Raw genomic sequence first — 288358 nt, 5'->3', positions numbered from 1 at the left:
AATTATTCCAAGAGATATCTGAGATATTGTTGCATAGCACTCTTAATTTTTTTTATATATAAATAAAAGTTATTATATATATTTATTTATTTAATTTATAAACAGTGGTTCTGTAACATCAAAAGAAGAACATTTTATCATCTGAAAAATCTTGAGTAGAAAAAACTTGATGTTAAAAGTGCTTTGAACAAATATTCATAACAGAAGAAATTAGTTAAAGACCAATGGGAATTACATATCTACATTGTAATTCTTGGGGTTTTCATTCACACATTTATTTAGGACAAATATTTTAATTGGGAAAATAATTACCTCTTCATAAGATGCTTTTAGAAGAGAGAAAAAGTATCATCTCTTAAAATTTATCTGAACTGTCTATCCTTTTCCCAATTTTTGTTCTTCAGAGGAGAAGCATATAGTATACTAGATAAATCACTTTTGAGAAGTATTGTACCAGACAGTTACAAAGTTCAAAACACACATAGGTTTGGATCTTCTATGAGTTTATCTTATTGCAGTCAGTCCCATAAAGCTCTATTGAGTTAATTCTTCAAATCATCTTTGTTATTAGATCTAGATATTTGCAATAAATCCTTAGTATTTTTTTCTTTCAACCATTCATAAGCTTTCTTTCAGGTAAGATAATGTTAAAAGACACCAACAAAGTTGACATTGCCCACGTGTTTAGTTAACATGCCCATGGTTCAGAAAGACTCGTATTACCTCATGGAGGAGGGTGTGTCCCCTAGAGCTGTTGAAACCTGACCCTGAAGTGTTTCCATAATATTGTCCTCTGAGTACAACTGCATAGGTGTATTAAACTGAGCATGTACAATCTTCACACCAGGAAGTTCCATTTCCAAAGGAATGTTAGGGGCCATCTTAGCAGCAACTTTCAAGTCACCTGGGCAAATAGTACTAACAGTACTGACAGAAGAAGGGGTGCTACGCCCGCTGGCACAGTCAAAACCCGACGGAGTGCTGCATCCACTGTGTTAATGACCACGTGACACAGAGATGAACCCGGACATCCAGATAAAACACAGAGAACAAGTACAGAGAGGTTAAAGGAATTGAAGACAAATAGTGAGAGATGAAGTAAATTAGAATGAAACAAAATGTTCATATCTGTCTAGAATTTAAAAAAGAAAGGTGCTGAAGTTCATGGCTGGAAAACATGTAACAGAATTAAAAGGTACAGGCGATACTGCATTTTTTGGCTCTGTTCTACTAGTGATATGTAAATAGAAAGAGTTGTGTATATATAGTAAGTAGGAAAGATACACCTATTCTCAGTTTTTAAAAATAGGCCAAATAATTTTAAACTTGACTATCTCAAATGACCCAGGTATATACATTGACAGGATATGGCTTTGCATTTCTGCAATGTTTAAAATTAACATATAATAATTAATCCTTTGCAGACAGGAAGACACAATCAAATATTCAGATTAAATGTTTCAGAAATACAGTAAAGTGTTAATTAAACAGTGAGTTTAAGGCTATTTTGTAAATGTTTTATTGCTACTATTTTATTGCTAATTTTCTATTTTCATTCTTTAATGTTGTGAACAATGTGGTAGTTTAACAGAGCTCTAGAAACAGCCAGTAAATGCTTGTCACCTTGAAATGAATGATTAGAGGGTAAATAAGGTGCTCCCAGACTCTGAGGTTGCAACCTTGGGCTAAGTTTTATTTCTTTTCTATGTAGCTATTTCACGTAAAATTTTAGAAGTACACAAATATTTCCATGCATGTTTATCATTTCCTCTTAAAGAAAAGTTGAGGAGGCTTATTGGAAAACCAGTCATGCAATTTTAAGAACAGAGTAGAGTTTCTATATCTATGAAACTGGATGAGAGATTATAGTCACAATTGACATGCAAATGACTAAAATGTAGTATTTCTACATGCATTTTCGATGCAGTTAAAGGAATGCATTTTATAAGAAAATGAAATATACTGAGATTTTTAAAAAGGCAGTTACTGAAGACAAAACAAAAAGAAATATTAGCATTAAGTATCTATTAATCCTGTCAGTTAGCCTTGCTGTAAACTCAAGATAGAAAACGATTTATATGGTGTGTTAACCTCAAATCAGTCTCTTCTTAGGGTTCAAGTGTGACCCCATATCTGCATATATTGTCTAGGGTGACTCATGTTAACGTCAGCCCAATAGAGAAAGTGAAAATTAAACAGATATTGGGCACTGATTTTGTTGGCTTCATCAATGTTGCAGCCTGGTTAGTCTGGACAACTCAGGTCACCAAATGGATTAAAACATTTTTTCTCTTTGTGTTATCCAATTCAAACACCTGCAGTAGCCTAAATCAGGCAGGTAAATATGGACTTTTTCCTTTACTTCTTGACTGTTGAAACCCTGTTTAAAATTCAAGCTGTGAAATGGTTGATGGCATACAAAATGCCAAGTGACCTCTTACTGTTTCCATAGGCTCAGCTTACACCGGCTCCTGAATTTAACTTTTGTTGGCAAAAGAATAGGAGTAAAGTTTCAGTTATAGTGCAAGTTACTCAGAAGCATATTGATTTGACCTAAGTACAATGAAACTTATTAAATTACAATTTAGGGATTTGAAACACTGAGTTAAATCTTGGGAGACTTGGGTTCAAAATACTGAATCTTTCCCATAACATTTATAAAAAATGTGCCTTTACTATGTGCCTATAATAGTGCCAGAGAGTGGATCAACTGGATTAATCAGAACTTTCAGATACATCTTATTTTATTGTTGTAGTTAGTATTCTTTTTCTATTATCAGCGCTCTTGTTTACATGCATATTTGTGTATATAACTTTACTTATGCAAAGACTGTGTCTTTTATTCACTGGTTTCTCTTATCATTCTATTTAGGGGTCTATCGAATAGATAGGAAATGAAAAATGGCCGCCGGGCTGGGGCACCTGAAGTAGACACTATTCAACGAGCCCAACCTGTTAAGCTCAATCTAGCCTAACACCAACTCCTTCCCTCTGAGCAGACGGATGGAGCTGAGGTCAGAGGAATGAAGTTGAGGTTTCCCGAAGTCACCATTTTCTGATGTGGCAACTGGGATAAATTATTCCCCTTAGGTTAGAATTCAGTTTTTAGAGAAGGTATTTGGAAAGGGTCACCATGAAGATTGACGGCCTTTGATCAAGAGCTGGCTCAGTATTATCCTAGTGTGTAGACAGCTACCAAGAAGGGGATCACCAGTATATCTCCCTCCAATTCTTTTTTATATCCATTTCCCTGCAAGTGGAAAAGTTCCTTTTCAAATGACCTTTCCTCCTTTGCTATTTTAAGAATGAAAATTTATTTTTATGCAAGAGTGGGATTCCGCAGCTGCTCTGTTGGAGCAGTGAGAGCAGGAGCTGACGAGGGCATTCCGGGAGTGCCCATCTGCTCCCTCGGCCCTGCTGGGGGCTGCCTTCCATTTTGTTCTCCCTGACTGGGGTTTCCTGACCTGGAATGGAGTACAGCTGCCTGGCTCAAAGGTCACTGTGTTCTGGATGGGATCCGCAGGGCAACAGGGGTGGTAGTTATAAATATACGTGGTAGTTTATAACATTTCACAGCCCTTAATCTTTTCAATATTTACTCTTGGAAATGGAAGTTAGTTGGCTACTGTTCTTGTTAAGTGAATGTTTGGTTGTTTTGCTATTGAAACAAGCTGCAAAGTGAGAAAAGTCACTCCAAACACCTAAAAACACCTTCTTGGCGATTAGTAAGAATTTATTAAGGAAGCATGCATCTCACATGTCGCAAGCTCAGAGTTTATGACCTGCTTCGGCCCGGAATTATGAAAGGTTTGGGCCGAATATTGTGCTTGTGTTCAAAGTAGTTGACTTCCTGCAAAAAAAAAAAGGATTAAAAAGTCCCTCAGTGGAAGATTAATTTTTTTTAGACAAAATTACGTGAACGATAAGTATCCAGAGAGAATCATTTACCACCAAATACTGACATGACTAAGCAAGGCGAAGATGGCAGCTGAGCGATTTCTTGTTTTCACCACCTAGTCACTAAACGTGCAGGAACTGGCTAACTGTTCAGAGAGCATGTTCTAGATGCTTGTCTCTAAAACAAAAAAATCTGATTGTGTCTTTAGGAAATGAAACAGCAAGAGCTGGACTTTGGAAAGGAAAAGAAACCGTATGATTGCTGTTAAGGACATCACGGCCAGAGATGGAGCGTCGGGTACTTACTTTTGAGGTGAACTAGGAATGAGACCCCGCAGCTGTCCATGAAGCGCGTCTTGTATATTGCTAGTTGAATAGAGCCCAATTGGCGAGTTATAGGAAGCACTCACTACCTGTCTTTTGTCATCAATGTTTGCTGCTGCAACAAAAGGCTGGGCCCTTCTGTTGTGCGCGGTACCAATGGGTTTGAACTCCTGTACAATGGCAGACAAAACACAGCCACAGAGTGCACAACAGAGCCGTCAGTGAGCAGAATAACAGCGTCGCTCTTGTTAATACAGGGTTCTCAACCCACTATGAGATTAATGCAAAGATAAAGGATTAGGTAGACACTTTTCTACATAGTCCATAAAGTTTACAGCTTCTACATTTATAGATCAAATGTTTAGGTGCAAAGGAATTGATTTTATTGGAAATATTATGAAGGAATCAAAACACTGTTTCTTTTGTCTGCGCTATTATTAGATCTATATCTTTTAGGAAATTCTCATATGACTCATTTGAATTACGGAAATTTTGTGTTAGGAGACTTTTTGGCTTAGAAAAAATTTTTTACTTAACAATTTCTCAAGAACTTATATATGCTTTCTTAATAAAATTTATAATATAACAATAGTATATATTATACATATGATATATATCATATATATGCTATGTGTCACTACCTACATCACTATATATAATATACATTATATACTAATGTATACTAGTATACATTATATACTATATAGATCACATACTAATAGTAATATACTATTACTTAATAAGATATGCCTCATTTTAAGAAATGGAGGAATAAAACACTTAGAAAGGGATTGACCATTAATGAATAACTCCACTGGGTCATTTTAATTAACAGAAGTAAAAGTTCTGTTTTTTTTCTTATTACCTATGACAAAAAACCTCAAATTCTTGATTTTGACTCAGTTAAAACCTTAAATTTAGAAAAATAACTCAAAGAATCTCTTTCTAGGATTAACATTTATAGAAATCCCCTTTTAAAAAACTGTATTGATTTCGTGTTGTATGTTTAAAGGATCCTTTATGTTTACTCTAGTGCCAGAAAGACTCAAGTCAGAAATTTGGAGGTAGCTGATGTGTAGGATTTATGAAAGGATTTTCACTTTATAACTTGGGGGAAAAGATCAAACATCAGCGCCTTTAATCTTGAGTTTGAAACATGCTGTCATCCTCTGAAATTTTTTTATTATTTTTTAATATAGGAATCACATTTCCCAATTTTAGATAGATTTATAATTTTGTAAAGTCGCTAATTGGCTTTTTCTTCTAAGCTATGGGAGAAAACCAAAAGGGAATGCTGAAATACTCATGAGCTGGTTCTCAGTCCAAATTTTTCCTTTGGCAGAGTTAGTGGGAGAAATCACTGCAGTATTTTCACTCACACATTCACATCCACTTTCTTTATGTTTGTGAATGTGCCACCAGTATTTCACATCCTACAAACATTTATGACTCAAAATGTTCCCAGAAAGAGACAGCTTTTTTTTTGAAAGACAAAAAGGCCTCATACTATTCTTGTTCTTGTTTTCTAATGCTTGTTACGTAGATGAGTAAGTTGTGGGATGGTGCCTTTTTTTTTTTTTAAGGAATCGCTTCCTTTTCTTCAGAGTGGGACCAGCATCCCACTTCCTATTGGAAGTTAGTAGCTTTTTTTCTTCATAAAATATGGCCTTAAAAATCATGGCAAATAGATCGAATTTACAAAAATTAGTTAACGTAATATTATGACTGTATGGAAGGAAATCTCTGCCCTTATTTCTGCTTAGTCTTAAAAAAAAAATGGATGATGATTGTCTTATAAATGAGGCAACTTTCCTGGAATATTTGTGCACTAATAATCTAGTGTTTCTTTCAAATAGCAGCATGTAAATTTATCAGCTCCAAAATTTTTCTTTGCCATTTTCAGGTTGGGTTATATATTGCAAAGGTCACAAATGTATAATTTGTTTAAAAAGAAAAGCCCTCCATTTCTGCTGAAATCACAAAAGGAAATATTTCTAATGCAGGCTTCAAACATTTGTTTAGGCTTTGCAAAGCATTAGTTTATGGGCTGCTAGAGTCATTCATTGCAAAAAGCACAATAAAGTATATACACCAAAGGTAAACAAAAATTTGAAGCAGGGCACCAAGAAGCAACATTCTATCCAAGTCTTACATCATTGTTGATGGTCAAATGGAATCAAAAGACCAAACCAGTTAGAAATTTGCTTTTCCCTGCAATCCCTTATTTTTCCTGGAAAATTATTAGTAACAGGAAAAAAAACCAGTAAAAAAAAAAACTTAGATAGTAGTTAATATAGTCCAGCTCTTGTGTTTATTCTACTCAGACAAAAGATCCAAATGATTCCTAACTCCTAGGAATTCAGTAGTTAATCACTGCAATTAGGAATAATATTTTGAATGAATGAAATGCTAGAGCTGCCAGAGTAAAAGCTAAGTTGACAGAGCTTCGCTGACACCTGGGAGAATGTAGCTCCTTTTTTTTTTTTTTTTAATTCCATTTTTTTAATAAGAACAAAATTTTGTCAAAAGACATCTCCTGCTCTAACTACCAATCATATATGACTCTTTACTATGTCATCCTGAATGCTTTTTCTTTTTCTTTTCTTTTTTTATTTTTATATTCCCCATACAATTGCAACCCCCTTATTTTGACCCCAATCCCTCCCCTCCCCGCCCCCTACCCCCCATAGAGTAACTCTGGTTCACAGTTGTTTGTTGATTTTGATTTTTACTTTCTTATAGTTATTCTTTTTTCTGGTCCCTTATTTAAGTCTTCTAGATTCCTGTTATGAGTGAGACCATCCGGTAGAGAATGTAGCTCTTGACAGCAATCTCCTAAATCCTTGGGATGACCTAGCCATGTGAGCTCACAATGAAAGTATTCACAGAAAATTCACTTTTCAATTTCTTACTTACAGAAGTTGTTCACAGACAAAGTCCCGGTCCAAGAATGGAGGCAATTAGCACCCCAAATGGAAATAACACAGTAAGATTCATATACACATTTATTCATTTATTATATGAAAAAATGATGGGGAAATAAGGGAAGCAAAATATATTAAGTGATCATTATTTAGATCAAGCCACACTGAGCAAATGATAGTATTTGATCGTCTTTGGAAGCTATGACCATCCCCCACCTCTTATGCTCACCCCTCAAATGAAAAAGAAGGTTTCCTGTTTCCTGTATCTCATTGAGGAAGAGTCTGAGGATTTGGGGATTAAGAAAGTTTGTTTTCTGGTAAGTCACCTTCTAGTGAACATTGTAGGATAAAAGTTATTTCATAAAAATGGAAACAATTTCAACCCATACCTCACCTGACTGCACATGGTACAATATTATTAGCAGAACTTCTATGGCCAGGATACAATCCTTTATAAGGAAATGAAAGTAACTATCCTTCCATTTAGAAAAAAAAAAGGTTGTTTTTTTGTTGTTGTTGTTGTTGTTTCTGCAAAGCATCATTCCTGTATTCTGCTAGCCATTATTGTGAGAGCCACATTACAATTGTGAGTTGTTCAACTAACATTAAGCAAAGTTTCAGATAATGTCTTTTAAAAATACAAGCTTTGAAGAGGGACCAAGAACTCAAACAACTTCTCTTTAGCCTAGGGTGGTATTCTGTATAGAAAAGCATGTGTGTCTGTGACCAGCTGTGTTCAGGATTGTATGAAAAGCCTTTATGTAATGGGGGGGGGGTGATCTAAACAACCTCTACAATTCCTTGTAAGTCTATGGTTTGAGCCTAAGTTCATAAAAACAAAATTTAGCTATTTAAAAGCAGCATAGAACAATGAAAAAAGTCTAGATATTAAAATTTGGTATGAATTATTACTATAATTGTGTAAGAAAAAAGTTCCTAAAGCCTAAACTTATGAATTGGAGAAAAGATTGGAAGTAAACACACTGACATTGATTATTTGTGGCTGGCTGTGCTTGGATGGTAGGATACAGTGTTTTTTTTTTTTCTTTTTAGTGATCATATATTACTTTTAAAATGAGGCAGAGCATTTCATTCTAACTGTAAAGGTCACATAACTTACAATAAAAGTTTGACTTGGGTTAAGAAACAAGCTCCCAGGGCCTCCCCAGAGGCACAGTGGTTGAGCGCTGGGTTGCGAAGCTGCCGGCAGCCTCTGCAGCGCTGGTTCAATCCCTGGCCACCAGGTGAGGGTCCCACAGGGCGAGCAGACCTCTCCTGCCACCTGCTGCTCCCCTCAGCAGTGTACTTCGTCAGTCTGCCTGCTCTGCTCCCCGCTCTGGCTCTGGTGAGTTCTCTTGCCCTCCCGCGCTTCTGACTGTACCCAGTGCGTGTATAAATAAATAAATAAATCTTAAAAAAAAAAAAAAGAAACAAGCTCCCAAATATTATATTACTCAATGGCATTTTGGTATTCACTTGCAATGGTGTCTTCAAACATGATATATTAATGGCATTTGTTTTTCAGACTGACACACCTTTGTTGTCCAGACAGTATTATTTACAAACTTCTCATGTTGGTGGGGAAATAAAGACCTCTCTTTGCACAGCTTACATTAATTTAAAACAAAAGAGAGGGGCCTCCCCGGTGGTGCAGCGGTTGAGCGCTGGGTTGCGAAGCTGCCCGCAGTCTCTGCGGCGCCAGTTCGATCCCCGGCTGCTCCCCGGCCACCGGAGGAGGGTCCCACATGGCGCGCAGACCTCTCCTGCCGCCCGCTGCTCCCCTCAGCAGTGTCCTTCAGTCCTTCTGCCTGCTCTGCTCCCCGCTCTGGCCCTGGTGAATTCTCTCACCCTCCCGCGCTTCTGACTGTACCCAGTGCTTGTATAAATAAATAAAAAATAAATCTTAAAAAAAAAAAAAAATAAAACAAAAGAGAGGAGGGCCTCCCCGGTGGCGCAGCGGTTGAGCGCTGGGTTGCGAAGCTACTCGCGGTGACGGTTCGATCCCCGGCTGCTCCCCGGCCACCAGAGGAGGGTCCCACATGGCGCGCAGACCTCTCCTGCCGCCCGCTGCTCCCCTCAGCAGTGTACTTCAGTCCTTCTGCCTGCTCTGCTCCCCGCTCTGGCTCTGGTGAATTCTCTCACCCTCCTGCGCTTCTGACTGTACCCAGTGCATGTATGAACAAAAACAAACAAACAAATAAATTAAATAAAACATGCCTCTATAAAAAAAAAAAAATAAAAAATAAAACAAAAGAGAGGAATACAAAGTTACAGTTTAGCTTTTGTTCAGTCATGGTCTAAAGTAAATATAAGTTAATTTCTTGGTTCAGCCAAGTTAAATTTATTTGGTTATTATCACCCCGGCCTGTTCTAGTTCATGCTATTTTCAGATAGCAGAGGCTGTGCTGAAATTTAGCCATGTTGGTAGAGAATGTCTGTCTGGAGTTATGTGAACTGGTCACACAGAAACCTGACCTGGGGATTATAAGGAGCAGGAATCCTTCAGTCCATTAGGGGAAGAACTGAAATGGTTCTTATCTCTGAGTTCTTCAAACAAGGGCTTCTTGGAGAGGGTGTCAGTAAGAATTAGTCATGACTCAAACTAATGGAATGTTCAAAGGCTCCCGCTGACTGACTGCTGTAGCCCTTCACCCAATCTTCACTTGTTTAACTTATGACATTCTCTACCTTTTCTCCATCTGCAGTATCATGAATAACCATATCGTCTCACCCCAAAATGTAGGACACATGGTCTAATACATGATTGCCAAGAGGCCAGAGTATTTAAAATGAAGATTTTAAAATCCATTTCTTGGAATAACCATCGTCATAAAGGGCTACTCAGAGGTTTACAAAAGGGACCTTATCTAGAGCTAAAACACAGTGAATTGCCCTTAAAGTCCAATGCTGGAGAGATGTCAGCAAAACTCACACTTCCATCCTGGTCTGAGCTCATCCTGTGCTTAAATATTTGCTGAGTCACCCACATGCCAGAGGGGCCACGGCAACATGATCCGGGATCACTGAGGATTTTCTACTTTGGTCAAAGCTGTCTAATTAAATTGTCCCCACAGCTTAGCATCTCGCATTAGTAAAATCAGGTTTGAAAAATTGGGAGAAATTTTGAAAGCAAAAATAATTTGCATAAGGGTGCAGTACAATTTGGGGTGTGTATTACATGTAGAAGAGGAAACTCAGGATTTTTATCTGGTTTGTCCTGGTGATAAGATGAGCCTTCAATTTTCTTTATAAAATTTTTTTAAAGCACCACAGGATCTCCCTTCCTCCTTGTGTTATCTCCAAGTGATGAATTGATGAGGGTGGGAGGAAGCACATGAGCCTGGGCCCTGCCTGGGGAACGTTTTTCCTTCTTCTAATCTTTTTTTTCCCCATGGAAGAAAATATTGATTACAAGAATTTTCACCACCTGACCAGAGTAAGCCGCCATGTGCATTCAGATTCCTTTGCACCACATTTATTATCATCTTATCCGTTTAATATTTGCTCACCAACCCTGATGGTGGAACTCTTATCTATCCTAAACAACCCACTCCACTTTCAAGATCACTTTTACCAAGCAACCATTCTGGGAATTGGTTCCCAGGATTGGTCCTGGGTAATGTTAGAAAATGAAGTTTATCTTTAGACCCTCTGGTTCCTTTCATTCATTTATCAGCTATTTAGTGAATACTGTGCCTGGGAAACTGAGAGCCAAAAGAACAGTTATGGCCTTCATGAATATTCCATACCCTGCTCACTCCCTTTGGGGCTTTTCTTCTTTTGCACTTAGTGTTTTATTTTATTTAGCTGAGGGGAGCAGCGGGCGAGACAGGAGAGATCTGCCACACCATGTGGGCAGCTCCCTGGCCTGCTGGGGATCGAACTAGTGATTCAGAGGCTACGGACAGCGTCACAGTGCTGTGCTCACCCCCTTGTGCCACCAGGGAGGACCCTGCATTTAGTTTTCAGGCTAAGACTCTTCTTTCCCACCAGTCAAAAGTCTAGAACAAGGATCTAATAAAGTCATCCCCCCAGAAGGTTAAACTATGGGGATAGCTCCTCTCCTAGAGAGCTTGTCTCTTCACTGAAAAGAAAGCTTTAATCCCTTGTAATTTGTGATGTTTCTTGTAACAGTATCGAGGGAGGGATTGCTGGTCTCTGGAAGCCTTAACCACCTTCCTTTCTGTCACAAAAAGCCAAGAGGCTTTCTGAACACAGCCTGAGGGAAGAGGGTCTGGGACTAATAATAACAAGAGCTCTGAAGTAATGAATATGTGCATGACCAGTTCAGTATGCTGTCTTTTTCTATATTATTTCATTTAAATCTTTGAGAAGCCCTGTGAGATACAGGCACATATGTTCCACTGCATGTATTTTATGGAGAAGAAATGGAGGCTTTGGACAATTGGGAAACTTAAGGACAAATTCAGGAGAGATGATCTGAAAGGGAAACACTATTGAAGCAGAAATTATGAGAATGTTTTCAGTTTATTTTCAATAGATATATAGAAAAACTGCACTTTGGGAATGATTCAGGAAGAGTACAGGGACAGAGGCTGCGGTCCCATTGTTTTTACTGGGCTGGTGAACAAGAGGTTAAAGGAATCTACTCATGGCCTAGACACTCTTGGCCCATAGTGGTTTCTTTACTAGTTTTTCGCCAGCCTGGGCATTCCTGAGCTCTCTACATACCTGAGACCAGACCAGATCCGACTGGCTCTGCGGATAGAGTCTCCGTGAGCTATTCACCCACAAGGTGGTCATGTGCCCTGCACGACCCCAAGCTGCAGCTGATGAGTGCCCACGATTAGGAACAAGTAAGAGACCACACTCGGACAGACATCTGGACTTTAGCCAAGTCCACTCTCCTTGCTTTCTAAACCAATAATGTTTAATTCCTTTGTTCTCAAACCCCAGCCCTGGCACCTCAGTCTCTCATGCTCAGGGAGATCCTCCTGGGGGGGGTCTGTGTCTTGCTCTTTCAGTCAATAAACCCCAACTTCTTGCCTGCCCTCACCAGTGTCTGTGGGGTCTTCTTTTCAATCTTGGTCTCTGTCAAGAGGCCTTTCCTGGCTTGTGTGTGTGTGTTGGGGGAGGCGTGCGATGTGGGGGCTTTTGGTCCATCTCTCCTTTCCCAGCAGGTGGAGCTGTGTTGTTAGAAGGTGGGGTGGGACTGAGGCACCCTGGGCTGCTCCCTTGTGCTGCGACAGGAATATCTAATCAGTTTAGCAGGGACACTTGTTTAAAATGGATTCACTTTTACAGATCTTTATCTATAAACTTGGGGAGCTGCTAAATAGAAGTTTCAAGATCCTTTTGTTAATTACATTTTTCTGTATTTCACAACTGAGGATTGGTTTAACTTCACTTGTTATAGCTTTTGAAAGTAGACATAGATAAGCATCAGATTAATAGATTAATTTAGCTTATTAGATACAAGTTGCCTCACAGGGAAATCCTTTCTATTTCGTAATTCCACTGCACAGGCAGAATATCACCATGATTACATAAATAGCAAAACTCTTTCTGTAGAGTAAACTTAATTATAGAATGCCAGAATTGAGAATTAAAAAAGAATGTAAAATAAGATCTGGGTGAAGATCTCAAAGAAGTGAAGTTCACAATAATTATTAGATTAGACACACCTGTTTCAAATGATAGCCCCTCCCCCCTGCCCCCATTTTTTGCTTTAACATCTTAAACTTCTTGGATGGCCTCATGGTCATTTGGCAGAAGTTCATCATTAGAAACGGAAAAAAAAAAATAAGTGGACTGTATGTAGTTATGTCCAAATTCTTCCTGATGAGAACATATTTGTCTTTTAACAAGGTGTTAGTCTAGGCACATTTCTCTCTTAAGTGAGACAATATGGACAATAGAAATTCATTCCTGAAAGTAAAGACAGAACACTGCTACATCAGAAGGCTCATTCCAGTTTTTATATCTGCTAATCTTCCCCATGGAAGGCAGCCACTTCATTTAAAAGAAAATATAACGTGAATACCACTCTAAAATTCATACCTGTGGTTCTGATTCTAAGTTGATTTTGAAAGGATGAGCTTTCCCTTCTTCAGATATTTGGGGAGACCACAAGCGAGTTTCTGCCCTGCAAATAAAATGAAGATTGTAAACTCCAATGCTAATGATGCTTCCTGCTTTTGAGTACTTGAGCTTTCCATAGTGTTTGTACAGGTACTAGGAAGCCTAGGCATTCAACAGAAGCAGCATTCCTTGCTCATTATTCTGTATTCTCCCATCTAATTAGACTTTAAAAAAATGTACTTTTGGGGAAATGTGAATGGACCAAAGTTGCCTGGACGACTGCTGTGGACTGACTGTGTCTCTCCTCTGCCTCACATTCACATGCTGAAACCCCAAAGCCCGATGTGATGGCATTTGCAGGCAGGGTCTTTGGGAGGTAATTCCATTTAGATGAAGTCCTGAAGGTGGGGCCTTGGGATGCAGTTAATGCCCATATGAAAAGAGGAAGAGACACAGGTCTGTCTGCACCAAAGCAGGCTATGTGAGGTCACAACCAGGAAGGGGGGGTCTCCTCGAAGACCAGACCGTACTGACACCCTGACCTCAAATCTCCACCCTCCATGACTGTGAGAACAGGCTTGCTATTCAGCCACCTGTTGGAGGATAGCTTTGTTTTAGCAGTCAGAATGAGGCAAGGGCATTGCAGAGTTTCTGGAGAGAACAGCCTCCAATGCATATGGGAAACAGTCCAGGAAGGGGAGGTTCTGAAGCTGCACCCTGAGGCAAATTGCCTGAAGCACCCTGCGTTCTGAAGCAAATGACCATAAAGCAAACTCCCGGGGTCTCTACTTCCCTACCTTTCCTACCCAGGCCACCACCAGAGACACTGCATGCTTTGCAGGTGCGGGGGTGGGGGGACATTGGGGGGGCAAAGGAAGATGTGTTGGCATCAGGGAGATGTGCTTTGTTCAGCCGGTCTGGAGCTATGTGGGACTTCCTTGGGACTCTGTGCTTGGCAGGAACAAGGATTATGCACAGATAGGGAAAAAGTCGATTTTACTCTGTGAAATGGCAGATTGCTTATTGATTGCGTCCTCCGTTCCAGGACTTTGTGAATACAAGGGAAACTGAATACAATAGCCATGGGATTTGAATACCAACAACCACCATAACAAACCATTATTTCACAATTCAGATTCAGATCAGGGCTCTGCAGGCAAGAGATCTGACTGAATGAAGCTCCTAGTTGCTTTTCTTTTCTTTTTGGTCAGAAATGTCTCCTTATCTAGCATGCTCCTATGATCATACACTCCCACCTTGTGGGATTCTTCTAGGCTTAATTCTGCACAAAGCAGCCATTGGCACAGGAGATTAGCAGCCAGTTTTTGATGTGATCACATTCTTGGCAAGTCAAGAGATTGTGTCAGGAGAAGCTCAAAATTCCATTCCATTCTCTACCACACGTATAATAGCACTACAATTAGGGAGCAGTTCAGTGTTTATGTGGCCAATACACTTGGTGGTTCTATGTTTACAGTCAACTAACTGTATTAGTACAAGGAAAACATTCCTACAGTCTCTTCATTATTTTTGACATTCCAGGGAATTCCTTTTAGAAATAGTTTAACAACTACTGATAGACTGACTTCAGTGAAGAACAGACAAAAGTGGTTGAAATAATTTAAAGTACTCACAATTTCTAGGTCCTTTTGTAACAGGGAACCTCCCCAGGCCTCCCCCTTTCCTGGGGACCACCCTGTTACACTTTAACCCTCCCTCTCACTGGGAAGATGACATCATTTATAGTTCTAGTTCAGGTTGTTCTGCAAAATACATCATATTTTAACACCATCAGTCAAGGAGTACCTGTCAATTTTGAGGCACAGCTGGTGTGCTGCTGCTTTAATCCTGTCCTGTGCATCAGCATGAGTCATGGACTCTGTACCAAAACCATCAATCGCCAGGATGACATCCCCAGGACACAGGTTGGCAGCTGCTGCCTTGCTTCCTGGAGTGATCTGGAAGAAATCAGGCATCAGTTAAAACTTACCTTCTGCAATTTATTTATTTATTTTTTTGTGGGACCCTCGCCGGCGGCCGGGGAACTGCGACCAGGGAATGAACCAGCGCTGCAGAGGCTGCAGGCAGCCTCACAGCCCAGCTCTCAACTGCTGAGCCACCAGGGGAGGCCCTGCAATTTCTTTTTTTTTTTTTTTAAAGTTAGTCTTTTTTTTTTTTTTAAGATTTATTTATTTATGCATACAAGAACTGGGGTACAGGCCAGAGATGTGGCGGGTGAGATGATTCACCAGAGACAGAGTGGGGAACAGAACAGGCAGAATGACTGAAATACACTGCTGAGGGGAGCAGTGGGTGAGACAGGAGAGATCTGCTGTGCCATGTGGGTAGCTACCTGGCTGGGGATTGAACTCATGCTGCAGTGGCAGCGGACTGCTGCATAGGTTGTGTCTCAACCCCTTGCGCCACCAGGTAGGCCCTTCTGCAATTTTCTGAGTTTTGTGCCTGACATTTGTATTTCAACTTGGTAACATTTTAAATGTTTCACTGGGCAGGAACTCTTAAATCTAACTTAAAGTAATTCCTAATTGAGCAATTAGTTAACTAATTGCAATTAGCAAATAGTTAACTCTGTTTTTGCATCGTACTAAATAATTTTACTAACCATATTTCTTTCTTTTTTTTTTTTTTTTTTTTTGCGTAGAAGAACAGGGGTGTAGGCCAGAGGTGCAGGGGATGTGAGGATTCGCCAGAAATATAGTAGGGAGCATTTCAGGCGGATCCACTGAAATACACTGCTGAGGGGAGCAGCCGGCGAGAGAGGAGAGGTCTGTTGTGCCATATGTGGGTCAGCTCCCTGGCTGGGGATTGAACTCAAGCCATAATGGCGATAGGAGTGATAGTGCTGAGACTTAGCCCCTAGGCTACCAAGGAGGCCCATAACCACATTTCATCTAGTATGACATCTCTTATTCTTTCCCCCAGTTTTATTGAGATTGGATCAATATGCATTCTTTTTTTTTTAAACAAATTTTATTTTTATATTCCCCATACAATTGCAACCCCCTTATTTTGATCCCAATCCCTCCCCTCCCGGCCCCCCACCCCCCATAGAGTGTCTCTGGTTCATAGTTTTTTGTTGATTTTGATTTTCACTTTCTTATAGTTATTCATTTTCCTGGTCCCTTATTTAGGTTTTCTAGATTCCTGTTATGAGTGAGACCATCTGGTATTTTTCTTTTTCTTTCTGGCTTATTTCGCTGAGCATGATCCCTTCCAGCTCCATCCATGTTGCTACAAATTGCATGTGTTTATCTTTTTTGAATGCTGAGTAATATTCCATGGTGTATTTGTATTCTTATTCTCTTTTAAAACATCTTTCATAATAGACTTTTTGAATTACATAAAAATAATTTGGTTTTAGTTTTGTTTTTTTTTGTTTTTTTTTTTTTGTCACTGACCTAGAACTTTCTATTTGAAGACAGATCTTTACTAAATTTAGGGAGGTTTTATATTTGAATTAAAACAGTTTTGACATTTCTGTAAGTTGTGATCTTTATAGTTCACATATGAGGGGGCACCTATGATATAGAGAGTCGGAAAAAAATCATTCTTGGGTTAATACGAAGATGCCATATAATATACAAAATTGTAACTTTTCATGCACTCTTTAGAGATCATGAAGTTTCAGAATAACCAACTAATCTGGAATCTAAGACAATACGTAGAAATGTATCAGAACTGAGAGGACGATTTGGGTCACCACACTAGCTATTAAGAATTCAGCTAAAATTATGAACAAATTGCTAAAAGCTGATTGTGAATTAGCATTGAGAGTCTAGAACCCCTGGGAACTGCAGACACAAAGGAAGCTTGCATTCACACAGTCTTTTCTCCTTAATGAAGAACAGATGAAACAAATAGAAAACAATTAATATGATGCTAGATTTTAATTCTTTCGGAAATTACACTAAGCACAAATGGCTAAACGGATCACAGTTTTGTTTTTTTTTTTTTAAACAGGTTGTCAAAGTGGGTAAAAAAGCAAGATCCAGTTTTATGCTATGTATGACAAATCAACATGGATTTCTTTTTTGTGGGGCCAGAGGGAGTGAAATGGGGATAATACGGTTGCTTAACAAATAGCTAACTTAAATGTTACTATTTTGAGTATTCAGTTAAAGGCAGTGATTCTTATAAAGTTTTTCTTTATTGAAGCAACATTGCATTATCAGATTATATAAGATTCAGGTGTGCATCACTGAAAATCAACGTGTGTATATATTACATTAACTTCACCACTACAAATCCAATTCTATGCTTCTCCATACAATTGTCCCCTTTGTCCTGATTTACGCTCCTCTGCTCTTCCTTCCCCACTGGTAACCTCTAATTGGTCTTGTAGTCCAAAAGTTTATTTTGTTTTACTTAGTTCATCTGTTTGTTTGTTTTCTCTGTATACTGTATATGAACGAAATTATACTGTGTTTGTCTTTGTTTGGCTTACATCACTAGGCATAGATAGTCCATTCCTGTTGTTGTAACTTGTAGGACTTCATCTTTTCTTTTTATAGCTGAATAGTATTCCATCTTTACTACCCATTCATCAGTTGATGGGCACTTAGGTTGTTTTTAGTTCTTGGCTATTATAACTAACGCTGCAATGAAATATGGGTTCATTGCATCTTTGAATTATTAGTGTTTTTATATTTTTGGGTAAATACCAGATGTGGGATAACTGGATCTTATGGAATTTCTATTTTTAATTTTTGAGGACTCTCCATACTGCCCCCCATAATGGCCACGCCAATATACATTCCTGCCAAGACTCTACCAGGTTTCACTTCTCTTCACATCCTCGCCAAAACTTATTGTTTCTTGTCTTTTGGATAATAAGGGCAATGATTCTTTTGATGGCTATACTAGGTTTTACTCGGCAAATCCCAACTATTTACCACTGCCTCACAGGCCTCGCCTTGCCTGCTTCTCTAAATGATCTTGTTCTACGCTCTGCCTCCTCCGTCACTGCACTGTGGCTATTCCAGTTTCCTTCCAGTTCCTCAATAGCTCAAACTTGGGCTTCACACACACTGTTATTTTTGCCTGAGATGCTTTCCTGACTATTCACCCAATTGCTCCTTCTCAGCCTTTAGAGCTAATCTACCACACCACATTAGAAAGGCTTTCCCAAACATCTGAAGTAGCTTCTCCAGGCTCTCTCCCACATTCTCCAAGATTTCCTTCATGAAACAATTTGAACTTTTATGTTTATTTACTCGTGCATGGTCTGTCTTCCCAACTATACTAGGAGCTCTTGAGGACATGTATCATGTTATGTATATTGCTAATACCTCACAGTATATATTACAATGCTTGGAATTCTTGAATAATTTATTTAAAAAATCAATGAAAATGACACTTAAGGGCCTCCCTGGTGGCACAAAGGATTAAGATACAACCTATGAAGCTATCCGCAGCCACTGCAGTACAAGGTCGATCTCCAGCAAGGGAGATACCCACATGGTGCAGTAGACCTCTCCTGTCTCACCCGCTGCTCCCCTCAGCAGTGTATTTCAGTTAATCTGCCTGTTCTGTTCCCCGCTCTGTCTCTGGTGAATCCTCTCACCCCCCATATCTCTGGCCTGTACCCAGTTCTTGTATGCATAAATAAATCTTTAAAAAAAAAGAAAATGACACTTAAGTCAGAGCTTATAAAACATAAAAAGCCAGTCTCTATTCAAATATCATGGCTGTTAATGTTGACCTATGATTTTTATGCTTGTAAGTTCCCACTATTTAGAGGAGAGTAATACATGGGGCTTGACTTAAAATTCAGATTGTTCTAGGAGCAAAATAAATTGTTTCCAATGTTTTACTTGCGGCTCAGTCATTAATTAATTTTTTCCCTCTACCTTATTCTAGTTATTGTATTACACTTGTGGTTCTAAGGGAAATCTAAGATCCACCCAAATGAATAAAATTGCTAAAATAATAAATTCTCATGTGTCCTGGATCTTTAATCTCATCTTTAAAATCTTTGCTGTGCTCACTTTGTTTCTGTGACCATCTTACTGTCAGGTCATGATAATTTTCCAGTAAGAACACTAGATAGGAAAGGGGTGAAGATAACTGGGATTATGACATTTCAGTCTTTGGGAGACATTTCACAACTGTTTTCCATTTAGAAATTCTCCTAAACCCAGAACTGTTAGAAGAAGTTTCCATCCCTGATGTGACTTGTAGGGATAAAAATAATCTTCAGCTTTTAATAATCTCTAGTTATAGTTTGTCAAAATCAGTGCTATCTATTTTTAAACTTCTAAGATCAGAATACTTTTCTTTAACTTAAAACATGAGAAGACATAGTGTAATTTGTTTGCTTTTAAAGCTTCACTTAATCTACTTAAACCTCTAATATATTTAAATAGATAAGTCATATAACAATCTTGATTTAGAAAAGTCTAACATTATTTTTTAGCTCTGGTTAGAAACAGTGTAAGGTAAGGCTGTGTGTGTAGATCTTTCTATATAAATTTTAAACAGAGACTTCTGGTTGCTGAACTTAGATACTAAATTGTATTAATGGTATTTATTATAGAAGTGAATAATACTATCTTATATTTATGCAGAATATTATATTTGCAAAGCTCTTTTTCATAACTTTTACCTTTGTAACAACTCTAAGAGGGGTGTCTAAGAATCCTGTCTCTTTTTACTAAGTTGGGTGCAGGTGTACAGCCAGCTGTGTGGCCAGCTGTTTCAGAAGTCAAATGGGGAAGGTGGTTGATGGTGATGGCCATTTTGCATCCAACCTGATCCTTGCTCTCCTGGGACCTCCAGCAAAGTAGTTATAAGAAAGAAAAAAGATGTAGAAAGAGAGATGAGAAAGAAGGAAAGAACAAGGACTTTTTCCTAGTTCTTAAGCTCAGCTTGGATAGTGATCAGAAAATGGTCACTACACTTGTCTGGTTTCAGTAAGTTAAACTACTTATTTAATCTTAAGTAAACATTATTTCTCAGCCTTACTTTACATTGCCATTTTATTATATTGTTACCTCATTATTTTACTTCATGTGATTGCTCACAAGTTATTACTATCATACTTTCCCAAATTAGAAGAGTTTTCCACTGCATTACGTATTATTTAGGTTCATTAGGGTCTCAAAGATCAAAAGCACTGTGACATCATACTGCCCCAAATCACTTAGCACTGGAATTTCAGACTTGCTTCACTGACCATAGAGAATGATTCCACTCCAGCTGCCTGGAATCCCAATTGGAAGCTCTAGGAGAGGTGGTAGAAATTATCTCATATCTCAGGTATTCATTATTCATATTAACCTATTATTTAAATCCATTTGTGTGAAAAAACTAATTAAAAACACAGATAAAGCATCTATAATGTTCTATATACTGTGGGAGGCATGCGGGAAGTTGAAGACATAACTTGATGTGATCCTTTTACTAAGAATAAAAATGATCGAAATGGCTGTTGAGCAAGACAACTATGTACTGAAGGACTCTACAGTGGGGCATGGGTTGAGATAGTGAGAAATCCCATTGTTCTGTTATTCTCCATTGTCTACAAATAAACTCCAGCTCCTTGCCCAGTCTCTAAAGCCCACTAGCCCACATTTCTAGACCCATACCCCATGCTAGTTAAATCAGAATATCTACAAGTCGTACCTGGGCATGGGTATATTCAAAAATAATCTGGATGAGTTGAATGTGCAACCAGCATTGAGAACTATTATGGTATTGCTGTTTTATTATTGATATTATCACAAAGTATTATCTCAGTTATTTGCAAAAAAACTCTTTTAAGATGAGAAACCTGATCTCAGAAAGTATAAGAAGCTTGCTCAGGGTCACACAGTCAGTGAAAATCTCAAGTTCCCTCATGGGTCTCTAGCTTTTTCAGTAAGCTCGACCATTACCCCACAATGCCACTCCTGTGGGTAATCGCTCCCCCTGCCTCCCGTTTCTTTGGCCACACTTTCTCCATGGAATTGTGGACAGTTTGTGTCAAGGTAGTTTATCTATATGCACCTTCTCTTCTATTGGCATATAAGTTTTTCAGGAGCTAGGAACCCATTCAATTCAATTATTTGAATCTGCATTACGACCACATACAACACATTCTGATTCATAGGTATTTGTGGGATATAGGAATCTTATGACGATAGTGACCAACACTTAATATGAAGAAACGTCTTTATTAGAACAAACTAAACAGGTTTTTATTCATATCAACTTCCCTACTGTACTTGTTTTTGCCTGGAAAAAGATTGCAATCAACTGTAACCATCTTTCTAAAAGTTGACATTTCAAATATAGTTTATATTAAAGTGCTATACTTAGGTAAGGTAAAACCTACAAAACTCAAGACTACACTAACATTTTCTTCATCAGTCCCCAAGTCCATTCAGCATTTCTAGTTACAATGATCTTGATTGTGGATGTGCTCTGAATGAGGAGGGAGGAGGGAGCAGTAGGGAGAGGAAATGAGTGAGCCTGGACATACTGGCATCAAATGTATACAATGATATTACATCATGTCCACAAAAGAAGCTTGTACTTTATTCCAAATTGGACCATTTGTGAAAACAATCTATCTGTAACTTGGCAGTGATAGTAAATCACTTTCTGAGTGGTCTAAAAACTTAAGAAAGAAAGAGAGTCTTTAGAATCTTCTTGTTAGAAAAAAGAAAAGGTGTTGACTTGGAGATGTAAACCTTAAGTTTCATTCAGTGAAATTCCTAGGCTAGTTTTATATAGTGTTTGAAATAACAACCTCTCCCCGAGACTGAAAATCTACAGCTCAAATTTGTATTGCACAAAGTATAGAAACTGCTCTTCCACAAATTCTGGGTCTCACAATCAATTGCTAATTTATTTGGAGGGTTTGTTTCACCTCACTTCTGATGTTTTTTATAATACAAAAATGAAACCAGGATGAGTAACTGGATTGTAATCAGTTGTGGGAGGGATCTTTTGTCCTAATTTTTGTGGATCCTAATTTCAGTTGGTGGAGAGTTACATGTGTAACCCCCTTCTGGGGACCACTCTCTAGGAGATTGCTGTAGTCTGCATTTGTAGCATTGAGGCAGGAAGAAGAGGGTAGAGCTTGTAGGAGAACAAAAAGTGGATTTCATTGACTTGAGGAATATATGTCATTTATGGGACATTTGAGCACAGGCATTGGCATCTCTCTCTCTTTTTTTTTTTTGCATTCTTCCCAACTTATCTGAAACAGACAACTGAGTTAACAATACAAAATTCTCACATGACTTTATCGTGGAATATTTTTGAAGACACAATATGCAACTTTTTTAATAATCAAGTTATGTGAAAAGTGAACAACATAGTCATTCACATTGAGTTAATATTTATTCTATAACATGTATGATGTAAGGACACCATGTGTGTCACTGAGTAGTCCCTATATTTGAAAGTTCCTACCCTCACAGAGCATGACATTAGTGGGATACGGATGGCCTCAAACATCTGTGATACAAGGTTTGTGGTAGAAGGTTATAGGTCAAAAGCTGCAGTAATCAAATGGATGAAATAATTGTTTCTGGAAGAAGGCCAGGGGAGTTTTCCACAGCATAAAGGATGGTGGATGGGTGGGGAGGAGAAGAGAATTCTGGAAAAAAAATTATAGCAGGAACAAAGGCATGTTAGAGAAATCATAAACTATCCTGAGCAGGGCACCACTGCCTATCTGGGAAGTGAGAGGACGAAGGGCAGAGAGAAGGACCAGAGAGAGGGAGGAAATGAAGTTGGCAATGTGCCACGCTAAAGAGCACACATTTTATTTTCATAAACTGGTGGCGCCACTGAAGGATTTTTAAGTATGGGGAAGATTGGCACAATCCTGTTTTTCCCAGAGATGGCTGGTAAGAACTTGTGGGGTGAACTGGAGAGGGAAGACAAGCAGCAGGTGTGTGTCATAACTTGAATAGGGGCAGTAGGCGCAAAAAGGAAAATGGCAGTGCTGAAAGATAAAGGACCAACAGAAGCAGTGATGAATTGGATGGCGCAATGCACCTATTTGGAAATATCTGTACAATAAATAGATTTTGCAGAATGTAGCTTTGGAGGTGAGTAGACCTGACTTTAAATCCTGGACCATCTTTGTGATAGCAGACAGGTTATCGACCATCTAAGCCTCATTTTCATCTGTGAAAGGGATTCTACTACTACTACTCTTTGATGATTACTGTGAGATTTAAATGAATTAGTCTATGTAAAACGCTTAGAGGATTGCTTGGCAAGCAGTAACAAACCTTATTCGCTGCCTTTACATAATATAAAAACTATGAAAGTAATAGAAAAACTCTTAAGTACAACACGGATCATTTTCTCATGTAATGTCTTTTAATCTTTTTCTAAATGACTTTTTATTCTTATAATCTCAGTGGAAATGGTCTCAATTAGGTATTCACTAAGATTTTAAAAAGTTCAAGTCAAGTAGACTTTCATTTATTCAATAAATGTATCACATCTACTATTGATGGTTCTTGGGACACCGGGAATACAAAACCATTTTGTTTCATCTGTTTTTCCTCGTTGAATGAATTGAAGAGAAAAGATAAAGTCCAATGAAATAATTCCATGTGGTCATGCACTGTTAGTGATTGAGATTCAGCATGAGTGATACAACTTAATTATGAGTTCAAAATTCCAATAAGACTTGTTTTCACAAAGTGTACTTGTCATTACATAAAATACATTTACCAATTGCTCCTGCAGCCAACTCCAAAATGTAAGTACTGCTTTAAAATAAACATTGCTTATAAACGCAACAACTCAAAATTTCAAACATAAGATTAACCATATTGAGATGTTACTGAGTAATAGCAACATGTTTTTATAAATCACTAAAAGGATTTTGGTGACAAAATTATTTTTGTAGGATTTAACATAAATATAATTTATCCTTTGTCAGGTTTCAAAAGCTTATATCATTTCATATAAACAAATGAAAACTATACTTCAGAAACTTTAAAAATATTTCTTAGTAGACATAATGGAAACTGTTTTCTTTGGTAAATCCATAAAAGGCATTGCTTGGTCCAGATCACTGAAACATTTTCTGCTTAATTTACTTCAGAACATTTTTGAGGGTATGTTAAGTTTTCATGTCTCATAGAAAAACACGTGTCAGATGTGTTTATATTTTGAAAAATGTAAAACAAAGCTTGAAATGCTCCGTGGCATATCAACTGTCTAACACATATCTTGAGATATTTAAAAAAGGCAACACTTTCTAAATCTTATAGACATATACAGTATAATAGAATTTAAAAGGTTTTACCTTATTCAAAAGTCTATGTGAATAAATCTATGATCATAAAGTACATATTTATAAAATACAGCATAAGCAGTGAGCAAGAAAAAACAATTAAGCATACTAAAAGTATGATATTCTGGAAGTTTGTGCATTTAAATTGGGTTTCCTATGCTTTCTATGTGATAATAGAAGTAATTTTCTATCAAGGCCAGTACTTAGAAAATAAAATGAACAGAACAACTAGAAATTTACTTCTAGAACATGAAATCTGAAGTTTTTCTTTTTCCTAATTGGACAATGCTTTAAAGAACACTAAGTAAGGAAAACTTGACTCTCATATGAAAGCATTATTTTCAGTTACTAGACTGCCCTGCCCCAGAACTTTCCAACAGGTAAACTAAACTGTTATCTTTACAGTTTGAGTTATAGGTGATGATTCCTAAGCCAAGTTCCCAAATTTGAAAAATATTTATTCAAAATACACATTAGTAACATTTTCCCTGTCTGGGCTGATAGGACCAGTTCCAACTTGGCTGACCCAGACCGTGCCCCGCGAGCAGCGTCCTGCTGAAGTTTTCCTCCAGACAAGAAAAGCGCTCAGATGCGTGTCCAGTTCCTAGAACAACAGCCAGTGTCCTTCACCTCCTCTGTCTGGGAGGGACCCCACCTCGTCAGTAACTCCAAGGAGATGGTGAGTGAGGGCGGGAAGCTACTCCAGCGCTCTCCTAGCCTCGCCCTCTCCAAGCACAGGCAAATCACGCTGTCACTACCTCGGAAATTTTGGGGGGCCAAGAGGATGCAGACAGAGACCACGGGGGCTGATGTGGATGATCCTCCAAGCTGCTCTGCATCCTCCAAACCAGTTTGCCAAGCTGCTCTGGCCGCTGGACCGGTGAGCCCGAAGTTGCGGACCCACCCTGCGCCCCCGGCTGCCAGACCAGGGGCACCCGCCGCGCGCCCAAGCCCGGGACTTGGAGCAGAACAACCGGCAGAACCTACCCTGGTGATGATCAAAGGCTGATTGAAGTCTATGCCCCCCGAGAGCCTGAAGCCCCAGGGCGCAGGGCCCGGGAGGACCACGTTCTGGGGCATGGTGGCTCCGGGCGCAGCCTTCCTCGAGCGGGGGCGCTGGGCGCTCAGGGACGGGGGTGCGCGGCGAGCGTCCCGGGGTGTGACGGCCCACTCTGCTCGCGGGGCAGTGTCCTGGCCCAGACCGCGGCCCGGGAGCTTTATCCCCCCTCGCGAGTGACGTCACTGCCCCTCCCCCCGCCCCCTCCCACCCAGGAGAGCTCCAACTTTGGAAGAAAGAGCCGCGCCAGGCCCGCGGGACCGCCCGGGCGCCCGCGCTGGGCGCAGCCTCCCGGACCTCGCTGCGGGCGCGCGCCGCGGGGGCTTCGGGTTACAGCCTCCTGCGCTCTCCTCAAGCAACACCTGTCTTTCTGTTTATCCTGCACTTGGGGCTCGGCGGGGCCCGGCGTCACTTGAAAGGAGTTAAACCATCGCCTCGAGGCTGCGCCTTAACGCGGCACACAAGCCTCGTCCATGCAGTCAGCCCCCGGGCAGTGCTGAGCGCGCCGGTGCTCGCTCGCGGGCTGCGTGACCTTGGCTGAGTTACTCACCTCCTGGAGCCTCACTTCTCTCGTCTGGGAGGCAGAGATAGTTGTTGTTACGTAGTTGGAAGGATTACCCTGAAAGGTAAATGGCCTGTTTTTGCACAGACCCTGGCACAGCCTGCGTAACAGTAAATGTTAAGCATTTCTGGAATTAGGTACGTGTGTGAGGAGAGGATGCTCGTGGGTCCGGGTGTGTACCCCGGTTGGAGAATAACACCCGCCACACCAAAGGTGGGAGCAAGCAAGTGTGGGTTTGTTGAAGTTAGAGGAAGCAGGACCTTCCCGGTGGCGCAGCGGGCGAGCGCTGGGTTGCAAAGCTGCCTGCAGCCTCTGCAGCGCTGGTTCGATCCCCGGGTCCCACATGGCGCGCAGACCTCTCCTGCCGCCCGCTGCCCCCCTCAGCAGTGTACCTCGGTCCTTCTGCCTGTTCTGCTCCCCGCTCTGGCTCTGGTGAATTCTCTCACCCTCCCGTGCTTCTGACTGTACCCAGTGCATGTATAAAACAAAACAAACAAACAAATAAATAAAAATAAAAATAAATCTTAAAAAAAAAAAGTTAGAGGAAACAACTCCTGACGGCAGGAGGGGGTCCCAGGGAGGATGCCCCTTTTATCCCAGCCCTGTCTATGACTATACACTGTCAGACTCCTGTTGTCAATGAGCCGCACTATTGATTAGGCACTAGGCACAGTAAATTACTTCTATTTTCCTGGGAGCTGTTTTGTTCCTTCTCTCTCTCTCTCTCTCTCTCTCTCTCTCTCTCTCTCTCTCTCTCTCTCTCTCTCTCTCTCTCTGTGTGTGTGTATGTGTATATATATGTATTTCTGTATATATATATTTATTTATTTACACAAGAGCTGGGGTACAGGCAAGGGGGCGTGGGAGGGGTTCAGAGGTTTCACTAGAGACAGCATGGGGAATAGAACAGTCGGATTAACTGAAATACACTGCTGAGGGGAGCAGCGGGCGAGACAGGAGAGGTCTGCTGCGCCATGTGGGTAGGTCCCTGGCCGGGGGCATCAAACTCATGCCACAGTGGCTGGCAATAGCTTGATAGCCCTGAGACTGTCACCCCTGCACCAGCAGGGAGGCCCCTCTTCTACAACTTTAACCTTGGATCCCATTTATTTTCTGCTCCTATTTTTCTAGCAGTCCACTGGAACATAAACAATTCAACCTGTGTGAAACCAAACCCATCATTCTCTTTACTTACTCCAAACTGACTTCCTGCTCCCGATGCCATTCAACTCCCACCGCTCTCCAGGCTTTAGGTCAGATGCTGTAAATGTCCCCTCTTCCTTATTTCCTGTAGAGCAAATATCACTATTACTGTGGCTTTTTAAAATTTGTTGGTTTGTTCGTTCATTGCTTCGGTAAACATTTATTGGGTGTCTGTGACGCGGCAGCAGGCACAGCCTGGCTCCATTGTACTTGCTGTGTGGTCTAAGGCAAGTTTTTTTTTTTCATCTTCATTAAAATGATGATGATAGTACTTGTCTTCTAGGGTTAGGATGAGACTTATGTAAGTGAATACATATGAAGTACTTAGGACTGTGTCTGGCACATGCTAAAGGCATATAAATAATTTGCCATTATTAGTAGTAGTGTTCGTAGTTTACGAAGTGATTGGAGAGAGAGAGAGAGAGAAACTGGATATAGAAATCTAGAGCACTGGGTCTGGGCTTGAGGTGAATATTTTAGAGCTGTACTAAAACCTGTAGTTCTGACTATTAGATATTTTTATAAAATGGTTACAAATCTTTGATATTCCTTATTTCAGGATGTGGGGTTGTTTTTGCTCCTCCTACTGCACTTGTAAACGTGTGGGACTCTTACGTCACCAATAATTGTGGTGGACGTGACATCATGGGACACCCGAGGTTGGGTCAGGAAAGGTGATGTGCGTGCAGCCTTCGTCCCTGCAGCCCTGAGATGCCATGTTAAAGGTCTGAGACGCCATCCAGTGATGGCGCGAGCTTCCTGGAAAGCTCACATGTTGGTACCACGGGTAACCCTGGGCTGAGCACCACACATGTGAGCACAGACTCCTTCTTCCAGGCCCCAGTGCTTACATCACCCTGAGTTCTCGCTGCGCAGGCCCAGGTGTTGCTGAGCTGGGAGGAGTCACCCTCCTCACCCTCTTCACCCTCCTCGCCCTCCTCATTTCCCCCTTTCCAGTTTAACACATGGAATCTGTGAGCACCATAAAACGGTTCTTTTAAAATTCTGGATTTTAGGATAATTTGTTACTCAGCAAAATTGACAGATACGGGCTGTAATCACCCAATGAAATTAAGTTTGTGCAGAGGCGGCAAGAGAAGACGATTGATGATTCAACCCTGAGAAACAGCAGCAACAGTAGCCTTCAAAGGGGCGAGACACTAAGAGATGGTTTTCCTCTCACAGAACATTTAAGAAAACTATGAAAGCGGGGGTACAGGGAACATGTGAGCAGAAAAACCCTCATTTTGTAAAAATATCTAATAGTCAGAACTACAGGTTTTAGTACAGCTCTAAAATATTCACCTCAAGCCCAGACCCAGTGCTCTAGATTTCTATATCCAGTTTCTCTCTCTCTCTCTCTCTTTCTCTCTCTCTCTCTCCAATCACTTCCTATACTATGATAGGAAGTGGCAAATTATTGGCAAATTATTTATATGCCTTTACTAATAATGGCAAATTAATAATGGCAAATTATTTATATGCCTTTAGCATATACTACTAATAATGGCAAATTATTTATATGCCTTTAGCATGTGCCAGACACAGTCCTAAGTACTTTGTAAGTGTTCACTTACATAAGTCTCATACTAACCCTAGAAGACAAGTACTATCATCATCATTTTAATGATGGGAGCGGAGGTAACTATCCCAGGGAGGGGAAGGCCGACTAGATTTGTTCATTGTGATGTTACAAAGTCTTAGAGCCACGTCAAAGGAAAGGGGAAGATAGGAGTGGACTGTGTGGTTCGAGCAACAGTAGAGGAGAGGTGAGTATAGACTATCTTTTAAGGGAATTTGCCAATAGAAGGATAGGGGAGACCTAGGATGGTCAGCTAAGGGGAGGCATCTCAAGAGAAAGAACATTTTGAGCGGGAGCTGATGTTTGCTGAAGCCAGAGGAAAGGAAATACTAAAGAACCAAGAGGGATGTGGATGAGGCAACGTGGAGGGATTGGCACTAGGGGTGGATGTGTGCTTCACGAAGAGGACAAGCTCCTTTTCTTCTGAGTGGATAGAGCTCCCATAAATTGAAGGGTGTTCATTAGCCCCCTGTTATATTAAGGGGAGACATTCCAAAAACCCTTAGTGGATCCCTGACACCTCAGATAGGTAGTATCTGAGTATCTAAATCTGTACTGTGTTTTCCCTGTATAGACATACTTACCAGTGGGCTTAATTTATAAATTAGGTATAGCAAGAGATTAACACCACCACCTAATAATACAATAGAACAATCATAACACATAGTATAACAAAATTTATGTGAATGTGGACATCTATTTCATCATCTATCATCTATCACCTATTATCAGTATAATTATCTTTCTGTCTTTTATCTCTTATTTGATCTCAAGTAACTGAAACCTTGGTAGGTGAAACAGCGGATAGAGGGCTGGGTAGACTATTGTAAAATAGATTATCTAGTTGTTGGAATTTTAAATTCTATCTGCTTGTTTCAAGTCCTGAATGACACCTCTTGATTGTAACAAGTGTTCTAAGATTGCCTTCTTGCCAAAAATCTCTACTGTCTTTTTCAGTTCAAAGACTATAGGCAAACAACAACAACAACAACAACAACAACAAAAACCCAAAACTATGGCCAGATTGAAACATTGTCCTTTCTTGGTTGAGAACCTGCAATAGGGGCCTCCCTTAAAGACAGAGAGAAAGGAGAGAGGAAAGAAGGGAGAAGGTGGCACAAGTGGTTAAGACGAAACTATGGAGCTGTCCACAGCACTGTAGCATGAGTTCAAACCCTGGCCAGGGAGCTACCTACATGGCGCAGCAGACCTCTCCTGACTCACCTGCTGCTCCCCTCAACACTCCCCTCAGCAGTGTATTTCAGTCAGTCTGCCTGTTCTGTTCCCCACTCTGTCTCTGGTGAGTCTTCTCATCCCCCACACCTCTGGCCTGTACCCCAGTTCTTGTATGCATAAATAAATAAATCTTAAAAAAAAGAAAGAAACTGCAATAGCACTTCCTTGCTCAGAGAGAGTCCATCTTTGCTAATGATGGGCTTTGCGGGCCTTTCATCCTCTCACAAATGCCATGGACACTACTCAAGCTCCGGCTCATCAACGGTAGTCACTGTGGCACCTGGCAAGTGGGCTCCACCTCTCCTTCCCAAATTGTTTTCTGTTGTTTTAACAATTGTTACACAATTCCTCCCTCCCTCCCTGTTTCCCTTCATTCTTCCTCTCTCCCTTCTTTCCTCTCTCCTTTTTTTCTGTCTTTAAGGGGAGAACACATGTTTGCTTAAGTCTATGATCCCTGAGCCAAGTGGGTCTCAATTTTGATGATATTAAAAGAGTTTAGGTACTTATCAGAAATGCAAATTCTTGGACTTCACTCTCAAGAGATTTGAATTTAGTTGTTGGGGTCAAAATTCATTGTGGGTGGTCTGTTGACCACACATTAAGAAACTAATTCAAATCAACACATAAAAGTAACTTCCTATACTTTTCTTTATATGTATTTTTCTTCCTTTCTGGAATGTTCTTTTTATTCTCTATCACGTCCCACTCTCTTTCCACATTTTTTGGGGAAAATTTTTATTCCCTACCTATATCTACATCAATCTTTCTCTTAATTCATTTCTAGTCCATGTGTGGTGACTTTGAACTTAGTTATTCTCCAACTTAACCAAGCACATGGCAATATGATGGGGTTAAACAAAACAAGAAGGCATGGATATGAACTTTGAGAGGCACATCATCTTACAAGGATGACTTTTTCAAGAGGCTATTTTTGAATTCCCAACCAGTGTGCTACTTCAGGGTAGAGGTTGTATTTCTTTTGGAATCTGCTGTAACCACCATCCAAGGTCATGGTCAGTAATTATTGATAGGTACAAACAGATTTTGGTCTTGAGATCTGTTGGAATGGGAAAATTAAGTTTTCTGTCTCTATTCCCCTTTCTACAATAGTCTGACCAAGAAGCACCTTCTTTCACAATTGCTATTATGCCCATTGTCTACAGTTTCATCTCCCTCAGCCTCATGTTGGTTTTCCTGTATTTGCATATACTTGCTGGTTTGTGCAAAGCAACGGATCCAAGTGCCTGGGCAGCCAGCCAGTGCTCCCAAGCCCTTCCATGCATTGTGTCTGCTTCCTCTTTGGTAAAAGTCCATGTGATTTTCATGCTTTTGGGGATTTGGTCCCTTGTGAAATCTCTTCTGGGGAATTAGCCACACTGAATTCCATGCTTTGTGTCTGCCCTCCATGCTGGCCAGAACCTATACTGTTTCTTTCCCACGTCTTTACACTCCTTGGGACCCTGATATGGTTCAGCTCAAGTTCATTTGGTATTCTTCTCTGAAATGTCACTGAGTTTCCCCACTATTTGTATTGAATTAACTAATAACAATCAAGGGGATCATTAGTATGCTGGGAAACATGGCATGAGGCATTGCGGGCTGAGTAGCAAGCAAAGGTCTCTTGAGCACCAGCTTCCATTTCTGCTGGTGGCTGCCATTTAGTGCTAGTACCTTTGAAAGTTGCAGAGTTGAGGAGAGAAAGAGAGAGGGGAACAGGGGAGATCTGAATATGTTGTCCCATTGGAGCAGCTTACGTGGGGCAACTCCATCCCTATTAGACTGTCTTCTGGGTAGACTTCATGCTGAATGAAGACATGTTGCTTCCTGACAATGGCAGGTTGACAAAGATGCTTCTTTCTCTGTGGACAAGTTACCTGATGAGAAGCGCTACCATGATGTGTCAGGCATCGTGCTAAGCATTTAACATACTAATTATTTCTAATTCTTAAGACAAGCCTGCAAAACAGCTATGAATTTTTTTTTTAGGATACAGAGAGAGATAGGACCCATGTGAGAAAATAAGGAATTTAAGGTCTTATGCTTGGCAAAATGGCAGAGCTAGATTCAACCTAGAACTGCCCCTTACTCTCACTTCCTGACTCTTCTCCTTGTTCCTTCTTGCCTCTTAGTACACATTTGATGAAATTGGTTGACCCCAGAGTGCTACCAATAATCTCCAGAGATTGTTCAGTGCAATGCTTCCAGTGAACCAAAAAGCCAACTAAAGCTTTGTTCTCCCTGGAGATCATACTAAAGCTTTGTTCTCCCTGGAGATTAAAGTAGAGTTGGAACCGTGGTAGGAAAGGAAACTTTCCTTCTTAGGAAGTTCGATTTCACTCACTGAATCCTGTTCACCAGGATCCTAGACATTTCTGCCTAAAAGTGTCTTGGGAACTGAAAGACCTAATCTTCAGTTAGTGGTATCTAACTTGATAGGTGAATTGCCCTCTGATTCTCTCTGGATGTACCTTCCTCTTTTTTTTTTTTTTTAAATGATCAGAAGAGCTGGGATGCATATCTATAATAGAAACACATCTGAACCTATTCTTCAGTAACAGAGACCATGTGCTTTGGGCCTTTCTATTTGGAGTCAATTTATCATCACTATAAAAACATTTCAAATGAGAGTGGAGTGGCTGGAAGCCCTGGGGAGCTGTGCAGGGAGCTCTGGGTTTGGATGGCTGAATGCCTGGCCTTGGTTTTGTTGCTCAGAAGGTTTGAAGCAAAGCACTAATGCTAGAATTTAATCTCTCACAGATGCCTTGGCCATCTCCCTGAGCACTTCCACCTGTTTCACCACTGGGATCCATGGCTGGTCTCTTAACAAATACAATGTGTGTGTGTTCTGTACTTGACATGTCAGTTAAGTCAAGAGAAAACCATATATAGTCATATTAGTGGTGTATTGTTCTATTAAAAAATCCTTAACTTAAGATTAAAAATGGGGATAATAACTAATGATTAAGAACTTTAGATAGTCCCTATTTAACTTATAGGGAAACTGTTATTCCTATTTTAGAATAATGGGGTTGGCTTCCTCTTATGTGGGAGACATTGTGAAGGTAATATAAGCACTTCTCCCCTGTTATTCCCCTTTTTCTGGTGACACTGGGAGGAAATGGACATTTTAGGTTTGAAATGATAGGTGCTACTAGGGAAAGTCTTCTCTCTTCAGGAAAGGAAGCTACCCTTACTTATTCCCTTGGAATATGGAAATCACTGAGTTTTAGACATAGAGTTGGATGTTCATGGTAACATCTAAAATCAAACTCAGTGAAGACTTTGGGTCTAAAATCATTCATCTCTTGGATCCTGTCATACCGGGACCTTTTGGATTTTCTCTGATATATATGTCACTGGGTGGTCCCTCTTAGCTAATTCAGAAGGCTCCTCTTATAATTGCCTGTGAATGTCCATGATGCTCAGTCCCATTCCATGTTTTGGAATCTCACTGTGTGGTTTCATTAAAATTCATGACTTTTTCTACTTAAAAACTAAAGTCTGCTTCTCCCAATCAAGTCTGTATCTGATTATACATTTACATATTTAAGCATATATTGCTAGACACAGGTCTGTAGAGTGCAGTGCCTGTTCAACATTTCAATCAATGAACCTCAAATTCAGCTTGACCAAAATTTAATCTTTGCTTCTTTTCCTTCTTCTCTACCTTCTTTCCCTTCCTCTCCACTCTGTTCCATTAAGAGGGCTATTATAATTGTTATTCAAGCCAGAAACCTGAGCCTTGTCTTCCACTCCAGTCCTCAACTATGCCAAGAGTATGACCAGCCACTCACTGGGTCTCCTAGGAAACATGAGCACTTTGCCAGCTCTTGTATCTAACCCCTTATTGCCAAGTCCATGCCTTTAGTTCAGTCACCTATGGATCCTTCTTCTGGGATGACTACAGTTTCTCTCCGCTCCTTTCCTTGCCTTTAGTTTCAACTCCTCCAATTGATTCTGCAAATTGTTGCCAATGTCATATTTTCTACACAGTAAATGTAATCATGTTCATGTCCATGATCTGTTTAAGATTGCTCAGGGGCTCCCCAGTAGTTTCCAGGATAAATAGTAAACACCTTATCTTAGTCCAGAGCTCCTGGTCTTCCTCAAACTACATCTTTAGCTCCACCATCCACATTTCTTCATCAGATGCCCTTTCTCCAACTTTACAAAATTTTCTGTAGTTAACAGAACCAATTGACCTGCTTAGAGTTTACAAATTCTGGACCATGATGTTTCTTTGGTGTGGGAGTATTTTATTCAATAATTTACTAAACAAATGTCAAATGTTTATTCGGTGCTGGGCATAGTCCAGTTATTGGGGACACAGCAGTGGACATGAACGTGAGCATGGCAGAGAAAGGTCCTGGTCTCCCATTTTAGTGGGAGAAGACAAGAAAACAAACAGTAAATTATAAATCTGAAAGTTATGAAGCCAATAAATTGGGGTGATGAGATCACAAGCAGTAAATATATGTCGGGGACTTCTTTAAAGAGGATTCTTTGGGAAGGTTCTCCCAAGGACAGCTATTTGAACAGACCTCTTAGCTGGGTGGGGATAGCCATGAGGTCTCGTGAACAGAAGGTATGAAGGGACTGAATTACAAATACCATTGTTATTTTCAGGGGATGTTAAGAAGATCAGTATGGCTATAGTTCAGAGACTGAAAGAGAGCATGGTAGGAGTCAGGGATGAAGACGTAGACTCAGGGCCTCCCTGGTGGGACAGGAGTTAAAGTCTCAGTGCTATCAAGGTATGGCCAGCCACTGCGACATGAGCTTGATCCCTGGCCAGGGAGTTGACCCATATCACCTAGCAGACCTCTCCTGTCTCTCCCACTGCTCTCCTCAGCAGTGTATTTCAGTAGATCTGCCTGTTTTGCTCCCCACTTAGTCTCTGATGAATCCACTTACCCCCTGCACCACTGGACTACCCAAGTTCTTGTATGCATAAACAAATAAATCTTTTAAAAAAAGAAGTAGACCAAGTAGACCTGCAACAAATAATGTTAGACCTTACAGGCTGTGGCAAGTATCATTTTTATTTTAACAGGGGAGTGATATGATGATATTTATATTTTCAAAAGATTATTCTAAATAACAAGTGTTAGCAGGAGGTAGAGAAATTGGAAGCTTCTGGTATGATTGGTGAGAATGTAAAATATGCAGCCACTATGAAACCAATTTGAAGATTTCTCAATAAGTTACTTCATAGAGTGACCATAAGATCTAGGAATGTCACTCTTAAGGATATGCCCAACATGATTGAAAACAGATGTTCAATCAAAAAATTGTACATAGTTGCTCATAGCAGGTCCCAGTGGATTATGGTAAAGGACTATGGGTGTCTTGGTGGTGGGTGTGATGTGATAATATTCATCTGAGGAGGCATGATTCTATACCTCTGCATCATATACAGTGTTTTAAACCAATGTGACCTCAATTGAAAAAAAGAATAAATAAATAAATAGCTGAAAGTCAGAAGCACCCCAAATGCTCATCAGCAAATGAATGAATAAACACAGTGTGATAAATCCATACAATGCAATATTATTATTTTTAAAATTTATTTATTTATACAAGAACAGGGGTATAGTCCAGATGTGCTGGAGGACGAGAAGATTCACCAGAGACAGAGTGGGGAACAGAACAGGCAGACTGATGAAACACACTGCTAGGGGAGCAGTGGGCGAGACAGGAGAGGTCTGCCGCGCCATGTTGGACCCTCGCCAGCCGGCTGGGATCGAACCAGTGCTGCAGAGGCTGCGGACAGCTCCACAGCGCTGTGCTCAACCACCTGCACCACCAGGGGAGACCCCAATGCAATATTATTTAGCCATAAAAGAAGGCAGTACTGACACATACTACATGGCTGGACCTTGAAAACATGACAAGAAAGAAGCCAGGGACAGAAGATGCATATTGTATAATCCCATTTATATGAATATCCAGAAAAATAAAATCCATTGAGAAAAAGTGGGCTAGTTATTACCAGGGGCCAGGATGGATGGGACCTGGAGAGTGACTACTTAACGGGAGCAGGATTTCCTTTTAGGGTGATGAAGAGTCTCTGGAACCAGGCAGTGGTGATTTTGTACAACATCACGAATGTGTTTAATGCCACTGAACTGTAGACTTTAAAGTGGTAAATGTGGTAAGTTGTATATTATGTGTATTAGTCAGTTTGGGTTTTCATAACATGATGCCGCAGAATGGGTGACTTAAATATCAGACATTCATTTTCTCAAAATTCTGGAGGCTGGAAAATCCAAAATCAAGTTTCCATTAGGGTTGCTGGCTTCTTCTCACTCCTTGGGCTGCAGAGGGTCACCTTCTTGTCGCGTGTTCACATGGACTTCCTTGGGGACTTGGAGAGCTAGCGAGCAGTTTCTCTGGTGTCACCACTTCTACTGACACTAATAATCCCACCAGATCAGGGCCTTATGGACCTCACTTAACCTTGACTACTTCCTTACTCCAAATGAAGTCACATGGGGGCTACCATTGAACATATGAATGGGGAGCACAAATAATTCTATAGAATTCTATGTACTGTACCACAATAAAAAAAAATATTATTCTGGCTACTGAGCAGAGCACAGACTGTATGAAAGCAAGGAAATTAATTAAGAAACAAGTACGGTAATTTAGATGAGGGACGATGGTGGTTTGAAATTCAGAATGTGTTCAAGGGGAGTTCTTAGACTTCACCCTTCTTATTCTCATGTGCAGAGACTTCTTTAATAGAACATTCTTGGCTTCTCACCCAACCCTTTACTCCTCCTGTTTCCTAATTGGTATTTGAAAAGCCATCAGTCCACATTTCTTAGTTGGGTGGAGTTACTCTGCTAACAAACTAAGGATTGGGGAGTCTGTGCCCTTTTGACCCTCTCTTGTCAGGCTCAGTGTGACATAGTAATCTTGTTCTGCAGACCCATGCCTTCCCCCTGGAGCATTCAGTGCCCAGACTGGAGTGGGATGAAGTAAGGGGCAGAGTATTAGCAGCTCGCCTGACCACACAGCGGATCTGTTTCTCAAATCAGCTCGAACACAACAAGGGTGACGTTTCTGTTTCCATTTTGCTGGCACACCCAGCCTACTGCAGAGTCTTCAGTCTTAGCCTCAGTACCACTTTCTCCAGGAAGCATCTGCTGACCTTCTCCACTCTGCACTGTGGGTCAAGTGCCTTTCCTCTGTTCTCATAGGACCATGTGCATCCCCCTAGCTTAGCACATACCAAACTGTTCTGCAACCACATATTAAATGTCCTCGCTGATAAAGATAAAGCCACCACACTCCACATACATATTATCTTTCACTGAGTTGCCATGTAGGGATTCGAAAGACATTAAACTTCTTTTTTTTAAAAAAAAAGATTTATTTATTTATGCATACAAGAGCTGGGGTACAGGCCAGAGGTGCAGAGGCTAAGAGGATTCACCAGAGACAGAGTGATGGAACAGAACAGGCAGATGGACAGTAATACACTGCTGAGGGGAGCAGCGGGCGAGGCAGGAGAGGTCTGCTGTGCCATGTGGGTAGCGCTCTGGCCGGGGATCGAACTCATGCTGCAGTGGCTGTGGCTAGCTTCATAGGTTGCGTCTTAACCCCTTGTGCCACCAGGGAGGCCCCCAAGACATTAAACTTCTTAAGAGGGAGGCCAATCTGAATCCCCTTCCATTTCCCACACTTGATATAATGTCTGGTGCTCAACAAATGTTCATTGAATACACAGATCCAACAGAAAATGTAATGTTCCTAATATCGCTTTCTTTCCAAAAGAATCTGAGAACATAAGAAAACCTCTAAGTCTTCCTAACTTACTATGATGACTAGGGCTATTATATAAAAAAGATAAATGTTAAAGAGCACGTGGAGAAATTGGAATCCTTGTGCTCTGTTAGTGGGAATGGAAAATGGCACGACCACTGTGGTAAATGGGATGGCCACTCTTCAAAAAATTAAAAATAGTAGAAATACTATAAAAATTAGAGTATAGAGGGGCCTCCCCGGTGGCGCAGCGGTTGAGCGCTGGGTTGCGAAGCTGCCCACGGCCTCTGCAGGGCCGGCTCGATCCCCAGCTGCTCTCCGGCCACCGGGGAGGGTCCCACATGGCGCGCAGACCTCTCCTGCCGCCCGCTGCTCCCCTCAGCAGTGTACTTCGGTCCTTCTGCCTGCTCTGCTCCCCGCTCTGGCTCTGATGAATTCTCTCACCCTCCCGCGCTTCTGGCTGTGCCCAGTGCTTGTATAAACAAAAACAAACAAATAAATAAAAACATGCCTCTATTAAAAAAAAAATTAGAGTATACAAATACTATAAAATTAGTAGAAATACTATAAAAATTAAAAATATAGTAGAAATACTATATGATCCAGCAATTCCACTTCTGGATATTTATCCCAAAGAATTGAAATCAGGATCTCAAAGAAATATCTGCACTTTCACATTCACTGTAGCATTATTCACAATAGTCAAGATGTGGAAAGGACCTCAATGTCCATTGGTGGGTGAAAATGTGGCACAGGAAAAATGGAATATTATGTAGAAGGGAATGTTGCCATAAGTGACAACATGAATGAAACTGGAGGTCATGTGAAATGAAATAAGCCAGTCACAGAAGGATAAATACTGCCTGATTCTGCATGTATGACTTAACGAAAATGGTTAAACACATAGAAACAGAGTAGGATGGTTACTGCCAAGAGTTTGAGGGAGGAAGAATCAAGAACTCTACTGTCTAAAAGGTATAAACTTGATGACTAAGTTCTAGAGATCTGCTGGACAGCACTGCCTGGAGTCAACTGTATTGTATTGTGCATTTAAAATTTTGTTGGGTTTCCCCTGGTGGCGCAGGCAGTTGAGCACAGCGCTGTGAAGCTGCCTGCAGCCTCTGCAGCACAGGTTCGATCCCGGCTGGCCAGGGAGCTACCCACATGGCACAGCAGACCTCTCCTGCCTTGCCCGCTGCTCCCCTCAGCAGTGTGTTTCAGTCAATCTGCCTATTGTGTTCCCTGCTCTGTCTCTGGTGAATCCTCTCACCCTCCCCCACATCTGGCCTGTACCCTGGTTCTTGTATGCATGAATAAATAAATCTTAAAAAAAATATAAAATTTTGTTAAGAGGATAGTTTCATATTAAGTGTTCTTTGCTATCCTCTCCCCCTATCCCTACTCAAATATGTGAGTTAATGTGAACCATGGAAGAGACTGGACCCCTAAATCACAAGTAACTCTTCAATTTACAATGTCCAGTGAGGTCACTGAAGTTTTTTCATGTTTCGATAACTTGGTGATTTTGATACTCAACTGGAATTTCTAGTCTTGAAGGTTTTCTGAATTCCTACAGTCATTGAGTGATGCTTTCTTGGAACTGGAGCCTGAAAGTCAGTTGGTACATCAACCTGGTGTGTGTTTTCAGTCCTGGGGATTGTGTTCTTGAGACCATTTATATTCTCAGAAAATCAGAAAAGGGAGATTTAAATTGTACATTCCTTTAGGACCAAATATGAGTGTCTGTCTGAAGGTAATGGATGTGGGGATATTCCATGGTTATGGAGTCTTGCTGTTTCATCTGTGTATTCTTGCCTAGTTTCCTGATAATTAGGGACTTGCGCACTTTTGTGGCTGCTTGTGCTTGGGGCTGAAGCCTGAGGATGTGAAAATGCATGGAAGCCAACTTGTTAATATGGCCACGGAAGCCTTTGGCTTGCCTTTCTTTAATTTCTGTTCTCCAACCGGCAGATTGATCTGCCACAGATTATAAATTTCCTGAAAGTTAAACCCTAAAATGATTTAAAAGCCACTATGAGATGTGCCAAACAGCTTGACAAATGTTAGTTGAGTCTGCATTTCTTAAGATAGTGTGCTGACTAAAAATGTGAGCAAAATAGCTTCAACATTATGCTAGTCTGCAAGTGAAACACGATAACCAATTGTGCACTTACCTGGCAACACGATATTTTTAAAGAGCATAGATTAAAGACAGAAATTTGCATCATAGACATGGAATCATAAACAAGCAAATGTAAACCCAGCCTGCCATTCCCGTAGTGCATATCCCTTTGTCCTAGAGGAAAATGCTATATATTTTTCTCTCATGAGTTAAGTTTATTTATTTATTTTTAAAGATTTATTTATTTATGCATACAAGAACTGGGGTACAGGCCAGAGGTGTGGGGGTGAGAGGATTCATCAGAGACAGAGTGGGAACAGAATAGGCAGATTGACTGAAGTACACTGCTGAGGGGAGCAGTGGGCAAGACAGGTGAGGTCTGCTGCGCCATGTGGGTAGCTCCCTGACCTGGGATCAAAATCATGCTTCAGTGGCTGTGGCTAGCTTCATAGGTTGTGTCTTAACCCCTTGCACCACAAGGGAGGTCCTTCATGAGTTAAGTTTAGCTCCTCCAAATTACACTATACTTTTATGTAACACAAAGCCTCATTGCAAGCAAGATATCTTTTTAACTAAATATTTTTTGAGGGTGAATAAGATGGTAATGGACTTAAGAAGTTAGTGGGAGGTTGAGCAGGCATTCTTAAAATTGCAGGTATGTCTGATTTCATCTTATAAAGCAGTTTAAAAATAGAAGACTGAATTATTCTGTTTAGGAGCTTTAATATTGCTTGGTCACACAGCTGTGATGGAGAAGACAAAGCAGTGGCCTCAGAGTTCTCTGTAATATGTCTTCTGACTGGACTGTCTCTGGGGCCCTCAAACTAGAAAAGCTCTCCTCAAAAAATGGCTAAAAGGGTCTTAAGAGCCTTACATTGTTATAACCAGTCATGAAATCCAAGTTTGAATACTGCAGTTTTCAATGAATTTCTGGGAACTTGGAACTTCTTTTATTGATATTATTAAATGTCATTACCATCCTCTATCAAAGTTTTGATTGGTTCCCTTGAGATTAGGACACAGATTTTAATTTATTTGAAGAAGATCATGGGGTCACTTCTAGAAATGCAAGCAAAGAAAGCAAAGGAAAATCAAAATACCAGTGTAGCAATGTGTTGTACAGCCTATACTTTTGGCAACTCAAGTTTTGAACTTCTAGGTTTCTTCACCATTTGGCATGAAAGAGATAAGATCATTTCTTATTATGAGTCTTGTATATGTGGTTTCTGTTTGAAGTAAATCCTTTTAATGAAAGAAAGCACACATTCAGGTATACCCTGCAATTCAAGATTGTGGGCACATGTGAAGGTCTTGTGAGCCTACTTGAGACTAAAGTGGATATTTAAATGAAGAACATTTATGTGAGGAACCAATCCCTTCTGAAGAAATTAATCCTAAGGGGAGTAGAGATTGGACAGATATTCAAAGGTTGGGGCAAATCCATGAACTAGCTTAAAGGGGAGAAGTTATCTAAGTGTTTCCAACAGTTATCTTTCCAGACCACCTGTATCAAAGTGTTCCCACGTCACAAGGTGAGAAGTTATAAGAAAGATTTCATGACAATATATCTATGTGATTTGCACACACATAAGGCCAGTTACACTGGTGCCAGAAAATTGGTAGCTTCAGAGGGCAGCTTCCTTAGCCCTCAACATTAGGTATTGGTGATCTTGCATATACTAAGTGTACTACTACTTGGTAAACATTACCAGCAATTGTCTCTCAGAGGACCATATTGAAGACTTGCCCACTCTCCTGGGAACTGTTACAAGGATCAGTGACTTCAGTGGGCATCGGGAGGAGTGATGGTAGCCTCTTTGGGCATGGGTGATTTTGACTTCATCTAGTTTCATTGGTACAAATTGCCATTTTTGGTGTAAATAGCTGTCTGTCAGAGCTGGACTACAAAGAAGGCATTGGGAGCATATGTGAGATACTGCTAGGAAGGGAAAGGAGGATTGTAGAAGAATTTGAGAGAAGTTGGAGTTATAACAGAATTGTGGGGGCAGAGCGAATGCTGTCGTCTGTTACCTTTAATTTTGACCCTTTTACGTCCCAGGTTATTACACCCTCAGGATTAGATTTGACCAGATTGCATTAAGTATTCCCCTTAAAATTTGGTGTTTTGAAGTTTTTGATGTCTAGAGGGAATCAATGAATAACTGAGAAATGAAAATTGTAAAACAATTTCTATTTATCCACCTTCTTTTTATTCATATTAAAAATCTCCTTAATTTCAAGATTCCCAACTGGGATTCGAAGGAAACTTTGGAAAAGTAAATATCCCATTTATATTCTTGCCACAAATGTAAAAAGAATATAATTGAGGATGAGCTTTATTGGTGTCTTACAGGCTGGAGCCAACTGGATAGATCCTTTAAAATTATGTTTCTTACTCTGGAATTGAGCATCATAATTTTCCATTCTGTCATTTATGCCTCAATGGCTCAGCTCCATGTTGATCATTAGAATCAAGCATCACCTCTGAGTTTGGCAAACAGCTGCCCTATTTGGTTTAAGGATAAGCCTATTCTGGCAAAGAAGATGGATCTGCTATTCCAGATGAGAAGGTCTGGATGGAAACAGTGTGGATGTCTGCCAGAGCTGCAGGGAATAGAATGAAGATCGAAGTGCATGTTTCCTGGAAGCTGGACCCAGGAATGCAGATGCAATCTATAGACTCAGGAGCCTGTCTGCTAAATAAGCAAAAGCCGAATTTTCAAGGCAGCAATACCCAGTCCTGGAACAATAGCATAGGCTTGGCTCTAGGTATGTTGCTGCACAATCCCTGAAAACACTCACAGATGGCAAAGGTCAGTTATATCTCAGTTCTCTTACCAGAAGAGAGCTACCTAGTTCCCATGAAACTCCTTGTCCTTATATCATACTTAATGACAATGGTAATAGAAAGAGTAAGTTATTATTGTAAAAACGTTTGGGATAACATTATATTAAACTAGTCATTAAGTAGCCATTGTGAACCTACCAGCTTCTCCTTTGTTTGTAAGCTCTGCGTATTGTGAAGTGGTTGAAATGAAACAAGAAATGACATTTCTTGAATTTGTGAGGACAAGATAAGTTTTTATAAAATAACTTGAGGGTGGTACACAGGTAGAAAGTTATTAGAGGTTTCAAAAGTCAAAGACAATTCTGAAAAAAAAATTGCAGGTGGGGAAGTAGTCAAGAAAAGATACTTGTGGGCCTCCCTGGTGGCACAGCTGTTGAGCGCTGGGTTGCAAAGCTGCCTGCAGCCTCTGCAGTGCTGGTTCAATCCCCGGCTGCTCCCCGGCCACTGGTGGAGGGTCCCACATGGCGCGCAGACCTCTCCTGCCGCCCGCTGCTCCCCTCAGCAGTGTACTTCATCAGTCTGCCTGCTCTGCTCCCCGCTCTGGCTCTGGTGAATTCTCTCACCCTCCCGTGCTTCTGACTGTACCCACTGCTTGTATAAATAAATAAAAAAATAAATCTTTAAAAGAAAAAAAAAAGAAAAGATACTTGCACATCATGGAGAAAATATTTGATCATAGCTGGCAGAGAAGAGAGGATTTGCTTTATAGCCTGGTAAATATTAGCAAAACGATGAAGGTAAAAAAGGCATCTGGTACAAACTGAAGATAAAGGAAGAGGCAGTAGGAGCTTGGAGTGGAAGGAGGAAAACTTAGTAATGACCAGTATAAAATAACCGGTATAAAAATGCCCTTTCTAGGTTTATTGCTCATGTTAGGTTTATTGCACATATTGGGCCATTTGGATGCATCATTTTGACGGAGGTTATTAAATGTCTGACATCTGGAGTAGCATTCATTTTTTCATTTGTTATTTAATTATCAGATGCTCGGATTAGGCACTGGACTAGACAGTGGAGATGAGCAGGACTGGTGCCTCCTCCAAGGCGTTCACATTAGAGAAAGTCACAGTCTATTAGCAGAGAACAAAGGCTCTGGAAGGCATGTGTAGAATGTAGTCTGGTGACAAAGAAGAAAGACTAATTTTGTCTGGAATGGGGGCAGGCTTGAAAACATATATTGTTAAACAAATGAAGTGGATAAAGTGGGATTGTAGAAGCTATTGCAGAACCATCCAGACACACGGAGAGCAGAGACCATCTGGCAGTGGTAGGCAGGGTGGACTGTAGTAGGTAGAAGAAACAAGTCGAGTAGATGCTATTGTGGAACAACTTTGACACAATGAGAGGAGTAAATGCTGTAATGTAAACCACTCTTGGTGCCAGCAAACAGAAAGACTGGAAGGTGCAGCAGAACCTGGGTGCAGACCAAGGTCTGGGCTGCTGGCAACCGGCAGTGACACAGAGCAGCTTGGCGCTCACAATTAGAAACTGCTGATGTTGCAACTAGAGATGAGTCCCTGGGTTGCTGCACGTAACAACATGCTCTGTGGGGAAAGACTCAAGTTCCCATTCCAGAGACAGGTCTCTTGGTCACTTTCTTTGCCGCTTCTCCATTATCTCAGGTCTTTTTGATGTCTCTGAATCTGCATTTGACTTCCTTTTCATCCCCCAAATGCCTTTGTGCCTTGGGAGAAATCTTATTTTTCCTTTTAATGTCACTTCTGTGAGACTCCAAGGAATTCCTTAGTCCTATTGACCAATATCTCCACTTCGTGTATGGCTCCATTTTGGTACTGACATCTTACTGCCTTTAGTTATTTACATGTGGATCTTCACAGTAGCTTATTCATTCTTCAAGGACAGGGATTCTGTCTTATTTATAGAAAAGCAGGGTTAAGCCTAGTCTTGGCTCTGAGTCCCTGCTTTACCACTTACTAGCTAGGCGACCTTAAGAAACATGTTTAATCTCTTTTTACCCATGCTCCTTATTTATAAAATTGGGCAAACAATAGCTATCTAAAATGGATGCTAATAAAAACGATTAAGATTATTATGCAAATCAACTGCCATGATTATTCTATCATAGAAATTCAATAAACATTAGTTTTTCTTCTTCCTTTCTTGTTAGTATTCATAATGCTCAGCACAGTGGCTGGTGTATAGCAGAAATTCAATTAACTTTTGTTGAATTATAAACTGTGAAGTTTATCGAATGCTTAGCAAGTTCCAGGTACTGTCCTAAGTGCTATAGATGTATATTAATCATTTAATAGTCTTCATAACACCATGTGGAAAACACCATTAATATTCCGACTTTATGTATGAATAGACCAAGACACAAAGAAGTTAAGTACTTCTCTTAAATACTTAACTCTGGAAGTCCAGAGAATAAATGGCAGGTGCAAGATTGGAATCCAGATAGATGCAACTCTGAAGTTCACATTCTTTTTTTAACTTTTATTTTATAGTCTGTGCTTTACAAATGATGTTGATCCTTCTGAAAATTTTCTGTTGGTGATGACCTGGCCCATTCTTAGAGTTCTAAAAGTAGGATTGCCATATACCTTGAATAAATCCATTCCTAGTCTACTCCTACAAGAACTTCTGAATTATTTTAAATTCTTGAGAAATAATTTCCCAGGAAATTAAGAAAAAAAAGAAAAAGGAAAAGAAAAAGGAGCCAATTCTTTCTTTTATGGGAACTTCTTACTAGTATGGCATTTACTCAAATTCGCCTATGAATTAATTAAATAACAGTCATCTGAGTTCTACTCAGATGTTGCTTAGTTGTTAAGTTGCTTTTGATTGTTAGTTGATTTTGATGAGTGCTCTCCCTCCCTCCTTCCCCACCAAATCAACTGCCTTTCTGACCTCCAATATGGCAGCCATTTTGTAGCTGAGAAAATGGAACTTCACAGAGGTAACTAGTTTGCCCAGGGTCATAAAGCCAGATATTCCTGACTCAGGTTCTACTTGGGGTAACAATTATAACATAATTAGATAAGTTATGGCTCCAAACCAAGCTTATCCTTGGTTTGTCTCAAGAGGAAAGAATGGTCTATATGTTATTAATTATCTCCAGGGCAGAGTTTTCACTAATTCTGTATGACATTCATAAGAAATTCCTATTATTATTGCAAGGTGGCAGGTGTGCAGAAGAGGAGAAAAGGGCAGGGGACACTATGAAAGATGTCCTGGTTTGAGACTGGCTTCCCTACTCAAGTTATCAGCTCCTTGAATTATTACAGAAATCACAATAATGTATTCACCTCAAAGGGTTGTTAAGATTAGTTGACTTTATGAAGGTGCTACAGTAGGTGATTATAACGGCATCTATGGTTTTGGATCCCTGGATCTATGACACAGAGAGAAGCATTCACTTATTTGTGGGAACATAAACAGAAAATGCTCAGACATGGGGCAGGAGAATCTAGAAGAAACCATGAGGGAGCCATGAGTGAGGATGTGGGCTGCTTGTCATGAAAATGGTAGGGATTATGGAATTTCTATGCCTGTGGGCAAGAAGGTATTACAGTGTATTTTTTTGTATTGTTGAATAACAAATGGCCACACATTAACAGTTGAAGGCAAACAAAATTAGGAGTCTAGGTACAAGTTAGACTTAGGGTCTCACAGGCTAAAATCAAGGTGTCAGCCTTGAGGGTGGTTGCTCAGGCTCATGAAGCTGAAGATAAGGCTCAGGCTCATATTCCAAACTCACCAGTTGTTGGCAGAATTTAATTCCTGGTGGTTGTAAGACTGAGAGGCTTGATGTCATTCCCTTGCTTGTCATGGTCCTCTCCACAAAATGGCGACTTGCTCCTACAAAGCCAAGAGGGGATCTCATTTCAGTCCTCTACTGAGCTGTCCTATGTAACAAAGTGATCATGGAACATACTCACAGTTATCTCCACATTTAGCAGGTAAAGAGTTGTGGTACTCACAGTTCTCTCCACATTTAGCAGGTAAAGAGTTGTGGATACAGAGTATATATATCAAGGGTTGGAATTTTTGGGTGCTATCTTGGAATTCTGTTAGTCATTCCTAGTCCCAAGGATTCTTTCAGTCTTTGATTTTAATTCATTCTTCCCAGATTACAGCACAAGCCTTATTTCTTTATTGCTAAATATTATACTTCCTTTAAAACATTTTTTTCTATTAGCATACAAGAACTGGGGTATAGGCCAGAGGTGCGGGGACCTGAGAGGATTCATCAGAGACAGAGTGGGGAGCAGAACAGGTGGATTTACTGAACTACACTGTTAAGGGGAGCAGCAGGTGAGACACGAAAGATCTGCTGCACCATATGTGAGTCAGCTCCCTGGCTGGGGGTCGAACTCAAGCTGTAGTGGTGATAGCACTGAGACTTGAACACCTAGACCACCAGGGAAACCCTATAATTACTTAAGTGACTCAAAAGACCCTATTTAACATATATAGGAAGGAAACACAAAAAAGACCTCATCTCTGTGATCTGAGAAATGAGTATTTCTAGTGAAAAGAAAAAAATTCTTTCAATTATTTCTGATATAAATATTAGTACTGAATTTTGATTGGAGCATCAGAGTGATTGCAAGATCAAAAATGATAATTTCTCTAAAGTAAAGCCAGGTATTTTCTTTAAGAAAAGGAGAAAGCCTCAAAATCAATTGATTTTCTGACTCCTTAGATGGAAGAATATTTTTCTATCATAAATTTCACTTTAAAATTAGGCATTGAAATTATAATACTTTTCCATATTTCCTAACCCACTATGTAATTTTCCAATTTGTAGGAAAGACAGAGATGAATTTCTCTGTAGGAAATGAAATATATAAATATTTTCTCAGACGGGGCATGCACAGACAATATTAATTACAAGTGATGAAATGATATAACCTTAAGACATCTCATTTTGGTTGTATTTTAGTGCATTGATTGATGGAATCCAATTTTCTTTTCTACTTTATTTAAATCCATCTATGGTTCTTGAGCAGAAAGTTGAAAACTGAGTAAACGTGATAAATAAGACTAATGTGCACAAAGTACACATTCCTTTCCAAACTGGAAAGCACATACATTCCTTTATCCCTTACCTAAGCACAGACTGTACTTGCAAGGTCATAAGCTCCAAGTTTGCAATGTTGAAAATTAATTGATATCTTTGACTTTTCACTTCCACAAAATTCCAGGGGCAGCCGGTATAGATGCTGAGTGTGGAGAAAACTGTGCCTCTGGCCCCTGGCTGGGTTCTCCTTGCTCTTCCTTCCTTAATGTGCTACAGGACTCAGCTGGAGAGAGAGGCCACTCGGAAGCATGGTGGGGTGGGGGGAGGGGAGACGGCTGAGGGTTTGGGGGGGGGGGTGTTGGTTAGGACAGGCTCCAAGTTTTTATTTATTTATTTATTTTGCTTAACAAAGAATGGAATTTCTTTTATTTACTTTTTTAAATTAAAACTATTTTGCATGGTTGTTCATTTATCTTTTCTCTTTCTCTTTTTTTTTTTTTATATTGTTTTCTTTCTTTTCTTAGGTGTAGTCCCCATAGGATTTCTACCACCAGCTCACCTGTGACCATCACCAGAGTCCCTTGTGCTCCCCTAACCCACATCTGCATCCCTTTCTCTTCCCCCTCCCCTGCAGAATGTCTCTGATTTATAGTTGCCTGTTTATTTTGTTTTGCTGTGTTTTTTAATCGATTTTTTGTTTCCTTCTATTCTTTTTAATTTTTAAAAATTTATATATGTTTTACATTATTATTGTTCATTTTTAAACAATGTTTGCTTTTTTTCCCTCCTCCCTCAGGTGTAGTCCCCATAGAATTTCCTTCACCAATTCACCCGTGCACCATCCAAGTTTTTAAATGTTATTGTTTTTACAACAGTTTCTCTTTTCCTCAAATGTTAACTCTCATGCAATAGGATCAGCCCACCCAATTTGCTCTTTCTCAACCTCTTCCTTTTAACCTAAAGGCACCCAAATGGAGGTGATGAGATAACAGCTGCTTCTATTTTACTCCAGTCGTGCTCTGTTTAGGGGATGCATTTGCTTGTCCTGTAGACCCACAAAGTTCCTGGGAAGATGGAGCCTCTGAGCTGGAGGCCAGCCCTTCTGGGCTTGTGAGGTGGGCCTGCAACTTCAGGTGTCCCCAGCATGTCTACCTTCCTGGAGATGGCCATGGGACTGAATTAATTTTCTACTCTAAATTAATTTTGTCATCCCTCGTGCTCATGTTCATCCAAGAACAACCCACAACTAAACTCCCTGGGCTCCCAGCCTGAGAGTTCTTGGTGACACTTCTTTTTCCATTCCCACATGTAGCCACTTGCCTTCCAGCAAGACACAGCAGCACAGTGGCTGGGGCAATGGGGCGCCCACGTCAGCTGCACACTTGGCTCAGGATCAGCAATTTTTTCTATTGTCCATCCTGCAGTTGTGTCTGGCTTCACCCCTCAGCTGCTCCTCCTCCTTCCTCACGATGAATGTCTCTATTGTCCTTATCTGTCATTGGGCCTCACAGGAATAGGCTAGTTCATCAAGCCTGTTTTGAGGTCTTTGGCTCTTAAACAGAAAGGTCAAGCTCTAGTCCTTTTTCTTCATGGTTGCAAATGGTACATTAGGCTGGGCAGCTTGCGGTGACTCCCCTGGCTCAAGTGCAGATGGGCGTGTTGATAGAAGTGGACATGGTCTTGATCTTGCAAGATCTCGATCTTGCTATGCTCTGTATTATGCCAGCTAACAAATTATTGAATTCTAAGTTCTAAGTATTGTGCCACATTGCTAAATTCTAAGTATTGAATTCTAAGTATTGTGCCACTTATTGCAGGTAACAGTATTCCTGCTGTGAAGAGTCTCTTCTGACTAGATTCCATTTATTTCTCCTTATGTGTTCTGCAACTGCCAGGAGGCTTTGTGTGAACCTATTTATCAAGTGATGTGGTGACACAGAGATTTTACTCCAAAGTACTGCCCTTGCAGGCAGGATTCAGTCTCTCTCCTGGCTCCAGGATGATATCTTCATATCAAAGGGACATTTCTTCCTGGAATACTTACTCATAGCCTCCTTGGGCATGGCCTTCCTCCTCTATGCGACAAAATTCAGGTTCTTGGGCCTTAAAATCATTAATCATTTTCTTCAATGTTTCTTTCTATGAGCCTGAAGCAAAACCTCTTCTGGTTTCCCCCTAACACTCCCACCCCTGCATACCGAGGAAGTGATTGCCAGAGCCTAGTCCTTGGAATAGGAGATGAGTTGCTGGAAAATGATAACCATCCTGGGGCCAGAGGGGTGCTTAGCCAGAAGCTGTCAGTTGGCTTTAGGGAGGAAAACTATATTTAGCAAAGATAAAATGCTATAAGCCTGTCAGCCTCTCTCCTTTCCATAATCTTACTTTTTCTGGATAGTTTACAGACATTATCAGTTTGGTCATGGTGTGTGGTGTATGTGTCTCGTGTGATTTGTTGGGAGTTTTTCCATTTTATAACTTGCGGAGGAATTTTTGAAGGATCGGTATTGGTTGTCTTTTAAATGTTTTGTAGAATTCACCACTGCAGACATCTGGGCCTACTCTTTTTTTTGAAGGAAGATTTTTCAATTAGCAATTCAATTTCTTCACTGGTTATGGGACTATTCAAGTTTTCGAGTTCTCATTCATTCAGTTTCATTGAAACTGAATCCTCCCATGAGTCTTCCTTTTCATCTAAATTGTCTAACTTGTTAGCATGAAGTTGTTAATAGTATGGCCTTAAAATTTTTGTAATTTCTATACAGTTGGTAGTGATGTCTCCTCTTCCATGCCTGCTTTTAGTAATTTAGATATTCTTTCTTTTTTTTGATTGGTGAAACTTAATCAGGTTTCTCAAGCTCATCACTGTTGCTATTTGGACCCAATGATTTTTTAATATGTGGGGGCTGTCATACAAATGTGGGTGCAAGCAATGTCCTCTTTGGCCTCAACCACTCATCTGCTTTTTGTCACTCTGAACTTGGTTTACATTTTATTGAATCTTGTGTAAATGATATCATGAGGTGTGGACTCTTGCACTCATGTAAATTAATGGTAGCAAATGTAAACAAATATCTGTATTATAAATAACCCTGGAGAATTTTTGGTTTGTAGGGACTGAATACATTTTTATATCTCTCCCTTCTTTTCTTCCTCTCATGTTATATTAAATTGGACACTTAGGAAAGAAAATATTCTCCAAGACTATAAGTCTCTAATCCCTCATAGATGACGTTAACATAATGTAATGCTTTTATATCTTGACAAAAAAATTTTATTCCTTAAATCTATAAATTATAACTGGGGAGGAATGGAGAAGGGAAAAAAGTGATTAAAAATTGTATGTGAAAAAGGGAAAACTAAGTTGAAATATGGTGATTTTGACAATAGTTGTAAATACATATAGTTACATATATAGTCTTCAAACCATGGCTTCACTTATAGATTTCAAAGACTGGGCACCCAAATTGAGCCACACTACTTCTATTAACTACTAGTGTGCTGTCCCCCGACTTTTCCATTTTCTAGCATTACTCAGACAATGTTAACAGGCCTCCTAGGAGAGCAGGGGCCATGAAAAACTTGCAGCAGCTGTTACTAATTCTCCAATTTGCTCTGTATGCCTTACTACCTTACTATGATGCTGCAGTGGGGTGGTCTCTGAAGTACCCTTGGGCCTAGCAAGTATTCTGAGATGCCCTGAATTCATATAAACTCCCCTGGACATGCTGATGTAGAAGAATGCTTGGAGTGCCAATGTAAGGTGAATTTTAAGAATGGAGAGAGTGAGAGAGGAGAAAAGAGGAGGAGGGAAACAAGGAGAAACTATCAATAGAAGGGACATTTTTATGACCAAGGAAAAGAAATTTTTAAAGATACAAAACCAATATACAACAAAGTTTGGCGCTTTTTACAGTAAAAGTACTTACTGTGGCCTCTGCCTGCTCCTGCAATGGTGTTTTTGGCAGGAGAGTAGCAGGAGTGATGGTGGAGGCAGCCTGCTAACATCACAGCACTTGCAGAGTGGAAGCTGGGGGGAGGGGAGAATGAATCCTGGCTTGAAATCAGAAACCTGGCTTTGCTGCTTGTCAACCTCAAGTCCTCTGGGCCTCAGTTTCCTCATCTGTCACACAGCAGAGATAACATCCTTCTCAGAGGGCTATTGTGAAGGTCAAAATGAAAATTGTGCAAGTTGGTAATCAATAAAGGCTTTCTGTTCACAGTATTTCTACATCTTTCAGTTTTGAAACACCAGCACGAGAGTTCAGTTCTGAATAAACTTTTAATTGACACCTGTCTTCATGAGCATAATGGGAATACCTTCTGGGTATCTTTTGCTTTCATTCTTTGGATATTAGCAATACTGACACTTGCAGACAGGAAGCACTTAAGGATTGTGGCTCACCAAAGTTCAATTCTTTCCACTCAATTACTGAAGCTTAGCATATTTTTATTACCCTCATTTTAGATTTCATACTATCTGGCCTCACAGAATTGTCTGTCCTTCCCTCTGAGGATTCTATACGGGTTTCCTCCAGTCAACTTTGTGAGTTTTGTTACCAAGATGCCTGTTTCCATGCCTACTAGTCCTGTTTTCCAAACTGGCAGTTCTCAGGCAGGCAAGAGTGAACTGACTTAACTCCAGAAACATTTTAAACTTCCTGAAAGCTTAAATGGCAAGAGGTGCTCCCACAGATCCTTTGGAGTATTGTTTTTTAAGGTCAAGGTTCACATTTTCTTTACAAATATGAGGAATGTCTATAAATATGACGATTCTCTCTCCAAAATGTAGCATCCATCATAGTTTGTTCTCCAACTGTCCATGAAGACCCAACTTCCCTCCTCCCTTCCTTTCCAGAATCCCTTTGATATGCAGCTGTTTCTATGGGGATTTTTGTTTCTGGAACTTTTACCTGTTCTGGGTGAATCTGTAATCCTTGAACTGACTTGCGGTGGCTTCCCATGGCGTCTGACACCGAAGACTAAAAATAGTGAGTTGAAGCCCAAGGCATTCTCCAAGAAAATAACGTAACTGGCTTATTCTTGGTTATCTTGCAGATAGCTGTGTGACCAGACGTCTACAAGCGGCGGTGAGATCATTTCTAGTCAGTCGCCTTTTCATCTGTTGGCAGCTGGCTTCTGAAAACTTTCTGAGAATTTCTTTTCTTTTTCCCCAGGCCAAAAGCAGCCAGTAGTTTTGAAACTTTCCATATTGGATTGTCATTTTCACTTTCACAAGTTACTTTGTAAGGTTTCTTTTCTTTTCTTTCCTCATTTCAGGCTTTGTGTGTGTGTGGAGGGGGGAGAGGAGGTGGAGATAGGGTTCTACTTTTTCAACAGTGGTTGCTAAGAAAGAATCTTCTCTGTTTATAGGCCCTAACAAATAGTGACAGCTGAGAGACAAATATGGTGTTGTGTTTGCAGGAGGAGGATGGAAGGAGGCCAGCAATTAGCTGCCTCTGAGCACCAGTGCTCACAATGAGGCCTTTCAGAGAGTTGGCTGGCATTATGTGTCCACAGATTGCATGAAATAATTTAAAAAGGTGTTTGCCTCATGCCTTCAATGACAAATTTATTTCCAGAAATCAGTAGTATAACTTGATAGGCTTGTAAAATGACATAGTCCTTTCTTTTTCAAAGAAGCTTTGGCTTACTAGGAACCAAACGTCAGATGGTTTTGTATTCATTTTCAGAACAGGAGTCTTTGACTTTTGGGTCAGAGACTGAATGTCACAAAAGAATAAAAGTCAGTCAGGAGCAGGTTCATCTGTGTTCACGTTTCTTACTCTTTTTTTAAATTTTTAAAAAAATTTTTGGTGGAGGGAGTGCAGATTTATTTCATTCTGGTGTTATTTCCATTGAGCAAGATGGCGATGACTAGGTTGGACTTCAGGAAAGCACTGTGCAAAGAAAAGAGAAAATAAAGCTGTGTATCTACAACACTAATATGAAAGTGGGTGTCTGAATTCTTCATTTTATAATTATAGTAGAGGAGAAATGGTTACGTGGCATACAATAGAAGGCTGGGAAATAATGCTCACTGAAGAGGAGGCCTGTGGAGACTCTGATAAGCATCTCATCTTCAGTTACAGCTAACAGCGAGAGTTGGAGTAGCAATGAGTGATAGAGGCAGTGGTGATGTGAATGACTAAAGGATGGATGGTCCCCAACTGGGCCTCAGACTACCTTCTCTTGTTCTTTCCAAGTCCTTTCCGTGTACACCAGCTCATTCAGTCATCACCAGAGCTCTAGCAAGTGGGTAGTGTAATTGTTTCACTTTCTTAAGAAGACAGTTGAGCCCAATGCCATACTCAGGCCTTGGTGCCTTGCTGCCTCTGTTAGAGTCCACTGGCCCTCAGAACTTGGACTCTCATTTTTCATCTCATAGTTATCAAGAGCACTTCTGGAAGACTGCTCTGAAAAAACTTGTCCCCAATATAATAGGGAGACTGTTGTGCTTACTCTCATATTTCCCCTTCAAGCCTCCTCCTCTTTGAGGGAATGTTGTGTGTATTGAATCCTGAAATCACTTTGGAGGAAGCTCATGGAACTTCAATGTGAAAGGAACAGTAAAAGTTTTATTGTTGCTATTATTTTTTAAAATTCTGTAAAATGTACAAAATCTGAACTTCTCAGTTTGGCAACACTGCTTCATATTTTCTTTTTTAAACTCAGAGATACCTGGATTTATTTAGTCTGGGGTCTAAAGAATGTCAGAAACCATCCATAAGCACATGGTCTCAGGGCACCCTGAGTCAACTGTGGAGAAAAAAATGAGTTCTTATCTGGGCAACCTCAATCCCACTGGCAAACTGAGATACATATAGGTCAGCAGATTCCTGGCTAAGTTCGACTCGTCCTGGCCTTCACGATGAAATGCAAACTCTTAGCAAGCCACGCCCTTACTTGTCTTTTCTTCTTTAGACTTCCACAGTTGTTACTCTCTTTGCTTATAATTTCTCCTGCCTTCCTCTAGAAACTTCTAGCATAAATTTTCTCCTTTAATAACTCAGCTGACAACACAATGGTCCATGCACTTATTTAAAAACCAACTTTTGAAGAGCAAAATACTGGGAACAATATAAATTTCCATAAAAAGGAGCCTACTTAAAACTGCTTGGAGCTGAATGGAGACTTCCTCCTCTCCACCCTCTTGTGCTGTGTGATTATTTTGCAAAAATGTGTATATTATTATTTTTAAAAAAGAGAAATCTAGCTCATTAAAAACCATAAGACTTCAATACTTTCAGTGTTTATTGAGCATATCATTTATGTTAGAAGGAACTGAGTGAGGTTTGTGAGGTTCTTTACCTGGGCAATGAGGTGGGACTTAGAGCGTAAGAGAGCACACACACAGTAGTGTCACAGCCCACACAGGCTACACGAGCAGCGAGATTCCCTGGTTGTGGGAGCACAGAGCAAACAGAACATTGAGGAAGGGTTTACAGAAGAGATAGTATTTCGCTGAATTTTGAAAGGTTTATGAACTCATTAAAAAACTAATGTTGAATGTGTACTCTCTGACAGACACAGGGCTCTGACAGACACAGGGTGTTCAGTGGAGGAAGGCCCAGGCCCACACTCAGAGTGGATGCAGAGGTGTGAGAGGATCGTGAGCTGGCAGAGTCTGGGGTTGGCAGGGGGAAGCTGCCGTGGCAGTGATCTGGATATTGGGGAGAGTCCTGGTTTCAGGTGTCAGCAGCAACAGAACAATCATCCCCCTACCCAAGAGCCCAGTTTGGGCCAGTGCTGCCTGAGGGCCTCTGCTCTGGACTCCAGCGTGCTCTGGCTATCAGCCTGCAGAAGCAGCAGAAGACACCCCGCCCTCCCAGGATTGCCAGGACTCAGAGGGTCCCCTAGTACCCAGATCAACTTGGGCAGGGGTGGGGAGAATCAATCTGTTGGCGAGTGTACTTTAGGGCTAATGAGTCTTTTCCCAAATTAAACCGTCTTAAACTAGAAACTTCAGAGATATATATTATTACTAAGTTTGAGCTAAAGTACATTTTTACTGCCACCCAACCAGGTGGGAATTTCAAAGGGCAATTTAGTTGATTACATAATGCATGATTCCCTTTGTAAGAAATAGCTAAAGTAGATATTCCAAAAAATATTTCCCAAACATCCATGTTGGATAACAGTCTATATATTTATTATTTTAACCAAAATGCTTTATATTTTCACCAAAATGTATGTAGCATATCTATACATTTATATAGTTATAAATGTATGTTTATATCAAATATAATCATGTAAATATTATTTATATTATTTCTACCAAAATAAACTTCATAAAGAAATTCAGCAGGTAATCAGAATTCAGCTCAACTATGGCTCAAAGGATTATGCACTTAGATAAAGACACCAAAATAAAGCAATTCATTGAGCATAAGCTCAATGTGGGATGACACGTGTAAATTCAAATACTTTCAGTTGTCAGCATTTTCTTTATTTCTTTCATCTTTTGAAGATAAGGAATGATAAACACTGTGTTCTAAATCAGAGTATTTGTTCAAAGCATACATGTCATATTTCATTTATATAGCATGCTTGAAATGACATAATAATCATTATATATAAAAAAGTAGTTGCCAGAGGTTGGGGTGGGGGTGGTTGTGGAAGAAAACAGCTACAACCAGAGCATCATGAGGGGTCCTGGGAATGGAACTTTCTTTGTGTTGACTATGGTTGTGGTCACATAAATCTATACATGTGGTGAAAATGTACAGAACTAAATAAACACACATGTAAAACAGATGAGATGTGAAAGTGGTGAATGGATTATATTGACATTGATTTCCTGGTTCTGATATTTTTCTAAAGTTATGTAAGATGTACTGTTCCAGCTGGGTGAAGGGCATAGGATATCTCCCTGTATTATTTCTTTTAACTGTATGTGAATCTATAATGATCATTAATTTGTGGAATATATATATACATGGAATATATATATGTGGAATATATATATTTGTGAAATATATACATATATTCACATATATACATGTATGTATATATGTATGAAGCAAAAAACTAAAAGACAACAAAAACAACTTAGACTCTGACAATAAAATGGTGGTTGCCAGAGGTGGGGAGGGGAGTTGGGGTAGGAAAGATGGGTATAGGGATCAGCTTGATGATGCGAATTGTATTAGAACTTTGTTGGTGGGTCAGCGTGGAGTATGCATTTATAGAGGCGTGAAGCCGAAGCAAAGAGTATAGTAAACCAAGGTAAATCAATAATAAAAAAAGGAGATAAATAAGCCAGAAAGAAAAAGAAAAATACTGGATGGTCTTGCTCATAGCAGGAATTTAGAAAACCTACATAAGGGACCAGGAAAAAGACTAATTATAATAAAGAAAAAATCAAAATCAACAAGTAACTATAAACCAGAGACACACTACAGGGGGAGAAGAAGTCAGTAGGATCTAAACAAAGAGGGTGGGAATTGTAGGGGGACTATAACCAAGATGAAAATGCATACATTGTGCAAAAATGAAAAATGATGTAAAAGTATATAAAATAAAATTAAAAAAAGAAACATACACATTACTTGTTCCATTTCTTATTCAGTACAAATAAATTACCGTCATTCCATTTTAAGCACAAGACTGCAAGTGGGCCATTTCTTACATTGCTTCTTATCATTTCTGCAGTTGACTTGGAGCCTTGCAGTCACTCTTCCCTTCAATACCTAAATCCAGACAGTGGCTGCACCTCTTGCTCCTCCTAAAGCCTCCAGAGTTGTCTTCCTAAAACTCTCACTAGATTTTCTTTGGATATTATTTTCTTCCATACCTCAGTTCATCTTCTTCACAAAACTTAATCATTTCCCAAATTTCTTTCTTTTCTAATTTGACTTCATGTGGACTAGAAAGTTTGTGTCTTTAAATGACTTTTTTTTTACAAGAAGAATCTTTTTTCTTTTCATGCTCTTTGGTCATTTCATCCATTTTCTCTCATAGAGTGAGTAGCATTCGTCTTGGCTTCCTGAAATCCTTCTGGAATAAGATGGTATAGAAGTGAAAGTTCTATGCCCTTGGCCAGAAGTGTATATGCAACATCATCATTTTTCTCTCAAGCAATTTGAGTATGTAAAGAAACATCAGATAATGACAAATAAAAAGACAGAAGATACTTTAATTGTTACCTCTGAAATGGTCTTTCTATTGCACACAGGTTTCTTTAATTCCTTTTTTTGGATTTCAACATCTTCCAAGTCTTAGTTCAAACCCTTCTTCTCCTGATGTCCCTGTGTCTTATCTTGGAATATATTAGCTTGGCTTTTTCCAAAATAATTTTATAATGGAGGTAAAGTTTTAAAATATTCATTTTTGCCTCTTTTTTGAACCAAAACCTTTGCTTCTTCTGCCCTTAGCATTCATCTGAATATAATTTTTATAGGAGAAATGCCAAGAGAAAAAAGACCAAGGTAATATTCAATATCAATGTTGCATGATTCGTTATTTCTTGACAAAGACTTCCCACTTCCCTTTATCAAATCAATAATGGAACATAGAAGGCTATGTTCAGAGAGTTTTCCATAATGTTTTCTTTTGCGTGGCTGCCAATTTGTTAGGTGAAAAATATTTAATTATTGATTACCTGAGTTGTATAGTATAAATATTCATATCCTTAGTATTTCTGTTTCTTTTGTTTTTATCTTTTTAAGAAAATTGTGTGTTCTTGACCTTTGTTTTATACTGTGCTCTTAATGGAAGCTGTTCACGTAGAAGTCTGAGCTTGTAGTCTGACCTGTGGTCTCTAATTCCCAGCCCCTCCCAGAGGTCTGGTTTCTAGCTCCAACCAGTGTGCATGATTTTCCATTTCTTTGAGATCTATATACAGTTGTCACTCAATCTCCTGATATTTATCTTGAAACTTTCCCCATGGGGATTTCATGGAGAACTTAGAAATGGAAGGCTCTTGATGAGCCAGTTAATGGTTTTCATTTCTCCAATGAGTACATTGATATTGACACTGTGGCTGTTGCAATAAATTCTCAATGTCACTGATCAGCTGAGGGAAGAATCCAGGGCTTCACAATATTAGACTCTGGATGTCTAGTGTCACAGTAAACCCAGCACCTCGCAGTCTTACTGGTGTTTCCACTGCCTCTACCATAGACTAGATCTCTGTACTGGAATCATCAAATTAACTTATCGAATTTTCCTACCTGATTCCCTTTCAGTTTCTAGTTTCTATCTGTTTTTATGCCACTCCCCCCTTTTTCATTGAGCTAATATTGGTTTACAACTCTATATAATTCAGAGGATAGGATTATATCACTTCAGATGTATGTGACCACACCATACCCACCACAGAGCACCCATGGTCCTCTACCATAGTCCAATGGGTTCCCACCTCCCATGCTGCTAGCCTCAGTTCTACAGTCAGATTTCTAAGGTTTGTTATTGCTTTGATTCTGTCTGACCTTTTGTTTTGATTCCTATTTCACCTAGAAATGAAACCACCTGGTATTTGTCTTTTTCTTTCTCTTTCCTGTCTTTTTCCTGATTTTGTAACTTCCTTCTTAAGAACGAGTAAACATACCATGAAAAATTTCAGTATCTGTGTTATTCAATATACTATCTGCTTTAGAAATCTTATTGATTTAAAATGTACTTTCAATGTTCTGTTCTGATTGTCTTCTTCAAATACCTTAGCTATAAAACTTGGCAGTGCAGCCAAGATATGTAACAAGTAAATTCATATATTTGATGCTAATTGGAATCAATCAAAACAATAACTTCAAAAGGAAAAGAAGGGCAGAGAGCCAGCCTTTATTTAGTATCAACTATGTGTTAGATTCTGCTAGTATATTTTCTGTCACTTACTCCTCAGATAAACATGTAATTTAAAAAAAATTGTACCCTGGGCCTCCCCGGTGGCGCAGCAGTTGAGCGCTGGGTTGCGAAGCTGCTCGTGGCCTCTGCGGCGCCGATTCGATCCCCGGCTGCTCCCTGGTCACCAGAGGAGGGTCCCACATGGCGCGCAGACCTCTCCTGCCGCCCGCTGCTCCCCTCAGCAGTGTACTTTGGTCCTTCTGCCTGCTCTGCTCCCCTCTCTGGCTCTGGTGAATTCTCTCACCCTCCCGTGCTTCTGACTGTACCCAGTGCATGTATAAACAAAAAAACAAACAAACAAATAAATAAATAAATAAAAACATGCCTCTATAAAAAAAAAAAATTGTACCCTTTTTACTAGCCATCTGAAGTTGTCACCAGTTCAGGGACACTTTCTTAGAAACTTAAGTGATTTTACATTTGAAAAACATACTTTTCATACTGTTCTATGGGATTTGTGTTGATAAAGCAATACTTTGACTCTTTCATACTTCCTTTTTGTAAACTTTGAATTCCAAAATAATCCTCCAATAAAATGTCCGTATTATACCCACTCACTGTCAAGAGGAGACTTACCCACATTTGGATTTGAAGTTTACACCAGGGTCTTTGTTGTTGCATTAAATATTTTCTTGCAGGGAAAAATGTTTTCCGAGGAAGGGAGATTATTATGACCTCATTTAGAAAACAGGTCACCTCATCTATGCATCATCAGTGTTGAGAAGTATGTTGTGATTTCAATACAGCTGTCTAGCAATTTATCTTTGATAGTGAAAGAAATGCCATGCCCATTAATCCATGGGCAGATGTCTGCTAAGCTTGTTGTCATATCATCTGACAGCTGACTAAAGGCAGAACTGTGTGTGTGTTGAGGGATGTTGGATGGGTGGGAGATCCAGATAGCACTCTCAGAGTTCATAAGCATTTTGAGATTTTTCCACTAGAAGAGTGAAGGAGAGAAAGAGAGCAAGAGAGAGGGTGGAGACCATATTTTAAAGATTTCATTATAAACACGATGAACAAATAGTACCAGCATTTTCCCAATGATAAACTTGCTGTTTTCAATTCATTTCTTTCTGCCAGTAATTGTCTTTTTGGGGGATAGTGTTAAGGGAGAAATGCCAATAATTCTAGAGAGAAGCCTACATAATCAGCAACTGATAAGCTGTCGAAAACCCAGCTAAACTATAGAGGAACAGCATTTGAAGGGGGCATTCTTGTTTAAAAAGCAAGCAAGCGTCATGTCCCTGGACTGATCTATGGTGATACATACAAGTTCTGAATATACTGATGTCTTTGTGTGTTTTCTTCTGTTTTGAATTAAACATAATCTATCAACATTGAGTCACCAAGATGAGCTCAGTGCCGCTGTCAAAAGGACTCATGGCTGACTGTGTCAATGGCTCTGAGTCTCAGCCCTCAGAGGTGCTTATTTGAGATGGTGGTGGCTTTCAGTCAAGAATATTCAAGCCAGAATGCCTTGAATGCCAACCCTCAGTGGAATTTCTGTCTTGATATCTTATTCCTTGTATCAAAGCTCATCTTCAGATAAAAACCAGTGTCTTTTCTAGAGACGAAAGAGACTAGCGTCTGAGCAATGAGGGTAAAAAAGTGCTTTTAGTTGGCATTGCAACGTCAATATTTATGCTAATCCACCTTTGAGACTAAGTTTATTTGGTATGTCAGAGGAGGTATAATTATTTCTTGCCATTTTGTCCAAGGGAATTTTTTCAGGATCAATATTATCTATAAATTCTTGCATTTTTACTTCATTATGGCTTTGTCAATACTTTGAGGAAGATGTTTCATGATTATACATGTGCCAACTGCTAATATTACTAGCTTTCATTTCCTTCTTTTCATATTTTAACACTGCTCATAAGGATACCTGCCAGTGAAGATATATACCTCTCTCTCTCTCTCTCTCTCTCTCCTCTATCTTTTCAGTGGCAAACACAGTTGACTGAATGTTTCAAGATGTCTTTTGCTCTTAATAGAAGAGACACTAGCAGAGTGTACATATGCAGCCACTTCCTTTGAAGGTTCTTCTGGATGTGTGTTTAGTTTTTTGTGCAAATGATTGAAAACATATGATAAAACAAAGCAGATCCCATAGTCTGGTTTATAGATTTAGGTGCGAAATAGAAATCTTAGAATAACCTGAGGATCTATCCACTTCCTGCTTTTTTTCTTTTTTTTTTTTGCATTCTCAACTCATCCTTTCCAAAGTGTTTGATTGTAATTTAGAACTTTGATGGCATGTCATTCTTCAGGGCAGTAGCCATCTTGAAAGCAGCCCTTGCAAAATTTGGGGACCCAGAGTTCTGAAGCATTAATAAGAGAATAATCCACAACCCCCTTGAGCTTGTGAAGATACAGGCTCAAAATAGCTGGGTGATAGATCCCCTGCAGAGCGCCTCACCTAGGGTAAAGTCAGGAAATTTGTTAAAAGGTGTTGATGCTGCAATACCTTAGCAGTAAAAATGCCTAATTCATGTGATGACTTATGGTAGAGAGACAATCATGTTATTTACCTTTCTCTCTTCACCTTTTCTTTCTTTCCTCTACCAGTTTCTCAGATTTCAGTTGATTTTCTAGCCTAGTGATCATTCTGTAACTCTGCCTCTTGGTTTTGAATTAATTGGGTTTTCATAATTCCTGGAGACTGACTTTGACTTTTACCCTCTTTTTATAAACCTTGGTAGTGTCAAGTTCACTTGAAAACATGATTTATTCACTTTTTAAAAGTCTTGCTCAAAGTTAAGTGCAGTTTACACAATATGTTGTGTGATCCCACCTTTGCCTACATATTACACAGACACACACACACACACACATATATACTCACTCACTCACTTATATGCTTTTATCCATGAGCAGAAAAATACTCTGGAGGGATTTGTTCCAAAGTATAGTCTTCACCCTTAGTGGAGCTATAATTAATTCTGTTTCTTCTTTTTGCTCACTTATATTTTCCAGTTTTTCCTACAATAAGCATCTGTTGCTTGTATAATTAAAAAAGAAAATGTGTTGTAAAAAGTCATTCCTCAAGCTGTCTGTAATGCAAGCTTGAACACTCATGAAAGATTAGTGTTGTTAATGGCAACAAGAGTTTTGTTTGAAATGGCACTTATTTTTGGAAGACACTGGGACAACTGAGTCATCTGTTGTATTTTAGGGAAAAGGATGAAATAAGAAACCCCAAATGAACAGGTGAAGATTTGCTGGGCAGATTTCTGTCTTGTACTAAAAGTTGTTTGGGTCAAGTATATGTATGTGCATGAGCTCAGATGGAACTTTCCTGAGCTACGGAGGGACTGATTTTAGCAGTGAGCTAAGGCTCTGGGTCACTCAGTGAGTCACCCAGGCTAGTGTATCCTGGAACTTTGTATAGTGAAAAGAGGGCCAGTAAGCACACTGTGTTCCTAGAGCACACTGGGTTCTCCTGTCTCCAAGTGGTTCAACACACCAACCAAGCACTTCCCAAAGCCACCACCAGCTGCTCTGCCAGCTGCACAGACGCTAGGGCCTCAATGAATCACAGTCACGAGCAGGCTCATGCTCAGTTAAAACATGTCTGTGTTTGAAATGCTATCTTCACTGGTTACCGGTACTTTCAGAAACCAAGTTAGCCTTACAGGGAAACTGAGCATATCGCCTTTCTTGTCACCCTGTGCACAGAAAGCTGCTGTTATGAGTGGGTGGCTGTTCAAGAAGGCAGAGAGGGAAGGAGCTTTGTGAGTACAGCTGTTTAATTCTGAGTACACAGTTTGAACAGAAGTGTGTTTATCACAAGCTGGGGTGGTTAGAAGACTGTACAGGCACAGGTGATAGACACACATCGGCTTCTGAATCTGACTTCCCACATGTATTTTTATGACTTTCTCAGAGTCTCAACTTCCTCATCTATAAAATGGGCACAAAGCAGATTTCAAATTTGTTGTGGGGATAAAAACATGGGATTCAACATGTGCATAATAGTTTGGTACACGCAAATAACAGTTTGGCTAATAATAGACATTCACTATTCCTGCCCCTTTAGTCAGTGAGTATATTTGTTGCTGACAGTTAGCTTAACATCTGGAGTTCATAGACTTTTTCGAAAGGGACAGATAGAAAAATTTCAGATTCTTAGCGCAGGAGGCAAAATTGAGGACATAGTTATAAAACAAAGACAAATTGTCACCAGTTTTTGTTATTGATGAAATTAAAAATATAATAAGTTAATGGTTTAATTGAGATAGACTAATGAAAAGAAAGAGATTCTTTTTCTGGAGAGACGAGACAATATTTCACTTAATCGAGTTTGAAGTTAGTATTCTCTATCAAGGAATTGTTAATACTCATCTGCAGGCTTAACTTGCAGGCTATTCAAAAACAGGCAGAGGCTGCATTTGGTCCATGTGCCATAGTTTGCCAATCTCTGGTAACAGCATTCTCTGTTTCTGCTCTGGAACCTAATCATTCACAATGAGAAAAAATTTGCAATCATAGTTGAGATATAAACAACGATTAGAAGGCTACGATCCAGAAAAGAAGATGAAACAAATCTTCAAATAACCAGGCTCTTGGAAACTGACAAAGTGTTTAATCTTATTTAATCAAATGAATCTTTAACTAATAGCTCCCTTTATAGTTGAAATCTAGAAAATGGTGGGAAGAAATGATCAGGCCGCACTGGCCAGCCACCAAGAACAACCAAACAGGGAATAATCATGGAATTATTCCTGCTGCCCTTCCACTGACCTGGACGTCCAGTTGGTGTGCAGATGTGAGTCCCCAGCAGATAAATAAAGGCCGATCAGTAGAGAGAGACAGTACTTTCTTGGCCATGTTATGTTGCATTCATAACAATGGATCCAGCTCCACCTACAAGGGGTCTCTAGCAGCACATGCATTAAGTAATTTCTGGTGTCTAGTGATGAGTATGCATGGACATAAAATTAAGTAAAATAGGTTACTAAGTTTTAAACAATACTGAACCAAAAAATAATTCAGTAATCCATCCAGAATCCTGGCATTCACAACAAGGAAGCATGGCAGGAGGGTCAAACCATGGCTGTAACAGAAACCTGGGTGGCTGTGACAGAAATCTCCACAAGCCACAAAACTGTGTAGGGCTACTTGAGGTCAGGGTTTTGATAAAACTATTGCACCTCAGCATATTTTATAGAGAAGCACAAATGATTAATTCTCAGGTGGAACTAGGAGACCCAGGCTTTGATGCAGGTGTATTTAAAATCTCAGATTTACATTTTTAGAGTGCTTATCATTTGGCAGTAGATTTACTTGCAACATTGAGCAACCTCTGAGTGCACAAGCATGCACCCCAAATTTCATCAGAATCAGATTTAGCTATGAAGGAAACAGGGACAAATTCTCACAGAGGGAAGCCTCTTAGTGGAGAGTTCATACATAGTGGAAATTGGTCTGTGGAATGAAGGGGTGGGGTGGGCATGAAGGTGAAGCAGAGTGACGAGATGTTACCTTGGGGACTGGCACATTTCTCTATGTGCAGATGAATGAAGTGAAAGAAGATGGAAATTCAGAGAGCCAGAAGGCACTGTATTAGGAAGGGGCCAGGGTTGAAAACTAGCTGTTTACTGTTTGTGTGAGAGAAAAGAATGAACCCCAACTACAGCACATGGTTTGAAACTCATTAAAAGCTTGTTGGTATTACCAGAGTGTGCCAGCAGTGACAGAGCTCATTAGGGCAAGGTTGTAAATTTTGAGATAGTTGAACTGGGAAAGTCCTTACAGCTTCTTGTAATTAAGTTCTCTTTGGAAAGTTAGCTGTTTGGAGGCAGAAATATATCTATATATATCTATATGTATCTGTATCTATATATTTATCAGGTATGGCCCCCACCACCATAGTCCCTTGATCAATCACCACAGTCCCTTGTGCTCTGCCCTCTCCTTACTTGTCCCCTACTTCCTCCCCCACCCTTTGCTGTCTGTGGAAGCAGAAGTATTTTAAAATGTGTTGTTTAGCTGAAGAACAATTTTTAGCCAGAGCATTTACCAAATAAGCTTTGGTGGAGGGTTTAAAAGCGATTTCTTCTCTGAGTTGATGCAGATCCATCTTTTCTCCATTTGTGTGTCAAGAGAACACACAACACATGCATTTTCTCTTACAAACAAATGGGGATGCTACACAGAATTTACTGACGGATAAATATCAAGAAGAAAAACTGAAGTGTACTTCCAAGCAAAATTTATTAGCTGTCTATTCAAGAAAAACACAATGACCTTTGCTTGTAAGAATTCAAAGTCAATTACCTGAAAGCCAGGTACAAATAGTTTTCTTTAAAATCAGATACAGAGTAGAAACAGCAATTCTTGTTAAATATGACAGGCAACAGATATTGAAGTCTTTTCTCATAAATGCCATCAGAGATAATTATTCATTGATCAGCAAAGCTGCATGCAGTTGACTCAATTTCAAACCCGAATCGAAACCTTTTTAAATATAAACCCAGTTGTGAACTTGATAGTAATCAAGGTAGGCTACCCAAAGATATTTCCTTATCTTCTTAATGAAATTCCTCCGTAATCAGTATTTATGTACATTTCAGTTTGGCTGCTAAGATCTTTCAAGTTCATAAACTTTTGCATAAACGCTATCTTACAGAATTGCACTATCAAGGCGTGCTGTGGTCTGTGGGGCAGGTAAAGGATAGTCTGCTTAGTTTACGTGAAGGGTAAAGAATGAATTAGGAAAATCCCCTGTTTTCTCAACAACTAAATAGTCTGTACAAAAGAAGGACTAACACATGTACAAAATTCTAAAGACTACGTACATTGTGAAAAGGTTAACCACTGGCCACAGAAAGAAATTGCCATATAAAGTGTGATCTAGAAGGTGCTGAGATCCAAATATGAATAGTTCTTATGCAAAGTCATAAGATATACAAGGCTAGTTCTCAGGGTATGTGTAAGTCAGGCACTGGTAACCATATCAAATCTTTCAGGTCCCAATATCATTTTGCATATTTCTACTGCAGGGCAGAAAATAGAAACTGAATGATTTAACATTGCCTCTAAAAAGTGCCTTATGTATTCCAAGGAAATATTTACACACACCAGGAAAATCAGGCTCAACATATTCCTGTCCTCAGATGTAGCCAGGATTCTGAGTTCCAGAGAAGAAAAATAACTATCATAGTAAAAATAACTGTATTGATCATGATCCTTATTAAAACCAACTGTACTACCTACTTGTGATGCTTCTGAAGTACTCTATTTCTAGAAAATAATATATGGGATTCTTTTACATTTCCATAAAATGTACACTATAGCATGTGGATTGTCTGTTCTGTACAATCTCAAATGTATATGTGTACACACAGTGAAATCTTATCTATGAATATTGCTTACAGATACTTTCAAGTGTCTATGTTAGCATAAGTCTTTGCACCTCTCACTAACACTGCTTTTATTTAAATTTTATCAGATAAATAAAACACTAAGCGCTCATTGTTCATGATGCTGATTATTACATTTTAATATAAAATAGCAATGCAACTTTACAACACAATATTGTTTTTGTCATCTAGCTAAACCTCTTATAGGCTCATGATTATTACCAAAGGCTCTTATTCACTTACTGTTTGCACTTCTAAAAAATAAAAAAAAAAAAAAAAAACCCAAAACAACTGCAGGAAAAGATTCCTACTTGAAAACTCACATTCAATCAAAAAAAAAAAATCACACTCATCCAAATTAACTTTCCTACTCTTGCTTTAGATTTTGTAATCACTGTGCATATTACAACATATAAGTGCAAGCAAACGATAGCCGATGTACAGTTGTCATATCGTGTAAACCAGAACACTAGGCAAACTTGTGAAAGGAAAATATACCGCCAAGCTAAGAATGTGAAAATGCAAACCACAGCATTTAGTAATAAACAATCTTCCCGTTGCCTGAGGGGAGAACATCTTCCAGGGTGGACCAGAAATGCCCCTTGAAATGCTTTCTGGCCTCAGATATTTAAACCTTTTTAAGTGTAATGATTTTCTTTCTGATCCCACATATCGACGTTTCCAGGCTGCGAACAGGAAGCAGGAGTATGCATTCTCCATCTGAAACAAGTCTGCCAATTTCCTGTGGCTCGGCTGCAGAAGTTCAGCTGCAGTAGCTACTCTGCTGGTGGGTTGGTGGCAGGTGGAGAAGGTGACAGCGAGTGACTTCTATTGGAAACCCTAAGGCATGACAACGGGAGGCCTGTGGGGAGAGTTCAGGCAAGTTTATGCAGATGTGTTGTTGAAATGCGGCATAAATAAGGAGGGACAGTGAGTCACAGCCTCTTGACATAGTTTCCGGGAAAAGTACCAAAGAATTTGGTTCTTCTTGAGGTTCCTGAAAATAGAAGCAATCCATGAAAGGGGGTACCAAGAATGTGAAGAATAGCACTTCAGATATATTGGGCTTGACTTCATTAAGAGAGCAAACTCTGCAGGGTTTAGAAAAGAAAACTCCCTTTGAAAGATGATAGGACAAAGGCAGCAGTTTGGTCTGTATTGCCTGATGCCTTCCTTGCCTCTTAAGCTTAAATGCAGGGCTTCTGTCAAGTCAGCTAAACAAAAGCTCAGTCTCTCTCAATCTAAAGGGAAAATACAGTCCTAATGGGGAGGTGGATGCGGGCACCCAGTCACCCAGCCTGCTAGACAGCCATGAGCAATGGACTAGGATAAGCATTTGGGAAGTGCAGTTGCAGTTGAAAGATGAGGCTGGCATTGTGATCAGCACGAACTGGAAAAAGCATAAAAGCAAAGCTTGGTTATGTGATTAAGAGGCCTGTGGTACCTCCTCAACACGAGTGTAACACAGGCTAAGTCATCAGGGACACCATCACTCCCCAGTTTTATTGCCTCACAGAAGATGGGCTGAATGGAACATCACTGGTTTACAAAAAGCACTACCAGAGTCCTTCATAAAATAGAGAAAATCAGGATAAATTACAAATTTAGGACAATTTATAAAAATGCCCAACCATTATTTGTGGGTGGGGGTTCTTTCATTGGGTACAGTTTCTCATATGAGGACTGAAGCCAAATGCACAGCTGGTCATTGTGATAATTGCCTTTGGTTTCAAATAACACATTTCCTTTGAAACTTTTTGTAAAAATTAGTTCACTCAATTCCTCCTTAAGAGTTCCAGCTCAGAGAGAGGGAAGAGGATCTTGACAGTTGGGATTCTTATGTGCTGGAACTTACTGTCCAGGTTTGAAGACTGACTTTCTTTTTCACCTTGTAGGTAAGCCACTTGCTTTTCTTCTAAGTGAGGAGTTAATATAAACAGAGGTTTGTGGCTACCAATGCAGCTTTTGCTCTTTTATTATGTCTCTGGGGATTTCCTGTCTCAGTCCCTCATTTTTTGTCTCCTCCATCCTCCTCTGCCTTTAAAGTAAGTCCTCACATGATGTCATCAGTAGGTCCTTGGAAAAGGCGACTTTCAGCAAAATGACACAGAACCAAAGCAGGTTCTTGGATAATCAGGTTTTGTTCAATTTTGGTTGGGACTTTTTTCATTTATGTTACAATGAAATGGTGTTGACACAACTGTTAATTCCAGACCTGCTGTATTTCTTTTCTCCTCTTTCCTCTGCATTCCACTGTGTGATTTTGTCTATGTTTTCTCAAAAAACCTCTTGTCTTCTTCTAAGATGATAAGAATAAGATTGTTAAGATGGTAAGAACGGAACTTCTTTCTACTTCTATCACAAATTAAAGCTAAGGTGATTCCCTGGATAGTAGGCAACGTAGAGAAGACCCAGTAAGTGGGTGAATTATTCACTTCCTCTAGTTTTCTAGAGGAAATAGTGTGAATATCTAGAAATAGTATGAATATTTCTCATCCAGGGGACCATTCTGTTGTTCTAAAACTCAGTCTTTCTCTCTTGGTACTATGTAAGGAAACTTTCTTCCCTCAGTTGAATTGGAAATAAAACTAGCAGGAAATCACATATACCTGAAATAGTAAATACTAAACCATATTAAAAATGCAAATGTCTTGGAATTTTGTAGTGCATGTGAATGTAAAATAGGTCAAATGCATTATGAAAGCAGAGTGCCTGATGATCACATGAAGCCATGCAGGTGAGAAAACATGAGCAAATTATGCAAAAGCCAGTGTGTCTGAGAGAATTGTGCACATACCCACAAACCATCCGTCATCACACTTTTCCATCACGTCAATGACATCGCTTTCTCTGAGCTCCAGCTCATCTTCATTCCTAGGAGTATAGTTATACAGAGCCTGAAACCTTAAACAGGATAAATGGATGTGTTTGAATGAAAATCTTTATACCTTTGAAAAACGATAGCACAATAATCATTTTACTTAGTGTTTCTATCCTTATTAGCATATTAAGTTGCCTTTGGTGAGTACATAGAAACATTCAGACTTTCATGGGAATGAGGCCACTCTATAGGCATTTCAAAACTCACAATGAGGAATATTCGTGGAAGATTATTGCATCCATTTGTTGGACTAAAACATTTCAACATTGATAAATCAGTTATGTATTTCAATTGTCCCATGATAGATATCTTTCATCCAGACATAGAATAATAGTTCAGAATATAAAAGAAGCAGTATGGATATTATTCAGTTACATGCAAACAAGGAGGATTAGTTTTAGCTACTCATATTCAGAAGCAAATAATCGCAACTTGCAAATGGAATTTTCAAATGATTTAAAATCAAGTTTATAAAATGTCTCAGGTGTATCTCTTAAGTCACAATATGGGAATTACTACAAAGAGGTTCTTCTCTCACTAAGAGGACATATCTATCTGTATTTTGACTGATTTTTTTAAATGGGCGTTGTACTTCTCAGATCAGGCCTCTCTTACACTCCCAAAATTATTGTGTAAGACAAAAATCTGACAACTGTCTTTCCCGTCCCCCCCATCAAATGTTAATAAAAACTGAATATTCATGTTGAGGGTAGAGAGTTTGATTTTGTTGCATCAAATCAAGAAGACATCTTTAAAGCAGTTTAGTGGCATACTTCGAATGAGTATTTTTTAAGGATTTAGAATTTGAAAATCAGTTGTAGTTCCCTGGTGAAGAATCACACCACACTCAGTTCTCACTGCCTTGGTCTCAAGCAGATCACAAGAAACAAGTGTTTAAAAAGACTTATCAAGAAATAATCCTTTTAAAACTTATTAAGAAATAATCCTTTTAAAAAGGATTCCTTTTTAAAACTGGTCACAGAGGTAGTGTGTCTGATGCAAAAACCCTCTTGAAATATTTTTATTATGTAAATGAAAGAGTTACTTTCATTTATTAGAATGCTACTATTAGCCTTTCCCTGCCCAAATTCTTTGAGAGCATGCGTTATGGTGACACTAATAGGAATGAATTCAGTGACATTGAATTTGTGGTAATAGAATAGCATGTATTTTAATGTGTATTCATATGGGTTGGCACTGTGAAAAAGTGAAGACACAGATTCTAATAGGTAAGGAGGTCAGGAAGCATTTGATATGCAATTATCATGAAAACTTCCTATTACTATACACACATACTGAGAGGATTTTAAAAATCACTGTTTCTGCTGCACTTCATAACAGTTATGTAGTTCTGCTGATTTAAGAAAATACTGTTTAAATGAAAATAAGAACCATATTTCAGGCCACTTTAAAATTTTCAATTCAACTTTAAAAAGTTGAGAATATTCAATACAGCTCAGGAAAAAGAATGATTTGTTTCCAATTAGCCCTTCAGTCAGAAAGTCATATGTTGGTAGAATAAAACTATTCTATCACTTGAGCTCAAATTTCATGGTAACAGGGTCACAGCTCCATGGCTTTCCTGTTTGTCTGTGAACTTTTCCAAATTGGGGAACCTGGAAAAAGTTGGCTTTGTTGGGAGAGGAAGAGCAAGTCTGGGAAGGAGCTGGTAAAATGTGGTGCCTAATAATCCATGTTGGCCAGGCACCAAAGCTTGCAATTCCAACATGAGAGATTTCTTCCCGTGTTAATATTGGGTCCTCTTTGTAAACCTTTTCAGCCCTTTGTCTTTTTTTGAGATTGGGCTTCTTGGTCTTTTGTTGGTTGTGGGAAAGAGCGGACAAAGACAGGAAGGTGTTAAATGCAAGCTTAACTTAATTTGGAGCTGCTTGGGGCCAGCCTTGGCTGGAGCAGTCCAGTTATTTGTTTGTGTTAAGTATTTGATTTTGAGGTCACTCAGGTGAAGGGATGGTATCTTTTGTATATCTGAGGGAGAGTGAATTTCTGCTTGTTAAGGTGATAGAGTCATTCCTGGCTTGGAATTCAATTCAGTGGATACATGGCATCTCTCACTTCAGGAAACACTGAATTTCTGATCTACTTGTCAAGCTTCAGCCTTCCCCCAGGCACCTCTCCAACCACTTACGGAGACAGGCCTATTTAAGGCCATAAACCCCAGCTGCTTGAAGAATCTCAAGGTCCCAAGAGCTAAAAAACCACAATTGGCACAAATTCCTACTTCACTTTTGTATGACAAAAGCCAGCGAGCTTGTCAAAATTGACTTACCATTCTGGTTTAGTTAGACCACAAAAAAAAGGAGTTTCATGGAAACATAAACAAACCTTCCGGAAATCCTCCTGTCCTCCTGCCACTGTTAGCTTTCAAAATCAGTATTGCCTGACAGGAAATGCAGTTGAATTACAAAAAAAAAAAAAAAAAAAAAAAAAAAAAATGCTGTTTGGAAAGATGTGTTGGTGAGATGGATGATGGTGGTGCAGCCAGGATGCTTCAAAAAGAAAGTGGTCTCATGGTAGGAAATGTTCAGTCCAACCTGACCTCTTGCTCCAACATGCAACTATTTTTTAAACATTATTTTATCATAATTCTGAATTGTTGAGATACTGTCACTTTATTTTCCTATTTTTACTTGAAATCTATTTTTTAAATGAGATTAAATAACCCACCATTCTCAATAATCTCATTCATTAGGATGGAAGTCAATAGAAATTTAATAAAGAATGTCTAAAGCAGGGTGTTAAAGATGTGCTTCTCCCAACTATGGGTACTGTGATTTCATCAATGTCCAAACAGCCACACTTGGAAGTATTCACTCCATATTACATAAAACAGTCTAAAGTAGCCTACCTTTAAATTTACAAACTTCTTAAAAGCTGCAAAAGGAGTACTGGTAATGCGAAAAGCCTCAATATCCCTGGAACGTGTCTTTTTGTGATGTGATCCTATCACTGCTTGTATAAATGAGTAAAGCAATGCAAATTTAGAATTACAAGTCACATTTAAAAAAAATTCAGTGATATTCTAAGTGATCCTTTTCTTTTCATGACAGTCCTTTCCTTAACAATCAAACCTTTCTGGCTGTGCTTAGGGAGAGCCAGATGGTTTCTGAAGCACGTGCTTGAAGCTAAGGGCCACATAAGTGAGGAACTGATGGTGATGAGAACACTGGGCCACACAACAGGCCCTGTGGCCACTGGCTCCAGGAGAGCAGAGTCCGGACTGTGTGCACTCAGACATGTTGTGCAGCTTCCATAAAAGCTCTGTCCCGGGGGCCTGACTCTCAGAATATGTAGACACTAAGAGGAAGTAAATAACCTCTGAACATTGCTCCTGGGCAAAATGGAGCAGAAAAGGACACATACCCCAAAAATAGAATCTTAAAGACAATGTGTAAGCCTTCAGGCTGATTTGACTTATGTATCAGAAAGGAGAGGTAACATGAAAGAAAGTGTGAAAAGGCATTTTCCTGGCACTGTGGTAGTAAGCACCATGTAGCTGAGTGTCAGGGAGTGTTTTACCAATGCCACGTCCAAAAGACCCTTCTAAGAAGGTGATTTTGGAGTTATTATCACTAGACATCTACTTTTACATTTTACACTCCAAATTTGTGTAAAAACAGTGCTAGAGCATTTTCTGTGTTTTCACAGCTGGAGTTACTAGGATCTATACAGTGAACAGAGAGGAATACAGATTTATAAATTTTGGAAGGTTTTTCTAGTGCATAAGTCAGTCTTCCCTATAAACTCAAAGGGTTTCTTTTTAAAATTAGCTTCTGTCCTCTATTATAAAAGATGGAGAGGTTACAATTTCTCTTAATTTAGGTGGACTCATATTAAATATTTTGATCTTTATCACTTGCAAAGTTGTGTCATTTTGCTTAGGTAAATGAGTTGTCCATTTTGTGGGTCAAGGTTAGTCTTGAATTTAGAAGATAAGAAGAATACTTACGGTTCCCCCCCACCTTGAATGTTTTCATGAGTAAATACAGGACGCTGTGGCTGAAATGAAATGATTTTCAATGTAATCAATGTTTAAACTGGTACTAATTAAAAGATAATTTGGATAATGGCATGGTACTTTTCTTGACATTTAATATTTCCTGTTGTAAAAAACCAGGAGGAAGGGGAAAAAACCCAAAGGATTTCTGCAGGATTAATAATTAAAATATTTTGAAGGGGGCTTTAAATTAAATCAAAACAACCATGGTTTAAATATTTTGAACACATCTACAATCTAAACTGCTCAAACTTTAAGGAAGAGTCAGGGCTTAATCCCATTGATTTTTCAAAGTCCAGGAATATGGCAAGAATGTAGACATCAAACCAACTAGAATGGGAAGTATGGACACCTTCATACAACCGTATTCTTCAGCATTTTCTCAAACAAGCAGAAAATGAACCACATTGAATCTAGCAGCGAAGTATCCACATTCATTCTAATGTACTTTTCCTTCACAGACGACATTTTCACATACAGCACAGATGAAAATATCATATGGGCAGACATCCCACACTACATTTAAATTACCACTCTTTGCTTTCAAGGTGGAGAAAACACATGCATTTTTAAAAAGAGGAAACAGAACTTTAAGTAGAATACAAAACAAACAATTTCCAGGTAACATGTAGCATTTTACCTTCGAAGAGAAACATTGGTAGAAATTCCCAGTGCACTGAACTCTCAAAAGAGTTTCCTTTCTTTTTAAACTAAGCATCAAGACCAGTATCTGTAATAGATACTTATAATATTGGAAATGACCAGCCTTAGCATCCCATATAACCACGTAAATATTGCAATGAATGAAAGTCAACACATTTGTTGTATATGTGAACTTAAGGTTGTTTACACCAACTATCTAAATGTCAACTTCTAGGGGAAAAAAAGCATTGCAATTAATTCACAGCACATTTCAAAAGAATTCTCTTCAAAATGAAGGCTACATGGAAGAATAAGAGAATCAGAGTTCAGAGTTCACATGTCAATTATTTAACAGTGATTCTTCGATGATTGCTAAGTTAGTTATTAGATTCTTGTCCTTGGACTTCAGGGCCAATTCCTGGATTCCAGATTTACTGACAGATTACTGAGAGGCCAGGCAATGCAAATTGTTCATAAGAGCCTCACTGGTCCATGATTGCAGAAGAAATTCTGGGTTCTTTTCAACCACTAAGCCATCATCTGCTCCCATCCTAGATTCTTTATCTAGTCCTTTCCCATGCAGGCTCTCTGTCTAACGTATGAAGACTAGCTACTTATGTTACTGAAAGTTTAAGTTTTGAATCTATTTATTTATTTGCTAACAGTGTTCCTAGAAATTTCACCTAGCAGTTTATACATGGAATAAATAAATAAGACTAAAGAATAGATGAAAATGGACATGTGTATCTTGACTATACAATATTGTACTCTTATAGAGCAATATAAATGTACTGACAATGTATTATTATTAAAATTACAAAATATACTATTTTAAGAAAGATTCACAAAGCTGTTTTCCAGGCATTTTAAGGCCATTTAATCCAACATGTTATCAAATCAATTTAAATATATAAAAACAGGTAAATAGAAGTCATCCACAAATCTATACCCTATTGCATTTCAAGTTCTCATCCAATAACATACAACTTTTATAATGAAATAAGATTTTCACATGTATCAGTTACTACTAATATTTTGCAATCATTTTCCAGTATTGTTTTCACTTCTTTTCCACTTTACATCACTGCAGAATAATGTGTAGTTAGTTCTGTTAACCATCTCTCCCTTTTTTGTTTTTGAAGTTAAGATTGGTTTAGCCTTTTTTCATTACAACTAATATGATTATAGACATTTTTATAAAAGAAGCTATTTTTTTTCCTTTGAACTATTCGTTGGAACACATTTCTAGGAGAAAAATTTCTGGTTAAAGATTATACATCCATGCCACATGATTCTCAAAATGCTTGTATAAGTTACTCCAAAATACTGTTAAAAAATTGTAACTTAAAAAAATCTAAAATGCTGTATTTTAAATCACATACTATTCTCTCACAAAACATCTTACTTAGTACCACGTACAGTGCATAACAGCATTATAAACAAGAAAACAGCATTTGCTCTGTATTAGCAGAAAGTTTTACAAAATATATGTTCTAAAGATGGCGTGACTTTTTCCACATACTTAAATCGTCCTAATGTTTTTAAATTGAGTGAAAGCTTTAATTTTATGTTGTGGCATCCAGTGCTTTGTAAAATGGGTGATTGAATCCCATTGCTCCCTTAAGTTACAATGTGAATACAATTTTAGGAATCAGAGTGTTCCTTAATATAAAACAATGTACTTTTAAAATCAGTAGAGCACACTTTTATTTACTGTCATTATAATTCTACCATTTTAATCCCATCAGTTCGACCAACCTCATAAATCATTTAAATGAACTATCCTTTTGACAATCATGAAAACTGCCCTATTACTAGAAGTAGGTGGTCACTTCAGTTCCATAGGCCTCTGTGTATTTAGAACATGTGCTCCCAGGCGTGCCAGCCAGGAATGCCCTTGCTTTTCACTACTTTTCCCAATATATCTTTTCTCTTTCTTCCTACCCTTTAAAGGAACTTCTCCCCTGCTTTTTTTTGGAATCACCAATTTTCTACACTGTTCACATATTCAGCCTAGAATTTACTGCAGCTTTTAAAAGCTGTGCATCTATTTTAATGTGCGTTCTGGAGCTTTCTCAAGGTTACCCTCAATAGGAACCATCTCCATGTGAATGTAGGTCACTAGGAACCAGTTTTGAGGAATAATGACCAGTTACAAATATTTGAACTAATTTAATTTAAAAGTGCTTGGCCAACGGAGGAATAAGTAGTATTAACAGTTACTTAGGAGGACATATTTTTGTCTCTTTCTAATGTCTGCATGGACTAACGACACAGCTTTGGATTTGCATCTGTTTCCTTGTCTTCAAAGTCAAGGAGTTGGACAAGATGAAAATTAACATCTCGTCCTCCTCAGGGGATCCATAAAAGAATCTACATTTCCTCTGACACATGCTGCCATTATCACCTTTACCCAGGGGTCAGGGAGCTGTGACACTCATATGCTAATTCTGATATATTTCAGTCAAGAAAAAACAATAATGGTAACAATTCAACATCATTTTGCAGATTAGTAAATCATAGTCCACAGATAGTTTCTTAATATCACAAATAGGTAAAAAGAAAAAACATAATTTTGACTTGTACTTTTTTTTGCGTAAAAGATTACTTTGATGAAAGAGATGACCTAAGTCGGGTAAAATCAGCATCTTTATTTTATCTTATAGGCAAGCATTCCTGTTGTGGATGGATACTCCAGCAACTTATCTTAGGAGATCTTTTGCCTCCCACTTGGTGTTAAAAACTCTAGTGTAGGAACAAGAGGAATTCTGTAACTCGTCTGCACTCAATTGCCACCTAATGGTGAGAAATGGCAACAACATGTTATTGCTTAGCTCTCACCAATCCAATGCCAGATTTCACGTCCAAGGACGCTTTAAAGACCACAGAGCGATGTGGAATAGATAGCCATCTGTTTTTCTGACCATGTTCTTTCCTTCCCAAGTTTTAAATTTTTGAGAAAAGATCACTCTTCAGCCACCACTATTTTTGGTCCATTTTCATTTCTATCTTAACTATCTGCTCAGGCATTTCAATTACTCATAGCTTCTTAGCAGTTTTGTGATAAATATAGAACAATCTCCTTGACATTCAGAGAGGCCCATATAAACTGTGAATTTAAGAGGAGGGTTTCTAGAGTTTTAGAGTTAAATCAATTTTATCCCTGTAAAAATGTTTGGTATAGTACTTGCCGACCAGAGGCAGATGAAATTAGGATAACAGTACCATGGTTATGTTCATAGGCATCTTTTTCCTTCTTAAATTATGAAAATAAAATACAATTTTGCAAAAGTCTAAAGAATATAGGATATTTGTGTTTCACACAGACATGTGCGCTCTCACATACAAATATAGAATGTAAAAATCTGGCAAAGAAGACATGTAAGGGGAGCCGAAGCACACCATCTCATTGACCCAGGGGGAATTTTGGATGAGGCAGATTAATTGTGGAAAAAACTTTTTTTTGTTTGGTTCTGGAAGGCCTGTCAATGGAGTCTTAGAATCTCTTCCAGTCAGTATTCCTCTTTCTCTATGGCAACTCAAATGTCTGCCTCAGAAACTAAACGAGTTCTTATTATGCAAAACAAAAAGGCGCACAAATGATATAAATGCAGAGAAGTAGCTACATTTTAAAAAACAGAAATCTCCTTTGCCGCTGAGCCCGGATAAGCCTACAGAATTGCAATCGTCTGACAGCTGTGGCAGTTTAAACCAGGGTCAATAAGACAGAAATGGCTAAAGGATGTATTTGGATAGAGATGAAAATTCCCAACCTCCTTGGCTGCCTTCCTCAATATTGACAGTATCATATCATTTAGAACACACTCATTTTAAAGTGTTGTAGATATTATAGAACTGAGCAGTGATAGGGAAAGTGTTTGGACCTTTAATTTCAATCTAACTATTAGAAGATAGGGACCATCGTGAATCCAAGACCGAGGGTTGAAAGGAGTCCTGGAGTGAAAATGGCACCCATCACCCGGGCGACAGGATACTTTACAATAAGGAATGGATTAAGAAAGAAAAATCCAAATAAAGCAAATTGCACAGAAACACACACTGCTAGAAGTGTGTGCATCCAGTACATGATTGCTGACAGTTAAGTCTTTGCACTAAAAACAAAAAACCAGCAGTGATTTATAGGAACGTTTGCATAAAGGCTGAGACAGAAGTAGAAAACAGTACAGAACACACCTTACACGAATCGTGGAGAGTTTGGTCATGTCTTTTGGAATTTGGGGAAGCTGGCACACTCACACAAAATGAAGCACACTGCAAGAAGATGCGGACAGGATTTTCACGTGGATCTGATTTCAGAGCCCATAATCTGTTGGGCACTTACTCAAGGTTTCTCTAGCCCTTCCTAACCAACAAAGCACAGCAATGCCCACTAAGGAAGAGCCAGCCCCAGCAGGGAGGTGGCCAGGGTGTGGAGGACCAGGCGGGGCACTCTGACCCTACCCTGTGGGGATAGCTGAGGCCTCTGACAGGTGAGCCACTGGATCTCCTAGACATCACTGGGCTACGTGGAGGCTTGCCCAGGACAAAGATCTCGCTTTTAACATCAGCCTGGAAAAGCCATAAGAAGTTTGTTAGTTTTCGCCTTCATCATACAGACGTCAGAAGGAGCTTTCCTGTTTTGTCTCTCCCATGCACACACAACATGCCAAACTGCTCAATGGTAGCGGAGCAGGGAGGGCGAACAGTCTGCAGACATATCTTCTGGTTCCGTGGTTTTCACACCACAGGCCTCAGTTGCAGAAGTCACAGGCAGAGCAGAGAAAGATTTTTGGAGGGAGGTGGGCTTTGTAGAGGGAAGTTGACACAGAGATGTTTGGATGCTGTGTATAGATGGTTCACATAAGAAATGTTACCTCTTTAAAAGAACGCTTAAGAAGTGGGTTTAAGCACCCTTAGATTTGACCTATTTACTTTTGTATTTATTGGAAGAGATACACAGTGCGGCAGGGGAGTTCCACTTAATACCCATTGAATTTCATAGAACAGTAAAATGTTAGTTGGAGGCAAGTTTTTTTCTAAGATTTATTTATTTATGCGTACAAGAACTGGGGGGTAAGCTAGAGGTGTGGGGTGGGGGGTAAGGGTGTGAGAGGATCCACCAGGGAGAGTGGGGAGCAGAACAGGCAGATCCGCTGAAATATACTGCTAAGGGGAACAGCAGGCGAGGCAGGAGAGGCCTGCTGTGCAATATGTGGGTCAGCTCCCTGGCCGGGGATCGAACTCGTGCTGCAGTGGCTGGTGACAGCTTGACAGCACTGTCTTTAACCCCTTCACCACCAGTTTTCTAATGAAACACACAAGCAGAAGATATGGTTTTTGGGGGCGAGGTGGTGAAATACAATTTTTTGACTCTGACCTTGTAATTACTTTGGTATTCTTTCAAAGTCAGAATTTTAGTATGACCATGAGAAAGCTAACCTTTCTTCTGTGTGAGTATGCTTTATTTCCTTTCCAATAGTGGACAAGATCTGGTATTTGATTTGGCTTATGGGAACTTGAGCAGAACTAAAAGGACTTTTAAATAAAATTTTTTCTCAACACTCATTCAGGAAAACCTTCATAATGGTGAGCAATCAATGAACCCAGATCTCCCATCTCTGAGAATGAAAGGCCTTAGGCATTTTTGTTTGAAGGTTGTGACAGGGAATGTTTCATGTTCTACAGCATCATTCTGTTCTGCAGCCATCTTCAGTCATGGAAGCCCAGATCTCAGATAGGCATATGGCCATTTTGAATGAAGCCAACATTTCCCAACCTTCCTTGCATCTAGATGTGCTCAGATGATAAGTTTATTCGGATGGGATATGTGTAATTTCTGGGAAGTGACCTTCAAGAGGGAAGGCATAATCTCCCCTTCTCTCTCCTCCCTCCTGCTGGCAGGTGAGGAGAGGCTGCTGGAGTGGGTACAGCTACCTTGGGCCGTGGAGTGGGGTTCTCCCCTGGAAGATGGTGATGTGTCAAAATAGAATGGAATCTGTTCTTCTCTAGAGTCTCCACATTAGCCCTGGAACTCTACATGTAGACATAATGAAAGATATTTCTATCTTGTTTAAGCAATAATTATTATTATTTTTTGGCATTGTAGTTACCTCAATCTCAGCCAATACAGGGGTTCTGTAAATGATCAAAGTTCATAAAGAGGAAGAAAACATTTAGCTGTTAGAAAGATGTAGCTAACAAGCTGGAAAGATCCCTTGAACTTATTAGAAAGAATCAGGGCCTCATTTCACGTTGGAAGCTGCTCAGAGCATCGTCTTCTGATGGGATTACTTTGGGATGAGGATACTTCCTAATGGGATCACAGTGACTGAGGATCTTGGAAGAAACCCAAGAAAGAGACTTGTTCTCTTTTCCACTGCAATTTGAGTCCACCTCTTGCACATTTCTTTTTCAAAATATTCTCTTAGAATGTATCGCTCCTGCCTTCCCATCATACTTCAGTTGGGTGGAAGTACAAGGTTCTGGAGAGTAAAATGCCTAAGGTCATTCTGTCCTCAGGCTCTGCTGGGGCTGACCCTGCCTACAGGTAGGAAATGATAACTGCAGTGAACTCGCTAAAAAGGGGCAAGGGAGGGGTGACACAAAGCTGACTTTTGAATGGGATGCTTCTTCCACTGACCCTCAACTTAAAAAAAAAAATCCAAGGTTACATTTAAAGTTCTATATACATTTTAGTTTGCTTAACTCCTCAATCTGGGTATAGCTATCTTTTAAAGTTTTGGATAAAGGCCATGCTAATGATGTTAAAGTTAGCAACCAATAATTATATAAAATTTTAGTTTTGCAAGATGGCACAAAACTAAATGCATACATCTCATCACCGAAAGACCATGCAATAAACCACACTCAAGATGCAGTTACCTTTAGCTTTGGTGAATTTATCTCCTGTTGATAAGAGTATTTAGGGAGGAGAGGGGGTGAGTAGGGCTGGGTAGGCTGAGGAAGTGTAGAGGTCAGGTCAGACACAGAGGCCAAGGGTGAATGAAAAGGAGGGGAGAAAAGCAGACAGCTGGACAGAGGTGCAGACGTTCGATCTCCAGAAGAAAATGAAGGTGGCTTAAATGTTGAGGAAAGACAAGATCTGATTACGCTTGTGTCCAAGATGAGGTGACATGTCTTTAGAGAATACCCCCAACTTAAAACTTAGAGCTACCACATACTCAGACGAGTGGCACATATGGTGAGTTCTTGCTTTAAAAGCACTCATGTTTTCTTTTGAATTGGATCCAAGATTCCCAATGAGTACAATCAGTTCAATTTTTTTCTGACATGGGTGGCTAGAAGCAAGGACAGCCATCATCTACACTTTTATAATATATTTATATGATGGCTTCTACATGAAGAGATAAAGTATCTAAAACTTTGCAATGACTCTTTGTAACTTGCTTGTGAAGTGCATCTTAGTAGAAACAGTTACAAAGCTAGGGAAGTTATGGGACTTTAACCTGGAATTGGACTACTCTCTGGGTAGCCAGTTCCTCATCTTTGAAGTATGGATCATAATATAAATCATCTTACTGAGTTCTAAAAGGCAGAGATGGTAGACTTCTTAGCAGACTGTATAGCAGTTAGAGCTCAAGTGTTAGCCATCATGATTAATACTGGAAATAAGACTATATAAATGACAATGGCTATTTAAATATGAATTTATAGTCATAAATAAATAAATGACTTCATATTATAGCATATATTTACATCATATTAAAATTCAGTGTTTCCATTCAACCCACCATCCTGACTTACATAGTGCTTGTGGTTCTTATAAGAAAGCTTCTAAGGCAATGTCAAAATTAATGTTTGTTAACATGATTGATTAGCTGTACTAGCTAACGGTAGTAACACTGGTTAGCTCTTCTGATATTAGTCTAAATTAAAATACCTCATTACTGGCTTTTATGGGCTTGCTGTCTTCCTTGGGGGTCCTAGGGTCTGTGGGGGTGGCTACCAGATATTTTAAGCCATCAGGTTTCTCCTCCTCTTCCTCCTCTTCAATGTGCAAACTTGTGATCAACTCCGTGCCATCCTGGCTACACCACAAGACATCTGGTTGCTGAGATCCTGGCCCTCTTTGGCTGCCTGACATAAACCCCTCATGGACTTCCTCATCTTCCTCTCCAATGACAGGGAGGGTTTGGGATAAGGGACCCACATTAGTGTGTGCAGATACCACGAACTTATCACCTAGGACTTCAGGTATTTTGTCAAGGTTTGCAAAGCTCTTTCTCATTTTTGTCAAATCTGCAAACTTATTTTGGATTGTTTTGCTGGGGTTCTGACTTGGTGTTACCGCAGAAGACTGGGCTGCAGCTGAGGTCTCACTGGAGCGGGGCAAAGGCAGCAAAGAGGAAGGTGATTTGGCAGGTGTAGATGCTGGAGGCAATGGGAGGACAGAGGGCTCCTCCTTAATTTCAAGGGTGATCTCCTCTTGGATATTTGATTTGGCTTGGTCATCTGGTAAGGTTAAAGCACCAAGCGTCTCTAATTCATCCAAGAAGCTGTCCAGAAAAGATAGTGTTGGGGCCAAAGGGTTTGCCGGCGGACACTTGGCTGTCAGGGATAGCCACCCCTGGGAGAGTCCCTGGAGAGATCTTTCATCTGAGCCAGGTGAAGCCTGTGCATGGGAGGAAAGGCTGGTGTATCAGAAGCCAATTTAGAAATGATCAGGGATTATGAAATATAAACCAAACAAGATAAACAAACCAAGAAAATAATAATAATGCATCAAAACAGAAAGAGAAATGCAGAAAAGATGTGATAGTGACAATTAAGAAATATTTTATGTTATGACTAGATTGGAAGATATTTTGCCAAATCTAAATATATAAGGTCATCAGCATGTTAAATTAGAAAATTATAGAAAAATCAAGCTATGGATATTTGGAAGAGGTCTTCAATATTAAATAACAAGATAAAGCTGTCTTAGAGGTTATACAGACAGATAGCAACACCTTAAGTGGCTTAATGTAAGACTACCTCTTTCAAACCAGATGTCCAGATACTGATTTAGTAGTATAAATAATGAAATAATGTAATGGTAGAATGAAAACCAATAATTAAATCTTTTTTGTCTCTTAATTTATTTAATGTTCTTCCCACCCCACCCCCATAGTGTTGCAAAATCTATGGACTGCTATAATTTTCTCTCTTAATGTTTGTAATTGTGATTATAATATATGTTGTGAGATATTTTTACACAAATGATGTGAACACATTTCTAAATAAAAATGTTCTGATAAATATGTTTCAAGAGTAGGAACCCATGATCAAAATGAAACTGAACTTACATAACAATGAATCAGAGTTAAAAAAAATCCAAAATAAACGTTTCCATAGAAAAGGAGCTTAGGATGGTAATAGAAATAAACTTCTGCTAGGACTCCCATTCTTACTCTAAAACTTGACATATTATGTAAACCTGTGGAGATTCAGTTTATGAAATTTAATTTCCTAAAGTAAAACATATATATATATATGTATCTTAATATTATTGCTATATTTAGATAAATAATTCTAGACATGCTATTAAAATCAGTAACATTTTAATATTTGTCTATTGTTGCTGGACTAGAAAGAATGCTGCATATATTATACATAGATATAATATATATTGCAATTGGTTTTTACTTACTAAATGCAGAAATATCAGAGATAATATAAAATATACTTGGGTTTCTCCTAAACAAAAATAGCATGTCAAGAAACATGATTTGATAATATCAAAGAGTGATTCATAAATCATTTGAGTTCTTTCCTTTATTTGCAAATGAAAGTTTGATAATAGGATTTATAACTTTTAGTATATTTTAGATATCATCATTCAAAAGTACCTTATAGTTCTTTTTCTGGAAGTGATTATGTTAAATACTACTAAGAAGTTTCCTTCATTAAGTTACTGATATCAGCATAAATTACCAGTTAGGTGGAAACCATTAAATTTTTTTTTTCAAATTATGGACAAACATCTTAATATTTTTTTCCAGCACTGAGAATAAAGCACTAATTAGTTATTAGTAAAATATGTACATTTACCTATTTATAAAGTGTAAAATCTGATATTATTATAAAAATCGGAAACTGAAGATACATTTAAATCATATTCACAGCAAAGATTAAAGCATCGTGCTCTAAAATATAGTTTTGCCACTATTACGATATTATGGAAGAATTTCTTAAATGTTAAAAAACTCTTATAGATGCATATTTACTCTTACAAAATTTTGTTTGAAAATACAATTGCACTGAAATTTATCTGGTAGTTCTTTTAAGATGACTGGTAGATAAGACATATATATCTTTATCAGTAGGGGCTACTGAAAAAGGATATTTATCTCTAAATGTTAGTAGTAAAGTAAATACACTAAAGAAGATTCTGGAAAATTTTATAATCATGAAAATAAAATAGAATAGTATCAAACTTGCCCTATAAGTAAAACTCAGTCTTAATCAAGAGTAGAATAAAATACCTAGTAGGAGTCCTCTTAACAGAAAATAGTTCTCTTAATGAAATAAATCCTTAGTCTGTCTACTGATGCAATGTCCTTCTAAGACTCATTTTCTTTTCTTTTTTTTTTTTTAAAGATTTATTTATTTATTTATACAAGCACTGGGTACAGTCAGAAGCCGGGAGGGTGAGAGAGTTCACCAGAGCCAGAGCGGGGAGCAGAACAGACAGACTGACGAAATACACTGCTAAAGGGAGCAGCGGGCGCAGCAGGAGAGGTCTGCGTGCCATGTGGGACCCTCGCCAGTGGCCGGGGAACTGGCTCTGCAGAGGCTGCAGGCAGCTTCACAACCCAGCGCTCTACCGCTGTGCCACCGGGGAGGCTCCTAAGACTCATTTTCAGGGAGTTCAGATCACTGGGGATGCTATCTTTAAATGGTCTTGCACTGAAACATCAATGACTTCACATTTTATTAAAGTCATACAATAATGTCATTTTGTTAGTTGTAGATGGCTTATTTTTCCACACCTCAGTCTTGATATCAAATCAAAAAATAAATGATACAACTTAATAATTTTTTAAATGTTGGGAAGTACTTACAATATTTTGAATGCAATTCTTCAATAATTTAAAGTTTTGTACTTGGAAGTTAATGAAAAGGAGAAAGAAATCCCTAAATACTAGCCATAAAAAGAACACAATGCATTATAATTCAACAGAAAATTAAGGAAAATTCACATCACGAGTAAAGAAAGATACTGGAGGCACTTTCTAATTAACTAGTGCAAGGAAACAACGTCTGTTTTGTAATACAAGATGCGAAAAATAGTTATCTTTAGCTACTAGCTCAAGTGAGACAGGTTTATAATTGTGCTAAAACTAATGCAATAAACCTGTGGTTTTCTAATAATCTATAACATTTTCAGTTAAACTAATAATCAAAAATGACTTATAGACTGCAATTTTAAATTTTTATTTTAGCTCTCTTCCTATATAAAAATACTCCAAAACTTTTAGTGAATTTTGTCAACTATGTATCGTTGAGATAAACCATATGGGGATTCCATCCATTCATCCATCCATCCCATTTGAAATACACATTTTCAATTTTTTTTTAGATAAAAGTCAGGTTTCAGAAAAAAATATTTGTTTCAGAAAGCACACACACATATCAAATAGGGTTTTATGATACTAATGTTTTCTTTTCCTCTTTTAATATTTTAAATTGAAATATAAATTATCAAAATGAAGCATACATCTTTATGCCAGGACTTATTACAGAAAATTAAATTATGTTAACTTGATGTGGCATACACACTTAGAAACATAGCATGTCAATCTTCTTCTATAAAGTGCATATAATTTATAGTCTAATGACCTCAATTCATATATGGATCATCTTATTCCCAACTCACAAGTAGTTTACTAATATGCTAGAATGTCTCCTTACCTTATTTGAACTTAGGCTGTGGATTCTGTCACTAGAATAGCTGTGGGGTATTGGTGGGTCAGGGTAATCTTCAGCACCTTTGGTTGCGTTCTTGATGACTTCTACATAGGAAACAGGGAAGATGCCTTGTCTGTTGGTTCCTGGAATTTTACCTTCATACCAGTTTTGATCAACTCTTTTAAGAAGAATAATTCTATCCCCCTGCAATGAATATTAGGAAAATACATTATAAATAGAGACATGATAACATAAAAGATATAATCATCAATATTTTCTAATAAATAATAGTTTTCCATTTGGGAAACTCTATACCTCTTTTTTTTTTAATGAGGAGAATGCAAGTAAAGTCCTAGAGCTTACTGGGACTTTAGGAAAGATTATCGACAGATTATTGACATATATGCAACTTAATCATCCATTCATGTCATCAGAATCTTCCGTCTGGATGCTTGGTTACTGAGCACAGGCTTAGCCTTGTTCATACTTGTACTGGGTGACATGACCCATGTAAGTAATTATAAAAAGCAGAACAGCTTAACAAGCAATGTGTCAATGACAGCAACAGCATCCTCTCACTGTAGATGCAAGGGAATGACCTTGTGTAGGAAAATGATAAAAAAGCTACACCAGTTTGCTCTGATGGTGTGTCTGAAATGGATTGCAGAAATAGGCCTTTCGAAGGCATGAAACTGAATGGCATGTTCTTTTTCCTTTTTAAACCATATGTGCTAAGTAGTATAAAAGAATGAAACTACAAGAACGGGGGCAAAGACAACATTCTAGATAATCCAGCTGTGGCTGGGGCTGATGTCTGCCTGGTCTGCATCAAGACAGTGCCATACTCGTCTCTGTTCTGATTAGTGGGTGATCATTTACCATTGCATGGAACACCTGGCTTTTGCACTAAAAGAGCTTCCTACAATCACTTCCTGCTACCTGCAGGGATCAAGCTATGTCCACAGTACCCAGTTCAAATTTGAACTTAAAAATTGGTGGCCCAGAAATAAACAGGTAAACAGTGGCAAAAGAGCAGGTGCTATGGAAGTCTCAGCAGCTGCACCTGGCAGGATGATGGGGATAAGAGTGAAAACCTCAGCCCAGTGGGGAGGCTTCTTCCAGGTGAAAGTTCTCCTCTTCCAATATGCTGGTGACTTAGCCTGTCTCAACACTGCTGAGCAGAACACACTGAAAAAAAGTGGATGTCCCTAAATCTTGTTCTAGTACACTAAGAGTAGACTGTAGCAAGGGCCAAAAATTCCTCTGGTGAAGCTTCTCTTTGAAGGATGAAACACAAGCTGATACAGGGCATGTACTGCTGTGCTGGGGTTTGCTGGGTAGAAGGGAATCAGCTGATGATGCAGAACTAGGATGGAAAGGGGAGAAGGAGATGAGGTTGTTTCCCCAGAACAAGAATAGTGGATTCCCTTCATTGCTTCTGGGGAAGGTCTTCACCAAGAGGCAGGCGAAGGCCTAGACTGGCCCTCCTTATTGCTCTCTAGTTGGTGTTGTGTGCTGGGATGGGGTTACCTCGCACAAATGCATGTGATTGCCTAGCAAACAATAGAACTACTTCCATTAATCTTTCCTAAAGAGTTCTTTTAGATGTTGTTGAGGAGAAATACTTCGATTGGAAAGGGTGCTAGTGAAATTTGGGTCAGTCACAAGGCCTAGTGATGGCTGATGTAGAAACAATATGTTACAGATGATACCTCAAGAGGCCCCTCAGAGAGGAAATATCTTCATCACTTCATTGCCTTGAATCCAAGTGAAAGAAAAGTAAGTACTGGTATATCTCTTGAGGGGGGGAGAAGAAAGAACAAAATTTGAAGTGCATTAAAATGCTTTTACTTTTGATGCTTCATTGTGTAATTCCTTGCTATTCAGCCCAAGGAACCCCTTGGAGAAGATTTGAGGCCTCCCTGGCTAAACCATGGAGAAAAGCTTTGTATTCCACAGGGGACATTCATCTGGAAGGACACAGGAGAGGGAGGAAACAATGACAGGGTGGCCTTATGAAGCACTTTGTAGAAAGTGGAGGAAACACAAAAATGTGTAAGTCATTTTATTTTTGAAAATATGCCTTCTGTTAATGCACCAGTGAAGAAAATAGCCTGTTACCTTCCTCAGGGAGAGTTCCACGTTTGTGTCAGCATTGAAGTTGTATTTGGCTATAGCTTCTCCGATTTCTCCAGGCTGGGCTGGGGGAGGTGGTCTTGCAGGTTGTGCTTTTTCAGGAGGTAAGAGTTTCTATGAAAGAAAACAATTATTTATTTTGGGCCTGTGGTGGCTTTAGGAACACCCACCATTTAAGAGGAAGAAGATAGACTCACCTCTACGTATGAGATTGGGAAAATGCCCACTCTCCCATGATGCTCTCCCTCATACCAGTTTTGATCGATTTTCCTGAGGATGTAGACGGTATCACCTTTCTTGAATGACAACTCCCTGGAAGAGATATGTTTGTTTGTCTTCTTGATGGACAACATTTACTTTTAAGATCAATGCACTCACTAGATCTGTATCTGGCTGGAAAACATAATTTTAACTTTAAAAAATCTATCCAGCCCAGTTGGATTAAGGATTTTCCTTAAAGATTCTTAGGATTCACTGAGAACATTATAACTGTAGAAATGACCACAAAAATAAGTTGTAAACACATAGTGTCTGATATAAATCACAGGCAGATTGGCATGAAATTTAAAGAGGGGTAGAGAATTGTTATTTATTCCTACAATGGCAGAGGAGTTGAAGCTTGACATGCACTAACTGTTTCATGTCCTGAAGCTAGGAAGCTAGTTAGATTTCTGCAAAAACTTACCAGAAAGAAAATAAAGATCATTTTTATCTGTGAATTCTTAAAGCTGGTTGACAGGCATTTAACTAGAGTATCTTGATAAAGAATTTGTTTTTTTGAAACAGAAAAGATCTTATGGTTTTATTTTTCATGTGAGCACCAAGATAAACATGTTTTCTAAGTGCAGAGATTGCTAGTGGCTTTATTTATTTCTTTTGCTTTTAAGAAAGAAAAACATTTTTAAGGATTAACTATACCTTTCCCTTTTGGCTGCTTCTCAGAAGATAGTAGGTAATTTGAGTATTTAGTTTTAAGTATAAAGACATTACTCATTTTGAAAACTTCATGCCTAAATTATTACTCCCCCCCCACACCTGTTTTTTATGGTTTCATCATCCAGGCAATCATGTCTGTTTGTTGTTTTGCCTCCACAGTTATTTTTTGTTGGAGGGCACTTATTTTCTACCTTTTTCTTCCAAAACCCCTCCCACTCCTGAATCATCTCCTTTTTTAGTTCAGAATATTGATTTGGATCACTTATTTGTGAGCGAGCCATAATAGAGACAGATTTATAGCAGATGTCGGTTATTTCTCATTGATTAAAATAATTAAGTAAAAAGACGATATTGTATATTAAGAAAATTTTCACATAGTTAGAAGTGCTATAATCTTCTCATGGAAAGTACTTTAAATTTTGAGTAAATCTAAGACAAAGATTCACAGAACCTTGCATCCAATTATTGTATCATTTTATGCTGGTGCCTGTTGTAAAAAAAAAAAAGCAAAACAGAAACCAAAATCCAAAACATTTAGTGCCAACAGTTTTGTTTGTGTCAGGGATGTTTTGTTTCTGGAAAGGAGACTAGGGAGTTTCTTTTTAAAAGAAAATATGCCTGTAACTTAGAGAAAATGAATTATCTTTCTTTTAAGTATGCAAAGAGAGGCCTCCCAGGTGGCACAAGGAGTTACACGTCAGCACTATGAAACAATCCACAACTACCACAGCACGAGTTCAATTCCTGGCCAGGGAGGTGACCCACATGGCGCAGCAGACCTCTCCTGTCTTGCCCACTGCTCCCCTCAGCAGTGTATTTCATCAGTCTGCCTGTTGTGTTCCCCACTCTGTCTCTGGTGAATCCTCTCACCCCGCCCCCCGCATCTCTGGCCTGTACCCCAGCACTTGTATGCATAAATCAATAAATCTTTAAAAAAAAAGAAATATGCAAAGAAATCTTCTGTTTATAAAAGTTTGTGTTGGCATCACCTACATAAAGGACAGTAGCCTCACAACAGAAAAACTGCCTCTCTCATCTCAGAGCTATAATGTCTAAGAGTCCCATTTGGTCTCTCCGCTAGGCCCCCCCCCACCCCAGTTTTGAACAGTGCAGTGACCTTTGACATCTTTAGAATTAACATTTTATTTTTTTTCCTATTTAATAATTGAGACATTTCCTTTGGTGAGTTACTTAGGTGTATTTTTTAAAGCTAAGTTTTCTTGTATCAGATAAAGAAAAATAGCTTTTAAAACATATATTAAAAGCAGACATATTTATCTCCTGTTTTTAAGGTGTTAGGTATAGAAACACTCACATGTAGCTATTAGTTGAAAAGACTTAAAATGGGGCTAGTTCTATAACTTTCAGTGCTGTTTGGGTGTGTGTTTCAAAGCTGTAGAATTCATCCATCACCGTGGTTTGTGTGTCAAATGGGTAACCATGCTGCAGATGATAACTAAGTGCTCTTTACATCTCTAAGAACAGATCATTAAGATTAAGATGCTACAAGTTAAATTAATTTATTTATGGTATCTTTTTCCTTACTAAAATGGCTTCCATAGGTGATTCTTTAATCTATTTCTTGGAAGACTCATACAACTTGCAATTTTTTTTTGTGGAGGCGGGGCTGTGGCTAAGACGACCTTTGTGAAAAACAGGGGTGGTGCAGGCAGCTTTTCAGAAAGGTCCCACTATTTCTGCTCCTGCAGTGACATATGGGAAAGCAGGCTTCCTGGAACCTTTGCTATCTCTGGTGTACATGATGAGGACGTTACCCCAGGAGAAGGCAAAGTGCTTGGAATTGGGAGCAAACAAAATCCAGGGACACAATCAATACCCCAAGCACCTTTCCTCTGCATGGCACACCACCTGTCTCTCAAAGCTTGTGTTTTTATTAAGGCTTTTCAAAAAACTTGTGAACCTGGGTGGGTGCCCTTCCTATCTGTGATGCCCTGTCATTCCTCAGGGTTTTAATACTTTTAAAGAAGCTTTTGGTTGACTGTCACAAAGAAGAAATAAAACTGAAGTGATCTATATTATTATTTTATAATCCCCATGTGCATCATCCAAATCGTCAGGCAATATCCAAAGAACAATCTGTAGGCTCAGAGTGTAGTTGAAACAAAACAGGTCTGACTTACATAACAAAAGATTTTCTTCCAGATTCTTCTTTTAAAACCAGATTCAAGCCATGTTTGGCATCTTAATTTCTAAATAGTACTCTTTTATTTAGTTCATTCCTTATTTCAGAAATATTATCAAATTCTGAGTATTTTCATTTTTATATCATCTGCCAAAGAGAGTTTCTAGAGCTAGTAATACATATAATATGCATTTTCTATGAATAAAAAATTTTGGTTATTTGATATATATAAATAGTATATGCAATAAATATAATAAAACTATATTCAGTCTAAATACACAATGTAATTTAATGCTAACTGATAATGAATTCAATGTATTGAACTCTTAAAGCCAAAGTTTCTCAAATGAGGTCTATGTGCATTGTCTACAAAGATCCAGCGGACTCCCTATTCTTCAAGCCTGTTCATGTATTTGCACTAGCCTTCTTTCAACTACATGCCCATCTGATGAACAGCTCCTAAAGAAAAAGATTAAAAGCTATTTATGTATATTAAAATATATATCTCAACACAGGGGCGTTGAAACACCAATCTCAAAAGACTACAGGATAGAGCTTTGCTCAGAAACATCAAGCTCTGCGTATTGAGACATGGAGTCTTTTACTATATGAATCTTTGTATACAACCCCAGTTATCAATTCCACAAACAAATCTTGATATGTTGGACAAATAAATGTAATCAAGGTTTCCAAGTTAGTATTAATTATTCCCTACTTTATTTTTCTTTCATTCTTGACACAAACATTCAGAAACAAAGATATCCTTAACTTTTTAAGTGTTTCTTTCTAGCCCATTGTGTTTTGACATGTTTAGTGCAAGTTCGATAAAAATTCCATGTTTGTTAACTAAACTCAAAATAAAATTAGTTCTAAAGAAACCATTTAATCAAGTAAGTTGTTGAACTGAAAATTAGGCCTTATTTGCAACTTATCCTATTGCAATATTTAGCTCTAAAGTATTACTAAAGTATTTAAAGCTGACTTAAATCACATAATGAACACTTATGTTACTTACTTAGAAGTCTGAGCCTTAAAATCGTAAACAGCTTTTGCAGGCAATTTCTAAAAACAAAGGGAAAAGATTAACGCTAATTTAAAACTTGTGTTTCCTGCAAGAAAGCAAATTCATGTGAATTAATGAGAAATGAAACCTCATGGAATGATTAAACAGATATAGTGTGCATCTGATACACAATTTATAAACAAATTGATTAGCTTATCATTTAGATATTTAAACTCTAATTGGAATATAATAGATGACATTCATCTAAACTATTGAATATCATATTTTATTTTAGGAACTAAGGGAGATGTATGCCATAATGGGGAATAAAATTCTTGCAGTAAATTCTAATCCAGCTATAATTTTGGTTGCATACAAGGTTTTTCCTGGGATAGTTGTGGAGGTTAAATCGTTCTGTTCTATGTATTGACACAACTCCTTCTGAATCTTAATAAAAGGATTAGAAAAAGTCATTGTAAGGGCAGGACAGGACACAGTGCAGGTTTTCTGATCCCATGCAGATCGGGTAAAGGAGGAGTCAGAGTCCTCAGTAGTTTTGCAGGTTTTTTATTTGGGGTTCACCAGGCATATGGCAGGCAGGGGTGCTGGCTGGGGGGCTGGGAGGCTGGCAGGCCTCCCAGCCCCCAGCAAGTCCTCACTCTATCTGGGCTCTCTAGCGTTCGTTCTGCTGCTTCTCGGCTTCGGCTGCGGCTGCGGCTGCTGCTGCTGCTGGTGCTGGTGCTGGTGCTGCTGGCGTCCCCCCGTGACGCCGCCCTTAAAAGCACAGTCTTAGCTCAGCTGAATCCCATCTACCTATGCCCACACCCTATTCCAGGTGCCCACCATCAGGCATGCATTCAGGACAAGGATCCATCATCTATCCTGATGGCGGAAGGGCAGAAAAGCCTGATATTTTCTTTACCCTACAGTCATGAAGGAAGTGATCATCTCTTTTACTAAACACTTACCAACATGTTATCAAAGAGACATTAGCTCAGTTATTAATGGCCAACAAGATATGCTTGATCATTTTTTTGTTCCTTGGAGGATTTAGGAATTCTTCAGCACACAGTAAATCACCTTATACCTGTTAGTCATGATATGATATGACACATGCACACCCTCAAACTTTGGGGCCCACAGATCTATCTGGGGGTGCTGTACCCTATAGTTAGCTACTCCATCTCTTCCAAAAATGCATTCACTCCACACTCCCTGTGATTCTGGTGAACTTCAAGCAATCTGGACCCTTTTCCTGAATTCTCTGGGGTCCTACAGGCACCTACCAATATCAGACAACTGCAGAGATGCTTCTGGAGTGGCTGCCAGTCCAAGACCAGCTTTGAGTTTTGGTCTAACCTTCATGTCTCTAAGATAGGGTGAGCTAGAGCTCCAGGCCTGGCTCAGAGGATGGACAAAGAGCCAGTGGCAGGTGATTCTTAGCAACAATGGTGATTTCAGGGATCTTCTACAAAAGCAGAAATTGTGCATGGTAAACCTCTTTTCTCCAACTCAAGACTCTTTTAGATCACACTGTTAAGTCATGGGCCTTAGGACAAGACTCAGAGGCCTCACTTCCAACACTGGACACAGTCAAGGCAGAGCCGCAGCTAGGACCAGCACGCAGGCCCCTTCAGCACTTGGCTCAGGCTTCAAGGGAAATTGTTTCTAGTTCTTTGTTGTCATTTCAAGGTTTTAAATCTGATTTCTTTACCAGTTTGGACATAAATTTGGCTAGTAAATGTTTTATCAAGTACGTTCTTTAAAAGATTAAAATGCTATTAAACGAACTACCTCTTTTTCTGGAGTTCCTCTTCTTTCCCTTGGTGCACTTCTTCCCAAGTCAGTCAAAGTGGAAGATGAGTAACTTCTTGGGGACTCGTGATCTATTGGAAAAAGCAGGGCAGAGTGAATATCCACTTAATTAAAAACAGACTAGTTTAACTACTTTCCCTGGTAGCAACTATTTTCGCCCTCAAACTTGGAGACACCACAATGGAAAACACATAGGTAATTATAAAATTGTGATATAAGACACACAAAGAGTATTTCAAAAGGAAAAATATCTGAGCTTGCAGAAGTATTATAATTATATATGAATATAATTGTTGCATTGCTAATGTAATTGTGCTGCAGCATTTGGGGTAGACAAGTAATAGCTGCAGAAATTTCTCATCTGAAGGATTTTTAAAAATATCTCCTATTTCTATTTCTTTTGCTTCCAATTTATAATTACTATGAGAAGGCCTATAGAAATAGGGAGAATTTGAAAATTGCAACAATGTATAGAAACCACAGTTAAAGAATGTAATGATGAGAAAGGAGGAGACACAGATCAAGTATGAGGATGACAGAACTGTGATCATATCCATTGTCCACTTCCCTCTCTGACTCACTCATTTACTCATTGAGTTTTAAGAGGTAGGCTTAACTGGCCTTTTGCTATGGTCTTCCCATAGCTCAAATGTTTTATCAGAGTTATTCAATTGCTGAGAAAATATTGAATTTCTTGTTCACCTTAAAACCAAGTATAAATCATTACATTTCAAAATTATGATTGTTTAGTATCCTTTAATAGTAACTTATACTCTACAACTTCATATGTGGAAATGTAACGGGTGGTTAAAACTATTCCAGTAGTCTATATTAGAGCATTTTGCCAATATAATGTGGTCAAATTTGTAAATTCTTTCTCTTATACCTTTAATAAATTTAGATAGATTGAAAAAAGAAACATTAAAGATATGTCAATTTACAAAAAAATTAAAAGTGCCAATCCATAAAATGACAATGTTATTTAAAGGTTTGACTTTTAAAGTCTCCCTTAACTAAACAGAGAATGGTCTATTTATACAAGTGCAATGTCAGTTACATGACGCATCAGTCTAACTTTCTGTGAGTGGTGAATTACAAGGCCTTCGGGTTTAAGAAGGTAACATGGCCATAAATATTTCTGGTAAAACCTCACCACTTATTTTCATCATGTGAGAGGGTTATGTGCAGTATATTTTTCATTAAATTAATATACTTTCATGTTCATGGGGTTTAAATGACTATACAAATGATTAAACAAAATTGAGAAGTGAATATTTTATTAAAAAGCAAACTATCCTTTAAATGTATTTCAAAACCCTCTCAAACATTGTTTTAACGATGTGCTCTGACTACATGTGAAAATTAGAAATGACTAATTAGGGCACTCGAAAACTAGAAAAGGTAGCTGATTTATTAAAAACTTGCAAGATGGCATGTCTCAGTTGGTGAAATTTCAAGTTGTAGACATTTGGACTATAACCAAGATGAAAATGCATACATTGTGCAAAAATGAAAAATGATATAAAAAATATAAAATTAAAAAAATAATTAAAAAATTAAAAAATACACAGTTAAAATACTAAAATAAAATAAAATAAAAATTCTAACATTTATTGTTTTTGAAGTGTGTTATATAGTGTAAATGAACATAAAGACAAATACTAAAAAGACAGCAAATCTGCACAGTGGCAATTAACAATTGGGTCATATATACTGCATTTTACAGGAAGTCTGAGTGGTCCCTTTTTTGTCTAAAGAGATTGTATTTTATACTACAAATTCTGAAATACTAGGAGTTTGGAAGTTGTTTCTGCTACCTTATTTTATGTGACCTCAGATAATTTTTTTAAAGATTTATCCATTTATGCATGCAAGAACTGGGGTACAGTCACAGGTGCATGGGGGTGGTGGTGAGAGGATTCACCAGGGACAGAGTGGGGAACAGAACAGGCAGACTGACTGAAATACACTGCTGAGGGGAGCAGTGGGAGAGACAGGAGAGGTCTGCTGTGCCATGTGGGTAGCTCCCTGGCCAGGGATCGAACTCAAGCTGCAGGGGCTGCGGATAGCTTTGTAGTGCTGTGTTTAACCCCCTGCGCCACCAGGGAGGCCCTCTCGGATAACTTCTTATCTTTTTTCGGTCTCAATTTTCTCAGTTGTGGAACAGAGCTTACAATAATACCTAGCTCCTAGGTTTATGCCAGTGCTACTTAGATGATGTCTGTAAAGCACTTTGCAGTGTCTTGTTCAATGGGGACTCCACTGATGATCCAGATTTCATCCTGGAATGTCCATTTCAGCATCTTAAAATGTACATAGTAAAAAGATGCACCCCAGGAATTAGTGAAAAGAATTGGCTAAACATATTAAAATGCCTTGTGTTTTCAGATATATAACTCAAAAATATCTCTGCTTTTGAACTGCCATTTGGTCCCTGTGCTGTAACCTCAAGATGATAATCCATTTAAGAAAAGGGAGTTAAGACTCACTTTTAACGTAAGTAGTTTAATTTAAATGCTACTAATTTAAATGTTAATTGTTTTAGCAGAAGTAGAAAGGAAAGTAACAGAAAGAGAAAATGAATATATAGAGTGATGGAAATAAGGCTTTTATATAAGCTTAAAGACATTCACAAAAATTTTATCCCAATTGTGTCCTTTAAGTGGAGAAAGTTATTAAACTGTTTTACTATTTTTTTAATCATCCATCAGTTATTATGCTATTATGTACTTCAGTTTCGCTTCCTGAATGTTTTGATGTAGAATCTTCTCCATAGAATGTGAGCACATTATTTATTGAATGCACAACTTTAAAGTGAATATAAAAGTCAAGGAAAAGATGACTGGTTGAACTATGGGTTTTGATTCATTATAAAACAACAACAAAAAGAGCAAATGCAAAGTTGTCAGTCTCTTAAGGATACGTCTATTCAATTACGGTTTCTGTCTTGAAATCTTTCTAAATTAGTAAAATGTTTAATGTGTTATTTTGATGTAACAGCTGTTACAATCCTAATATGACACTACAAAAATGATTGTCCCTTTCAATGTTGAATGAGTAAATTTTTGTGAATGGATGATCACTTTAAGCCACACATCCAGTCCAAAAATCACAAGGGCAAAAGGGAATGATTCAATAAGACATATTTGCACAACAAGCATTTGCTTCCCAACACACAATGATGCTACGTGGTCTTGCAGCTCAAGAAAGATGAGATGATGAAGGGATGGAAAATGAATGAGCTGGAGAGGGTGGGTATCTGAACCACAAGGAGAAAGAAAGAAAAGTTGGTCCACCTTGGAGACCCAGAGCACACTCCTGGTCTTGGTGGTGGTAGCTGGTGATGGTGTCTACATCCTGGAAAGAGGCACTAGGAGGCATTCTCCCCAAATCGTTCTGGTACAACGGACAGTGAATAGCACCATCTTGAGGCAGTGGGTGGAAAGGCTGGTGCATGGGGCTCCTTTTCAGAGCTTTAAGGGATGAGTTCCTTTCAGGAATATCTGGCAATAGTTCACTGATAAGACGGTGCAATATGCTGTTGTCTGGCAAGCTCCCTCTTCTCTTTTCAGCCTTGATCTGGTCACAGATGTCTTTCAGGGCAGAGTCCAGGGCCTCAAACACGGACGTTTTACATTTTGCCTTTTCAGTCTGTTTTTTGGGAGTTGAACTTTTTTTCCTCCGGAAAGGCACGGGACTGACTAAAAATGCAAGTTTAGAAAGACCAGGGTCCAGGTTTTGCCTTCGGGGCTCCTCAGGGCTTTCATGTTTCGCTCTTTCATGTTTTAACATCGTGGTAAACCGAGTATAGGATGCCGGGCACCTGCCTTTGCAGGAGCTGATGAGGTGCCGGTGATGGTGGTGATGGTGGTGGTGATGGTGGCTGGACCCGTAAAAACTTTCAGAGGATGTGAAAGAGAAGTGATCAAAATCGCTCTCGCTGCAGAAGGACGATCCTTCCACGTGGATGTAATCGCTGTGGTCGGACACGACGCCGTCTTGGTCGCTGTCAGAAAACTCCACGTGGGCTCGCGGCTGCTCCTCGCTGGTGACTTCGATATGGATGGGCACCAGGGTTTTAGGCTTGTAGCTTCGTTGTACCTGAGAAAGGTGCCTGCTCTGAGTTTCTTCCTCCAGCAAAGACTCAATGGAAAATCGTCTCTTGGGATATAGGTCATTTTGCTGTGGTTCTAGGGTGACCGGAGACAGCATTTCATCTCCTAAATTTGGCATGGACTTTGACTTTTGGATCAGCTTCTCAAATTCAGAAATGCGGGTGGGTACCATGTCCCTGGGCACCTCCTCCGTTGAGGACTGGCTCCAGCCCTGCAGCAGGCCCTTGTGCTGCTCCTTTTCGTACTGCATTATCCTCGACTTGACGGAGCAGATCACCTCTGGGTTCATCAAATCCTTACGGTTGATGCGGTGCATTTTCTTATACATTTTCAGGAATCCCGGGGTGTCATGAGCTGACCTGTGGCGCAGCCTCGACCTGCCATTACCGCGGCCCTCCTGGACGTAGGGGGATGCCCAGCGTAGGGGACAGGCCTCCTTGGCATCTTCTTCACATAACAGGGAGCCCATGCTTTCTGACTTGATTTTTGGGTCAGGGAAGCTATCGCAGTCATCATTTAGGAGGTCATCACAGCTACGGGATTTGATTTTGGGGGATACTGTTTCTTCAGTGCTACTCCAGACTTCTGCATTCTGCCGGGCCATTTGCCAGCCATTCTTGAAAGAAATGGCCCTCGGCGAGTCCCGCGGGATGTCCAGGTGCTGTCTGTAGGCGTTACAGTAGTCTAACTCAGAGGGGTTACCGTTGAGCCCTGAGTAACCGCAAAGGGGTGGGCATGTTTTGCTATCATCCCCACCTTTTAATCCAGAGCAGCGTGGTGGAAGAGAGACATTTGGAGAAGTTAAAAGGTTCGCAAAGAGGAGAGCATGTCAGTAAGCATCAGATAGTACAGCAAAGAAAAAGCAGTTAGTGTGACTGAATCTAGACACTGGTTTTTACATGTGTAGATTCAACTTTAGAGAGAAAAATCTAATTTTAAAGCAAGGCAATACTTTTTTCAATAAATGCAGCTTTGAAGATATTAGAGTTAACAAAACCATGTATATAAAGTAAACCATGTATGTATAGTAATATAAAGGTGTAGCCAGTATGCTTATATCTAAGCAAAATTCATATATCTTTCTGTAAAAACGGTATTCCAAAAACATAATATCTTTTAAATGAATGGCACTACCTGTCAATTTAAGAGTTTAACAATTAATGCCCAACATATTATAGATCTAAATTAACTAAACAGTCTCAGGATTTGTAACAAAGAGTAGTTCATACATTTATATCTGATTAACGTTCCCATAGTGATATCATGTAATGTTTCATGTGTATTTGTCATATAGGAAAAAACTATAAGACAAAGAACTTTCCAAAATAGAAAAATCAAGATGCTGTGAACTACTCTTCTTCTTCTTCTTCTTTTTAAAAAGATTCATTTATTTATGCATACAAGAACTGGGTGTAGGCCAGAGGTGAAGGGGGTGAGAGGATTCACCAGAGACAGAGTGGGGAGCAGAACAGGCAGATCTACTGAGGGGAGCAGTGGGCGAGACAGGAGAGCTTTGTTGTACCATGTGGGTTAGCCCCAGAATGGGGATGGAACTCATGTCGCAGTGGCTGGTGATAGCTTGATAGTGCTGAGACTTTAACTCCTGCACCACTAGGGAGGCCCTATTATTCTCAGCTTTTCTTTTCTTTTCTTTTTTTTTAAGAAAAAAGAGTATTTATTTATGCATATAAGAACTGGGGTATAGGCTATAGGTGCAGGGGGATGAGAGGAGTCACCAGATAGAGTGTGGGGAACAGAATAGACAGACGGATTGAAATACACTGCTGAGGGGAGCAGTCGGTCAGCCAGGAGAGGTCTGCTGTGCCTTGTGAGTAGCTACCTGGCTGGGGATCAAACTCATGCTTCAGAGGCTGTAGATAGCTTCACAGTGCTGTGCTTAACCCCTTGAACCACCAGGAAGGCACTATTTATTTTTTTCAAGAAGAAAATGTCTTGCTTCTTAAACTGCTCTATCTTCAACCTCTTAATAGGTCAATTGTTTTCATAAGGATAATGCAAATTGTTTTCATAATGCTATAATGCAAAACGTTCATTAGAACGTCATTAGAACTCTTCCTGGGGAGGTTCTTTAAAAAATAATCATTTGCAATTTGATAACAGAGAGCTAAAGTTAACTTCAATTTGAAATATATGGGAAACTATTCTTTTATTTTGGCTTGCTGAGTTAACTAATAAATGAGAGGTCAAATGACATCTAATTGGATATTTCCTTCTTGGAAATAAACAGTGGAGGAAAATATCTCCTGCCTTACAATCCCTCCCAATTCTTCAAAAATAGGCAAGCATATTAGTGAGAGATATAGTATTTGAGAAAGGAAGTTGACTTAACACTCCCTAGGCTAAAAAAAGTATCTAATTTGATCAGAATCTTCTAAACTTTCAGTTGGCATTCTAGCACAATGAATCAATGGCACTTCTTGCGCTATTTGTTATCTTAAGATATCTGTTGGCATAAATGAATAGAATTATGATTATTATTACTATTAAAGTCATTTCTTTAATCAGTTACACTGTAATTTGGTAATATGCACAAATACAGTAAATACCCATGTGCTGCCTGTAACATGTGATCAGTCCATAACATGACAGGAAGAATGAATTGGTTTCCATGACAGGAAGAATGAATTGGCTTCAAACCATAATTATAAAATTATAAAGTATATGAAATGCATATACTTTTTATTCTACAGTTTCCCTTTTGTCTTCTAGTCTATAAACGTGATTAATTTTGCTAGTTGTATTATAGTAACATTACAGAATTTTGATGATATGTAAATGTTTGCAAATGTGGTCTTGTAATAGCCTAACAATAAACTTTTTGATACTTTAAATTTGTTGAAAAATCACAGATAATATATTTCAGGGGAAAAAGTATTAATGATGACAGAGTCCTTTACACCACCCAAATGGTTCACCACCTGATTACTAGTCTAGATAGGAAAGCTACCTTTCTGAAAGCAAGAACGTCACCTTTCTGAAACTCTATTTTGTTGAAGTCACTGTATTCAGATGCTGTCTTGGGAGAGCGATAACTCTAGGCTAAAAGTGCTATTTGAAAACTGTTTACATTTCAGCTCACTTTTTTTTTCAGCTCACCTTTTGCTCTTGAGGGGGAAGAAGGAGAAGACCCAATGAAAGACTTGGTCAGGGTAGCGCTTGATCCCGGGAGGTCTGCTCGACCTGGGCTGGTCCTGCTTGCACTCTGATCCCCCAGGCCCCTGGGCTGCCCCACTGCTGGCTCGCTCTTCCTCCTTTTCCTAAAGTCACTGGCCATGCTTGCAGAGCTGGAAGAAGGTACAAAATGTAAGTTTGACCGGTATTAGCAGAGGTTCCATGTGAACTGGAAAGACTGTTGCAGTGTGCCAGTGATGCACCTCTTCATTTTTTTTTTTTTTATTGAAGTAATACTGGTTGAAAACTTTCCATTGGTTTCAGGTGTCAGCATTAGAATTCGACATCTGTGTATACTACCTTATGATGGCCATCAGCAATCACCATTTTGTTCTCATAGTCCAGGAGTTTGCTTTTATTTTGTTTTATTTGTTCACTTGTTTGTTTCTTTATAGTATCTGTTTTTTTCTGTCTGGCTTATTTCACTTAACATAATTACCCACTAGGTATATCCAAGTTTCACAAATGGCAAAATTTTATTTTTTTAAATATCTGAGGACTATTGCATTATGCATTATATCTGTCAGAGGTATAACTCTTATCCTCCATGTCCTGAACTGCATTTATAGGAATTCATTCTTTGATATGAAGATTATTTCTTTATAAATACTTTAGAAATTAATAATTTTTAGAGTCATTTGGGGTATACAGAAAAATTGATCTGAAAGTACAGAGGATCCCATCTACTCTTTTTCCCCCATCCTTACCTGCAGCTCCCTTTTTATGGACATCTTCTAGTGGTGTATTTGCTACAGTTGATGAACAGTATTGATACCATGTTATTAAAAGTAATTAAAACCCACAGTTTAGATTGAGTTTAATATTTTCTGTTGAATATCTTGAGTTTAAACAAATGTATAATGACAGGTGCCCATCACTACTATATCATATAGAAGAGTTTTACTGCCTTAAAACCCCCCGGGTTCTACGTTTTCATCCTTCTATCCCCAGGAATATCAGGCAACCACTGATATTTTACTGTCTCTAGTTTCACTTTTTCTAGAATATCCTATAGTTGGGATCATTGAGTGCATAATCTTTTCAGACTGGTTTCTTAACATTACGCTTTTAAGTTTCCTTCACATCTTATTTATGAATTGATAGTTTATTTCTTTTTATTGCTGAACAATATTTCATTTTATGGATTATACTACAGCTTAGCCCATTCTACTCAGTTATTGAAGGTTCTCTTGGTTAAATAAAGCCGCTAGTAGTTACTCATGTGCAGATTTGTGTAACATAAGCTTAACACCATCTTTTAAAGTGAAATTTCTATTAGTGTAACATGCTGTGACTGACAGTTCGGTGTTATGATTTATGTCATTAATGTTTCTCTATAAAGAAGAATTCTGACAACATGAATAAATACATCCCAAGGGGGAGGGGGATGAGCCAAGATGGAGGAAAGGATTGAATTCAAGGAAAATACATGGTGGGGCAAATTTCCCTATGACTTTTCTTAGCAATCTTAATTTTAAAAGCTGACATGGGAATTCCAACATTTTCTATTTAAATAATAAACTAATAATAATCAGGTCAGCAAAAAGATTCCTTTCCAATTGTACAAAATGGTCGAGAGTATAATGGCAGGGAGTTTTTATCACAGTTCTGGCTTGCTTGAGTATTGTCTCTTGAAAGACAAACACTGGTCAACAAAGACATATGCCACACATGCTGTCAAGTTATTAGATACATGCACATCAACAAGCGCTGCAGCACCAGCTCTGTGAGCCGGCAGTGTGCTAGTTGCTTACTGACGCTATCGTCTCTTGTAGACTGCAGAGCATATCTATGTGGTATGTGCACAATTACCACTGCTTTACAAATGCTTTGCAAACATGGAGGTGGAGCGAGGACTCCGAATTGTCTTATAAAGGGGAGGCCATGTTTTCCCCTTTTGCTCCACTATCTTGCCAGTCGTGGGGACTGTGTGTCTCTACTGCAATCCTCAGGTTAGGTTGATACTTTAAAATTCCAACACTTCAGTGCATATATAGATGTATTTGCTATTAATGTTAAAATAGGGGTGGGAGGCGCTCCTTTCTTAGTGATAATATGCCATTGGATGGCACTCATGAACTCAATTTTAAAATGGCCCAATTTTCAAAGTCTGTCACTATGTTGATAGAAATCTATGGAAAAGCAAATCTACAGAAAGACAGTGTTTATTGTTGATGGCATGATGTGATTTGGAGTTTGCATCATTCAATTGCTGTGGAAGTGCACCTGAATTTCTGCAATATTTTTAAGTGTGATATTTATTTATTAAAAGATTTATCTATCTATTTATTTATTTATTTATTTATTTATTTATTTATTTATTTATTTATTTATTTATTTATTTATTTATATAAGCACTGGGTACAGTCAGAAGCACGGGAAGGTGAGAGAATTCACCAGAGCCAGAGCTGGGAACAGAACAGGCAGACAGATGAAATACACTGCTGAGGGGAGCAGCGGGCATGGCAGGAGAGATCTGCGCACCTTGTGGGACCCTCGCCCAGTGGCTGTGAAATGAACAGGCGCTGCAGAGGCTGTGGGCAGCTTCGCAACCCAGCGCTCAACTGCTGCGCCTCCAGGGAGGCCCTTAAGTGTGATATTTAAAGCCTAGGAACAGAACTCAACCTGGCTGATTCTTATGGAAGTTAGGAATACTGGCTGGTTACAAGTTATTTTGGCTTGGTTTTACTGGGTCACTGCTCTTTGTGAACTGTGTAACTTTGAAGTTATGGAGCCTAAGTTTCCATTACTCAGAGGCAAAATTGGGAGAAGAGGATGTAAGTCATGAGTATGCTTATCTTAAGGACTGAGCATGTTTATGTACTTTGAATACCTGTTTTTTTTTAAAGATTTATTTATTATTTATACATACATGAACTGGGGTACAGGTCAGAGGCATGGGAGGTGAGAGGATTCACCAGAGGTGGAGTGGGGAGCAGGACAGGCAGAATGACTGAAATACACTGCTGAGGGGAGCAGCGGGTGAGACAGGAGAGGTCTGCTGCGCCATGTATGTTAGCTGCCTGGCTGGGGATCGAATTCATCCTGCAGTGGCTGCAGATAGCTTCATAGGTTGTGTCTTAACCCCGTGTGCCACCAGGGAGGCTCCTCATTTATTGTTAATAACAGTATTTTTAATTTGTTTGGTCAGAGTATAATAAAAAAATTTATAAATTTTTTATAATTTATTTCGATATTATCATATGTACTATCTAAAATATTTAAAATTAGATGTTTATAATCCCCATCTAGAGAATTAGAAAGGCTAGAGAAGATGGAGAGGGAAAAATATTTTTAGTCTGTAAAGAAATGCAGAATAATTTCACTTAACTTGTATACATTCTTGAATATGATCCTATAAAGTGATGCTGAAACAAGAGAAAAGTAACTTCAGATCAAGTACGTGCTTGAAAATAAGTGATAATCTAATCTTCATTATTGCTTTACTAATTAGTGTTACCATTGAAAAAGCAACCACCAGTATAAAATATTTTGTTTGTAAAACATGAGATCCTTACCTAGTTGGCCTTTCCAAGCTTCTGTCTATAGAGGATTGATACAAGGAGGCCTGTTAAGACAGAATAAGAGTTCCATGAGAATTTTTACCATTGCAAAATTTCATTTGTCTGTGGACATTAAAATAGGTATCCTAAAAAGAATATGATAAAAATTGAGGTTAAAAATATCATTTATTATGATCATGGAAAATGTCTTTTTTTCCAAGAGTAATCCTGTAACCAGGTTTCTACTTTCCTTGAATTGACTTTCTCTTCTGATATACAGCACATTGTTTCTCTGTGTCACTGAAGTTGCCCATGGGGAAAAGAAAAATCAATGCCCCTTCTGCATGTTGGAATTTGACTATAAAAAGAAATTTCCACATAAAGGGATGGTTTGATGTTTTAAATATATTTGTAGTCATTACTCAAACCTAATAAAACATAAACCTTTTAAATATTTTTTTTGGTGTGTTGCAGAACTTGAGATACCTTTCATCAGTCAACATAAACATGTCATTTAGTAAAAAACTATAGAATTTGGTTTGAAATTAAACTGCCTGGTACTTAAGTCAGTGTAAAGATATAGATTTATATCTTTTAAATTAACAGTTAAGTTCAGAGTTAGTTTAAACTAAATGTTCTAATGTACCAAAAAATAAACTTTAAAAAAAGTACATTTAATATTTTCATCAGAAAATCAACTCTCAGCTATCCATAGCTATAGGAACAATGAAAATAGATAATACAAATTGAATAATAATCCCAAGTGCTTATTATACACACCATTTTTATACTCCATTCTGAACTGTACAATGAAAGCAGTCTGAAGCCAAAATGTTAGATATGATTTTTTCACTTTCCATGACCACCAAATAAAATAATTGCTGAACTATTTAAAAAGCAAGGGAGAATCAGTGTTGGGCTCTTGAATACATAAGGTGACAGAGCAAGGCGAAAGTAATGAAATGTGAAGTCTAGCGTGTGTAGGGAGATAAATACCAAGTACATATATGTATGTTTTGGCTTTAGTCATAGTTGATGCTCAGGTCTCTATCTCAAATAAGTTTTGCAATAATGAAGAACTGAAATTCTAATCTGAAAATGTCCTACTGTATAAAAGTTTAAAAATGTTATCTAGAAGGCAAGATTTGACAAATTTTAAGTTGCTATCACACAGAAATATATTGACCAGAATATCAAAAACTTATTTTGTAGAGATTAAATCATACTTTAAACACTATTTCTATAACTCTGTTTTCTATTTGTAAATTACTAGCAACTAACTAATGAAACCATTAGTATATAATTTTGAGATTCTTCATGTCAATCAGACTGACAAGGCCCCTTATGCCTGACTTTAAATTGCTTCTATGAACTATTATTTTCACATAATTCTGTCTTACTGAGTGAGAATGGAATTATGCCCCAAAATATATTTCTGCAAAGGGATACCCCCCTTTAGACAACAACAACAAAAAACATAAAAAAGGATATTCTAATATTTTTAGTTTCTTGAAAATATTTAAATTCCTAAGTTCTCAATGAATGTAAAATTAGAAAAAAAATCTGTCTATGAATCTGAAAATCAGAAAGTAAATAAATAAAACCTGATAACTACTTGCAATTTAGAAATACTAATTTTATGTGTTTATAAATGAGCAACAGCAAAAAGCCTCAAAGCACTGACATCTGTGCGGGTCACATCTTCGTGGGACACCCAAGGACAAATCACATGGAACAGCAAAAATTCTCCATTTCAAAACACTCTTAAGACAGCCCTGGAGTTATCAGAAAATTTGAACTGCCAGCTTGTGATAAACCTAAGCAATATGTAGTATGAAATACTATACAGTGTAAGAAGTGAAGTCTCTATATTGATACCTGAATTATATTTTGGAATTATGCTGACACTACAATTATTTCTCTGGTACTAGTCTCCATAATCCAAAATAAAGTGAAACTAGGCTTGTGATTTTATGTGTTGTCAAAGGTGAAGATCAATATTAAATTATAAGGACATAGTAACAAGTCTAGAAGGATGAGTAAGAGAAAAATATGTATGATAATTATATGATTAGTACTCATCCTGAAATGGAAATTGTCTCTAGAAAAAGGTAAGCTATTTTCCCTACTGTGATTTACTGAGTATTTAACTATTACCATCATTTTAATTTCCCTAAAAAAGAAGGTCATTTTAAGAGAGCATAGGCATTGAATCACACTTTCTGCCATGTGATTGCTTGATTAAACTGCTTAAAGGTCCTTAATTGATCCTTATTAATACCAGTTTCTCAGTTATATTTATGGTTTAAAAATATTTATTTGGTGCATATACTAGGCACTTCATAAAGAGTGGCTAATGTCTAATTATAAATTTGAACAGAAATGTTTAACATAAGGTTATTAATGACAGAGTCATTTAACCGGACATAATATTTTTTACTTTGAAAAATGATGACATTAATTATAGTCTTCTGAATATGCCATTAGAATCACACAACACTCCCTCTCAATCTTATGCATTATGGCAAATCATATCAGCCACCAACAAAGTGCTTTTTATGTGATATTTTTGCCATCACCACAGTATTAAAGAATGTATCAAGTTAAGTTTCTATTGTTTATATGCATTAAAATTATTGTATAGTATTAATCATAGGCACCCATTTCACATAAATCTATAGTTTGCAAAGAATGGTATTAAGCAAATGGTTTGTTTCAGCTCTAAATAAGTCTCTTAAAAGATCTAAGATGTATGGATAAAGAAAATAACACTGAAGTGAAGAGAACTGCTTTATTTTTTAATTTGCCACCATCTTACCATGTGTTTTGGACATATTTCTTAAAATTGTTGGATTCTCCTTTCTTGAATAAAAAAATGAGTGGTTTGAACATGGTGATCTCTAATTTCAGATAATCAGTAACATTGAAAACATCCTAGCAACAATGGACCAAAATAGAACAGAAAAATATCTGACCAAATTGAATGCCAATGTAAATTATTGGGTTGTTTATATGTTGAAATGATACCCTTTCTTCAGGTATGAAGCTAACATAACATACAGAATAGGCTTACTTGTTGTATTCGGTTTTCTTAAGATTATATGCCTGCCCACAAAATATAAATTTTTAGAAGTGACTGAATACAATAACCCAGAATGTTTTAATGACTTTGTTTTGATTTTAATATAACATACATGCTTGAATTTTTTTGGTAAACCTTTATTTCTCTGTTTTAACATACACTCTGCAGCATACCTTAGGGGAAATTGTTTGGAATTGCAATGGATACTTCCTCCTGAGATTCTACCTGTAATTCCTGTTGTTGCCACCATGTGTCAGTAGTACCACTTGCAGCATACGCATCCTGTTAGGTCTACTTTCCGTTGCACATGTTTAAGACTTTTCAATGAAAAGAAGATATTTAGCACTTTGTATTTACTTAGGACCACATAAAAACTACTGTGAAAAAAGAAGTTTATTCACTTTATCTCATCTTAGCTGCTTCTAGGAATTCCCACAGGGAAGATTTTATAACAAGATATTTAGTAAAAGTGTCACTTTGCTTGTATCTTCTAGTAAGTCCTAAATCTGCTTTCTAAGACAATTTGCTTTTTCTTTGCTGAGAACATGGTAAAAATCTTTGGGTTCTGGATTTTTTCTCCCTTGTCTCATGTTATCTTTGACTAATACCACAAAAGTTTACATTGTCTGACATTATTTTTTTTCCCTAGAATATATTATAATGAACATTCTTAAGTAGAGATGGCAAATATATTTCATTGCCTACATCAGGGAAAACCTGTTTTAGTAGTAGCCCGGATTATAGCATGGGGAAGAGTTACTTTTGCCTGTTCAAGGGTGTGGAACTGGGATGTTGTGACATGTGTGCCAGTTAATTGTCAGCCCTCTTCTTGATTTTACCTGATGATAAAATTCACAAACTGCATTTAGGAAAATGAAAGAATTAAACTAAATTTTATGAATAGGTAGGGCATAAACATCTAATTATCTAAGAATCGAAACTGTCATCCTGCCCTTCCAAGCATGATGATAAAATGGCTCTGAGAAGCTTTCTAGTGGTATTTTGCTTATTCTAATCAAAACAGGTGGATAATATATGCACAAAGACTTCTACTTTGGACTTTTTTGATGATTACACAGCTGAATACCAGAATTGCACTGAACATGTTTTACTTAAAGTTATGGTTGGACTAATACTTCACCAACATTTCAGAAGAGCCAATGACTTTGGTATAATTGATGTTCAAGCAATGATCCTGGATACAATAATGATAAAAAGAGAGATGCTCAAAAACAGCTTAGCTACTACAGTGAGTTTAATACACATATCTTCAGAATCATAGTAACAGCTCCTAAGAGAGAAATCTGAAAAAGAGAGTAATTTGTTTTTACCTCATTGGAAACACCAGGAGAATGATCTTGAACATAGTCCAGAGCCTTTTTAGGAGGCTGGATGTAGGTGCACCACACAAGCAGAAGTGTAGAGATGGAATGGAGAAGAATCAATGGCAGCAAGGAATGAACATGTGGAAAAGGTGACACAGTTAGAAACTGAGTGCTGACAGCATCAGATACACATAAAGAGTGACATGAATGAAGCAAAATGGGGGTAGACTAGGAGGAAGAGTGCAATGTTTGTAAATATTCTTAAGCACTGGGCAAAATTACTAGTGATTGGATTAGTATATTTATAAAATCATTTCATCAAATTGAAATTAGCACTCCTAGTCTCTGGCCACAGAGGAATGCAAGGTACATTAAAGAAACATTACAGGAGCAAGTGGACAGCATGCTGGTGAGTTTCCATGTGTGGCTGAGAATGATTATAGAAAATGCTGAGAACTTTGGCTCAGAATAAAAATTGGTGTTGACCCTGTCAACTGTCTAATCAACAATACATTATATATATATTATATATATAAAATACAGCTAGAGATTTTTTTTTCCTCACAAATAATTACAGTTATGTGAATACTTTGGTCCAAATTAGAGAAAATATTCCTCCTCTAGGGCATAGAAGTTCTAGGAAAAATTCTATGGTTTATATCCATTTACAGTCACTTTTGATCTAGTTCAATAGGATAATGAATCAAACCAAGTCACCTTTGCATTTTAATGGACAAAGGGAACTACCATAACCCCCTAGTTTACAACACATATAGTCAGTATGTGAATATATAAATCAGTATATACTATGGCAAATCAAAGATTATATTCTCTGATCTTTAATAAAGCCGTGCAGTTTAAGTTTAAAATTTAGAAACACTAGAGAGAGGAGTATAAAAATATGCAACTGGTTCACATCAAATGTACTCCTGTTGGTTGATAAAACTAATAATAGAACTTGAGTAAATAAAGGAAATTGTTATTTGAGGGTTGGGTTGATTCTCTCCCAGACTAAGTAAAACTCACGAAGTCTATCCGAGAGGGGGGTCTGCAGATAAGAGATGTCACAGTGGCTTCACTAGCAGGAGTAGAAACCAAGGTCAGTTTCCTTATTTTCTCTTTTCCTCATATCCTTAACAATAGATGAGATCTTTTATAGCGGGAATATCTGGCAGTATATTAAAGTGGAACTGTCCAGAGTTTGTTTAACTTCTGATGATGCCAATTACTATCTTGGGAAAATTGTGAATATATTCTCCATGTGCTTGGAGCTCCTTAGCAGGTGGGAGCAATAATACTAGAATTATTATTTTAAAGTCATAGTGTTCTTCTGATTGAACTATACAAAAAGGACTGTAAACAAATACAAATCTTCTATCAATTTGAAATAATTGCCTGAATATTCTAGGACAGAAACTACTCCAACATTTTAAATTTGCAATTAATTGGATATGAAATAATCCTAATGCATGATTTAGTGGTAGAAAAAAAACTACACAGGAAATACGAGTACATTAAGTATTTGGTACAGATGTGAATGTGGGTAAATTGTCCTAAATTGGTGTAGATAGCTTGTATTCTCTAAATGACACCTATCTCTTCTGATAATGATATGTCTTATAAATCAAACAACATTCCCCTAATTTTCTTATATTAATAGTCTAGCCTCACTTACCGGGCGTCCAAACTCCAGTTCTGAAAAGAATTTATACCAGGGCTCATTTTCTAAATCTATGTCATCTGGATTTATGCGATCAGTCTGGAGCAGATGTGAAGGAAAAGGGAAGGAAAAGGCACACTGAGCTAAGTGAGGGAAACGCTGCGTGGTATGAAAAACACATACGCGCATTCACACGCAAACATGCATCAACTCTCATCCAACAAATCTCAGCAGGAGAGAACACAGGAAGTAAAGTAAAATGAGTCAAATTAGGATATGAAGATGAGCTTCAATGGCATCAATTAGCCCCCGAGTTACAGTCACATGTCACTTGACGACGGAGATGCCTTGAGAAATACATTGTTAGGTCATTTTGTCATTGTGTGAAGGTCATGAGTGTAGTTACACCAACCTAGATAGTGTGGCCTATGATGACATGACAGAGGCGACATGACGGAGGCGACAGGATAGAGCCTATCAGGCCACGTCGCACATGCAGGTCCCCCCCCTTGGTGGACACGTCGTGAAGTGACACATGACTGTAGTTCCTCAGTTCATCATTTTTAGTTTTCTCCTCAGCTTGATGTATAAACTATAGCAACTCAGTGACCAGGTAGCTCTTCCAGGTGAGTCACTCCGTGGTGGCTGCCCTCACTGGCCTTAGCCTGGTAAGTCTGCAGGCTGCCATCTACAGGCTCAGATGTGGGCCGATGAGAGCCTGGGGTGGGATGAGGTGGGAGGAGGTAAAAGGTGGGGAAGGGTAAGTAAGGGGTGCTGGGAGGCTGTTAAGGGCCTATTGATATGAAGAATCTGGGGACCACCCTGGCCCATTTCTTATACGCTGTAACTAACTAGCTAACTAACTAACTAAATCTTTAAAAAGATAAAAGAATCTGGGCTCTCGGTGAGAAAGGACTGAGCCAGGGCAGCAACGTGGGGAGGGGACCTGAGTAGCAGCCCGTGACTATCTTCTGAGCTCTGGAGAACAAGGCTACACCTGACCTTCCCCAAAGGCAACACAAACGTTAAAGCAGGAAGGAGCTCACCCAGATGGGAGAGAGAGCCGGGGTGCCAGGGCTTGGTGTGGGGATGCTGCTCCGGGGCGGAGGGGAGGGGCTACCAGTTACTTCTCCACAGGGTGAGGTAGGAAAAGTTTTCCGGCCAGGTTCCCGTGGAACAGGTGTTGGAGTTGGTGGGAGAGGGGGCTGTAAGACAGGGGGAAGGAAAAACTGATTTATCAGGGCCTCCCCTGGTGGCGCAGCGGTTGAGCGCTGGGTTGCGAGGCTGCCCGCAGCCTCTGCAGCGCAGGTTCGATCCCCGGCCACCGGTGAGGGTCCCACCAAAAAAACAAAAACAAAAAAAAATGATTTATCAGATAGAGGTTCTAGAGGGAGCCAGTAGCCACCAGCTGCCAGTGCTTTGTGGCCCACCTTAGGGGAGACAGGAGGGACAGCTCGAAAAGTTAAAACTCCCCAATAACTTTGGAATGGTCTGGATTACTGAAGAGAGGACCCACTCAGAAAGTGAAGAATCATCACATTTTATAAGATAGCTTCTGACCTGTGTATCTAGAGCTAGAGAAACGGCTTTGAAAGGATTGGAGTGTCTGGCTAAGCATGGGGGGAGAGAGTGACGGATAAAAATCCCACCCTGGTTTGGCTGGCACGCTAATTTAGCAAAAAACAAAACAAAACAATTTATAACTGACTTGCTTCCCTCCAGTGGTTTCTGAATGTTGTATTTAAAGTAGAAAAATTACGCATGTTAATTTGAAAAGTTGGAGAAAATATAGTTTAGTAATAGAAAAAATAGACACAGAGCATTTACTTTACCTAGGAACATCTTTAATCCTTTCAAATACTACATGCCTGACTAGATTGATTTGGTCCATTGATTTTATATTAAAAAGGGATGCTTAAAGAACTATATATGAAGTATTACTTGATAATTTATTACATGACACTAATTAAACATGGTGCAGTTGGACAGTAGTATTTAAACTAGAAAACAAAAGCTCCAGTTCCCTAAAAGCCATTCACTCTGCTGGAGATGATGTATTTCAGGAGGCCTATTACACACTCACTGCCTTCAAAGCAGATCCGTATCATTCCCTTATAATTCTCAAAGGAGCTCAAGGATTTCTATGGAGTAGCCACATCTCAGCCCTGGAAGAAATGCTCTACAACTTATAATTGGGTGCTTTGACATATGCCTTATTTAAACATTTTCACATTGCCTTGTCCAAGTGTTTTACTGACTTACTATATTCCCAGTAGGATTTGTTACTGATATATGGCTTGGATTTAATGATCAATTATATCCAAGCATTTTTAGAGATGTACTTTTTATTTCAATAGTCTATGAAATCATAAGGGTAGCTACAGTGATGGAAAAGTTTGAGACATCATAATCAAAAAGTGAAAGGCATAAGTTCTCCCAAATATGTGAAAATTCTAATGACAAAGACCATGTCGCAGCCTGGAGGACTGTTGATGATGGGATGTTAAGTGCTAAAAGCAGACTATGACCAGGTGCTGGTACAATTACTTTTGTGGAATCACAAAAGCCAGCCTGGACCAACACAGTAAGCAAACAAGCACATGAACAGAAGACCACAATGGCATTCTGGCAATGAGATTACTGGATCTTTTCTTTCTTTTAAAATGTATTTTGCCTTATTGTTATACTGTAATGGACAACATCCTACAATTACTATGGGGATGGTTGCAGGAATCTTCATATGTTTTTTCTTCATTATGCCAACATTATATTTGGTTGATATTTCAGAAGTAATAGTGAAATTCATAGACATAAAATATCCTGGTTGCTAATCTACTAGTTTCTGTTTAATTTTAAAGCTTGACTAAAATTACATTGATTCAATGGTGCATAATACTAATTAAAACTATATATTACCAAAATATTGAGTTGTGCGCAGTTACCATGCAAATAATAGCTGCAGCATATTAACTATTTCATGGGGTAGTTCAGCTGGTGCTGATTTCCGGGATAATTGACATTAGAGAGAATATTCTAGTAAATTGTGTTCTGTATACAACCTAGTATTTCTTCCACAGGAAGACAATAACCTTTGATTCTTTCCAATCTCGCTGTCTCTAATGTTTCATATTTAGTAATATTATTAATTCTTAATTTTATGATCTCAGCTTTCAAGTATGGTGTTTTGTTTTGCTAAGGGGGGTAGAAACTTAGAGCCAACAGAGTTGTTTAAAAAACAATTTGAACAGCAGAGGGCAGCAAATTTAATAAACAAATAAGTGTATTTACCCTGCAGTTACAAATTTACTTTGATTTTCACCTTAAGAAAATATTCAACGAATGGATATAATATAAATCAATTCTGATTCATAGAAGTATATTTCTGTGGTAAATATGGAAAAGGCAGTAATTATCACCCACACTATCCCTTAGAATGGCAGTTTCCCATGAATGATGATTTCGTACATTTAAAGATTATAGCAGCATTTACAATAGCTAAGTGGAAACAACCCAAATGCCCAAAAATATGGATCAAGAAGATGTGGCATGGAATATTACTCAGCATTCAAAAAAGATAAACACATGCAATTTGCAGCAACATGGATGGCGCTCATGCTCAGCGAAATTAGACTCATAGCAGGCTAGAAAACTTAAATCCGAATAACTATAAGAAAGTGACTATGATGATCAGAATTGCAATTGTATGGGGAATACAACAATAAAATTTATTATTAAAAAAAAAAAATAAAGATTCCATTTAAAGTCACAGTAGGGACCTATCTAGATTCTGTGCCCATAGGAATTAGTGTGGAATATGTCTCTCAAACAATAGTCACTGCTAATTTCCTGTAAGTTTGGAACATAATGAAAGATGCTTGTTTCAGCAGAGCCTTCATGGTTAAGAGACAGTATGACAAAACTGGAATTTTCTCTTTCCTATTGAATTCATTTAGCAATAAGCAATTAAGTGTATTATGGAGCAATCAAGACCCACTGCTGAGGTACAGACGCCACTTAGCCAGTGATCCACACACAGGTAGTCACCCAGCAGACATATAGATGCACACCTACGTTCTCACTGATTCAACACTGTCTACATGTGCCAGGGAAGTTCCTTGGGGCTGGATGTGAGTGTTAACACTCAGAAACTGACTTAGGACACATGATTAGGCTTTGCTCTGCTCCTCAAAGACAACAACCTGTTGTAACCTGCTTTTGTTTCTTCTCAAAAAACTCTAGCAAACCTGTGCTTAAACTAATGTGCCATTAATGCAAAAGAAGTGATTAAGGAAAATTAAAACTGTAAATCACATGTATTTCTTCTATAAGGGCAGCCAAGGGTGAAAATATTTAAGGTTTTTGTGCTTTCTATGATTTAAAAACATTTAGCTGTTTTGGTGTTACAGAGAGTCTATTAGTCTCAATGTTCTCATTGCAGGCATATAATTCCTATAGGTTGTTCCAAATAAAATGAATTGCCAGCAGATACGGGTTATTTAAAATTTATGATCTTAAGGATTTAAGTGTTAATGGTATTGGCTACTATGTTTTATGGTTGTGATTCCATTGTAAATGCTATACATAATGTTAGCCGGGGGGCAATTCTTTATGGTTCAAATCATCAGATGAAATTCCCCACAATTTTATGGCTTATGCTTTGAGTGACAATCTTCACTGATAAAGAAGGTTAAGTTCACTGAGGGTTTAAGATGCATTTCAACTCTGTGCAGTGTTTTCAATGTTTTTTTCCCCCAGCTTTTATCAAATATGTAGTAGTTCAGTTATCATAGAGAAATGTAATACCTTCATATTATTTTCTACTTAATCAAGAATAGAAAGGTCTTAAATAGGTGACTTACATAAATTTATTTTATTTTTACTTGACTCATCTATAAACAAATCCAATCACATGGAATGTAATATTAGTATAATCTCAGCAGAGATTTATAGGATCATCTCAAGGGATATATTGTAGGTCCAGTCAGTTTAAGATAAATTCCTGGTGATTGCAAAGTACTTCTTTAGATCAGACATTAGACTCAATCAATATTTTTCCAAATTTAGAATTGAATGAGTATGCACTTAAAAATTTGCATTCATTTTCATTTTTTATGTTAAAAAGCACTCTTAGGCACTTTTGGTCTAGGGATGAACATTTACCCCAATAGTACAGCCCTCTGTAGCCCTTCGAACACCAGGTCTCGTGGAGCTAGTGAACTGCAGTTACCAGTTGTCAAATCCCTTGGTGTGTCAAATCCCTCAGTGTGCTTGCTGGGAGACCCATTGTGCTTTTGTTACTAGAAATGTACAGATACCATAGATAAGGAAAAGAGGAGGGAGGGATTTAATCTTATCAAGTTTCTTCAATCACCACATGGGTAAAACTTATATTCTTTCATTCTTTTAGTCATTCAACAAGTATTCACTGAATACCTACTATGTGCCAGGCATTGTGCCAGGGTCTGGGAATACAATTGGTACACCAGAAATGGGCCCTGAATTCAACAAGCTTAAAGGGTATTGGGGGACAGAAACAACTAAACAGGCTACTAAAATTCAGGGTGGTGAGGGGAAATGCAGCCTACTTTGGCACATACTACTGTTGAGGAGTCTGGGTTGGTACCGGGGGAACTAAGATAGGCAGAGGGTGACAGGGGATTTTCCACGTGGAAGGGAGAGGTAGTGGAGAGGGCTTTCCTCGCTAAGAGGACACTGTGCAGAGGTGTGGCAGGGAGGGTACTGAGAGCTCTCTGTGTAGCTGGAACATAGTGGGTGAGGCAGGAAGGGCGAAGAGATGGGAAGCTGGAGAGATCAGCTGGAGCCAAACCACAGGTTTTTTGTAAATTATGTTAAAAAGCTTTGGATTTTGCTCTATGGAAAAAGTTTTGAGCAGGAGGCATTATAAAAGAGTTGGTAGAGCTTTTATTGTGGTTTGCTTTAAGTTGGTTTGCTTTTATTGTGGTGTGGAGACTGGATTGGAGAATTGGGGAATTCAATGAACCAAGTGGTGGTCAGTGCAAATCAGGCAATGGGTAATTTCCTGTCAGAAGGGAGGATTGGCAGTGGCATTTCTACCAGGGCGGAGGACTTTGAGATTGTTGGGAAGATGGAAATCCAAAATGATCCTTGGGAAAGCTGGGCAGATGATCGAGTCATCTAACCATTCCAAGAGCAGCAAAGGATTATCTAGCAGCTGTGCATAACTTACAAAAATTAAACATGAAAAAAGCAGAGAAATGCTCAGCCACCATCTTGGAGTGAAAAGACAGGAGAAGGTGTTCATAATACCTTGAAATCCCCAAGTATCATCCATTTACAATTACATCACCTTCATTTGAATTTTGCTCTATGGAAAAAGAATTGTACTGACCACCACCTGGTTCATTGAATTCCCTAATTCTCTAATCCAGTCTCCACATCACAATAAAGGCAAACTTTACCAACTCTTTTATAATACCTCCTGCTCAAAACTTTTTCTATAGAGCAAAATCCAAATGAAGGTGATGTAATTGTACATTACAAAGTTTCATTTAGCAAGCCTGCTCTTCATCTTCTATATCTTATGTGGTCAAGACACTCCAGAATCTCATGTAAATGACTTCAATATATAACCAGTCTGCAGTACCACTATGCACTTAGCCCTTTGATTTTTAGAGGCAAGTGGAATGAAATCAAGTTTGATGAAAAAAAGCGATAGTAGCTTAATAAATAACTCAAATCATGGTTGCATAAGGCTGGCTCTGAGAAAAACTGTTTCAGCAGGAGAAAAATTTTGGTTCTTTCTACTCACACTACCCATATTTGTTTTCTTCCAAGTTTCTAAGTTCTTTCCATTTCTCTTTCCTGGCTGCAGTTACCCATCCATACCTGAATCTCCAGGAATACTGCTCCTCTTAGATCTATCAATAGTTAAGGATATTGGTCTTGCAATTATTCAGGGTCCAGTTTCTAATAAAGTCAATCAAGTGCACTCATTTATTATGTTAGCAAATAAACATACTATGTTAGCAAACTAACATACTGCAAAAAAATGATCAAACCAATAAATTAAGTGAATAATTGACTATGAAGTGAAGGCATTTCCTACTCAGTTTCCCTGGGTGGTGTGGAAATCTCATGGTGATTAAAGGTACCAGGCAGGTGTCTGTCTGGGCTCAACTCATAGCTTCAGTACCCATCAGCTGTGAGACTCTGGGAAGAGTTGCTGAATGTGCATTTTAGTCTCTTCATGTGCAGAAAGGGAATGCCATATATCTATTTTATAGGGTTGTTGAGACTGTTACATGATATAAGGCATAGATAACTAGTGACAGGGTATGGAACATAGTAAGTGCTCAATAAAGATTTATAACTGTTTTTGTTATTATTATTATTGCTGTTTTTAAGCTTTGGCTCTTCAAAGCTTTAACCCAAAGACATGAACAATACATGATTTGAGTCATAATAATAAGGCCTGTGACTGAACTCTTGAGGGGGTAAAGGGAGGATTTTTTATATGTGACTCCATTTTAACCACATAGGGGCTGTCTATTTCACACATATGTAGTCTAACTCTGCATAGCAAACACATACTAAACTTGAAGTTCTTAGAAGTAGAAACTGTCTTATTTATTTACCATAGTGTCCCTAGCAGCTAATACAATGTCTGGCATGTAGCTGGTGCTCAATAAATTCTGTTGAATAAGTAAATAACAGAAATATCCTGATGATAAAGTTTCTAAAATCAATACTGTTACCTGACACCACAACTATAAAAGCAGCCCAATATAATTAGAATATAATCACTAAAATTCTCACAGATGTTTTGTAATTTACTTTGAAATCTAAGACTAATTATTTTGCATATTTATTTGTTATTTTCAACTTTACTTAATAATGTCATTGCATGGTCCCCTCAATTCTCATCCTTAATATTTCAAAGCATGATGGTATTTAATCATATAACCCAGTAAATAGGTTATGTTTGCAATGGACTCTGCAAATCAGGATCTTTCTTTTTTTTTCCCATTACAGTTTTCTAGTAAAGTCTTGTTATTCTAAAAGATATGAGTTATTTGAAGAAAGGCAAAGAAGGCTTAGACTAACATCATGTATGGATTATATCATTATAAGGTTTTTGTTTCTTAAGAACATAATCATAAATATAGGATTTCAAAAACTAAATCAAGGACTCTTGTGTGTGGTGAGGTTGGGGTTTCTGATCAATTCCAATACTTTCAAAGAGCTAACAAAGAAAACTATCTTTTTTCTATTCACTGACACCTAAAATTCTTTTAAGACAAGGACAAGAGTAAGTTATAAATATAAAAGCAAATGACTTCAATTGTTTCTTTCAAAAGAGGTTTTGATGGAGATGCAGAAAAATTATAGTTTCAGATACCCAAGGGTATTGATCTAGGAATAAAAAGCAAGCACTCAGACAGGACTGAGGAAGTCAAAACAAAGAGGGCAAGAAAGAACCTATTTGTTAAATTGCATTTTGAGGTTGTAAAGAGGTTATTTCAAGTTTATATTTTTGCTTGCATCTAATTAAAAGAAGCAATTGGAAAAAAATACTGCAAAGTTAAATATAGTCTTGATCCATTAGATTGACAATCAATCAGCAAACTTGAGGCTTGATAACCTGAGAGAGATTTAATAAGAATCAATTAAAAACAACTTGTTATAAAAATGGCAGCTGGAAAATTTCCCCTTAATCCAAAGAAATAATAAGAAACCAATATGGAAACCAAAGGTTGGAACTGCCTGGGTCCATTTGTACAGGAGAGATTAATGAATGATTTTTCTCTCTAGCAATGTAGACTTGTAATTAAGGTTGCTTTTATGAGTGTTTTTCTTTTATAAAAAAACTTGAAGCCAGGGACATGATTAGGTATAGCTATAGTTACATGCAAATGAATCCTATATTTGATTAGCAGGGGCAATATGTCAACAGAGTACATTTTCAATTCTGAGACAAGATGTACAAATCATGATACAAAATGATCATGATGCAAACAAATCGTGATTTCTAAATAATGCCAAATAAATTATATTTGTGTCAAAATTGCTAAGTGATATGAAATTCAGGTTTCTTTGAGAACCTTGGAAGTCTAGAGAGCTGGATTAATGTCAAGTGCTTACTGGTCTTTCATGCTGTAGAATTGACGACTTCCCAGGTTCATATTCAAAAATACTCCTTGGCTCGGAACGAAATTTTCTTGTGTCCACTTTTCTGTCTGGAGGATCCCAGTCATGCCTAGAAATAAACAACAAATTCCATGTTGAAATAATTCTCCATGCTCAAAGCAGCTGCATAAAACCAATCACTATCTGTTTTCAAAGTTAATTTTACTATAGATTAAAAAGAAATTCTCAGGATTAGAAAGTTAATCTGCAAACAATACCATATTTGTGTTCCATTGTATGTAGATGATTTAAAGAAAGCCATTTCTTTTATTTCTTATTATATTTTCCTCTATTTTTATCCCCCTACAATGACTCTCTTCCTGTTGGCTCAAATACTCACACAGGGGGTTTGTAATCATACAGCCAGTGACCTGCTAGTAAGTAAGCCCTTGGGTCACAGATGACAGTTGTGCAGGCTTGTGTTTGGACTAAGTGGCAGATTTGCTCCCATGAGCTAAGTGAGCTTATCCCAACCCTCTGTCACCAGGTATCCTTGATCCAAAGTGACAAGGAGTAATGCAAACACCGTGTTTGATCTTGTTTATCTTACAAGTGGCATCATAGTTGGCCTGCGAAAAGCACGAAAGCATCACTTCGTTTGCCATCCAACGGAACAGCTGTATGCCTCTGAGTGCCTCCTTTAAAAGCCAGACTCACACCTATCTCATTGCATAGGAGATGTTGGCATAAGCTCCTTTCTATGAATTCTTTCAAGGGGCTGTGGAGGAGGGACTGAGAAAGTAAAGCTTTTCCAGGTACCTGGGGCTAAAGAACATTTCCTTCGAGAGGATCATTTTTGAGGAAGAAGGATTTTCTAACAATAGATGAAGGCAATTTTGACTCAATGGAATGACATGATGACTCTTTGGCACATCAGAAATTACAATGCTCTAAGAGATGAGAATTAGGGGCAAGTTCTGGTTTTCTGGTAAACTGATGGATGATATTTAACAGAGGAGTTTTGAGCACTGCATGAGACAAGATCTATAAAAACCATTTGGGAATGTTAAAGGCATTATCGTATTTCTTAATAATAAGAGATGTATTTTTACAAAATACATTGGACAAATAAGATATTTAAGTCGGAGTTAATTTTGTTTTTTATGGCAGAGATGTCACTTTGTGTCTAGACAATTATTTCGCAACTGTAAAGTATCATACTTTCTAATCATAGAATTCATCATGAGGGGATTGATATTAAAATGACACACGTGATATGTGCCTACTTCCATGGTATCTTGTATCCTCTATTGCATCAGATACTCTCAATGGAAATATGATATTTATGGGATGGGTATGATAGATATTAATAACTAGTATTAATACTGAATAATTTTATATCTTTATTAGTTGGTAGTTTAGTATGAGTTTTGGACTTACTAGCTGGATGAGTTGAGCCAGTTACTAAACCACAGCTTTCTTTCTCCCTAAAATGAGTTTAAAATAGAATATATCTCATTGGGCTATTCTCAGAATTAAAATGATAGGATACAGAAAGTACTTAGTCTAGATTTGGCCTCATTAGTGAGCTTTATAAGTAGGCTCATTAGTCATAAGCCTAATAAAAATTAGTACAATAAAAGTATATTTGTAATTTTTAAATTTTCATGTAAATAGGTTATATAAAAATAATTCACTGGGGGAAATGAAACATATCTCAAAAAAAGTAAGTGGTTATGAATCATAGATAGACACTTACTAACAAATACCTTATTTATGATTTATGAATAATCTTCTCTATTTTCAAAAAGACACTTTTGCATATCAGAGGGGAAATATTAATTATTAATAGATCTAACATCTAACATTTCAAATTGAAGGAATCTGAAAATTAATGACATAGTCTATGCCTTGTTATACCAAAGGGAGACCCTGTCAATTATTTTGAGTAACTTATCTTCTTCTATGAACTTATTTCTTAAAAAGTAGAGCTTGTGCCCCTGCAGCTTCAAGTCTAACTTAGATCATGACAAAATATGAACCATGAAAGTGCTTGCTCCTGTCTCAGGTGGGGAGGCCCATTTGGCTCACGTACTGACAATAAGCTTATGTAGAATCTCTCTCTGGGTAAGGGAAGCACTAATTCTTCTACTGACTGTCATGCAGACTTATTCTTATCCTAAAGGAAACAAAGGCAACTTTTGGGCAAAATGCCTTACTTTTCCGTTGAAGACCGATATCTGGGTTGAAGTGGAGGAACTGGAGGAGGAACATGTGGGGGCGGGACCGGGGAGGAGGCATCCTTAAAGACATCTGGGCCGTTGTCAGAGTGACTTTTGGACAGGGGTCTGTAGGTCTGGGTCTTCGCTGCAGGATGTGACTGAGCACTATAGGGTGAGTTGTACAGGCCTATCAAGAGGCAACATGACAAAGCAAAACAGAAGGAAGGAACATTTTAAAAGCGCAATAAATAGCCAGTGGTTATACCAAAATAAGCCTATTTTTGATGCATGCAAAAGATAGTCTGTTCTTTGAAATTTATTACCATTATCAATTTACTAATCATTAATATATTAATTCATTATTAATATATTCCATACACATGCATTGATTGCAGTAAATCTTCATCAATTATTTTGGAATTAGTAATAATTCAGACTGGTAGTAGGAATAAGCTTACAGGTACTCAGCATTATTCGCCTGGATAATATTAACTAATAACATAGTTATGGTTTCAGAGGAAGATTAAAAGTACTTAGCAGAACGGTTTCCAATTATGTCCTATTACTTTAATATCTCTGACTTACATTTGATTATTGACATGTAAATTGCAATCAAACAAAATATTGGGTAAGTTGTATATGTGCTATGCAAAACTAAGGAAACACACACCCTCACTAAACTTATCAGGCATCTGGGGAAATGACACAAGCAGAATTAGGATTGGAAATTATTTGCAACATATGATCAAGACCAAATGAGGAAAGCATATATTAGAAATTAAGGGATTTTGGAAGATGGTGATTGGTCAGGGAAGGTATGGAATAGATGGGGTTAGCGTGGACTGTGAAGGTTTAGTCTGGGAAAGAGAGTAGCACACACAGGTGACACAGGGAAAAGAAAGAGGCAGAAAGTGCATGACTTCAACTCCTGATGCAGGATTAGTAGAAGGGGAAAGGGCTAGTTGTAGTTACTTTGTCTACTGATTAAATGCTAAAACTCTCTAAAGGACTTTACAAGGTTATACGTAACAACTCTTCAAATTTACCGATGACTCATGGATACAAACTTCAATACTAAAAAATTATAAAATTCTGGATTGCCCACAACCCCAATCTTTTTGAATTAAATCTGTTTTCACTCATTGTTTCTCCTGAAGGTCCACACACATCACATGACAAAAAAGAGACAATGACTGCACTTCATGTCTTGCCTCAATTGTACAGACTTTGATCTTAGAGCTAAACACAGGCAGTGACCTGGGGGTACCTACCACCAGGATTAAAAACACCTTAGTGGGCCTCCTGCTGTCATGTAGAGGAGTGAGGAAAACCAGAGGTCTTGCAACTTGCTTACTTGTTCTACTTGCTCCCTCCCCTCCCCAAACATTTATTTTTTGAGAAAGGTTAAAGTATCTCTGACAGTTCAAGGGCCTAAGTGTTGGTCTTTTGGTGTCGGGATGGAGAGAAGCTCATGCGGTTCTGAGGAGAGGCTGGCAAGGGACCCCTAAGTGAGGCTGCAGCTGCTCAAGGGAAAGCGAGCAGTCTGAGTCTGGGGGAGCCTGCTCTAAAGAAAGAAAAAACTGACGCTGGGTCACAGTTCCGAGCCTGGGGCTGGGCAGTTAGCAGCCCCGCGTGGGACCCTCTGATGTGACACATAGGAGGAAACGATAATGGAAAGTTCTTTTTAGGGGGCCCTCACTCAGCCTGCAACCACCTCTCCAAACACCAATGCACTCAAAAACACACCGAATTGCCCAGAATTGAAGTCATTCCATTATGATCATTAGCAACTGGGTCAGAAAAGAGGGACTTTAAAAACTCCAACAATGAATGGTGGTATTTTGGAGTGAAAGCATGGACAAGTCACAGAATTCATCATTTGACTTGGGTTTTTTTTTTGTGTGTGAAGTGTCTGAAAGATCTTATGCAACTGTAATCAGTCTATTGATTAAAGGAGACCTTTATCATATTTTGTACCCCATGACAATATGTACTTTCACAGCTGTCCTTCGCTCTGGTTAAACATTCCTGAAGTGGGGAGCAAACTAACAGTGGGAATGAAGGAGATACAAGATTGTTAGTTCTCATTTCCAAGAGAAAAGCTCAATCCTTTCGTCATGCATGCTGGGAGAAAGGAAAAAGCATCCCCCTGAAAACATGTGCTCAGAGTGACAAAAAAGTGACCGCAAAGTTCTTCCAAGCATTACAGAGCATCCAATGGTCATTGCAAGCAAGGAAACCCATCCTACCTGCATTATAGGTATAAGGAGTATTATACATGTCTGTGTCATCATCTAGAAAATGAAACATAAATATTTTGGTAATACAGATTCAGTCACCATAACAAGGCACAACAAGACAGCAGAATTTGGAGAAACAACAGAAATTTGTTAGAAAAACAATGTTTTTGCCCTGTTCATAGTACTGTTTTTAAATTTCCAAATGTTACTTTTTTTTCTGGACTTTGCGCTTTGCCCTCTCTTGTCTGCATCCTATTTGCTTTGTGGTTCTCTTCATAGCATATGAGGTCTGTCCCTTAGCCCTACTTCCCCAGGCAACTGTCTCTTCTGGATCATTAATTTATTTTTGTAGGTGCTTAAAAGATCTCCTTTCAACTCTGTGAGATCTACCTATGCCCACTCTTGATAAGGAGCAGTCATGTGTGGACAGAGGAATAATGGGTCTGAGTGAGCTGACAAAACGCCACACAGATTGTCAATAGCGGAGGCCAAGGGCACAAGACCACCGCACCTGGTGCTCCTCCAAGATCCCCTCAAACAAGCTTCTCAGAACCTCAGAGGTGAGGCAGGAGTACAGGGTCTGTGATTTGAGGGGTGGTAAAAGGAGAAGAGGAGGAATATTGACAGGAAAGAGGGAAGGCTGTGAAGTTTGCCAAGGTCTTGACATTTTGTGTGAACAAAAACTGTATAAATGACAAGTGTACAATACATCCTTCAACCTACAAAGACTTGATTACAAAACGGAACATACTTACCAGGCTTGTGCACCATGTGAATTTGCTTAAACATTGTCTTATACCAGTCCTTCGGTCTGTCAACTGTCTATAAAAGAGAAGTTCCGATGGTTACAAAATTGGTTCCAAACATCACTCCTCTTTCTATGTTTTATCTTTTTTTTAAAAGATTTATTTATTTATACAAGAACTGGGGTACAGGCCAGAGGCGCAGGAGGGTGAAATTCACCAGAGACAGAGTGGGGAACAGAACAGACAGATGACTGAAGACACTGCTGAGGGGAGTAGCTGAGGAGAGCAGCGGGAGACACAGGAGAGGTCTGCCGCACCATGTGTATATCTCCCTGACTGGCTGGGAATCAAACCCTGTGCTGCAGAGGCTGCGGACAGATTCACAGAGATGCACTCAACCTGCTGCACCACCGGGGAGGCCCTGTTTTATCTTTTTAAACAGTGGATTTCTGTTCTGTGATACATTTTCTGATCTCTTACTATTCCATAATGACAGTATAGGTAATTTATTCAGTTTTCTATGTAGTTTATGAATATAACCCCTTATTTGAGTGAAGACTGAATTGATACATTAAGAGTGGTGATTTCATTTTTACCAAATCATACTTGTGTGCAGCACTAGGTACCTGCTATTTATGCAAACATATTTATATAAAATTCACAGAATAAGATGAATAGTGTTGCAATAGTTTAGGTTAACTTATTTAGATGCCAATTATCATCATCCTAAAAAAAATTTTAGTGAGTGTTCTATTCAGGACATTATTTTTAGAATTAACTAGGGAATATTTTTGACTCAAACTGTATTCTGATCAGCTTAGACTTAGGGAAATAGAAATTTGATATTTACTAGTCTATATGAAATACTGGATGTAGTAGACAATCCAGAGTCTTAGAGGATATCAAAATATGGATATTGTTTAAAAATTTAGCATAATAAAATATGTAACATTTGCTTTGCCAAATTGTAAGTTTCTTGAGAGCATAAGTTCCTTGTTTATGTTGCTGAGGCTTTTGACATGATCGAAATAGTGGGTTTAGTGGAAAGTTTAAATTAATGTCATATCAACCCAGGCTCAAATCTTTGTTCCTTTAACTGCTGTTTAATAATTCCTACCAATAAGAATTTGGGAAGGTTACAGGTAACCTTTTAGAACTGCAGTTTCCTCCTCTTTAAAATGAAATAATGATATCTATATTATAAGATATTATGGAAATAGATTTGAGGCAATATATACAGAAAGGCTGAAAACTGAGCAGAATATAAACATTTCCCAATAAATAATAATAGCATGGAATGACAAGTATTTATAGAATGATTAAATTTGGGTTTATTTGGATAGAACCCCATCTTATTGCATATCTATAAAACACTATTGTATACTTGTGAATGTAGACATACACTTTTATAATAATAACTAAAGATTTTGCTGGGCAAGATCTTTACCTCAACATTTCCAAGCTACTCAGGCAAGAAATTTGACCATTCTGTGCACAGTAACTAAATATACCAGATTTTCTGAGGCAGTTCTCTTGAGATAAAATATAAAAAATATTAGGACTGCCACAAAAATAGTATTGAGCTTGTGAGACTGCACTTTGGTTTAAATTCATATCCTAACCTTTCTCTCAGAAATATGGTCCTTGCATGTTTCATTTGGAATTTGTTTTGTGCTATATCTAAATTTACTTTGATGTCTAAGAATATATGATTGTGGTAATCACGACAGATATAGACTAACCATTAAGGGTTACTTGACTGTTGCAAATCATCTCTTCATTCTTTCTAGGCTCTTTGTTCAATGAAAAAATTGAGGGGCTTGCTAATTTGCATTATATTTAAACAGTGGGAGCTGGTGGGAACCGGGCCACAATGAAGGAGCAGAGCTATTATTTATTGGTGCAGCAAAGTAGTTGGATGTGGATCTTTAGGACACATTTGTTTTCATAAATGACTGATTTCTCTTTTTTAGTCTTATTTTCTTTACAGCATTCAGCAGGAGAAAATAAGATGTCACTTTATGCAAAAATGTTTTTCAACCATACCTGGATACAACCAATGACAACAAGGAAGCCGAATAAGTTACTTATATCACTGTATATGGCAATGTAACTTGACAGACAGGGTTTCTTTTCTTCACTTGCTGGAGGGCATATATTGGGCGGGTTTCAGTTGAGCCATCTGCTAGCTTTATATGGTGAGCCCAGAGATGCCAGAAATGCCCCGTTGGTTGGCAAAGGGGAATATGAAACTGGTAAGAGAGAATACTAAAACTCTCAGTCCCTTTCTAAAAGAAGTACGCTCAGCGTTTAAAGTTCCCTTTATAAATGTCATCAAGGAGATTGTTATGGCTAATACTGAGATTAAGTAAATCAAAGGCTACTCAAATGCGAGGAAATTTGCTTTTATACACATTCTTCAAAATAAACTTGCACGGACACTAACTACCAGTTATTGCTTAGCTATTTTCTATAACCTTGATGAAAGGCACCTGAATTTTCACCTTCCTACAATTTACAAAACACCAGAGCTCTGTTGATTTAACATGCAGAGGTCCCCCAAAAGGAAAAGATTCATAATCTCTATGCACCAGTTCTTTGTTCTTGTCGATTTGCAACTTCGGAAATCCTTAATGGTGTCATGTTTGAACTGGGAGAAAAGAATCTTGTATTTCACTTCACTAGCTGGCCCTAATTACACAATTTCATGGGATGGGAACCCTAGCGATGATTGTCATTGTGGTTAAGAGTGGCAGTGAGCTCCCTTCAGCAGTGTATTTCAGTAGATCTGCCTGTTCTGTGCCCCACTCTGTCTCTGGTGAATCCTCTCCCCACCCCTGCACCTCTGGCCTACACCCCAGTTCTTGTACACATAAATAAATAAAAATCTTTTTTTTTTATTAGAATAGAATGTCAACGAAAGGATAATACAGACATCCCAGGTCACATGAGAGATAGCAGACAGTGGAACAGCTGCTGTTCCTTCAGATAACTCAAAGGAACATTTTTTGACTCTTGGCTTTCTAGAGTTTCCAGGCTACTTTACAAAATTCTGCTTCCTTCGCATAAGCTGCTTGTCTAAAATGGTACTGCAGCACGGGACGTGGAGGTGGTGCTGCCTTTGGAGGATACACTGAGCAGAAAGCCGGGTGGAGCAATTTGAATCCAATCATCTTTATTTTCCAGACAAATGAGGAAGAAAAATAACCTTGGAAACTCTTGGCCTGCTGCGACTCAGAGACAGCCTGACTCAACATTTATAAACACAACTATACTTGGGGATGTGCTCTGCAAGGCTGAAAAATAGGAGATGGAGTAAGAGAGGAGTCTTTCCAGACCTTTGCAGAGTTCACCTTCTTTGTAAAGTTTTAAAAGTCTAAATAAGAGTATGGTTGTGCATAAAAATGATGGTTCCTTTTAAGGAACTTCTGGGTTGCTTATATTTTATAGAAGGGAAACTGATATTGAATATTTAATATATGTGCTTGATAGGCATATCTTAATATATTTTTTATTTGGAAGTAAACAACGTAAACATTTTAATATTACTTTAGCTTTAACCACACTTATTTCAGTTTTCTTCTTTGAAAAACTAACCAGTAAGGTCATCGATAATCAAGAAAATGTTGTCTTATGGATTTAAAAAATGAACCAGCTTTACTTGTTCATTTTTTATAGATCATTTATTGACTTAAAAACCCACCCAGAGGTCTCAGATAAAATCTTTTCAGACATAATCTGTACATAAAAGCAGGGTTTTTCTGATTTGCAAATGTACATGCCTCAAAAGCTCAATTAAAACCAACGACACCATTTTGTCTGACACTGTGTCCCTACATTATTAGGAAAGAATCTCATTTAATCATTTGAGTCAGAAACTTAAAAATGAAACAAACGACAAAACACCATCCCCAGAACATAAATGTTGTAAGATTAAGAACATGAGTCACAATCCCTGAACTTCTCTTGTCACTTAAATATGACAACAGAGATTTTGAGGACTTTATCACTAGTCACATTCATCATTCCCAGAATGTAATTAGTCAAAAACACCAGGGACTACTATCCAGCTTTGCTTTTGAGTACAGATTCCTGGAATATTTGATTTTAAATATTCTCTCTATTCATGGAACACATCCACCCCATTAATAAATGCAAATTCCAAGAGGGCAGGAAACCCCCATAATTAGCCTTTAGGTCATTTTCAGGGTTTCCAATCTGACCACGGCTTTTTGTTCTGCTCTCTTCCCCAGTTCTTTTCCTCTGGCCACTATTGTCTTGGTGTGCCCCCTTCCCCCACTTCTGAATTTCAGGGAAGCAGCTCTTGGCAACATCCCAGCCAATACCCAGTGGGTGTCACAGGCAAAGTGTGAGCAGCCAGAGCCCTACGCCTGCACCACCCCTCCCCCAGGTCACCTGCAAAGGTGCTGCGGCTCTCATGCTGTCCCTCAGTCTTCCTCAGCCTCCCGTGGCCAGCACAGACCTTCTCTTCAAGTGGACTTGGTCACAAGCAGCTGCCTGCCCAAGCTCCCTCTGCTACCGGAGCCTTGCCAGAAGGGGCTGCCCTGACGCACTGAGCTATGGCTTGGCAGAGCTTAAAGACTAAAAAAAAATCCAGACACTTTCACTTGTCATCCCCAGAGAGCTCTCAGCAGGCACAGCTGAAGAGGGACACCTCGACTGTGTGTTTTCCCTCGGTTTTGCCTTTCCATGACATTAACTGCCTCACTTCCATCATCTCCCCTCCCAGCCCTGAATTCACAGCTCCCCTCGCCAGGCGTTAATGCACATCCATTTCAAGAAACACACCACTGGGTTATTTGCAATGCACGTGGGAATTCAAGGCAGCTAAAGAATCCACATTTTCTCCTTCCTTCACTTTGCTCCTATGGCCCTAATGCTCCTGGAAAAAAGGTAAAAATAATGACACCATACAAAACAGACTTTTCTTAAAAAGAAAATGGGAAAATATCGTGTCATTATCTTCAGTCGACAGTTCCCTTTCTCTGCCACACACAGCACAATATTCATGAGGACTCCGATGGCACGGAGGGCAAGCCTCATTATATAAGACCCTAGGAATGCACAAAGCCATTGACAATTCAGCCTTTGTAGAGTCTGCACCGCCCCCCTCCCCAGTGCCTGTGCTGGTATTTCTTTTCTTTTTTATTTTCCTGTTGCGTTTTGCTCTTTTCTTTTTTTTTTTAATAAATTGCTAATTTCCTTTTTATTTTTAAAATAATATTAATTTTTAAAATTTTTTTACATTTGTTCATTTTTAAACAATATTTGCTTCCCCCACGCCCTCAGGTGGAGTCCCCATGGAGTTTCCTTCCCCAATGCACCTGTGCACCATCACCTCAGTCCCCTGTGCTCCTCCCTCCCTCCCTCTGATCCCTCTCCCGCCTCCTCCCCTACAGGATGTCTCTGATTTATAATTGTCCGTTTTTGCTTTGTTGTGTTTTGTGCTGTTACTATTTTTTTTACACTGATGTCTTATTTGGTTCCCCTATATTTCTGCTATAAGTGAAGGCATCTGATATTTTTCTTTTTCCTTCTGGCTTAATTCACTGAGCATAATTCCTTCTAGTTCCATCCATATTGCTGTGAATGGCATGAGTTTATCTTTTTTGATTGCTGAATAATATTCCATTGTGTATGTATACCATGTCTTCTTGATCCAGTCATCTATTTTTGGGCATTTGGGTTGTTTCCAGGTTTTATCTATTGTAAATAGTGCTGCAATAAACATAGGTGTACAGGTGTTCTTTTGAATCAATGTTTTTGTGTCCTTTGGGTAGATCCCTAGTAGACGTACAAAAACAAAATAAACAATCCAGTCAAGAAATGGGCAGAAGAACTCAAAAGACATTTCTCCAAAGAGGAAATGCAAATGGCCAACAGGCATATGAAAAAATGTTCAACATCCCTTATCATCAGGGAAATGCAAATCAAAACCACATTGAGATACCATCTTACACCAGTGAGAATGGCACATATCAAACAAGCAAAAGCAAATGTTGGTGAGGATGTGGAGAAAAAGGAACTCTCCTACATTGCTGGGGGGAGTGCAAACTGATGATCCAACCACTGTGGAAAGCTGTGTGGAGATTCCTCAGTCTACTAAAAATGGAGCTACCATACAACCCGGCAATTCCACCCCTAGGGATCTACCTTGCTGGTATTTCTTACCGTTCTAATGGCCGTGGGGATTCCAGATTCATCAACAGGCCCAATCCCTGGGTAATGTGGGGCTTTGATGACCGTCACTCTCTTCTCTTCCTCTGACGATCTGTACAGTGGTATTGAGCTGTCCAGGGACTGCACATGCTGAGGATATGTCTCTGTGGAGTCTATGGAGAAAAGTGTGGTGCAAAAGGCTTTATTTGATGCAGAAGTAATTATAAATGAATGGTGATTCTATTTATGCAACATAAAGCTATTTCCAGCACTATCTCTTTTACTCTTTACCTTAACTTTGAGTCACCCATTTTTACATGTACATTGAAAAGACACAAAAGTCCTCAACATTTTATGAAGAAAGGTGAGGGGAAGAAGAAATTTGTTGAACCTTGGGCCCTTGGACCTGAGGCAGCCACTATGTTGAGAAAACATTGTGCACACATTACCTCATCTTACCCTTCTGGTAATTGTGGGGTGGGGAAGATTCTATTTGTGGTTGAGGGGGCAGAAACTAAGACAAGTTTAGCAAACTTCTCTCATATCACAGCTTACATGATATTACATTTTTCCATATATGACATTAACATTACTTTAATTTTTATATTTACTATTATAAAATAAATTACATGCATATTATTTTTATATTTATATTAGGACAATAGATAGGACTATTGATATGATAGAGATTTCATAAAAATAAAGTTAAAGTGAAAATCACATTGAAAATATTCACATGCAGACATATGGATATTCACAAATTCACATGCAGGCTTATGGATAAATAAGTGGTTGCAAATTGTTAGCATTGGTTTTTATTTAAGCAGCCATGATGATGGTAACAGCTTTGCTTTTACTTTATCGTAACAAAACCCACAACATCCCACCTCTTAAGTGTAAAAATTGCCCTAATCAATATAGATTAGATGAGATTTCTTAGGTTCCTAGCTCCATGCCATCTGTATTAACTTTTAGCATAATTTCATCAGAAACAGAGATCACACATGTACTATATATTCCACAATTAATTCACAGATAGTTAAGAAAATAAACATTATCATTCATCTGGTACAACTGAAAATATGTCTTCCTATTTTTCTCCAATCAGCTTTGAAATATCAATGACCAAGAATGATTCTTTGCCATGGCTTGTCAGATGAGTCATTAGTAAATTCTCTTTTTATGTGGCTATGGGAGAATCCTGATATTTGAGGGTAGTATTGATTGATTATACTCCCTTCCCCTACAAATGATATAAATCTCAAAATAAATGACTATGCTTATAGAAAATTTATATAAACCTTTACAAATAAAATTTTAGAATACTGAATTCATTATAAGGTAAGAGATAAGATCTCTGTAAGCTAGTATCTTATAAGCTTTATAACTGCTGTTACTATTATATTTTTTATTTTCAAATTTGCTCATATCACAGTAGAAAAGCACTTTAAATCCAATGAAGAATGGAAAAGATAGGAATAAAACTGCTTTATATGCTATTCTTTGTAAAAGAAGCAGCTTTTTTAAAGCAACAGAAAATTAAGAAACAATGTGATATTAGACTATAGTTTTCCATTTAATTTCAAAAAATGGGCACCATGACCCTAATATTTCTTTCAAACAACAAATATCTTTGAGCACCTAGTAGGTGCAAAGTGTCAGTCCAAGTAACAGTAGCAACTCTGTCTTCACACCTTGCTCATAAGATACTACAAAGATACTACTGAGAGCTCACATAAAACAGTTTAGCCTTTTCCTTTATTATCCTCTTATATGGTTTGTAGCTCTCATTTTTTGCAGTCTTTTGTCTTCAACTAAACATCAAGTTTCTCCAGGGTGGAACAGATTTATACATTCTCAGGACTTACCTCAGCATTAGCCAAATGGAATTTGTTCAATATTTATATAGGGAATTTCATTCTATGTAGTACAGTTTATATGTAAAATCTACCTATTGATAACTTTTAATGTAAAAAGTCTGTCTAAACTCAAGCATTTATCTGCTTTGTTTGGTAGGGTGGGAGGGAGAAATGTGTTCATGATGACAGGCAATATGGACAGGGAGTCAGAATTTGATAATTATTTGGGAAAATGTTATGGCTAGAATAATTTCTAGATCATTTATAATATTACTAGAATCATTTATTATAAATGTGTGATCCTGCATAGCTCCACACAAAATGTAGATATAATACACTCCCATTACACTACTTTACTGTAGACTGTTTGTGTAAGGGTGACACTTTGGCACAAGGAAGTTCTACTCCCTTCTACTCAAAAGGACAGCACTGTAAGATTCATAGATGATCCCCAGAGCAGCATTAGAGAAGACAAAAGTATATTTAGATTTTTCTTTAATGAGTCTCCTGGCTACATTTAAGTCATCTAGTTATAGAGGTTTGTTTGACCAGACACGGTGGTTTCACAATGTACATGCGGGAAGTGGGCATAAGATGTTCCTGGGTAAATTAATGGCATCCTGCTCTTTCAATACAAAGTGGTGTTTGGAAGAGGTGCTGCCTGGTGTCAGAGGATAACAGGAGATAAAATCCTACATTCCGGTTTCTTTCTCTGTGGGTGGGTGGGGTAGCCAGAGGAGTCGTCCTCTCCTGCCCTCCTGAGAGCTGTGCTGTGGTCGGCCTTGCTCTTTGGCGGTGCTTGTTTCTCACTGTCCTGAAAACTTTTAGTTGCTCACTATCAGGGAAACTTTTTCAGTTGAAATTCACATGATAGGTTGATTTGTTGTTTTGCTAATATTTTGTGTTTTTCTTTTACATTTTTTAAAACTAAGAAATATTCATTATATTATTTGCTAAACTGTCCTAATGCATTGTGCCACATAAAAATGCTCCTATTATGAGCCTCCCTGGTGGCACAGGGGTTAAGTCTCAGTGCTATCAAGCTATAGCCAACCACCGTGGCACAAGTTCGATCCCCAGACAGGGAGATAACCCACATGGTTCAGCAGACCTCTTCTGTCTTGCCTGCTGCTCCCCTGAGCAATGTATTTCAGTAGATCTGCCTGTTCTGCTCCCCTCTCTATCTCTGGTGAATCCTCTCACCCCACACCCCACACCTCTGGGCTACACCTCAGTTCTTATATGTGTAAATAAATAAAATACATTTAATTTTTTTTCTATAATTATGTAGCTCAGCCTCTTACCAGGAGGCTTCAAAGAGTGCATGAGCCCCGTGAAAGTTGTTGCTGAAAATTTTTTTTATGACTGCTCAAATTTTCATTATTTTTTGTTCTGGAGGTGAGTTACAGCTTTCTTCTAATTGTTAATTTCCAAAGGATTAAGAACTCTATAAGACTATGGAACTGTCCATTAAAGGAACGCACATCCCTAGCTGAGGGTCTTATAGCCTTAGTTTGAATAGTAGTTAACTACTTTGGGAAGCAAAAGTTTTATTATTTACTACTTAGTGATGCAATGCCTCCTCTGGTTAGGCTGCCTCAATGGCTAAAACAGTTCCTTATATCAAAAGAATTTTCTGCAATGAAACTCTTCAATCAAAGAAGGGGCTGTCCTGAACATGGTGGCATTGATGGAAATGCACCATGTGAATATCCTGGTGGTGAGAACACTCCACTGACCCACTAGCCATCTTCTCTCTCTTCCTACCCCACCTCCTCCATCACCTAACCTTTCCAGACTCAGCTGCAGAAGCACTCATCATCTTTCATCTTTGATAACTGGGTGCCTATTGTCTCCCCTACCCCGAACTGCTCCTCTAGGATAAGGTCATTAATAGTAATATGTTAATGTTCCTGCATCCTCTTTTTTTTTTTTTTTAGAAAATTACTTTGATACTTAATATTTTGCTCAGTGGCTCAGACCTGCAATATTGAAACTGCCATGAAATGACTATCAAATGACTTACCAAGTGACCGGCCATGATGCATGGTAAGGCTGGAATTGAATGAACCCGGTAGAGAGTAAGCGGATGGGGAAAACGGCCTTTGATAGTAACTCATTGGACTCACAGCAACTCCAGAGTTTCCATTCACTGTTATCTGGCTCTGAGAGAAGTGCAAAGACATCCAGTTATATCTTGGAGTCCCTGGTGAGCACCATTCCTTCATGTGACAGCAAAAGACTTCTGTTCACATGACAGTAATGAACTGTCAAATTCCTTTTTACTTTGCAAACTAATGTCTGCAAGGACAGGGCACATTATTCCCCCCAGTGTCTTCTCTATCTCCTTTTATTTCTAAAGATCATTTCCCCAAATGTCAGAGGGCACAGGAGGTGAGTAGGAAGAATGGAAGCAGCTGACCTGTGGGCACACCCCTCTGCCAGAGGAGATGCCCAAAGGTATCAGGAGGAGTCAGTATAAATAAATTTTCTCTTAAAACCATGGCTTAAGTGGACAGAGCACTGTCACACTACTCTGCACATGAGCTTCAAAATGATGGTCTGTGACCTGAGGAAAGGGATTGGTTCTTAGCCTTAGATGGGGATATCCTTGAGCGTTTCCAGGGAAAGGTGACTCATGCAAGGAACACAATTGTTGGGATTTTCACGTCACAAAGCAATCTATTCTTGGAGAATGAATACCTGGCAAAGCATTCCAAGATATGTGAAACCACTGGCTTCTCCCTATTCCAATCTCATTTAGCACGCCCAGCCTCTGTTTGGTTTTTTAATATTGTTTTTGATTGACTTATATCTGAGTGTCTTATACCCTCCCCCATAGTATTTCATGCTTCTTATTGGAGATGTTCATATATATACTTTTTCAATATATATATCGTTTGTAACATAGCAACCTGGTACTAATAACATAGTAGATATTCGATAGATACATATTCTAATTGAATTGAATCAGCTTAGCTCAAAAATTGAGCTCACCACTATTAAGCAAGCTTATCTCTCCAAAACACAGCCCTGAGAATTGTAGAGATTACATATTACATGCAAATGAGACAAAACATTAGTAAGAGCACTCAGTTAAAAGGATTGTGCAGATGCATATACACAAACACACGTATGTAAAGAACTATATTGTGAGCTTTCTCTAAATTTAAATTAAAAATCTATTTAGCAAAGTTGAAACACAGATGGAAAATTAACTTCATATTTCTGTAATTTTTCACTTTAAAGTAGTTGTTTTTAAATGGCCTAGAATAAAAATAATTTCATTACTTTATAGCCTAAAGTCAACAAACATTTCATTACAGTGACTGTGCTTTATTGATTAAGTACTTTTCTAGTTGTTACAGAAATCACTCTTATGTCTTAAGCAGCTGTATCTTGAGGTCTTCTCTCTGAAGAGCACAGGACATTCAAATAAATGTAAGGCTCTGGCCTACACAAATGTTTCAGAGTCTTTATGTGCCTTTGATGGGTTATTTGAGAATATTTTTGCAGCCTTAAACAAGTTAAGTTTGGTTGAACTTTGTAAATATAATTTTAATATTGTTGTTATAACATGTTAAAAGCAGGAAAAGTCACATTAAAAGCCATCACATTACTAGTTCACTAAACTTAGGAAAGTTGCCCTGAATCCAATTTTGATCATTGCCATAATATTGATTAGGGATTAAAAAAAGAAATACTGTAAATAGAATTCATCATGTTAAGACAATTTGAAATTTACTAATAAAATAATATCATGAAAACCTATGTGAAACTCAAGCTGCTCTTTGATTTTAATTTCAGTTACATATAGCTCCAGTTATGCCTACAGCTATATGTATATCTCTCAGGCTACTGGAGAGTCTTAAAAATGGAAAGACAAATAGTTTAGTACATAAATTCATACAGCATCCCCTTTTTGTATTTCTGATTAAGGGTCTTAACATTTGTTAAAATTCTGTGCTGGCTGAGTTCCTGGCACCAGAGGTAGGGGAGGGAATCTGGGTGATGGTAACCTCGGAAAGCGAGACTCTTTGTGTAGCCAGTCACTAAATGGAACATCTCAGGGCAAAGTTTTATACCCATCCATTGAATGAATACCAAAACCTGTCAAAAGTACCATTAAGCATATAATGAAGATACTAAAAAACATCTTTTTTCTCCCGTAACTGCAGTATCTTGGAAAACACATGGCTTATACTATTTTCCCTTTTGTGAAATTTGCAGATTTATACAGTGGTACACTATAAAAACTATGCAGCAAACAAAAATTTTACCTAGGAATTCCATTATAAAATCAATCAGAAGAATTTTTTTAATTTCATTAGGAAATCAATTTTAGAAAAAATTACCCATGATTTACCTAAAGTTATGTGTTTTTCACATTGAAGCCACTGTCTATCTATTATATGCAACTGAAAAATCTGTGCTGTAAAATTTGGAAGCATGTTAGCCATTCATAAATCATTTATTAGGGACAGCTCATCATATAGACATATTTAAATGATATAATATACATGGGGAATTTTTATGTATTGCTCTACATGCAAAATAAACTATTCACATATACAATAATAACATGTTCAAAAATTTCTACACTGGAATGACAAAAAAATCACAGGGCTAAATTCCTATAATGTAGATTAAGATTGTTTACATCCTTCACTCCTATTAAGACAGATGAGTTAAACAGTTAGTGACAGGAGAGCAAGAAGTAGCATTATGCTGTTAGTATTCACACATGTGAGAAACGAGGCTGTATTAACTATTCACACAGGACATATGACTCTCTAAGGCACTGTTACCTACCAGGATTTAATACTAGGTTAAAATTTTTGAACAGTTTTAGATTTTCCATCCTATCTAATCATCATAATATACATGTGCATATCTATTATCTATATTTCTGAGATACCCTATTAAGGCAAGCCCACAATACAGTGTAACTGTAACTGTCTCTAAAATGAATGAGGAGAATTAATTTTCAGTCCCAAGTAGGCATTTGAGGATGACTGTAATGGATTTCCTTGATGGGCAACATAGAATCAGTTTACTAATCAACACCTAGGCGAATAAAAATGCCCTGCAACAAAATAAGATGGCAGATGAGGAATCAGTCCTCTTGGTCTTTGGAGATCTGTTTAAAAAATGATGGAGACAAAGGAAGAATAATTACATGCATGGCAGCAGGGGTGATTAAGGTGGTGCCATCTGTCACAGCAGACCCCTGATCTAAGGTGGGGGAAGGTGTTTCAGAGCGGTCAGCGGTGTCAGAGTCAGCCATCTGCAACTCATCTGGGAGGGCTGGGGAGGACATGCTTGAGGAGGAGCAGGAGGACTGCTTGCCCTGAGAGGAGTCTGTAGTGAGAGCGCCTGTGGTGGTGCCCTCGATAAGGCACTTGGGAGCGAGGAGAGGGGGTTTATATACACAGAGGGAAGGGGGCAGGAGTCTGTGCGGGTGTGAAGGCCACAAGTCAGCAGGTGGAGGTAGGGACAGTGATGCTGGGCTGGAGCCACCATCTGGTGAAAAAGTGGTTCGACTAAAAGGTACCACAGAAGGAAGGCACGAAGAAGAGGCTTCTGCTGTGGTTTGACTGTGTGTCTGTGAAGCATTTACCTCCGGCACATTGGCAGTTAAGTTCTGGTTTCCAAGCTGAGTTTGAGGAGAAAATAAGAAGAGAATGTAAATGATTCAATTAATAAAACAGCTCTTGTTGCAATGTGGCAGAGAAAGCAAAGCACCAGTTTTATTTGCAAGCACTTTAAGGAAATGCATTGAGAAGGTGAAGTGCCAAACACACAGAAAAAGCATGAAAACATGAAGAAAATGAATGCAGTAAGTGTATTTGGGGGGAAAAAAAACAGTTTTCACACAGTACTGTGTTGTAATTTTGGTTGAGGCTTGAGAGCACCAGCATAACGAAGACTTTCCCTCTGAAGTTTTAGTTTTCGTACTTGTGGCAGTGAAAAGATATCAGGTTGTCTGATATCGCACATCAGAATTAGTTTTCCCTTTTCTAGAAAAATCTTGTAGTATAATTCTCCTTACTGTCTAGCTCCAGAAAATATTCCAAAAATATAAATTAGTTTGCCTCATTTTTTTTTTTTATGACTCATGAATCTAAGGATTCATGAGTAAATCTAAGGATTCTGGGTAAAAGAAAAGACAACTAAGTGGAAATGGAATTTTTTTGCCTTTATGCTCACTGAATCTGTTCTTTGAGTTCATTACAAAATACTGAAAGAATTGCATTTGAAAATAGCCTAGCAGTGTAATAGTGTGAAAAGGAAGTGAAAAGGAAAACCAGCCACTGATGATAGTGAGAATGTACCCTAGCTGGTTAGAACTACTATAGGCTTTAAATCTTAGGAGAAAGGAGAAAGAAACTGAAAGAGAAAGGAAAGGTTTAATACCTCCAAGGCTGTATAACCCACAGAGGAAACAAAAGGAGAATGGAACGATCTCATACCTCCATTCAAGACATGGTGGGGGGGTGTCTGTATAGGAGGAGAGTGGAGGGCTCGCTAAAGGTTTCATAGCTATTGGTGCTAATGTTGACGATTTCTTCACACATGTCAGAGAAGATGATGATGTGTCAACCTTGACAGAATGGACACAACTTGGAAGCAAATTTTTTCTCCCTCCCCCCACTTTCAGAATAGAAGGTTCCTTTTCAGTGTTTGGTTTAGCGCCAGTTGTAAGAGAGATAGACTATTAATACAAGGGTGGGGAATAAATTAAAGCAAACTATATAAACTTAAAAAATCTAGCCTAGTAAAGATTTAAGTGGTACCATTTGGTGTTGTAGGCCAATCAATATTTTCATAGCATTTGATGTCATGCTGGCTATTGATCTCATAAAAAAATAATAATCTTTTCTCTCAGGCTTTTAACTGAGTAATTAAAAAAATCCACCATGTAAAAAAGGATCTCTAGGTCACATATATCTTTAAAATTTGATGAAAGTTATTGATCCTACCCTTAAGAAAAATGTAAAATTCATATATACATAAAATTCTGCATAAACTTTAGGGGTTCATAGATACACTAACTATATCCTTAATCTAATAGGTTAAGAAACCCCAACCCTGGGTAAAAGGACAAATTTTCTTACTTTATTTCTATAAAATAAGCTTTATTGTTGTTGCTTAAACATATCCATTTTAAATGATACATTTTTTATTGTATATGGTTTTAAGATCTCTAAATAATTGCCTGAAATCTTAGTTACCCAGAGCTTAAAATGTTTTAATAGGAACATATCCTTTTTAATAGCAATTTTTTATAATGTAGATTTTATTCTAAGTAAAGCTATAATATTATGAAAGTATAATAATTACAACTTACAGTGTTAGAATTTTGTTTTAAGTCTGAATGGAATTCATTCTAATGCAGTCTTGGATTGGTAATGTAAATGGAATTTCTCGTAATAATGCAGATTCACTCAGAAAGTTTCTATATAACACAAATCTTCTTTAAGTTTTGCTTATGCTAAGTGAAAATTCAGTTTAATAATTTATATATATATTATGCAAAAGGACTTCCATTCTCTGCTCAAAGGAATCTTTTTGTTCTTTATATTTAAGAATCTGACTGTATTCCTCCTAGAACTGGCTTCCCATATTCTTTAGACTTGAAACATTTCAAAACCTAAAGTATGTTCTCTTTAAAACCATCATTGTTATGGGTAATAAATCAGGTTGTTTGTATAGCATAGTGTCAGCATAGTGTCCAGGAATAATTTTTATCCATCAATTTGTTCTTATAAAGAGTCCCTCCACAAAATGAAACAATTTCACTTTTGATTTTCTATTACCACCTCCTGACATGCTCACAATTTTGAGTGTGTGTGTGTGTATATGTGTGTGTGTGTGCGTGCGCGCATAAGTAGGTAACAGATGAAATGCTTCTCGGTGACTCATACTAACTTTTAATTTCTATAGATAAGACTTGAAAATTTAAGTTTCTGGGGTACCCCCTCAAAAGCTTTGAAATGCCTTGCAATAAAAATGTAAATTGCCTCCTAGACTAGTTCAGGCTTTTTTTTATATGACCCTGATCTCTGCATTAGTGAAATACCATTTTAATCACAGGAAAAGAGGAAAATATACTATATGTGTTTCTGTGAGGAAAAACGTGAGAAGAGTAGGAGGAAGTGTGAAAAGGGAAGAAGGAAAGTATTTTCTCACATCTGGAATATCTTGAAGTGGTAAAAAACGAACTCAAAACAAGAAGAGTTTTGCCTATCTTAATGAATTTGGTAGCGGATAGGAAGACTGCAGAAAATCATCTTTGTTGGCTTGTGTCTCCCTCTCTCAAGACCGTGTAAGGCTAGAGTGCTTGAATAATGGTCAAGGGTCACCAACTTTTGTGAGTATAAGTTCCTTTTTACTTTCCCCAACTAAGGGAGCAAGGTGCTAGAAACACCAGCTGGTTGCTCACTGGTCTCCACAAAGGAAAGAGAGAGTACTTACACCACAACATACTTCATATTCTAGAAGAGAGCGCTTGGGTTATTCAAAATAATATTGAGTGTCTAGATCCAAATGAACTGAACTCAGAATATTAAGAAGAACCTCCAAATGAAAGAGGTCACTAATTATGGGCTGAACTCCTCAAGTAATTAAGGAGGGTGGAGACACACAGAGGGTGAGTATCAGCAGTGGAAAGAGTATATTGGTTAGGATGTTGGCATTGCAAACTCAAGTGACTACACAGAACCAGGATGCATATCCAGAATGTGAGAATCTGGTCTATGTTAGATAAGAGCCTGGAAGAGCACTAGTGGTTATGGTGATGGTGCATGGGTGAATGGGTGGTGGGAATTTTATGGAGACTACAACTTAGAGGAGAAAGCAAACATTGTACAAAATAAGCAATAATGTAAAATATATAAATAAATACATTTTTTTAAAGAGAGGGAATGTTGGGACCTAGTGGAAAGCAGAGGGCATGTTCCTCCTAAAACTGAGCAAAATAAAAAGGGGCTGAATGCTCATTGATTCAGATGTTGTAGAGGAGAGCCCAGGTGATTTCTAGATACCACGGATCACTTTTTAGAAAACATTTATACATGTGAGATGGAGAAATTGTGAAAAACCAGACCAACTGATAGCATAATAAACACAAAAAGAGGCTTTGGCATATTTACTCCCATGCTAACGGTACAGATGTGTGATCTGGGCTGGTACTGATGAGTCGAGATTGGTCTAAGAGCATACTCTGTATTCTACACTTTTCTATCATACCACATTGCTGACATTTACTCATTATTCTGTCTTCCTTAACATCCACCTCCTGACCTCATGGAGCAAAAGAGATGAGTTTCCTCCCTCTTCTCCATGACAGTGAGACAAATTCCCCTCTGGGTCTCCAACATAAGGGCAGCAGCAGCTGTGGAAGTGAGACTTTGGCAAATAATTGAGTACATTATTTCATTATAAAAGGGGCAAGTTTATTCTCCTGAAGCAAAAATTATAACACTAATAAATGCCAGAGAACATGTTTGGGGGTATAGCTTTTACTGTCTTTTCAAAGTTTCCAGCTTAGACTTTGACTTGTCTGATGTGGAGAAGAAGGTGACATTTTTAATGGCAGGATATCTGCTCCCACAATTACAGAGGGTGACATACCTTGTTTTGTGTTCTCTGTCTACATCATTCATAGGGGGGAAATTAAAACACACAGCTTATCAGATTATTACATATGAAGAGAATTAAAATTTCTAATAGTAGGCTATAGTTTTCTTCTTAAACTAACAAATTTTAAGAAAAACAGCAAAATGTGTAAGTGAAACCTCTAGAACATCAATGTTTCCTTTTCACCTCTCAGTGTAGAAAATGTTTATTTGTTAGATCCAATAATTTCTGGGGAAGATAATTTTTTATAACAGAGCATATACTTGGCTTATTCATAGTGTGTAGGTTACAGCTCTTGGCATTTACTAAGACTTTTTGCCAGAAGGCAGAACATAAGTTCTGCATATATAAGGTCACTATGATGAAAGCCAACTACAAGGAAAATGAGACAAAAAATGAAGTATATTACGGTAGACAAGATGTTGAAACAACCTAAATATAGATGAATGGATAAAAAAAAGTAGTACATGCATACAATGGAATGCTATTCATCCTTAAAAGGGAAGGAAATCCTATCATATGTGACAACTTGAATGAATTTTGAGGACGTTGTGCTAAGTGAAATAAACCAGTTAAAGAAGGACAATATTGCTTGTTTCTAGTTACATGAGGTATCTAAAATAGTCAAAATCATAGAGCTGGAGTATAGAATGGGGGTTGCCTAGTGTGGGGGTGAGGGTAAGGAGGAGCTGCAGTTCAAAAGGCATGAATTTCTGTGAAACATGATGATGAAGTTCTAGAGGACTCTTATACAGCATTGCACCTATATTAACAACATAGTATGACACATTTTAAAACATTTTAGAAGGATAGATCTCACATTAAATGTTCTCACTACAATTTTCCAAAATGTCCAAATTGCATAGCTTTATGTCATCTTTTAATATATCGTATAAAAGGCAATACAATGTCACCTTGGAACAAACTACTGGTTGAATGAAATAAACTTTTATTTACTGACTCAAAAAAAGAAATATTGTTAAAATCATAGATTTCCTTTTCCCAAACAAATGCATAACTTGGAAAAATAACAATAGCTACTGAGGTATTTTTGTGGGGGTATTTATTTTTGCATTACATGTAGCAGTTACTATGCCAAGCAACATCTTATTCAAACCTCACAACAATGCTGCAAGATGAATGCCAGCATTACCCCTATTTTATATGACAAAACTGAGGTTCAGGGAGGGGGAATAGTCAGTAACACCTTGTAAGAGCTGACTGTCTAACTTGATCTTCTCCTAGTCTCTCTTCAGCCTGGTTCAAGAAAGTCCTCCTTACTTCTATGAAGTCAGTAAGTTAGAGCACATCTGATACTTGCCCTGTCAACACAGATTTGCAGAGCTAGCCATCCTTTCTTGATACACTTTCCCCATTTGGCTTTGAGGGTGTCACATTTTTCTGGTTTTCTCTGTACCTTAGTCTTCTGTGGGAGTTCTTCATCTTACTGCTGGGGTACACTTGGGCCCAGTGCTTATACCTCTTTCCTTTATGCTTTAGCCCTAAGGATCTCATTCAGTCTCATGACTACAAAAACCACTCATGAGCTGGTGGCTTATATCTCCAACCTGAGCCTTCCATCTGAACTACAAACTCATACATGCAACTGTGTACTTGACCTCTCCGCATGGATGTCTAGCAGACATCCCAAATTGATCATGTCCCAAATTTTTAAACAAATCTGCTTTCCCCATAGTCGTCTACCCACAGTCATCCAGTCTCAGTTGACAGCAAATTCCATCCTTTCCAGTTGCAAAGACTTAAAACCTTGGAGTCTTTCTCTGACGTCCCACATGCAATCTGTCAGGAAGTTCTGTTTACTCTATTTTCAAAGTACATTCAGAATCTGACTTTTTACCACCTCCACTGCTTCAACCCTGCTTTATGCCACCATAATTTCTCACTTAAATTGTTGCAATAGTTACCTAACCAACTTGCTCACTCTTCTTCTTGCCCTATGATATTTGTTCTCAACCAAATAGTCAGAATGATTTTGCTATGATATAAGACAAGCAATAATAGTGGGGCCTTCAAAATCCCCCAGTGACTTCCATTTTAATTGAGAATAAAATGGAAATCCTTGCATGACTTGCAGGGAATTCTATCATCTCTTCTAGGATATGTTTTGTACATCTTTAATAGTACAACTGCAGGAAATAGTATTATATAAATTGCTTAGGAGTGTTTTTAATATTCCTACTGCTGTTGTTGCTGACAGTATTATATATTTCATGAATGGCTACCAACTATTCATTGTTTGCTTTGTTCTAAGTACTTTGCATCTATTCTCTCCCTAGTCCTACTAAAACCTATGGATTGATACTAATCAACAGTCTCATTTCCTTGTTCAGATTTACAGGGAGGTTGAGGTGGTTGCCTCATCACATAGCCAGTGATGGAACATGGATTGGAATTTAGTTTTTCCTTAAAGCTTATGCTCTTAAGCATACCTCATTTTGTGGAGAAATCAAGGAGAAGAACATGCTTCTCTTCTAAACATATTAGCAATATCAGCAGAATGGTACTTTGAAAGAATTTTACATGTAGGGAAATAAAGATTTACTCCCTAACATTCTGGTTATCAAAGGCTGATTAATATACTTTCTGAAGTGATGCATTTGAAAAGCTAGAAATTCAAGGTTTAGTAAAAATGAATATTGCAAAGGGGTAAATACTGCTTGAATTAAGTAAATGTTTCTTTCCAAAGTGAATTATAATTAACATTTTAAGATATCACATACATGTAAATAAAGTAGATTTAGGTACCTAAAGGTCAGGCATGAGAAATACATATTTTTTTAATTTAAAAGTCTTTTAAATTAAAGTGTTAGAATAAAAGTCTAAGGTGGTTTACAGAGTCATAAGTGATAATAGACCACGAATGATTTCTAATAAATATCTCTAAGGAAAAGAGTTTTAGAAACAACTTCTGGATAAAAGATGTGAATATTTCTAAAATTAAAGACATCTAGAAATATACTGGTTAATTTAGTAGGATTTGAAATAGGAAGAAGGTTTCTTTCTCCTTTCCCTTTCAACTTGAAAACTAATGAAGCATTGGGTTATATAAGAAGCGCACACCAAAGGCATTAGGGTCCCCCCAGTACACCTGTAAGAAGAGATTGGAAAGTATAAAGTACCGCCTGGCTGTCTGAGGACTGAGAGGCCACAGCAACTGCAGGTTTTTGTTTCTCTTGCTGAAGAGGTATCTTTGTAGTCTCAGGAGGAAGCTCATGTAGCTGTTTGTGGCTTTCAGTATCGTGTCCTGAAAGAGGAGCTATCTGAATGGAAAGGGATGCTGTGTGTATCTCAGGCACTGGGTTAGGGGGTGGTAAGCAAGGTTTTTTGAGATATGATGGTACTTCAACAGGTTTGGAAAACTGTGGGGGATTAAAAGGAACACTACTTCCTAAGTCCTGGTTCTGGATTAGTTTTAATGTAGAAATTCTCCGTGTTTGAGAATCTTGCACGTAGTCTTCTTGCAGGAATGGGGTACTCATGTCAGCATTTGGTGAGGGACCTGTGCTGGAAGTTGCAGGCAGTGAATTAGTAATTTTTTGTGTATATGACACAGTTGTGTTAGATTCTTCAGAATATACAATTGTCTGATTAGCGTCTTCATTAGAACACATAATTCCCTGTAAAGATTTCCTGTTAGTAGAGTCCTCTATACAGGAGGGAATTTGTATGTTAGTCACTAGTTGGTCTAAAATGTCACCCTTTGGATGACTGGTTATCAAAGGGCTACTCAAACTCTCTTTTCTGGAGGGTGGAAGGGGTGCCTGAATTGCCAAAAGTATCCAGAGAAAGAAATGATGTTGAAGGAAAAACAGAGAGAAAGTCAAAATTAGTCATTAAAGAAACCAGTGTCAACTCTACCCCTAAAGAAAGCAGAATAAAGTCATGTCTTTTCCTGATGCTAACAATTTGCTGACTAGATTGAAAGATCATATTACTCCATGTTACTATAATTCATTTTAATTTATTATCAATAATTGCCCTCTGAGGGAAAATAACTTTTATAGAGAATATAAAGTTTGTCTCCATTGACATTTTGGGAAATTATGTTAAAAGTGTACATATGTTCTCCAAACCTTGAGGCATACGTTACACACACATACACACACACACACACACACACGGTGTTTATTTAGTCATATTTTTTCAATAATATTTTACTTATTTCTCCAACATAGAGTTCCTTTATTTAATATAATGAACAACTGCATAACTCATATTTATTGAATAAATAATGCATTGCTGACTTCATAACTTTGAAATCCAAAGCAACAGCTGACAGTTTTTTAAGAATTAGAGACTACCCAAATCATGTCAGAAACTGACCTACTTTTATGAACCAGTTCAGAAAAACCTCCCAAAACCTGTTTTAATTTATTGAACATTTCTTGAAACATTTCTTCCATATTATAACTACACAAGTGTGGTGAGCAATGCAAATACAAAAGCAACAACATATTTAAAATAAATGACACCATAAATTGCATCTTTTTAGAAAATAGGTTCTAAAGCAATGGTGTAATAACCATGGTTTAAAATAACACAGTATACAGGTGTAGAATTACCTGAGGTGGCGATTTTTTTTCTTGTAGGTTTGGTCGAACGCTTCTAAAACCTTTTGCTGCAAGAGAGGAATATGTAGCATCTCCATTCAGTGTCTCTTGATTTCGATCATTGTAAGATCTCCAAGCTTTTATTAAGGGGAAACAAATTGGATACAAAAATATCTACATTCATTTGTAACTTTTTATATTAACTCTATTTTCATTTCAAAAAAGTTTTCTTTATGGAATCGAATAGAAAATCCAGAAATAAACCCACAGATTTATGGTCAACTAATCTTTGACAAAGGAGCAAAGACTATGCATTGGAGCAAAGAAAGTTTGTTCAATAAATGGTGCTGGGAAAACTGGGTCGCTACATGCAAAAGAATGAAGCTTGACCACTACCTCACACCATATACAAAAATCAACTCAAAATGGATTAAAGAACTAGACATAAGACCTGAAACCATAAAATACATAGAAGGAAACATAGGCGAAACACTACGTGATTTGCATATCAAAGACATCTTTACAGACACATCACCCAAAGCAGTGATAGTGAAGGCAAAGATCAACAGCTGGGACTACATCAAATTAAAGAGCTTCTGCACAGCAAAAGAGACAATAACAAAAACAAAGAGAAACCCCACCAACTGGGAGAAAATTTTTGCACCCAACACTAATGATAAAGGACTGATCACAAAAATCTGCAAAGAGCTGATGAGACTCAACAACAACAAAGAAAATAATCCAGTCAAAAAATGGACAGAGGAACTAAAAGAAACTTCTCTGAAGAGGAAATGCGAATGGCCAACAGGCATATGAAAAAATGTTCAACATCACTTGCAATCAGGGAAATGCAAATCAAAACTACCATGAGATACCATCTTACACCAGTGAGAATGGCACATATTAAAAAAACTAGCAACAACAAATGTTGGCGAGGTTGTGGAGAAAAAGGAACTCTTCTGCACTGTTGGTGGGAGTGCAAACTGGTCCAACCACTATGGAGAGCTGTGTGGAGATTTCTGGACCTACTAAACATAGAGCTTCCACAGGATCCAGCAATTCCACTCCTAGGTATTTACCCAAAGAACACAGAAACATCAATTCCAAAGAACACCTGCACCCCTATGTTTATAGCAGCACTGTTTACAATAGCTAAGCTTTGGAAACAGCCCAAATGCCCAAAAATAGATGACTGGATCAAGAAGATGTGGTACATATATACCATGGAATATTACTCAGCATTCAAAAAAGATAAACACATGCAATTTGCAGCAACATGGATGACGCTGGAAGGGATCATGCTCAGTGAAATAAGCCAAAAAGAAAAAGAAAAATACCGGATGGTCTCACTCATAGCAGGGATCTAGAAAACTTAAATAAGGGACCAGGAAAATGAATAACTATAAGAAAGTGAAAATCAAAATCAACAAAAACTATGAACCAGAGACACTTTTTGGGGTGGGGGCGGGAGGGGAGGGATTGGGGTCAGAATGGGGGGATTGCAATTGTATGGGGAATATAAAAATAAAATTTATTAATTAAAAAAAAAAAGTTTTCTTTCCAAATATTTAATTCAATTTAATATGCCATTGCATATTGCATATTATGCAATTTAAGTTTACTGTGAGGGCAACAATGTGGTTATGAATATCCAAAAAAAAAGACTTACAATGAATGTAATGATTATTCAGAATAACATTTCTGTACCTGAGTCTGGTGACTGAGAATCACGCCCTAAAAGAAAAAAAAATGTTGATATTAATAGTAAGTTAAAAGAGTGAACAATATAGTAAAAATCATTTGTCAAAAGCCACATGCATTTTCTTTTTGCAAACATAACCTGGGTAAGTTGGAAAATTCTAGGTAAGTGAAATATACTAATGGGTGGTTTGTGTATTTATTTTTACTTCACTTGGAATATCTGTTATGAAATATCTATGACGTATAGTTGACACATATATATCAAACACTGATTCTTCACCTCAATAAATTACAACCATGTAATTTTAATCTTATTCGCCCAAACTGGTTATATGAATTTCTAAAGATCAAATTAAAGTATCAAGAGGAATCTAGTTTGGAAACAATGACGGCTTCTCTTAGCATAAGTCAAACCATTAGTTTTTAAGCTTTTAACTTCCTGGACAGACTGATAATCTTTAATGTCTATGTTAAATAGAATTTTTTTTTGCAATTTGCATTTTTTTTTTACTTTGTGTAAGAATAAATGTGTCTACCATATTATACAATATTTTCAAATGATTCTCACGATGTTGTGTTTTATTATTGTCATTTATATTCAAATATGAAAGAGTTGTAACAATATGTTCATTGTCTTGTCTTGCAGCTAGGAACTGTGAAAACAAATTTCAGTACCAATAAATTGTTTCTGGAAATACAGTTGGAAAGTGTTGCAGTGACATATTTGCTATTAGTTTTATTGGAATTATTCAGTTAAGACTCTTCTGTAACTTATGCACACTCCAGATAATCAATATGTATTGCTTGGTTCTGTTCTACCACACGGTCAATTTCACCTATTGATAGAATCATTAAATCTTGACTTTGGAAAGGATCTTAGGGGTCATTCAGCCTAATCTGCTGTCCAGGTCTTGGATTCCTTCTTTGTGTTCCCAGGGACTGCTAAGGAATTACTCTTATTTCAATGACTATAGTAACACGAATGTTATATATAAGAAAGATTCTTCATTTTCCTTTATAACGCTAAAGGAATATTTAATTTGATATCTGGACAAATGATTTTAGAATGATGAAAATGAGTTGAGAAATGCAAGCATATATTTTTAGTAAATTATTTGATAGCTTTTGCAAATCAAAAAAGACATATAATTGTGAATCAGCATCGAGTATATTAGAATGACTCTAGCACAGGTTAGTCAAAAAATACTAATAAATCTTCCACCACAATGAGATAATTGCTAATTTACTATGGATTTTACCTCCATTGCATTAAAAATCAGAGTAATAAAATGTGTACCATAAAATAAAAATAAATTTGAAAAATTATACATGAGATGTTTACTAGACTCTAATTTTAGGATCTGATGGAAGTAGAAATGATTGAAACTCTGAATACCTTAAATGATGATGAAGGCTTTATAAGGAAAAGTCAAAAAATTTAATAATATAGAGCAATCACTAGAATTCTGCAATGGGGCACTCAAGGCAAGAGATTTAATAACCACTTGGGTGCCACATATTATTTGTGAACAAGGAACAAATTTTGGGACTTGGAAAATGGCAATGAAAAGAGAAGCAGCATTAATAATAATTATTATATTTATAGTATAAAAAATTGCTTGAGTAAAGTTTATTTCACTCTTGATTTGATAATACAAAAGTTCACAAGGCAGGATGTATGGATCTGTACTTCAGTGGATGCCACAGAAGCCTGATGCTTGGAGGTGAGAGAGGTGTAGATGAGGAAGAGGAGTGTATATTGAGTAAATCTGAATGACACTTGAAATAAGCATCCTCTAAGTGACAGTTTGCAGAGGGCCACTTCTGTTTCCCCGTACTGTTGAGACTGGAGATTACGGAGACTTAAGTGGGATAAATATTAAATAAGAGAATCAGAGGACAGTGGCTCTAGTTTTGACTAGGTGCTTACCCTTTCCCCATACTGGGCTCAGGGATTTTCAAAAGAAAATGTACTTTGTGCAATAGGAAATAGGAGCTCTCAGTAATGATGAGCCCTATAGAAAAGTGCTGCATCACATGGTGGACACAAATGCATAGAATTAAGAGAGGGATTAAAATTCCAGGATGAACACAAGTTTTACTGAAACTTTTGTGAACAATTAAAGTCTAGTTTTAAATGGATGGCCTCTTAAGAGTATACCATTTTGATTTCTTTACAATAAATCCAATTATAGACATTTAAAACATATAATCCTGATTTGCTATTTTATGATGGCTCTTCAGAGGCACTGAAAGATAAATACCTTCCCACATGAATACTGTTCACTGCAGCCCTACTTGTATTTTATCAGTGCCAGGAAAACTTAGGAAAGGTAGAACAAGTGTGTTTCAGAGAAGGTAACAGAGAAAGCATAAAAATCCTGCACCCATGTCAAATAAAGAGAAAACAAGTTAAAAAAAAAAAAAGACTTGGCAGTAGTGAGGAGAAAATGGCATTGCATTATCATTCTTCATGATTCTTGTCAACAAACAGAGCTAAACTTGAGAGATCAGTGCCCTTAAATTCCAGTGTTCTTTAGTAGGCAGTCATTGCTTCTTTAAAAACTTAAGAATAAGCACATGGGACAGATTTATAATTCCCTTGGTTGTGTATATAAATAGGGTCTTTGAGAATGAAGAACACAAACAGCTCTCCATTAGTATGGCAGAAAGTGGAGGATGTCTGTCAGAGAGATTGTCCTGTCCTTGCTGGCTTGGTGTTGAAGATTGGACCAGATGCCCTCAAATGTCCTTTCCAACTTCATAACTCTGATATTGTGATTTTAAAGAAGTTGTGTTGGGCCTCCCCGGTGGTGCAGTGGTTGAGCGCTGGGTTGCGAATCTGCCCGCAGCCTCTGCAGCGCCGGTTCGATCCCCGGCTGCTCCCCGGCCACCGGAGGAGGGTTCCACATGGCGCGCAGACCTCTCCTGCCCCCCGCTGCTCCTCTCAGCAGTGTACTTCGGTCCTTCTGTCTGCTCTGCTCCCCGCTCTGGCTCTGGTGAATTCTCTCACCCTCCTGCGCTTCTGACAGTACCCAGTGCATGTATAAATAAATAAAAATAAATCTTTGAAAAAAAATTAAAAAAAAATAAAGTAGTTATGTTTGTGGAGTTGACTACAACATAATCTCTATTCTAGTTTTATTTAAATTCCTTTTAAGTGATGTACACACTATATTGACATTTTGAACTATACTTTTCGTGGAAATCATGATTTTAATTCTTACAACTCCTTTCTTTAGAGGGTTCAAGTGCTTCATGTGAATTAATTTTAACATTAATTAAATTCAAGTCAACTAATTGGATGCCTACCGTGTTTTGAAGTACTACCAGTTTTTCCATTAATTTTCTTCATTTACCCTCATTTAGTCCTGTTAAATCTGGCTTGTTTAGGGAATGATTAAATTCTCAGAGAGGCAGGAGAATATCAGACAAATTCTTTATCTTTTAAGAAAGGAAACTGAGGTACAAACAGACAGATGAGTCTTCTTAAGGGTGTGAATGGGCAGGAGGCATCGGCTGGCCCCATCTGTGGCACAGCGATCTGGTCACCTCAGTACACACACCCTTATCAATGCAACCTTGACTGCCAAGTGTTTTGGTAAAATAAAATATACTTTGAAAGGGTTATTGAGGGTTGGTAGTCATTGTTTTCTTTCTAGTGTAGGTTTAAAGCATTAGTGTCTGCTATGAAGTTTGTGTGGGATTTTACTTCTTATAATACTTTTTTTTAAATTTATCTATCTATCTATCTATCTATCTATCTATCTATCTATCTATCTATCTATCTATCTATCTATCTATCTATCTATCTATCTATCTATCTATCTATACAAGCACTGGGTACAGTCAGAAGCGCGGGAGGGTGAGAGAATTCACCAGAGCCAGAGCGGGAAACAGAGCAGGCAAACTGATGAAATACACTGCTGAGGGGAGCAGCAGGCGCGGCAGGAGAGGTTTGCACGCCATGTGGGACCCTCGCCAGTGGCCGGGGATCGAACCAGTGCTGCAGAGGCTGCAGGCAGCTTTGCAGCCCAGCGCTCAACTGCTGCACCACCAGGGGAGGCCTGGATTTTACTTCTTATAAAAGGAAAAGTGAAAGACTGATGTAGGGGACAAATCATTGATAACTATTAGTATGTTGATTTTCTAATCTGAGAGAAGAGAGAGGGAAGCTTGGAATTCTTTGTGGAGGTGGTCTTTTAGCAAAGGCTGCTTTATTTTAATAATATCTAGTGCAATAAATATTTATTAATTCCCTTTTGATTTACACAGATACTGTGTCAAGTAAATCTTTGTGAGGCTACCATATAATGTGATTGGGCAAAAATAAATTGATTTCTTTCTTTAAAATGAAATCAAAACTTCTTTGAAAAAGGGATTATATTCTATGTGTCTAATTAATGCAAAGATATCTATTTTTTTTTAGAAAAATTTAACAGTTAAGTCCAAAATTCAGGGGACTTCTTTCTCTGGAAATCTTACTCTTAGCAATAAAAAATTTTAAATGGTCCAGAGCCATTACATAATCTTATTCCCAAAGATTACTCATATCTCATAAGTATTAAGGCTTTCCATTAAGCTAAGTGACTTGAACTTGCTGATATCCTAGTTGTGCCTCTACAAAATGGCTATCTCTAGTTCAAGCTAATATTGTTCCCATGGGGGTTGATTTCATAAATAGTGATTGCTGTTGTTTAGCAACCACATTCTCTTGCCTGTGCATCAATGGTCCACATCTGGGCAGTCTGACTAGAATTTACTTGACTGAAATGTTCATGATATTCATAGCACAGACATTCCAATTATTAGATGTTCCTGGATTTTACTTATTTCGTTACTTCTCTCCATCCCATATCCCTAAGATATTCAATGTAAAAGCACATTTGTAGTTTTTCTGATATTTTTTCATATTGATCAATACCATTTTTTTCTGATATTTGTTCATGTTCATCCATACTGGTAAACACATACAAATACATATACATGTACAAATACATATACATGTATATAAAATTTTTGACCCACATGAAATCATACTAAACACATCTCAGTGCAACTTGCATTTTTAGAAACATACCACTGTACCATCTGGTACCATATGTCTATTTACTTAGACACTGAAAACCATTTGTGGATTGGGGGTGATGGGCAGGGATGGGATTCTCTATATGGAAGTTTGTTTCTTTCCTTAACAAAAGTGGGTAGTTCAGTATTAAGTAGCTTTAAAGATAAGAACATCTTGAATATTTAATTAACTACTAAGTGTATGTATGTAAGACACTGATATGTACAACACAAATTTAAATTATTTCAACACTCCATCTTTTTCCTACTTCTGCCTCCAAATCCATGAATATTATGAATAAAAATAAGAAACCCCAAACCAAACAGCCAACAATCAAACCAACCAGCAGTCACCCAGAGATCTGGGTACATTTCTCAGGGTGTAGAGATTTTGGAGTCGTTGGGGTACTTGGTACTTACACATGTCCCTCCAAGTATAGACTCGGCCTACACTACAGACTCAGGGAAATCATGACAGACATTTATTATAAGGTGACCTGCCTTGGTGGACGCTGAAATAGCATACTCCCAATTAGCTTCTGCAAGTTAATTTTCATTAACCACGATCTCTCTCTTCTCTCTCTCTCTCTCTCTCTCTCTCTCTCTGTGTGTGTAGGTTCTTTACAGATTGGACTAGGGGAAGATTTAAGATTTCTCTCAAAACTAACATTTTATTATCAATTTGCCTCTTTTGATGAAGAGGCAAATTAATAAAGATTCCATTTCCTGCCAACACAAATTTTTGACCATACTCCCAACAATTTTTAGGTTGAAACAACTAAAGTACCTAAGAGTTATCTTAACTAAACATTATATTGCTTTAGCTCATGAGATCCCAAAACAAATAATTATTAACACTTGCAGTTACTCAACACATTTTTGGCAAGGATATTATTGTTTTTAATTAGATTTTTAAAATGTTTTCTACAAGATATCAGTTTCCTTTGGATTTCATTTTTAGAACAATAGTCAGAAGGACTAGAAGCTATTCTTGAAATGAGAAAAATAAGAACCTTGGGGTATTAGGAAAATATTTACAGCCACTTTAATCATCTAAACAAGATAATTCTGGAAAGAGAGAAAGGTCAGATAAAGCCATTCAAATGCAACATTCTGTGAGTCAGTGATATTATACCTGCAGCCAATAGGTTTGGAGAACTTTGAACTCTCTTCACAGATGTTAATGTGACAGACATGGCAGCACGTTTGCGAGCACACCCACCGCTATCTGGAAGCAAAAAAATGATATAGCAGAGGCCACAGCAGAGGAGAAAGCACATGCAGTATCATGCATCTTAAGTGAATCATGCCAGACATCCATGAGAAAGATGAACAGTCAGAGTCAGTAACCATGGAATGCCTCTGCAAATTTCATACCCACCCCAAGTAAAATAAACCAATAAACAAAAGCAAAAGGAAAAACCAGGAGTCTAGGAACTCTATGCCAATGCTTTAAGGGAGAAACAAATTTTGTACTTAACATTTTTTGGTTTTTCTTTCATGACAGAGCATGTGTAGAATTCAACTTTGTTTATACCATTTAAATTCAATTCACATTAAATTTATAAGCAGTCTTACCAGTTTTTAGAGTTATAGATAGCCTATATTTCATGATTAAAAGCTATGATATAATATAATGTGCTTTTGTATCCATCATTCATGTTTTACTGTATTCTAGCTATTCGGACTCCTGAAGATAGTTTGAAGCATTAATTGATATACATATGATACATTTGATATATAGGATTCATTAAAAAATCATTGTGGAAATTAAATGTCTTCCTATAATTATTAATTTTATAAATAGTGTAATTGAAATAAAATATTGATATATATGATGTTGAAGTGACCATGTTTTAAAAAATTATGTTGTTCTTGTGCTTTTGTATATGTCAATCTATACATTTGCACTTAAACACATCACTATGGAAAGCAAAACAAGTAAAAATGCATCAGTTATTTTAATATGCTATCAAGAGTTCAGAGTAATAAGACTTCTAAAATTGGAAGGTTAATGTTCTATTTATGAACAAATTCCAATTCCATTCCACATTCCTTTGTCATATGGCATGTGCAATAAATAGTTTTGCTCCATCCCCTGGAACCAAGACAACTTTAATTTTTTGAAAGTTACAACAAGAAAGAAAAAAAAAACAACAATATGATGCCATAATCATTATATATTGCCATATGCTATTGTTTTTTTTCTTTTTCATTATTTCTGAAGGAAAATCATCCACTTTGAATGGAATTGAGGAAATTTTAGAATGCTTGGAAATATTATTTTAATTCATTTTTTATAAAATCACAGGTAGTAAGATCAGTAGACCTTAAAATTAGTAGAACGATTCTCAAATCAGAAACATCATTTCTTGGGTGTATGTTTAAAATAATAATTTCCCAATGCAGTTAATAATTAAAATGGAAAAATGACTTGTAACAACATTGAAAGTCAAATAAATCAAAGGCTAAAATTCAAAGACCAAACATAGAAAGACAAGTGGTAGAAACATACAACTGAAGAAATCCTCAAAAGAGGTACAACGGGATTTTGGCAAATTGCAAACTGTAAATAGCTACAAAGGACGTGTGTTCCTGATCCAATGAGGTAATGCTGTTGAACATGTGGCAGTGAACAGCTACCAATGGGCTAAAATGGGTTGTGTAGTCAAGAGTATTAAAGCGAAAACTGATGGTTTCTTAAGAGATTTTCTTTTAATTCTGAATTTCCAAAAACTAGCGGAGATTAAAAGGGAAATATCTCAGAACAAGGAAATCCAGGGTCATATGGATTAAACCCATGGTTCCCAAACTGTGCTGAAATACCCTGGGTTACCCTTGTGGATTCACAAGAGTAGGCAGGGGAAACTTTACATTTACAGTGATACTATGCAGACATAGCACGAACTTTAGACCTATTTCAGCATAATAGATTGCATGCTATTTTCCCTTTAGATGATGCCATATTTTTGAAAAGTTGGATTTTTGGTGCTTGCTATGATGAAAAACAAGTACCCTGTGGAAATCATTTTGGACTAGTTAATGACAGTGGAAATGTACAATTTAATAAGAGAATGTTTGCAGTGTTCAACATACGTGTACCATTAGTAAATAATTGTGATTATAACAAAATAAAATTCATGTGCACTTTGTCAAATTGCTTCTGAGTTGATGGGACATAGTACTTATTTAGTTGTTTGCACCTGAATGGCTACTTAATAAAATAAAGAAGAAAATAGTTTTTTTTTTTTTTTAAACTGAAGAATGTGGTAAATATGACAGAGCTATCTTGGCACTGTAAACCAAGAAAGTGAGAATCTCTAGGTAAAACTACTGCCAAGCAGCTCTAAGACCTAGATAAAATAAATGGAGACTCTGACTTCATTAACAGTTTAATAAAGAGCTTAGTTCGAAAAGTTATTTGTGAAATTGTAGGACTAGAGAAATATGTTGTATTCTCTTTCTATTTACTGATGTGTTGATACTTCGATATTCTTCAAGGTATATTTAGGATGTCAAAACAAGGATTTTGTCTTGCATACTTTACATCATACCAGAGGATCTTAATTCTACTCTTGCCTAACACTCATTAAAGACCTGTAGCCTTGCTAAGTCACTTTCACAAGCTACAAAATTCTTGGAAGCTGTTTCTATTGCTGGAAAATTGCATATCGTGAATTACTTAATATCCTCTCTTTTCTTTCATCAATAGATAAAATTTTCTTTAGAAAACAATGGATCACAAATATTTAGATACAATTTTTTACTTCAATTTTTAGATACTGCTATAACTTCCTGCAGGAATATTTATGTATTTAAAGGTATTATGTTTTTATAGTGACATTATAGTATGACTTTGCAATTTTAAACAAAGCATTCTAGTCACATGCATAATTTTGAATGTCATATATCACATGCATATATATGTGCATAAATTCATCCATGTAAGCAAAATAACTATGCAAATTCTCATTCTATACAAAGCCAAGCTACTACTTAATAACGAGAAGATGCTTTGAGTATTGTATTTATGCTGCCACAAGTACCCAGCGACCTAACAAATTTACCAATTTCCATTTACCTGCTTTGCTGTTAGGGATAAGAAGATGAACTACTAAATGCATTACACATGAAAATGGCATATTTATTATAATCCCATATTATGCCTCTGTCATAATCAGGTTATAATAAATAGGAAAATTAGCATTCCACAAAAATGAAGGATATTGGGAAACTATGTTCATCCTATCTGTGAGAAAAGAGCTTAGAACACTCAGTAAATACAACATCCTCATGTGAACATGCTGTGGAACGACTGCAGTTTTACAGCATGATTTATCCTAGCTCAGCTCTGGGCTCTCCATTCTATCTGCTTTTTTGCAGTCTCTTTTGCCTAATACGATTTGTCCTTTGGAAATTTGGAAATTTCCACATCTAAATGGAAATTTCCACATCTCCAAATTGTCCAAATGCTTTTACTTGGTTCATTTGTGGGGTTACAATTTCTCTTGCAAGCCGCCCTTGGATCTGTGGATGTCTCTAGCAGCCTCTTCTTGCCTGCATCCTCCGAGACCAGGGGACCAAGCTTTCTCCGCGGTCATTAGAGCAGGTCTCTGCTGGGGCAGCCACTGACTGAGGCGCAGAGCAACATGCCTCTACACTCAATTTAGGGATTATTTATTAGTTCCCACCAGTGGTTGTTAATTGTCCCTCTAGGCACTCTGATAACAACAAGAGACAGCAAAACCTTAAACTATCTTGATGTCAGCAAATATTTTGAACCATCTTTTCTCCTTCGCCATGAGGTGACTGGCTAAAACAATCACTCGGTGGATAGGAAATGGTATTTTTGAAACATAAATCATAGCATTTCAGTGAGAAAGTTGCCTTCCAGAATGATGACTATATAAAAATTCCAGAGGGAAAAAGGTAAAAAGAAAAGCTAAAATATTTGTACTATGGAAAAAATTCCTGTGCACACAGCATGTATTACCAACACTTTCACAATTAATCTATTCACACAGAGCTCAGAGGCATCAGTGTTGTTAAGCTATTTGGAGACAACTGTTCTCACATCAAAAATACAATGTGTATTACTTCATATGTGTCTAATGATTAATTAAATTGATTTCCTATGAAATTTTGACACTCTAACTGCAGTTAACAGAAAGAAATTTTAGGATGGGGAACTCTACATATTTTCTGTTAAAGCAATTTTGAATTTAGCTTATTCAAAGTGGGGGAGTCCAAAGTATGGATGCAAATGACATACTCCCTAAGATTTGCTCCCTAAGATTTGCAGGAGTTAATTCCAAAACACAAGTACAGAAAAAGTAGGTAAAACAGAAAATTCTACTTCTGATAGCTATAATAGTGGAAACAAAGACAAAACATCAAGAAATAGGTTTAGATTGTCTATCTCATCAGAAACTCAAAATCACAGTTAAGATCCACAGAGTGTCAAACTAATGATTCAGGGCGAATATAATTTTAGAGAGCAGGTCTAACGAATTTAAGACTAATGGAGACAGCGTACCTGTATTCATTTTGACCTTGGAGGGTTTGTTATTAAAGTCTTCAATATTCCTGTAGAAAAAAAATGATGCATTAATTTGTTCACTAGCATGTAGGACAAAATATCATGAACATGCATTTTGTTTTGTTTTGGGGGGAATCTGTGCATTAACATCACATTATCATTAATCTTATTTAAATCAGGATTTTATAAGGTGGGCAGAATTCATTACTCCTTTCAAGTAATTTCTATTATGGGTCCCATGCTCACAAATATAAACATACATTTGTGTTTAATAGGGGCCATTAATAGATAAAAATGGAGAATAGTTTTTATTATTAAAAATTAAATTTCTTTCACAAAAATTTATACTAACAGTATCTATTCTCTGAGCCTGAAAATATCATTGGTTGTTAAGTGTCTTCTTATAGAAATTTAAATGGTATCCTGGTGCTTTGAAATCATGACCTTATATTATCCAACTTGTTATAGTAATTTATTTTACTTGAAATCATGACCTTATATGATTCCATTTATTATATTCAATCTATTACTGTGTGAATTTATTACTAAGAAATAGTTAATATATTTAGCATATATTTTGAGCAGTCAAAGATGAGATTCATCTCTTTTTTTAAAGAGGCAAGAAATAAATTATTATGATATTTATTTCTGTTTTACTATTAGATTCTGTGGTTTTTCTTAATGAAGTGTTTGAGTATAATTGTGATTAATTCATTAGAAATGCTTGGTGGAGTGGTACTTATTTTAGGAAGCAGTTTTTAATATTGTGTATTATTTTATAACATGTGAGATGACTTCATTCTTTCCCTGGTATATTCCTTTTATTTAGTTTTAGAGTTTCTTATTTATCCATATCCTAAGACCAAAAGGTAAGGACATGCTCACACAGGAAGAAAACCTTCCTACAGCAAGTGGTCCCAGAGAGAGATGTTTAACCTCTGCCCCTTTGTCTTTGCTACTGGGTAGGGCTCAGTGATAGATAAACATGAACTTCACCAATACAACACATTCGATTTTCTATGAATATAAGCATGCTAATGTAATTTTTAAAAATGCATTTATATTTTATGGATGACTAGGGATAAAGTTTAAATGAAATGATCTGTCAAGAAAGACTTTATATAAATACATCTTTCTCCAGTCTCTGAAAAGGGCACTGATGAGCCTCCTGGCTTTCTTGTCTGTGTTTTCCAGGCTTCTTGCCCTCTCTTTCTTTCTGACAAGTTCTTCTGTCCTGATAGGCTCTGCTTTATTCATCATCCATCACTTTCTTTCAATATGGCCATCAAAGTTTACCTCTTCAGGAGACCTGGTTTTGTTCACTGCTGTTGTGAAATTCTAACAAAATAAAAATGTGGACACCAGCTAAATATGATACTTATCTTCTCTCTAGGGAGAGGTAATGATGAAATTTTTAAAAGCACATATTTAAATGATATAAGATATAATTATGCACCCAGAGAAGGACTTTACCATTTTCATGTCTAGAGTGAATTACTAATACCTTGGTACTCAATAAATATGAAACCAATGAACACATAGAACAGATATAATCACAGTTCTGACATCCATATTCACCCCAATTTATTTTTTAGAGCTATAAATTGAAAACAATATAGACATTAGCCCTGACAGGTAGTGCTTTTGTATCTCCTATTGTGTCCAGGGCTATTTTCTTGCCTATCCACCATGGGAGGATGTTGCAGTGTTGGAGAGGTAGGGCCAGAAAATGCTTAGCCCTGCCATGGCTGGGTCCTGGCAGAGTTCCTCATAAGGTCACAGTGAATTTTACAGTCCAATTCCACAGGCCAGTTGACTTTAACAACTGATGGAGAGAAACTGTATGATTCTACCTTTTGAGTTTCAGTGCATACAAAGAGGCACATTTTCATTCTTTTTTTTTTTTTTTTCTTTTCTTGTGGGATACACAGAAAAGCATGACACATTACTAAGAACTCCACTTGGTAGCCTTACATTGCCTGTACTGAAGAAATACCAGTGAGGCCAGGCAAGAAGGCAGCGGTCAGCACAGAAAGCGCCCGCAAATGTTGCTTATTTTAATCTCTCAGTAGCAAAACGCCTAATATGTTAACCTTAAATGGACAAAGTAAATGGAAAAGAAAAGCCTCAAGGGATGTCTGTGACCGAGCCTGAAGCCACTTCTAAAACAAGATGGGATAAACAGTCTCCAGAAATAAGGACCATTTTCCGAATTCTACTCTATCACTCGTTTTCAGAAGACTCTACGTTTAGAAGTCCATGAAAATGTTTCACATCTGAAAAGTGAATGACAAAGATATTGTTTGGGCTGGAACAATCCTGAGCAATAAAGAAAACATGAAACAGAAAGTTCACTTTCAGAACATAAAACCTGCTAATATAAAATTATAATGCTCTCCCATCAAGGTAGAGAACTAATTATCAACATTTGTTTGAATTCAATGCAGATATTTACAAACTATCTGACACTTAAAAAGTAAAATAGGATTAAAAGGAACAGAGAAAGGTGCCATAAATCCTTGAGTTTTTCCACCATTAAAGTGATGTATTTGGCTGCCTATAAATGTAATTTGTGAAGACTTTAAACTTCACATTATTTATTAGATGTCAAAATGTGAAAAGACTAACTTCCTAATCAGACATGACGTTTTTTCCAAGTTGTTAAAAGAGGCGCTTCTGTAACTGAGCTCCCGAGAAAAACCTGAAACTGAAAGGCTTCTTGGGTGATTAATAAAAATGCAGGATTCTATTTCCATTATTTGTACTAAAGCCATTAGCAAATCCATGACTGAAAACTCTCTTTAGACAATTTAAACTAAAGCGAATCTAATCTCTTTTGTTCTGCTCTAAAAAAGTGTCTTTGATTGTACTTACATAACAAGCACAGATTATTCTGGAAAGCATCAAATTCCTAGAGTGTTTGCGTGCTCTGCTAGAAGAGACTGCATTTCAAGTATTCGCTTAAATCAGAATTGAAACAGGAACAAGACTAGGGAAACTGACCATAGAATGCAGCCTGCTTAAAACTCAGCAGATGATCCACAGAGTAAAAACTCTCTGCAGTGGAGTGGCAAAGTGATTTTCAACAGGTGATGGCGGGGTGGGGGGGGGGTTAGTTACTTAAGTTCAGGTCTTGCCAAAGTTTGATAAAAAAAGGAAACTTTTATATGCATTCTAATTTGTGTATGGCAATGGATTAATTTTCTGAGGGGCCAGAGAAGCCTTTGTTCCCAGTATGGTGATAGATTGCATTGGGCGTTCATGCATGGGCAAAAACATGACTTTATATCTATAATCTTTTGAATAGTTTTGATTAGTAGACATTCCACTTTTTCTTATGGATCAGAGAAGTCTTTCTTCCCCAAATGTAATAGTGATAGATTGGGTAATTTAACTTTTGAATGAGAGTCCTGAAAAGGTGTTTGTTCACACATAGGCACTGATGTGGCTTGGTGCCATGATCTTGAAATTCCACTTGAATTCTTTTGACTACCAGGCATCCCATTCTGAAGAGGAGCAGAGGCAAAAAACTTTGCTCAATTTTAATCAAGAATTTTCTGTAAGTCATTTTATTTGTGTAGACTTGAAGCACCAAGGCCATCTATAAAACATTAAGACGAAGCTTTAGTTCAGTTAAGACTTTCCATAGAATAATTTTAATCCAAATAGATTGCTAGGGTTATTTTGAAGTTAATCTATTTGCAGTTCATACGTTATTTGAAAGAAAGGACACACAGTCTAAATGGTAGGAAACTATTGACTGAAGTTAGATGTGTTTTAGAGAGACATTTAAACACAAGAATAAAAAAATGATGAATATAAAGGTTATGTACCAGATTTCAATCTGAATTTACTTTGGAATGGGATATGAATCACCTTCTCTGAATAATTACCCCACTTGGTCAATACATCTCCCTTTCCTGCTCCTCTTCAGCTCTGCCCCTCTCTCTCTTCCCTGGCCCCCATTGTGGTATTTCTTGATAACTGAAAAAAATTCCTGAAGAAAAGTACTTCATGTTTTGTAAGGAAACCAGCAATTTTCCTTTTGAGACTATACAATGCGATCTATTTAAAATACAGATTTCCCCCAAAGATGATACTGTTTAGAAGCAGTTGATTACCTGGCAGACTATTCTCTTTGTGATACCATTTCAGCTCAAAATATGTGACTCACTTTCTTTTGGCTAATAAAGAAGAGAATTTCTTTTCACATTAAGTGTTCATGTGATTAAGTATTGCTCTAGTATCTTACATACATGGTATTCTTCATGTCTTATATTGCAATACTATGGATGATTATAGGATACGTCTAAGTACTCACAAATGCATCTTTTTTTCCTAAGACAGAGTCATTTGTTCAACCTCATAGTAAAATACTAGAAAAATCTGTTGACTTCAGTTATGTAAATCAAAAGCCACATGGATTCCTAATGAAAACAAATCAGATCCACAGTGGGGACCTGCTGGTCAGGCACATATTTGCTACGTGAACCCAATACTGTATTGGAAAGTAGGTTGTGGAGTAAGGCATATCTCAATTCAAATCCCAGTGTTGCCATTTTCAGTCAATTAAGTGATTTACACCAATGTTATTATCATCTTCAGCATTACAAAGTTGCAAGCTCAAACCAACACACCCCCCACCCGCCCCACTGCAAGAACCATTCATATGACTTCTTCAATCTCCTAATTATTCCTTCCCAAACCTGCATCATATAGGAGTAGAAAAGGAATTCTGATTTTCTAGCAGCCTTTTCTTTTTCCTATGAAAGTCTTCTTTTAAGTAATTTCGCTCTGATATTATAGTAAACGAGAGGATTCAGATCTAAAGAAATAGGATAATCAAATACTTGTCCCCCAAGACTAGCTATAGTCACCATTACTGAATCTAAGGGAAAGTAACATTTAAAGTTTATGACAATTAGCCTGAAAAAAAAATAACCATTTCATTATCTTTGACAGCTTAAAGCTCAAGGTGATGGCTGGAACAAAAGGGATGTCTATAAAATTTTGCACAAAGAAAAGTGTGACAAATTACAGAGTGATATTTCTGGATGACAACCATTTCTGTTTAACTTGCTAAGTGAAAGTATCTCCTTTTCTTTCCAACATTGTCAAGAGGAGTATAAATTCTTTTTGAGGTGCAAATCTTTGAAGATGCAAAACTATCTCTATGTGCAGATGATATTACATATAAAAAGTCTAAAGATTTCATTAAAAATTGCTAGAATAACTGAATTCAATCAATTTGCAAATATAAAACTAATATACACAGATGAGTTGCATTTCTACACACCAATGACAAATTATCAGAAAGAGAAATTAAGAAAATTCCACTTATTATTGCATCAAAGACAATAAATACCTCGAAATGAATGTAGCCAAACATATAAAAACACTTGTACACTGAACACTATGAAAGAAATTGAAGAAGACACATATAGATGGGAAGGTATTCTATGCTCACTAATTGGAAAAATTAACACTGCTAAAATATAAACCCTAAAGCAATTTACAGGTTCAATGCAATCCCTATAAAAATTCCAATGACATTTTTCACAGAAATAGAAAAAACAATCCTAAAATTTTATGGAATCACAGTAGATACTGACTAACCAAGGCAATCTTGAGAAAGAACAAAGCTGTAAGCATCATACTTCCTGTCAAATTCTAATACAATTAAAGAGTAATAGTATAGTTATAACTGGAAAGTCAGATGCAAATGAAACCAGACCCCTATCTCACATCATACACACAATTCAAACTAAAAATGGGCTATATTTGAGCATAAGCCTGAAATTATAAAACTCCTAGATGAAAACATGGGATTAGCTCCTTGACAATGAGGATTTATGATTGGACAACAAAAGCAAACACAACAAAATACTATGAAATAAGACAAAAAAAAAAAAGCAAACACAACAAATATCAAAATAAGTAAATGGGAATACATCAAACTAAAATCTTCGACATATAAGAAATTATCACTCAATAAATTAAGTCAATAAAAGGAAAGACAATCTATGGAGTGGCAGAAGAAAATGACAAGTCATAAATTTGATAGATTTAATGAAAATTTACAACTCAATAGCAAACAAGCAAAAAAACAAGAGTCCAATTTCATTAAAAATTGGGCAGAAAAACAGAATACACATTTTTCCAAAGAATAAATGGAAATTGTCAACATGTATATGACAAGGTTGCACCAACACTAACCACCAGAGAAATTCAAATAAAAATCATGATTATCCACTCATACCTCTTAGAATGGCTATCATCAAAAGACAAGAAACAAGTGCTGGCAAGGATGTAGAAAAAGGGAACCCTTGTGCCTTGTTGGTGGGAATGTAAATTGGTATAGCCACTGTGGATAACAATATGATGTTTTCTCCAAAAATTAAAAATAGAACTACCATATGATCCAAATTCTGGTTATAAATCCAATGGAAATGACAACATGATTTGAAAGAGATAGCTGCATTTCTATGTTCATTACAGCATGGTAATAGACAACACATAGAAACAACCTAAGTATCCATCAACAGACAATGAATAAGGAAGTGACCTCTCTCTCTCTCCCCTCCTCATCTGTTACCTGTCTAAAATGGAATTTTCTCAGTTACGAGAAAGAATGAAATCTTGCATTTGTGACCACTTGGATGTATTACAGGGCAATCCCAAAGTGAAATGGGTTGGCCTGACTGTGGGTCCTTACCCGCATGCTTAAAAGGGACTTATAATGAGACTCAACTGCAAAAAGGTTATTAAGGGGTTTATTTACAGAAAGGGGAAAGGAAGAAATGAATAACTCAGGGAGAAAGAGTGATAGTTAAATTGGTAAATGTGTCCTGCCAGTTCCACTGAGCTGGAACCCCAATAGCATGCTGAAAGCTGGCGAAAAACCAAGCACCCCCAAGGCCCACATTTCTGATTATATACCAAACCTGGCTGCTTAATTCCACCCTCAGTTCTCAGCAATCCTCCCTTTGGTGGTGATGACATTATGGGATTTGTGAAAGACAGTTACTGGGTGGCTTCATTCATTTGGGGACTATAAATAACCCAAGGAAAGAAGATGGCAAGACACAACCCAGATTAACTCTTAAATGCTGTGAAAAACATAGTGGTTACCAGAGAAGGGAAAAGGAAAGGTAGCAGAGGTTATGTGCTAGTTTCCTGGCCCTGAAGCTCTGGTGGCGGCTGACTGATGCATGTGCACTTACTGAGGTATGAAGCTGTACTCCCCAAATTATATAGCTATGTAAATGAATGACAAATCAATGAAATTTGATTAAAAAACTAAGTAAAGCTTTTTAGCGTCTTCCTTTTAATTTTTAAAACTTTTCTTTTTTACATATTGATAACCCAAATCTCTGATATCAAGATAATTATGCAATCTATTTTAGTTTTGCAATTATCATACTTAGAATTTATTTTATTTCTCTCAGTGCTTTCTAACTGATTGTGTTTTTTTTTTTATTTTAGCTTTTATTTATGTGTTTATTGTTTTATTTACCTTAGGGACAAAATGGATGACAGCATTTGCCTCAAGATTAGAGTGAGGCAAAATAGATGACTGGATCAAGAAGATGTGGTACATATACACCATGGAATATTACTCAGCATTCAAAAAAGATAAACACATGCAATTTGCAGCAACATGGATGGCGCTGGAAGGGATCATGCTCAGCGAAATAAGCCAGAAAGAAAAAGAAAAATACCGGATGGTCTCACTCATAGCAGGAATCTAGAAAACTTAAATAAGGGACCAGGAAAATGAACAACTATAAGAAAGTGAAAATCAAAATCAACAAAAAACTATGAACCAGAGACACTCTATGGGGGGTGGGAGGCGGGAGGGGAGGGATTGGGGTCAAAATAAGGGGGTTGCAATTGTATGGGGAATATAAAAATAAAATTTATTATAAAAAAAAGATTAGAGTGAGGCAATTTAGCACAGATATATTATAGTACTTTGATAACTGTACTTTTAGGTGTTTTGCATTCCTTTCTAAAGACTAAAACAGACTTCTGGTTGGATAGAGGGGGAAGCTGACCTTTTCATTTTATCATTACTAGTTGCCCTTAAGCACGTACCCCACCCCCTTCACTCTTTCTATTTTGTAATAACTTCTGATAAAGGACTATAGAGTTTCCTAGTCTGGGAGGAAAACATTGGCTTGCAAAAACAGGAAAAGAAGTTTGGACCAGATCATACTTAGAATTTAAGTGGAAGCAAATATTAATCATTAAGGCAGAAACAGAAGTTATTATTTATGTGTGTTTATTTTTAAAATATCAACTTTTGAAAAAGTTTAATCATTTCATTTTTGAGACTAGGCCTTTGAGGGTAAGAGAAAAGACAGTGGTTCAGATAGTGACCCAGTGACACTCAAAAGTTCAGCTGAGCTCTCCGGAGTGGTAGGGAAGAACAGCTATCTCCCTCTAGGTATCCACTTTCGCTAAGTGCTGAATCATAGGTGGCAGGGTTCAGAGGAAAGAAATGAAATATCAGGAGGAAGTGTAGTAGAAAGGCTAATCTGGTTGATAAATAAATAAGGGCTCTTCAGAGAGAACCACATGTTCTCTAGTATTATTCTTCTAATACTAATATGGAAATAGTGGCCGCTTATAACAGGGATTTCTTTTGCCAACTATTGCACAAATCCTAACAGAAAACTTTATTTAGATTTAAATCCAGACCAATAGCTATTGCTATATTTTCAAGAAATCTCAGGATTTTAAGTTAATAAATATATTCATTTTAATGTATTTCCATGTCACTGTTATTTTATGAAATGACTACAGCTAAATAATACTGCTTATTGTTAATGGACGATTAAAGAAACAGTCACATTTTTCTTCTGATTGGACACACCTGCTTCCTGAACACCTGAAATAATGTTTATATAACTTAGCAATGTCAAAGGCTGTTGTATACTGCCAGTATGACTATGAACTTGTGTTTGTGTCTCAGGTTTGAAATGGTAAATATCCACTTGCCATAATTGCTATGTGGAATATTTGGGGGTGGGGTGGTAGTAATTTGCTCCACCTTGGTCTTTTTAGTATTAAAAAAAAAAATCCAAACAGAAAATAATGAGTAAAATGGGTCTTGGAAGAAATTCTGAATTTTTAAAAATTTGAAACTTGTATTTTTGTTGAATTGTGGACAGTTTATGAAACTATTCATTTGAATCTAATTAAAATAGGTAATAAAGATAGGTATCATCTATTTTATTTATTAAAAGCAATTCTGATATTGAAAATGTAATATTATATATAAATAATATCATTTATATGGTATTTCTTTGGAGTCCAAGAATGTTCATTAGATTTTAGCAAGAAATTGGGCCAAAGTCTTCATGAAATCTTTCTGTAATAGTATTAGGCAAAAGAATAGGTGAGAGAGAGAATTTTGAGGAGTGTCTTTCCCCAGGTGTGCGTCTTCAGAAATTTTAACTTTGGGAAAAATAAGGTGGCATGCTTATCGATACTATAGAAAGCATACAGATTAAAGGAGTATTGAAACGTGTATTTGCACCTCTTTTCCATCTGTCTTTCTGTAGATATAAAACATAAATTTAGGTTACCTGAGAGCATTAACCCTGAGAACCATTGGTTCCAAAAAAAGATTTGTATCAAAAATCAAGATACATATCAGTTATTGCTGTAGCAAGTCAGATTATCCTTTTAGATGAAATTAAACTTTAACAAGGACAAATAAGAAATCCCACAATATGGCTTAAACCCAGTCATTTCATGATTGGGTTTATTTTTATTTTTATTTTTTTCTAAAGATTTATTTATGCATACAAGAACTGGGGGGTACAGGCCAAAGGTGCAGGGGGGTGAGAGGACTCACCAGAGACAGAACGGGGAACAGAACAGGCAGATCAACCAAGGTACACTGCTGAGAGGAGCCGCAGGAGAGACAGCAGAGGTCTGCTGCGCCATGTGGGTTTCTCCCTGGCCAGCTGGGGATCGAACTCATGCTGCAGAGGCTGCAGATTGCTTCATAGTGTGGTGTTTAACTCCTTGCACCACCAGGGAGGCCCTCATGATTGGGTTTAAAAGACTAGTTTCTAAATATTTTATATAAGTACACGACTTTAGTGGATTGTGACATCAATACAATTATTTTAAAGTATAATTAAATCTCTATGTAAATGAACAGTGGTTGTGTGAGCTGAGGGACCTTAGGATCCCACTTTTATGCTCATATTATGGCCCATTTGCTGCCATTTAAAAATGCTTTCTTTATGTGTTGGTCCATGGATCAGCCGGGTAACCACATGGGTCTCTGAGCAGCCTCTACAGGCTGTCACTGAACACTGACAGAGGCAAGGTGAGGCCACTGGCTGATTTGGTGCAAAGACTCTAGTGAGTTGCCAGGATAGTGTGAGCGGCAATAACTGATATGTATCTTGATTTTTGATACAAACCTTTTTTTGGAACCAATGGTTCTCAGGGTTAATGCTCTCAGGTAACCTAAATTTATGCTTTGTATCTACAGAAAGACAGATGGAAAAGAGGTGCAAATACGTGTTTCAATATTCCTTTAAGCTGTACCTGATTTTTTTTTTTAACAATCTGGCTGACAATTCTCATCAGAAAGAATGTGATTGAGTTCATCCTAGGACTAAGTGCTCTGTGACTTTTGAATTATTCAGCTAAGCAGGGACTTGTATCTGTTGCCCTCTTGTTCAGCAAAATGCCAACCCAAATGACCTCGCTTCCAGTTCTTACCCAACTCATATATTCCCAGCATTCTTCATTTTTCATACCTAATATAGTCCTTCATACCCTGCCACTATTTAAAGCTAAAACTCACTCAATTCACCAAAAATAGGCAAAGAAAACAATATACAAATTTATACTTAAATTATACATTGGAGAAGAAACTTATCTGAACAAAGATTTTGCTGTTTCACAGCACCCTTCTTTATCGGACATGGCAGCTACATCAGAAAAAAGTCAGAACACGCTTGGCAATGATTGTTGGGTATATTTTAACAAATGTAGTTAAATCTCACTTGATCTGTTCATTTAGTCTCCCCCCACTTTGATCAATAGAAACAAACTTCACTTTCTTCCAAGTTTACCCTGGAATTTCTCAGCTCAGTAAGTCAGAAGATATTTCGTCTTGACTCCCCAACTGTTTGAGAAGATCTTTCAGCTTGGTTTCACCTCCAGGATAAGCTGGGGTCATCACCTGAAAGACCCAACTGTCAGTTTTTTGTTTATGTGAACTCTACTGTTCTGCTTCAGGTTCATGGGGAGAGACTGTGTCTGCCTGGACATCCCCTCGAATAAAACTTATACTCATTGACATCAATATCATTTTTTTCTTTTTCAATGGAGGGTAAAAGCATTTCTCATGTCTGCTGCACCATGTGGGTAGCTCCCTGGCCAGGGGGGATTGAACTCTTGCTGCAGAGGCTGTGGATTGCTTCATAGTGTGGTGCTTAACCCCTTGTGCCACCACGGAGGCCCAACATCTGCTAATTTTTATAGATATTTTGCTTCGGTTGTACCAGCCACTATGTAAATGTTCAATATTTGTCCTTGTCATTCTGACTGGCTTCACTACAAACAATTCCTTCCATTTTGCAGTAAATGGCAACATTTTGTTTCTCCTTATTTATCAATAATATTCCATTATGTGTGTATGTCACGTGCTGTTATTGCACCAACCCTCTATCAGTGGACATTTATCCACCCCCCCCATCTTACCTATTATAAATTAAGCTGCAATGAGCTTCATACAGTATATAATTTTTTGTGTTGATGGTTTCATGATCTTGCAATAGATGTCCAAGAGTAGGATTTTGGGGTGATATGGTATTTCCACTTTTGTTTGTTGAAGGAAATCCAGATTGTTTTCCAAAAATGACTGTGCCAGCGTATATACCCACCAAGTATGTAATAGGGTTCTTCCTTCATTCTCCACATTCTTTTCAGCACTTGTTGTTGGGGGTCTTTTTAATGTGTGCCATTTTCACAGGTGTGAAAGATGACATTTCATTGTGGTTTTGACCAGCATGTCCTTTATTCAAAGTGATTATGAACATTTTTCAGTGTGTGTATTGGCCTTCTGAATATCCTCTTTGGCGAATTATCTGTTTGAATCATCTCATTAATTGATTTTTTAAAAAATGTTAAGTTGAATAAGCTTTTTACATGTCTTAGATATTAATCCTGGTCAGTTGTGTAACGTGTAAATATTTTTTCCCATTCAGTAGGATGTCTTTTAAATCTACTTATTTTTTTTTTCACTGTGTAAAAGCTTTTTACTTTAAGGTAAACCCAATTGTTTATTTTTGCTTTTCTATCCCTTATCATGGGGGTCAAGGCTCTTTGTCCCTGATGTCCTGAAATGTATCACCAGTTTTCTACTATATACTTTATAGTTGCAGGGGTTTTTTTTGTTTTGTTTTGTTTTTTTTCTTTAAGAGTTGGGGGTGTAGGCTAGAGGTGTGGGGTGGGTGAGAGGATTCACCAGAGACAGAGTGGGGAGTAGAACAGGCAGGTCTACTGAAATACACTGCTGAGGGGAGCAGTGGGTGAGACAGGAGAGGTCTGTGGCACCATGTGGTTAGCTTCCTGGCTGGGGATCAAACTCATGCTGCCGTGGCTACAGATAGCTTCATAGTGCTGAGACTTAACCGCTTGCGCCACCAGGGAGGCCCCATATTTTAAAGTTGCAGATTTTACATATAAGTCTTTAGTTCATTTAGAATTATTTTTTAATTTTTTTAATTTTTTTTTAATAGAGGCATGTTTTATTTACTTATTTGTTTGTTTGTTTGCTTGTTTATACATGCACTGGGTACAGTCAGAAGCGCGGGAGGGTGAGAGAACTCAACAGAGCCAGAGCGGGGAGCAGAGCAGGCAGAAGCAAAGTACACTGCTGAGGGGAGCAGCGGGCGGCAGGAGAGGTCTGCGCGCCATGTGGGACCCTCCTCTGGTGGCCGGGGAGCAGCCGGGGATCGAACCTGCGCTGCAGAGGCCGCGGGCAGCTTCGCAACCCAGCGCTCAACCGCTGCGCCACCGGGGAGGCCCAGTTCATTTAGAATTAATTTTTGTGCATGAAATTAGAGGGTGATCTGACTTCATTTGCTTACCTGTGACCTTCCAATTCTAAGCATTTTTAAATGAGTCTCTCCTTTCCCCATTGTATGGCTGTTGCTGGTTTATCATTAATTAATTAATTATTGGGTTTATTTCTGGACTTTCAAGTCTGTTCAATTGATCATGTGTCTGTTTTTATTCCAATAGCATATTGTTTTAATTACTGTTACTTTATGGTACAGTTTGAAGTCAGATAATGTGATGCTTCTCTTTCTCTTCTTTTTTGCCTTAGGATTGCTTTTGCTATTTGAGGTCTGTTATGGTTCCATATAAATCTTAAGATCTTTTCTTCAATTTCTTTGAAGAATATTATGTATATGGATAAAGATTGGTTAAATTTATGTATTGCTTTTGGTAGTGTAATTATTTTGACTATATTGATTCTCTCCCTCCATTGTAGTTTTCATTCTATAAGTCCTTCACTTTCTTCTTAATTACTAGGTATTTGATTTTTGAAGCAATTGCAAATGGAATTATTTTCTTAATTTATTTTTCTTCTTGGTTATTGTTTATATATAAAAATGCAACAGATTTTTTATCAGTAATTTATTTAATTTAAATTTTATTTTTATATTCCCCATACAATTTCAACCCCCTTATTTTTACCCCAAGCCCTCCTTTCTCTGCCCCCCACCCCCATACAGTGTCTCTTGTTCATAGTTATTTGTTGATTTTGATATTTTCTTTCTTATAGTTATTCTTTTTCCTGGTCCCTTATTTAAGTTTTCTAGATTCCTGTTATGAGTGAGACCATCCGGTATTTTTCTTTTTCTTTCTGGCTTATTTCGCTGAGCATGATCCCTTCCAGCTCCATCCATGCTGCTGCAAATTGCATGTGTTTATCTTTTTTGAATGCTGAGTAATATTCCATGGTGTGTGTGTAGCACATCTTCTTGATCCAGTCATCTATTTTTGGGCATTTGGGTTGTTTCCAAAGTTTAGCTATTGTAAATAGTGCTGCTATAAACATAGGGGTGCAGGTGCTCTTTGGAATTGATGTTTCTGTGTCCTCTGGGTAAATATCTAGGAGTGGAATTGCTGGATCATATGGAAACTCTATGTTTAGTAGAAATCTCCACACAGCTCTCCATAGTGGTTGGACCAGTTTGCACTCCCACCAGCAGTGCAGGAGAATTCCTTTTTCTCCACACCCTCGCCAACATTTGTTGTTGCTAGTTTTTTTAATATGTGCCATTCTCACTGGTGTAAGATGGTATCTCATGGTAGTTTTGATTTGCATTTCCCTGATTACAAGTGATGTTGAACATTTTTTCATATGCCTGTTGGCCATTTGCATTTCCTCTTCAGAGAAGTTTCTTTTTAGCTCTTCTGCCCATTTTTGGATTGGATTATTTTCCTTGTTTTTGTTGAGTCTCATCAGCTCTTTGCAGATTTTTGTGATCAGTCCTTTATCATTAGTGTTGTGTGCAAAAATGTTCTCCCAGTTGGTGGGGTTTCTCTTTGTTTTGGTTATTGTCTCTTTTGCTGTGCAGAAGCTCTTTAATTTGATGTAGTCCCAGCTGTTTATCTTTGCCTTCACTATCACTGCTTTGGGTGATGTGTCTGTAAAGATGTCTTTGATGTGAATATCACGTAGTGTTTCGCCTATATTTCCTTCTATGTATTTTATGGTTTCAGGTCTTATGTCTAGTTCTTTAATCCATTTTGAGTTGGTTTTTGAAAATACAACAGATTTTTTTTATGTTGAAGTGTAACCTGCCAGTTTGCTGTATTCATTTATTGTTTCTAAAAACTTTTGGGGAAGTCTTTTATATTTTTTATATATAGTATATTTTCTATAAGTAATGATAGCTTAATTTCTTTTTTAACTTGAATTCCTTTTATTTCCTGTTGTTATCTGTTTGCTCTAACTAAAATCTCTAATCCTAAATTAAACAAGTGGTAGCAGTGGACATCCTTATCTTTTCCCAATCTTAAAAGGAAAACTTTCAGTTTTTCACCACAAGCATTATATTGGTTTGTGATAAATGGTCTTTGTTATGTTAAGGGAATTTACTTCTAGTTCCATCTTGTTTAGAATTAATGGGAGTTGAATCTTATCAAATATTTTCTCTGTATCTATTGATGTCAACATGTGATTTTTATCTCTACTTTTTTTGATATATTATATTGATCTACATATATTAAGCCATCCTTGCATCCCTAGAATCATTTTCATTTGATCATAATGTATAATCCTTGCAATGTATTGTTAAATTTTATTTGCTAGAATTTTGTGGAAGATTTTTACATCTATATTCATGAGGTTTATTGATCTCATTTTTCATGTTTTCTTTATCTGTTTGCTATATCAGGGTAAAGTTGTCATTTTGAACTCTACTAGGGAGCATTCCCTCTTCTTGGATTTTTAGATCATCACCTTTTAAAAACATTTATTCATCATGTGTCGTATGATATTGGTAGGGATATTAATGTATGTGACAAGAATAATTGATGTATTTTGTTTCTTATTAGAATTTGCAGTTGAGAAGGCCTTTAAAACAGATAAGTCATGAATGCAGTTTCACATTCCAAATGTTACATTCTTTTTCTTAGCTCATATTTCAAAGAGTAAAGTCTACTGACATTTGAGGAAACAAAAGGCTAAAAGATCTAAGCACATTGTGTTCCAAACTAATATTTTCATTACATTTCTTACTGGCTGATTCAATTATGTCATCACTTACTAAATTACAAAAGCATGGGAAGTAGAGTGGCATTTCAAATTATTTTTCATGTGGATAATTGCTGTTACTTGCTTTGGTTACTGTTGAAAATATTTGATATTGTGCTCACAAACAAGTTGCCAAAGTCTTATGACCCAAATAATTTCAATCAACCTATTTCCCCTTTCAGAAGTTTTGGAAATAGAATATTTACTTAACATAAGTACGATGAATATACTTGACTATTTGTAGGTGCTGGTTTACAAATCCATATTCATTCCTGAAAATCATTAGCAAATATTAGCAAATCATTAGTTTGATTGAATCATTATTTTGGTGACTCATTCAGCAAGATGGTTTTGTTTGAAATGTGAAATGTATTAAGAAGTTATTTGGCCCCTATGTTTATAGCAGCACTATTTACAATAGTGAAGCTATGGAAACAACAACAATAGATGACTGGATCAAGAAGATGTGGTATATATACACAATGGAATATTATTCAGCAATCAAAAAAGATAAACTCATGCAATTTGTGGCAACATGGATGGAGCTGGAAGGGATCATGCTCAGTGAAATAAGTCAGAAAGAAAAAAAAATACCCGATGGTCTCACTCACAGCAGGAATTTAGTAAACCTAATTAAGGGACCAGGAAAAAGACTAACTATAATGAAGAAAAAAATCAAAATCAACAAGCAACTATAAACCAGAGACATACTATGGGGGTGGGGAAGGGGGGAGGGATTAGGGTCAAAATAAGGGGGGATATGCAATTGTATGGGGAATATAAGCAAAATGAAAATGCATACATTGTGTAAAAATGAAAAATGATGCAAGAATTATATAAATAATTTATATAAAGAAGTTATTTGGGATCCCCTGTATATCAATACTAGGGATTTTATACTTACCATACTGATTTAACCAATGCTTAGTCATCAATTTATATCATACACTTTAAACAAAAGCATGTTCATTGTCTGAACCCTAACAACTGATATGACCTGACATTTTCTTTTTCCAAGAGGATTAATAGCTACATTTATTTCACAAAATGCCTCAGGGCAAAAGCTGTTTATATCCATCTTACTACTCCTTCTCCTAACTGAGAAATTAGATCAATACAAAAAACAAACAAGGTATCCTTTAACTCTGTTGTTTTAATTATTTGTAATGTAATAAGTGGAATTGATTCTAAAAATGAACAATGATTATTTCTTTCAGGAAATGTTTCAAGAATACACAACTTGATAAATCATAGTTTCATGACAAAGTCTTAGCATAGTTTCACATGCATCTCTTTCCTTCCTTCCCACCCTTCTTAACACTAACCACTTATACACCCATTATCTAAAACAAAAGGTAGACTTTGATAAAAACCTGCATCTAACCAGGTAATTTTGGTTATTAATCCATTCACTTCTCCACACTTGAAGTAGCCATCATTCCAAATTCTATGTATCTCATGCTCTTGTTTTCCTTTTTGTGCAGTTTTATTGAATCTATATTTCATTTTCAAGCATATTATTTTAGCTGTTTTTATATTTATAATGATGTCATAACACAGGTTATAATTACATTGCTAAGATCCAGTTATGCATTTTGTTGCCTGTTTTTATAGTGTGTTCATTTTGCCTCCTATATGCTATTCCATTGTATAATGTTCTTATGCATGTTTGTGGTCATTTGGGGTGCTTCTAAAGTTTTGCTATTTTGAATACTGCTTCCATAAATATTTATGGACATGTTTCTTATAGCTTTGCTTGTGAAATTACTACTTGCCCCAAAACTTAAATAATAGCTTTTCTGTGTGCCAGAAACTATTCAAATAGTATGTGTGTATGTATGTGTGTGTACACATAAACATATATTCATCTGATCCTTACAACAACAAAATGAGGGAACTATTGCTGTTTTACTGATAAAAAAACCTAAAACTCAGAGAATCTTGGGACCCTAGACAATATGGCTTTAGGGTTTCTGTTCTTAAACATTGCAACATAATTTTTTTCTTGGATCTGAGAATCTGAAGGATTACAATAGACTACAATACATAAATTTGTCATTGGCCAGAATTTGAGTATAGGACTATGCTAATTTAGGTTAATTGATGCATAGCACACCTAAAATAAGCAATAAGGAAAAAGCTCATCTATGTAACTATTCTAAAACAAATTTCACATAAACTTCTTTGTTTATTTTCTTCCGAAAGGCACAAAACTCAGTAGAAACTTGTTTCAATGGGGTGACCACTGTTTTTATTGCTGAAGGGTATTACTTCTTGCTACCCTCATTTGAGTAGTGGCAGTTTTCCGATGCATTTCACAGACATCTCTGAGCACATATTCTCTGTCATGATCACAGGATCCTCCAGGTCCTCCATTCTTCTTTAAGGACTCCAGGCTTCTTCTACACTTTTGTACTTGGGACACAGTCTGGGCCTTGTGGCTCTCAAATAGTTAGATCATGAGCTTAAGCAGAGGTGACTTGGATTCTAACTTCCCAGAGGAGATATATAAAAAGCAAAAATACTCATTAATCAGTAAAGCAGCACCCTCAAAAATGTATTGAAGTTATGGCAAACATATCAAGCATGCCTTTCCTTAATCTTATATATGTTACATAATAACTCATGATAAATAAATCTGACCAAGAAGCTATACTATCATAGGTACGTGCCAAATATAAAGACAGGAAGCGTACATGGCACTTGTTTGTTTTGCAAGCTCCAAAGCCATCATCAGCAGTACCCTTTGGGATCCCATGAATTTTTGTTCATCCTGATTGGGAAGGTTTAGTCTCAAGAGGAAGAATGAGCCATCAGATGGATGTGTCATGTTTTAGTTATAATCACAGGAACACTCAAAAATGAATTCATTTTATTCAGCTGAACAAACCTTTTAAAAAGTAAATGACTTCATATACATTTGGCCAAAGACTAATTAGCTATTTTGGGTTTTCCTGGAATTATCTCACCCATTCTTTCCACCCTCCATTATGCCTGTTTCTATCTCTCTCCTTTATCAGTGCTTTTCTGGTCATGTTAGAAGGGAAAGAGGAAGAAACATGTGCTTTTAATAGCCTTAAAATCATAAGCACAGCAGGGGAAAGGCCCTCAGTCAGTAATATTTTAAATGTGAGTATCTTTAGAAGATACAAATAATATGCTTTCGAGGCAATCTAATGTTACTTATATCATTGCTTTATATATTATCTTTTAAAACGTGAATTAATATATTATTTTTGGATTTTCAAGCTTTAGCTAGATCTTGCTCTATCTCTGTGTTTGAATGTATACATTATCTTTGTTTTTTTCCATTCACATTGTTCAACATATAGCAAGTTAAAAGTCAAAAAGGATGATGTAATATAAACTTGAATTCCTCCTTTTGTCAAAATTTCAATTCAGTTCTTATGTATCAAAAAGTTCTTCAATTAGTTCTTTTTAATAAAGAAAAACTGAATTTATAATAAAGGGACTTACATTTTGCTGAAATTAAATGATAGGTTTAAGAGAAAGGCTAATATTTTTGTGTTAGGGTGGGAATAAATAACTACTGCTAACTTTGTTGTCCAATTTTCCAAGTATTTATGACGATTTTTTGTAACTTTTAAAATGAAGTGAAAACAAGCATATAAATAAATTATAGTACACCCACACACCTACATTTAAGAGAATATTTTTCCTTTGCCATGGAAGAAAATTTGACCTAGTATTTCTAAACTTCATGCTTAATGTTTTTATCTCAAAATGCCATCCTTCTGTCTCCAAATTGAAATCACTTGCTTTACAAAGTTTAGTTCAAAATCTTCATATCTCCTCACCCTGGCCCTGTCCCCCATATTTTTCTTTATTGCTTTAAGTTTATCACACATGCCATTCATCTGACACTGAGTCATAAACTCTTGCAACATTCTGATATTAGGCCATTTTATTTAATTTTTTCCTATGAATTGTCTTTCTAGCTATATTTTAGGTGGCTGCTTCGAGGGGACAAAGTCACAAAAGTATTTTGGCCTTAGTTTCCTCAACTGTAAAATGAGAGCAACAAGACCTCTAATTTTCATTAGCTGGCATGCAGTGGTTCTGCTTCCCAGGACTGAAAGGCACCGTTATTAATTAAGCTTTCTTTCATAAAACTCTCTCTAACCAAGAGATCTTAAAGTCTAAACTAGAAAACAAAAAGTACACCCTCAGCCTTGAGGCCTGGCTGTGGATTTCCTTCTTGTCCTTCATTTCGGGACATAAAATAGCATGTTAGTAGCCAAAAGGTACAGCATTCAAGCTTATTGCTTACATCTCTTGTTAAAGAGGGAAAAGGGAATTTCTTTTTTATTGCCAATTGAGTGTGTCTAAGTTCTTATGTTTTACATTAGATCTACATTTGCTGAAATGTTCAAGATGGATAAAATGTGCTTTTCTTTAGATTTACCACCTAAGTTCCTCCCGCTTGATGGCATGATGCACAGTTTGTGTTGTGGTCTTCAGTTTTCAGCACAGAAGAGTTTCTTTGTTCTCTGTGTGAGATACACACACAGCTGCTTTCATGCTGCAGGAACCCCAGTCTTGGTTTCAGCGGTGATGGAGCAGGCAGCACACGCTAGTCGTGGTTGTAATGGGAAAAGTGAATGCTCCCCTTCTGCAGCCCACGCTGTGTGGGAGGTGAGGGGCAGGCTGCCAGGGAGACAGCTCAGGCTTGGAGCTCCCTCACTGCTCCTTGAACATTCCAAGCCCCTCATGGTCCCTGAGGCTTTACCTCTGCGGGAACCATGCTTAGAGGTCCCCACTTTTCTCCTTCATTTCTTCAGGTCTATGCTAAATGCCACCTTGTCAGAGGGCTCTTCTGTAACCACTGCATACACAAAGCCTCCGACATATTTCCTCCACCTTTTGAATGTTCTGTTTTCAGAGCACTTCTTACCATCGCTCCTCTCACGTATTTGTTTACTGTCACTTCCCTACCTAGGAATATCAGCTTAGAAGACCAGGAGACTTTATCGGGAAAATGTGATTCAGAGGCAGGAAATTCAGTCATGAGGTGGAGCTTACAGAGGTTCCGTTGACAAGCTGGCATCCTGTGGCTCCCACAGGAGACTTACGGGAAGGGATGAGAATTATGAATTTCTGAAAGCAATTTTTTTTTTTATTTAGGGAATGCTAAAGGAGTCACCTTTGCCAACTTTACCTCGTAGGCAGCTTTATCGACTTTACCACTTGCGCAGCTATGGGAAATAATTCTGTTCTGGATAATAATGCAAGAGGCAGTCAGAGTAGAATAAGCCAGTGCTTTATAATTTGACCAATAGAAATTGTAATCATTATCATCTGCTAACTGTTCTATTGTCATTATATTGCAGCAATGCATAAACTAATGCTGCCTTATGTTCATACTGACCACCAGGATGTGCCTTGGTGGTATTCTCATAAAAAACCAGACAAACATCATGAACTAACATTGGACTCTGATCATGGGCATGGATTCCAAACAATATTGATGCAATACAGTGAAATTTGGAGTCACCACTACTGCTCATGAACTTAATTTTTAATTCTAGAAATGGCATAGAATAGCTACAGTCTTTCCAAAGTATAATACAAAACTCACTTTCTTGGCAGTAATAACTTTCATTATTTAATTAGGCATGATGGCTGGTTTTCTATCTTACACTTAATATCCTTGACTTTCGCTAAGATAATGAGTGATGAGGTATTGCCTGATACAAACAAGACATTTGCATTTAAACAATTTCTTTTCAAAGGAGTATCCTGACTAATGAGCGGACCCAGCAGGCTGGAGTAGAGGGCATTTCTGAGTAATGTTGCAGTGAGCCTCAAAGCATACCATTAGTTCCCACCTAACTTCTGACTCTATTCTTGGGTCCACACTTGACCTATGCTGGGTCTGTACTTGAGATTATGACTGCATTAGGCTGGCATCATGTAGAATAATGGCAGATTGCAGAACCTTAAAATTTGTCAACTTTTATTTAAATTTGCCTTAGGATATTTCATACTCCACCAGCACACAGAACTTGTAACCTAAAATTTGCATGGAAATATGATCTCCAACAATAATAAGTAGTATAATCTTGCAGTTTGTGTATGTAAGATTACCTCACATTCAGAATACATGATTCTATGATAAGATAAGGAGTTGTGCTTTTTGCATTTTGAATTAAAGATTTGTAAATCATTTTGTTAAAAAATTACTTTATAAGGGTATTTTTCATGATAGTTTTTAAAGAAATACTTAGGTAATTCATAAATAAAAAATATTATAGTTATCATTAGGTGTTTACTTCTTTTGGAAAGCATACCTCTATAGTTTGTCGAACCTAAGAGAGCAATATTTATGCTGACTTAACAGACATAAAATAGAATCATCCCAAGCTCTGAGGCAAAAAAGGGATGACAAGAAAATTTATTCTATTTAATATTAACTTAGTTTCCAAGAATATAGAACTTTTTCTATAGAAAATACTCCTGCATGCAAAAAGAGATGACAAAATTGGAAAAAGACAAGGTCAAAGAGACAAAGGCAAAGCAAAATAACTTTTCAAATTAAAGTGCTTTAATTTAGCCCAGAATAATTAAGGCTGAACAAAAATGGGACTGCAATTTTAAAATCAGAAAAAAAAAAAAACCTCTGATAAAATTAACTCTATTTTCCCCAGAGACCTAAATTACTAGGATTAAAATATACTCCATTACATTAAAATAAATGTTTTTACAAAAGTAGATTTTATACTATCTTATCTAACAAATGAACAATTTCTGGGGCTCAATTATTTGAAATATAAAGGACTGAAAATGTAGACAGAATCTAAATCTTTGAGAAGTTTGCGTGAGTGACGGCTGCATTCATATTTCTCTCTCAGTTAGCAATGGATTAAAGACAGAAATCATAAATAAAGAATGAAAATATTAAATGCTCAAAGGATAAATTGTAAGTACTAACTTCTCAGTAAAAGCTTCTGAAATACGTAGCAGAATATTCCTAAAGGGGGGCTATTGATGGCCACTGCACAATGTCCTCTAGTGCCAGTGCTGGGGACATTGAGCAAACTAGTCTATTACAGTCTTTAATGGGTTCAGAACAAAAGTAAATTTCTATGCAACAACCATAAGCAAGAGACAAAAAGAAAGCAGTCCTCTTCCTCTTCATAGTAAATAAAGAGATATTATTACTATAGCTTCCGAAGTTTTCTTTGGTGAGAATGTGGAGAAAAAGGAACTCTTCTACACTGTTGGTGGGAATGCAAACTGGTTCAACCACTGTGGAAAGCTGTGTTGAAGTTCCTCAAACTACTAATAATGGAGCTATCATATCGCCCAGCAATTCTACTCCTAGAAATCTACCCAAAGGACACAAGTGTTAATTTAAAGAGATACCTGCATTCTTATGTTTACTGCAGCACTATTTATAATAGATAAGATATGGAAACAACCCAAATGCCCAAAAATAGATGACTGGGTCAAGAAGATGTGGTATATATATGCAATGGAATACAATTAAGCACTCAAAAAGATAAACTCATGCCATTGGCAGCAACATGGATGGAGGTAGAAGGGATCAAACTATGTGAAATAAGCCAGAGGAAAAAGAAGAGTATCGGAAATACATTTCACTTATAGGAGAAATATAGGGGAACTAATAAAGAGTCAGGAAAAAAATAACAACAACAATAATAATAAAATTAGCAGGCAACCATAAATCAGAAACATTCTGTGAGGGAGGGGCAGGAAATGGGATCAAAATGGGACAGAAGAGCACAAGGGACTATGGTGATGGTTCACGGGTGAATTGGTGGGAATTTTACAGGAATACACAATGATATAAAAGATATTAATAAAAATAAATTAATAAAAAATAAAATATGAAAATTTTACAACCAGGAAAAAAAGTATTTCAGAACTTATGTTCCAAATTATGAACTGTTTTTAAGAACTGTAACATCGCCTTCTATTCTCAGCTTGTAGGTAGAGATAGGAGTGGTACATGATGTTTATCATGGGGCGGGGCAAGTGCTGTGATCAAGAGGGTAGGTGGCACCAAGCCAGATGGGTTCAGAACCCATACTTCCATATCCACACTGGTAGCTGCAGGCAACTTACCCTCTCTCTGAACCAGACTGTTTCCTACTCTATAAATAGGGATAACAATGGTGCCAACCTCCTCCCGTTGTTGAAGGATCCAATGATTAATATACAGAAAGCACTTAGAAGTGGGTCTGGCACACAATGCCAAAAATGTCATTACTGCTGCTTTAAAAAAATAAATGCTTCCTTATTGTTGATGTGACCAGTGGCTGAATCATTTTAGACATCTCTCGCCTTGGACATTCATTTAAAAGAATCCTCTAGGGCCTCCCTGGTGGCATAGGGGGGTAAGCACCGCACTTTGAAGCAATCCCTGGCCTCTGCAGCATGAGTTCTATCCCCGGCTGGCCAGAGAGCAACCCACATGGGGCAGCAGACCTCTCCTGTCTCGCCTGCTGCTCCCCTCAGCAGTGTATTTCAGTCCGTCTGCTTATTCTGTTCCCCACTCTGTCTCTGGTGAGTCCTCTCACCCCCCACACCTCTGGCCTGTACCCCAGTTCTTGTATGCATGAATAAACAAATCTTTAAAAAAAAAATGAATCCTCTAGTCAGGGTTCTCTTTTTATAAATTAATTTCTTAAAGGAAGACACTTAATCTTGCTTGGAAGAGAGGAGAGGAATTCTAGAGTCATGTGTGTTTCTTTAGTGCACAGATGGCTGAGTAAGATCTGTGTTGACTGCACCATCATTTGTTATATTAGTCTCTGGAGAAGCAGCTCCCAGAGACTGACTGGGAGTCAATTTTGATTGATTGGTCTCCCCAGCACACCAGACTGTGGGGGTAGATAAGAAACCCACTGGGAGAAAACATCAGGGAAGGCAAGGATGCCATGACTCAGTCCACGCCAGGCAACAGATGTCCCTTTATATGAGAGTACTGAGGAACAGGTGCCAGCAAAGGGAAACTGCAAAGTGGTAAATGATTTTGACGACTAGTGGCATTTAATTGTGATTGGATTTTTCACAACAAAAAAGAATTATCAAACTCTTCAATCGCTTTTCCATAAAGCACTCAGTCTCAGGGCATTTTAATGCACCTTCCTGCAAGGTCATCACAAACAGGTTCACCCTATCGGCGGGACACTGAAAAGAGTTAATGGCCAGTGCGCTCTGATGGCTCCAAAGGTCAAAGTTAGATGCACTGAGATTCAGCCACACAAATTATTCCCTGGGAGTAATCTTCAGTGAGTTGCTAGGAGATGACCGGTTTATGTTTTCCTTTGATTATAGGGCATAACCACCCCACTGTCAAAATGCCAAAAGGAAAAAAAAATAGGCAATGATTGCTTAAGAATAATTTGCTCCTGTTACTTGCAGTATTGAAACATGGATGGCTTTGCACAAAGAAATGTGAGGGAGCTAGGAGCGTCTGTGTTGTAGAATTATGAGCACCATTATCTGATCAAGGCCTGTATTGCTCTTATTGTAGTAGCAGGTGACCAGTGTTCAATGCTTATTATTTGTTTGATCAAACTGAATCCCATTTTTAGTGATTTCTTTAAAGATGGCCCCAAGGATAGGCATGGTTGGTGGTTTATGATTCATTTTTTTAAGATTTATTTTTATTTATTTACACATATAAGGACTGGGGTATAGGCCAGAGGTGTGAGGGATGAGAGGATTCACCAGAGACAGAGTGGGGAGCAGAACAGTCAGATCAACTGAAATACACTGATGAGGGAGCAGTGGGCGAGATAGGAGAGGTCTGCTGCACCATGAGGGTAACTCTCTAGCCGGGGATTGAACTCATGCCTCAGTGGCTGGTGATAGCTTTATAGTGCTGAGACTGTAACCCCTGTGCCACCAGGGAGGCCCCCAGTAGATTATGATTCCAAAGAAGTGCTAACATATTCCAATAGAAGCCTCACAGCACCAACAGCGACCTAGCACTGCAAACTGAGGAGTCTGATTATCTCAACCCTCTGGATTAGGTAAACTAAAGAGAAAATATAGCAGCTCTTCAATACACCACACCAGCTCCTATAGTTACAGTTATGAGATATATGATTCTTTTTCTATGGCAGCCAGGCTGTGTTTAAATAAGAACACTATCACTTACAGCTGTGACTTGGGGTGGATTGCATCCATGCTCTATACCTCAGTTTCCAAAATTATAAAATGGGAAAAATAATATTGTATACCTCATAGAACCAATGTGAGGATGGAATAAAATAATGTTATTCACTTAGAAAATAATACACTTAGAAAAGTACGTGACACACACGCAAGTACCCATGGTCATGATTGTGTGTATTAGCATTGTTATATTGTACCCTGGATATAGATCAACAGCACCCAAGACTAAGAATCTGGTGTATAAAACTTCAAAAAAAAGCAGAAAGCCACAAGTTTAGATAAATAAGGCAAACTAAGCAAAGTAGGAGAAGTTTGAGGAAACAAAGAGAAACTGGAGTTTTCCTAAATCTCCTGTTTCATTAATTGTTATGACCTGGTACTCGATCACTTGGTGCATACGTGCTTCAGGTTACCTGGGGCTGACTACTTATTAAGCAGATCTTGTGGACATGAACATCTATGTTTATTCCATTGAAAGGTCTGTAGGGTAAGTAAAAAGTATCAGGCTTTTCCGCCCTCCCACCATTAGATTAAATGCATGCCTGATGGCGGACCCTGGAGTAGGGTGTGGGCCTATGTAGGTGGGATTCACCTGGGCTGAGACAAGGCTTTTAAAGGTGGCATCACCGAAACTGCACTACAACGAGAGAACCAGAGCAGAAGAGAATGAGAGGGCGGAACGGAGCCAGAAGAAGAGAAAAAACGAGACCACGAGAAAAGACTGGAGAGCCCAGGAGGAGTGAAGATTCACCAGGGGCTGGGAGGCCTACCAGCCTCCTGGCACCCCTACCTGCCGGGTACCTGGTAAATGCAATAAAAGCCTGAAAAAGCCGCTGAGGGCTCCAAGGGCTCCTCCTTTGCCCATCTTCTTGGATCACAGAGATCCTGCTTTGTGCCCTTCCTGCCCCTACAAGGTCTTATGTTGTGACTGGACATCTGGTGGTGGGTGTGTCATGATATCTACCATCGCTGAGATGCAAAACCTAGATAGTGTCATAAATTGATATTATCTCAGTCCGAGAGAAAGTCCTACTGTCCCGAGTGTAGACAAACAGAATGTGCACTATTCTGGGGTTTGGGAGGAGCAGGTCCTGGTTACTGGGTGGGGTGTCAAGAATCCTTCTGCTTTTGTGCACTTCCATGCCCTCATCTGTAAACAGAGAGTTGGACATTTAAACAGTGTTTCCTTAGTCTCCTCGCTTTTGTAAAATTATGATCTCTCTTTACAAGAGCAGCCGTGTGCTATAGTTTCCTTTGCGGGTTACCGCTAAACTGTCATGTGAAAACCCAGACTTATAAATCAGAAACGGCGAGATGGTTTGTTTTTGCTCTCAAAATGAGTCATATTCTACAAATGGATTATCAGATTCCATTAAACAGCAGGTTTGCCCAATGAATCTAAAATAGAAGCTGGTTTTCAGACAAATCAGCTTGAGTGTGATCTGTGGCCTGAAGAAAGGTATGAGATGGAATTGTTAAATGGTGCATTTTTAAACTACTCTGGCAAATCATTTCTTAGAGAGAGGTTACCAGGAGAAATGAAGACAAGAATTCAGTCTTTCTGGCTTGAAGAGGCAGCAGGTGTGACTCAGAGCTTTGGTACTAATGAAAGAAGTCTCCTTAGAGAATGATGTAAACAGACTTGCCAGTATTACTTTTATAGAGATTCTCAAACTAGCATGACCTGTACACTGTAATTATTAAATGCGACTCAGGCCAGGGAAGTCTATGCTAGCACAATTCAGATGTTTTTCTCTCCAGCATTTGGTTATCGGTTATGTGATAAGGTCACAGTTATAAGGATCAGTTTCTGCAACTCCATCCCTCAACCTACTTTTTGATTGTAAATAACCCAGTCAAAGTGGGGGAAAAAAGCAAAGGGATAAAATGCCATGTTTCAAGAACATTTGCCTTGATATTTTAGTGACAAGTTTATCTAATTAATTCTAGTTGGCTCTGATTAGCTTAGCATAAGGTGTTAGTTTTCAATGGCAAATGAGTAACACTTGACAAGGTGAGAAATCCTCCTTTGTTGAAATCAGCCAAGATGCATTTCTAATTTCTGTTTTGAAAATGAAAACCCTAGTCATTGGCAATTATTAGAAAACCCCCTTCTCATACATGACAGCTGAGTTCTCATACATGAAGCATAGTTCCCACACAGAGTGGACAAAACTAGTTGTCCTCTCATATCCAACTGCTTTTTTTAAACCTTATAATAGGAGTTTTAGCTGGACACATGGTATTAGTCAAACTGTTAGAGGGAAAAGGATGTCCTAAAGCTAATTCCATAGACTACGTTTGTTTGCTTTGTGACCAAATTTCAACTAGCGGACGTCAGAGGCATCATGTGTACACACTCCAAGGGGGTGCTGCCTTATGGGAGGGGCATGCCTTCTGTCTTCCTTTTCCTTCTTTCTGAGGGCTGGCCGCAGATGTGGTGTTAAGCTGTGGAGCAGCCATCTTGCTCATAAGAGGGAAGCCATGTATTAAAAATGAAGGAAGGAAACTAGGTCCCAGATAACTATGGAAATATTTGCCCTTCACCACCAATTTGGACTTTCTATGAATGGGTAATAAACATATCTTTTGTTTAAGCCTCTATTATTTTGAATTTAACAGCACTGACATTATCTCCCCATGAATGGACAGCCACAGTTAGAACCCAGAAAACTATAAAATCTCATAAAATTTATATTTCTATTTTGTTATAAGAAGAAAGCCTCCAATTTTGGAGTAAATTTTATTTTCCTTTTAATGGATGAGAGAATGCTAGCTAATAAGCATATTCCTATGAGCCCTACACCTCTTTCTAGTAAAAGTTATCTGAAGGTTAAGAACACCAAAACTCATAAAAGAGCAATATCCATGGAATATCTTATACTGAATGCATGTATGAACTGAATTATAAAAGATATTTAAATTATCGTCCCAAAGAATAAATTGCAACTTCCCCCATAATGAAGCTATTGATAAATCTCTCCCTTGGATGGGGGCAGTGTGGGATGAGGAATATTGAACCAGGGCTTTCAAATATTAGATTCTAAAATTGCTGAGAGTGGAACTTAAATGTGTTCATAAAAAGATTAACATGTGAAGGGATGGATGTGTTAATTAACTCAATGGGGGGGAGGGATCCTTTCCCGATGTATATGCATATCTTATCAACACTTGCACCCTTGAAATATCTTAGAAGATTTGCCAACTATATCTCAATAAAGCAAAAAAAAAAAAAAAAAAGGCTTAGAATCTAGCCATGGCTCCAATCTATTCATGTGACAGTAGCGTATTATTTTCTGTTGGGACTTCAGTTTTCTCATCTTTGCAGCAGGACTGAGGCTAAAATGCTAACCTATCTTATGGGATTGGCCAGAGGCAAATGGGAGACAATCTGGACAAAGTACACTGTGCACAAAAATAAATGACAATGAAAACTAACTTCCCAATTCCTCAATTCCTTCTCCCTGCCCCCCATTGGAACATTTGATCTGTTATCTATTTGTAGGCAGGATCACCATGGTGATGGAATCTTTGCCCTAATTTTCTGAGAGAATAACAGAACAGGTAGCAGTGAACTCTGGAGCTTGTGTAAGCAAACTTTCTGGAGCAGGGAGTGAAAGTCCTTTCTCCACCCCTTTTTGTCACATTTAATTGGAATTTTAATCCAGATGTGAAATGCAAAGAGGGTTGGGAGCCAAACACTATGGGAGACGGGTTTTGTTTTTTGTTTTTTTTTCTTGGTAACACCAGAAAATAAGCTCAGGACCACAGTTTTCAAGAAGCCAAATATCTTAGTAAAGTGGCAGAAGAAAATACCCAGATCTTTCTGCAGGGCAAAGTGGTTTCTGTTTTAACTTGCTTTGCAAAAAAGGGGAAAAACAGTTGTGTTAGAAGATTAAATCAATCACTTGAGGAAGGCATTGTTCCAGAGAGTTGAGGTCTTCCTCTCAGAAATTATAGACTCTTGTACCTTGTAATTAGGCCCTGTGTTGCTCAACTTCCAAATAATTTAGAGAAAACTACCATGGCAGATGATCATTTTCCTCCCAAACAACCTTCTGAATGAGTAGGAAAATGTACAAAGAAAGTTCTTTTCATTTTCACCAACACAATAATTTAAAGCCCAAATCATTATATAAATGGATTTGTTGATAGCCCTGTAAGGGTTATGAGTTCTGTAAGCGATGTCAGAAGTTGCACTTTGGAACAATCAAAATAAATAAATAAAGGGGCTCATGTTTTATCATGGGCCCAGCAGGTGGGGAGGCCACTAGGGTCTTGTGTAAGCTTTGTCTACTTATCTGGAAAAAACTGTTGTAGATGTATGTGCTGATTATGAGTTTTGTTTTAAAAAGTATGATAAACATCCATGAAGCCCTAATTAGCCAGAAGAGTTTCTAGTTCTTTGGCTCTCAAAATGATTCATGGGTCCTAATCAGCTATGAGCAATTATGTTTATTTTAAATTATTCTTCATGTGGGTATTTAATTAGAAAGCGGTATTATTTGGATAAGTGCATTTTATTTTAATCAAGTTCAACACAAAGCTGCTCCATTGCCTTTTTGCATATTTTCAATGTGTGAAAACCCTGAAAAATCACTTCAGGCTGTGAAGAGTGATACTTCACAATGAATCTGTTTCTGGCATCTGATTGGTGATAAAAAATAATAATAATGGATGGATCACTAGTTATTCTGGGGCAGAATTGTGAAAAAACTTGTTGAAAGAGTAGAGCTTCGTGAGACCATGAGGATCCTCTTTCTTTGTCCTTCCTCTCGCCTAAGTACTTGTCCATTTTATATAGGCTAAAGCACTGGCAATGCTATCGATATAAAATGTTTACTAATCAGAAGTACCTGAGTTTTTCTAAACACTCCTTTCCTAAAACCCTACCCAAAGTGGGTATCCCAAATGCCAGGAAATCAGTTTTCTAAGATTCAATATATTCAATATATTTATTTTGTTTAATAGCTGAAGTGGGCTAGAACTGAATTCACATCATCACAGTAGGAAGAAGGAAAACATCTGAGAAATCAATCAGTTCCCAGAGACACTTAAAGGTATAGTGTATTTTGGGCACACTTTTGCCATAAGGTAAGCAAGTGCCTGCAGTAGTAACACAGATGTCTTCTTGCTGGGAGGCTAACAGCCACCTTGCTGCAAACACAGAGGAAAGGCCACACTTTCAAAACAATCATATTTTTAAAAGAAGTATCAATTAATTTTTAATCATCAATCGTGTAGACATAAAACATGATACGTTTTAAATAAGCTTAAACTTAAGCAATGCGTGTTAACAAAGAAATCTATTTCTATGGGAATTGTAAAAAAAATAACTATGAGTCTTCAAGGAAAGCCAGGAGAAATAAAAAAGATCAATGCATCAGCATAAGTGTGCACAAACACCCAGAGAAAACAGAGACACAGATTTGCTTCAGGCACTATTCTTAGTTTTATTCTATTCATTTTCTTAGAATAATTTCCAATATTTGTTAAGGCACACAGAATTTGGAGGTTGGAGGTAGGGAGTGTGTCTTATCCACACCAGAAGCACAACTGTTTGTGGAGTTTTGCAATGCTTTTAAAGTGTGCATCTTAAAAGTTCAATTATCTCTGTAGAGGCAAGCAGAAAATGGTAGAGTTCAAAGTCACAAAGCAGGACATTGACCTTGTGCCAGAGAATGTTAATGTTCTAGGTCAGAAAGAATGAGAACACAGTATATTAAGTTAGACTCCAGTGGCATTGCAGCCATATATTTTTAATCACTTTAAACTTTTCTTGGTATGCCTTTTAAGTCAAGGGAAGATACCTAAAATTGACAATTTTTCAGGGATTTTAGCATCCATTTGGTAGGACTTGATACACCAAGTCATCGCTTCTCAAGTCCATGTGCCAATTTCTCTAAAATTGAACAGCAGGGGGCCTCCCTGGTGGCCCAAGAGGTTAAAATGCAGCACTTTCCACGGCCAGTGCAGCCCGGGTTCTATCCCCAGCCAGGGAGGTGACCCACATGGCACAGCAGACCTCTCCTGTCTTGCCCACTGCTCCCCTCAGCAGTGTATTTCAGTCCATCTGCCAGTTCCGTTCCCCACTCTGTCTCTGGTGAATCCTCTCACCCCCACACCTCTGGCCTGTACCCTAGTTCTTGTATGCATAAATTAATAAATCTAAGAAAATAAAATTGAACAGCAGGATGCAGTTTTCAGGGTAGAGAATACATTAGTCTTTCATTGTTTCAATTTACAAGTAGAATTAAGCATCTAAGAAAGTTAGTCTTAAAAAGATTTTGGATTTCTTGTCTTACATATAGACTTAATTTTTTTTTCAGGTTTTGGCTTTTTTGGGGAGGATACTTGAGTATATTAGGGGGGAAAAAGATCAAAAATTTAGATTTTAAGCTGGACTGGGACAGCTTTCATGTGTTTTTATTCAGTGCTCGGGGTTATTTTTCATGTACTATCAGTGAAAAAAGACGAAAGAGTGAGCAGCTAATAAATAGTTTTCACAGCTTCCTGAAGGAGCTAATAATCCTTCAACAGCCCTTATTTTCTAGAGTGCTGGGATATCTGCAGAATTGACCTCTGTCATGGTTTCCTAAGGCAACATTCAAAGATCAGATTCATACTTCGAGATCTTTGAGATCTCAAGTGGATGGACCTGATTTAACCTTCCTTCTCTTTTCACTGTCATTTGTACTGTTCCAGAAAGCTCTTTCTAAAACCTAGTCCAATTTTGTTACTCCCTTTGTCCAAAGCTTGCAGTACTTTTGTATGGTCCAGAGCCTCAATTGTGATGCAGGCCAACACAAGTTAGTGTGGCCTCAATGCCATCCTGTGATCTGCTTCATTCTCCTGTTTCAGTCTCATCTCCTACCACAACCCTCGCTTTAGCCAACTCTATCTGCTCTTCCTGAAATCCACCAGGAGCTTCCATGATGTTCTCCCTATGTGAATATAGAATTTTCTTAGTCTTTCCCAATTCCCACCCATCCTTCAAGGCTCCTCTCCCTCTGAAGTACTTTCTTTCTACATAAAAAAGTTTTTAATCTGTCCAAACCCTATAACATATGTTTTATTTCCTCCAACCAAAAAGTCTCTGAAACCATGCATGTATTCCTTTTAGCCTCGAACATGGAGACTCTAGAGTCAGCTTGTTCCCATGTCCAACATATTGACTATAATTACCTTTTCTGTGTTCTCCACACACTTCCATTGAGCAATATTAGACTGTTTATTTCCTTCATGTCCACCTCTCACTCTAATGTCTGTGAGAGTAAGGCTAATTTTGCATCACCATTTATATCTTATTACATTAAGTTTAGCACTTTGCACATTTTGCACACTCAATACATTCCTTAAAAATGTGAATTACATATAAGATTGTGTTGCTGGTTTATATTTTAATGGAGAGCTTTTTTAAAGCAATTACAGTAAATCTTTCACTTGTTCCATAAAAAGATCTAGCCATCTATTTTTGAACATTTCTCCTGTTAATATTTACAATGAACTTCAACCTTTCATGGGGCAACAGCTAAACCATCCTGACCTATAATCTGGCAGCTACAAAAGGATGAGAAATATCTTGCAAAAAGCAAGCTGCTGCAAAGATTCTAGTTTTGGAACTATCACCACAGATTCTAGCTCATCATTTGTATTCAAAGGAGAAGGTGAATTTGACACAGCTACAAAATGTGTTTCTGGCACCTACTATGTAAAACTCATTCTAAAGGATCAAACAAAACATAGCATTCGAATACAGTTTCTAGCAGAGCTTCCCTGAGGAAGTTACTTAATTACTCCGAGTCTCAGTTACCTAACCTATACACTTGGCAATGACAATTCCGTGGTAGTACTCACCAGAGGTAATTAATCGAAATTCTAATTTTGTGTTTGGAGAATTAAATATTAACTACTGTTGCCACCCTTACCTCTGTTTTTGTTGTTGTTCATATAGTACTATTACAGCTGCTATTAATTTCAGGCTCATCATTTCTGTTATTTTATTAAATAACTTATCATAATAGTATTTTAATGGGTTTTCCTGATTTGAGTCTGCTGCCCAGTATCTCTCTCTTTTAGTCTCTCTCTCTCTCTCTCAATTCTGTGCTGTAATTCTTGCAAGGTCAGTCTTTTGAAAAGGACCAGTGACTGCATTATTTATTAATAAATTCCAAATCAAGCCTAGTACAATATGTTCCAACCTAATTTTCAAGATGTTATTATACTTGATTTCCCTTCTCATTTTCTATTTAGTCAGACTGAACTTTTTGCCACTTCTTTTTATGCATTTTGTGCTTTGCTTCATTTGAGTTTAATCAGCGCATTTTAGTTGGGCACCTACCATATGCCAGACACTGTTCTGGGTCTTGGGGTGCCAAGATAATCAAAACAAGTGCTTGCCTTCTGGGCACCCATGACAAGTGCTGCCAGGCAGATATGGTTTTGAGTTCTATCTTTTGTGATTCTTCCATTAGTATCTATTCTAATTACACCAAAAATCTCACCCATTCTTGGAGGCCCACCTCAGAGTAGCCATCTATGTAAACAACATAAATTGTTCTCTCTCATTTAAACTAATACAATTCCTCATCTTCCTTAAACATATTGTCCATCCTGTTTTAAGTTATGTTATTTGTGTTATGCTTTCTTAAGGGAAGGGACCGCACTTTATTCACTTTTATGTTCTTCATTGTGCCTTATACCTGTTAAATAGATACTGGGTAGCAAAGGAACATAGTAGAATTTGACTTAAGAAAATTACCCAAAGTTTCCATGGATCAAGACATTTAATCTAACAAGATACTTAATCTAACAAAGCTTACTTGATAGGAGAGCTGCTTAAACAGAACAGCTGATAATTTTAGATACTACATTTAAAGAGACATTCTCCCTCTCGCTCTCTCTCTCTCCCTTACCTTACCTGACTACCTACCTACTACCTTCCTATCTATGTGTATATATTTTCAATGGACTAGACTTAAATTGAATGAATAAGGAGACTGCTAGTATTCTTGATGTTATTTTCTTATACTGTTTGTCACATATATAGTATATATATAAAAAATATATTAGAAAATTATGAAAACAGATACAAGACAAAGGTAAATATAAAGATAGTATGGGAGCTTGGGCATTGACCAGGGATTTCAGAAATTGAAATAGTAGAAAGGTGTTTGAGAGGAGGGTCTGTTTTTAGCACAATTATTTGGACACGCGTCTTTAAACATGAGACACAATTCTGGAAAGAACATAGGGTCCTGTGAGTGAAGTATTGGGTTGCCTTGTTTTATATTTACTTGTGGCTATTATAGAGAATCAATAAAAGTGTGATGAGAAAGCAAAATCCAATCAGTTTGGTTTTAGAGACATTCAGCATGCTTCCAAGAGATTTGGATCTAGGAACAGATGCTGCCACAAAAGCAGCAGCATCTAGAGTGTGCACACATGTTCATCTCTTTATACTCCTTGACATTATTTCCATGGTTACTAAATGAGTCATTTACTTCAATCACCATTGATGTGACAGGAATAGCTTCATCAAGGCAAATTCTCTTCCCCTCTGAAAACTGGACACATTATTAAGGAATGTCCACAGTTTGCACTAATGATCCTCTTACTTATATGGCCACAATTACAGCTAACTAAATAGGTGTCAGAGTGGACATATTGTGCTAATGACTTGCTACTAAAGTAATAATACTCGCAAATCAGAAGAGGATAGAAGGCTTTTAGTAAACTCAGTAATAGGCACTTTATTTCACTCTTGTGTAAGGCATTTTAGTGAGTCAATTTTATCTGCTATTTCAATGCTTTTGATTCTTTCAAATTAGTGAAAAATCAACAATTTTTTTGCCAGATTATTAAATTAAACCTCTTTAAGGCCATACCTACATCAAAAAAGAAAAGCCTGAAGAAATTATTTCATTTCAATAAACTCTTAAATTAATGTGTTCATAGGAAATAAGCCTTATTTATTAAGGTTGTTAAACCATTATGCAACAATAAAGCTTGATTTCCAACAATATCCCCTGATTAGGTTTTTTGGATGAAACCAGGTTTGCTACACATTTTAAGATAAAGCAAGAGTAATAGCTTGTTCAGGAAAAAGGACTAAACCCAAATATAATGACCTCAATCACTGTTTTGAATTCTTGAATCTGCTCCAGATGGGTTTTATGCTTTCTTTGATGATGAATTCTCATAGAATATGACTACCTTTTAAGGTTGAACTCATTTTATTGGTATAATCCTTGACTAAGTGTTCAATATTTAAAAAAATACATAATCAACTTGAAATATACATGGTCAGTTTTTTATAATTAATTTATGTTTCAGTAAACTTTGGGAGAATAACTTGCGGACATTACTAGAATCTTGAAAACATTTTTATTCCCCAAGCCAAGTTCTTGCTTTCTGGTTCTGTGAGCTTACACAACTAATACAAGAAGAGGACCCAGTTCAATCCTCTCTTCCATCATGGAGATGGGGAGATTTAATATGATGTCGGTGATTGAGTTCCCTAAAAAAGCAAGCTGTCCAAGCTCTGGTTCCACCATCTGTCACTGAGGCAAATATTTTCACCTGGCTGTGGAGTTGATAAGGGCCTGCAACTTGCCAAAATAAATCTTTATCATGGATGGGGGTCACTTGAAAATGTTTTGTTAAGATCTGTCTTTGTCATTCTAACTAACTCTGGTCATGTGATGATGTGTGTCCTCGCTTAGATCCCAATGAATATGTCTTTCACTGTATCACCATGTAAGCATGTTTGTCTCTTCTGTGATGGTCAATAAGACTCTTTTTGATGGCGTAGCAAAACCAAAGGAACTTCTAAATCTGATGAAGCAAAGTTCTCCTGTATCACTTTATCATGATAACATAGTAAGATTCATTATTTAAATTCCTAATTCTAAAGTAAATTATGGTGATTCTCAAATCAGAAAGAAAATACATTAAGAAGTAACATTATTTTGTGGTCTCCTGTGGGATGCTATAGGTATCTCATTAAGCCACACTGTTACTGGTGGGTTTCAGTGCTTTGGAGACAGAGAGACAGATGCAAATTCCAGCTGTGACCCTGTGAAGAGGCAGAGATGATGGCTTCATTCTAGCATGTAAACCATGCTGGATACACATTAGGAGCCAAAAACACATTCTGAGGGTGTAAGGAGCAGAATGAATGAAGTGAGCCCTCTAATCTTCCCCTCCTCAATGAAGAACAAAATGAGGATATCTATTTACCACTGGTTGTGAGAATTAAATGCATATACATAAATATATATATAAGAAGTTTAGTGCAGGAAAGAGGACTGCATGGTAACTGTTCATCTTCCTACAGAAAGACCATATCTCTAGTTCACAGAAACTGCTCCTTTATTTCCACTCCCCCATATTTTCCCAAAATATAAGTTCTGCTGACATTAAGCAAGTAAACTCCAGTTCTTGCTAATAACCTTTAAGTTTCTATACTTGGAAAACAAAAAGTATCTTATTTTTTTCATTGACTTTCTACTCACCTCTCTCTGGGTCAGCTTAGCAAATCTCTACTCAGAGGACTTCCTTTTTAAGGGGCTATAGACAAAATTTTCTCAATTTCCATTTTCTAAATAAGAGCAGAACTAGATGCTTAGTGCATTCTTTGCCTACTTTACCTTTAAGCTAAACTTATTTGAGGTGAACACCCCTACTGTTCTACCAGTTTATGACCTCAGTTCTACAGGCACTTAAATTACAAATATTCAGGATCAGTTAATTACAGGAAATGGCCCAATCTAATATTTGCTTGGATCTCTAGTTTTCAGTCTGTGAATACAAAGAATAATGTAGATCTTCAGTTTTCTGGGAAGGCACATTATGACTTTTTCTTTTTACTTAGTCTAATGACTCACATTCCAGATGGTTCTCTGCACAATTTTAGAATCATCATGATCATTTTTTAGGGAAAAAACCCCATAATATTACATGTACAGTATCACTTATGCATTTTTATTCCAGAGAACTGAGAAATTACAGCACTGAATGCAGAAAAATTTCTGATGACTATGATTAGGAGATAAAATCTTAGTTTTCTATTGTTGGAGTATGTTGCAATTTGCTTATTTACTGCAAAATTCCCTGTGGAGTTAATGAATTTACCTTTTCAAAGTATACTTAATGATATGGAAAAATAGTCTCAAAACAATGAACGTAAAAGTGCAAGAGGCAAATCAATATGGATAGTGTAATACCAAATTTGTCTTTCAAAAAGGTCACTATGAATTTTTTAAAAAAAAACAGTAGAGAAATGTCCCATAGATGTTTATTTTATCATCTTGAGGGTGGGTTCAATTTTTGTTAAAATCCTCTCCTTTTCTCTATGAAATATGTCTTTTCCCACTTACAGGGACAATGACAGGCCAACCAAGAAACTTTAGTAAGTAATGTTTTAGCACTTATGAATCTTCAAAACCTAAGCCAAATATGTAATCAATGAATTATAATAGGATACTAATGACACAGCATTTCTTATGAGAAGTCTAGAAGGGGGCTATTAATAGATCCTTCTAGAAAGGTCAGAGATTCCTCCTATAAACTCTGTGAGCCTTTGAGAGAACACCCCGGTCACAGCAATCAATTTGCACTGGACCAGCTCAGAGCCTGACGTGGGAATAGCTCAACTAGGGGCCCTGCCCCAGAGCCCATGAACTTGCAAACATCCAGCTTTCCAATGCAGCTCCACATTTGGAGCTGGGGCCCCAAGTACCTGGCCTGCTTACTGGAACAGGTGAACAAGTATCAGCCACCAGGAAACCTGAGAGTGGCTTTGTCCTATCCTAGCTGCAGTTCTTTGTTCTCCACCTACTTTCCACTGTTACTGATAACATGTTATGCTGATTTCTTTTTCTATATAAACATTATCTGAGTATTTTCTGAGTATTTTTCCTGTGCAGGGTGGCAGAAAGAATGTCAAAAAAGAGTGCTCTATGGCAGGGATGCTCATGGTACTTAGGAGAAAGTAAATTTTCTTCTATGGGAAAGAGACTCATGCCTCTTCCCAATTTGCATCTTTTTCTCAGGGTCAAGTATCCATATTTTTTTAATGACTTGAAAGAACACACAACAGTTCAGACCCAGTGGTTAACTTAAATCCTTTCCTTCATTTCTGATAGAGTTTACTTCAAGTATAGAGTCTCATCTGGACAGACTCAAATACAGAGCCGAACTGTTGTCCACCTAGGTGGGAGGAGCTAGCACTCAGAATAGAACATTCCTCCAAATGGAAAACAGCTCAGAAGGTTAATACAAATGAGAAATTTCAGTTGCTTTTGTATATAGCATAACACAAAATAACCATCTCACAAATCACATTCTCTTGTATTTACTTAGCAAAATATTTATAAAGTGTCTTTGCCTTGTCATGCTTAACTAAGCCTCTTGGTATTTATTTTTTCTGTAGGACTCTCTTTGTCCTTGCATAAATCTGATGGAATGACCAAGCACTGACTTTCAGAAAGTGAATTCTCTCTCATTCTGCCTGTCTATGACTCTGTCTCTTTCTAAATGTAGAATCAAATTCTGTGCCAATGGACTACTAAGGTATCACAGAAGGCTACTATAGGTTATGGATAATAAATTATGCAATCTGATCTCCCCTATTATCTGCTTCCTTTCATTGAAAAAACATGCACATTTGAAAACTGATTTACAGGGCTTCCCCAGTGGTGCAGCGGGTTGAGCGCAGTGCTGTGAAGCTTTCCGCAGCCTCTGCAGTGCGGGTTCAATTCCCAGCCGGCCAGGGAGATACCCACATGGCGTGACAGACTTCCCCTGCTTCACCCATTTCTCCCCGCAGCAGTGCTTTTGGTCCATCTGCCTGTTCTGCTTCCTGCTCTATCTTTGGTGAATCCTCTCACCTTCCCATGCCTCTGGCCTGTACCCTAGTTCTTGTATAAATAAATATAAAATCTTAAAAAAAAACCTTGATTTACAATGAAAGGAATCAAAATTTTCCTTTTAAAAGGTATGTATGAGTAGAAAATGGAAAGCTCAACACAGAGTGGGGATCTCATAAGTTGTTTGCTGGAGATAAGTAAGAAGAGGGCATTCTGTAGCTCTCCAAGTTGTCTGACCCTGGGAAAAAGATGCAAAATTGTGTTACAAAGTCATGGCAATCGAGGGGACACATTAGTCTTTAGAAAAACTCACCCACTTAGAAGATAATCTTAATATTGTGGGGAACATCATCTAAATGTGACAGAATATGTCCCAAAAAACTTGCTCTATGGCAAGGATACCCATAGGTACTTAGGAGAAAGTGTGTTGTATCTTGGTGTGCACACAGATCATTCTCCAGGGCTTTAGTGCTCATGATTTGTCAGGAGGATCAAAGAGCTTAGGAAACAGTGAGGGGTGAATAGTCCTCTGTGTTCTGGCCTTACTAGCAACAGCCTTGACCAGGAGGGGCTGTCCTGCCACACAGGACTCCTGCTGATGTGTCAATTCCATGGATGTGGAGTAGTAAATGTTGAGTCTGGGAATTGAAAAATATGCTTTGAGCTCATGATACATACTTTAGAGCTGCTTTTTCTTCTTGGTGAAGACCCAACTTCATAGTGACTGTTGTGGGGTAATGTGTGTCCCCATAAAGATATGTTGAAATCTTAATCCCTGGTACCTGTGAAAGTGATCTTATCTGGAAATAAGGTCTTTGCAGAAGTACTCAATTTAGGATGAGGGCCACTGGATGAGAGTGGCCCCTCAGTCCAATGACTGGTATCCTCATAAGGGGAGAGAAATGTGGGGACAGACACACCATGTGACAATGGAGACTGGAGAGACACTGCCACATACCCAGGAATGCCACCCACTGCTGACAGGAAGAGCCTTCCCTGGCCTCCCTGGAGCTAGCCTGGCCCTGCTCACATCCTGACTTTGGATCTGGAGCCTTCACACTGTGAGACAATAGATTTATTTTAAGTCACCCCGTTTCTTGTACATTCTTTTGCCAACCTTAGGAAACTAATACAGAGACTAAAATATATCCTCTGGGCTTCTTTTCTTTTGCAATTCAAAGATTGAAACAATTTGTCCTGAAGGGGTAAGAGAACTAAGTAAATTTGTTGTTTTTTCTGAGGTAGATTTGGGTAGATTCTTCCATGATAAGTTAGAGGAACCACAGAGGGTGGAGTAAAATCTAGATACTATTTGGAGAAGTTGATTTCAGAAACAAAGAGCACCAAGAAGTCTGGGATTCAGCAGGTGAAGCAGCATCGGGCAGTGACCACCAAAACTGGGCCTCGCTGTCCACCCCGACAGCCCAGTCCAGCCAGGTGGAGAGCCAGGGAACTCCAATGTGGGAAGCCTGGAGGACTTAGAAGTCAGGCTGTCAGGTGTGCCCGGTGGTTAGAACCTTCCCCGTGTCCATGAGCAAGAGGGAAGGCCACACTAGGTAGAGACCAGATGGGAATGGCAGGCGCTGAGAAGCAGCAAGAGGGAAGGAATTTTAGGACAAGGATGTGACTCACTGAAAGTTTCCTTGCACTCTTCTTATGACCCCCCAGCAACATAATCTATTATGAAATAAGGCAGAGTGAAGAATCGAAAACTTCAGTCTGTGAGAAAAAAAATTGCATTGTCTTGATATCCCTGCTTTCTCCTCACCTCGCTGCGATTTCCCCAGGGCCTCCTTTAAATCAGCTTAAGTCAAGGGACTCTAGGCAGAACCTCAAGACAGAAATTCTGCTGGGAATAGAGTCGAACTGAGTGTCAAGGAGAGGTCAGAGTATGTTCTCACTCGTGGTGCCCATGATTTTATTTCCTTAGCTCACTGGGAGATCTTTTGGCCAAGTCAGCCCCAAGTCCAGGTGGCCACACTTCCCCGTCCCCCGCCCCCCCACCCCGAGTACAGCATACCTTCTGAAGAAATGCACCCAGATCAGAATGGTATATGAGTCTGTCCTATTCTGGCTCTAGAAAAGAAATGTTACAATAAATAGGTGGGTGGGATCTGCCCCACAATTGCAAAGCAACCAAAATAGCAGTGAAATCAAATGGAGGAAAACTTAAGTTTATTATTCTATACTTTTTCTTTCCAAAATTTGATTCCTGCTCAGAAACATACAAAAACTGTGAAAAGGGATCTGCAAATACATGTCATTACCTTAGTTACATCCTGCCATTCGTCACTATAAAGTATACAGAGAAGGGTAACTCACCAGGTATTCTACACAGGACTGTGGGTAAAGCCAGCAGTATGACTTTGGAAGTCTTAATTTGTTTTGCTCATTCATTATCTCTTCCCTTGTCTCTTATTTAATACAAACTTTCTCTGTCAAAGCCTCCTTTCTGCCCCTGGGCATTTTACTAGTATGTGGGGACACAGTGTTAATTTGCTTGACTCATGCTGTTCCTGTCTCCACTTTGCTTTTCTAGCCCTTTCCAGAGCTGCACTTGGCAGGTGAGGAGAGGAGGGAGGCTTCAGGGGCCTGTGTGATTCCTGTGTGATCAAGTCAGTGCCCCCAGGAGTTGTCACCCCTCCCTCGCACTGGGTGGTCTGATATCTTCCCTCCACCCACAGCCAGTTCCTGAAGCAAGAATTCACCCCTCCTCAAAGACTCTTCCCTGGAATCTTCCTTGTCTGCAACTCAAATCTCAGTTGCCCAGACTCTTTACACTAATGGAAAATCAGCTTTCATGGACAGCTGTCTGCAACATAAAGTGGTGTAGTTAGGACCTTCTCTGAGGCTCTCAGATGTGCTAACAGAGGTTGAACATCCCCTTTCCTCACACAGGTAAATTGTAAAATATTTGAAGCAAATCATTTCTACCTTCTAAACATCAGACTGACTCTGTGGCAGGAATATCAGACCAGATAGGAAGTGAGGGTCTTGGGATGTGGGGGAGTTATTGGGGGAAAGTGGGAATTTGTCAGGGACCCTTCAATTCCTTCATGAGGCAGATGCTTAATCAACCCATTTCAAGGGATGGTCCTGCTTTTATCATGAGAAGCAATGCATGTTCCTGCAGATAAATCAATTTGCTATTAGCAATAAATAATGCTCTATTTTGATATCCTAGCAGATTTACTTCAAATGAACCATAGTAAGCTATTTTTTCTCCTTCTAAGCAAAATATCATTTGCAGTTATCTGCATATTTTGGTAGACAGCTTATTTCTTAAGTGGAGCTCTTCTGACAAGAAAAGACAAGTCGAACTATACTCATACATTTATACACAACCCTTCCAATTCTCCATTCTGTTTAAACTATTTCTAAATACTTTCTGATGAAAATTCTGCTAAAAGTGCATCTACTTCTATGCTAAACTTTAGTTACATTGTCATTCCTAGATTATAACATTAAAGCTCTGTGTATGTGTGTGTGTGTGTGTGTGTGTGTGTGTGTGTGTGTGTGTACTTTTATCCCTTCCTCTGCCCTCTGTGGTGGATCAAAATAATTTACCTACTGATAACTAAAATTCTGTGTATGTGCCTTGATGAAGTTCAGCTTGCTTTTAACAGTTGAACTTTCCAAATATCTTAAAAAAATGTTTAGAATTTAATTTTTAGTACAAACTTAAAGTTGTTCAGTTCCCAACAGCACAATTAAGAGTTTATTATAGCCAGCATGCTCATTGTGTGTCAAGTTCTCTTTCCAATTTTTTATATGAACTCAGGTTTTCTTCCCAACATACAAGATGGTGCCATTGACAGGTCTAAGTGATGGTGCCAGGCAGTCCGGCTCTGCTGTGACTGCGCTAAAAGTTCCTTTTTATTTAGAAATAGTGTTCTTAGCATGACTTTCGTGAGTGCTGAGTAAATGAAGAAGCAATCTCAGTAAACTCTGTGGTTGTGCCATATTCCCAAATCACAATCCTGCACCAGGTGCGGTAGTGCAAGTCTGAGTATAGGACTAAACTAAAGAAAGCATGCTTTGCAACTAAGTCAGTCACAGGAATGAAAGAAGTAGCAGATCAATGTTCTCATTTAAAAGTGAAGAATAAAAGGTCAGCTGTATGGTGATGAATGCAATGTGGTGAATACAATGCAGTATATACAGATGATGACTAAGGGAGCTATACACATAAAATGTACAGAGTGTGATAAACCAATGATACTTCAATTAAAAAAAAAAAAGTGAATGGTAGCAGAATATGCCCCCCAGAAAATATGACTCTAGGAGTTCTGGACATGCCATCCCAAAATATGTTATTTTGGGATATTGATTATTCTGAATCGTAGATACTTGAAAAATAGTCAATGTGGGGAGAAGATATCTCTGAGTTCCCCTTATATACCTGAAGACAGAGCCTCCAAAAGGAATTCAGTTGTCATAAGCATTGTGAGTTCCTGTGTATCCTGTAAATTCCATCAACCAGGGAGGTTAGACTCTCACACAGGAGACGTGACTAGTAGTTGACACCACCGACAGACAAACTTTGTCACAAACTAGCCTACCTCCTACCTATTCTTCTAAAGACTCATTTGTCTCTCCTAGACATCAACTAAGAGGCAAATATCCTCCCCCTTCTTCCCTATTAATAAAGTGGTTTTTAAGCCTGAATTCTAAGACACCTCAGGGAGTTACTCATTTTCCCTCAGTAGCTCTCACATACATGTGTTAACAAACTTCTGTTTGTTTTTCTTTTCTTTTCTTTTTTTAAGATTTATTTATTTATTTATACAAGAACCAGGGTACAGGCCAGATTCACAGGAGGGTGAGAGGATTCACCAAAGACAGAGCGGGGAACAGAACAGGCAGACTGACGAAATACCCTGCTGAGGGGAGCAGTGGGTGCGGCAGGAGAGGTCTGCACGCCTTGTGGGACCCTCGCCAGTGGCCGGGGATCGAACTGGCACTGCAGAGGCTGCAGACAGCTACAGCTTCACAGCACTATGCTCAACTGCCTGCGCCACCAGGGGAGGCCCTGTTTGTTTTTCTTTTGTTAATCTGTCTTTCCTTACCTTGGAGGAGGGGGAGTCTCAGCTAAGGACATGGAAGGTTGAGAGAAAATTACTTTTCTTCCCCTATAAGTCTTCCCTGGCCTGTGAGAGTCCCGTGACAATGAAGGTAAAAGAATTAATCTATTCATGAAAGAACTGGGTATTCTGGAGGTTGTGGAGATGCTGAGTAGATGTGAGGACTCAGGAGAAAGTAGGAAGGAAGATGAGATTTGAGCAATAGTTGAAAGCAATGACATTCAGTGATCACCACGTTAGTTCCTGGTTTTGTACCCTTATCAGTCTGAAAATGAGGTTTCAGACAAAACACCATTCATAAAAGGAGTCAAAACTACATTTGCTTGGGGCCTCCCTGGTGGTGCAAGGGGTTAAGACGCAACCTATGAAGCTGTCTGCAGCCTCTGCAGTGTAAGTTCGATTCCCAGCCAGCCAGGGAGCAACCCACTTGGCAATATGTTCCCTGTGTCACCTGCAGCCTGGGGCCACTTTGGCACAACTGACAACCCCAAGAGTCTCCAGAAACTGCTCAAGAGTCATTCATTCTTCTTTGTCACCTGCTGGCCCACAACCACTGCAGAGTGAAAGATGGGCCGTGGGTCTTGGGCTCGCTTTTAGCAGTGACGGGAGTCAGCAGCTGACAGTCCACACTGGGGTAAACTGAAAGTCTCCCAGCAGGAACGCCTGGCCCCTCTGACCTAACAGTACCATGCTCACTGCCATCACTTCTCCGTGGGCCCCCATTGATAACATTTTTACTCCAAGTTACATACGATTTAGGATAATAACAATGGCTGAGTTCTGGCTTGCTCTTAGCAACATCTATTAATCTGAGCTTGAGGAAAGAATAGTAACCAAGGCATCAAGATGGCCTGCAATTTCTCCTTTTTCAGTGATTATTGAAGCTCTCTCAAAGCACTGCTTCTTTCAATGTTTTTTTCAGGGCACGATAGAAGAAGTTGATTTTCCAATGATTGTTTCAACTTGGCATTTCTACTAAGAATTTCCACTGCTTTCAGGTCTCAGGTTTGGGGCTTAGAGAGGCCTGGTAGGAAGGGCAGCTGCTGTCCAGCCACAATTGATGGCTGGTTTCTGCTCCAGGACTGGAGGAGAAGGGGAGCTTGGAGGACAATGGGCATTGTTGGGAGCTGTTGTCTCCTCTTTCCTCAATCAGTGTTAAGAGTTGGTCTCTGCCATTAGAATCTTGTGCCTTCTCAGAATAGCTGTACTGCTGAGAGAGACTTGTGCTCACAATACAGGTAACTTCAAAAGAAATGAGATTTAAAGAAAAAGATTGGAAACCAGTTGTTACCACAACAGAATATTGAGTCTACTTAGCAATGAACAGGGAATATATCTCCATTTACTAAGATTTTCTTTTATTTCTTTCATTAGTTTTATAGCTTTTTGCATGGCAATTTTATATGTGCTTTGTGAGATGAATACCTAAGTATTTCGTTTATTTTTTTGGTGCTAGTATGAATGATATATATTTTAAAAAATTTAAGTTCTAATTATTCATTGCTGGTCTGTAAGAAAGCAACTGACTTTCAGGTATTAACCATGTGTCTGTAACATTGTCACCGTTGCTTATTTGTTCCAGAAATTTTTTTCTTAGTTCTTTAAGATTGTTCATATCAACAATCATATTTTCTATAAACAAATACAGTTTTATTTCTTCTTTTCAGAAAAAAAAAACAGAGAAAAAATTAGGGGTGGGAAGAAGAAATTCTATTTAAAAAAAAACCCTAAAAATGTGGTCTTCTCAAAAACAAGATGGTCTAAAGACCCCAGATGGCCTGGAGGCCTGATTTTGAAGTCAGAGGAGGGAATATGAGGGCTTGTGGTATCATCCCTGGCACAGGAGAGGTAGGGCGCTTGTGTGAGTGTTGGCATTTTACAGTGTGAGCAGGTTGATGTGGGAAAGGACATTCTGACAGGGAAAACAAAATTGCCACAAAATCAGGTTTTGTTTGCTCTCTAAATACCTAGTTCTCTTATTGAGCTCTGAGGTAAAATGAGAGAAAAAAAGACTTAATAATGCAACAAAGTTTCCTGTCAGTAAACACACCTCTCCCCTGTCCACACTGACTTTGGAAACACAGGTTGTGGACTCCAAGCATGAGACAAAAAGAGCATAATGGTTTACAGGCTCAAACTAGGTTGCTAGGTGCTTGAAAATCCCAATGAAATGGTTTTTCAGAATTATAGAATGCTACAGGATGAACGACATTGAGAAAGAACCTAGAATTAAGGAGGAATAGTCAGAGCACATTTGGGGGGTCCCTGTGTCTTCTTTTCTCCAACCTCTGCCTTTTGTCTGACTCAAGGCTGCTTGCCTGTGTACAGTGTTTGACAGCTCAGATTGTTTGCTGACCCTGGAAGAATACATTCTCCACATTTACAGTAATTTTTGTGTAAAAGATTGTGCTGTTAACCTCTAAGGGTCACTCAAATATTTTGGAAGAAATTGGCTGCTTTAAGTTCTTTCTAGAATGCCATGTTTTTCATTTCTGCGCAGGGTAGATGACAGGCTTGGCATTCCAACAGAAGTTTAGTTAATTGAACTAATCCCTGTCAGGAGAAGTGAAATGATGGGATTCAGTCCCAGCCTAGGGTTTTTCCTTCTTCCATAACAGAAAAAGCAAAACATGCTGTGTGGTTTTGCAACTGGGCAAGTTCAGAAATATTTTTAAGTTTTTTGCCTTGCCAAGTGTTTTATTTAAAAAAAAAATCCCTTTCTATTTCATGCCAAAAAAAATGTTACCCCTTACATATTTTTTCCCCATATCTGGCAACATGACCAGAATTTCTTCTTTTCTAAGAATAAATAAATTTTCTGGATTATAAAAATGCCACTTGTTTTTATCAGATTAAATATATCTTTATATAGAAAAAGAATTTGAAACATTCCATGAATGGCTCGAAGGAAGGAGCCTTAATCTTAATATGATTTTGTGCAATTAATTTTGATGAAATATTTGGTCTTCAAATTCTTTTTGTGATGCTCAAGGGAACATTCAAGCTAGTTTTATATAATACATTCAATTCTATTTTTTCTCTAATTGCCCTCATGCTATTCTCTTTTACTAGAAAGCATTACACAGAATTAATTTCTGTCTTTGACCAAAATAATACCTTGGACATGATACCAATGCCAGGTCACCCCTGGGTTCCATTCTCTATTTGCATATTTAGCTGGAGTTAGAAGGGTTCAAGTATAGGGTAGCAAGAACTCTAGAAGTGAAAAAGTATGAACTTGCAAATTAGCTGTCAAGTTTAATAGAAAGGGAATAATGTAGCCAGAGAGCTGACATATTTCCATCCCTGGTATGCTATTGATTTCTCTCTAAGTAAAACATAAATGCAGAGGAACTATGGAAAACTCGGCTTATTGGGTATTTTCTTTTTACTAGTTAAAAGTGGTTATTACATTAAAAAGTCAAGAAGTTGAATAAATAATATTAGATCCAAGAATACAGAACAAAAACAAAAACATGTTTGAAAAGCAAGGATAGCTCTCTACCTAAAATGAGATCAATATTCATAGAGAAATAGATGATACCACATTAGCTCTCATCAAACCACTAACAGCTGGGAAATGAACCACATGTAAAACTCAACACTGGGCAACTTCGAATACGGTCACTTCTTATTGATATTTAATGAATCGACGTGAGTAAATCTATTGTAAGCAAATTGACATTTTAAGTTGATGTGTAATATGGCAGTCCGTTACTTGGTTAAATTTTCAGATTTCAGCATGTTTATTTGTGTGTGTGTGTGTGTGTGTGTGTATGAGGGGTGTCAGGGCTACTGGACCTTCATAAATGAATTCCTCTAAACTTCCTGGTTTACAAATCTTTATCAATCATTTTAAAATCTTAAAGTGCAAGCTTATGACTTTAGGAGTCACCTGAAGATGAGGACATGCAAACATTTCAGAAAGAGCACATCACAAAATGATTCTGAAATGTCTCAAAGTTGATTCACAGGAAGCCAAGATTCTCTCAGAGATTAATGATATACTGAGAAACTGGAGGGAGTAGCAAATTATTTTGCCTGTCTTCAGCCCAGTGATATCCTGCCACGAATTGTACCAGATAAAATTTCTTTCCCTATTCCATTCTATCATCACATGACCCCTCCCCCCTTATAGCTGGAGAACTAGCTATTTACATTTTGCAAATATCAGATCTCAAAACACTTACATTTTGTTGAACCGAGTCTCCCATGGTAAAGGATAAAAACCAACAGAAAACCTGTTTGCAAGGAAGTGCAAATCAGCATCGTGATGCACCCCAGCCAGAAATAATACCCTTCATTTGCTGCAATTGGTTTAGTATCAGTGCTATAAAAAATAGATGATGGAAAACTGGTGCCCTCGGCAGAAACACAAGTCTGCTGTGTGTGGCTTCTACTGGACTTGAGCAGAGCAGAGAGTGGTCTTTTGTGTATATTGAACTTGGACTTGGCCAACTATGCTGACCAGCAGATGCACGTGCATGGAATTCTCACACTGTCAGCACTCAGCACTCCACACTGCAGACACAGACAGCACTGATGCCATTTACATAAAAGACAGAGAGCGAAACACTCATGTTGTTAGAAGTCAATTGGCCCAGAAACATCAGCCTATGGAATATCACTGTGCAGTGGACAGGTCAAATTATTTATGGTGCATGGATTTTCCTCCTTGCTTTTGCAAAAAGTTAATTTCCAACACAAAAATGATCTGTGACTTTGGCATCAGGAAAGCTGGAAGTCAGTGAAATAAAGGTTTGAAGGTCACCCAATCTGTGCTGCAGCATGACGTTGGGAGGCTAAAATGCAAAATAAGCATCTCAGCCCAGCTCTAGCTGCATGTACTTGTTCTTTGGCATAGAATTAAGAGTGTAAAAATGTGCAGGGAAAGTCCAACTAGAAAATGCAAGATTAGGACCTTGTGTAATTAGGGTAATGCATAACGTAACACAAAAACATTAAAGATGTTTAAGATGTGAAAGGGAGTTAGCAGAGGTAAGAAGGAAAAATACAGAAAATAACAAAGAAATGCATGAAAAAATACCTTTTGCTTCTCCACTCCTATCACTGTGTTACAACCTGCTGCCAGGTCTGGGACACACCTTGGCCTTACCTTTCATTATGTACCTGCTTTTGAAGTCTTCATTGGAAACTGCCCTAGACTCTTGTAAGTAAACTAAAAATACATTTTTGTTTTCAGTACTTGCGTTAGTTTTGGTCCATTAAGTTGTGCTAACCCACCACAAATCATACACTGGCCAGTTCACAAGCACAGACTTGCAGACTTGGCCTTTGAGGTGATGATTAAGGTGCTCATAGCTTCCCACTCCCCTGGGCCCTCCATCTGACCCTGGTCTGTCCTGGCTTGTCATAGCTCCTATATTTCAGAAGTGTTCATGTTCCATACAACCTCCAGTCCATCCAAGTCAGAGTCCTTTTCTGAAATAGGTGTTTTAGCTTTTCTGTATTCATTCTGATTTAACTTCCCCTCTGCTCATCTTGGCAAGGTAATGATTTCAATTTCTCATGGGCTAGCCTTGACACCAGGACTTTGGGTGTGGACTTCAAACAACCTTGAGAATCTTATCTTTCAAGCCTGGCATCTGGCACATTAGGGTTACTCCATGCACACAGCAAGGAATGAATAAAAACAAAATCAAAATAATCTCTGTGACCCATGTAGAGGAATACCTGTTCACAAGAGGAGCCCTATCTGTAGCGACAGTCTGCCAGGGTTTGCAGCTTTTTTTCACCATCTACTGGCCACTTTATCTTCCAACAATAGTGTCTTCTTCCTAGGTGGCACTTTATTTCTTTTTAAAAAAAAAAATTATTTATTTTTATACAAGAGCTGGGGTACAGGCCAGAGGAGCAGGAGGGTGAGAGGATTCACCAGAGACAGAGTGGGGAGCAGAACAGGCAGACGGATTGAAATACACTGCTGAGGGGAGCAGCGGGAGAGACAGGAAAGGTCTGCCACACCATGTGGGAATCTCCCTGGCTAGCTGGGAATTGAACCTGCGCTACAGAGGCTGTGGACAGTTTCATAGCGTTGTGCTCTACCCGCTGCACCAATGGGGAGGCCCAGAGGTGGTGCTTTCACTCACTCACCTTATTTATTTCTTCACCAAATATTTATTGAACACCTACTACTTCCCAGGAAACAGATCCAGAAAAGTCCAGAACAGATGAGAGAGTTCATGTCTTCATGGAATGTATATTCCAGGGCAGATTAATTCAACAATTGAATAAGATAATTCACCTAAACTGTCCACTTTATGCCTCTGACATAGTTGTGTTAATAATCAAGTTGTCAACTCTTATTATGATACTAGTAAAATTTTAGCTAATGTTTAACAGGATGAGGTAAAAACTGGAAATGAAGATATATTGCTATAGGAGAAAGGAGAAAAAAATATTGGGAGGGCCTTCCCTGTGGCGCAGGTAGCTGAGCGCTGCACTGTGAAAACTGTCTGCAGCCTCCGCAACGCAGGTTTGATCCTGGTAAGAATCCCACATGGAGAAGCAGACCTCTTCTGTCTCACCCGCTACTCCCCTCAGCAGTGTATTTCATCAGTCTGCCTGTTCTGTTCCCCGCTCTGTCTCTGGTGAATCCTCTCACCCTCCTGCACATCTGGCCTGTACCCTGGTTCTTGTATAAATAAATCAGGAAAGAGACCTATTTACTAAAATCATTCAAATCCTTGGCCTGTGTACTACACACCCATGGACATGTATTTGTTGACATCTGATCTCCTTCCACAGCCATGTCAACACCCTACTCAATGCAAAAGAGCCACCCAGCATGACAGGGGGCACTGAGCCCAAAGGGGCATGCTTGGTGCCAGCTCTGGTTTCCTGCAGGGGGGATCACATTACCCCCATCTATGAAAGCGCTTAGATGTGAACCTTAGATCAAGATTAATGAGTAAGATTGGAGCTTTGTACTATTACTCCTTATTAGAGTAACAGGCTGTCCTTTTAAAGTTACAATAATTTTACAATAACTTCCATTTGCCATTTATTATCTTGCATCTTATTGGGGGCAGGTTAGTTTCATAACATGCTGCTAAGAGGAAAATTGTGATTGGTAAGTCAACTGAACTCACTAATTTTTTGACAGATCATGAAAACTTAGAGTGTATTTAGCTCACTCTGGCTTACACACCCACTTGGTCCCTGATGCTACCTGGTATCATAAAGGACAGAACAAATAATCCCTCAGTGGCAAGCCATCTCAATTCAGATGGCCAATCTTGCAATTGTTTATTGTTCTTCATTCCTGAGGTTGAAGACCCAGAACTTTAAAAACAAAATAGCAACAGACAACAAACAGTCCTCTTTTTGGTTCATTTTAGTTTTAAGCATATAATTACACCTCACTCTTATCTCTCCTAAATCCCCTCCCTCCCATGCCCACAACTTGAAGATACCAGCTCCCAGGGCTGAAGGGGCCATGAGGGAAGCCGGCCTTAGTGACAGCGGCCCTGCCCATCTCCCCAGCCTGCCTCTCACCACCATCTAGGTCTTTCGAAAAGCAGGGCAACCCCAGCTGTCACTCCCCTCTCTTGGGTCATATTTTTGGTCTCTCTGTGGATCAGCAAACCCTGGGACAGATCTCTACATGGCAGGCTCAGGAGAAGGCAGCAGAGGGAGACATCATCGAAGGAATAACAAAATGACAGAAGCCCCATTGGAGAAAACAGCAAGTGACTCTGTCATCTCCATTGCTTTTAGGTAAGAGTTTCAGGAGAGAATATTTTCTCTACATTTAAGTGGCTTGAAAAATAGAAGGATGGTTCCCGAGTAACATGAGTCAAACATTTTTTTAAGTTGTTCTGAAAACTCCTCCACTGACATCACCATAAGGTCATTTTTAGGCTTATTTTTCGGGAGCACAATCGGTTTCTGTGGATCTCCATAGCCTCTATGATGAGAGCTCTTTATGTGGAAGAGGGGCTGCAGTTATGGCCTGGGACAAACTAGCAAGCTATGGCAGGCTGAGTTCATCCTAGGGTTGATGTACAGTTAGGAGTGCCCACACCAATATTCCCGGGTGGGGTTAGGCCCCGTAAGAAAACAAGATGTTGTGAGCAGACTTTCTTTTCCCATCAAGCAGACTGTCCCCTAAACTAGTTGCAGACTGTAGACTTTGGGCCATAATCTAGGGAGGCAATTTTCTGTGATGTAATCATTTGAATTCAGTGGCAAATGTTTGAATATGAGCTCAGACAAGCTTTCCGTGATCTGATTAGAAAGGTCCTGAGGATACTGGTTCACGAGCAGTGTGCTCGGGGTGCCTGGCTGGTCCTGGTAAGCACCCCCAGCACAGAGGGCACTGTCCTCTATCAGGGACAGTCGGAAGTTCCAGAACTGCACCATGGCTCATCCCCACCTTGACCCCTGGCAGGTGAGCAGACTCATAGGTGATCAGGTCCATGGCATCCTCTTGCTCTCTCTCAGCACATCTGGCTCCAAGCTTGAAGAGATGAAAGATGTGGCCTTTGCATCTTGGGGAATGGAAGCCTTGTATTTTCCCCTGGCTTAGTAAAAGCTGGTAACTGAGCTTGTTTTTGAGGCACATTTATGAGTTCTAGGGGAGCCCACTCTGAGGTAGAGAGGCCAGCTATCAGGGACACCTGGGGACCAGGGAATTAGCACTGAACCGTGTAACACCAGACATGTGGCTATAGCCCCGCTAGCGAGGGCCAGGCGCTGTGGAAGTGAGTTGCGGCTCACGGCCTCCAAAGGCACAGAGGGAGGGAGGTTGTTGGAAAGGACTGGCCCCTTTTCAGGATCCCACCCATCGAAGGAAACTATGGGAGTAGGCTTCGGTTTTTAAGGAAACCCTTTTTAATTGTGCCTGCTTTGCTTTATGCAATTTGTTCTTGAAAAGATTACCTCAGTTTACTGTCCATCAATCTTATTCTCCTGTGTTTGTATCTGTTTCTGGGATTTGAAATAAGGCTAGATGGAGTGCCAAGTTCTGAAATTAATGACAACACAAATCCTACTGCATGTTACAGCAAAAGCAACCTCCCTAGCTAATCTAGGCTGTCAATTTTTAGGAGCGAAATATTGATGGTGAGAGATTTACTATGGATTTTGTATCTGCAGCGTTGACATTAATCACATCTTAGGCATAAAGCTGGCTTGTTAACCACCTTAAAATAATTTCCCCATCCTATTAGATTTTGTTAGTGCAATTATTCATCAGTTTTTTTTGTAATCCAAAAATGTACTAAAAAATGATAGCTAAACCTGACTTATTATTAGAGCTTGTTTATGTTTTAACGTTGGCAGCTATAGGTAATCCCTGGGCTGTTTCTGGAGCCTTATTTATTGATGAGCTCCTGTGCCTTACTGCAAGGAGAGGCATCTTTCTACCTGAAAAAGTGAGGGAGCGGCTCCTACAATATTCTTGGATGAGAATCCAAAGAAGAATGCAAGGAAACCCTGAGCTAAGCTGGGGTTCTTTTTTTCAGGGGTGGCAGGCAGTAGTCCAAAAAGTGTTTGGGAATATGACTCTGCTTGCTAATGTTATAGCTTCTTAAAAAACAATGTATATTTCAGGAACTTTGTGCAAGATCTCTTCATAAAAACTAGACCGGGCCCTGGTGGCGCAGTGGTTGAGCGCTGGGTTGCGAAGCTGCCCGCAGCCTCTGCAGCGCCAGTTTGATCCCTGGCCACCGGGTGAGGGTCCCACATGGCATGCAGACCTCTCCTGCCGCCCCCTGCTCCCCTCAGCAGTGTACTTCATCGGTCTGCCTGCTCTGCTCTCTGCTCTGACTCTGGTGAACTTTCTCACCTTCCCATGCTTCTGACTGTACCCAGTGCTTATATAAATAAATAAATCTTTAAAAAAAAAAAATAAAAACTAGACCTTGATAAAGTCATGGAATGCCACAGAACCAGTAGGCCATAGCTGACCTCCAAGGTGAAGCAGAGGAGCTCACAGAACCACCTAGCCCTCCTGGGATGCAGAAGCTGTGCCAGGAGGAGGAGAGAAACATGGGACCCCTCAGGGTAAGTTCCCTCCCTTCAGGGCTGGGATGTCCAGAGCCACAGCAGACACAGGAGGCCTGGTGTTGACAGGGACAAGCAGCTCCAAGGAATTGCTCCTATTGTGAATCACCTGTGGAAACAGCACAGACACCTGGAGAGGATTTCATTGCTTTGAACTTCCTGAGTTCCTGAGAGTCCACTGAGAGTCAGCCTTGAGGGAAAAGGGCACAGAACCCTCCTGTTGTGTAAAGAAATGAAAGAGAAGGGGGAAGAGGAAGGAGGGAGGAAAGAAATAGAGAGAGAAGGAGGATGGGAGGAAGTGATATTTGTTTTCACTCAAAATCTTGATGGAACTGGATAGCAAAGCTAATTTTATACCAATTAATCAATCACATGGACAACTAAATCCTAGCTATTCCGGTTCACAATTATAGAGGCAAATGTGAAGCTGTATAATTGTAGGGTATAAGGACTTTCAGACCAGTAGAATTTTATGGAAGGAAGAAACTGAAGATAAATTAGTTCATTGTGTGCATTAACATGCGAAGGAATAATTGTGGAGATGTTGCAGGGGCAGAAGCAGAACGGATGAGTAGACCCGCTTTTTAGCTAGATGTTTACAGCTCTAATGGAACACTTTCTATTGCCTACTTAGACAAAACAAATACAGAAATAAATACCAAAGCCTTCAATACAACCCAAAAGAGAAAATGCATACCTACCAAGCATACCCAGGAGACGCCCTATAAACAAGCATTAGAAGGCATTCTTTGGGGATTGTTGCTCACCTCCTGCCCCACCTGGGTGCTATGGCTTCATTGTCTGTCTACAAACACTGTAAGCTGGTTGCTAAGTGTATTCACCAGGGAAGTGATACACTGTTCAAACGTGACCACTTACATGGACTCATGCAAATGCCACCTCTGATTCCACCAGTATGTGCCTGAGAGACACCAGGTCGTGGTGACTGGTGCTGGATGAAGACACGTACACCATCCCAGTTAGAATCCCTGTTCCACCACTCACTAGATGCGGGACTTAGAAAACACTATTCAATTCTCTGAAACTACTCCCTATGTATAAAAGGAAAATGATGACAAGGATCATTTTTAAGTGTCAGCTGTGTATATCAAATAGGCACAAAAGATAAAATTCTGCTTCAGCTCATCACCATTCAACTGCAAGTATATATTTGCTCATCATTCTGCCATACTATCTCTTTCCCATTGGAAAATGTCAGGGACACAGAGCACATATGCATTCAGAATTCACACCCCTCCAATCATGTATTTGAAACTAATCTCACAAATACAATACTATCATATCACCTGCCACGACACAATGGCTAAGGTAAGGGGCAAGCTCTATCCCGGCCATGTGGCACAACAGAAACCTCTAGAGTGGATCAGTGGATGCTGTGGAGCCCCCAGCATTCACCCATTATTGCAGTTTATTGACAGAGTTGGTATGTTCTTGGCATAGTTATTTTGTACCACCATATTTAAAGTAAAAGAACAAATTTCAAAGCAACAAACACCAATTTCCATCACATTTACTAGTGAGTTACTCCTTTGAGAATAAAATGCTCCCTCTCTTGGCGTGGTGAGTAGGACTCCAGCGTAGAGAATTAGAATGAGAAAATGTGAGTCTTTATTTGTTTGGGTTTTTTTTTTTGGCTTTCATTTATATTTTACAACTTGGGGGTACACTACACTTAGGAGCACTTATTCCTTTCTCTATTTTTGTCTTTTGATATAATTTTTCTCTCCTCCTCCTCCTCCTAAGGGTGGGTGTTAAAATTCAAATCACATGAGCAAATAGCAACCAAATTCCCATTCTGTACAAAGCATTATATATAATATACTTCAAGGAGTGCAAAAAAAAAAATTACAAAACAGTTTCTGTTTCGGAAAGTTTTTAGTTTTCTTTGGGGAGACAAAACACCCCACAGGAAAAATTCATGATAATTGGATTTAAATCAGGGCTCAAACAAATCATGGAGGAATTTTTACAGAACACAGGATTTAAACCAATTGCTATAGGCATGCCATTGGCTCTAACTACTACATGCATCAGGAAAAGAGAGAAATTCATGACCCTTCCAGTTAAGAACACGGCAGGGAGCAGGGAAGAACAAGAACTAATTGAAAAGAATATAGGTGGTTCCATCCACCTGAATATTAGCACTATGCAAAGTACTGAGGGACCAGGAAGACTGATGACAAATGAAACAGGCCTAAGAAAAAGTGGCGTGAACAGGAAGCTGGAGGCCATTTTTAACATTTTGCTAAATTAGGTGGCCAAGGAGTAAGAAATAGGCATCCTTAGGCAAATTCCACCTCTGACAAATTCCACCCAATAAGGCCACTGGGAGGGTCAGAACAGGCAGATGCCCCACTGTCCTCAGAAGATGGGTGAGTGTAGGAGACACATATTGACCACAACAGACACATTGTGTGTGTGTGTATATCTGTATGTGTGCATGTGCATATACATATACATATGCAAGTAAAAACATAGGACATCTGGAAACAGAAGGAATGCAAGGAGAAAGAAAGTCAAGGAAAGATGTTCTGACATTCCCCAGGAGAAGCTCAGGCACAGGAACACCTGGGACAACAAGCCCAAGATACTTTGGAAAATGGTTTTCACTTGAGTCAGTACCTACAAACAAGCAAGGTTGCCTTTACATTCAAGTGAAATGTAAGGATATTTTATTATCTAGGGCAGCGGTTTTATTATCTAAGGCCATGACAATGTTGTTCCCCAGGAAATGTTTGAAAATCTGGACACATTTTGGTTGTCATAACTGGGTGTCGGGGAGGGAACTAGCTGGCATCCTCCAGGCAGGGATGCTGTAACTCCTACAGCAGGCAAGAGAGCCCCTCACAACAAAGAATTATCTGACCCCAACTATTATTCTCAAGGTTGAGAAAACTGATCTAGAAGATTCGAGTGAAAATGGAACATCCGCTTAAAATAAACATAACATTGTTGCAAAATAATATTGTACAGGTGACAACTGTTAACCATGTGCATTTTCAAAGTTACATTTAAGCATAATTTTTGCTGTGGTTAGGATACTTTGATATGTTCTACTGCAACAGACTTTTAAAAGAATATATTCAGTGTCCTCACCTTTTTGAATAAACTGAAAATATTTCCATCAAAAGCATGCCAATGGAAAACAATGATATGCTGAGCACAGTCCTTTTCAGAAAGAATTCAAATATAATGAGTGGAAAATTGCCTTAACGAAAAGTTTGAAGGAAGGAACAACTTAATTAAACCCAGCTACTGGTCCCATTTTATATTTGTCTTTCCAAACTGCTAATGAATTCTGACCCACTTAGTCGTGATAAAATGTATACATCCTGAAGAATATGCATCTCATTGGAGGTAATTAATGAATGTTTATCAGGAAAGAAAACATCACATGCCTATTATTTTCAGATTTGATCTTTAAATGGCTATTAATATGCCACATTTAGAATATGATGGAAAACCCCAGCCAAATACAAAAAGCAGCTACAGAGATGAAAGGCATTCCACAAAGGCGAGACCTGCTCTCAGAACCCGTTAACATACCCATGAGGACTGCATGAGTTGCTACAGCACATTAGCCACAAACAATCTCCACGATAGGACATACACTCAATGTGGCTACTGGTGCATAATAAATATTTGATCCTGATTAGACCTAATGAATGAACTTTGATTCTGCATCCATTATGCTTTTGTAGGACATTTAACCATAAATACAAAAAAAAAAATAGTTAAGGTGTTTGGGCATAGAACTATAGTCATTTTTATACCCCCACTAGTATTTGCTTTTACTGTAAGTCATTTCATGAAGACTTTCCTAGAACTCTCTTTTAAAAGACAGGTTATAGGTTTTAGTAAAATCAGGAGAATTACAAGTTGCATAAGAATTCAATATAATGCACTTTGCAATAAGAAATCTTAAGTTTCCTTTGCTTTATTTCTTTTAATATATTGAGAAGTTCTGGGTGAAATATGCTGGCTCAAAATTGAATTTGGCAAATTTGAATTTGGGTAGTGATTTGGAATTTGACAGGCTCGTCTATTTTTTAAAATCATTTATAAAAATGGTCATCTCAGATAAAGTAAAAAGAATAATATCGTTGCTTTGAGGAATTAAAATTTTGTTTTATGCATTGTTTACATTCAATAGAATAACTTATCCTCCTAGAATGCAAATATATTTAAGTAACATAGTTCAAAAGACATGTATGTAACTTAAATACCTCTAATAAAATGAAAAGTTCAATTCTATGATTTTTTTGGATTCTTTTAAAATCATAGCTCCATTGGATAATTAGATATAAGTTTCTAAAATTATTCACCATCTTTAAAAAATTATTCTTCAGTTATATCTTCATATATAATCACAACTGTGAAAGCACGTTTATAGATCGATTACATTAGAGATTCCAGGTGCTCTGTGGTTTCACTAATTGTGTATGTTTGGCCAGTGTCTATAACCCACACCCCCCAAATCTTAGTGGCTTCACATTAGAAAATTAAATATCTATGCAGGTGGTAGGGGTGAGGCAGGGGGGCCTCTGTTCTAAGCAGTCAGTGAATGAAGTTCCTGGTTCCTATAACTCCATCCTCAGAGTCCCCACATTTCCTGAATCCGCTGAGACAAGAAAGTAGAAAGAGAATATGGAAGATCTTGCATGGGCTTTAGGAGGCAGAGCTGGAAGGGGAATATACCACTTCCACTTGCCAGAAATCCTAACTGCAGCAGCGGCAAAGACAATGGATCTAACTGTGTCCAGGAGGAAAGGAAATGGGCTTCGATGTGATGCATAGCGCTGTCTGGACATTAAACTGGCATGAACAAGACTAATGTCATATTTCTATATTCTTGATAGATTTATTGCCAGTGATCAATTTCTTCTCCTAGCAGACTGCTGATCTGGGAGATAGTTTTGGACAAAGGCCTGTGTCCTGGTGATCAGCAGATGTCCTTTCAGGCTGACAATAAACCCAGCAGTTACCATGTCCAGACCACCCTCTTGTTCTTCCAAAGCAATCACACTCCTGCTTTCCTTTGAGAGTGACATCTCACCAAAGCAATCATATCCAGGTCATGCAAAAGACCTGATTACTGTCACCTGCACATTTGTCTAAACATGGGGAGGAATGGCTGTCACCTAAAATGAGACCATAAGAAGCACTATCCATGGGCCTCCCCGGTGGTGCAGCGGTTGAGCGCTGGGTTGCGAAGCTGCCCGCAGCCTCTGCAGCGCCAGTTCGATCCCTAGCTGCTCCCTGGTCACCGGAGGAGGGTCCCACATGGCGCGCAGACCTCTCCTGCTGCCCGCTGCTCCCCTCAGCAGTGTACTTCGGTCCTTCTGCCTGCTCTGCTCCCCGCTCTGGCTCTGGCAAATTCTCTCACCCTCCCGCGCTTCTGACTGTACCCAGTGCATGTACAAACAAACAAACAAATAAATAAATAAATAAAAATACATGTCTCTTTAAAAAAAAAAAAAAAGCACTATCCTGGAATTATACTTTTTCAAAGTATTTCAAGGGAAAAGTCGCAAGAAAATTACACCCCCATGTGTTGGACATGAAAGACAGTGTTCTTGTCATAAAAAATACATGCAATTTGGTATAAGCATCAGATCCTGAATAATGCCAGTCATGTTTCTACCAGCAGACCTCAGCAGATGGAGACAGTACATGACAATAGTCACAGAACTTGGGAGTAGCAACGTGTCTTGAAAACCTAGGTTTTACTGTCAAGCAAGGGTTCCCATGAAACTCAGATCACTGGGTTTAAGGTCTCGCATTGACCTTATCATTCAGCATCCTAGTTGCCAGGCAATTACTGGGGATCCCTATGCAGTAGCTGAGCGCCCCCACCAACCACCTTCTGTAGATTTGATGCAAATTTTTCCAATGGTTGTCTGTAAACGACTGCCCACTGGTGAATTTAGATTTGGTAGTTCTATAAGTCTTTGAATATGCCTTACAGGGTTCTGCGAGCCTCATAATTGCCAGTAATGCTCAGTGGCGTGTCATTTGTACACACTACCCCAAGCCTTGAGGTCAACACTCTGGAGCAGCCTAGAACAGCATCCTTAGCATAGCTTCTCCCATTTTAAATTTTGATTGGGTTCATATGCATGGAATAGTCCCAATCACAGTCATGACCAAAACCTTCCTATGAGTTGAACTGGTCCTCTGAGGATGCACAGCTGCTGCACTGCCAAGGTCAAGACCTCAGGTGATCACCACGCTGTCTAAGGCGGTGATCACTGTGAACTGAGTGGTCACCGTGAACTGGGGTCTTGCAGGCTGACAGCATTGCTGGCAGTAAGTTTACCTGTAATGAACTTCAGCATCACTGAGGCCTGGTGGAGGATAGGGCGATGGTGAAAGTGCATGTCCAAAGCCAAGGATCACAAGATTGCTCTTTGAACACCTCCATAACCACAGTGTGTGGGTGGGGTTCCTCAGGCCTGGGCTAAAGCCTGCTCACGAGCCATTTCCCAGGTGTGCTTTATGAATGGTGCCAACTTGCTACCATTGTGAGCGTTAAACTGAATAAGCTCAAGCTTTTTAAGCGGAACTGGAAAAACAGTTCAGTTCTCTCAGAAGCCTCAACATGTGATTTGAAAAGCAATCAGTTCGTGATGCCCAGCCGGAGATCTGGGTGAGAAACCAGCTCTCTCTATGATTAAAGAATTACTATATTTAAGAATTTCCTTACAAAGGTGGGTCTGTTATTTTTACTCTCAGCTTAGGAGTTAATTTTCAAGCAGTAGGTAATACAAAGTGCTTGGTCCACCAATGTGAATGAGTGAAGCAAATGGACACTGATCTAATTGTTGACATTGAGGTGAAGACCTGAATATAGACTTCTCTATTTGATATATTTATCTGTGTAAGGGCTGCTACTCATGGCATTGCTGACACGAGGCACACAACTCTTTACACAATGAAAGAGGTGGTGCAGGAAATCTCAGGTGCTAACCAGTAATTCACAAATTCCCAGTTAATAAGCATAATTTTCCTTGTGTTACACTATGATTTTTTTAAATTAAATATCATGCAAAAGACTTTCCAGAACCATAGCAATCCACCAATTGGCTCTTGTCAGCGTCATCAACAACCTCCAAATTATAAACTTCATTAACCTCCTTTTAGCTGTCATCTCACTTATATGCCTTCTCGATGATATGCTTTTTTCTCTTGGCTTCCAAAATATTATATGTCCCTTGCTTTTCCTTCTATCTCATTGGATATGCTTTCTCAGTTTCACTGATTGGTTTCTCCTCTTCCTCCTGAGCTCTCCACCATGGAGTAGACACCTATGGCGGATTAACTACTTCTTGTCACATCTCTACCCTGTTCCTCTCACCTGGCTATTACACGGCATCTTTATTCATCCCTAACCTCCTTCTCTTCTCATACACTAGTCTTTTTTTAAAAGATTTATTTGTTTTTATACAAGAACTGGGGTACAGGCCAGAGGCATGGGAGGGTGAGAGGATTCACCAGAGACAGAGTGGGGAGCAGAACAGGCAGACGGAGCAAAGCACACTGCTGAGGGGAGCAGCGGGCGAGACAGGAGAGGTCTGTTGCGCGATGTGGGTATCTTCCCGGCTGGTCAGGAATCGAACCAGTGCTGCAGATGCTGCGGATAGCTTCATAGCGATGCGCTCAACCTGCTGCATCACCGGGGAGGCCCCTCATACACTACTCTTAGCAGCAGAATGATTCTTTATACTGGAAGCGTCTCTCTGATCCCAACTTCTAGTGTCCTCCCCTTTTTTCCTCTTGTCTGCAACTACACCTGCCCCCTGCTCTATCTCAAGCTGGAAAGCTGTGGCTCCCATACAGCCTCTGCAGGGGCCATTCTCCTGTCCAGAACACAGCTCTCCCAGGGAGCCATATGATAACATCTCATCTTCTGAAAGTTCTTTAGTACGCTTAGCTGCACTGTCCTCAACCCACTCTCCAGGTCCTCTTTACCCTGCTATCTTTTTAGAGCATGCATACTTTCTTACTTGCAGAAAAAATTCATATCAGGTTCATTTTCTATTGTTTGTTTCTATGCATGAAAACGTAAGCTCTTTGGGGGCAGGTGTTTTTATTGGTGTTATGTTCTGAGTCCCTAGAGCAGCTTGTTGCTCTCAGAAGGCTCTCAGATTGTATTTGTGTGAGTGAATGGCTGATATCTCTAGAGTGATGAGGATGTCAGTCTTTCTATTTTAGAAAGACATGAAATCTGCAGGAAAGATAATAGCTTCTTGCTTAAGGATCGGAGGTAGGAGTTAAAACTATTTCTACGTCATGTAAGGAAAGCATCTTTCAAATAACAACCTCAAAGAGTAGATTGTTTTTTCCTCAGCAATTCACACAATACCATACAGTGTCAGGTTTCACAGATGAGGGTAAGATACTCTATTTGATAAATGTGGAAACAGAATCAGGTTTTGTGTGTGCGTTGGGGGTAGAGGAGGAAGGATATGTCTCTTGCTCTGCCTTGAGATACAAAACTATATGACATAGCATATTTAATGAAAGTGGGTAGAGAGAACATACTTATAATAATTCACAAAAATCTCATAATGGTGAAAGAATCAAGAAAAGAAGGCCCAAGAAACTTCTCAAATAGATATATTTCCTACAGGTTGAAGGGTTTTATTCTCTTTCACAATTTTTACAGATTGTGGAACTTGGAATATGTTGTTAAGATTTAGCTGTGTCAAGAAGATATCCCCATGGGAAAATATTAAAGGCAGTTGGTGATATTTAAGATATTAAGTCAATAAGATAAACCTGCATGATTACATAATTATAATGCTATTAACTGATTTCTTGGTTTTATGTTACTATTAAATTAATTCTTTCAAAGTTGATCACATTTTGAAAAATCCTATCTTTGTTAATATTCTAAGTCAACTTTAGCCACCAGCAAAATTTCAACATCTGTAAAATACTTTATGCTATATCACTTTGATATCCCTATATGATAAATTTGTTTTCCACTGCAAGTTGGCTTATTGAAATGGTATATATTCAAGAATGCGCAGTCTAAGAACTCTACCAACTATTCTGATTTCACTTTATTCAACACATTTCCATCCCCAGCCCATGTCTAGATTCCCCAGCTCTCAGGTTGAACTCTTAAATCAGGAATAAATGTCCATTTTAATAGCCACTGAATTGAACTCATCTTTTATTTTTTTAAGGGATTTAATTATTTATCCATACAAAAGCTGGGGTATATGCCAGAGGTGTCGAGGTGCCAGGTGAGAGGATTCATCAGAGACAGAGTGGGGAACAGAACAGGCGGATGTATGGAAATACACAGCTGAGGGGAGCAGCAGGTGAGACAGGAGAGGTCTGCTGTGCCGTGTGTGGGTAGCTCCCTGGCCGGGGATCAAACTCATGCTGCAGTGGCTGAGGATAGCTTCATATTGCTGAGACTTAACCTCTTACGCCACAAGGCAGGCCCCCTGGACTCATCTTTTATTACTGTCTTGTACTCCTTTTTTTTCCCTAACAGTGTATGGTTTAGCCGAACATGAGGAAGGAATAATCTGAAAAAAGTGAACTGCTCTCTGTCTCTCTGTCTCTCTCTCTCTCTCTCTCTATCCATCCATCAAGACATCCACTGTATGTCTTAAGCAGGTTCTGCTAGAATGATACTGATCCCCCCAAAAGAAATGCCATGAAAGTGCTCAGGCCAGCTCCCTTTTAAAAATAAAATCCCATAAATAATATCCAGAAAAATAAAAATGTATTACATAATAATCACGTAATTTCTTTCTTTTTTAGTTGCATGCAATATTTTTGTTTGAAAATATTGATATCCTTAAGATAAATCATTCTTGTTGCAGATTTCAAAAATGTGAATAAAAGGAACAGAAGAAAAAATTGCTATCACTCTAACTCTGAATAATTTGTTACCAAACTACATTAATGCCTAAAATATACCTGCTATTTCAGTTATATAATAAAAATGGACAGCTCCAACTTCAACTGCAAGATTTAATTCACACACATACACATAAACACACACATGTGGTGGTCTTTGGAAGAATATATTTTTTTATGTTGAAAATATATTTTTCTTTGAAATACAGTTCAAAGCAAGGGAGAAAACTTTAAACATTTTCTTTCACTTTTAACACCTTACCTGCCTCAAAGCAAACACCTGAACGTAGTCAAAATACTTGAATTCATAACTGCAGTCAGTAAGGTCTTTATCCATTGAGAAATTTTGTTTCAATATCCCTCTGTTAGACTTTTCCTTGGATGTTTATCTTGAAAATTTTTACTCAAAGCTTAAATACATTTTTCTCCAAAGTTATATTCACGTTTCATAGATCATTTCAGAAATCATACTTCTTCAATATTTAAATAGGGGGAAAAAACACCATCTGTAAAACCCATAGAGAATTTTTATGCACTGCTACAGCTAACTATAATCCTAAAGATTTTTTTCCCCATGAAATAAAGACCATCACATAATTTCATCTGTATCTAGAGAGTCAATGTTCATGTTTGTGCCCAATATATCTGGTTTTGGAGGAATTATACCTGTAGCACTTTATTCTTTGCTCTCAGCTACTGACAAAAGGTACTTCTCATTCTAGAAACGGTATGTTGCCTCCTCTGACTCCCACTCCAAGTAACTCATCCTCCTAGTAATTTCACTAAGTTCCAAATCTAGAAGTCTTTATGTCATTGACCCTTTGATCTAAAAATTGTAGATTCTGCTTTCATTGCTTCCTGCATCTTTCTTTCATAGCTCGTATTATAATTTTAATTATGTGCTTACATGGACAATTGCCTTTTAGAAACTGTCTCCTGTTATATTGGAAGAGAGTACATAAGAGAGTAAAGGATTCGTCTCTAGAAACAATACAGAGACCAGGACAGAGTACTAAGTAGGCTCTCAAAAAATGTTTATTGGGTCAATGGCATAAAGACCAATGATTCAATCAATGTTAACAAACCCAGAGACTAGTATTTAAACTTTCATCCTTTAGATCTTGTTTATCTGGTACAGTTGCATTTACTTTAAGTATAATAATTTTATGATTGGGACCTTTATGTGATTCCAGAATATGATTCCATACCTTGTTTTTGTATTTTTTACTGAACATTATAGCTTGGTGCATTAAAGACTTGACTGTGCTTATATTGAAAAGAATGATCTTATATGTAAATCAGAAAGGAAGAAAATTAGGAGTTGACTAGTAAAACCAAATAGTGTTTCAAGTGCCACAAATAATTATTTTTAATGCCTTAAGCAATATCATTCATTAAATGAAATATTGCTGTAAGGACATTTTTATATTGCTTCAGTCATTTATTTCTCAAAGACTCTTTTCCCTATCACCTATGAATCACATGATGTTTGTGGTTTGAAACCCTGTACTCTGCCTACAGTTGGTAGCATAATGTCAGCACGAAAGTGGCAAGGAGGCAGGTGACTATAAATATTGTCATTATTCTGTCAGAAGGAGAACCTGGGGAAAAGGGTTCTTTGAGATATATAACAGGACTGACATTGGAGCTCTGTTCCCTTCTGGCACAGGGAGCCACACCCTTTCCTTACTAATGAGTCTGGAAAAGTTGCCAACTCTGCCTTTTATCTGGGAAAACACAGAGCTATTTATGCCTAAGCACCCTGCACTGAATTTACTTCCACTTGTTGATATGATCATCTTTCCCACTTTTTAAAGCCTAAAGAGACCACAAAATAAATGTAGTTACTCAATGATGAAGAGTTTGATAGATGGGAAGTTTATAGGCAAAGATTATTTATACTGGTAAAATAACTCAGGTTTCAAGGTATTAGACTGGAAGATAGAATAGATGTAAAGAGTGGTCAGGACATTCCTGAGAAGCCCTAGTCAAGAATGTTTCAATAGGGCCTCCCTGGTGGCCCAGGAGTTTTAAGTCTCAGCATGATCACCGCTGTGACCTGAGTTCGATCCTGGCCAGGGAGCTGACCCACTGATGGTGCAGCAGACCTCTCCTGTCTTGCCTGCTGCACCCCTTAGCAGTTTATTTCAGTAGATTCATCTGTTCTGCTCCCCTCTCTGTTTCTGGATTGTTTGTTTTGGGGGTTGCTGAGGGATGAGCCACCTTGGATAGGAATGGGGATCAGGCCTCAATGGGCCTAAGAAATATTTGCTGACTCAGTTAATTGCTGAAAAGTAATTCATTACAAGTAGTTGTAGGGCCTCCCCGGTGGCACAGTGGGTTGAGTGCTATGCTGTGAAGCTGTCCGCAGCCTCTGCAGTGCGGGTTCAATTTCCAGCCAGCCAGGGAGAAACACACATGGCACGGGAGACCTCTCCTGCCTCGCCCGCTGCTCCCCTCAGCAGTGTCTTCGGTCCATCTGCCTATTCTGCTCCCTGCTCTGTCTCTGGTGAATTCTCTCACCCTCCCGTGCCTCTGAACTGTACTCCAGTTCTTGTATAAATAAATAAATCTTTAAAAAAAAGTAGTTGTACATATAATTTGTGAGTGAGGGAATCCTCTCACTCCCCACACCTCGGGCCTATACCCCAGTTCTCCTATGCATAAATAAATACAAATAAATGTTAAAAAAAGAAAAAGAATAAAAATTAAGGAACACATTTGTGTAGGAAAATATTTGGAATAATAAATTCAAGAAGTGTATTATTAATTTACAAAGTGATGTCTTTATATTAAATATAGGCTGTCCTTGTTTTACATGGTATCAGGTTCAAATGAAACTAATGCACATTGAACTTTATCATTGTGGTAAATGAGAGGATTGCCTAGGTGTTATATAGTATCCCTTTTCACACATTTATTGCACAGGTGTCTTAAAACAGGAAATTTTACATCTCAATCTATTATCCCAAAGCCAATATTAAAAAGACAAAATATCCCTATTCATTGCTAGATTCAAATCCCATCAGAAGTTCTCTGTAAGCATAACCACAAATTATTTAATAACTTAAAGACGATATATCACATGTAGTAGGTATATGCAATAATTCTATGTATGCATAATTCTATGTAGGTGTATGCAATAATTCTCTGTAATAATACACACTACAAAAATGACCTTGAATGTAGATTTATATTTATTGGCTACAGAACTAAACACTTGTTTTTTTTTTTTTCTAATCTTCCATTTATACAAGTTTTAGGCCCTAGGAAAAAATGTGGATATATAAGCCAAACATTATATCACCTGTTATATTGCTTCCTCGTTGTAAATTTTCAGAATATCTGGGCTGCTTTCATAGAAAGTTAATATTGTTTCTCAATGTTAGCATTTGTGCTGTATGTACATCACACTTAAGGTCTAGGAGATAGAGGGAAGGTATTTTTGCTACTTCCTACAGGTATAAAATGAATGATATAGCAATTTATTTGGGTGTCAGTGTCCTCACCTGTACACTGGAAGACAAAATAACTACAGAGCTAACTTTATATTAATAGTAATACAATCTTACATTAAAGTAGATGACTGAGGAAATCAAAGTAGTTATTGAAGATAAAATAGTAACACATTTGGCGAAACAGTAAATATAAAACTGATTATCTCTGAGAACATATTAAATAAAATTACCCATTCAATTATTTATTTTGCAGGTAGAGTTTTAGTTTCTAGGACAAGTCTGATTAAAGAAGCAGTTTTGAACTGTTTTGAGAGCTCAGGTTCTATACTATTTCATCTCCTCATACCAACGGCCCTCATCTTTTTCTCATTCTTTTCAGTTTTTTCTCCTTAATAAGGGCTGTTTCGTTTTCATCTCTAATAGTCTTGAATGGTGATCAGCAATGATACTAACATATGTGGCTAATTGTTTTTTTTTTTTCAAATAAACGAATTTTTTTCCAAATAAAATGATTTTTTTCCAAATAAATGAATGCCAACATAATACATCTCCCCAGGAATAGTCATATCGGACTTAAATATTTGCTTTATCAGTTTTCTGGATATGCTCTGAGTACTAGGTTATCTTGCCTCTAGACTTTTACTCATCTGATGTCCTCTTATCTAACCCATAGTTCCAATTCAATTACAGTTTTCCCTGGGTGATAACATCTCTGATTTTCTAGTACTATAGATGCCTGATTTCCAACCCTAGCCCGTGCTCTGCTAATACTGTGGATACTAGGTAACCTCTCTTTTTCTGCTGAGAGTTATTTTCTGGATGCATCTTATTTCCCCACCAGATGGCTAACTTGTATGTGGTATAATTCGTTGCACGTGATAAGTGGAAGACATGGCAACAGAATTTTATGTTTATTTAATGGTCTGGATTGGTCGTGTATAAAATAATGCACAATATCACTGCATTTATATGAGAAAGAACTACTGATTACTACCTTAAGAGGTACATTTAAGAGACTGCGTTTATGACTTTTGAAGACCACATATAAGGCTGAGCCACCCACCAAAACTAACAATAAAAAACATACTTGATTATAATTGAATTTGTTTCAAAATGGCAGAGAGAAGTATACAAGGGTAATGTGGCCAGTTTTTCTGCAAACAATGAAAATTTCAGGTGAATTTTTTACTTAAAGTGAAAAAAGTAGTGGCTGAGAAGGCCAGATAAAAATTAAAATTGATGTCTTGGTCTTGGTCTCTAATGCCATTCTTGAGTAAAAGGAAATAGGGTTCCTTGAAGAAATGCCTGATTCTAGGAGCAGCCTCAGGAAATAAACAGAACGAGCTGAGCATTTTGTAATACAGGGGGGAAAAGCCCCTCACAATGATGATGTGTCAAAGGGACATAAGCGTGAACTAAAAGTGTTACTGATGGCCAAGGATGTAACAACTAGAGCAAGAGAATAAGTACAGTAGTGTTGGATTAGAATTCATAGGACAAAGAAAACATCCATGTATTCATACTGATAAATGACTAACTTAGATAAAAGGGTGAATAGATAAACCTCCTATGCAAAAAATTCCCAAATAATTTATTTAGATACTCCAGAAGGAAGAGGATACTCCAGAAGGAAGATAGTCCTTAAGGGAAGATTATACAAAGCAACTTTTTCCTGAAGAGCAGAGTATGGGAACTGGACAAAGAGCACCTAACAGACTCCCTCACCCAGGTGAGCAGGTTCAACAACAACGTTTTCTTATGTTGATAATAGGTACCCTTGATAAGAAGGATGAGAATGATACTTTATCTCTGCGGTTTTCCTCCCCAACCTGTTACCTCACTCTAATCAAGAGGGGAAACAAACAAACAAACAAAAAAATCAGATAAATCTCAATAGAATGGGACATTCTACAACAAAACTGAACAGTGCATCTCAAAATTGCCAAGGCCACAAAAAAAAAAAAAAAGGCTGAAAATTGTCATGGCTCAGAGGAATCAAGGAAATAAAACATAATGTAATACTTTGAAAAGGACCCTGCAACAGAAGAAGGCCAGTAGGTAAAAACTAAGGAAATATGAAGTAAGTACGGACTTAGGTAATAATGTATCAATATTGGTCCATTTGTGAGACAAGATAACCATATTCATGTCAGATATTAATAAGGGGAGAAACTTGCTGTAGGATAATGGGGAACTCTGGTTCTAGTTTCACAATTTTTCTGTAAATCAACAATTCTTATAAAATGAAAAGTGTTGGGCCTCCCTGGTGGCATTGAGCTTAAGTCTCAAAGCTATCACCACAAAGGCCTGAGTTTGATCCCCGGCCAGGGAGCTAACCCACATATGGCTCAACAGGCCTCTCCTGTCTCACCAGCTGCTCCCTTCAGCAGTGTATTTCAGTAGATCTGCCTGCTCTGCTCCCCACTCTGTCTCTGGCAAATCTTCTTATCCCCCCAGCCGCATCTCTGGCCTACACCCCAGTTCTTCTATGCAACAATAAAAAATTTAAAAAATGAAATAAAATAAAATAAAAGGTATGGTTAAAAATTAAAATGGATAGTTTGTTTTGACCTGAAGGGCTATTCCTATGTCCATCTTATTTTTTTCTGCTATGAATCATTCAACAGTTATCAAATGTAACTATGATACATGTGTAAATTTCTTGGGCAAGCTTTATAATAAGTGTGAATCTTGCTGCCCCAGAACTGTCTACCTTGAGACTGTCTCCTCCTACACAACTAAAGAGTGGTGAAGTTGGCAGAGAAGACCTTTGTTTCTGCAGAAGAAACAAAATGGAAATAACAGAAAAGAGGGAGGATGTCCCGAGAAAAGAAAAAAAAAAAAAAAACATGGATGAACTCAGTCCGGAAGAGCTGCCCAAGTACAGAGGAGAGAGGAGTTTCTTCTCTTTGTTTTTCTATTATCACTTGTTCCAGATGCCCACAAGGGCTGCCCTTCCTTTCGGGCACACCCCTGCTCCATGATCCCCCAGGACAGAGCCCAGGAGAAATGTTGGCAAGGAGATCCCACCTATCTCCTGATGGCAGGCTCTCCATTTAAACTCCCACAAGCTCTGCCTACAGCTTGGAAAGGTAAGAGATCACGGGTCTCAGGCCATTGCGGTGTGTCAGCACTGTAATTATTAAAGCACATTTTACATGTACTTCTTTTTTTAGCAAAAACTATACTATCCAAATAAAAAATAAATATTTTGTTGGAGAATGATGACTTTCTTGAAAATGGTTGTTTTTATCTGCTTCAGATAAATATTTTTTTTGGTCTGTGGGGTGAGGTACCCTGTGTTGTGTATCATGGTCTGATGAGACAGTTTTCAGTTGCTGGGTTTTTTTTTAAGAAAACAAATGCAATGCATACATAAATTCAGCCTATAATAATATATATCATGAGGACTCCATTTTCTGAGAGGATATTAAGCACCTGAGAAGATTCTTAAGTGACTGACTTTTTGCATTCTTAATTTGTGAGGTCATTCTTGAAAGAAGGTTTTTTTATGATCTAAGAACACATTTGCATATGCTCACATTTGGTGTTTCTTTTCAACCTGCTCTTTTTACCCCTTTCTTTTAACTATGCTGTAATGGATGATGATTTTTTTTCCCAAACACTGAAGTCTTTATAACTGGACGTGTTTACTGGGCACCTCCCTGCAGGATGGTGCTGAGTTGCTTTCTCTTATTTTCTCCAGAATTTCCATTGGGGCATCTTCCTTTCCTCCGCTCATTGTACAAGTTTTGGGATAGCAAAATCAGAGAGACTGACAAATACTGCAATAGCAATAGTGAAGTCAATGTTAAAATGCGGCTCCTTCACAGGATACCCAAGTTTCCTTAGTTCCTTAGTGCCAGTTTTTCAAATAATTTACTGAGTATGGGAACAATTATTAGTCATTTGGAAAGGTAGCTGCTAAGATGCAAATGGTATCTTTAATAAAGTCTATTTTATTAAAGAAAAATATGACTATAAAATTTTCAAACAAAATTTGATGGCAATTTAATTTTGTAATGAATAAGCTATCTATAAATCTATAAAGCTATCTATAAGCTATCTATAAATCTAGTCTGACTAAATTTAGTCTGACTAAATCTTTCTTGAGGTCACAAATTCAACCTCATGAAAATTTTCCAGAGGTGTTCCAGCTAATAAAATGACCCACTAAGTCTTGATTTCCTGGGTGACTGAGCATCTATAACGGCCAAGAACCACAGAGAGCCTTCTGAGACCGGCGCATGGAAGTTCATCTACAACTATGTAGGTCACCAGATCGGTCATATTTTCATAGGAGATTATTTACCATTTCTGGAAACCTAATGATCAGAATGTATTCTTTGGTGTCTTTAATGAAAAAATAATACCCCCAAAAATGCAGTATTCAGCCAAAACAAATTAACATGATCAACACAAGAATGGAATGTTTTCAGATCATAGGCTTGGTTATTTTTGTTTTAGATGTGACAGATTCACTGAACAAAGTTTACAAATCCCCTCTTCCTCTCTACCAACCTCTGCCCCCACTTAAAAACACAGACGCCTTCACAACCCAGCCCCATCTTACTGCTAATTCCCCCACCCAGCTCTAAGTCACCAAGTTTTTCTGAAGGAAATTGACTGTTGAGTACTCCCTTATTCTCAGTATACATTACATTACAAGTAACAGTATTGGTCTTTTCAATGCTTACAAAGTCCCCTAGGAGTGTATCAGTTAAGCAGACCACTCTCCTCCCACAAATCTGGAAGTTTATTATTTTTCCACCAATATATTTGACACCACCTTTGCGAGGGAACAAAAGGCATACTGTCAAGCGGATAGACTTGGACAAAATGTTACTGTTTGTTCCTCAGGAACATGGAGGAATATTTAAGCAAAGAAAGACATTCCAAGACTCTCCTGGGACTTCCTTCCTTCAGCTGAATTATCCCAACATGTTCACACCACTGTGGTTCAGAATGTGTTGGAATTTAAAATGCAGACTTCTATTTGCCAATGCTTAAATACCACAGCTATAAAAATTCATGTTAGGATTGAATCTGGCTTTCAAATATCACAGAACAAATGACAGTTTATTGGGAAAAAAAGTATTTACCCATGAAATTACAGTAGATGGTATGACAATCAGGGATGACCCTCTTAATAGACTCTATGCTTATACCACACAGCCTCAAAGTCACCAGAAGTCACCTGGCTCTGGATTATGTTTCAAATCCAGGCTCTCTGACATTCATGAAACTTTTGGCAAAACACGGGCCAAGTTTCGAGCAAGGTTGGATAGAATACTTCTTTCATGTGGAACCTGTGCGATACTCGGTGGCTTTGGCTTGGTTTCACCTGGAGTTTCACATTCAAACAATCCAAAGTTTCAGAGTAAAATGGGAGGGTGAAGAGAAACAAAGAAAAATAAACATATGAAACAACAAAAAGGGGGCGGGGGAATGGCTGGCTTGGGAACATGGCTGTCTACCATCTTCCAAACTCTGGCGCCTTTGCACTGCTGGAGAGCAGTACAGTTGCACGCGGCAATGCCAGGTCAAGACTTCCTAGCAGCGACGGGGAGGCTATTCCGGATCCCACAGGCAGTGAAGCGCATACTTAAAATAATTGGAGGATTTAAAATTTTGACTGGGCACACATAATAGAAATGTGATGGTTAATATGCTCCTAATAGTGAAGATTTGAAAGGGGGGTAACAGTTGAATGTCCGAGTTTTGTAATGAAAAGAGACTGAACCTCTCTAGGTTTTCCTACTTTTAATCCAACTTTTAGACATGAATTTGTCGCTAATCTGGAGAGACCTCTCCAGTGTTCTCCACAGCTCCGCCCCCCTCTGAAAACTTGTTCAGTGGCTACTTGCTTCCTTCCTTCTTAGCAAGGAGCAGAGTACAGGGAGCAGCCAGTGTCAGCTCTAAGGAGCCAGAGTCCTTGACTGGGATTTAAACAGTCTCCTGACAGGGTTAGGCCCGTTCTGCTCTGAACCATCAATAAAATGTGCAGGGATAGCTTACCAGGGACCTCCAAGTTAGAATCTGGTTGAGGACTCTGAAAATAACCTCTACTAGGGTAGGGACAGAAAGTGCACCAAACAGGTGTAATATTCCATGAGTTTTCTTCAGAATAAAGAAAACATTTAAAGGCTAATTGGATGGCCAAAAAGTGCTCTATTTTGCCTATTTTAAGAAATAGGTTTTCCTCCATTTTTTGTCCCTCTTACAACAGAAGCTTCGCTAGTTTGTCTGACTTGACTGCAAAGGTTTTCTTTTTTATTCAGTTTTCCTTATTTTTAAAATTTTATTTATTTATTTATATATTTATTTTTCTTCTCCTTTTTTTTTAAGTTGCACAGAAGATCACTGTATGTTTAAAATGCATGTTTTCTTTTGCATGTGATCTATGATACCAATAAATTCTTTGGAAACAAGAATCTTTAAATTCCAAGCATTTCAGTTTCCACATTAAAAAAGCAACAGTTAGCCCCAAGGCACATGGTAATTTGGAGGCAGCAGGCCACTCCAGGGAGGGGCTGCCGGGTCAGGTTCTGTGCACTGTCATTTGCTGCTTGCATTTAGACATCTGCGCAGAGGGGAGCAGAGTTGTCATAAAGTCTATATGGGGAGAGAGCTTTGCCATAAAACAGTCTTTCCCTTGCACGGGAGGCGGGGAACTCTCTGGACAAGTAACAACTAAGACATATTAGTGAGGACAGCCACAGTCCAACAGATTATTTGAAGGAAATGATATAAAAGCATTATACAACAACAACAAAAAAGACAAAGATTTTTCCTGAACATAGTTAAGTACCCACAATCAAATTGAAGCCTGTTTGAAGTTAAAGTCCAAGGATCAAAGTGCTTTGCAAAATGTCAAGTGCAGGCATAGGAAGGGGAAAGCCGAGGCACAGAACACCGTCCCAAACTTTTACTGTGACGCTAGAGAAACCCGCCAGTAAAAAACATCCAGCAAGGTAAGGAATGTGCAAAGCCCAGTCACATAATTTATGTTCAGAATACACATCAAACAGAACACACACAACACAATCTTCTAATTTCACACTAGCAGTGAACAAAACGTGTCCAAAAGGACAAAATAAAATAGAGCCACCTCATTGTCTTAAATGAACAATCACTATATAGTTCCTTCACTTAGGTGGTTGCATCTTTTCCCTTTTAAAAAAAAAATGCTCATGCAGAGTTAAAAATAAGCGAGCAGTCTAAACAACCCAGTGATGATGTCTGAAAGGTCCTGTCACTGCTCTGACAATCAGGCTTGATTAGCGTTCTGATGGCAGGGCTCAGCCACAAGCGCGTCTAAGTCCCAGGTCATTTTAAGCAAAGTTTAAAATCACAGCCACAGAAATGCACAGATACCACTGCTGTGTTCTGGAACACGGTATTTACCTAGCAATTACTCGCAGACCCCACTTATTTTCAGTATAAATATGTGATTTTAAAGACGTTAGTCATATACATATCGGAAGCCAATTTAATAATTTCAGAGTAAAAAATCTTACCTACAATCAGCTGGGTTCAACAGTTGCTCTGAACAGAGGAAGTAGGAGTCAGTGGCCTTTTACATGTACAGATTGTTTGCTTAGCCCTTTTTAAAAGGTCTTGAACTCCAGAGGTTTAAGAGTAAGTCCAATCCAAGTGTCTGAAGGGGGGAAAAAGGCAAGAAAGAAGGCAAATAAGGGAGGGAAAGAATCCCAGCTGCTGGGTGGTGCTGCTGTTCTGAGGGCTATTTCCAGCATTAGGAGCAGCCGCAGTTGTCTGCAAAAGGATGAAAAGCCGTGCCTGCATTGCCACACCCCCACCCCACTTACAGGAGGGAGGTGGAGGGGGGTACACACACACACACACCCCCCCCACACACACACAAGGAAAACCACAACAACTTGGTTCACTGTGCAAATATTCATTTAAACTTGAAGGAAAACTGCCGGCACTACTGGGGAAAAAAACAAAACTTGACTGAACTCTTAAAGAAACATAGAACCTTGTCACACATGATCTTCAAGTTTTCAAATGATTTACTTGATTGATTGACAATAAGATATTCTATTCATACCTCATTGAGAGAAAAGATTTCTTATATTTACTTCTTCACTAAAATGGACCTTAAATTTTTTTTTAGCTCTCTGGTTAAAATATCTGTTGTCAGTCTATCCTTCTTAAGACTGAAGACAAATGGTTTATTTCTAGCACGCACCTAAATTTCCCGTTTCGTCAACTATGCTATTTTTGAAAGCTACTGGGTTAAGCTGTTGACATTTCTTATCTGTTGGCAGACAGGGGACCATTCAGTGACATGATGCAGACAAACACTGATCCCCCACTTCTGCCTCCAAAGTCCAGTGAAGAAATCATCCAGATTGGGTCACCAACAATGACCAGCAAACTTCGAGCTTTCATTTTGGTTTAGAATTATAAGCGAAGAGAAAGAAGTTGTATTTGTTCATTCATTCATTCAGCAAATATTTATGAGGCAAGTATTTCTCAGCTTACTATATTATAAGCCAGAGACCCTGAGAACATAATGATGGGCAAAAAAAAAATTGTGACCTTGCCTTGGAAGATTCACAGAACAGAAACACAGCAAGAATAAAGACAGATTTTAAAAAATTATTTTTTATTGAAGTAATATTGCACTATAACACTAATGGGGTTTCAGGCGTTGAGAATCAGTATGTGTGTATACTACATTAAGTTCATTGCTAGAAGTTCAAATCTATTCTTAAAGATAGAATTTGTTATTTTGCAATCTCTTTTTTCCACATGATGAGAAAATTTGGGCCCTAGCGGCTCAAGATGGAGATAGCTCTGTGATAACGTGGGGAGGAAACCAAGCATCACCATACCAACCTCTGCCTTCCATTGCTTCTCTGTGCTTTCACAACATTCTGAGCCAGGAAAATTAGTGACTTCCTACCAAGGAAACACTTAAGTACTTTCATAAAAGTCTTTATTCTATGTAGCTAAAAACCTTTCAACTCCTGGTTCCCCATAACAAAGAAAGTGCTTAAATAGTCTGAAAGTACTGCTGAGAGATGAAGACATATAAGATACTTTGATCCTGGTCCAGTATAAAAAGCACATTTTAAACATCTTTTACATATTTTTAAATATTTTGTAATTAATAATGTGAAAGTTAGTTATTGGAGACTGAGCTCAAATCCAATTCGTTTTGTGCAACTAAAGAAAATCACTGGAACTGGTTATCAAAAATACTGAGAATTATGTATTATAAATATTAAAAAAGTTACATTAATGAAACCCATCAGCACAATACACTTATATTAAAATGATGGAGATCGGTATATTTAAAAAAACCACAAGTGAGAAATATCTAATAAAATAATAACTTTATATATATATATATATATATATATATATACAGCAGGGTTATAAAAACTATCTGTAGAAAAATGCATTTTTTTTTCTTTTCATTAACATTAAATGGGCACATTTTAACATATCTTCAACACCTGACAGCTTAAAATTGGACATTTACTCTGCTTGGACACAATGATAAGTGGTAATCTGAAACTTTGCCTTACTCAGATAGGATTATTTTTAGGAGTTTGCACTTTATTCTGAAATGGATTGGCATTCTGATTCTTTATTTGTTATCATTTTTAAACATTGAGCTGATGTTTAGGGCAAATAGGTTCAGACAGAATTTTTTTTGTAATTGTTTTTACTTTTTCCATCTGGTAGTAGTTTATAATGAAAATAAAAATACATTTAAAAATTGGGCTTCTTTGAAGAACTAGGAAAGTTAACAAAACAAAGATCAAGTATTTGACTACTAAGTCAACTATCATTTTTAAATTTCAAACTGCCTGCTTTCTGCATCAAAAAAGGTTCATTGCCTCACATTTACCCACTATTAGAGTCACTAGCTGCTAGCTGCTTCAATTAAAGATCCTGCCACACACCCACTGTCTTCTTTGCTCCCCAAGGACCCGGACTGTCCAACAGCTTGTCAATAAGCACCTTTCAACCAATTTGAAGTCACAATGGAGTGTGGGTTGAATTTAGTTTAACAAGGTTATAGGATAATAAATTAGTACATTTCTACTTAACCAACTACTATGAATTTTATAAGGTATTGATGTCTTAGCAATTGTACTAATGTTTATGATTTTATTCGCAGTTTCTTATTTTCACAAAAAAGTTGACTTAAAAATAATTGAGAAAGACTTCTCATTGGGCTCCTTATATAGCAGAACACTAAATAGGGCTTTCATATAATTCCTTCACTGCATAAAATGGGGACAATAACAGTATCATTCCACAGAGTTGTGATCGGGCTTATATAAATTATGTACATAAACTGTATGATGCTGTGAAAATTAAATATAGAAAGAAACCCTATTTAAGTGATGGGTGTCCAGAGGAGAGTACCCATGACTGCACAATCAGCAAACTACAAAACCCAACATGCCTCACATTTCTTTCAGAAAGTGATGTTACTTCCCTATCCCAGTGGAAGTATTACAGATACTCCTCCATGAAAGGAGAGGTGCATTGAATGGGCGCCATTTTCCCTGCCCCCACCTATATGCATATGCGTTGGACTACTGGTTTCAGTATGCCATGAACCACACTTCCTAAATGGGGCGGGGGGGCAGCTGGGAAAGATTGAGGGGGATATTCAAATAGAGGAGTGACACATGTGATGAGGGCCTTGGAAGAGACATATGGAAGAAAGAAAGTCATACACAGACACATGGGTAACAGGCATGTAGGGAGTCTGTCCAGGATCTTTGACAAAGACAATGGCAACTGTTATCTTGACCTGATGTTGCATTATGTGGTCTATTTTGAATTTTGAGCCTCCTTCTGTCCCCGCTCTCTGGGACTTGCCTAAACCCTTGCTTGTGTTTCTCTGCCAGATGGTACCTTAGACTTGTGGCAAGATTTTGGGCCTCAGTGTCCAGGACATCTTTTTGACAGAGCATTTGCCCACAAGGGGATGGGTAAGTTTTGGAGATTTATTGGGAGTATGTTATTTGAAATCCGTCCTCTCTCTCCACACACACACACACACACACACTCCAATTCTATTAAAAATCGATCATACTAGGAGTTTACTTTCTTTGCTTTGTGTGTATGAATGGCTAGACCTCTTTTAGAGAATATGCTCCTTAACAGTTTGGGATCTCTGTGTACCCCTCACTTGCTCACAGACAGAAGAAAGTGGAGTTGCCTCTTTGCTCAGCAACAGTCCCCACTAAAACTTAGTGTTGGATGAAATATGCATAATGCTTAGGAGAGACAATCAGGAGTCTGTGTGTTTGAGTTTCAATCCTGATTCTGCCATTTTTACATGATGTTGGATCAGGTACTTTCCTCCCGCTGCCTTCATATCTTCCACCTTAATGACAGAATCTATCTCATTGGGTTGTGTGAGAATTAAAACACTTGTTATATGAAAAGAATAAGAACAATGGGGAGCTTTATAGACGCTTTTGTTAAAGAATTAAAATATAAGGTAATATCTGTGCAGGTTTTCATATATGGCCAAATTCAGAATTTTCTTCAGAAATCATGTTTTCCAAGGACCTTTATATGTGTGGTTTCTTGAATATATGTGTTTGAGAGTTTCTTTGAGCTGCTTATATTTTTTTCCCAAGAGAACTCAGAATTCTCAATTCACTTCCTATTACTGGAGAGAATCTCAGGAGGAAGGAAGTGAATGTAGTTTTCCCATGAATATTGTTTTCTAGGGTACATTCCCCCCGCCCCAAGTCCTTTGAAAAGTGGTTTGCACTATAAATGCTTGAAGGCTTTCGTGGCCCATGTCAGTTTAGTAGCATTGTCTAATATTTCAGGAGAACAATGTGTCATTCTCTTAGTCAAATATTTTAGTGCTTAGGGAGGGAGAGGCAGCAAGACCACCTAAAACACTGGCATGGGTTTCAAAGATGTATTGAAAAAGCAGTCAGAGTCTCCAGCTGCAGAGTACAGACATCAGATAATCATGATGAAAGGAGGGGTGGACCCCCAAGTCAGGCATGTTGGATGCAAAATGAAGCTTGGATTAGTGTCTTCACCTCTTTCTGCTCATCTGCTTTGACCACTTGAAACACGGGCCACTAAAATTCTGATGTTTAGTAGCATCAAGCACTCAGTGTCAGCCAGGAGTGTAAAGGAACCTTCATGGGATATGTAGGGAGCAAAACACTAAATTCAAGGAGGTGGGAAACCAAAGCTTAAGAGCTTAAGTGGTTTCAGAGCAGTTCTGCAAGTCCTCTTGCTTGTGCCCTGAAAACAGGCAGAGGAGGTGGCTGGCATATAACCCCCATACTATCTAAAATCCATGCTTTGGTTGGGTTTATATAAATTACATGTGGCTGCCCCTGCTCCCCCACAATATCCATCTGCAGGTATAATTATTTGAAAGTTGTCAAATCAAATATCCAATTATTTCCATTCCCTTGTTAGTGATATGAAGCAACTGTTGTCTTTATTAGGTGGTTTGCCATCCCACATACTATACATATTATGCAATCTGGGGCTGGACTTTACCAAGGAAGGTAAAATATTTATTTGTTTGTTTGTTTGTTTATACAAGCACCGGGTACAGTCAGAAGCGCAGGAGGGTGAGAGAATTCACCAGAGCCAGAGCGGGGAACAGAATAGGCAGACTGACGAAATACACTGCTGAGGGGAGCAGCGGGCGGCAAGAGAGGTCTGTGCGCCATGTGGGACCCTCGCCGGTGGCTGGGGATAGAACCGGCGCTGCAGAGGCTGTGGGCAGCTTCACAACCCAGCGCTCAGCCGCTGCGCCACCAGGGTAGGCCCAGGAAGGTAAAATCTTAAAGACCAGCTAAAGAATTGTTATCACATACAAGACTTTATGGAGAAATAACCTCCTAAAACTTTTGTATTTTCTATTTAGAGCTTTATTATTTTTAAACTTATTGCCTGTTAATCCCACATTATTTAAAAAGTACCTCTACTGTTTCTATAATCATGGCATAGTTTTTCTTGATATTTATATTCCAATGAAAGTGAGCATACACAACAGATGCTAAAAATGATATGAAAATGTTTAAGGTAAGCCTTTCTAAAACGTCCCATATAAGGCTCTGCACGATCTGGTGTCTTCTCCACCCACATGGCCTCAAGCTCCGAACTCTATTTCTTCTAGTTTCTCGAGTCTTCTTACAATGCCTGGAATGGAGCATATCCAGGGCCTTTGCATGCCCTGTTCCCTCTCACTGGTCTTCCTGCCCAGCAGTTAATGAATGCCTTGCATCCCTCAGCTGGCAGCTGAAGTGTCCTTTCCTCAGGAAGGGTTTCCCTGATGTAGCCAAGGTCAAGTACTTTGTTTTTAACTCTTACAGAAGCACATTCCTCATTCCTTTCAGTGTCAAACTCAATTGCATTTATTTGAGTGAGTGATTAATGTGTTTGTCCCCACTAACCCATAAGCTCCTATTTTCCCTTCACCTTATACTCCTCCACATTTTTGTATTTGTGCCTGGTGTGATCAGTACTTTATGAATAAATAAATGATTAAATAAGTTCTGCAGTACAGATGATGTTTTAGGCATGTATTTATCAGAACTTACAAAAAGTGTCTTATTCTATAAAAAATGAAAAAAACCCTATATATTCTAAAATTAAGCAGCTGTTTCCAAACCAGAGGATTCATTGAGATATATGAATTTGTTATAAGAGCTGTCTTAGGAGGTAAAAATTTTACTTTTCCCCACATAAGAACATATGATAGTCTGCTATTTTAATAATTAACATTTATCCTCTAAAATAAGTTTAAGATAAATCATGTTACCTGCATTCATACATTGTATCTCTAAGACCTTTTTCAGAATCAGGCAATACTCTATCAGAGTATATTAATCATTCAGTTGATATCCTTGATAAAAATTAGACTGTTGAGAGAAATTAGACTGTTGAGAGAATGATGCGTGTGTGTGTGTGTGCATATTGTCAGCTACATCACCCAGTTCTATGCAGACATAGCTGATGTTGTCTGTAGGGGCTTTATAGGCAGGCAGGCAGACAGACAGACAAGAAGTATAACATCAATGACCCTATTAGATCATTGGTATTTCTATGACATGCAACCATTTTTATGTCTGTATTGTGTGTTAGCTATAAACATACAATGAATTATTAGTCGCAGACTAAGTAGTTACTGGGAGATTTGCAATCTGGCAAAGGGCTCAGTACACTCAACAGAGGTGGGAAGGAGGCCTGGGCTATAGAGCAGGAACCACAGACAGAGTCCAGGACACTCTTTATACCTTAAGAATGTATGGAGATGTACCACCTTGTACATATTCTTTATAAGTTTGCAAAACACTTGTAAGGTTTACATAGCATGAAAAATATCTTTCTGAGACATCCAAAAAATGAACTAATATCCAACAATCCAGGCTACATTCCATCATTACTATGACCACCAAAGTTAATTTACAAGGAGAGCCACACACCTGTATCATACCCAGAATGTTAGCAATGTGTCCTTGAAACTCAGAGAATGAAAAATGCATAAAGGACTGGCATTTGAGGATTAGAAGAAACTACAGGTACATTATATCCAGAGTGTAAGAAAAACTTTCTAAACAAATGTAGGTTGTAGGTAGGAACCTTTAGAGAAAATACTAGTATTTTCTGTGTTACCTGCCCTCTGATCCACACTTCCTACCTCTTGGAGTGACCCGCTGGTGTGTCCTGGGTGGGTGACAATGTAGCCCTCTAAAGCTCCCCAGTGGGCAGGTGACCAGGTGGCCAGGTGAGACTGGGGTGGCTGGAACACCTGCCAACTCATTAGAGTACGTCATGGGCCTACAAATCATCTCACTTTTATGCATGCCAGATAAAAGTTTGGAAAGAAGGCACTAAACAGTAAGTTCAGCTACAGAAAATAGCAACAATAGTCCTATCCACAAAAGGAAACTCATGAAATAAGCGGGTATGGGACAGACATGTGAGAAACCTCAAGAATTGCTGTCTCAATTTTACAAAAAAGCACCCTCCCTGGTGGTGTAGGGTTTAAGTCTCAGCACTATCACTGCTGTGGCCTGAGTTCAATCCCTAGCCAGAAAGCTACTCACATGGTGCAGCAGACCTCTCCTGTCTCGCCTGCTGCTCCCCTCCATGGTGCATTTCAGTAGATCCGCCTGTTTTGCTCCCCACTTTGTCTCTGGTGAGTCCACTCATCCCCTGCACTTCTGGCCTTTATCTGGGTTCTTATATATATAAATAAATACATAAAATAAAATAAATAAAATAACTGAAACTTAAAAAAGGCGGGGTTGGATGGGGACTCTTTGTTCAGTCTCCCAGTTCTGTGCCAGAAGCGCCTGGTCTCCAGTGGAAATGCAAGAGGCCTGTCTGGCCCTGGTCCAGGTTGTTCTGTGTTGAGGAGCAGGGCTAGGAAGGGACCCTGCATTCAAGTAAATGCTCACATGTTCTCCTTCTAGCACGAGCTCTCCATTTCTCAGCAGGTATTTCTTTGAGGATCCTTTTCAGGGTTCTCTCTGATACATTTCATTTTATAATTAAGTCGCTATTTCTATACGCATTCCTCCTTAAAATAAACACATGATATAAAACACCTATGGCAAACCCTGCTTTCTACCACTTGGGGATTCATATTTGCTTTCATCCTCTTACAGATTTCTGATAATCTGCCTGCTTAAAAACTCACCTTCCCAGATTTCCTTTCCTGGCTGATAGGCTGTAGGCAGGACAACTTACACAACACATCTCACACACAGTGACAACACAGGACCTCCTGAGAAGGCATCTTTGCCCTTTGCCCTTTAACCCTTCACTTCTCCACTAAGCTGACAGAAATGCAGTTGCCATTCTGGGAGGCACATGCCAAGGAGGGGGTAAGGATAAAGAACTGAACCCACTGGGAGCTTCCTGTTTGAGGTAAACCAAATTTTCACCTGACTTAATGATTTTGTTGAGCTCATTCCTTACTTGAAGCTGGAAAATACCTGATACCACCATCTAAGGACAATTTTGTTACATCAGGCTGACAGAAAGATAGCAGTAAACTACTAGGCTCGCCATTACAATATCCTGTAAAAATTATTCAAAAGTTCTGGGCTTCTGGACACCAACAGAGAGCCCTCACAACAGATGTGGCCTGCGATCTCAGAGGCATTAGCATTTCCTAATGGAGTGAGAACCTCCATGAAAAAATAGAGTGAATGGGCTTGAAGCTCTAGGAACAACATCATTTGAAATTATTTTTTACTCTTTATAGAGTGAAGTAGTTGACTTCTTTCTAAAACTAACATGTCAGGATCAGTGATATCAGGAGAAATAAAAGCATAGCAATAATCCACAGGAAATATAAAACAGGAACCTGCTGTTTATCCTGTTCTCAGTGTACACTGCCAGGTCATTGTTCAGAAAACTTTGAACAGGGTCACTTCAATGTAGTTTACCAAGCTTTTAAAATCTACACTGAACGATGGAATTTGTCCTTGTGACAGAAAAAATGGTTTTGAAAAGATAACCAATGCTAGTAAAATTACTGCACTTGAGGATTAAATAACCTTTGAGATTTTTACTCATACATAGTTTTATAAACTGACATTATGTCTATTTAAAAAAGATTTCTACTTAAGATTTCTGAAAATAGTGAAGGCTATCAGTTATAACTGAGGAGAGGGTGTGTTGGATTAGGAAGCCAATGATTTTTCAGAGCTAAATTAAACTAGTCATAAATTCATAATGGAAATTATTTTAAGCATTCTTGCCACAAATGCCATGAACTGAGGAAATGAATGTAAATCATGATATATTTGTTTTTATAACAGGTAGTCACATGTAAATATTTTGCCTTTGTATTCATATTTACCAAGAGCCTAATGATTGAGAGCAAGGTCTGAAGGCTGTCAGTCACCCCTGAATCTGACTCCATGGCTCCAGCTGTGTGGCTACTCGAATCTTCTTGTGCTTCTGTTCTTAACAACAAAATAAGTATAGTGATTTGATCCCCAGATGATTATTGTAAGGATCAAGTGAATTAATATATTCAAAGTTCTAAAACAATGCCAGAAACTCAACAGGCACTCTGAAAATGTTGGTTGTTACTGTTGCCAGTTATTATATCAATGAGGTGAAACACAAGTGGTTAAAAGCATAGCCTTTGAGGATTCACAGTCCTTAAATTTATGATTTACCCTTCATTAGCTCTTTGATGTTGGCAAGCATATCTAAGCCTCAGTTTCTTTTTCTGAAAAGTGGGGATATTATTAATCACTGTAGAGGACTTTTAGAGAATTAAAGAAGATAATGCACTGGAAACCACAACCAACACACAGTACTCTTTTAAAAATTAGAAATTTTTCATATTAATTGATCTTTACTTGTCAATGGGAAACATGAAATTAATAAGGTACAATTAGATATTAAATTTAATTTCCTTATAATTTATTTCAGATAACTCACTCAAAGTTTTATGGTTTTTCCTATTTAAATTTAGTCAAGAATTCATGGAATTGCCAAACAACAGAATTACCAAATTTCCCATCCCTGCCAATCACTTGCCTATGGTCGATACAACAGCTTCTTTTAAAGCAACAATATTATCATCATCTTATTGAATGAGCAGAAGAAGACAGAGGAGGAAAGATATAGCTTTAAAAGCAGTGACCCAGAAGAAGCAAAGTATTAGCTCTGCAAGGCCTTGTAAGAGTCTTCTTTTCATTGCCAGGTAAAAGAAGCAGGATTATCCTGTTCACCTTTGTTACAAATTAACTCATATCCGAATACAATTACAGTGACTGAAATATGAGTATCCCTTTATGGTAGCAAAAAGCACATTATAAGAAAAAAAGGAGGCTTTGGAAATGAGCAGAACTGACCTGGGTTTTTGGCTTCCCCTGATGAGCCTTGTTACTTCGGGCAGGTTCAATTGTCTGAACCTAAACTTTCTTATCTAGTAAATGTAGACAACACTGCCTTGCTTTTTAGGAGCATTTTGTGAGGATTCGATGAGACAGTTTGACAATCATAATGCAACAAGTGACTGTTGCAGAAGAAAAGTTTAATATATTGTTATTGCTGTTTGTCTGTCTTTTCTTACTGGACTATTAGGTCCTTGAGGATAGGACTCCTTTTATAAACACAGACACAGCCAGCTGTCCACCCAATGTGATCACTAGAAAGTACTGAGTGAATATAGATCAGAAAAAGCAGACAGGGATAATCTGAATGGAAAACTGAAACACTAGTGCATAGAAGGCTTGATTGTTTAAGTGAAAATAGCTAAGAGACAGGCGCTGACAAATTGAACTGATATTATGGGGAATACATTTAAGAAAAAGGTAAATTAATGTTTTTCACACACAGCATATTTGGAAGGGAGAGACTGTAAGGAACAGAAAAAGGTTGCCATGGTGATCATTATACTACCCAAAGGGATTATGAATAGCATCTTGAAATGGGATTACTTCTATATATCACCTGTATTTTCCTTCTTTGTATAAAGAGAGTAAACCTTAATTCCGTGATATCTATGAACTTTGATTCTTCTTTGATTCACAGGAGTGCTTAATATAATACACAAGTCTTCTGATTTCTCTCTTTCCACCCCTACCTCCTTATTCTCTCTTCCCAAAACTACATTAGAGTCTTCACCTTGGGGGCTCATAGGTTTTATACCTGAATGCAGTGATGCTGAATCTAGATGGGTAGGTTTTTTGTCTTCTTCCTTCCTCAGGTCTCTGCCTACTCTATTCCATGGATATGGCATTGTCTGGAGACTTCAAGCATCAATTTTGGCTTTGTCTATTTCTTACCTTTCATTTAACCTTGAATCATAGCTAGAAGAAACTTTACCAAACCTACTAAATTATTCCCTTTACATTTTGAAAACTGGGACATGGAGGATCATTTTTTAGGAAAGTCATTATAAGGACCAGGATCTGGGAGACAATGTCCCAGTGGAAGTGCAAGACATAAACAGAATATTCTAGATCGGAGAGGGAATGAGCATTCCCATTGGGTCCTGTCTGTCTGTGCCTCCCATACAGGGGCTATTTCAAAAAAAAAAATACGAATAGGTGAGAAGAGAAGATTCACAATAATTTTAGTGAGAAGGGATTCAGTGAGAGAAATAAATTTATAGACTATATGATCAAAAGAAAATAAGTAAAATATGGAGCTTCAAAATTCAATGTCAGATTCATTTTAATTAAGGCATAGTCAGACTCAAGTAGAATAAAATGATCTGAGTATCAATCGGTTATCAAAGGAGAACACCATGTATAATAAATAGGGAATGACTCAAAAATTGATAATTCTCAGAAAGAAAATAATTTTTAATTAAGATAAGGATGGATTCGTAAAACTCAGAAAAATAAATCAGCAACTGAGTACATTTTAAACTATTATATCAGGGTATACTTATTTGGTAAGTCTTACAATTATACAGTGTAATGAATCCTGTCTGCACAGACAGATAAAGAGGACTAGATTCAGGTCGGCTATGGATTTGCATATGCAATGCTCATAATAGAAGAAGGAACTGGAAAGGTCTAAGAAATGGTGCCCATCACCTGTGGCCCAACCTGAGCTATAAATTGCAGCGCTGCTACATACTGTAATGTGAACTCTGACTTTATGTTACTGATTAAGATCTATTCATTTGGCCTCTTTGTGAAAAGACTTGCACTCCAAATTTGAACAGACCTGTGAGACCCAAATTGGAATTCTGTACCACATTCTATTTTGGGTGACTACAAAGGTGCTGGAAATTTCAAATGGTAATAAACACCACAACCTACAAACTCAAAAATATGAGCTGGTGAATATACAGTTTCCAAGTTTCAGAGCACACCCAGGCTGCAGACTGCAATTATTGTTTGGGGCGTTTGGCTTAACAGATCTAGACTAGGTTAGGTCGTCTTTGTTTTGGTGCTTTTATCCTTCTAGTTAACATAATATTGATCTTTTTTAAAACCCTCAAATATCAGCACAAGGTTCAGTTTTAAAGCTTACTTCTGTGTTAACCCTGAGATGATTATTAGATACTTTCATTGTTCATAGGAAACTGTACTCTCTTCCTTTGAGCCATCTCAGTTAGAGGACCCACTCATGAACAGTGCTCTTTTTTTTTTTTTAAAGATTTATTTTTTATTTATACAAGTGCTGGGGTACAGGCCAGATGTGTGGGCGGGTGAGAGCATTCACCAGAGACAGAGCGAGGAACAGAACAGGCAGACTGACAGAAATATACACTGCTGAGGGGAGCAGCGGGAGAGACAGGAGAGGTCTGCGGCGCCATGTGGGAATCTCGCCGACCAGCCGGGATCGAACCTGCCCTGCAGAGGCTGTGGACAGCTTCACAGTGAGGCACTCAACTGCCTGCGCCATCAGGGAGGCCGCACAGTGCTCATCTTATCCAGATTTGAATTAAGATACTTGAATCTTCAAGTTTCTTGTAGACATTATTTAAAATAAAGATAATAATTTTATGATTTGGGGCCTCCCTGGTGGCACAGGGGTTAAAGTCTCAGCACTATCAAACTATCACCAGCCACTGCAATAAGAGTTCGATCCCTGGCCAGGGAGCTGACCCACATGGCACAGCAGACCTCTTCTGTCTCACCCGCTGCTCCCCTCAGCAGAGTATTTCAGAAGATCTGCCTGTCCTGCTCCCCACTCTATTTCTGGTGAGTCCTCTCACCCCCCCCAACATACCTCTGGCCTATACCCAGTTCTTGCATAAATAAATAAATCTTTTTTAAAAAATTATGATTTGTCACTATATAATTATCAAACCTACTGTAAATTATATTTATAATTAAAAAATTCACTTCATAGCTATAGATATGTATTGTATTGGACATTAATTCTATGTCAAGATATATTTATCAATGTGATATTTATAAATTAACTTTATAATATACATCTTTCTTATGGATTTATATAGAGATTTATCAAATACGGTCACAATTTTATTCTACAAACTCATCTATATTTATGTTTTTAAAAGAATAAATCTGTGTGCTACCTTATGAATCTATATTTTCCACAACAGAATCATTGAAGAGAGACATTATTTTAACATTTAAATCACCTTTGTTTTCAATGCAATATTTCATTAAACTTTATAAGCATTAAACAATTTTTCAAAACATACAAGGTGAGCAAATGTTTATGATTTTGCTGCTATTCTTGCATCTCAACTCATGTTCTTGGTACATTTAGAAATTAGTTTTGATCTTGAAATTTCTTCCTATAAATATGAATACATACAAACTCTTGTACTGTTTCCAAATCAAAATGAGCAGTTCCTTTGAACCCTGCTTGCCATTTCTGTTTTGACAAGTAATAATAGATCTACTGTGGTCAAAGGCTTATGAATGGTCCTTGCTAATTTCCAAGCTGATGAAACATGGCTCTAGTTACACAGACTTCGAGGAGGAAGGAGATTTGGGGTTTTATTTCACTGCAAATAAATGGGTAAAATATGAATTACTTATCGCCACTCACTGGCTCAGTGGATATGTTACCTTTGTTCTGGGAGGAGCTAGCACTGCGGTAAGATATAAAACACAAAAGCAATGATGTAACTAAATCAGTCTATTAACACATACTTTTTGTCTACACTCTCACACAAAGACACATTTAAACTAAAACATTCCTGATTCTCACTTACATCATAATCACTGTGGTTCTACAAGAAAAATAAAAGTATCTTTGTCATTGCATCTGTTAGATATGTACTAATGGCTTCCCCAAAATGGATAAGGACTTTAAACTCAGTAATCATTACAAAATACCTGAATAGCTGAGTGACTCTTAGGTTGGAATTGTTTCCAACCAAAAGAGACAAGAAATCTATGAATTCATATTTTACACCATTTATTTGTGCAGGTGGACACACTTAAAGATTATGATCTCTTCATGTAAAAGAAACTTTACTGTTTTGTTTTCAAGAATATTAACTTCCTTATTCTTACAGAAGTCCCATGGACTGGTAGAAAGTACCTCTCATGTCACAGATAAATACTCTAAAATATATTTATCACTTAACTCTATTTATTTAAGGCACCGCTGATAATCCCCTTGATATTTTCCTGAAATAAGCCACTTTTGTAACAGAGCCTGACTTAGGAAAGACTCACCTCACACCGACAGAAAATGAATAATGGAATAATGAATGAGAAAATTCAGGCAAGACAGGCCGGGTAATGTACATAGGCCAGCAGAGGCTTTGAGCATAACCTTTTGCATTCTTTTTATTTCTTAATTTTTTAGATGCTTTGGGTGAACTCTTCCACCTAGAAAGTTAGGACTCACTTGTGCAATGGAATGGATAATAAACATGAGTGTGCATAGTAGCTCTCTATCATAGCAGGTTCACTTTTAAGAAGTGAAGAAAATGAGATTGTGTTTCCCCAAAAGTACATGTTCTCAGAGTGGCCATTTTCTTCTTTGGACCAGAGTGCCGGTGTTAACAAAGGGAAATTGTTCCATGTGCACACAGCCACAAAACTCTTAATTCTTTTCGAACTTCAATTGAACCATATTTGGTTCCAAAGTAGAACTAATCATTCTTAATCCCAAGGTAAAACCATCACAACTCTGTAAACAGGAGCACTGACTTTCAGTAGAGAAACCCAAGTTGGCAGTGATCAGTTTTCCACGAGGATCATCTGCTAAATGACCTCCCAAATTAGAGTGAAGGCACATTATAACAATAAAATGAAATTAACAGCATATTTATACTCAAAGATTTAAAAGAACTTTCTATAGCTTAGCCTCACAATTAGGTGGCTTAGCATGACAGGTGCCACACAAATTCCCTTTGGTCCTCATCTAGAAGCACATTCTACTCTGAAATTTTCATGATTCCAAGTACAATTAGAAAATAAAGACAAAAATTAAAAAAAAATTAATCATGCATATTCTCATCACAAAAAATCATTATGGACATTCTAGATTGCCTTTAACCCTGACTGTCTCTGCTTAGTGTTGCCTTGAGAATAAAAAAAAAAACAAAAAAACTTGAGGCACTCTTACTAAGAAATGTTTCCAGAGAGCCCACAAACAAAAAATACAGACAGAATGGTAAAATGAAAATTATAACATTTTCTTCTGGCTAGTCTGTAGTGCCCACAAATAGACAACCTAGAAAAATGTTGAGAATACAGGGTTTGGAATCTTGCCGATCTAATTTGAATTCTACCTTCTCAACATGTTTAAATTCTCAAAGCCTGTTTCCTCTTCCGTAAAATGAGAATAATACCCTCATCAGAGTGCTTTTGTGAATAGTCAATGAGAGGTATTTAAGGAATTTGGCAAGTTGCCCAACACAGTATGCATTCTATGAATGCTAGCTATTATTATTATTTATAAGAATACTTACTGTTATTTTATATTCCTAACTAACCTTGCAGATCACAAATCTCAACACCACATGACATAAAGGTGATTTTTATATCACCCCTTAGAAAAACAGAGTGAAGATGGTCAATCTACTGGGAAAAAAATTATATAATGCATTCTTAAGCTAGTGTTTTAGGATTGTAGGATTAATTAAAACTCTTCTCTATTAGCATTAAGACAGGGTGACTGTTTTTGGAATAAGGATCTTTAAAAATATTGAGCTCCCAGATTCTATCCTAACATTTTTTGCACTTAATACTCCTCATAATTTATTGCCCTAAAGATTTGTGTGCCTTTGTGTGATAGAATTCAGTTAAGACCAGAAGATACAGAACTTCATTGCTAGACTCAGCATTTCTTAAGTAAACTACAACAGTTACATATCTGTGACCATTGAAAGTCTGGTGGGTTTTCTACTAGGAGGTTTTAAACTTTATTCATCTATTGTGGAAATGAATATGTATCCTATGTCATTTTTTTTTGCTCTTGGACGTAGTCGAGCTTTATTACATCAAGACCTCTGGGAGACTCCCATTTCTTCTTTGTTCTAGATTTTGATTGAGGGCATAGTTATGGTTTTATTGGCCCTGTTATGTATAGGTCACATGAATTATGTCATATAATAGAACTACCAGCCCTACAATCTAGTCAAAAATAGCTTCATTTTCCAGGTACCGAACCTGTGGTTGAAAGAAGTTAAATCCCAAGTAAGCAGACACACCTCCAGGGAAGCCAGGTCGACTGGTCCCTACTCTGCACCTCCCTGCAGGCCCACAGCCTGCCTGCTCCTTTCCTGCAAAATCAGAAGGGACTGTCACGCAGAATGATGAGGCACATACAAAAGGAAAAATCAGTGAGGGGCTATCAAATGTTAAACAGTACTTAATTCATTATTTCTTTTTGGAAAGAAGAAATATTTATGGACTTTCAAAACTAAGCAATCAAGAATAGACCACATAAAATTGTTCACTAAGTACAGTGAGTGATGCTTTGAACTATCATTTGAAATTTTATAATAATCATGTAAAGAAATGACAAGCTGGGGAGATAAGGAAAGGAAATGGAGAGATGGAGGACAAATGAGTATCTGGGGCCATCATGGGGCTTGGTACTGGACAATGAGGCAAGTGCCTACTTTTGTACATAGTGCATTACAGGGAAAGTTTTAAACTGCTTATTAGATTTACATTTTTAAGGTAGGGAAAGTTGCATTTACCAAATAGCATAAATACAAAATCCAAATAATGCATCCTTAAGCATTGGTTTGGAACCCCAGATGCACAGCTCACCCCATGTGCTAACTATATATTTTGTGTAAAAAATATCAACACAAAGTATCCCAAAATTCTGGAGACTCCAATCTCATTTCCCACATCCTTAAGACAGAAAATCCAGGTCAGGGACAATTACTGCAATTCCTCAATCTCTTCTGCTACCACACAAGCTCTCTTTACCACCCTCTCTGCCTCCATCACCTTCCCCCACTCTATATAAACCCTCTTTCATTGATATTTTCAGAGAAGGCTTTTCTTCTGGTTACTCTAAAACAGACATCTCCTGACAGGCTCTGAAGGCCTAGATCTTTGCTGTCCAGGACAGTAGCCACTAAGCTCAGGTAGCTACTGAGCACTTGAGACGCAACTGGCTTGACTTCAGATGTGCTGTAAGTGTGAAATACCTTGCACTTAGACTACAGTAAGTGGAAATACTACTTAACAATCAAAAAGAGATAAACTCATGCCATTTGTGGTAACATGGATGGAGCTGGAAGGGATCATGTGAAGTGAAATAAGTCAGAGGGAGAAACACAAATAGCGGATGGTGTCACTTATATGTGGAATAAAGAAAAACCAGACGGAGGGTCAGATAAGCTAAGCCCGAAAACTAGCTCTTGAAAGCTGACTATAGAACTGAGACATTCCGAGGGGGGCGAGGTGAGTACAATGTGGGGAGGGAATATGTGGACTGGGGGGACTATGGGTGCTTTGGTGGTGGGAGTGCTATGGTGAGGGCACCAGAAGTGGGGGAATCCTCTACTTCCAAAATACAAACAATAATCCAAAGCAACTTCGCTTCATTTCAAACAAAACAAATCAAGAAAACAGCCATGATTTTGTTTGCCAAAGAAGAATATGCTGCAGGAATTTAGAAAACCTAAATAAGGGACCAGGAAAAAGACTAATTATAATAAAGTAAAAATCACAATCAACAAGGAACTATAAACAAGAGACACACTACAGGGGTGTGAGGGGAGAAGGGAGCAGGATCAAAACAAGGGGGATGGGAATTGTGTGGGGACTATAACCAAGATGAAAATGCATACATTGTCCAAAAATGAAAAATGATGTAAAAAATATAAAATAATAAAATAAAATAAAATCTACACTATACAGGGCCTCCCCTGGTGGTGCAATGGTTGAGCACTGGGCTATAAAGCTGCCCGCAGCCTCTGCAGCGCCGGCTCAATCCCCGGCTGCTGGCAAGGGTCCCACATGGCACGGCAGGCCTCTTCTACCACTCCCGCTGCTCCCCTCAGCAGTGTACTTCGTCAGTCTGCCTGTTCTGCTCCCCTCTCTGGCTCTGGTGAATTCTCTCATCCTCCCACACTTCTGACTGTATGCAGTGCTTATATAAATAAATAAATAAATCTTAAAAAAAAAAAACTGCACCATACATACAAAAATAAAGATTGTAAACTAAGTCATTGCTATTTTTACATTGATTACTTATTGAACTGAAAATATTTTGAATAGAACCTCCCTGGTGGCGCAAGGGGTTAAGCACTGTACTATGAAGCAATCCACAGCCTCTGCAGCATTAGTTTGATCCCTGGCCAGCCAGGCAGAAACCTATATGGTGAGGCAGACCTCTCCTGTCTTGCCCGCTCCTTCCCTTAGGAGTGTATTTCAGTCAGTCTGCCTGTTCTGTTTCCCACTCTGTCTTTGGTGAATCCTCTCACCCCCTGCATCTCTGGCCTGTATGCCAGCTCTTGTATGCATAAATAAATAAATCTTAAAAAAAAGAAAAAGAAAATATTTTGAATATATTGGGTTCCATAAAGTGTATTTTAAAAACTGATGTCATGTTTCTTTTTAACCTTTTTATGTGTGGCTACTAGAAAATTTAAAATCATGTATGTGGTTTGAATTTGCAGCTCAAATTACATTTATTCTATTCTAGATCCCCCGTTTTAACCATGTTTTGAACTATTACACCTAGAGGTCCCTCGTGCCTGAACAGTTCCAAAAACCTCACACCAATTTCCCTATTTTCTCCTCAAATATGCTTTTCCATATCTTGATTTTCCCAAGACAGAAATCTAGAAATAAAATTTGCCCTTGCCCTGCCCTAAATGAATGCTAAGTCCTGCTGATTCCATCTCTGGAATCTCTTGGTTCCAGCACTCTCTCTCCTGACCCATTGTTCTGTCCTACCCGCAGCTTTCCACCTTTCTCCTGTGCCCTATGTGATCCTTCATGAGATCCTTGAATTTAGTCTTACCTGCTCTTCAGTTCTCCTTTTACCCTGGGGGAGATGTTTTATAATGGAAATCTTGCTATTGGACTTTCCTGTTCCAGTGCTTCCAGTGCCTTCCAGTTAGCAATCCTGACTCAATATAACTCAATTATGCTGCAATTTATCTCTGCCTGCTTGTCCAATTTTACACCCTATCTCTCCATATCGGGCATCCTGCATTCCACCCATACCAAAAGACTCCAGTCCCCAGGCTGTGTCCTTCTTGCCCTCATGCAACAGCACACACTGTTCCTTAATTATGGTGGATCAGCACATTCCATGGCGAATACCCACATATTCTTTAGCCCCCAAATATTGCCTCAGTGATGCTCACTTGTTCTTCCACAAGCAAAGTAGCAGATCTCTATCAATGCCATGCCACCTGAATTAGAATAACCTGTTTCTTTTTTTTAAGATTTATTTTATTTAAGCATACAAAAACTTGGGTATAGGCCAGATGTGCAGGGGGTGAGAGGATTCACCAGAGACAGAGTGGGGAGTAGAACAGGCAGATCTACTGAAATACACTGCTGAGGGGGAGCAGCGTGCGAGACAGGAAAAATCTGCTGCACTATGTGGGTCAGCTCCCTGGCTGGGGAATCGAACTCATGCTGCAGTGACTGGTGATAGCTTCACAGGACTGAGGCTTTAAGCCCTGCACCACCAGGGAGCCCTAGAATCATCTGTTTCTAAGATTGCTTAACAGTCACCATTTTCAGAGGCATTTCACTTAGAAGAGTGACTGCCACATAGCAAGTCCTGACTGAATGAATCTCTTGCTTTTCTCCCTGACCCATGAGTTTAGTTCATACCTGAGATTTTCTCCTGACTAATATACTGAACCCATTTCTCTATAACCATTTTCTGCTCTTCTGTTTATTTCAGTATACTGGCACCAGCTGCCTCTCTTTTACACACAAACATGAACATTATTTTCCCCACTTCAAGAAATTCCAGTGGTTCTTTTTTTTTTTTCTTAAAAATGGATCCAGAACCACTGAACTTGAGCTGACCATGATGCTGGTGATAAAAATAGGCAGGACTGGGCCTCCCCGGTGGCGCAGAGGTTGGGCGCTGGGTTGCGAAACTGCCCGCAGCCTCTGCAGGGCCGGTTCGATCCCTGGCTGCTCCCCAGCCACCGTAGGAGGGTCCCACATGGTGCGCAGACCTCTCCTGCCGCCCACTGCTCCCCTCAGCAGTGTACTTCGGTCCTTCTGCCTGCTCTGCTCCCCGCTCTGGCTCTGGTGAATTCTCTCACGCTCCCGCGCTTCTGACTGTACCCAGTGCTTGTATAAATAAATAAATCTAAATAAAAAAAAATAGGCAGGACTACTACCGACTGGATGCTCTGAGGAGCCAGGTGCTAAGCCAGTCATTGGCAATAATCTCATTTAGCCCTAAGGGTAATCCTCAGAGGCGAGTGCTGTTATCTCTGCTCTCTAGTATGAATACAGAGGTCTAAAGAGTCCCAGGGACTTGTTCTGGCACACTCAGCAATTAAAGCTGGAAATCAACCCCAAATTCATGTGACTGCAAAGCCCCTGGGCTCACCCCACACCACACCTGCCCAGTTTTTCCCATTGTTCCCACATTCCAGGTCCTCCAACCAACCTCCATGTTCTGTCATGCCCCACTCGCTTGCACAAGGCATTCTCTCCATCTTCTATGACCTCCCTCTTCGCCTTGCTCACTTCTGAAATCCCCCAGGCAGATCCCGCCTGCTAGTCCCTGCTGTCTGAACACTCTCTCACCTCAGTCTCGGGGCTTGCAGTCATTAACTGAGTGGTCATTAACTCTCCTCCTTGTCCCCAAAGACCATGAACTGACCTCAAGAGCCAAGACTCTGACGAGTCACCATTGAACTCACAGCAAGAGAATAAGAGGCACAGGGCACTTGCCTCTATTTAACTCATTTCGAGAAGAACGAAAATAATACCTGTTAACAGGTCTAGAGCATCTTCTGTATGCCAGGCCTTTTTTCATATATATGATTAACAGGATCATTCATTTGACTCTCACAAACTCTTTGAGATAATTAATCTTTTTACTCATCTTTCCCGGGAAAACTAAATTGGTAGTATTTATAAATCCAAGAGAAGGAAAAAAAATACAAATTTTGCTCAATACCAAACTCCATAGAATAATTATAGTCGGCTCCTTTTAGATGAGGGAACCAGGTGCAGGGAAGTTCTATGCCTTGGCATCCTTCACTGCAGGAAGGTTTCCAGCTAGGACTCCCACCCAACATGTGTGAGCCCCAAATCCAAGCTCGTAAACACCAACTCCCAACTTATGACACACTATTTCCTATTAAAAAGACGAGAGGAAAAAATCTCACCAACATCAGACATTCAAAGTCATGGTAATTTATATTAATGATTTTTCGTGTCTTTAGACATTTAGAAGCTAGGACATGGAGTCAGCGATCATGTGAGGTGTGTTCTTCCTGATATGACCTCACTCCTCACTCAAGTTCATAGGCTCTGATGCATCTTTGGTCTCCTGTTGATTGACTGCTGTGGACAGGTCAAGGCGCCTTTGGCTTTCCATTTCTACTTCACCCCACATGTATCCCTAGACCTTACCCATACCTGGGAGTTACAAGGCTGTCCTTAACCTCACTTTTGTAAGAACTTAGGGGTGACTCTCCCTTTTATAAGTGCTTAGGAGTTGACCCCATTTATTCAGTTCTCTCTAGTGCTCCCGAGGGGCCTAGTCTTGCCTCTTCCCTCTGCTGCCTTCTATGGGGTCTTGTTCCTTGCATAGTCCCACTTCTAGACCTTCCTTATCTCCTCCCGGCTTAGCTCTTAGCTTTCACAAACACATCTCTTCTGTTGCAATGGGAGTCTCCGCCATTTATTTCCTAGGTGCACCTGTTTTTTCTATATCTTTAAAAATGCACTTATTTCTTAGTCTTTTCATAAACCTTTATCCCTGCACTGAAAATAAATGCTCCTCAAAGTCAGCAACTAACTCATAAAATCTGATGGATCTTTTGTGGAGTTCAAGTTTCTCCTTTCCTCATATAAAACGATGATGATAATATAGACCATGCAAGGCAGTTGTGTAAAGTAAGTAATTTATTGGAAAGTAGTAAGGGGTTGCTACATGTTAATTGAGTAAATGATTCTCATTGTCCACAAAGCTTGTTTTTTAAAGTTATTGTCAAAATCCCACTATATTCAAGGCATGATTCAAATATCAATTTTTCTAAGTCATCTTCCCTGATCCTTTATGAAACCTTCCTTCTGTGAGCTAGTTATCAACAACTTCTAGAAATTTCTTTCTTGATACAATTAAATTTCTATATCTACATTGTAAAAAAAAGTTATTTCTGTGCATGCCTTTCTGAAGGAAAAAAATTAAATGCATTGATTATTATTCCCTTATAGTACTTTATCACCTTCCACTGTTAATTTTAGTTTTACTGTTCTGTCTTATCTATTTCACAAAACTCTAACTTTTTTTGTTAAGATTTATTTATTATTTATTTATTTATTTATTTATTTATACAAGCACTGGGTACAGTCAGAAGCGCGGGAGGGTAAGAGAATTCACCAGAGCCAGAGCAGGGAGCAGAGCAGGCAGAAGGACCGAAGTACACTGCTGAGGGGAGCAGCGGGCGGCAGGAGAGGTCTGCGCACCATGTGGGACCCTCCTCCGGTGGCCGGGGAGCAGCCGGGGATCGAACCGGCGCTGCAGAGGCTGCAGACAGCTTCGCAGCCCAGCGCTCAACCGCTGTGCCACCAGGGGAGGTCCAAAACTCTAACATTTTTAAGTGACTGTTGGGTGCACTTTCTTATCTTTACATCTATGTTAAACACATAGTAAGCACTTGAGGGTGTGCAATAAAGGAATAAATGAATGAGTTATGAAAACTCAAACATCTTTTTTTGTAACTACAACTTCAGTATCTACATGTGGGTCTGGTTTTATCCAGATTTCTCTTTTTCTACCTTCCCTATCAAAGCCATCTTTCAAAATATCAGAAAAATTAAAAATTATGACCAACTAGCTTATATTAAAATACCAACAACTAAGGAGACAATCTTCAAAAGTCTGGGAAAGGACCATTAAAGAGATTGTCAGTGCTTGGTCAAGTCCAATGGCAGGCAAGGTTGTCTGCAGATATTGTAGTCCTTTTGGCTGTTGTAAACTCAGAGCACTGGTGTGTTTGTTGGGCAAATATAGTTTGATAAGCTTAAAATCATTTATAACTTCACATCACACTTGCCACATGAAATTCCAATTTTATTTCCCAAAAGAATGCACTGACCGATTCATAATCTGGCCCTTTTGGGAAGTAGCATTTCTCAATGTCAATCAACAAGGGGCCATTCTATTTTGTTGGCCAGATAAAATACTCCCACTCTCTGAGATGCCTCAGTTAGTACACACAGATTTCTCAAAATGCTCTACTTTTGGTTGGAAATCAGAACATCTGGATTTTACTGCAAAACTTTTCCTAATTTCTTCTGAACTCAAAAGCTCTTTTGTTTGAATGACCCCATCCAAGAACAAATACTTGGAGGACCAAGTTTCTTCTAGGTCCTTTGTTAAGCTCCTGTCCTCTCCTTACAGGCTTTCTCTGGACCATGAAATCCAGCACTTCTCTTCACAGGCTGGGTTAAAAACGGGATGCAATTTAATGACAAGGAGTCTGGGAATGAGGCAATTCATGAATGGAACATTCCCCAGGAAACTTAATTTTACGATCATAATCGTTCAGTTCTTGCCAGTCGCAAAGTAAAAATCAGTGCCAAAATGAGTGAACCAGAATTTCAAGGGCATGTTTCCCCACTTCCCCAAAGGAAGCAAAAATTTAGGGTTCAAAATGATTATGATGTATTTATATATCATGTAGTAATATACAGATCAAATTAAATTATTTTACCAGAGAACTATCAATATTAACACTGAAAGGACATTTGGGACTTTGGTGATTTTCAAATTAAACTAGATTATTTATGACTTTATCATTTGCTTTTATTCATAAAACAAGGGTGATGGAATTTCTTTCTGTGGCCAATAAATCTAAAAATTAATTTAAAATATGCTAAAAATACTTTATGTACTTCGGAGGAAAGGCTGTTTCAATTCAAGGGAAAAAATTCATATTAACTACACTATAAATCAGTCAATTCTGTTAGTTATAAGATTAAATTTATGGTAGAAAGTCTGTGATATAATCAGCTTTTGGACAACATATATATAAATAGCCATGTTTCTAGGTAAAGTCAGTGTCAAAGAATTCATGCTCTGTTACCAGTCATCTGATTTATCAACCTAAGAAAGCCCTTTTTCCAAAACAAATATGTTTTCAGCAAATGAATAACAGTTTTTCTGATAAAACAGATAACTATGCTTTCCCACATTTTCCACAATTGTTTTCTTGATTGTCAAAGATAACTAACTCCTAAGTTGTTTGGGAGATTAATTTCTGGGGGAAAAGTCTAGAATCCTTAAAATGAGCCAGCTTCTTTGTGGTTGTGTCATAATTTCTTTTGATGAGGAAGTGTAGGAATTGCTCTGACATTTAGCTTAGTGCTTAACATAAAAAGCATACCTATCCAAAACACAAACAAAAAAGCTCTAACAAAACAAACAAATATTTAGGAAAGCATGGACTGAGATAATCTTCTCATGATGATGATAGTCTGTTCAACTTTGACTCCATCTCTTTTCCTTGGTGTAAATTTTATTTGTTGACATTTGTCACAACAACCCACTCAGGCTAATCATCCAGCCTTTGTTCATTTACCACTGACCTTTTATATGACAATATGAAGGGGGTAAATACAAAAATAAAACAATGTTGCTCTCCCATGGAGTTCATTTTCCTATGGAAAGACTGGACACATACAGAAAAATTTCACTGAAATGACGTTAAAATACTTCATAAATAAAAAAAATCCTCATTGTTTGAATATTACAAGTATAAGATCTCCCTCCTCAGGTGCTGTTATCACACTGCACCCACCACAAAGACACCCATAGTCCCATAGCATAATCCATTGTTTCCCTCCCACCTTGCTTTGCCTGCCCCTTGGCATCTGGTGGCCTCAATTCTGTAGTCAGATTTCCAGGGTTAGTTCTTAGTGTGGCTTTATCTGAATCTTTGTTTGGTTTCTCTATATTTCACATATAGGTGACACCATCCAGTATTTGTGTTTTTCCTTCTGACTTATTTCACTTAGATTAACCCCCTCTGGTTCCATCTATATAACCTTAATTAAAAAAAAATAAAGAAAACAAAAAGAAAGCATAAGAGGCAAAGAACAGGGGAGAGAGATGTAAAAATAGTGAAATGAAGATATTTGGTATGCAGAAATAAAGATAAAAAAAGAAATGAATGGGTTTTATGGAATAAAGAGGTAGCAGAAGGTAATAACCCAACAGAAATTTATTTGAACTGTATTTTAAAAATAATATAATATACAAAAATGCTGTGAGAATATCTATGAAGGACTAACTGTACTGTTCATTAAATCCTTTGGGGGGAAATTATTGACGATCACATGAAACACTTCTGGAAAATCTCACTTAAAATATTCTCAAATATTTTGTAGTGTCCCAGATTCTTCATGGAAAGTAAATATATGTAAAGTGCTTAGGATAGTAGCTAGCACAGATTATCTCTATGTAATTTAATATTATTAATGACTTTTGTATTGAAAAAATTGATTTTTTCCCCATAATTTATTGACTTAATTATTTGGGGATTTTGTTTTCTTAAATTTAAGCAGAAGCAGATACTTTGACCATGTTAAGTCTTCCAGCTCTTAATGGTTTTTAATTTAAAAAGATTCCTAAATTGATATCTTTTTTCTATCCTGAAGTCTCGTCTCTAACTATATTCTGAAGTCTTAAAGATTTAAAATTGCATAACTCTAAGTTTAAACTTTTCTTTTTTATGTTAATTTAAAAGGGAAATCTTTTCACTCTTCAGTGTTGAGCACATTGCTTGACGCACATAGCAACAACTTGAAACTTCAAAAAAGTTAAGAGAAGAAATCAGTTTCTCTTGGCATCTGATTGTGGTTATACTGGTGGACTATGTAATTATTAAAACACAGTGCTACTGGCCAGGAAGACTATATTTTTTTTTAATAATAGCATTTTCTAAACTTTTACCTTTTTTTCTTTTTTATGATTCAGAAAAATAAGAATTTGCTCATGATCATTTTAGATCTAAATTCAACCAGCATTTCTAATCAATGTTAAGATCCGCATACTCACTGATCTCTGAGTCTTCCACACATTCAGCAAATACTGACTGAATATTTAATATATTGATCAGTTCGCTGAATGCCGACAATGTTCCAGATGCTATTTTAAAGCAAGCTGAGTTTTCCCTGTAACTTTCATTTTATCCAAACAACCTGCACATTTTCTCTTATGACCTCCCTTTACCTAAACTGATCAGGTATAGCAAACAACACAAGTCCATTTACACAGTTCCAGAACAACAAAGCAATTTCAGTTTTTCTCTCTGCTCCTAGTATCTTATGCTATCTTATGTAAATTTCCAAATCTAGATATTGAGAGGCAAGTTCTTTTAAAAGTTACTTATCCCCACAAGATATAACACATAGTTTTGACTTTACTACAATAATACATCTGCAGATTAAGTGCACTTGTTTCTGAAAGTGCTTAAACTGATCACCAGATGACACAGGTAGTGTAAGAATAGCTGAAGCCGTTGCTGTCTAATCTCTTTTCCTTTGTTAACTTAAGCCCAGAAAATAGAAATCATTTGGGTGTGAAGCCATCTTGATAACCCAAGAAATAGTCAACTTTACTTGTCAGCAACCAGTGTTGCTTTCTTAAACTTTTTGGCTAGTTAGTGATGTACGTTATAGGGAGACTTTACTAAGTACAAAGATAATCTGGTGGCAATAGGACAGAAGAGACAGAAGTAGCTGATTTGTATCAGTGGGCCAAGGGTGAGTCTGAACACAGGTGAAAGTTTGTGCATATTTCCTTTTTTTTCCCTCAAATTTTATTAACATGTTGGGGGTACATTTTCACACCTCCATATGGCCACATACTTTACTCACTCTCCACCAAACCTCCCTGTGCCAACGGGGCTTCTACCAAATGTCTCTGAAAAATCTAACTATCCCCAAAGAAAACTAGGTCAATATTTCAACTTTTTATGGGAGGATAGGATAAACTTTTTAAAACTTTCTGATTTTTTTTTCCAAATAATGCTTTTCAAAAGGGTCGAATTAATGATGGACTTATACAGACTTGACCGTTGTTAGGAAGAGGAAATTGCCAGGTTTTTCGCTAAAAGTTCTATTTAGTAAAACAGTACATTTGTTTTGAAGATAAGGGAACAGAAAAGTGTAACCTACTTCTATATAGATACGTCATATTGCCAAAACTCAAAATAAAAATCTGTCTTTGCTGGTTCTCTGTCACTGATTCTAATAAGATCAGATCACCTGCATTGACTTTAAGCTGGATTGAGAGTTTTATTTGTCCACACTGAGAACTCAGTAGCTACAGAAGTGCTTCCTTAATTACTTTTTCGGAAATGGTATAGATGAGATTTTTTTAATCTCCCTATTAGGTTTTGCATATATAATTTAGAATTTAATAAATAATTCATAATTAATTAGTTTGAAGAACTTTTAGAAAGTTATCTCATACAATTCTATATTACAGTTCTTCACTAAAAATGGTAGCAAGAGTGCACTAATTTTTAAAAATATCAGTATAGCCACATATAATTTAGGCTTTCAAAATATTATGACTTAAAATATGAAATATTAAAAATGACACAAATGCTATGGATTCATACTTCCTGAAATCTAATTACTATATACAATTTAAAATAATTAAAGTTAATTAGTCTTTAAGATGAACAGAAACAACTTTCTCTTTAGCTGCTTTTAATTAGCATGCTATACATTAAAATCAGCTGGAAGATGGCCAAGATGAAGCTTGAAAATACAGAATGATGATTTAGATTTGCTATTTATCTTATTTTTTATAATAAATTCAATGCTGGAGTATAATCTGAAAATATTTAGAAATATGAATTTAAGTGATTGTGTAAGTATTTTGTTTTCTAATTCCAGACATTTGGATATTTTAAACTTCCTAAGCTTCCACATAGTCATATGATTTTAATTATAATTTTTTCTTTCACTGTAGATATTATGGAGACAAGGGATTACATTTTGATACATTCCTATTTTTGATTACAGCATTGTGATTTTTCCATTGAAAAACTATAACAATTTAGGCTCATTTAAAAAAATAATAACCATGCCCTCTATACAAAAAGGGTAAGAAGTATCTATAACCTAAGGAAGTTGGTATCAAGAGTGATACTAAGTGAATATTTTCTCCCTCCCTCAAGAATTCATGTTGTAGGAAAATACAGTGCAACTAGTGATGGCCAGTGACCTTTCAGGTTTATTTAGGAAAATTAAAAGAAATTCTGCAATTACAGACTTTACATCAACTACTTGGCCTCTTCAGTTCATGACCTCTACTTTCTTCTTCTTTCAGTTTGAAATGATTTCATAAATATGTTCACCATAATCAGCTAGTAGGTATCACCAATTCGACATTAATTTTCAATGGTCTGACTGGAGTGCGAATTTCTAACAGGGATACTTAATACGCTTACTTTTCCATGCCAAATTTATAATACCTATAAACAGAAAAACAACATCTTTTAAATGCTAAAGCTTTCAAGCTATTTTATTTAAAACTGGTATGTTGTAAAATTTGGATATGTTATAGTACATTTATAGCTTTTATCAAATCCTAAAGTCATATTTTTATATCAGGGAAATTTAAAACCTCATTGCATTTTTTTTACATATTTTTGGCTTTCCTAATAAAAGGCTGAACAGATAGAAAGGATTTCTATTTCAAGATAAAGTCTATATTTACTGTAACTAATAAAAGAGTGAAGTCTAAGGTTATCATTACAATGTCTGAATGCCACATTCTAGACACTGGACAAACTTCATTCAGAAGTCAATAAAATTCTGTAAGCCTATGAGCAGAGATAAATGCAATACAGGTAGTGGCAGAACTCTAGACATAAGATTCAGATGTAGGCAGAGGAGAAGGTGAAGTGTCTGGGGAGAGAGCCTTGCTGGATTTCACAGAATGCATGACAGGTGCACTGTGGGGAGGCTGTAAGAAAAGGTCTGTATACAGGGGACTGGCTTTGCAAAAGTTTGGTATAGAGTGCTTGGGAAAATAACAAAGTATTTGATATTGCAGGTGAGTTGGGAAGTGCCTGAAAATAAGGGTCCAAAAATACACAAAAGCGAGGGTGCAAAGTTTTGCAAGGTTGGGCTTATGACTTTGCATCTGGTTGTTGAAAAATGCTGCAGATATGCCTGGCAAAAGCAGACTTAGAATGCTAATGTCTCCTAACATATCTCTTCAAATGTTATTAACACAAGAAAAAATAACAAAGATGTAAAGTTTGCATGTCACTCCTCTGGTGGGCCAAGGATCCTGTGCCACCTGGTGCCACCACAAATGTGGCACAGAGCGGTCAGCAGGTTGTGCCTGACCTATTCCCAACACCTTGTTCCCTTAAAATTGCTCTCAAGAAAAACCAATATCTAATTGTTTTCTTACTGCAGGTCTTCTCGTTGTGCTGAGTGTAAGGATTCGTTTTTGCTGTGCAAAACTCAGAAGGGAATTAAATCAGTGAGAGGCATTTTTCATTCTCTTAACGGACTCACTTCCTTGGCTCATAATTTTACCTACAGAACTTGACTCAAGACTAAGTCTGTTCATAAGTGAAAGCACAATGCAATCACCTCTCTGTTTCATCCTACGCAAGGTCTTACTTGCATAAATAAGTACTTTCCCCACTTGTTCTTACTATTAAATGTTTGGACATAATTTTCTAGACTGAAACTGCTTAGTCTTGAATAATGGTGACATAGAAAACAGAAGCTTTGAAAAATATTCTCCTTATGCTTCTAGCTGAGGACATATTGACATGGCTATATCGAAACAGGTGATGGATGCTTCAGCCGTAGCAATGGGCATTATATCATTATATTTAATATTAAAAGGTGTCATGTCACCCCCATTTGGGGGGAAGTTAGCAAACAAACGTTTCCTAAGAGTAGAAATCAGATAGAGATTATTTTACACTTCACGGTAGATTTTATCTTTAGTAGATAGAGGTCTTGCGCAAAGTTTTCAATAAAATCTTATTCATTAAATACTTTGAACAGCATTGTAAATGACCCAACATTTCTGGCAGACCAACTATACTATTGATTTAGATAAAGCTGCAATTTTGCTGAAACAAAATCTGATCATTACTTGGTTGTTTCTTTACCAGGGATTTCGATTTGACGGACCAATTTCAATTCACAGTAACAGCTTTGTTCCTAAGAGACTACAAATCAAAGAAACACTCAGGGCACTTTCCACCACCATTCGAAATCTGTGCTATTATAACACACTAACGGACAGCAAACATCCGCTGTGAAGATTATTGTACGTTTGTAGGAGGTGTGTGGTATTTTTGGTTTCACTCTCTGTCTCTGAAACCTATCTGCTTGTGGGAGAAATTGTGCAATAAAAGAAGTTTTACCACCACATACCATCGCTGTGCTTGAACTCAATGCGGAGATTTCTCTTCCTTTCTTTCCCTGGATTCCGCGCCGGGGGAGCACAATGGGGGTGTTGTGCTGGGGCTGGCGTGGCAAGCACCAGACCCGGAACGGACGTGGGAGCAGCTTCCAACACCTCCACTGTGCACTCTGCCACTACCCTGAACTAAATCAAACAGCACACCCAGCCTCTGAGTTCAGAATAAGCAAGTACAAAATCCACTGGCTCTTATGACCTACATAGAGAATGGATTCCTCAATTTAAATGTATACCTTTAAGGTGTGTTAAGCATTAAATAAATCATTTATGGGCCTTAAAAATAAATGCTTTACAATTTAGAAGTCACCAGTCACCCATACACTTCTCTCACTATATGTCAAAGTGTAAGTTATGAAAGAATCCATTGTCTGTGGGGGAGAAAGGTTGGTGGTTCTGAAACTGTCCTGCAGGACAAGCAGGGGTGGTTTGCTAAAACAGTAAATATTTATTTTAACCTCCAAGGCATAGGAGCGATGATTTTTGGTATCGTACAGTTTCTAGAACCTAAAGTCACTGAGACAAATGCTGTGTCCCTAGTACTAGCGTGTGTGAGTGTGTGTGTGTGTGTGTTCCCTGGTAAATCCAGATAACACAATAAATCTTTTAGGCTTAGTTTTGTTATGCTTTTAAAAAGGCAAAAAAAAAAAAAAAGAGCTTACCTCTCTCAGTCAAGTGGGAGCACAGAGACCTCCCCAGCCTCGGCCGCGGGGTGCAGGCAGGTAGATGCTCTGTGAGCCAACAATCTGCTAACAGGAAGCAGGTAAGCCCCAGAGCCGCCGCGCGCGTTCCAGCCCAGCGCCCATCCGCGCGCACCTGCTTCTCCAGACCTGCCGCTCATAGGCTCATAGGCAACAGCCACACAGAGGACGGCTGCGAGCAGACGGCAACACCCTCCTGTGGGTCACTGCTTTTCAGGGTAGGCAGCTAGAGAGCTGCTGAGATAAAATTGCAGGGGAAGGCTTGCCTTCCCAAGACAAAACCTTTTCTGCTGCCTGATAACAGATAGGCAGCATTATCACTCTGCATTCCTCTTGCTCAAATCAGCTACTAGGAACAGCAATCAGCAGCTTGTCCAAATGGCAGCTTGCAAGCAGGCTTGGCTGTAATAATTCTGTATGAACGTGCCCGTTATTTCTCTCTTCTCTGAATAGATTTTTTTTTTAAGGTTTCTTCCAGGGTGAAGCTCAGCAGAACATGCCACACTGTTTTCCATAAGTAAAATGGCTGGTCCTCTCAGCACTGCTGCAGACTGCTCATTGGGTTCCACCGGCTTTTCGTAGTCATAGCAACAACCAACAGACAGACTTAGACAGCAAGCATGGCTGATCATGTGCAGCCACGACACAGCTTGTTAATTTCTTTTCATCAAAGTCATCATTTCTAGAGGAGGGCAGCTTCTGTTATCTTTCTACATGTTTCATTGATAGTACAAGTGCTCTGAGTTTTCAGGTTTCCTGAGGGACTTTTGCTTTAGGAGTCAGTGTTACATGTTAAATTGGAAAAGGGAAGCTCTTCTCCATAGGTAGGCTTGGGTCTATCTAGGTTAATAACACAGGAATCACTGTAGAGAGGTTAATTGGAACCATGATCCAAACAGGTCTTACCTTCCTGTCACAGAAGGAGAGTAGAGGAGATTGGCAAATGTGGGTCATTAAACTTTTTGGTTCAAATAATCATCTTGCTGCCACTTCACTGAAACAGAGCTCTATGAGTCATTACATACAGTCAAAATAACAGCCAAATCAGATAAGGATATTTTAATAAGATGTTACATATTTATTTGAATCATTTTAATACAGCTTTGTATTATATAATTTAAAATAGAATTTTAAACATGCCTAACGTTTCCAAACACTGCAGAAAGTCATTCTTTAATTCAATTATGATTTGTTTGTAATTTATAAATACTTTTAAAAAACCATACCAAATTAAAAAATCTTTTGTTTTTTGGGGAAAGTAGAGCACATCCCACCCTTTCTTAGAATTTTACCTCCTCAGGGCATTTCCCTTGATTAACACCAGCCTTAACCATTTATGCCTTCCACAAAATTCCCAGCCTTTGAAAAATACTGTGTCACAAGTCATATTCTATTTGATATATTTCCAAGACACTGTCCCCTCCATTTTTTTTTTTTGTTTGTTTGTTTCTAGCAACCTGTTTAAAATAGCACACTAACACTTTGGACTTGTAAATACACAGGCTTCATTTGCTAAATAGTCATTGATTTAGTATTTTGTAAGTATTGCATTTCCCTCTTCAGTTAGCATAATGATAAATCCCCCAACTTAGTATGCATAAGAATCCTGTGGACCAGATTTGGGGACCCAATGTCCCTCCCCTGTCCCCCCAGATTCACATTTGTTAGGTTTGAACCTGCTCAGAGCCAGCCTAATTATTGAAGTGAGAGAGACTTTACCCTCCCCTACAGTCTTCACCACTTTACATTATTTCATTTAAATTATCTGCCCTTAAGTTAGAGTTTGCTGCTCCTGAACTTGCCCCTGCCTTCAACTTTAGCCTCACATTCTACTCTTCTTGCCCCGTTTTTCAGCATTCTTGAATTACATCCTATTTCATGCTTCCTTGCTTTGCACATGTTCCTGCTCCCTAAAAGCTTCTCAATTAGACCCTAACCCCAGTGCCTTTTCTTTCCACCCCAATTTTCCCCCTACTTTATCTTTCAAGAGCTTCCTCACATCGCCCATCTCTCTAAGATCCTCCCAGGTGGAATGTGCAGAATTCTCTGTGCTTCTTTGTACCTATGATCTGTCTGTATTATTACAGCACTTGTCATGCCCTCTTGACTTATAATAAGTTTTCCTTTTACATCTGACGACCCTGCTGTTCTGTCAACACCCCAAGAGCCAACTTGGTCCAGGTCTTTCTTATCTTCCAAGCTTGGGATATTCTAATTTCTCAATATATTTGAAAGAAGGACCCAAAACACTGTCTGAATAGGTGCTAAATGACTTGGGAGTGTGAAGTCTGTGTTTTAATTTACCTTTTTAATATCACACATGTATCAGCTTATTATAAATTCAGAATTTAAGTGATTTTTACTAGATATTGGCCATGTTAAAAAAAAAACTATCCAGAAACATGCTGAGTTTATTGTGTGTTTGAGGGTGACTTCTTTTTTTCATTTTATGCCTGAAAATGTCTTTATTCTACTGTCACACTTGACTGGCCAGGAGTAAGAACCTTCAAAGTAATTTTCTTTGGAATTTGAAGGCCTTTTATCTTATATCTTCTTGCCCCACTACACCCCAGTTGTCATTTCTCTGAAAGAAGAGAACTGGAAACTACCCAAGCTGCACAGACTTAACAACTGGGAAACTGACAAGAACTGAGACTGATCTCTTTACTCCACGGTGTCCTCAGGGCACCCTTAATTATTACCCATCACTCTGCAGGGCCTCTGCTAGTCCCCTCGGTGACTTCCACTCCTATCCCAGGCCCCTCTTGCCACTCAGCTGCCTGGTGTGTCAAGTCCTTCCAGCCATCTGGCTCTGTTCTACTTCATATCCCTTTTATTCCCCCTCCCACTTGTTCATTAAAAAATACTAAATACAGATCCCCAAGAAACACATCCTTTCCCAGCTCATCTTTCTGAGCTAGCAGCTTTGTACCTGTAACTACTCTGTGTTGGGTTTCAATCATGATGGCAGGATATTTAGCATTACATAGTTTTCAGATTTTGTCAATAAAACAGGCACAAAGGAATAAATCATTTTTGTCTCCCAACTGCAATTTTCTAATTACTGATGAAATTGTGTATCTCTTCATGTTTGATGGTCTTTTGGGTGTTCTGTTCTATAAATTAATTTCCTATGCTGCACTTTTGTTGTTTTTCTCTTCTAAGTGTGGAATTTTCTTGATTAGTGTGGAATGTTAAACAAAGTGGTCATGAAGACTATTTCTAAAATTTTTATGTATTTAAACATTACATTTAGATTTGTTACATGATTACAAGTTAATAAGATAACCACTGATATATAGAGGAAACCCATAATTACACTGGTAAATGTTTTGGTTTGGTTATTATTTGTAGAATATGAGTGAAAATTTGTGTTCAGAAATTTTTTTCAGAATGAAAGTATATACTGTTAATACACCATAATATGAGGAATGATTTTCTAACATAAAACCCAAGGTCTCAACAAATCACATCTCATACACACACACATTGCCAACAGAAGAACCTTTTGAAACTAGTGTTACTTTCTTGCAAAAAAAAAAAAAAAAAAACCAACAAAAAAACCACAATCCAACAAATAGCATGAAAGAAAAAGAAAAAGAAAGGCTAAGAAAATGCTATATATTAAAGGAGAAGAAAGAGACAAATCAAGTGTGATGTGTGATACTGCATTGGATCCTGGATCAGTAAAAAACATGCTATAAAGCACATTGTTAAGATAATTGATGAATCTGAATATGGATGGAATATTAGACAACAGTGTTACTTGGCATCTTAAATTTTTGTGTGGCTTAAAAGTGTCCTCTTGGTGGTGGCTCTGGTACAAGGACAAACATATGAGGAGGTGTGACCCTATCTGAATATGAGGGTTCTGAATCACATACTATGTTGTAAACCAGTGTTTCCTCAATGGAAGGAATGGAGGAAGGAAGGGAAAGAGAGAGGAAAGGATTTTCCTGGGGAAATATTTGAAGTATTGTTGGTGAAACGTCATGGGGCCTGCAACTTACTTTCAAATGGTTCAGCAGAAAGAATAACAATGTATAATAATATATCTTTATAATTTGCTCTTATAATGATAGATTTAGACCTATAAAATCTATACTCACTATCATGAAGAATGTGGCAAAATACTAACACCGTGGATCTTAGGCAAGGAATATTTCCAGTTTATTTACTATTCTTTCTACTTTTCAGTAAGTTTGAAGTTTTTTTATTTTCAAGATATGCTTTAAAATGAAATAAAATACAGTATTTAGAACAAATACAGATGTAAGGTAAGATTACTTGATGACTTAACTTTATCAAAGTTCACACTACAGTTGAAAAGATATGGACTAATAAGATGATTATTATTGTCAATATTATTCAAAGACTAATTTGATAGAGAGCACTGGAAAGTTTTTACACTTTCTTGAAAGAAATGTGTTACTTCCCTACATTTACTGCTCCCCTATACCCTGATATTAAGTCATTTATCCCTTGGTTTCCATGTTGAAATCCTTCTTTTTTTTTTTTTAATTTTAATTGTTTTATTTTTATATTCCCCAAACAATTGCAACCCCTTTATTTTGACCCCAATCCCTCCCCACCCCGGCCCCCTTCCCCTCATAAAGTGTCTCTGGTTCATAGTTGTTTGTTGATTATGATTTTCACTTTCTTATAGTTAGTCTTTTTCCTGGTCCCTTATTTAAGTTTTCTAGATTCCTGCTATGAGTGAGACCATCCGATATTTTTCTTTTTCTTTCTGGCTTATTTCGCTGAGCACGATCCCTTCCAGCGCCATCCATGTTGCTGCAAATTGCATGTGTTTATCTTTTTTGAATGCTGAGTAATATTCCATAGTGTATATGTACCACATCTTCTTGATCCAGTCATCTATTTTTGGGCCTTTGGGTTGATTCCAAAGCTTAGCTATTGTAAACAGTGTTGCTATAAACATAGGGGTGCAGGTGCTCTTTGGAGTTGATGTTTCTGTGTCCTTTTGTAACAGGGTGGTCCCCAGGAAAGGGGGAGGTTCCATGTTCCCTGCCCCACCCAAGGGAGGGTGGAGCTGAGCAGGAAGAGGAGAAGCTGCAGAAGAGACTGAGGAAGGAAGCAGGATGGAGCCAGGAGACCTGGAGGAGACGCATGGAGCCTAGAAACACGTAAAGAAACTGCGCTTGTCTTTTGGTTGTGGACTGGGTGACACAGATGTGGGTGAGACCTGTGGGGAGGTGACAATGGCAGCTTTTATCTGGATGTTGATTTTGCTCTTTTCCTTCCGGGCTTGTCCGGTTGTTTGTGACCCTTTTCTGTGGGTCCCCACTGGAAGATGTTTTAGACTTGTGGCAGGCTTTGGGGCCTTGCTCTGGGCCGACCCCATATGGATGGAGTTTTACCCACGAGGGGATGGGTAACTTTGGGTGCTTCATTTAGAAACTAGACTCTTTGCCTTACCTGTATTGTTTCCTAGTTTAATTAAAGTTCCTTCCCATTAAAGTCTCCTATGTTTTGTGTTGATGCGGCGGATGGCAGAACCCATGTAGAATAGGCAGGTTTGCAGGGTTTGGGCTGACCCTCTCCCTGTCCTATAACACTTTGGGTAAATACCTAGGAGTGGAATTGCTGGATCATATGGAAGCTCTATGTTTAGTAGGTCCAGAAATCTCCACACAGCTCTCCATAGTGGTTGGACCACTTAATCTAGCTTCTTCACTGCTCTAAAAATTCAACTGTTGATTGAAGCAACACATTCTCTGTTTTCCTCTAAACTCACCTACCCCTACAGCTTCCACAGCTGGGTGAGCCTCCACTGAGGGAGGCAGTTCCTGGTATTACAAAGACACTCTTTGTATATGGTAGGGAATAGAATCTGACATGGCTTATTTAATGGGGTAGCACAGACTGTTATAAAGCTTACGTTGACTTTTCTGATTCCTAACAATAAATAACATAGAATAGGCCAAAGAATGTTCCTAGATCTCACATATTTAGTTACATTAGCAATGACACAAACAATGTGTGGTTACCATTTTGGACTGGATTAGAAAGAGAACTGAAGTATCTCAGTAAAACAAATTGGCTTTATTTCTAAGATTTTTATCATCCAAGAAATATATGCTGGGAAACAGACTGGCTAATAGACTGCATCAAAAATCTTACTATCCTCTGAGAAAGTTTGCCCTTGATAAGTATCCAGAATGACCTTGATAAACCAGAGCTGTCTGAAACCAAAACAAATCCTGAGTTGAGGCTTTATTGAAATTCACTGAATGAATTAAAAGTGAGAAAATAATTATAGAAGACCAAAACCTTACCAGAGAGCAAATAAGAATATAAATGTCAGCAATAGAAAACAGTTTTTCTGAATTGAGCAAAAAATAAAATCTATTAACACAAAAATAGCATATGTGTGCAAAAGAAGACAATTCCCTGAGTGGTTGCCAGAACCCAATGGAAGACTTTCTAGATTAAGAGTAAGAGGGAAAAAGTGGCAGGACGTATAGGAAGAAACTTAGCCAGGTCTACATCTGGAAAACCTGGTCTTGACTAGCTAAAAAATCACAACTTAAAAAGAAAATTTCATGTTTATCAAACTCTCGGTTTGCCAATGCCTGCAACTTCAGTGACTGGCAAGACTGATTTTATGCATTAATTTGTGTGAGTACAGAGTGGGGAAATTGTAGGGTTATCTAATAACAAAAGAAAAAAACTGACAAGGAATCAACTTTGTGCTCCACCCCTGCCCTCAGGGCCTCAGGTCTGCTAACTCCAAACACAAATGTAGCTTGCCTATTGCCAGCTGCAGAAGAGCACCCTGGGCTTTCCTAAATCCATTATGTGAGAGATTCTGGGAACAATATAGAAAAGGCAGCACCTGACTCTAAGGAATTTTATTATTTATACTTCCTAATGATTAGCTTAAAAAGCAACCTGGAAGAACAGATTGATTGCCTTCCCTCTCTTATGAGGGCCATGCCCTGTTCTCCAAGAGGCACTGACCAAATTAATAGAGTGTATCTCAAGTGACCTTTTCCACTTGCCATTGTTTCCTCTGGAAATAGTGACTGCCAGGTACCTCCAGGCAGCATGCCACAATGGCCGGCTGCACAGAAAAATCCAGGGCTCTGCCGTCACCACATTATTGAATTAGTAACGAAACCCATCAGCCTCAGCAAACAACCCCTGGCAGGAAGCATTTTAAAACAAATGCTGCTGGTTTCACCTGAGCCAGTGAAACAAATTATGAGGCACAGGGTGAAACTTGGCAACTCCTGTAAACCCTGTGGAGGCAAATGCTAGTCTTTATACAGTAGCCAAATGTGCAAATCTCAGAAAAATAAGTCAAAGGAATCATTTGTTGTCTTTAAGAATTATATCTGATATAATTGTTTAGTAAGAGTCATTCATCTAAATGAACTATATATTAAAGTTTGAGTAACATATAATTTGGCACATGTTTTAGAATCCAATTGTCTGATAAGAATGAGAAAAATTGTTGAAAATAAAGAAAAAACCCAAAAACATATGGGATATAGTAGATGCTCATCTAAAATAGGTCCGTGAGTGACAAGCACAGCTAGGGTTTAAATCAGCACATGCAAAAAATCATTTTACAACCAGCTTTACTACAGGCATGAAGGTGGATAAAGGGAAATCTTCTAAGAGCTGATATTTTAACTGGGCCTTGAAGCATATGGTGGATGTAATGAGGAAAGACATAAAAAAAAAAATCTATAAGCCAAGGGAACAGCAATAGCCATGTCTAAGGTGTGTGCTTTATATTTTCAAAAACTGGATGGAATGACTATATCCCCTGATTTCTTAACAGAATTTTCTAATGAGATTTAAATGAGATAATATATGGAAAATACTTAAACTCAGCATTATCAAAGTATCTATTAGTATTATGTTTGTCTATATAGAGAGAAAACAAATCACAGTGCTTAAATGAGACAGAAATACATTTATGTCTCACTTTGTGAAGTGAGAGACAGGATGTTTCTGGCTACTGGGAAACTGGCCCCATGGCATCAGGAATCTATTTCCTTCTCTCTGTTCTGCCATCTTCAAAAAATGGCTTCTACCCCCAAGGCATGTTCATGTTCCAGAAAAGCTATTTATGCTCCAACCATTGTGTCCACATGCCAGGTGAAAAGAAGGAAAGGAGGGCAGAGACACACTTTCCACTTTCTTTTTAAAAACTGAGATAGAGTTGACATAACAGTATGAGTTGGCCTCTTGTAAAGTGCCTTTTCACAATTCTCACTTGACAATTCTGCTGATAGCTCACAACTCATTCCTAGCTTATAAGTGGGACTTGAAAACAACATCTTTGAGTTGGGCACATAATGACCCCAGATAAATCATTGTTCTGTTACTGAGAAAGAAATGAAAAAACGGCTGTGGCTAAGCAACAAGCTGCCTCTTCCTGATGTCAGTCATGGATACATGGAGAGATGACATCCACCTCATGTCCGAGTGCCCAGCTCTTTCTGCAGCTGGGTTTTGAAAGTGACACCTCTCATAGAACCCTAGGACAATCCATTTACAGTCAGATTCTACACATTGTGTAGTTATTTTTACTTGTACATTCATTTATTTCAGTCTTGTCCTTCCTGCTAGATTACAAACTTCATGAGAGCAGGAATTTTTACTGTTTTGTCATCACCCTATTTCCATGGCTTAGCACAGTGCCTAGCATGTAGACAGAGAGATGATGAATGAACCAGTGAATAATGAGCAGAGGTGAGTTACAGATGAAAAATATCATCCTCCAGGACTGCCCCTCAATTCAGTGAAACAAACATTCCTTTATCCTATACAGCATAACAAGAACCTTGTCTGGTGTCATATTATTAAATGAGATTTGTAAATGCATTTGTATTTGCAGAGTGGGTGCAAATACAAATGGTCAAATACACTGCAATGCAATTTGCTCTTCGGTATAATTATACCATGGGGGCAAGGGGAAGAAAGAAAAAGACGATTGATCCCTGAGCTTCCTGAGGGGGCTGCACTTGGTAAAGAGGGGTTTTCCAGGCTGGGAAGTCAGCGACAGGATTTCCAGGCTGAAGACACAGCCTGTACAACAGCAGAGAGACTGGAAGGCAAATGATTCTTTGGGGATCCCAAAGAGTCAGACGTCACTGAAGCACACGCTGGGGCAGGGGTGAGAGGAGATAAGATTGAAAAGGTGACAGTTCATGAAGTACCTTGCTCTGCCTGCTAAGGACTTTGGTCTTTATCTTTCAGGAAAAGGGAAGCCATCATAGGGTTTTAGCCAGAACAAAGATGTTACCATTTTTGTATTTTGGAATGCTAGCTCTGGGACACGTTTACATAGGCAATATATTTTAATCAAAATATATCTTCATGGGGCTTTATGTTTTTATTGCTTTTATTACCTATTATTATCAGACATTTGTTCAACGCCTTCTTTATATAAGGTATTATTTTAGGTGCCAAAAGGGTGCTAACAAAATAAAGGACCCATAAATTATAAGGCATACCAATGTTTTATGTTCCACTGAAAAGAAAAGAACTTGCTAATGAAATTGTAACACAGTGTTCTTTTTAATTACTTGTTGGAAGAGCTCTTTTAAGTGTATTAATTTAAATTTCATCATCTGTCTCTCTGAGAGAGAGAGAGAGAGAGAGAGAGAGAGAGAGAGAGAGGCAAATGAAAACAATTAAGGTAGTCCTAAAATTCTCCATATTTGGTGTCCAACACTTCTGAATGACATTTAGATTCAGGGTTGTTGGTCATCATGGTTTCCCCATCCCAGAGCTTCATCTTCATTTCAGCAAGAGCCTGGACTTATGTATTCTTGGTTGATATTCCAGGATATTCTAAGACTCCCCAAGTTTAAGAAACACTGCTCTGTGCTGTCAGGACCAGTGATGGTGCAGAAGCACTTATGTCAGTGGGAAGTCCTTTCATCAGTATTTCTGACATTTGGTGAGTTTTGACAAGGGTGTCAGGAGTATTGCTTGGCTGAGAAGCGGATAATTTCCTGGGATGGCAAACTGCAGAAATTATGCATCCTAGAATTAAGGATATATGATACTTTTTTCAGAAATAGGATGAGAACTTAACCAAATATGCAAGGAATACATTAAAGATGACTGTTACTTGATTTCTACCATAGGGAACTGGCTAAATGGCTTATGGTACCTTCACACCATGGGAGTTATTCAGTGTTTGGACATGATTATATACAAGGATATTTTCCAAACTGTGTCCTAGGAAAGGCTATTCAACAGGATTAGCACAATGAAAAAAGATCAAGAAACCCTGCAAATCTTGTCCCTTTCTTAGAGTTTCACATGAACACTTGAGGATTTGAAAGTTCTGAGAAGGCCTGCAGTAAAGATCTGATTTAAATTTTAAACTAGAGATTTCCTGCTTAAACACTAAAGATGTTCATATGATAGTTTAAATAACCAGCAAAAACAATAAACCCATAAACATGTATGGTGACATAATTCCATTTTTGTAACTAAAATTTTGGATATATGTTCATAACAGAAAGGCAGTGAGGATTTACACTAAAGGGTGCAGTGAGTGATAGGCATATATATATATATATATATATAAAATTTATTTTTGCCTAATTGTATTCTTCAATACACTGACATTTTCTAGAAGAAAGCATGTATTTCATTGTATCGACAAATAAATGTGTCTCAAAATACAAAAGTAAATTTCTATTAAATATAGTAATAATCAAGTGGCTTTATAAAAAATCAAAGACAGATTTGAGTTTTATTGACATGCGCTCTAGGTGAAATTTGGTGAATATTTTCAATGAAAAGGGAAGGAGCTGTTTTATGAGATGTCTTCAATTCACTTGAGACTGGGGGAAATATTAGTCATAAATATTAATAAGAGGAGAGCAGAAAAGAATGAATATAGGCATTATGTATACTTTTTATTTGGTCTTTTTCAAGGTTATGTATTTATGTAACAGAAAATTTTGAACAAATGAGTCAGATTGTTGTGACTGTGGTTTGCTATAAAGGCCAAGTAGAGAATTCAGCAAAACTGGATCTCAGAAATTTATTCAGCTTTTATTCACAATCTGAAGCCTGTGTCATGTCTGGGGTAAGGAATACCTCTTACGAGTTAGGTGATTTTGGAGAATTTGCTTAATCTTTGGGTCTCATTTTTCATAGCAAAATGATTATGGTCAGGCCTCTCTGGTGGCGCAAGGGTTAAAGTCTCAGAGCTATCAAGCTATCCCCAGCCACTGCAGCCTGAGTTCAATCCCTGGCCAGTGAGGTGACCCACAGGGTGCAGCAGACCTCTCCTGTCTCACCCACTGCTCCCTTCAGCAGCGTATTTCAGTGGATCCGCCTGTTCAGCTCCCCACTCTGTCTCTGATGAATCTTCTTACCTCTGGCCTGTGCCCCAGTTCTTCTGTGCATATATAAATAAAAATAAATCTTAAAAAAAAATGATTACCGGGGCCTCCCCGGAGTCACAGCGGGTTGAGTGTAGCACTGTGAAGCTATCCACAGCCTCCGTGCCACCAGTTCGATTCCTGGCCGGCCAGGGAGATTCCCACATGGCGCAGCAGACCTCTCCTGTCTCGCCCGCTGTTCCCCTCAGCGGTGTTTTTGGTCCATCTGCCTGTTCTGCTCCCTGCTCTGTCTCTGGTGGATTCTCTCACCCTCCTGCGCCTCTGGCCTGTACCCTAGTGCTTGTATAAATAAATAAATCTTAAAAAAAAATTTTAAATAAAAAAATGATTACAATTATTGTATTTGCTTCAAATACAAAAAGTACCACAAAATTGATGGCTATAAACAGCAGAAATTTAGAATCTCAGTGTTCTAGAGACTGGAAGTCGGTAGGGCTGTGTTCTCTCTAGGGAAGTTTCCTTCCTTGTTTGTGATCCTGAGTTTGTGGCAGTATATTCCAATGTCTGCCTCTATTTCACATGACCATCATTCCTCTGTGTGTCTATGTCCAAATTTCTCTTTAATAAGGACGTCAGTCATTGGATTAGGGCACACGCTAATCCATTATGAGCTCAACTTGATTACATTTGCAAAGACCCTATTTTCAAACATGGTCACATTCAAAGGTTCTGGGACTTAGAATGTCAGTATATCTTTTGGGGGACAACATCAACCTTAACAATTATGGTGTTGCCGTTATCATTCTTTTTTGAGGAAAGATTTGTTGCTCTCTATGCAGAGTTGAATTTTGAACTAAAGCATAGGCAACTCTTTTGAACTCAATCAATGAATGAATTCTCAGGAGATCAATGAAAAATCAAGTAAAATGTTGATTTGGATGTTTTTCCTCTCTCCACTGAATTTTCTGGATTGTTCCTCTGTTGGGTTTATACTGAATCTCCCAGTTTAAAATCAAAGCAATAATAAGGCAGAGATACTGCAATGTTGAAAAGATCCTGCCACATCCCTTCCAGATTGGTTGCTTTTTCAAAAAAAAAAAAAAAAAATCCTTCAAAGCAGCGTTCTCTAAACCCACATTCTTACTTCAAAGTGAAGCCTCCCCCAATATGGGCAGTGAGTGGTCTGATGTCCAGAAACCCCCATCACTGGGTTTCTGTGTTCTATTGAGCAATTGATTTCTGAAGAGAAACGTGTATGACTTCATTGTATCTCCAAATGCAGGCATCACTTCCTAATTCAGATTCTCTGAGACTTTGCAGCATTCACTGGTTGTAGGTTAAGCATTTTTAGCAGATTTAACCCAGCAGTAATCTAAAGCAGTTACTACTTTCAAAGGTACCTAAAATAACAGAGAAGTATTAGGCACATGGAGAACATCATTTTTTTATTTGTTTATTTTGTTTTGCTTTTTATTATATTGAAAATAATTTATCATTTCAAAGCACAGTACAATAACAGCAATGTAATTTATTTAGCCAGTCACCATGTGCCAGGTACTATACTACATACTTTATAAATATGAAATCTTTTCCTCATGGTAAATCTGACAAATAGGAATTATTTTTATTTGACAGATGAGAAATTAGGCTTTGAAAAATCATGACCTCAAAGGTCAGAGAATCACACGATTTTTCTACTATACTAAATTTCTTGTGTAAGTTCTGTTTAAATTAATTGCCTGGAAATATATCAACCTCTGTTGGTTCTATTTGAATCAGATCACTGAAAGTCAACTCTAAAGGAATAACAATGTTCCCAAAGGTATTTTGCATTTATCTATAAATCATTTTCATTCTCAATATAATTTCTTCATCTTAGAATAAAGGTATTACATTCTCATTTCTTTGAAGTATTGCACAGAGGACTATGGAGAAGGTGAAAGCATTCTCACAGTTTAGATGCTGGATTATTTTACTAGCAATGGCCATTGTTTGAAAATCAAACATGGTCCTGACATGAGTGAAACAATTTCTGTTTCCAGCTGTTCTAAACACACTGGGTCTAAGTCCAATGTGAAGAAAGAAAGAAGAATGGTTTTGATTTTCTCTCAGTTAAATGAGCTAGCTCACTCAAGATTTCCTTTCTCTGCCATAGAATATCTTCCCCAAGAACTCCTACAAAGTGAAACATCCCAGGTCACCACAAGGAGTCTTTCTGCAGTTAATTAGCAAGTTGGCCTGAAAGGGTTTTGAGTCTATGGTTTAACAAGCCAAACGAGAACTTCATTTAAAGGGAGCAACATTTTAGTCAGCAATATTTTAATCAGTGACACCTCATAAAATATGGACTCATTCATTTAAGTTGATTTACCACATCAATGCATTTATATCCTTAAAAACATTTCTTACAAGTGATGGGCTCTTCAGAATTAGGGGGAAGTTCTCTAAGGTTTCTTTTTACATAGAAGACTTGGCAGAAACAGTTTATAGCAAGAGGGACCTATCAGTTTACAGTGCATACTTGCTGACCATTCACACCTGGTATTTAAGTTTACCAGTCTATTGGGAACACAAACCCAGGACCTCAGCATAGTGTGACAGCATGCTATGACAATCCTTCCTGAGGTTTTTTTTTTTTAATATTTTGTTTTTCTTTGTTCAGTGTGTATGCGATTCATATACAGATCCTATTTTCTAAACAAAAGAAGCTGGTCAAGTCAGTGGGTGAGGATAAGCAAATTTACCTAGTACAGAACTTGGTATATTGAAATCATGATTATCATGCAAAATCAGATTATAGATTAATATAGATTATTTTCCCCTTCCCCCCTGATTTGTAGGGTCATTGGCGAATGGAAAAATACAGAGTCAATGAAATCACGCTAATTTATCCAACAAATATTTTTTTGAGTTCTGTGATACAACAGTCATCACAATCAGGTAAAATAACTTTGAAAGGAGAACCAGGAGACAGGATTTACTGTAAAAAGTATCCCTAATTATGGGATCATGAGCAATCACAGGCTTTCTGTTTCTCAGGTCACTTATTTGTAGATTGGGAATGATTCAGACCCTGTCCAGTTACAAGTTATTATGAGGATCAAATGAATCTTTTACTTGCTAGTATAAAGGACAATGAGAAAAAATGTAATTTGTTTTCCTTCCCCATTGCTACCTCTAGCCCCTCCCGCACCAACCACCACTATCAGCAGCATCATTATTGTCAAGGCCTTAAGTTAGTATTCTAGAAACATGATTTGGAAGAGATTTACTGAAGGAAGTTTACTGGGCCACGAGGGAGAGGGAAAATCAAACACTGAAAGAAAGTGAACCCTGGTGAAGTTTCAATAGAGCTCATAGGAGGTGATAATGCTGAAAAAATACTTTCAAGTTGTTCCAGATGAAGACAAGGGGGCGGGGGCTGGGCCTTTGTACCCCTGCAACCACTCTAGGCGTGCAGGCTGCCGGCATGAAGGGGCATCATTTTGGGTAAAGCCATTCTTGGAAAAGGATTTAATTGAGTCTTCAGTGTTTTCCTTGATCTAAAGTGGAGGTAGGAGACATTGCAACCCCTACCTCACCACCATCATCATCTGGGTCTTGGAAATGGCCTTCAAGAAGACATAAGAGGCACCATCATTTCTTTTCTCTTCTTCAATATAACAAAGAAGGGAAGATAGAGCTGCCATAATAGAAAGCATCAAATTATAGCTGAACCTTATAAGCATTTTGGGAAGGCATGGAATATGGCCTACCCACAGTCATGGGGGTATCAGATTCTGTGTGGCAGAAGAAGCAGATATATAACAGTGTACATATAACATAGTACATCAGGTCACATAAAATATCTCATGTCCACACCAACTATCCTTCAACTTCCATTTAATGACATCTTTTCAGGATGAGAGAAAATGATGGAAGTGCTACTTTGTGAGTGAAGCCTCCTTAGCAACCCTGACAAACACCACCCAGCCTTACTGGAGGGACTAACTCCAGTGACCAGAGCTCATTTCCTTCCCAACAGCTGATTCTGTTGTTAGGACTTCTCGATGTGTAAATGGAATCTGCTCTCTCATAGTATTTACTATTGGTCCCATGGCTATGCAATGGGAGATATGACAGATATAATCTGCCTTCCCTTTGTCCCACACACTTACTCTTTTTTTATGATTTATTTACTTATGCATAGAAGAGCTGGGGTACAGGCAAGAGATGTCGGGGGTGAGAGGATTCACCAGAGACAGAGTGGGGAACAGAACATCAGACGGACAAAACACTCTGCTGAGGGAAGCAGCGGGCGAGTCAGGAGAGGTCTGCTGCGCCATGTGGGTTGCTCCCTGGCTGGCTGGGGATCAAACTCATGATGCAGAGGCTGTGGATTGCCTCATAGTGCGGTGCCACCAGGGAGGCCACACACACACTCATTCTTTTTGAACTAAGTGTGTTGGGGGCCTCCCTGGTGGTGCAAGGGGTTAAATCGCAGCACTATGAACTAAGTGTCTTGTTTCCCAATTTGTCCCCAATTTGTAATATCTTTAAAATCTATATGTGTCGTCTATCCTTTGAATATTCTTTTTACTTTTAAACTGTGATGATTGTTCCAAGTTTTCTGTAACCCATACAAAGGAGAATTGCACAATCATCTTCATTCTTGCTACTGGTCCTCTATTCATGTCGCCTAATATTAAAATGGTAGCTGCTAAGCTCCATGTGTGAATGATGTGATATGGGTGCTAAATAAAGCTCTGTTTTTAAGCCAGTCCTCTCTTAATTTTATACTAATGCAGCTGGCTTTTTTTGAATTCTATTGTGGGACTATGCATAGATCTGATGAAAGCCTAATTTTTGTCTTTCATTCCCACTATTAAGAACTTAGTGGTTTTTAATTTTGTCTCTGGATTTTTTTCAGTACTATTAAAGTGATTGCACATATACACACACTGAGAAATGAATAAAATAATGGATAGAACAACATGGAAAATTTGGGAAAGAGAAAGAAGGGGAAGGAGAAAGTAATTGCTACTCCACCCCCATCCTCACTTTCACTAGGCACAAAAATAAAAACCAAGAGATGACTTTCAAGGACAAGCTGAAGCAAACTGAGCATCCTAATTACCAAAAGGCAAGTTTTAAGTATTGCAGTCAATTTCTCTCACATAGTCATCAGAAAATGTTAACATCTACCTGTACATGTGCACGGGGATGAAAGATCCATGAAGAAATGATCTCATATGGAACGTCATGAGTTATTTTTTAATAAACTATTAATTCCATTTATCTGGGGCATATAATTCATTCTTATTAATTTCTCCACCTAATTTCTTGAGCAGTACCAAAGATATATTGCTAAGTATCAATAGGTCGAAATAATTATTTGGTTTCAGATTTAAATTTTTAATTCAAAGGCCTTTGCTGAATTGGATTTAGAAGGGGATGGAAAGTATAAATAATGCTCCTGTATTCTCTTTTTATTCAGTGTTTCCATTTTAATTTTCCCTAGGGTTGCAATAACTGTGTATGATATAATTCTAAGAGGCAGAATTGTAATTGCCTACAATATCATCATCAATTTGACTATCAATTAATACCAGTAATTTTTCAAATCAAGATGTATTCTTTTAATGTCATGTTTCCCCCTTATTCCCATTTCATTTTAATTCATTATTCAATGTACTATTAACCCAGATACAGTAGATTGGAAGGTGCTTGGAGAAATTGTGAGGGAATTCACATTCTGGTTGGCCACCTAGAGGTTCTCAGACCATAGTTTAGAGAATGAGCCACTAAGTTATTGGACATTCTCCAATTAATGAATCTGCAGGATAACTAGATAGAGCCAGGAAATCCAGAACACCTGTGAGGGGCTATGAGGTGATAAAGCACATTTTTGCTGAATAGCTCTTTGAATCACCCAATATCTGATTTCCAGACTGCAAACAGAAAACAGTTATGGGAGGAAGCAGCTGAACAAACATCATCATAAGCACTGAAGGAAAAGGAGCATATCTTTAGTGTGTTGGAAAAGTCCTCCTTTTGATCTTTGAGATGTAACTTAAGAAAAGGGGTAACTTATGCAGTAACAGTAAAGAAGCTGAGATCCAAAGGATAAAGAAAAAATCAGGATGATTTGATGGTACTAATGCTTCTTTTTTTCCCAAGGCATAACTATAATATCTCAGATTACCACCATTTGTGAAAGTAACATGGTTAATTATTTACTTTCTCACCATTCAGCTCGGATTCTTTTCTTATCAAACTGTTATGTTCAAACCCAAAACAAACAGCCTCCCTAGAGAAGTTAAAGATCATGTTAAGCTGGGTTTGTGTGATTTTGGTGGAATATTTTTTCTATTCTTTCTCTCATCATCTCTGTTGTTTCCAGTAACTGTTCTGCTAGGGAGGATCAGTCTAATTTGAGCTACCCTGTCGGTATTTACATATGGCTGTAACTTATCTTTTTTTTTTTCTTCTGATCTTTTAAAACTTCTCTTTAGACTTCTCCCTTATTTTTTGAGTCATTTTCTAATTCATCTATTCAATAGAGTATTTCAGATTTCATTAAAGAGTCTCTTCCTATCCAAGGTTTGTCTATTTGGATTTTTGATCATATGTTCTAAAATGGACTAACATCATCATCTTGAATGGGAATGATTTAATGATTAAAAATAATTAGACAGCAAAGCTGATATTTTGGGCCTTTCTCTTCTTTTCTCCAAGATTCCTTCCAGAGCAGATTGCTCTGGCCAAATGTGGCAGAAGAAGAGGTGGTAGGTGGGGTGGTTGCGAGCAGATGCTCTGTTTCTGCAGCAGTTTTCAGTCTAAATTTCATGTTCAAGCAAAGTGGCTATTCTTAGCCTCAATTTTCACCCTGGTTTTCTTCCTTTTTAAAGTACAAAACTCTTGACCTTTTATCCTTACTTTATAGGTCTTATGCAGTTGTATCTTTTAATATCTAAAATAATTTTTGGAAGCAGGAAAGATAGAAAAGGAATTAAAAAAGAGTGGAGACCAAAATGGTTAAGCAGGGTAGCCAAAATCATTCTCTGAGTTAGCAGTCCCTTCATTCATTCATTCATTCATTCACTCGTTGCATAAAGACTTGTTAGATGTTTATTATTTCACAAGTATCAGGACAGGTATTGGGAATAGAATAGTAACCAAGACAAAGTCCTCTGGGAGCTTAGAGTCTAGACCTATGCAGGCCTCTCGACTCGCACGACCCTCCCCTTCCCACTGCACTCTGCAAAGTTATTATTGCTTAAACAATGCATTTGTGTCTGACGAGGCTGAACTTTGACCTTAAAAATACCTCAATTTCCCGGTCTTTAAATTGGAACTAATAATAGTCTCAAACAAGTAGAATTGTGTATTAAATAGAATAATTCCTACAAAGTGTTTAACAAGTGTCTAGAACATTCCAACTAAATGACAGATATTATTATCAAATTAATGATGTTTTCAGATTAAAAATTTAGTTAACCTTATACTTACTGAGGAAAAATAGATGTAAGTGTATGTGAAACTCATGAATAGTCTTTGTATATTAACAACTTGTTAGAATGGTTCCTTTCAGTTTTTGCAATTATGCTGAGAGACAATTTCTTCAAAGAAAAATTAGTCATTTTATATGGAGACATTGCCTTATCTACAATCTTATGGGAATTTAGTGATATTTGAAAATCAACTAGCAGAATAGTCTAAACCCTACATGAGAGTTCTGATTATGTGTTATATGTATATACACATATATGCACATATACACACGTATGTATATGCATATATATAAATATATCACTATCTTCTTAAATTTTGACTCAACCTTTGCTACCTTTGCTTAAACACTTCAAAATACAGGTAGCTTTAACTTCGTAATTCACCCTGATGAACTACAATGAACTTGCAAAGTTATACTTGCACTCTTCACCTCTATCTTGGCTGGTTAAAAATAAAGTTCCAGATGTTGACTGAGAAGCCAGAGGTCTGCTTTTGTGTCACATGAGAATAGGGGAGAGCTGGTTTCCATGGTCCAGTCACAGTATCTGTCCACTGTAGACCAACACACCATGTACAGGGAGCTGATAAAATAGACATATCTTTTTCAAATTTCAATCTCATTACTTAATCTTACCCAAGTCTCAAATTTAAAATAGGTCTAGTACTTCATCAGTTTTATCTTTTTAAGGTTTACTTGAAGGCATTTTGGACTATTGTTGAAAACCTTCTAGTGATGTTTCAATTTGTCAAAGTTCTTTTGTGGAAACACAAACATCCACACACTCACACACTCTCCCACACACTCACACAGCTCCCCTAGAAAAGACTTTGAAAAACTATTGATCCACTTTCAAAATTTAAAATCACTTCTATATAAACTGAAACTTATTAATCATGAATTCAATTCAAGCATAGTGCTGATATTTAATATTTTTTGAGGCTTGCCTTTACTTCTTTAGAAAAAAAAATCTCATCTCTTTCCTAAATAGCAGTTTAGCAGGTGTGATGTATGTAAGAGCTTACCTACCTAGCTCTTACAGAGTACTTAAAGTACTGGAGTACAAGCTGGAACATTTTTCAGAATTACATTTTCCTCATATGTGGTCTTAGAACAGCTAATTCAAAGAGCAGAGGATAAGTTATCCGTGGAAAATGAAGTCATAATTTTATCTTTATCACCCTTGTCCAGCTACTCCTGCACATCATGTTCAAGTAATGCAAACACTTCTGGTTGGCACAGCCACAATAGCAGGGCTGATAAGTAACCGATTGGTTTAGCCACAGCATTCTTTTCAAGGGGAGGTCACTGTCCCCTTTGTTCCTGGAAGTCCAACAATGCTTAAACATTCCAGAAACTGGTCATTCAAATGAACTAAATGGCATCACGTGCCCTGCTGCTTAGCATCTTGCGATGCTGTGGCCCTGTGATTTTAAATTTCCCTAATTAAATTCCAAGTGTAAGAAGTTAAACAATTAGTGCTATTAAACCATATAATCAATATATGCTTTAAACACTTTTTAAAATAAAATGTTTGGAAAATAAATATTTTGAATAATAGATTGCTACTACAGATGAAACGCAAAAGCATCATCAGTGTTTCGGGCTATACATCTGTATAATGTTGAAAGCTACATGGCTATATATTATTTTGAT

At 38.1% G+C, this 288358-nt stretch overlaps 2 protein-coding genes across 5 annotated transcripts in view; both read right to left on the bottom strand.

Annotated features, from left to right (window-relative positions):
• PDLIM3 (PDZ and LIM domain 3) overlaps positions 1–51841 on the bottom strand; it is a 55417-nt gene extending 3576 nt beyond the window's left edge. The window contains exons 1-6 of one of the 4 annotated variants that reach the window (XM_054701030.1): positions 51750–51841; positions 46558–46658; positions 27271–27363; positions 14994–15145; positions 13167–13251; positions 4204–4391 (exon numbers count right to left, since the gene is read on the bottom strand). In XM_054701030.1, coding sequence (XP_054557005.1) covers positions 4204–4391; positions 13167–13251; positions 14994–15145; positions 27271–27300 — 455 coding nt within the window. In that variant the 5' untranslated portion in view covers positions 27301–27363; positions 46558–46658; positions 51750–51841. Of the gene's footprint in view, positions 1–723; positions 991–3782; positions 3851–4203; positions 4392–13166; positions 13252–14993; positions 15146–25443; positions 25628–27270; positions 27364–46557; positions 46659–47911; positions 47929–51749 lie in introns of those variants that run through there. The other 3 variants (XM_054701029.1, XM_037526359.2, XM_037526358.2) reach the window with 3 other exon arrangements.
• Positions 51842–65866: 14025 nt separating this feature from the next.
• On the bottom strand, positions 65867–209611 carry SORBS2 (sorbin and SH3 domain containing 2). The gene is made up of 26 exons (XM_054701028.1): positions 209388–209611; positions 202134–202189; positions 160262–160311; positions 155861–155953; positions 149665–149691; positions 147970–148094; positions 135771–135909; positions 131898–132058; positions 125715–125781; positions 124969–125013; positions 122717–122906; positions 120513–120627; positions 112436–112594; positions 111405–111488; positions 109736–109792; positions 105338–105387; positions 101745–101932; positions 97809–99383; positions 94492–94583; positions 92710–92756; positions 88813–88927; positions 88601–88729; positions 86483–86683; positions 73880–73929; positions 69829–69935; positions 65867–68028 (listed from the first exon to the last, which is right to left on the bottom strand). The coding sequence occupies exons 1-26, from the start codon at positions 209409–209411 to the stop codon at positions 67967–67969; spliced, it is 4008 nt and encodes a 1335-aa protein (XP_054557003.1). The 5' UTR covers positions 209412–209611; the 3' UTR covers positions 65867–67966.
• Between the last annotated feature and the right edge of the window lie 78747 nt (positions 209612–288358).

This window comes from Talpa occidentalis, unplaced genomic scaffold, assembly GCF_014898055.3.
Source record: "Talpa occidentalis isolate TD23 unplaced genomic scaffold, MPIMG_talOcc4v2.1 talOcc4.4, whole genome shotgun sequence".
Classification (NCBI taxonomy): domain Eukaryota; kingdom Metazoa; phylum Chordata; class Mammalia; order Eulipotyphla; family Talpidae; genus Talpa; species Talpa occidentalis.
The sequence above is the reverse complement of the archived record's forward strand: the minus strand, read 5'-3'. Positions and strand labels throughout refer to the sequence as shown.

What these genes read in the sequence shown, in the direction of transcription:
- SORBS2 (XM_054701028.1), bottom strand. Translation starts at nt 209,411, where the DNA reads ATGGGAGACTCGGTTCAACAAAAT. An exon ending in AGCTTGGAAAGGCCAACTAG is followed by an intron (nt 101,933 to 105,337) that starts GTAAGGATCTCA and finishes ACCTTCTTCCAG; the next exon opens with CTCTGCAAGCATGGCCAGTG. An exon ending in ATTCAAGGTGGGGGGGAACC is followed by an intron (nt 69,936 to 73,879) that starts GTAAGTATTCTT and finishes ATCCTGTTTAAG; the next exon opens with GTTTCAGGCTCTGTATAACT.